General features: G+C 35.4%; 10 protein-coding genes across 14 annotated transcripts; 5 read left to right on the forward strand and 5 right to left on the reverse strand.

Moving 5' to 3' along the window:
- Positions 1-12,274: 12,274 nt before the first annotated feature.
- Positions 12,275-48,340, reverse strand: LOC123535778 (centrosomal protein CCDC61-like). Its single transcript, XM_053549539.1, has 15 exons — positions 47,741-48,340; positions 45,498-45,580; positions 41,850-42,013; positions 40,974-41,079; positions 37,880-37,926; positions 36,691-36,907; positions 35,272-35,351; positions 34,598-34,972; positions 32,864-32,955; positions 23,907-23,939; positions 22,528-22,588; positions 21,846-21,942; positions 18,461-18,503; positions 16,658-16,732; positions 12,275-16,052 (listed from the first exon to the last, which is right to left on the reverse strand). Exons 1-15 carry the CDS (start codon positions 47,889-47,891, stop codon positions 15,955-15,957), a joined length of 1,722 nt encoding a protein of 573 aa, XP_053405514.1. The 5' UTR covers positions 47,892-48,340; the 3' UTR covers positions 12,275-15,954.
- Positions 48,341-48,355: 15 nt separating this feature from the next.
- On the forward strand, positions 48,356-64,409 carry LOC123535788 (39S ribosomal protein S18a, mitochondrial-like). Its single transcript, XM_045318541.2, has 5 exons — positions 48,356-48,515; positions 54,348-54,379; positions 60,828-60,935; positions 63,839-63,962; positions 64,247-64,409. The coding sequence occupies exons 1-5, from the start codon at positions 48,386-48,388 to the stop codon at positions 64,354-64,356; spliced, it is 504 nt and encodes a 167-aa protein (XP_045174476.2). The 5' UTR covers positions 48,356-48,385; the 3' UTR covers positions 64,357-64,409.
- Positions 64,410-76,831: 12,422 nt separating this feature from the next.
- Positions 76,832-82,040, reverse strand: LOC123535769 (radial spoke head protein 9 homolog). Its single transcript, XM_045318521.2, has 5 exons — positions 81,721-82,040; positions 80,141-80,306; positions 79,604-79,733; positions 79,021-79,167; positions 76,832-77,386 (listed from the first exon to the last, which is right to left on the reverse strand). The coding sequence occupies exons 1-5, from the start codon at positions 81,945-81,947 to the stop codon at positions 77,226-77,228; spliced, it is 831 nt and encodes a 276-aa protein (XP_045174456.2). The 5' UTR covers positions 81,948-82,040; the 3' UTR covers positions 76,832-77,225.
- On the forward strand, positions 82,007-157,882 carry LOC123535749 (uridine diphosphate glucose pyrophosphatase NUDT22-like). Of its 2 annotated transcripts, none has more exons than XM_045318514.2 (4): positions 82,007-82,096; positions 96,344-96,818; positions 108,604-108,809; positions 157,237-157,882. In XM_045318514.2, the coding sequence occupies exons 2-4, from the start codon at positions 96,348-96,350 to the stop codon at positions 157,244-157,246; spliced, it is 687 nt and encodes a 228-aa protein (XP_045174449.2). In that variant the 5' UTR covers positions 82,007-82,096; positions 96,344-96,347; the 3' UTR covers positions 157,247-157,882. The 2 variants fall into 2 exon arrangements, with proteins under 2 accessions (XP_045174449.2, XP_045174436.2); XM_045318501.2 differs by lacking the exon at positions 157,237-157,882 and adding an exon at positions 111,150-119,224.
- On the reverse strand, positions 87,869-90,151 carry LOC123553106 (trichohyalin-like). Its single transcript, XM_053550696.1, has one exon. The coding sequence runs from the start codon at positions 90,149-90,151 to the stop codon at positions 87,869-87,871; it is 2,283 nt and encodes a 760-aa protein (XP_053406671.1).
- On the reverse strand, positions 98,053-106,750 carry LOC123535731 (innexin unc-9-like). The gene is made up of 3 exons (XM_053549573.1): positions 105,972-106,750; positions 102,579-103,628; positions 98,053-99,837 (listed from the first exon to the last, which is right to left on the reverse strand). Exons 2-3 carry the CDS (start codon positions 103,598-103,600, stop codon positions 99,540-99,542), a joined length of 1,320 nt encoding a protein of 439 aa, XP_053405548.1. The 5' UTR covers positions 103,601-103,628; positions 105,972-106,750; the 3' UTR covers positions 98,053-99,539.
- LOC123535692 (RAC-alpha serine/threonine-protein kinase-like) lies at positions 120,986-177,579 on the reverse strand. 3 transcript variants are annotated; one of them, XR_008371998.1, is made up of 12 exons: positions 177,422-177,579; positions 173,285-173,356; positions 172,612-172,734; positions 171,788-172,008; positions 170,891-171,022; positions 169,951-170,016; positions 166,555-166,746; positions 165,892-166,020; positions 162,656-162,870; positions 160,051-160,138; positions 133,459-146,404; positions 128,744-130,915 (listed from the first exon to the last, which is right to left on the reverse strand). XR_008371998.1 is itself a non-coding variant. In XM_045318442.2 (11 exons), exons 2-11 carry the CDS (start codon positions 173,337-173,339, stop codon positions 125,420-125,422), a joined length of 1,479 nt encoding a protein of 492 aa, XP_045174377.2. In that variant the 5' UTR covers positions 173,340-173,356; positions 177,422-177,579; the 3' UTR covers positions 120,986-125,419. The 3 variants fall into 3 exon arrangements, 2 of the variants coding, with proteins under 2 accessions (XP_045174377.2, XP_045174383.2); XM_045318442.2 differs by lacking the exons at positions 128,744-130,915; positions 133,459-146,404 and adding an exon at positions 120,986-125,677; XM_045318448.2 differs by having other exon boundaries at positions 128,744-146,404.
- Positions 177,580-177,618: 39 nt separating this feature from the next.
- On the forward strand, positions 177,619-226,362 carry LOC123535709 (AP-4 complex subunit mu-1-like). 2 transcript variants are annotated; one of them, XM_053549563.1, is made up of 13 exons: positions 177,619-177,729; positions 189,117-189,202; positions 193,124-193,233; positions 195,540-195,636; positions 196,793-196,906; positions 202,543-202,614; positions 204,689-204,748; positions 207,003-207,123; positions 208,291-208,397; positions 209,276-209,367; positions 213,042-213,140; positions 223,268-223,385; positions 224,878-226,362. In XM_053549563.1, the coding sequence occupies exons 1-13, from the start codon at positions 177,672-177,674 to the stop codon at positions 225,073-225,075; spliced, it is 1,332 nt and encodes a 443-aa protein (XP_053405538.1). In that variant the 5' UTR covers positions 177,619-177,671; the 3' UTR covers positions 225,076-226,362. The 2 variants fall into 2 exon arrangements, with proteins under 2 accessions (XP_053405538.1, XP_053405542.1); XM_053549567.1 differs by having other exon boundaries at positions 193,127-193,233.
- A 7,034-nt stretch (positions 226,363-233,396) lies between these two features.
- LOC123535681 (gigasin-6-like) lies at positions 233,397-246,170 on the forward strand. The gene is made up of 6 exons (XM_045318431.2): positions 233,397-235,920; positions 236,879-237,052; positions 238,271-238,531; positions 239,957-240,065; positions 243,212-243,368; positions 243,867-246,170. Exons 1-6 carry the CDS (start codon positions 235,586-235,588, stop codon positions 244,430-244,432), a joined length of 1,602 nt encoding a protein of 533 aa, XP_045174366.2. The 5' UTR covers positions 233,397-235,585; the 3' UTR covers positions 244,433-246,170.
- Positions 246,171-261,625: 15,455 nt separating this feature from the next.
- Positions 261,626-267,617, forward strand: LOC123545534 (paired box protein Pax-1-like). The gene is made up of 2 exons (XM_045331860.2): positions 261,626-261,840; positions 265,348-267,617. The coding sequence occupies exons 1-2, from the start codon at positions 261,837-261,839 to the stop codon at positions 266,172-266,174; spliced, it is 831 nt and encodes a 276-aa protein (XP_045187795.1). The 5' UTR covers positions 261,626-261,836; the 3' UTR covers positions 266,175-267,617.
- Positions 267,618-288,358: the final 20,741 nt, after the last annotated feature.

Below are 288,358 nucleotides of genomic sequence, written 5' to 3' on the forward strand. Positions count from 1 at the left end.
AAAGTGGTTATAAGTCATTTGGTTTTAAATCTATCTATCAGACTAGTAGAAGGATTTCTACCAGATTTGTCTGAAAGCATCCATCCTAATTCTCTTCTTGCAAACAACCTTGACCCCTTTAGTAAAATAAGTATCTTTGTTTTTTCTTGAAACACTTTGTGGAAATTGAGGCAGCCTGGCTTAAGGCTTAAAACACATTTCATACATTTGCCAGAGATTCTACCCTATTTAACAAGGCAATTTTTTTGCAATAACGTTATTCAGAACAGAAGTACATATATTGATTGTTAGATAATCTCTCAATATTTAGAAAAATAGAAAATAAGAAAGCCACGTTTTCTATGTGAATTGACAGTTTTGGAATGCTATACTCCAGACATTTTTATAACTAGATTTTTTATTTATAAACAGAACAAATATAAATGCCATACTCTATTATGCATTGTTGCATGTAGTAGAAATGGTTTCAGTATAACCTTGAAGATTTTTTTTCAACTTCTTAACAAAAAGTTGCAAAACTGCACTTTCTATGCTTTAAACATGGTCAGTGATGTTAGAAATCGACTTACTGATGCTCTAAAGGCATAACCCTCTTATTTGTATTCATTTTTTGACCCAAAAATAATTTCCAAAATGTCTAACTTAATATAAAAAAATTAAAAGAAAAAATTCCGACATACCTACCCTAATTTTTTTTAGCATGTTACCGGAAACAAAGAATTTTTTTTTTAGGCCTAAGAATTTTTGTTCAGAGATGTATGAATTTTAACCTGGGATGTATATTTTGAAATTGATTTGGTTTTGTATTTGCAGTATGACATATTTCTTCATTTATTATGGGGTTGATTTAATGTTGTTTTTATATACCTTTGATTATCATAGAAAAGACGTAAATTGGACATTTATATTATATATTGCCTTGCTTATGTGTGTCTGTTTATTTCTTTGTCTGTAAAGTAGAGCCAAAGTTTGTCAGACTCTACAATGACTGCCTGTGGTATAGTAAGATGATGACCCCTATACCCATCTGCTTAGCTCAGTAGGGAGAGTGCAGATCTATGGATCACGGGATAGCGAGTTCGATCCTCGGGCGGGGCGTATGTTCTCCTTGACGATTTGATAAAAAACATTGTGTCTGAAATCATTCATCCTCCACCTCTGATTCATATGGAGAAGTTGGCAGTTACTTTTGGAGAACAGGTTTGTACTGGTACAGAATCCAGGAACATGACTGAAATACTGTTGAAAACAGCATTAAACCTAAAACAATACAAAAACATATAGGTCAGAGGTCAATGTCATATTAACCTGGAGACTGAGAAAGGTTTTAGAATGCCTGTACCTATGACAGTCATAATTGAAAGCCTCAAAGGTTATAGGTTTTTAGCTCGCCAGAGCACAAAGTGCTCAGTGTGTGCTATTGTGACTGGTCATTGTCCAGTGTTCGCCGTCATTTGCCTTGTGAACACTCTAGAGGCCACAGTTGTGATCCAATCTTTATGAAACTAGTTAGAATGTTTGTCTTGATGATTTCTAGGTAAAGTTTGAAACTGGATCATGTGGGGTCAAAAACTAGGTCAGTAGACCAGATCAAAGGAAAAGCTTGTGAACACTCTAGAGACCACAGTTGTAACCCAATTTTGTTGAAACTTGGTTAGAATGTTTGTCCTGATGATCTCTAGGTCAAGATCGAATCTGGGTCATGTGGAATCAAAAACTAGGTCACCTGGTCAAATCAAAGGAAAAGCTTGTGAACACTCTAGGGGCTACATTTGTGACTCATTCTTTATGAAACTTAGTCAGAATGTTTTTCTTGATGATCTCTAGGTCAAGTTCAAAACTGGGTCATGTGGGGTCAGAAACTAGGTCACTAGGCCAGATGAAAGGAAAATCTTGTTAACACCCTAGAAATCACAATTTAAGTTTGAAACTCATGAGAATTGTTCAGAATGTTTGTCTTGATGACCTTTAGGTCAAGTTTAAATCTGGGTCAAAAACCCATTCAAATCAAAGGAAAAGCTTGTGAATGCTCTACAAGCCACAGTTGTGACTCAGTCTTTATGAATCTTGGTCAGAATGTTTATATTGATGATCTCTAGGTCAAGTTTGAAACTGGGACATGTGGAGTCAAGAACGAGGTCACTTGGCCAGATCAAAGGAAAGTCTTGTTAACACTAGAGTCCACAGTTTAAGTTTGAAACTCACACGAATTGGTCAGAATGTTTGTCTTGATGACCTCTAGGTCAGGTTCGATTCTGGGTCATGTGCAGTCAAAAACTAGGTAATCCGGTCATATCAAAAGAAAATCTTGATAACACTCCAGAGGCCACGTTTATGACCCTATCTTCATGAAACTTGAAGAGTCAAAATGTTGATCTTGGTGCTCTTTAGCCCAAGTTCGAATCTGGATCCTCTTGGGTCAAAAACTAGGTCATCTGTTAAATCAAAGAAAAACCTTGTGCATGCAATAGGGGCTGCATTTTTCATTTGATGTACATGGAGCTTGGTCAGAATGTTTGTCTGATGAATTTTCATCTGGGTCACTTGGGGTCAAAAGCTAGGTCACCAGTTCAAATCAAAGAATAAGCTTGTTTACACACTAGGTGGCACAATTTTGATTCTATCTTCATAAAACTTAGTCTGAATGCTTGTTATCATGAAGTCTTGGAAGATTTCAAATCTTGGTCATGTAGGGTCAAAAACTAGGTCAGCAGGTCAAATCAAAGAACAAGCTTGTTTACACTCAAGGGGGCATATTTTTTATTCTATCTTTGTCAGAATGTTTATTAGTTTTAGATGATTTCAAATCTGGGTCACGTGGGATCAAAAACTAGGTCAAATCAAATAAAAAGCTTGTATACATTCTAGAAGTCACTTTCTTGCTCCAGTCTACCCAAAACTTTGTCAGAATGTTTGTTTTCATGAAATCTTGGACAAGTTTGAACCTGGGTTGGGTAAAAAATTTGGTCACTAGGTCAAATCAAAGAAAATGCTTGTGTACACTCGAGAGGCCACATTTTTGATCCAATCTTGATAGAAATTGGTCAGAATATTTGTCTCCATGAAATCAATAGGTACACTGTTATGGTGTGTTACACAGGTGAGCGACCTAGGGCCATCTTGACGCTCTTGTTTGGGTGAAAGGTCAAGGTTGCTGCAAACTTCCAGACTGAAATGACACCCGCTGCACCAACAGGCTATCATTGAGGGGTATATATCTATTCATTACAGACTGCTCCTGTTTTAATATAATGTTTCGTGTCATGAATAAAAAAAAAATGCCTTGGTGCTTCTTAAGCGAATGTAAATGATCACTAAGGGTAAAAGGGGGCAGAAAGGGCTCTGTGTATTGAAAGAAAGCTGCAATGATATGTGGACAGTATCAGCAGAGGAAAATTATTTCTATCAAAATGACAAATAGTAACATTTTCTTAGTTTAATATTGCTTTATGTGTGTGTAGTTATATATACCAGATGATGTCTTTGATAAAGTCATAAATTTTTATGAGTAATGAGATGATGAAAGAAATACTGAGCATATTTATATCTGCAGTAAAAGTGTAATGCTAATAAAAAATGTAAAATGTAGGAAATGTATTTTCAAGTTGTCAATATTTGTTGTCAATATTGAGGGTATTAACAAAAGGAGATTATTGATTGTTCTAACAGACTATAGTCTAGTTTTCCAATTACAAAATCAAATGTATTACAGACAAATGAAACTGGATATCTGAAATTCTTGTTTAACTTGGGAAAGAACTAATTTTTTTCATTAAAAATATTTTCCACAAGAGTGGTTTCCCTTTAGTTTTATTATTTTGCAGGTGTATTTTAGTTTTTCTTTTGAATGGAGTACGCGTATAAGTAATTTTTTAAAATAATAATCGGCAAATTAAGAATATTTTAAATTAGCATTTCAGTTGAAAATTTTGGTTTATTTGGTGACAACATGTGTAAACAATTTCAATAAGATAATATCGGTCAAATCACGGCGGACAGTCAACATGGCGGCCATCCGTCCTGCCACAGGATACCTGTGGACAATTAAACCCCTTATTTTTCATTCAGTGGCTTGTTAAATGCCAATGAAAATGCTCTCTGAGAACATGATTCTGTTTTGGATAACCTTCCCTGTACATACATTTCAGTGTACATTTTTTGTAGCTACACCCCTACAGGATGTCCAAGATTAAAAAAGCAAAGAAGTCAAGAAACTTGATTTTTGTTTCAGTGGTCATATTCCTTTGACTACTCAGAACATTCTGCACACATTCAATGGAGTGAAAAGGAATAGTGTTCCGGAAAGTTAAGAACGTGTGCCGACTGTGCTAAATAAAATCTGGTACAGACTGAACAGTCACATGATAAGATATTTAGGACAAAGGAAAGCAGATCTTGGTTCCTGTCAACTACAGATAATCTCGGTAGTGCTGGGTACCAGAGCAGAACAGTATACTATTTTATTCCTTTGGCAACATTTAGAAGATTGCTCTAGAATGTTTAGAACACTGTTCTGACTAGTCAAAGGAATATGGCCTTTCTGATGGTTCTCAATTTTTAGCCCACCAGTTGCTGTTTGCTCTGTGATGTTCTGCTTAGTGTCTTGCAGCCTACTGTAGGGAAAGTTCCGCATATATATTATGAATGGTTCTAGATTTCTGACATTTGTGCCATACGTTTACATTTCATAGGAATAATTATAATAGTGTAAGCATGTCAATGTAGTGTATTTGTTGTAGTGTTGTATTTAGTATTTTACCATGCAATATTTACATACCATGTACTTGATGATATCAGTTAAAACATGGCACAAAGACTGCAAAAATAAACCCATGGAGTTTCCCACCCCCTTCATCAGAACTCATGAAGCCCAGGTACTTGGATTTTTTTGTTATTATGTTTTTATCCAAGAAATGTTTAGCTTATTGTTGTCAAAACAGTGATGTTGTCAAGAGCAATTTATTCTGTATTAATATGAAAATTAAGAGTTTTTGTCATCACAAAATAAAATATCATTATGTGTAGTTGACAGTGAAGACTTCAGCATATTTTTGATGAAAATGTAAATTTGAGATGTTATGAATTTATTGCAATTCATTATGTAAAAAGGTGTATGCCATGAAGTTTAAAAAGATTTTTCTTCTCATTTATACCGTGTTCAGACTACGTTTTTAATCCTATATTAACTTGGGTTTATTTTTTAAACTCTTTTGCGTCCACACTATATGTGGTGTAAAACGTGAATTATGTAAGGTCTAATGGTTTCTGTAATGTAGCATTAAAACTACATCGGGAGGTGGTTTTAATACTACATTAAAAAGTAATACTACATTATTTTACAAGTGTGAACGCAAATGCGTGAGTTATAACTGGTTTTACAATCCCAAATCCACAGATCTTACCTTTTGGCGGAAGAATACCATGTGTTTCTCTTTTGTATCAAACAATTGATGCTATGGCTGGCAAAAGTAGTTGGAGTGTTGATGAAACAAAAACATTAAATTGCGATATGGAGTCATGCTGATGCTCAAAATGGACTATAGATGGAATGAACAGAAATTCTTAGATAAACACAGAAGTTTAAACATTGATGACTCCTTCTTGTTTCTGTTAGCCTCCTTCTTTGTAACCATTTTTGCTTACTGCAAAATATTTGTTTACTTTCAACATTGCATGTATATATTTAAATCACATTTCTTTGCCTAGTGTGGATGCAAACTAGATTATATTTTGATGGGTTTTAAATGTCAAATACCAATTATAGCCAATTAGTGCCTGATAAAAATAAAACCGATCCGCTAGTGTGAACACGGTATTAGTCCTTAAGTATTGAAGATATTTAGATCTTACTTTAGAAGAGCTTGATTTTGTTCTTTTTGCTTTGTACAGCAGTAAAAGCAACAACCTATGATTTTGTTATTGTTTTTTTCACATGGTCTATTTTGTGTAACTTCAAACTGAAGAAACAAAAAATACATTTTCTAGTCTGAGGCCACACTTTTACCTCATATGTATAAAAAAAAAAATTAAATCTCTAATGGTATATTAATGAAGCTAAATTAAGAAAAGATGAAACTGAAAAATATGACAATAAATAAATGGTAACTGAAGCTGCCATTTATTTAAATATAAGATGCAATAAATTACTATAGACAAACTTTATAGATGCATTGTGTTTGTTGAAATGCCTACCATATTACCTCATCTGCGTGAAACTTTGTTAGAATGTTTGTCTCAATTTAAAATTAGATTACCTCAGGTCAAAAGCTACATTACCAGTTTAAATTATAGAAAAAACCTTGTTAACACTCAAGAGGGCACTATTTATGTTTGATCTTCTTAGAACTTTCTCAAAATGTTGGTCACTGAAAATTCTAGGTCAAGTTTAAAACTGGGTAATAAAATAAGTCACTAGGTTAAATCATCGAAAAACCATGTAAACATGCTAGAGGCCACATTTTATGTTTGATCTTAAAACTTAAGTCAGAATATTTGTCTCTATGAAATCTAGGTCAAGTTCAAAACTTGACTACCTGAGGTCAAATACTAGGTTCACTAGGTCAAATCATAGAAAACCCTTGTTGCACTTATTTTGGTCTTAATGGCTTTTACCTTAAATGTGTTGTGGGGAATAAAAAATTTTGTCTTGTTGAACAGTCTGTCTATATGTTCGTTTAATAGTTTGCTTGGAAGCAGTGATCTATACTAGCCATTTACTAGTAGTAAATTAATACGTCAGAATTACTGACACGTCAGGATGACACCACCCTTTACTTAGAAAGGGAAAATAAAACACAAATGCTGAATAAATTTAAAAAGGAACCAAATTTTTACTTATCTTTCTAAACTAACAATTTACAAAAAGTTCTAAATATACATATTAGAAAAATGCCAAAAATACTGATAAAGATGACAAATCAGCTTAATGAATAAAAAGAATAAAGTTTTAATTTCTGCAAAAAAGTAAATAATAATCTAAATAAATGGTATTATTAAAGTATCTAAATGTATTTTTGTGACTCTGTACTTGTATGACTCTGTGCCTAAATATAACAGCAATGTAAATTACTTATAAATATTTACTGAAGTATTTAAAGATGAAAACCTAAAACAATTGCTGTTAAAACAATAGAATTTAAGTAACTTAATTAAAGTAAATTACTTACTAATTTAGAGAAAAGTTACAATGAATTTAGTAAAACTCTTAGGTTAAAAAAATAGCCAAGAATAAATACAAAATTAATTAATTATTAATTACTAAACCCTAAGAGAGTTTTTTAGATGTTGTCAGTCATAAAATTCCTTACAGAGTGAAAATATGGCTCTGAAATTCTACTGAGGTAAACTCTTCCAGAATGCATTCAACCATGAAGGATGTAAAGTACATTCTGATTGGTCAGCATTTTTCTGATAAGCCATTCAACATTTATCTTACAAATCAGCTATGACCTTGGCAATGCTTATGTAAACTCTTTGTCTGTAATCTAAAAATAGCTCAAAGTTCTTTCAAAACTGGTCTTACTAAAACAGCTGATGAAAATACAACATGAAAATATGTAGCGATATTAAATGCAGTTTGTAACAATAAAGATAAACTGAAAGTACTGATGACTGTTAAGTGTATAAGCAATAATAAAGTATCAAATGAATATACTGAACTGTGTGAATGTGATGAATGATCTGCCTAGATAAATCAGCAGTCTTTAATAGACTAGCTGAATGCCCTTAATAGACTAGCTAAATGTCTGTGCTTTCAAATCTTAAAATACCAAACTATTTGTAAATACAAACATTTATGATAAAATATTACTGTTACATTATAATATGCAATACTAAAACTGTATGTTATGTAACCTTATGTTGTAAGAATCCAACTTTACAACAAATGAAAAGAGATAACCTTAAAATTACAGGCTTTCTAATGTATATACTACCGTGATACTTAAAAATATTATCTTGGATGAAATGAAGTTTTCTGAAAAGATTATCTCAGTAGTCGAACACTTGTTAGAAATATTATTGAGATAATTTACATAATTTTCTCTATACTTTTTTCCTAAAGGCCAAAGCTGCCATTTATTAGCTACATACTGTTGGCAATCTCGATACTTTCAAAAATTATCTTGATATTTCAAACTTTTGCTGAAAAGTTTATCTCAATAGCCTAAAGTTCCCTGGTGATAAGAGGCATATTTAGAAAATATAAGTAATTGCAATAGTTTTCTGAAAAAAGAACGTACAAAATTGCTGGAAAGTTTAGATTTTATGTACTCAGCCGATGACCTCTATTTATGGGGAGAAGGGTCAATAGGTCAAAATTGCAGTGACCAAGCTAAGGCTTATTAGCTCAACTGAGCATGGTGAGCTTTTGTGACCGCTCAATGTCTGTCGTCAGTCGTCCGTCCGTCAACATTTTCTAAAAAAATCTTGAAAACGACAGGGCAGAATTACACCAAACTTCACAGGAATGATCCTTGGGTGGTCCCCTTTCAAAATTCTTCAAAGAATTGAATTCCATGCAGAACTCTGGTTGCCATGGCAACCAAAAGGAAAAACTTTAAAAATCTTCTTGTCCAAAACCACAAGGTGTAGAGCCTTGATATTTGGCATGTGACATCATCTTATGGTCCTCTATAAAGATTGTTCAAATTATGCCCCTTGGGTGAAAAGAGGCCCTGCCCCGGGGGGTCTCAAGTTTTACATAGACTTATACAGGAAAAAACTTTAAAAATCTTCTTGCCTGAAACTGCAAGGGTTAGGCTTTTGATATTCGGTATGTTGCATTGCCTTGTGGTCCTCTACCAAAATTGTTCAAATTATGCCCCTTGGGTGAAAAGAGGCCCCGCCCTTGGGTCACATGTTATATGAGTTATATAGGAATAAATTATCAGATCATATTTCCTAGACTTTTTAATTATAATTACCTGATGATCCCAAGCGATTAGGGGTCACTTGACTGTGACCTTGACCTACTTTCTTGTTTTTTAAGATACAGCCTTGAAATTTGGATGACATGTGCAGTTTTGCACACTGATCTTAAAACTGACTTTCAGTGACCATGAATGTGACCTACTTCTAATATTTTAGCATCAGTTTGCCATTTTACACATGTGGCTCATGTGAGCGATTCAGGGTCATCATGACCCTCTTGTTTTTGTTGGCTGTGGTGGATGCACGACCCCTATTGTTTTGGAGGTCAGTTGGTATAAGGTCAACTTAGGTTGATTGCTTGTTGTCAGTAGCTGACCTCAAGGTTACAGCATACATGATACTGCAAGTTTCATATCCAGTAACTGTTATCTCCGACAGACATTAATGTGGGCATCGTTTCACAACTAGCTCTTGTTCCTCCAAAGTGTATAAAATGTTTGAGTAATCAGGAATTAAATAAATAGTTAAACTTTTTTCCGGTGTTTGATGTGTAGTCCTTCCATCTTTTTATCCCCCGACCTGACGAAGTCGGAGGGATATAGTTTTGGCGTTGTCCGTCCTTCCGTCCGGTGCCATATCTAAGAAGTGGTTGGGAATATTTAAATAAAACTTCATATACATGTTCATCACTATGAGGTAATGCGGTCTGTCAAGTTTCATTCAGATTGCCCAAGTAACACCAGAGTTATGGCCCTTAGAAGTTTCTAGTGTTAACTAAATAGGGTACTATAAATATGGCAATTTCTGCTTCATAACTTGTGATATATTTGACCTAGAACTATGAAACTTAAATTGAATTTAGATCACCATAATGTGGTTGTGCACACACAATTTTGTTTGGATCTCTTTAGTAACTTCAGAGTTATTGCCCTTTGTTTAAAAATCCACATATTTTTATGTAACAAACTTACCATTTGGTAGAATTTCATTAAACTTCTTTCATTCTTTTCCATGAACATTTGTTATAAACATGTGAAGTTGTGTACTCACACCTGGTCAGGAATTAAGTACAAATGTCCAAATTCTCAAAAACTGGACCTTTAAAATGCCTGTCTTCTCTTTCTGTTTAAATAGAACCAAACATAGGAATGAGCTACACAAGTTTTAGAGATACCGGTAGTTTAGTTTGACTGATTTCCTGTTACCTAGACTAGCCACTAGACTGAAAATAATATATTTCTATATTTTTCCTTTTTTGATGAATTTAATTTCATAAAGACAAAAGCCAGTCTATTTTAGAGATTTTCACAGAGTTAGGTTTCTTCTATGTTAGCCTATATTATATACATGTCACACACACTTTTGAACCTAGAGCAATAATTTGAACAATTATGGTAGACATTACAAATCTGATATCACAGCCAAATTTCAAGGCTCTATTATTGATTCAGAGAAGAAAAGTGACCATGCCCCCTGGCAACCATGTTTTTTGACGAATCTGAATAATTTGAACAACCTTGGTAGAGGGTCACACAAGGACCATTTGTGTAAAATTATTTTAAAATCGGGCCAGCAGTTTCACACAAGAAGATTTTTAAAGTTTCCACTATATACATATTGGAAAAAGTGACCACGCCCTCTGGCGGCCATGTTTTTTGATGAATCAAAATAATTTGAACTGTCTTAGTAGAGGGTCACACAAGGACCATTTGTTTAAAATTATTCTAAAATCAGGCCAGCAGTTAAATCACACAAGAAGATTTTTGAAGTTTCCACTTTATACATATAGGGAAAAGTGACCACGCCCTCCTGCAGCCATGTTTTTTGATGAATCGGTATAATTTGAATAAGTTTGGTAGAGCGTGACAAAAGGACCATTTGTGTGAAATTATTTCAAAATCGGACTATCGGTTTATGAGAAAATGTTGTTTGAAGTTTTTTCCAATTTTAGCTCTGGCAGCCCCTGTGTGCAACCAAGTCGAACCGTTTGAACATCTTTAGTAGAGGACCACCCAAGGAACATCATGGCCAAATTTCATCAAAAACGGACGGCCGCACGCACGACGGACACAGCGTGATCACAATAGCTCACCATGAGCACTTTGTGTTCAGGTGAGCTAAAAACTTTAAAATCTTTTTGCCTGAAACTGCAAGGCCTAGGCTTTTGATATTTGGTAGGATGCATTGCCTACCAAAATTGTTCAAATTATGCCCCTGGGGTGAAAAGAGGCCCTGCCCCGGGGTCACTTAGTTATTATACGAGTTATATAGGAAAAAATACTTTAAAAATTATCTGATCCTATTTCCTAGACTGTTATAATTACCTGATGATCCCAAGTAATATGAGGTCACTTGACTGACTTTGACCTGCTGACCTACTTTCTTGTTTTTTAAGATACAGCCTTGAAATTTGGATGACATACACAGTTTTGCACACTGATCTTAAAACTGACTTTCATCATTGACCATGAATATGACCTACTGACTTTTATAATATTTTAGCATCAGTTTGACATTTGAAACATGCAGCTCATATTACTCAGGTGAGCGATATAGGGTCATCATGACCCTCTTGTAACATCATTGTCAGGACTGAAGCAGGATGATTAAGTTAATTTTGCATTAATTTTTTATTTGTAAATTACTTTAAAATTTTCGATAAAAAATTCATAATCAGTTGTAAATAGAATGTTGTAAAGAGTATCACATCTTATGCCCTCTACTTAAGACAGGGAGCATATCATACGGTCTGTCTTTATTCAAGGTGTAATGGATAGATGTTAACATACTGATTTTTTTTATTTCTCCCTCGCCCTTTACTGTTTGTTAGCATTTCTTAGCCTTCTGTATACCATTTTAAGACCTGGGCACTGATGCCTGAACATTGCTATGGTGTCTGCTTCATTAATGCATAAATTTCACTGTGTGGTTGGCTGGTTGCCAAAATCTCTAGCGAACTTGACTTACCAATGTGATCTGATGATGACACGACATGAACAATAAATAGCAATATTATGAATAAACACCTACATTTTTTGTACTTTAAACATAATTTCTTTCTGCCTCAAATGTCCGAATCAAGGCATACTATTGGTGCAAGTCACCTGGCTTTGGTGCTGCCAAATAATTGACAATGAGAACATTAGCAGATGAATTCAGGTCATCACAGATCCAAATGCAAATGTGTTGCTTATGTGTAGCCATGGTAATTTAAACATTCTGTGTTTAACCTATCGGAGAAAATGTTGTGAAAATTATATGATCAATTACATAAAGACTGCAAATTACAATGGTATACATTACATTGCTCTTTGTACAACATGCGGCCTGACAGAGAAAGTCTGTGTTATTTTCTAACAGCCCTTGTATCAGTGTGAACTCCAGCAAATAAGGAAACACAATATTAATTCTACAAAATTTAATATAAAATAAATAAGACTTTGATAAAATGTAACTATACATATAAATGTAAAACAGTCTGTATAAACTAAAAGCACGTGCATAGAGGAAAACATCATATAACATAAGTCCAAGAAACAGTACTAACAGTAAGACATCTGGCAGATCTAATCTATGTAGGCATTCTCTTTCCATAAATGTGCCATGTTTCATTAAAACATAATCCGTCTTCAAAAGCTATAAATATTTTATTTTTTATCTTTTCAGAACTGGTTTCAATTTAATATCATTTTATGGATAAATGCATACACAATCAACGTATGATAACACATTACAAAACTGGTCATATTATAATCATGCTTGCCTAAGCTTTGAGACAACCTGTTGTAGACCTCCCGATTGATTTTTGTATGGTTCCAAAAGTTTTCAAATCGAAATACCTGTATCACTTTTCAATGACATAATCAGAAATTTTTGCACATACATTTAAGGTAGTTCTGCACGTCTGGATCGAAATTTTTTCTACAATGTAGAATTTGATTACACTCTGATTTTTCAAAACTTCAGAATATACCTAGAAAATTCAGCAAATAAAAAATATAGGGTCGTGTGCTTGATTTTTTGCTAGACTGGTTTGAAAAATTTAGACCTCGTGCAATATTTCATAATGGTAGTCTATGGGAAAATCATAACTTTCATAACATTTTCACGAATAGAATTTTTTCTACAATGTAGATTTTGATGAAACTTCCCATGGTTGTTAATAAACATATAGACTATAATTTGGTGAAATAAAATGTATAGGTCCGTGTGCTTATTTTTGAGATATTTGACCATGATTAAAGTGAACCGGACATTTCATGCTAATTTTAACACATTATTTTGAATATTTTAACGTGCCGTATGTTTTACTATCATATTTTGACTTTTGAAATATAGCAACAGTGCCATTGTAATAAATTTAATCACAGGCTTCAATTAATTCATTAACTGATTTTCATTTCCGTAGGCCGAATCCAGGCTTTACTCTACATTTTCCGGATAAATAACGTTACGCCATCACTTCCGGTTTTTCAAACGTGCAGAACTACCTTAAATGCCTTTGTTTGTAATATAGCTGCCAGATTTTTGTTATGAACATAAAATATATTGATTTCTTGTTACATCCTGTTTTCCATAATTGATTTCTCTAACAATTGTTAAAGTTTTGAATATTGATTAACACATAGAAAGTTTTATTGAACTTAATGTTTTTTATTACCTCCCTTTATGGATCTAATGAAATAAGTTTATGTGCAGTAATGAACGCAGTGTTTTTTCTAACCATAATAATTATGCATAACATCTATTTGGACAGCTGTTTCATCGGATTTCAAAATAAAAGTCAAAGCCATATGAAACATTAATATTAGATTATATTTGCATATGGAAAATTTGTTACTCTCCTTTTAATTCTCTATGCTGTCTGTCAAGTTTTTTTCTCTCATATAAATACTTCAAGAACACAAATGTATAACCACATTTCAAATTACAGTTATTTTAAAGCCTAACAGCTACACTACACCACCCTAAGAATGCCCCTATTCGACCATTACTAGCATATTTCTACAACCTATTTTTTAACAATATGAACATTAACAACATGTCACTAATTTATAGAAAATGTTAAAGGGGCATGGCTTCAGATATAGTATAACTTTTCAAGGTTTGGAAAATGCTTTTATTAGTAATTTTAAACAAAAATTAAAAATAAAGTAATTCTCATATTCTAAGAAGTCTTCATCTAGGAAAACACTCGTGAAAGCTGCAAAATAAGTTGAAAAGCAGTTTAAGCATCCAAATGCATTACTCAAGCAATAGAAATGTGATATGAAATAGAATGAATTCAACTGTTCATTGTATCAAACTCATTATAAAGGTAGGTCTGCATATCTGATTAACCGGAAGTGATGGTGTAACATCATAAACCTTGAATAATGTCAGGTCGCATAAATGTTGCTGTAATCTATCCTGTGTATTAAGTATTAATTGATTTAATTACTAAACTTTGAAGCTACTACATGGCAATGTTATCACCAACCAGTATGTGAAAATGTCATCTAAAGTATGATTTTCCTAAAGAAGCCCATAGTGAAAATTGACCGGAGGACCAATATTTTCAAACTGGTCTATCAAAAAAAAAAGCACACAACCCTTCTCACTTACTGGCTGAATTTCCTTTCCTTTAAAAAAAAAATATGGTTTAATGAAATTCTACATTGTTGAACAGTTTTTGTCTCAAACGTGCAGACCTGCCTTTAACATCAGCCTGAATAATTTTGATTTACAAGTTTTGATATTAAGTGTACCGGTATATTGTTTTGTGTTTTTAAAACACTGAAATTTTGATAACCATCTGAAAGCATGTCCCTTCAAAACATGATAGATACCAATAAATTTTAAATACTGAGGATGATCAATAGAGATTACCATGCCCTTTACCTGTTTTCTGCAAAAGCTGTTCTTACTGAAGGTATTACAGTAAAGTTCCGTTAGTAAGGCCACTTGTGGGGACTGGCAAAAAGTGGTCTTATCAACATCCTACCTAATGTTTTATACAGACTTGTAAAATGGCTGATGGTTTACCCAAGGAGTGTTCCTCACAGAAATAACTGATTAAATGTATGCACAGGATTCAGTTTCATCACAAAATAATTAACATTACAAAGAAGTGAAATGTTTCAGAACATGCAGTAAACCGTCTGTGTGTGAATCTTTCAGACAATAATATGTTAAGATGCACAAGAGTAATAAATCTAACAGTTTCATGTCTGATATATCCATTTAAAACCTGCCTGTAACAGTTTAATTCTTTACCTATCTATTGGTAACAATTACCACTATCTGTAAGTTCAGTTTTATAATTTATTGACCTGTATATATTTGTACATCAAGCAATTTCGGACCCCTGTTTCACGTTGTGTAAAATAAATAATGGATCATCAAAATTGTTAATCAGACTGAGGTAATATTGATCATCCATCATGTTAATCACACACTACTATCCCAGAACTGTAATCCATTTCAGGTTACTTTGTAAAATTAGGTCCCTAATTGGTTGACATAAGCGATCAATTATACCTGCAGTAGTTGACACTCACAAGTTGAACAAGATGAAATTTTATGGTTGCATAGCTGAGACTTAAACTAACATTGTGACAGACTGATTCTGTAAAAAGTGGTAACAGCTGACCAGTCGTGTTTCAGACCTTGTGACCAATGACATACATAGAAAAATACTCAGTTCTTTTTTAAAACAGCAGTATTTAAAGAATGGTTGTTAAGCAGAACTATACTTTCGAAATCTGGTTTTGCGATAAGTTTCAAACTGAAAAATTATTGCAAACTTTGTGCTCTTGTTAAAGAAAGCATGTTGGCAAAACATTCATTATAAATTTTGCTCTTATATGCAAACAATACAGCCCTCACTGGCCATAACATCAAGAAGTACAAATTTCATACACTCCTGAAGTAATGTTAGAAAAGAACAATTTCAGTGTTACTTGAAATTTGAAGAAAGAATCAACATGTTTATTATGTTTCCTGCATTCATTCTATTCTTGGCCCTATAGCATTGGCCCTATAGCATGAACATTGTTCTTTTCATTTCACTATTAAATAAAACCTTCTATCACAGGCATTTACTCAAGTCATGCTGTTTTTCATGAGTTGCTGTAACCTATTTAATCTCTCGTCGATTTCAGAAATTTCTGCTGATCTGTCAAAATAATCACTGTCGTAACCTGCAAGTATAATAACAAGCATGTTCGGATGTTCAAATTTCCTTACATTGTATATCAGTAACAAGTTACTTCCTTGTAAGCTCATGTAGTTAACTTGAGCAGATCTTCTATGTCGTGTCCTACATATCAAACAACATACATCAGGATTGAAGAATTTCCTAAATTACGGCCATTTGCTTCTATGTGATGCATGTATAAATCCTGACAAATAACGCATACATTCAATAGCTGTTCTGGCAAAAACCACGAAATTTTATTCAACTAAATCGATCATATGACCATATAGTTCTCAGGAGGACACGAAAGATATATGTTTTGTTCAGAAGCTATTAAATAAAAGACAAGAGCACCGAATGCAATATACACCCTAAGGTATGACCTTTGACCCCCTAAGTGTGACCTTGACCTTTAAGCGAGCCATCTGAAACATGAGCTCTGCACGTCTTCTCGATGTGGTGAACATTTGTGTCAAGTTTCTTCGAAATCCTTCATGGGGTTCAAGAGTTACAGAGCAGACATGGATTTGCTAACAGACGGACGGATGGACACCAGCGTCATAACATAATACGCCCCCTTTGCGTGTATAAAAAGCACTAAAATCTTACCATTGCTGGCTGGTATATTTTCTTTGTTTCTAACCGAGCGTGTTCTTCCATACTCTGAATCTGGTGTACTGGCTAATGTATGTAAAGTTAAGGAATCAAACAAGTTGTAACTATAAAATCTCCAGAAACTCTAGTTTAATATGTGAAACAACAACTCAAACTCTGTATAGTAACACTAAGAGGAACATTTACATTTCACTGTCGCTTTAGAGACGTAAGTTAACTAAGAAACTGGCCCAGTTTGACTGAAAATATCTGCTTAAATGCAAGATATTTCCTCTTTGCAGGACAGAGTTGTAAACAGAGTATATACAGTCAGTCAATTCTGCCAACATTTTAATACCAAAACAGTTTGAACAGTTTGTGATTTGCACTTTTAAAACAATGCATGTGTACTGAAGATGTGTTAAGTATGTCTTCCTGATTTACTTTGTAATATGGTCAGGAAAAAGGAAAGGAAGGAAGAAAAGGAAGTTTAATCTACAAACTTTTTAAAGGGGCACACCATAGGGTTGAGGACATTACTTAATATGTAAAAAGGTAGTCATTAGTTAGTACACCTGAAACTCAGTTTCTCGAATTCCAAGAGATTGAGCATTTGACTTCAAGGTAGCCTAAATTCGACATAAAATTGTATCTCATGAAGAGACTTGAAAATGTGTTCTAGATATCCAGAACTTTTTGATAAATGACTTGGACATACTGAGATTAAACTGTAAATATGGTACAATAATGATAATAATATTTGGAAAAAATGTGATATAGTATATTTTATACTTTAACAAGAAGGCCGTATGGCTATCCGTTGCTCACCTATCAACCATGATTAAAGAGTTCATGAGAAGTAGCTTAAGCTCTTGCAGCTCCAAAAAATAAAACAGCAGTTAAGTCAAACCTTTAATCAAACTTTAGAGAGGATGTTTCAAGGATGCTACAAACCAAGTTTGGTGAATATCCATGAAATGAGACAAAGTAGTTTAAAGCATTTGAGCCGCGCCATGAGAAAACCAACATAGCGGCTTTGTGACCAGCATGGATCCAGACCAGCCTGCACATCCGCACAGTCTGGTCAGGATCCATGCTGTTTACTAATGGTTTCTCTAACTGCAATAGGCTTTGAAAGCGAACAGCATGGATCCTGACCAGACTGCGCGAATGATGGTCACAAAGCCACTATGCTGGTTTTCTCATGGCGTGGCTGATTTCCTGTTTTAACTTGAGCAGAGAGTAGAAGACGTTTATGTAACATAAAGAAGTAATATCCAACTGTACTAAGCTCCAATCTTGTAACAGTGGTATTACAAAACATATTACCCATTTACAAATTTATTACCAACTCAATGATACCAATGCATGTTACCAGACTTCTGTTACTGCCTTACTTTTGAATGTTCTATTTTTGTCATTTTGTAGTGAGGGAGCAGAATGTAATTAGTAACTGTTTATATTTGTGTCAAAAATTAGGACTGGGACGATTACTCGGTTAATCGGATCTGATTAGATTACTAGGTGAAACCGGTTTCAATTTTGCAAAACCGCTAATTGTTCTTTATGACGTCACAAATCTTATTTTATCTTTATACATTTCTTTCACCAGTACATAGACCTGCAGTATATTTCTGCTAAACACATCAACATAATTAATAGTCTCTGATTTGCCTGTTATGATATATCTAAAATAAAATACACCAAAATATGACTTCTAAATTATCACACTGCTTGCAAGCGATCAAGTCCGTAATTTCCTAATGAAGTCAGCTGCTGGCTTCATTATTTAGCAGTATATTGTTATTGGTAAAGGATATATTTTGCTATTCTTCTTTGTTTTGCTTTCAGATTTCTTAGGCTGAAAAAGAAAGAAATTAAAAATTGAACAAGACCCATTTGTAAAACACATATGCCCCCACCCCACAATGATAACCTGTTAGAGGTAACTGGGTGTGTAATTTTCAGTCTCTTGTATGCTGTGACCTTGAACTTCTGACCCCAAAACAACAGGGGCCATCTATAGACCACAAGCAATCACCCTATTAAGTTTGTAAAATGTAGAACCAAACATTTTACACTTATTTATCAGACCATTTTCAGTCTCAAAGTCACTGACTGAAAGTTATTGGTCGGAAACTGGATTTCAGTAATAGGTCACTTTGACCTTATTCTTTGACCCTCTGACCCCATAAACAGGGTAAGAGTCATCTATTGACCACAGCCAATCATTCTGTTTGACAACTTTATAACCCAGAATTCTACAGCTACTGACTGAAAATCATTTTCAGTCTCAAGGTCATTGACCGATGAAATCATCCTGTGAAGTTTTACAACTGTAGGTCCAAACATTATACAGTTACTGATTGGAAACTGTTTTCAGTCAAAAGGTCACTTTGACCTTGATCTTTGACCCACTGCTCCCCAACCCACCACCCCTAAAAGGAGGTCATATACTGACCACAGGCAATCTTCCTATAAAATGTAATTACTGTAAGCACAAGCATTCCAGTAATATTTATCAGAAACAGTTTTCTGTCTCAGGTCACTGTGGATCCCCGGGCGGGGCGTATGTTCTCCGTGATGATTTTATAAAAGACATTGTTTCTGAAATCATTCGTCCTCCACCTCTGCTAAATGTGGGGAAGTTGGCAGTTACTTGTGGGGAACAGGTTTGTATTGGTACAAAATCCAGGGACACTGGACTGGTTAACTGCCTGCCGTTACATGACTGAAATACTGTTGAAAAACGGCGTTAAACCCAAAACAAACAAACAAGGCCACTGTGACCTTAACCTTTGACCCACCGACCCTAAAAACAACTTGGGTCATCTACTGATCACAGGCAATCATTCTATGAAGTTTGCCCAAAGCAAGCCAGGGCATTCTATCTTTATTGATAATAATTCTACATCATCAAACTATTCTAGAACTATCATGTAGAACTATGAATTTTATTATTCATTTTTTCCTGCAACTTTCATACTGCAGCTATACTTGATTCATCATAATCAGTTACAGAAGTGAAAATAAATTCAGAATTAGAATTTAACTGAGAAGACTCACTAAATCTGGGCTAGGTTATCACTTCTTGTGTAAGAATTCTGGGCAAGGTTATCACTCCTTGTGTAAGAATTTAAAGTTTGAACACTATTTACATCTGAACTAGATAAATAGTTCTACAGTAAGAATTTGAGGACTCACCACATCTTGACGAGGTAAATAATTCTGGTGTAAGATTTTTATTATGAAGGTTCACCACTTCTGGACTAGATAAACTAGAGTTGTCACAAGAGTGACGAATTATACCCCCACAATATGGTCTTGTCACAGAACTAAGCCAATGTCAAAGCCGAACTTGCTTGACCTTTGACCTACCTACTGACCACAAAATCAACAGAGGTCATCTGCTAGTCATGATCAACCTCCCTGTGAAGTTTAATGATCCTCCACCCAAGCGTTCTCAAGTTATTGTCCGTAAAAGGTTTAAATGACCTTTGACCTTTGGAACTCAAAATCAATATGGGTCATCTGCTTGACATGACCAACCTCCAGATAAAGTTTCCTGGTCCTAGTCCCAAGCATTCTCAAGTTATTGTCCGAAAACTGTTTAAATGTTCCGGGTCACTGTCACCTTCACCTGTGACCTACTGACCTCAAAATCATTAGAGGTCATCTGCTAGTCATAACCAACCTCCCTATCAATTTTCATGATCCTAGGCCCAAGCATTCTTCAGTTATCATCCAGAAACTGTTTAAATGTTCCATGTCACTGTGACATTGACCTTTGACCTACTGACTCAAAGTAGAACTTGACCTGCATTTCATGATGTTACACCTGTGTACCAAAATTTATGATCCTCAGCCCAAGCGTTCTCAAGTTATCATCCGGAAACCATTTAACTGTTCCGAGTCCCTGTGACCTTGACCTTTAACCTACAGACCTCAAAGTCAAACTTGACCTGCATTTCATGATGTTATGCCTGTGTACCAAAATTTATGTTCCTAGGCCCAAGCGTTCTCAATTTATTATCCGGAAACCATTTAACTGTTCTGAGTCACTGTGACCTTGACCTTTGACATACAGACCTCAAAGTCGAACTTGACCTGCATTTCATGATGTTACACCTGTGTACCAAAATTTATGATCCTAGGCCCAAGCGTTCTCAAGTTATCATCCGGAAACTATTTTAACTGTTCCGAGTCCCTGTGACCTTGACCTTTGACCTACAGACCTCAAAGTCGAACTTGACCTGCATTTCATGATGTTACGCCTGTGTACCAAAATTTATGATCCTAGGCCCAAGCGTTCTCAAGTTATCATCCGGAAACCATTTAACTGTTCAGAGTCCCTGTGACCTTGACCTTTGACCTACAGACCTCAAAGTCGAACTTGACCTGCATTTCATGATGTTACACCTGTGTACCAAAATTTATGATCCTAGGCCCAAGCGTTCTCAAGTTATCATCCGGAAACCGTTCAACTGTTCAGGGTCACTGTGACCTTGACCTTTGACCTAGTGAACCCAAATTCGAACTTGACATGTATTTTCCGATGTTACACCTGTGTACTAAAAATTATTTCAATTGGTCGATCCTTTCTCGAGTTATCATCCGGAAACCATGCAAAACCAACGGACCGACCGCCAAGCTCACTCCTATATACCCCCCCAAACTTCGTTTTGTAGGGGTATAATAATTCTGTTGTAAGAATTAAATGATAAGGACTCACCACAACTTGACTAAGTAAATAGTTCTGGTGTAAGAATAATATTATCAAGACTCACCACATCTGGACTAGATGAATAGTTCAAGGGAAGGAATCACCACATCTCGACTAGGCAAATAGTTCTGGTGTAAGAATATATTGTGAAGAGTCACTATATCAGGACTAGATGAACAGTTCCATAGTAAGAGTTGAATAATGAGGACTTGCCTCATCTTGACAAGGTAAACAGTTCTGGTTTTCTATTATTTTATCAAGACTCATCACATCTGGACTAGATAAATAGTTCCAGTCAGTTCCAGTGTAAGGATTCATCACATCTTAACTAGGTCAATAGTTCTAGTGTAAGAATATATTGTGACTAGACTACATAGGGACTAAATAAACAGTTCCAGTTTAAGAATGGAATACAGAGGACTTGCCACATCTTGACTAAGCAAATAGCACTGGCAAACAAATTATTCTGTGAAGACTCACCACATCTGGACTAGATAAATAAGCGGATGACAAAGCACTTCTTTCATTCTGACGTGACCTTGATCTTGGTCTGCTTGGCCTACCTCTGTTGTAGTTTCTGTACAATAAAGACAAACATGACAGGAAACAATGTAAATCTCTCCATCTGTAATACAAGAACCCTAAAGAACCCAATCTATGGTCAAATATATCCTCCTGGCAACTTTTTAATAGGGGAAACTTCTTGTTTTAGGGGGAAAAAAGCAGTTTTTCCCTACTTCCTGCATTGAAAAGTTGTTACTTAATATAGCTACCTGCTTCCTGGTCAAGAAGTAAAATCACCAATTCTTTATTTGTTTCATTCAAAAGGCCTGGTACACAAGAATATATAAATGCACCATTGTAAACTTAAAGAATCAGGCATAGTTTTAAAAAATCATTTGTTCAGAAAAGTCTTAGTTTCTGGGACCTAGTACAAATGATCACAAGTCTCGGTTCAACAAGGAAGTATCTGGCTGATTCAGAGTGTAAGAAAGCTTGGAATGTTCATTGACAACAATTCAAGAAATGTTTCTTCTTGGGGGATTTTTTAAATACAAATGTTACGAGTATCAAAATGAAGCAAAAAATCTTTTGCAACAAACATCTAGTATTGACATGTGCTAAGTTAAGGAGCTCGGAATAACGAGAAAAGGGCATATACCTTAGACTTGAATACGAAGAATCTGACATTCCACCATCACTCATTTCTCCCTGACTCCCATCTGAAAATTACAAAATAATAATATCCAGTTATTTAATATTGTTCTGTATACCCCTTGTGCCCCTCCGGGCATTATTTCATCACAGGCGGGCACCTGGGTACAACCACCAACCTTCCATAAGCCAGCTGGATATTTTCCTTACATGAAGAATTCTACACCTCAAACGGGGCTCCAACCCACACTGGTGACCAGCAAGTGATTAGATGCCAGAGACCTTAACTACTCGGTCATGGAGGCCACAGATTCATCTTCTGCTGGAAACCATTTTAATAGAGTAACATCATTGCTTTTATATTAAACTAGAGCTATCATTGAGAGTAATTAATACCCCTATATGCTGTCTCAATACATTGAAGGTCAATGTTCTGCAAATTTTCTAAATATGCTAGTTCTATTAAATTCCTTCCAGCAGTTTATAAGATTTGGAGTGGACATGAAATATAGCTATTTGATTTTTATTATTATTATACCAGATTTGTTGAGCACCCTTTAACGAACAGTCATGACTGCACCCCTCCCCTTGAGGTCATTTTACCCCTATTGCCGATACCAGTACTTAAAGCATCTGGTACGCCCAGACAAGCTGCGTATAGAGGTTCAAACCCCCCAGTTAATGGTGCCATCATATACTGTATTATAAAGAAATACCACACACCACCCTATCCATAGAGCCTTACCAACAAGTGCATTTATTAAACAGATTTGACCTCAAACTTTGACATGGCATTAGTGATGTCTTAATGAGGTGAAAAAAATTGATGTTAATTTTATCAAAATCTTTCCTAGAGATATGGAGCATACATAAAATGAGCCGTGCCATGGGAAAACCAACATAGTGGCTTTGCGACCAGCATGGATCCAGACCAGCCTGCGCATCCGCGCAGTCTGGTCAGGATCCATGCTGTTCGCTAACAGTTTCTCCAATTCCAATAGGCTTTAAAAGCGAACAGCATGGAGCCTGACCAGACTTCGCGGATGCGCAGGCTGGTCTGGATCTATGCTGGTCGCAAAGCCACTATGTTGGTTTTCCCATGGCACGGCTCAAATAAAGGATCTTGACCTCCAAGTGTAAATGTGGCATATTTTCAAACATTCTTTTTAACAATTTTAAAATATCTTTAGATTGTTTTTTCCTTCAACTGCAGCAGGAAATACTGAATCATGTTACTTAGTAATATCTTACAAAATCTAACTGAATCTGACTTACTAATATTTAATATAATCTCTCAAGTATATCTGATCTTCAGATTTGAACAATGACAGTATTATCAGCCTAATATGACAAACTGTGTTAATATCTTCATTTACAATTACTTACATGAAGTATTTCTTGAACGATTTCGACTGTTAGCTGTAAATAGAGAGAATATGATAGTATTATCACTTAATATTCCGTTAACTAAAAAAAAATATTTACAGAACATCCAGGTGCATTTCAAAGAAAGAAAATATTTTTCCAATGTTGAAAAATGGGTCCTGATAAAATTTATTTGTTCCAAGTTAAAGTTGTTTAGTTATACAGAAGCTGACTGATTTGTTCATTTCAAACTAGTTCTGACATCTTCCCAAAACAATAAATAAAATACAAAGGTGCAGAATAAATTACTAGGAACATTATTGAGATACTGGTAAAGCAGTACAAAGCTTCAACTTTACAGAGATACTACTGTGTTATCTATAACATTTTGTGGATACAAGTGAAAATCCCCAAAATGACACGTTTATGAATCTCAATTTTTAAAGATAAGTGGGTATTTTGTTTGTTCACTCAGATTTTTGTTTGTTTGTTTTGGGTTTAACGCCGTTTTTCAACAGTATTTCAGTCATGTAACGGCGGGCAGTTAACCTAACCAGTGTTCCTGGATTCTGTACGAGTACAAACCTGTTCTCCGCAAGTAACTGCCAACTTCCCCACATGAATCAGAGGTGGAGGACTAATGATTTCAGACACAATGTCGTTTATCAAATAGTCACCGAGAACATGCGCCCCGCCCGAGGATCGAACTCATGACCCCGCGATCCGTAGACCGACGCTCTACCTACTGACCTAAGCAGGCGGGCTCATTCAGATTTTATTTTAATGATTGATGCAACCACGAAGTCTATAAAACTGGTACATGTTTTATAGATATGGAAAGTAAAACTACTAAACTTACCACATAATCTACTGTTAGCCCACCAGACTCCCAGAGGCGGTTTGTTAGATAAAATACTACTGAACCTACCAGACAAACTACTGTCAGCCAGGCTGATTGAAGGAGAAGGTTTGAGCCTGTCAGATTCCAGTAGGTTTGTCACATAAAATACTACTGAACTTACCAAATAATCTACTGTTAACCAGTCAGACTCCCAGAGAAGGTTTGTTAGATAAAACACCACTGAACTTCCCAGATATTCTACTGTTTTCTTGTCAAACTCCAAGAGAAAAACGTTGTTAGATAAAACACTACTGAACTTCCCGGATAATCTACTGTTTTCTTGTCAAACTCCAAGAGAAAAACATTGTTAAAAAAAAAACATTACTGAACTTACCAGATAATTTACTATTAACAAGTCAGATTGAAGGAGACGGTCTGAGGCTTGTTTGTTTGATAAAATACTAATGAACTTAACATTTAATATGCTGTTAGCCAGTTGGACTTCTGGAGGGCTGGTAGATAGAACACATCTGAATTTACCAGTTAATCTACTGTTAGGTAGTTGGACTCCTGGAGAAGGTTTGTAAGATAAAACACTATTGAACTTCCCAGATAATCTACTGTTAGCCAGCCAGACTCCCAAAGAAGGTTTGTTAGATAAAACACTTCTGAACTTACCAGATACAGTGGAACCTCCCTAATCCGAACCCCTCTAATCCGAAAACCTCTCTAAACTGAACGAATTATTTGGTCCCATTTTTTCTTATTCATTTTCTGTTGTAAAAATACCCTTGTAATCAGAAACCTCTCTACTCCAAAAACTGAACAAACTTTTGAGAATTTTATATCTAATTACATTAAAATCTACCCTTCTAATCCAAACCTTAGTCAATGTATCTGATGTAAATCTTGTCTACTTCTGTCATTTTTGTGTCTGTTTATAATCTCAACTATTACTCTTTATAAAGGTGTCAACAGAAATAGGTCCCAACACTGGTAACCAAAAGTCATGTCAGATTTTTGCTTTGTAGATGCATGCAATTAGCACAGGTTTGAAAGAAACAAGACTAAGTAGTTTATTTGAACAGAAATTTGTATGAATAGACATATGTGCAATAAGTACTAACAATGTAATAGATCCTTTTTAATCTGTATCTTCCTCACACATTTTTGTGGAATTTGTTCATCAAAGCAGCAAATTGATAAACTAAATGGGAAACTCAATCGGGGCTCAGGCTAAAATTCTGACGCGCAGTGCTGACAATATACACAAAGAAGGAAAATGCTGACGATATATATATATAGAGGCGATTAAGAAAATGCTGACAATATAGAAATAGAAGGGTTTAAGAAAATACTGACAACAAAGAGTTTTTGGTAATGATGTCTTTCAATAATGACTAAAAATGGTAGTTATTGGAAATTATTTGTAAAATAGCTCGAAAATGACATAATTTAAGCAGAAAATACGTTAGGTTGTTTATATCAAAGAAGTATAAAACATTTATTTTTATAACTCTTTGTTTATATATATATATAATATATTTTCAGAAAGGGAAAGTCTTTGAGTGTTCAATATCTTTAATTCATTAAAGTTAAGAAATAAAAACATTTATAAATTATATAAATTAAAGTTTTATTTGCACTAATAATATTGAAAGTTTTAATTAATTTGCTGTTTAAATAAGCATCGATGTTATTTTTTATTTCATAAATTATTCGTGCATTACTTTCATCAGAACATATAAATTGCACAAAAAAATTACGTTATATAATTTATACAAAAGAGTATTTTATTTACTAAAATGAAATGTTAATGTTATCAGAAAGTTATCCCATAATTATAATATCCTTTGATCTGTTATTGACAGTCACAGTTTATTAAAGTTAATCAAAAATATATATGTGTCTGATTGATCATTCGATGTTATCCGTTAGATTATAAAAAATGGGTAATTAAATGAAAGCATAATTATACCCAGGTTTTTTTTTCCTTTATAATAGAGGCCGTTTATAGGCCCCTTCCCCTCAGAAAATTTCTTTAAAATCATGCAGTTTTCCCCAAAAATTGACTTTACATCAGGTTTTTTATTCCCCTTTGCCCAAATACCGAGTTGTTTTTTTCCCCCAAATCAGAGGCCTGGGCCCCTTCCCCTCCTGGTAAAAAAAATCCCTGATACCAAAGTATATCTCAATAAAATACCTTAATGTCATTTTTTTCCGTTTAATGTTATTTTAATCATTTTGTTTAAGTATAGAATTCTACCACCAATTTCAAGAAATGAGTAACATAACAATCATATATAAACATATTTGGTGCATAGTACAATTTCTTTACTAAATTAGAAAAAAGTGATTCTTTTGCGAATATTGGTTTTTGTCAGATATATTACAGCATGAAAAATTAGAATGATACAAATGTATACATGTACCATATGAAGCTGCTATTGTGCAGACAAGGTCAAAATAGCTAATTCTGGCCCTTTCAGGGGCCATCACTCTGGAACCCATAATGGAATCTCGCCAGTTCAAAAAAGGAACCAAGATCTTATGGTGATACAAGTTGTGTGCTTGTTTGGTTAAAATAAAATCATAAATGAAGCTGCTATTGTGCAGACAAGGTCAAAATAGCTAATTTTGGCCCTTTCAGGGCCCATAACTCTGGAACCCATAATGGAATCTCGCCAGTTCAATGGGATCTGGCTGGTTCAAGAAAGGAACCAAGATCTTATGGTGACACAAGTTTTGGGTAAGTTTGATTAAATTCAAATCATAAATGAAGCTGCTATTGTGCAGACAAGGTCAAAATAGCTAATTCTGGCCCTTTCAGGGGCCATAACTCTGGAACCCATAATGGAATCTCGCCAGTTCAAAAAAGGAACCAAGATCTTATGGTGATACAAGTTGTGTGCTAGTTTGGTTAAAATAAAATCATAAATGAAGCTGCTATTGTGCAGACAAGGTCAAACTAGAAAATGCTTTTGTAAAAAAGCGCATGTCTCCCCCAATGCAAAGTCCTATAGGCAAGAAGTAAATAGGGGTCAGGAGCGAAAGTGAAAGAGACACTGATGGTTGGCTGCAATAGGGATCATCTACTTGGCATGTCCAGTCATCCCGCTAAATTTCAACACTCGTGGCCAAGTGGTTCTCAAGTCACTGTTCAGGCTCCTGTGACCTTGACCTTTGATCAAGTGACCTCGAAATAGTTAGGGGTCATCTACTCTGCATGTCCAATCATCCTATTAAGTTTCAACATTGTAGGTCAAGTGGTTCTCAAGTTATTTCTAAAAAATTATTTTACATGAGGCCACTGTGACCTTGACCTTTAATAGACTGACCCCAAAATCAATAGGGGTCATCTACTCTGCATGTTCGATCATCCTTTGAAGTTTCAACATTCTGGGTCAAGTGGTTCTCAAGTTATTGATCGGAACTGGTTATCAATGTTCAGGCCCCTGTGACCTTGACCTTTAACGGAGTGACCCCAAAAACGATAAGGGTCATTCACTCTGCATGAAGAATCATCCTATGAAGTTTCAACATTCTGGGTGGAGAGGTTCTCAAGTTATTGATTGGAAATGGTTTTCCATGTTCAGGCCCCTGTGTAGGGTTCATCTACTCCGCATGACCAATCATCCTATGAAGTTTCATCATTCTGGGTCAAGTGGTTCTCAAGTTACCGACTGGAAATGGTTTTCAATGTTCGGGCCCCTGTGACCTTGACCTTTCACAGAGTGACCCCAAAATCGTTAGGGGTCATCTACTCTTTATGACAAATCATCCTATTAAGTTTCAACATTCTGGGTCAAGTGGTTCTCAAGTTACTGACCGGAAATGGTTTTCAATGTTCAGGCCCCTGTGACCTTGACCTTTAATGGAGTGACCCCAAAATCAATAGGGGTCATCTACTTTGCATGTACAATCATCCTATGAAGTTTCAACACTCTGGGTCAAGTGGTTCTCTAGTTATTGATCAGAAATGGTTTTCAATGTTCAGGCCCCTGTGACCTTGACCTTTGACGGAGTGATCCCATAATCAATAAGGGTCATCTACTCTTTATGATCAATCATCCTATCAAGTTTCAACATTCTGGGTCAGGTGGTTCTCTAGTTATTGGTTGGAAATGGTTTTCAATGTCCAGACCCCTGTGACCTTGACCTTTGACGGAGTGACCCCAAAATCAATAGGGGTCATCTACTCTCCATGACCAATCATCCTATGAAGTTTCAACATTCTGGGTCAAGTGGTTCTCTAGTTATTGATCGGAAATGGTTTTCAATGTTCAGGCCCCTGTGACCTTGACCTTTGACGGAGTGACCCCAAAATCAATAGGGGTCATCTACTCTTCATGACCAATCATCCTATGAAGTTTCAACATTCTGGGTCAAGTGGTTCTCTAGTTATTGATCGGAAATGGTTTTCAATGTTCAGGCCCCTGTGACCTTGACCTTTGACGGAGTGACCCCAAAAACAATAGGGGTCGTCTACTCCAGCAGCCCTACAACCCTATGAAGTTTGAAGGTACTAGGTCAAATGGTTCTCCAGTTATTGCTTGGAAATGAAGTGTGACGTACGGACGGACGGACGGAAGGACAGACGGACAGGGCAAAAACAATATGTCTCCTGGGGGAGACATAAATAGCTAATTCTGGCCCTTTCAGGGCCCATAACTCTGGAACCCATAATGGGATCTGGCTGGTTCAAGAAAGGAACCAAGATCTTATGGTGACACAAGTTTTGTGTAAGTTTGATTAAATTCAAATCATAAATGAAGCTGCTATTGTGCAGACAAGGTCAAAATAGCTGATTTTGGCCCTTTCAGGGGCCATAAGTCTGGAACCCATAATGGGATCTAGCCAGTTCAAGAAAGGAACCAAGATCTCATGGTGATACTAGTTGTGTGCAAGTTTGGTTAAAATAAAATCATAAATGAAACCACTATCGTGCAGACACGAAATTGTTGACGGACGCACGGACGGACTGACGACGGGTGATCACAAAAGCTCACCTTGTCACTATGTGACAGGTGAGCTAATAAAGAAAGAAAATCAAGCATTCACACACTGAAAAATGCTGACCACAGCTGTTTATACAATTCAATATATTGCTGACGACTTTGTTCTTTTTCTATGTGGTCAGCAATTGTACACATGTATACGATATATAGCGTTAGAATCTGCTGACCAGTTAAATAAAGAATAAAATACGCTGGAAAATGCTGACCACGGCTGTATATACAATTTATATTGCTGACGACTTTGTTCTTTTTCTATATGGTCAGCAATTTTACACATGTATACAATATATAGCGTTAGAATCTGCTGACCAGTTAAATAAAGAAAGAAAATCAAGCATTCGCACACTGAAAAATGCTGACCAGGGCTGTATATACAATATAATGTTGACGACTTTGTTCTTTTTCTATGTGGTCAGCAATTTTACAGATGTATACGATATATAGCGTTAGAATCTGCTGACCAGTTAAATAAAGAATAAAATACGCTGGAAAATGCTGACCACGGCTGTATATACAATTTATATTGCTGCCAACTGTGTTCTTTTTTTATGTAGTCAGCAATTGCACACAATGTCATGTATATGATATGTAGCGTTAGAATCTGCTGACCATTTAAATAAAGCATAATATACGCTGGAAAATGCTGACAGCGACTGTATATACAATTTAAATTGCTGATGACTTTGTTCTTTTTCTATGTGGTCAGCATTTTCACACATGTATATGATATATGGCGCTAGAATCATCAAAAAATAAAAATTACTGCTGCCAAATATATTCTAAATCATCCTAAAGTGATTGAAATAGTTTTGAAGTGTTTTTGAAAAAAAAGAAATAGATATTGTTTTTAGAAATTTCATGACAATATACTGTATATTATGATAAATTTACATAATTTAAATTTGTAATTAGAAGCATTTATTTAACATTGTCCTCTTCATATGTTATGATACTGATGCGATGGTTGTAATATGGTATGTATATGATATAAAAAATATTTCACAACATTAATATATATAATTATAGATTTAGTGTTGGTTACTTATTTTTGTAAATATCTCAACCAGTCCATCCTACACCTACAGTCCGTATTTATAAATGAAAAAATATATCAAGTGAAAAGCTTCCCTTCCTAAATTTCACCACTGTTGTTTTAAATCCCTTACAAATGCAATTAAGAAAGTTTTTAAAGCATTCCTAAGTGTTCACAATTAACACCTTTCCTTTATCAAACGTGGGATAGCCTGTCTAACACTACTATATATTCAATATGTCAGCATTTTCCAATAACCCTATATACATTTAACTTGTCAGCATTTTCCTTCTTTATGTATATTGTCAGCAAAATGCGTCAGCAAATTAGACCCTCCCCTAAATCGGACCATTACAATAACCAGACAAGTAAAAATACGGTACCGCGGTATTCTCTTTTTAGCTACCTTCTATGAATGTAGGAGTGGTGAAAAAGAAATGTTTACAAGTGATACTGCGAAGTTAAATTAACACGAAATTTACATAACACTAAAGTAATCTACATAATGCTTACGATTTAACTATTTCTTATTTGTCTTTTCACAAAAAGATGAATCTACAAATCTTGTATAACAAATAGCCTAATTTATCGTTCTGAAATAGAAACCTTTCTAATCTGAAAACCCCTCTAATCCGAACTTTTTTTCTGGTCCGAGCATGTTCGGATTAGACAGGTTCCTCTGTAATCTACTGTTAGCCAGCCAGACTCCCAAAGAAGGTTTGTTAGATAAAACACTTCTGAACTAACCAGATAATCTACTGTTAGCCAGCCAGACTCCCAAAGAAGGTTTGTTCAGATAAAATACTTCTGAACTTACCAAATAATCTACTGTTAGCCAGTCAGACTCCAAAAGAAGGTTTGGTAGATAAAATACTTCTGAACTTACCAGATAATCTACTGTTAGCCAGCCAGACTCCCAAGAAGGTTTGTTTAGATAAAACACTTCTGAACTTACCAGATAATCTACATTTAGCCAGTAAGACACCTGGAAAGGGTTTGATGAACAAAAAAAAACTGCTGAACTTACCATTTAATCTACCTTTAGCCAGTCAGACACCTGGAGAAGGTTTGTAAAATAACAAGAGCTGTCCGTAAGACAGCCAAGCTCAACTATTCGAAATATTGTCCCAGAAGCAGGAAAATATTACCCAGAAAGGTTAAATATCAAAAGAGTTTTAAGTTCAAAAGGGGGAATAATTTGACCAAAATGCATATCAGATATGGGACTTGACCCAGTGAGGTTGGTAATTGATCTAGAAAAAGAAAAAATAAGTTTCAAATCTATATGCCTTTTAGTAATAGCTGTATGTACTTGCTCGCAAAACTTTAACCAGAATTTGCTAAGTCCAAAAGGGGACATAATTTGGCCAAAATGAAGGTCAGAGTTATGGGACTTGCTGCTTTCAACTAGTTTTATAACCCCGAAGACACAGGTGAAGTTTCAAATCAATATCTGCATTAGTTTTGGAGATAATAACTTGCATGTAAAACTTTAACCAAAATTTTCTAAGTCTAAAAGGGGGCATAATTTGCTCAAAAAACATGTCAGAGTTATGGGACTTGACCCAGTGAGGTTGGTAATTGATCTAGAAAAAGAAAAAATAAGTTTCAAATCTATATGCCTTTCAGAAATAGCTGTATGTACTTGCACGCAAAACTTTAACCAGAATTTTCTAAGTCCAAAAGGGGGCATAATTTGGCCAAAATGAAGGTCAGAGTTATGGGACTTGCTGCTATCAACTAGTTTTATAACCCCGAAGACACATGTGAAGTTTCAAATCAATATCTGCATTAGTTTTGAAGATAGTAACTTGCATGTAAAACTTTAACCAAAATTTTCTAAGTCCAAAAGGGGGCATAATTTGCTCAAAATACATGTCAGAGTTATGGGACTTGACCCAGAGAGGTTGGTAATTGACCTAGAAAAAGAAAAAATAAGTTTCAAAGCTATATGCCTTTAATTGATGGCTGTATGTACTTGCATGCAAAAACTTAACCAAGGTGTGACGCCAACGCCGACGCCAGGGTGAGTAGAATAGCTAGACTATTCTTTGAATAGTTGAGCTAAAAACACTCCTGAACTTACCAGATAATCTACTGTTTGCTAGTCGGACTCCCGGAGAAGGTTTGTTAGATAATACAGAGGTACCAGATGTATTTGCTCTTTGCTGTCTTTTTCTGCAATGAAATAAAGAAAATAAGACTATTGCCCACCTACTGGAAGGGCCATATTTGCTGCCAATGGAACCACAGTTTTTATAATGAAACTTAATTGAAGAATATGCATTTTCTCCAAGTATTCCACCATCTATATCAGGTTTCATAAAAAATTCTTGGAGTTTTAAATTTACAAAAAAGGTCCTATCTTTTGTGAAACACTAGTAGGGGACTAATAACTTTTTAGTCCATCATAAAACTATTAACATTTTGTATATAAGTAACAGTGAGAAAACCTTTACCATCAATGATAAGTATTAAATAAACTTTTCAAATAGTTTTGTGAAGGTCATTTTAAATACATGAACAATATTATCTGTGCTGGTGCGTCAATGTCTGATTCATCACCATTAACAGACACAATTTTTTCTAAAAAGAAAGTAAAAAGTGCATAAGTTTTCAGTCATTTTTTAAACAAGAGCTGTCATAGAAGACAGCGCGCTCGATTTATTTCTATGCTGGATAGTGAAACTGGGCACATCTGTGGAAGCCAGAACTGTCACTGGAGTGTTTAATGACTCCAATGGTGGATGCAGATATTGCACAATAGCTTGAGTCTGTGTCAAACATATAAAGTTATAAGAGAGATAAAGATAAAGTGTATCAAAACAATAGATAAGTATAGGTCTAAGCAAAAAGGGGGCATAATTCATTAAATATTGGTGCAAGAGTTATACACCTTGTGTTATATGATGTGGCTGATGATGTGGAACAATAACTTCACGTCTGAATCAAATCCATTTAGTAATTACTAAGATATAGTGAAAATGCATCAAAATAAACCTTAAATTCTAAGTAAAGGGGCATAATTAATGAAAAATTAGTGCCAGAGTTATGCACCTTGTGTCATATGATGTGGGTGATAAGGTGGAACAAATATTTTAAGTTTGAATCAAATCCATTTAGTACTAACTGAGATAGTGAAAGTGCACCAGAACTTTAACCTGAAATTCTAAGTAAAAAGGGGAGATAATTCATTAAATATTGGTGCAAGAGTTATGGCTCTTGTGTCATATGATGTGAGTGATAATGCTGAACAACTATTTTAAGTTTGAATCAAATCCATTTAGTAATAACTGAGATAGAGTGAAAGTGCATCAAAACTTTAACCTAAAATTTTAAGTAAAAGTGGGGGATAATTCATTAAATATTGGTACCATAGTTATGGACCTTGTGTCATATGATGTGGGAGATGATGTGGAACAATTGATTTCAGTTTGAATCAAATCCATTTAGTAATAACTAAGATAGATTGAAAGTGCAGCAAAACTTTAACCTGAAATTCTAAGTAAAAAGGGGGGATAATTCATGAAATATTGGTGTGAGAGTTATGGTGCTTGTGCCATATGATGTGGGTGATGATGAGGACTAACTATTTTAAGTTTGAAACAAATCCATCAAACAATTACAGAGATAAGGAGAAAAAAGAGAAAGTGTAAAAAAAACTTTAACCAAGATGGGGACGCGGAAGGATGCCGACGCAAGGTTGAGTAGGATAGCTCTCCATATACTTCGTATAGTCAAGCTAAAAATAATCCCAATAATTAGTCTAGCTTGAAAACATATCAGTCATGGATTTAAATATTTCTTACAGTTCACTAACCTTTTTAAAACTGTTTCTTTCTTCTTGCGTTCCTTTTCTTTGACGTAAGCTGAGGGATCAAACCTTGGGTTTCTAGCACCAGCAGGGGATGGCGAGGGTGTTCTACTTCTGTGTGAGTAGCTGTTTTTATAACCATTAGATCTATCACTCAATCTGCTTCTGTTCACTGATGACGGGCGTTCTAAGGACCCATCTCTGGACCGATCTCGAGATCTATCACGGGCGGATGAAAGTCTATCAGACCATGACCTATCTCGTGACAATGACCGCTCCCTATCACGAGATAGTGATCTTTCCCTAGATGATATTCTATCATAAGAACTTGTCCTTTCCCTGCTGTACGGCCTAGTTTGCCTCGATGTATGAACTTTATCTCTTCAAATATAAGAGGGAAAAATAACCTTCATTTAAAGTTTCTAAAAAAGAAACTGGTTTTTCAGTCATCCCTGTTACCTTTAAACAATAGTTTCGACTGTTCCAATACCCCTGACATATCTGTATACAGGCATGTTTATATCTCACCATGCCAAACGCTACATTCACACTTATTTTTTTAAGATTCTGTAGTTTTTAGTTATATCTGTACATTTTCCAAATCATGGTAACTAAAAAAGAAATTATGGTAATATGATCATGTCAAGAATATAGTACTATACAATAATTTCAAGCCATACCTTTTATATAAAGCTAACTCATTTGTTAGGCTCTTGACTCTAATTTTGAGATTCCTTTCTGATGCTCTTACTTCTTCAAGCTGAAATGAAGTCGAATTTACGTGGTATCAAAACATCTGTCTATGTCAGCTAAATGTTCTAACAATATTATTGTCATGTGGAAGTGTTCCAAGCTCTCTATCTACCCATTTTTCTACTCTATGTAAATGCCCTTTTCATACATGACATAGAATGGCTCACATCAGTACTTGTGTATATGTGGTTTTTGGGTAGAAATTCACAAGATGTTTTACTACATGTTTCCCAACATACCAAATCACATATATTGTATGGCCAGTTTTGGGCATAGGTCATGTACTAACAGAGAAGTCTTTGGTGTCAAGTTCACTTAGAACTGGACTGTGTACCAGGTATATACATTATATAAAAAAATTTTTTAACCACTACTTATTTTATCAGAGCTGTGATATACTGTTATTTATTTTATCTCAGAGCAACTATCTGGATAACACAGCATGAAATGAGACTTAGTGTTGCTATTACATCATTTTAGGATCATGGAGTTCAATCAATGGGTTTTATTTAACACAGATCCACTTAAGTTGGTGCACATTTTATTTAAATACACCTCTTGAACAGATTCAATCAAACCAATTCTGTTATTATTTTCCTTTGTCCAAAGGGTCTTCTGACAGATTCTATTGTCACATGACAGACATAATGAAATCTAAATCAAACAAACTATCTAGTCAGCATTTCAAACTATTGTTACAGTATAAGGATTATTATTGGCAAGAACTTTATTTTCTCTGATATTTGCCACTTTCATCCATCTTGAATTCAAAATTGCTTGTGAGAATGTTCACAAAATCCAAATACATTTCAAAACACTGTGAATTCAACATTTCGGAAATAAATACCAAATCAAAGCAAGTTTGTGAAATAAAATTTGCCAAAATCTAAAGATTTAAAGTAGTTCTTACAAAAAAGCATTAACCTTTAGCTTGCTGGTGGCAAGTGATTTTGCATTTGCAACCAGTGCAGACCAAGAGCAGCCTGCACATCCACTGTTCACTATTCAGTCAGTAAATTTTCAGAGATCACCCCTTCGAATAATACATGGTACTGCCCAAATTAAATGATGGACCAGTCCATTTTAGAAATTTAGCAGGCTAAGGGTTAAGGCTGCTGGCTTGTATATCAACAAAAAGATACCCGAGATGCCTTTGCGACCAGTGCAGACCAATATCAGCTTGCACATCCGTGCAGGCTGATCATGGTCTCCATTGTTCGCCATTCAGTCAGTAAATTTTCAATGAACACCCCTTTGAATAATAAGTGGTACTGCCCAAACTGAATGATGGACCAGTCCATTTTAGAAATTTAGCAGGGTAAAGGTTAAAAAGTTATATGTCAAACCTCTTCAAGCAAGTCCCTGTACTGTTGACTATGTTTACTGACTTGCCGTTGATGCTTTGTTTTTTCTTTCATCAATTCCTCTTCAAGCTGTCGAGTCATACTCTTGAACATTTTTAATTCTTTCAATGCGTTTCCCTGAGTTGTGTTCTTCATTTCTCGCCGGAACTGTAAAAATTCTGTTTCGATATCTTCTTTCTCTTTTTGTAATGCTTCCATTCTAAAAGAGATAAGGGTGCATTATACTTTTAACAGTAAAAGATCAACATGGTTTATTTTCATTCATCAATCAAAAATTTGTTTTTCAACACAATAGTGCTTCCTAATGGATGAAAACAATTTTACAACTAAGTCTAATCAGTACCTGTCATTATCTCTATACAGTTACTATTTCTAAAGCAGATGTTACAAATAAGTAAATTTATTTGAGCCGTGCCATGGGAAAACCAACATAGTTGCTTTGCGACCAGCATGGATCCAGACCAGCCTGCGCATCCGCGCAGTCTGGTCAGGCTCCATGCTGTTCGCTTTTAAAGCCTATTGGAATTAGAGAAACTATTAGCGAACAGCATGGATCCTAACCAGACTGCGCGGATGCGCAGGCTGGTCTGGATCCATGCTGGTCGCAAACCCACTATGTTGGTTTTCTCATGACACGGCTCAATTTTGATCAATTTTTCTGTCATGTATCAACATTCTATCAACGTAACCAGTGTTCCTGGATTTTGTACCAGCAACGACTTATACTCTGCAAGTAAATGACAACTTTCACCATGAATGTTAGGTGGAGGAAGAATGACTTTACATATTATGCTGCCTTCTCCCATATCTTCTAACAAATCATTACGCACAAAAAATCACTTTGCCAAAGGGATCAGTCTCATAACCTCTCATTTCATGCATTACCTACTTAGCAAAGCAGGGGGTTCAAGTCACAAATAATCAAACTGTTCCAAGTGTTTCTCAGGCAGCCTTCCTATGATTCATAATTAACAGCTTATGACAACTATCTTTTACCAATTTTCTGATGAAATTTAAATTGGAACAAAATGCATTATTTTCACCTCACAGGGAAAAGTATTCTTTACAACATTTCAATAAGACCCAAGGGAATTTAAAGACATACTATCACAAGAAGCAAGAAATAATTTGTCCAGTTAAAATAAATATTTTCTTTTTTTCAAATACATACTCTCTCCTTAACTTCTCAACATCTTTCACTTTTGTTTCTGAAGGCCCCTGTAAAGCAAGTTGATATAATTATTTTTCTAGTAATACAAGAGAAAAGCTGCTGATATTCCATTATGTGATAGCAATTGATTATCTATAATGTTTAATGGTGCTCCAATATTCATTACATCTACAGTAGTTGAGGTGGGGTGGGGGGTTTACAAATGGTCTATTTTTTTTTTAAGAACAACTGCTAAAATATCTAACTGACCTTATTTATCAACACATATTTTTTTTAAAGGCATCATCCCCTAAACACAGAGATTGTTGTTTTGAGTTCCGCTGTGATCACAACCCCATTTGAGCTCTACTGTGATCAAAACCTCATCTGAACTTTACCATGATCACAATCCTATTTGATTTCTGCTGTGATCACAACCCCATTTGAGCTCTATGATCACAACCCCATTTAAGCCCTACTGAGATCACAATCCCATTTGAGCTCTACTGTGATCACAACCCATTTGAGTTCTACTGCAATCACAACCCCATTTGAGTTCTACTGTGATCACAACCCCATCTTTTAATACAATACACCAATTTTGGTTTTCCCAGCAAGCAGCTTCTTGAGTGACAAATATAAGCCATCAAGAGGACCATGATGGTCCTGAATCGCTCACCTCTTCCCACATGATCCAGTTTTAAGTATGACGTCGTTTTTTCTATTATTTGACATAGTGACCTAGTTTTTGAGCTCATGTGACCCAGTTTTGAACTTGACCTAGATATTATCAAGATAAAAATTCTGACCAATTTTCATGAAGATCCATTGAAAAATATAGTCTCTAGAGAGGTCACAAGGTTTTTCTATTATTTCACCTATTGACCTAGTTTTTTAAGGCACGTGACCCAGTTTCAAACTTGACCTAGATATCATCAAGGTGAACATTCTGACCAATTTGATGAAGATCCATTCAAGGGTATGGCCTCTAAAGAGGTCACAAGGTTTTTCTATTTCAAGACCTACTGACCTAGTTTTTGATCGCAGTTGACCTAGTTTCAAACTTAACCTAGATATCATCAAGATAAACATTCAGACCAACTTTCATAAAGATCCCATGAAAAATATGGCCTCAAGAGAGGTCTCAACGTTTTTTCATTATTTGACCTACTGACCTATTTTTTGAGGGCACGTGACCCACTTTCGAACCTGACCTAGATATCATCAAGATGAACATTCTGACCAATTTTTATGGAGATCCATTCACAAGTATGGCCTCTAGAGAGGTCACAAGGTTTTTCTATTTTTAGACCTACTAACCTAGTTTTTGTCCGCACATGACCCTATTTCGAACTTGACCTAGATATCATCAAGATGAACATTCAGACCAACTTCCATGAAGATCCATTGAAAAATATGGCCTTTAGAGAGGTCACAAGGTTTTTCTATTATTTGACCTACTGACCTAGTTTTTGATGGCACGTGACCCACTTTCAAACTTGACCTAGATATCATCAAGATGAACATTCAGACCAACTTTCATACAGATCCCATGGAAAATATGGCCTCTAGAGAGGTCACAAGGTTTTTCTATTATTTGACCTACTGACCTAGTTTTTGACGGCACGTGACCCACTTTCGAACTTGACTTAGATATCATCAAGGTGAACATTCTGACCAATTTTCATAAAGATTTCATGAAATATATGGCCTCTACAGAGGTCACAAGGTTTTTCTATTTTTAGACCTACTGACCCAGTTTCGAACTTGACCTAGATATCATCAAGATGAACATTCAGACCAACTTTCATACAGATCCCATGAAAAATATGGCCTTTAGAGAGGTCACAAGGTTTTTCTATTATTTGACCTACTGACCTAGTTTTGGATGGCACGTGACCCAGTTTCGAACTTGATCTAGATATCATCAAGGTGAACGTTCTGAATAATTTTCATGAAGATCTTGTCAAATATATGGCCTCTAGAAAGGTCACAAGGTTTTTCTATTTTTAGACCTACTGACCTAGTTTTTGACCGCACGTGACCCAGTTTCGAACTTGACCTAGATATCATCAAGACAAACATTCAGACCAACTTTCATACAGATCCCATGAAAAATATGGCCTTTAGAGAGGTCACAAGGTTTTTCTATTATCTGACCTACTGACCTAGTTTTTGACCGCATGTGACCCAGTTTCGAACCTGACCTAGATATCATCAAGGTGAACGTTCTGACCAACTTTCATGAAGATCTTGTGAAATATATGGCCTCTAGAGAGGTAACAAGGTTTTCCTATTTTTAGACCGACTGACCTAGTTTTTGAAGGCACGTGACCCAGTTTCGAACCTGAACTAAATATCATCAAGGTGAACATTCTGACCAATTTTCATGAAGATCCATTGAAAATTATGGCCTCTAGAGAGGCCACAAGGTTTTTCTATTTTTAGACCTACTGACCTAGTTTTTGATGGCACATGACCCAGTTTCGAACTTGACCTAAAATTTACCAAGATGAACATTCTGACCCATTTTCATAAAGATCCCATGAAAAATGTGACCTCTAGAGATGTCACAAGGAAAAGTTTACGCACGGACGCACAGACGGACGACAGACGACGGACACTGCGCGATCACAAAAGCTCACCTTGTCACTTCGTGACAGGTGAGCTAAAAACATTCAAGCTGTAAATAGATGGTATAAACAAAAGGAATTCTTACAGTCACGATATTACATGTATACACAGGATATTTGTTTATTTCAATGTAAATCTTTTATCAGAAGCTTAGCCACAAGTGAAAATAAAAGATATGGTGTTCAGGAGTGAGATTTTTGATCTTATTTGTAAAAACAACAAACAAAATTTATTTGGTTTTCCCCAGTTTTGACCAAATTTTGTAAATCTGATATTTTTTACAGTGAAATTACCAGATATATGTCACTCTGCCAATTCAATAATTCACTGGAAAAAAAAACGCAATAAATAATACTAACAGCAACAAGTGGCAAAACTTAAGACATGAAATAATATACAAATGCTATTGCTTCCAGTTATGAGGGAGACACATTTTGCTAAAAAGACCCAATATTTTGTGAGGAAACTAGATCATAAGCACCTGTTGCTTGAGAGACTTGACTTCAGCTCTCAGATTTCTGACCTGCTCCTGCAATTGTCTAGGGTCTGGCTTGCCAACATATGGTAGAGGTAGAGGGTAATGTATTCTGTAAGATGAAAAAAATATCAGTCAATCTATCAATGAAAGGACAGTTTATGATATTGTTGCAGATTATTGTATTCTGTGAGAATAATACTCAATCCATTACATGTATTTAAGATATGAGAATTTCTAATATCATCATAAAATATGCATTTCATGTTATAAAAGCCGAGTGCTGTAATGTCACAGCTTAAAATCTACATAAGTCCAATAAAGTGATAACTACGCTTTTCTAAAGCTCAATACAGGAAGCCTTTAACTGACTACACTGATAGGCCGGCCTTAGTATTTACAGCCAAGTGTGTATTTTAACACGAGACTGAATAAATCAAATAATAACAGAAATCCTCAATCCTTTTGTGGCTAAAACATGACCACATTGTTTAATTTAACACTCATAGTTAAGAGCATGTAATCTTTTTGTACTTGAAGATCCCTCGATAAAGCAACTGACCAACAACAGCAAACAATCTGGTACTTCTGAAGATGAAACATTGATTAATTTTTTTTATACTTTTAACCATGATGTCACATAGGGTCCTATGTTGCAGAGTGGTTACTAACCCTTATCATGCTGGTGCACATCCGTGCAGTCTAAACATGATCTGCACTGTTTGCCATTCAGTCAGTATCTTTTTGGTATGCACCCCTTTTAACAGTTAATGGTACTATCCAAATAGAAAGATGGACAAGTTCATTATAGAAATTTAGCAGGTTAAGGTTGCTGGCTTGTATATCAACTAAAAGGGACTTGAGATGGAAATGCAAACAAACCTATCAAACTCCACTGTGTAAGTGAGAATGAGGTATCTCTTAGAATTCAGAGATACTGTCCTCTGAGGAGCTGCCATTGATTTAGCAGCACTTCCTGCTTTTCTCTGCCTTAATGATTCCAAGTCGGCATATGTCAGTAAATCTAAAGATACACTTTCACTGGCCTGAAAATTACAAAAGGTATTCTTAATTTTACAAAAATTCATAGATTTATGCAGAAACACATTTTTTCAGAGTGTTTTAAATGCGATCACAACTGCAAAGTGCAAATGCTACAAAATCTGCTATATGTCATACCCAATTGCCAAATTATCAACAAAGAGTCAATCAACAAGCATTACTCCAGTATTAGGCACAGGATCTGCCCTGGTATGTCATACCCAACTGTCAACAAGGAGGCATTCAAAAGGTGTTAGCCCTGTATTAGATAAATCACACTAAAGATACAAAGTTTTATTCTTCTATACTGCTTGTTCATGCCTTATGTTTTCCTTGTACAATCATCAAAATATGAATAATGTTCCACAGTGGGTCCTGTACATTTTTGGAAGAAAAAGTATGCCAACATTGCCTTTAAGTACAGCAATCTTCTATAATTACGAAAATGTATACCATGCAGCCTATGTCAGTTCTTAGCATGTCACTACAGTGCTCCAGGTAGCTATTTTTAGCAGGGCGCATCGCCCGTTCCGAAATTCGTTCCGCCCTGTTGCCCAGCCAGGCACCCTGCCCGTTTTACAACCATTCATTTCCTTTTTAGCCAACCTGGCTTTTTTTGCCCCAGACAGTGAGGCTCGGTGGTTATAATAAACTGCTTTATTACACCCTTTTGAGTGATACATGCCGGGGGGCATTGACATAATTGGCAAACAATTACCTGCTGTAATCGGCCCAATTTAGTCTGCTACACCAGCATTAAAATCACTGAAGCTTAGTGTTAAAACAATATCTAACCAGTCTGAAAATTATCTTCATTTTCGCGCCGACTGTCAAACTGTACTTTCGTTTTCGGTCACGGACGTAAATGTCCGTTTATACACAATTAAAACTTAAGTCCAGACAACAGACATTTAAATTTAATTGATAAAAATCGACCACAATCAAATTTTAATAGGAAAATTGTTTACCTTGATCATTTTAAAAGTTTTTGAAATTGAAAGTAGATTGTCGTCTGCTGTATAAAATTGCCGATTTGCTAGAATATTTCTTTGAAATTAGTTTAAGAAGATGTAAGGACACTGTGAACTTTAATGTCAGATACTGTAAAATGCTGTTAAACTGTCTTTGCATCATAATAATTCTTTAAAAATATTGTTTAAAAATGAGCTGTAGAAAAGTGCAACCATACCCAGATATAAAATTTTGGATACCCGGAATACGTTCTATTAGAAGTGCTCAACTTGCATTAATCTGTTGTAAGTTAACAAGAGCTGTCCGTAAGACAGCCAAGCTCGACTATTCGAAATATTGTCACAGAAGCAGGAAATTATTACCCAAAATGTTAAATATCAAAAGAGTTTAAGTTCGAAAGGGGACATAATTTGACCAAAATACATATCAAAGTTATGGGACTTGATGCTATCAACTAGTTTTATAACCCCGAAGAAACATGTTAGGTTTAAATTCAATATCTGCATTAGTTTTGGAGATAGTAACTTGCATGTAAACTTTAACCAGAATTTTCTAAGTCCAAAAGGGGGCATAATTTGTTCAAAATACATGTTAAGAGTTATGGAACTTGACCTAGTGAGGCTGGTAATTGACCTAGAAAAGGAATAAATAAGATTCAAAGCTATATGCCTTTTGGTAATAGCTGTATGTACTTGCACGCAAAACTTTAACCAGAATTTTCTAAGTCCAAAAGGGGGCATAATTTGCCCAAAATACATGTCAGAGTTATGGGACTTGATTCTATCAACTAGTTTTATAACCCCGAAGACACATGTAAAGTTTCAATTTAATATCTATATTAGTTTTGGAGATAGTAACTTGCATGTAAAACTTTAACCAGGATTTTATAAGTCCAAAAGGGGGCATAATTTGCCCAAAATACATGTCAGAGTTATGGGACTTGTCCCAGTGAGGTAGGTAATTGATCTAGAAAAAGAAAAAATAAGTTTCAAATCTATATGCCTTTTAGTAATAGCTGTATGTACTTGCACGCAAAACTTTAACCAGAATTTTCTAAGTCCAAAAGGGGGCATAATTTGGCCAAAATGAAGGTCAGAGTTATGGGACTTGGTGCTATCAACTAGTTTTATAACCCCGAAGACACATGTAAAGTTTCAATTCAATATCTGCATTAGTTTTGGAGATAGTAACTTGCATGTAAAACTTTAACCAGGATTTTCTAAGTCCAAAAGGGGGCATAATTTGCTCAAAATACATGTCAGAGTTATGGGACTTGACCCAGTGAGGTAGGTAATTGATCTAGAAAAAGAAAAAATAAGTTTCAAATCTATATGCCTTTTAGTAATAGCTGTATGTACTTGCACGCAAAACTTTAACCAGAATTTTCTAAGTCCAAAAGGGGCATAATTTGGCCAAAATGAAGGTCAGAGTTATGGGACTTGGTGCTATCAAATAGTTTTATAACCCCAAAGACACATGTGAAGTTTCAATTCAATATCTGCATTAGTTTTGGAGATAGTAACTTGCATGTAAAACTTTAACCAAAATTTTCTAAGTCCAAAAGGGGGCATAATTTGCTCAAAATACATGTTAGAGTTATGGAACTTGACCCAGTGAGGTTGGTAATTGTCCTAGGAAAAGAATAAATAAGTTTCAAAGCTATATGCCTTTAAATGATAGCTGTATGTACTTGCATGCAAAAACTTAACCAAGGTGTGACGCCGACGCCGACGCCAGGGTGAGTAGAATAGCTAGACTATTCTTCGAATAGTCGAGCTAAAAACTTTGCCTAACTTCATTTATTTAAGTGAAAGTTTAAACTTTATCTTCTGTATGTTACACATATAAATCTATAAATATCAAGTACATGGAGAAGATGTGTTCTGAAATTTTAACAAGTAAAATGGGCGTAAACAAAAGTTATTAAAATGTTATAGCTACAGAAATGATTCCAAGCTTTTATTTCTTTAACACACAGATACTGTTATTAAATAAACAATTTCAACAAACAGGCCCGGATTCACGGCCCGGCCAAGGGGACCTGTATTTCAAAATTTTCCAGAGGGAGAGCCCCCTGACCACCCAATCAAAAGGAGAGTTACATACCCCTGCAATACCTCAAAATTTAGACCAAAAAATGCACCAGAGGCCACCATTTCATGCCTGTATTTAAAAAATTTCTGGAACTGCCAAGTAAAATACGAGCAGCAGTATTCTTAGTATATTAGAGATGACAAACCTAGCCTATCAAAGCACAAAGTATGCCTTATACCATGCCTAAAGTGTGCCTAATATAATGCCAAAAGTATGCAAAATTCCTTGCCTAAAGTATATGTTAAAATGCACCTAATGCATGCACCAGTTACAATTTTTTGACAGGGGATGCCCCACACCCACCCATCCAGACGTGCCCTTTTCATTGCCAGCACCCTGCCCTTTTTTAATCCTAGCTGGAGCACTGTCACTACTATTCAAAGCTAATGCATAAACAAAAATATGTCTTCTTTCTACAATTACCTGTATAATTCCAGATTCAAGCATACTAACAAATATACTGAACTGCTTGAAATTTCCTGTCTTGTGTGTTAAATCTTCAACATCTGGAAGAAAATAAATGGACATACAGAAATCTCATTTTTGTTGCCTGTATTTTTGTCATTATATAAAATTTGAAACATGATGAAAAATATGACACTTGGTAATAACTAGGCATTTAAAGACAAGACAATGAGGGTAGAATGCACTTTAGCGGTCCCCGGAAGTTTACACTGCGCATGTGCGGCAAGTTGGGTGTGGGGGCAAAGCGGGGGTGTGGGGGCAGCAGCCCCCAAACATATTCATCTACTGGTACTGATGATAAACCCGAACAGAAAATGAGGTTTTTTACCTGTAACTTTTTTATATCTGCAAATTGAAATGAATGGTCGGTATCAAAATAAAGCTTAACCTTTGCTGAAAACTTTACATAATTCAAATTTATATTTAGTAAGCAAACTCACACGAAGTGAGGGCCTGAAAGGGGTATGTAAAAAGGGGACTTTATGAACGCTGACTGATGATAAATTCGAACCCTTTGTCATTTACAAAATTTTCTTGGTATTATTATATTGAAACTTTCCCCAAAAAGCTGCAACAGTCATTCCTGATCAAGTAATGAAAAGTTAACAAATTTCAGGTCTTCATGTTTCGACAATGAGCATGCGCAAAAAAACACCCTCTTCCCCAGTAATTTTGGATAAATATTTTTTATACAAATTTATATAAGTCATTTATTTATACAGAATGTTTACCAATTTTGTTTTTGTTTACATCAGTTGGTGTTGTAAGTGGAAACTATTAGATGGCGTGTTCAGTTTTATAGTGTTATTTCTAGAGCTCAAAAAGGGCAGGGTGCTGCCAAAAAGGGGCAGGGTGCTGTCCGAAAGGGGCAGGGTGCCCTTTCAGATATGAAAGTTACCATAGCAGTAGTTGCATTTCTAGATGTCTATAGTTAATACATGTATGTATTCCATTTATCTTTATTGCACACTTAAAAGAAATGTCACAGAATAAAGTGCTAAATCTTCCCAAAACTAGTAACAAAGTTTACAAAGGCTTTTTACTTACTTTATAGTTTAGGTTAAACCATTCAAGCCTTTCTCTTAAAAATGTCACCAAGAATGTCAACTTATTCATATGAATGTGAAATAGTGGATGGCCTTAATATAAGCTTAATCTTGAAACCAAGATCATGTTGTAAACAACATAGTTAAAGGCCTGTTTCAGGTCACATTGTAAACTGATAAGTATCAAAAGTCCTAATGTATCTATCAGGTCTTTCATCAATATTTCATTAACAGAAAAGTGCTATTACAGTAAGGTTAAAGTTTACTAAATCGCATATCCAAAATATACTATCCGGATACTGGTACACTTTCGGAATGTTGTCTGAAAGTAGTTTTTACTCAGTTTAAATGACCCACTTGGGTAAACCAGAGATAGTTCCACATATTTTGAAGTTTCTCATCATAAAAAATACACCGACTGTCAGCTTTTTTGAAGGAAATTTGGAAAAATTGCATACGGCATCGGGAGTAATAAGACTCGTGAACGGACATTCTAAACTTTCTTTTACTTTTGATAATCATTAAAATGTGTGCATTTTCTAGTTTAAATTACAGTAGAATCAAACTGCATTGATATATACTTGTTATACTAAACGACGGTCTAATTTAAATTTTGCCCAAAGAAATCTAGGGCACTTTTCACGTGCTCGGTAATCAGCTGGCCGCTTACGCACGCTTTTTTGACATTTCACAGGTTCCATACTCTTTATCAATTTGTTTTAACACTTCATTGATTCTCATTACCTGTGTGCACTCGCCGTGACGTAATTTGCTGATCAAAAAATCGTCAAGGCATGTCAACAGGGAATTTGGCGGGATTTAGCATAAGATCAAAGGCAACAGGGCACATTTTACGGGCAGCGTGGCGGCAGTAAAAAAGGGCAGGGCGGGGCGCCCCGCTGCGTCGCTCTAGAAATAACACTAGTTTTATAAATAACCGATTGCAATAGAACATTTCCAAGGTGTTCGACTTTATCATCTATCCAGGTTTATTATCAGTACCAGTAAAAATAAAGTTACCGCTTATAACTTTTGATTTTTAAGACATTTTAAACTACTATTATTGTAGGGACCGCTAAAGTGAAAGTGCTCCGACAATGAAATGAAACAGAAAAGGCCTTATACAATAAAAGCAAAAAAATCTGTTGTAAATACATGCTGCATCAAACTCTGCCCTCCACTGGTCTGCTGTCAACTTGTCCTCAACCTCTACCATTAGAACACTATCATCCTTAACAGTCATTGTGACTATATACTCTATGCCTCGAAAAATGTAGGCAGCTGACACAGTTGTATCGTTTTCCATTTTGAAATTTAATAGGTCTTTCACACTTTCAAAACAAGGCTGTTGTTGTTGTTGGGATAAGTTCAGACAAGTTTAACTGAGAAACGGGTCTGCATTTTAGTCCCTATTAAATGTGCGAGTATAAACTTTGGCTGTAGGTTTATGTTTATTTCTTTTTATATAACTGTCATTAATGGGCTTGCGATTTATGCCACCGACATTGCAGTAAAAACGAGATTTATTAATTTTCCAGGCTTCAAAATTTAACCGGAAGAGAAACTAAGAAAGCCACGCATGCGTGTTCACTTCGGACTTCTCTTACTGGACTAGTTATTAAAATTGCTAATTAGTTACAAAATAAAATGCAAAACAATCAGCCATCAGTTTCCAGATTAATTATGAAAAATACACCATACAATAAGTTTAGACCAAAATTACGTATAAAAAAGTTTTGGTACATTTCCTCGGAAATTTTATAACAACCAGTCCTTAACGAAAGTTATCTCCCTTTCAACATGTCAGGCACGATGAGATTTATTAGTAATTTACACAAAATTTCGTTTAATTTGTTACGATTTCAAAAGGAAAATGCAATGATTAAGAGGCGATTGCTTCATTCAACAGTGCCTTTATATCTAAGAGAAGGTATTTTACTAGATCCTTATAAATTTAATATGAAATAAGGCAAAGCCTCAAAAGTCAAAGTCACTTACTTTATAACGGTTTTTCGACATTTTCTATCATATCAGATTTTCAGAGACATGATATGCATATATTCCCATAAAGAACTTATTCAACTATATCGCTACTGTAGCAGTTCTCAAATCGGGTAGCCTCGGGAGCTCAATTGGTAGAGCGTTGGCACGATAAGCCAAAGGTTAACAGGCTGGTAACATAATTTGCCTGATCGGGCTTTCGACATAAAAACTAATATTTCTTGAAAAATAGTAAAGATATTTCTTTCAAACTTGGTCCATTTATTAAGCATTTCATATGACACAAATTAAGATAAGAATAACTTGGTTGCCTTCAGTTTTGGTAGAATTATTTCCTCTTTTCAGATTTTTATGATGCATAATTTTTGAAGTCCAAACAAAATATGTTCTAATGCTAAGTTTAAAACAAAAAAGGGTTCAATGGCTTTCTAATGCTCTAAATTATTGCGCTAGTACATGAATGTATACATTTTACTGTGCTTTCACGAAAAACATTATAGAAAAATGTTAGTTGTAAAACAATTGTTCATACATCTGCACTAGAAACAAAGTATTACATAGAATAAAAGTACTGGCGCACAAGTTTTGAGCAATAGAAACCCATTAAACCCTTTTCTGTTTTAAAAATTGCATTAAAACATAATTTATTTGGACTTCAAAAATTATGCATCATAAAAATCAGTTTCTCTTTATGAGACATTAAATTCTTATGCTGCTATTGTTACCTAGTGATGTATAGCTGAAAATACTTCAGGCCTGACCAGGAATCGAACCCTGGACATCTCACACTTTTAAGGCGGACACTCTACTGTGTCACTATAAAAGTTACCTCAATAGCAAGGAAGTATAAGTGCACCCTTATACTATACCCTACTACATACACCCCCTCCATAATAGAATTTTTCCTTGAATTGTAGGGGTTTGAACCTCTGTGGGACGTTCCAAGATGTCCATTCATATCTACTCATGAGTTATTTACATTGGGTACCAAATAGATAAAGTAGATAAAGCTACTAATTGGAAGAGATAAGTCTCCTATGGCCTTTATATGGGACAAATGTGTAGAAATATGAGAAAATCAATTTGAGGGCTGTTTGATAAGGTTTTTTTACTAAGAAAGTGACGCCGATAGTCGGCGTCTTCCCCTTGGAAAATTTTTTCCCTCAAAAATCAATTTTCCTCAATCTATCTCCAATTTTTATGTTTCAGGGATCGAATTTAGCAATGGCTAACTCGCGAAATTCAAGTAAGAATCAAATGAGAGTAGGAAATCATGGCACTCGAATATTTTAGTGATCACATTTGAGAATCGACAAATTCGCTCAAACTCTCCTTTGCTCTTTAAAAACTTGGGACAGTTATTTTCCCGATAATCACGTGACCACTTGTAGACGTTTGTCGCTGTTATACAAATGTAATTTTCGGATATCTAAGTAAGCGTCTAAACAATATTTGTTGTCATTTTGGTCGGTGATTCGCAACTGCAAAAATAGAGAGGAAAATTACAAGTTTCTTTGGGCAAAAAAGGCCCACGGAGACCTAAAATGGTAGCGACACCACGGGCAGTGACCTAAAAGAACTTAAAACTTCAGAGTCCAGCCAAAAGTCCAAAGAATCATCAAGTACTTTGGTTCGTACTTCCAAAACCAGAAAGTCCCTGCCTGTTCAAACCGTAAAAAAGTTGGAAATGGAGCTGAACATTTAACTTTTATATGAAACAAAACAACAACAAAACAACTTAATATGTTTAGCACGTAAAACAGCCTTTAAATAATCGCAAGTGGAACCCACCATGTTGCTAGTGGAAAAAAATGGCACTAGCAAAAAATTGGAAAAAAGTTAAATTTTATCACTGAAATAGGATAACTTAAAATATGAATTGCTTAAAGAATCTAATGACTAATGTACAGTGTAAAAGCAGTATTACATGATGTATATAATATTTTGAATTTTCCCCAAATTGGCCTCTTTCACGTGATTTTTCCACATAAAATTTGACCAGCGCCCAGCGTCTTCCCCATCTTCTAAAAAGAACTCCTGTTGGTACTCATTTTGTTGTCTTGTTTTGCAGGTACATTTCAATTTGTAACATACCAGTAGCTTTCTGCGCCATTGCACTGAAATACATTTGATAGTATAAAGATTGACAAACAGTACTCACTTACCTATTAACTCTCTATGAATTAATCATTATATGGTCTTAACTATTTCACACTGGCCATAGCTTTATCAGATCAAGTGGTTCCAACGTTGTTTGAGCGGTGAATTTTACGCCGATCAGATGGAGAAATATGGCCGATACTACAAATTTCCAGTATTGTAAGTATGATTTAAAGGAATTTCTACCTGTTAAATAATGAATCAAATGAAAACGATGGGTGCACCTGGAGCGCAAATGTGTCTATGTTTTAGCATGTATGTCCATTTAGCTGGGATTTATACCGTTTATTCAAACACTTCTGTACAGTCCGGCGGGAGAAGGAGATTTTTTTACAGTTTTTGTCAATGTCGCCTCAAATATAGTGTTTATCGGGAACAACTAACTGTTCAAACACTTTTTATGTAAAGGGCTACCTCTTAAAACAAGGGGTGTGTATTTTCATAGAATTATTCAGCGTTGTTTCTGAAAAATCGGCCAAAAACCTAATGCAACGCTGTTTCGAGTGGGTCGCTATGCAACGCAATCAAGTGGATACCGTTCTGTGTCTTACTTGCGAAGTCTTATCCGTCTTAAAAACAGTCATTAAAGCCTAACAATGAATAAATTTAGAGAGTTTTATATCATTTTAATGTTCCCGCCATTTCTTATATATTGTACTTTTACATTTTTATGTTAGCTTAACATTTAACGTATCTTTGAGGACATTGTCAAAAAACATCAACACGAAAACATAAAGCTAGGATGAACATCGAACAATATCATTAAGTAAATAATAGTAATAGTTCGTAAAAACAAGAACCAGTTCACGGATATTTATCTCCTCCACGAATGTTACTGAGCAGCATACCAAAATCGGGTTGACTCTTTAAATCAGTAGAGTTACAGTTGGTTACTTTTTAGTCCCATAAAACCAACACATTGCGATTTCATTACTGATTTGTTGTGCATTTGAGCTGTTCATACAAAATAAAGAAAATTTGGTCCATGATAAAAGTATTGATCAGTTGTTTGTATATATTTTCAATCATATTCCTGTTCATTTATTTTCAGAGAGATAAATCACAGAGAACGTTAAAATTGGCCAGGGAAAAGGCAATATTTTATTTGTCCTCCATAAAACAGAAACGACGTAATAAACCTCTATGGTCGCAGTTCAAAATGAAAATACAAATGAAATACAGACACCAATGAAAGAAAATAACCGGACCAGCAATACTAATAGAGACGTGTCATCAAGCAAACGATTAAGAGCGTTTTCTTCATGTCCTCAAAGTAAATAATAACAGTAATAAAAGCACACACACAAAAAAAACCGAAAAGATTGCTAACTCGAACTTCAAGCACCAAATTATCAAGAAAAAGACAGGTTCACAATAAGGTATTAAAGAGAGAGTTTTATGTGACGAAATGTTTGAAGAATTAACAGAGGAAGAGACAGACTTTTAGACATTGCAAGCGACAATGCTATAATGAGACAAGTTTCTGCAGCAAAAGATACATTATTTCACAATATTTTAACTCTTATCAAATTGAATAAGTACCCGTTGGCAAGCATCGCTTTTGTTATTTGTTTAGAGACAGTTAAATAGTACAACTGTTGCACATCTCTATTAGTATTGCTGGTCCGTTTATTTTCTTTCATTGGTGTCTGTATTTCATTTGTATTTTCATTTTTGATTGGCGACCATAGAGGTTTATTACGTCGTTTCTGTAGGGATAACGCATGTTTTTTCGTGTTATAACACCTGCAGAATCCCGAGGGAGTGGTTGGTACCCGAGTCCTCGGGTACCAACGATTCCCGAGGGATTCTGAAGATGTTATAACACGAAAAGAACATGCGCTAATGCTATTCTAGCATAAAACGGGTGAAGACCAGGTAAATGAATATATTGTCCCTCGGCGTCATTGAATTTCCATGAAATGCGCGGTAAAGTCTACGTTGTTAATTCACGTTGACGTCATTTCTTTTTGAATTATCCGTTTTTGGGCCGTAATACGTTTACGCTTTGCCATGGAAAGCGCATATATAAAAAGGTGTTATAACAGTACATGAGCGCGAGAATCTCTGTGTTAACACACGTTTTCTCTCCTGTTAAAACACCCCCGAAAAGTGGCAATAACAGCAGTTTTATGCTAGAATGTTTGATGGAGGACAAAAAAAATTGTCTTTTCCCTGACCTGTTCTCTGTGATTTATCTCTCTGAAAATTAATGAACGCTACCACAGGAATATGAATGAAAATATGAACAAACAACTGATCAATACTTTTATCATGGACAAACTTTTATTTATTTTGTATGAACAGCTCAAATGCACAACAAATCAGGAATGAAATTGCAATGTATTGGTTTTAAGGGACTGAAAAGTAACCAACTGTAACTATACTGATTTAAAGAATCAACCCGATTTTGGTATGCTGTTCAGTAACATTCGTGAAGGAGATGAATATCCGTGAACTGGTTCTTGTTTTTACGAACAATTACTATTACTTACTTAATGATATTGTTCGATGTTCATTCTTGCTATATATTTTTGTGTTGATGTTTTTTTTATTAATGTCCGCAAAAATATGTTAAATGTTAAGCGAGCATAAAAATGTAAAAGTACAATGTATTAGAAATGGCGAGATCATTATAATGATATAAAACTCTCTAAATTTATTCATTGTTAGGCTTTAATGACTGTTTTAAGACGGATAAGACTTCGCAAGTAAAACACAGAATGGTATCCACTTGATTGCGTTGCATAGCGACCCACTCGAAACAGCGTTGCATTAGGTTTTTGGCCGGTTTTTCACAAATAACACTAAATAATTCTATGAAAATACACACGCTTTGTTTTAAGAGGTAGCCCTTTACATAAAAAGTGTTTGAACAGTTACTTGTTCCCGATAAACACTATATTTGAGGCGACATTGTCAAAAACTGTAAAAAATCTTCTTCCCCCGCCTGACTGTACAGAAGTGTTTGAATAAACGGTACAAATCTCAGCTAAATGGACATATGTGCTAAAACATAGACACATTTGCGCTCCAGGTGCACCCATCGTTTTTATTTGATTCATTATTTAACAGGTAGAAATTCCTTTAAATCATACTTACAATACTGGAAATTTGTAGTATCGGCCATATTTCTCCATCTGATCGGCGTAAAATTCACCGCTCAAACAACGTTGGAACCACTTGATCTGATAAAGCTATGGCCAGTGTGATTTAGTGTTTGCATTCTGTTCAATGCAGGTAAATGATTTTATTTTCTTTTTAATTAGTTTTAAAATTTATAAAGATTGTAAAGAAATATTGAACATATTCACACTAGTTTGAATTGAAAAATACTTCTTTGTTTTAGTGTAAAACTGAAATATTGATTGAACACCAGATGCAATAGTGACATGTGTGTCATCAAAAGGCTGTTGAGTAAATGATCTAATGTACATGAAGATCTGTTTTGAAATCCAGACTTTTAGAGGCTAGTTGTATGGACCTTATTACCAGCCCTACTGTAAATATTTATAAATACATGTAAGTTATCTGTATGAAGTATTTTGACCACTTAACATTTCTTTCTAGACTTTAAATGTTTTATTTCTTATATTTTCAGTTACAGAAACAACTGTGGACAATGTTACCACTGTAAGTAAACTACATTTTGTAAGACTTTTTTTCTCCAAAATAGCATGTTAAGTCTCCCTTTAAATACATTTTACTACAGTGATTTCTTTTAAGATAATAAAAGTGTTCATTCCCTGTATACATGAATGATAAAAGTCTTTATTAGAAATATTTTGACATTGACAAGTTGCATTTCAGTGCAGGTGTTTGAATCTCAGTAAATGAAAAATAAGCAAGTTATATCTAGTGTACTAGGTGGGTGGGATATGGTTATATTTATTGATCAAGCTATTTGAAATGCCAGTGGTTTAACTTGGAAAATAAGAACTTAAGATATTTAAGAAGCTGAACCTGTCTAAGACATCTTTTCAAGCTTTATAATCCAGGGGTCTAGCTAGGTCCAATTTTTTGGGAGAAGTCACTTCTCCCTCAAGCTGATTTAGTGGGCAGACTTTAGGGAGAAGTGGGCAGACTCCATCGATTTTTAGCTCACCTGTCACATAGTGACAAGGTGAGCTTTTGTGATCACCTTCGTCCGTCGTCCATTCAAGATTTCTTGTGAACACGATAGAGACCACAGTTTGCAGTCAATTTTAATCAAACTTGCACACAACTTGTATTGGCATAATATCTCGGTTCCTTTCGAAAACTGGCCAGATCCCATCATGAGTTCCAGAGTTATGGCCCCTTAAAGGACCAAAATTTACAATTTTTGGCTTGTGAACACGATAGAGACCACATTTTGCAATCAACCTTAATCAAACTTGCACACAAGTTGTATTGGCATAATATCTTGGTTCCTTTCGAAAACTGGCCAAATCCCATCATGGGTTCCAGAGTTATGGCCCCTTAAAGGGCCAAAATTTGCCGTTTTTGGCTTGTGAACACGATAGAGACCACATTTTGCAATCAACTTTAATAAAACTTTAACAACTTGTATTGGCATAATATCTCGGTTCCTTTCGAAAACTGACCAGATCCCATCGTGGGTTCCAGAGTTATGGCCCCAGAGTTAAGGGCAAAAATTTGCCATTTTGGCTTTTGCAGCCATATAGAGACTTTATTTATGGTTTGATTTGATACACACTTGCAAAATATCTTCAACAGCAATAAATCTTGGATTCCATGATGAATCTGTCAGATTAAGACATAGGTTCTGGAGTTATTTTATATCTGATTACCTCCCCTGATTTTAATCAAAATGAATTTATATCAGTAAGTACTTATAGGACTCATTTGAAATTTCATTATGTCATTAGTTGGACTGAGACAATCAGGGTAGATAACTATGGACTGATTTTATGTTAAATTACGTCCCTTTATTTCAAAGTAAAATGAGGATATCTCCGTAACTAATGAAGATACTGATCTGAAATTTCATTTATGCCATCAGATGGACTTGGACAATCAGTGAAGATACATATTGACTGAATTTATGACAAATTACCTCCCTTTATTTTTTTTCTAAATGAAAATACCTAGAGCAAAGAAGGCAATTATCGACCCCTTAAGACCATAATCTATCGTACATATTCTTACTTTCACTTTCGGAGACAAAGTGACACATATATTTGAGACAAACTATCATTGGTCGATTTCAACCAATGAAAACACTTGTTACATTACAGAATAAGGTATGGTCTAATATTCTGTCTCGTGACATGTGTCTGCCATTATCGACCCACTTCTGCTATTATCGACCCCCTAGTTGTTTTTTTTTTAAACTTTGAAAACACTGAAAATCAAGCATAATATTATTATTAACTTAACATTAAGTTAGTTTTTATTTGTCCTTTATTGTCATAATTGCAATTTGAAATTACGCAACTGAGCATATAAACAAAGCATAACTTTACTACGATTTCATGGAAAATATTATTTCATGTGTGTTTTTTTTATTTATAAATTTGGTCTTTCATACTATCACAGTTTCATATTTGGTCTTTTGACTGACAAATTGTAAATGTTAGATAATAGTTATTTGTAATATAACATTAGCCACACGCAAGAGATAAATAATTCAAACATTCAAACAAAGTTGATTATCCATATTATCTACAGCCTTAACAACATATTTTAGCATTCAATTTTTATACATTTAAAATTAACTTTTTTTAAGTCCTCTGGAGTCAACAAGTGAAGTTCTGGTTGCTTAGTACATTTAATGTGCCACCATCCTGGGCATTCATCACAGCCTTTTCACTCATTTGGCTTCCGATTAGACTGACCACACCCCTGACATTGGTCTAAGCTGTCTGCACTGTCCATCATCATTTTGTCCATCAGAGGAATCGTCAAAATCGTCATAACTGTCATTATCATCATAAATGATAGAAACATCAGACTATGACGAACTTTCAGAGACTCTGCGCTGTTTTTAGCTCATCTGATTTTTTGAAAAAAAATGATGAGTTATTGTCATCACTTGAGCGGTTGTCGGCGTCGGCGTCGGCGTCTGCGTCGGCGTTGCCTGGTTAAGTTTTATGTTTAGGTCAGCTTTTCTCCTAAACTATCAAAGCTATTGCTTTGAAACTTGGAATACTTGTTCACCATCATAAGCTGACCCTGTATAGCAAGAAACATAACTCCATCTTGCTTTTTGCAAGATTTATGGCCCCTTTTGTACTTAGAAAATATCAGATTTCTTGGTTAAGTTTTATGTTTAGGTCAACTTTTCTCCCAAACTGTCAAAGCTATTGCTTTGAAACTTGGAATACTTGTTCACCATCATAAGCTGACCCTGTACAGCAAGAAACATAACTCCATCTTGCTTTTTGCAAGATTTATTGCCCCTTTTGGACTTAGAAAGTCAGTTTTCTGGTTAAGTTTTATGTTTAGGTCAGCTTTTATCCTAAACTATCAAAGCTATTGCTTTAAAACTTGCAACACTTGTTCACCATCATAAGTTGACCCTGTACAGCAAGAAACATAACTCCATCCTGCTTTTTGCAAGATTTATGGCCCCTTTTGGACTTAGAAAATATCAGATTTCTTGGTTAAGTTTTATGTTTAGGTCAACTTTTTCTCTTAAACTATCAAAGCTATTGCTTTGAAACTTGCAACACTTGTTCACCATCATAAGCTGACCCTGTACAGCAAGCAGCGTAACTCCATCCTGATTTTTGCAATAATTATTGCCCCTTTTGGACTTAGAAAATCATTTTCTTGGTTGAGTATTATGTTTAAGTCAACTTTTCTCATGAACTATCAAAGCTATTGCTTTAAAACTTGCAACAGTTTTTCACCATCATAAGTGGACGCTGTACATCAAGAAACATAACTCTATCCTGCTTTTTGCAAGAATGATGGCCCTTTTTAGACTTAGAAAATCATGGGTAGGACAATATTTCTATTACACAAAAAAAATCAGATGAGCGTCAGCACCCGCAAGGCGGTGCTCTTGTTCTTTTTATTTTAGGAGATTTTTAATCCTTGTGATCAACTAAAATGTGCATTCATAACTTTATCATGAGTCATCACAGAACATTAGGGTTTCTAACTGACCAATCAGAGAGCTGCATTTTAGAGTACCTGCCAGTTTCCACTTTGGTATAACAAAGTATATTTACAATGAACATAATAGTGACTTTAGAAATAAATATCACACTATTTTAAAAAAAAAATCAAGATTTTTCACTGCACATGCTTCAGATAATGCTACAAACAACAAAACTTTGAAGTTTCATTGAAATGTTATATTGATTTAATACCTTTATTTTAGTTAAAAGTTTGAGATTTTACACTGAGAGTCTATGATAAAGTCCGAGTAAAATGTAATCAATACCCAAGTGAAGTAAGTATCATTCCACAATGTTTTGGACATGTTAAAGTTATGAATTAAGTGCTTTTCTCAAAGCAACAAGAAATTATATAAATTTAATTAATTGGGGGTTGATAATAGCAGAAGGTCATATTTTCAATCTGCTATTATCGACCCCCACATAATCTTTCCAGAAGTTGCAAGAGACTACAAAAATGGCTGATAGAAATGAGTTCTATATGTGTATAGTAGGATTAAATACAAAATTAAACTGATTCAATCCATAAAAACGGTAAATTTGATTTAACAGAAAGATACCTACCTTAACGGACGATGTAGTGGTTGGCACTGAAATTTATCTCATGCAGTCACACTGTATGTAAACATTCAAAATGGCGCATGAAGAAAATTTGTGACGTAAAAATGACAGTGAATGACATGATCACATGATTTCTAGTAATAAATGTGATTAAGTATCAATTAAGGGTGGGGGGTCGATAATAGAAGAGGGTCGATATTAGACTCCTTTGCTCTAGCAGCTTAGAATGAGATTGGTTTGAAACGTTATTTATGTCTTCCATGGTAAGAAATTTCTACTTTTACTTACTTGTCTAATATATTGTAAAGGCTTGTACTTTGTATCTTCTACATGCATATACCAATGCATGATTACCTCCCCTGATTTTAATAAAAATGGATTTATCTCAGTAAGTATTTATAGGATTCATTTGAAATTTCATTATTGTCATTAGTTGGACTGAGACAATCTTGGTAGATAACTATGGACAGATTTTATGTCAAATTACCTCCCTTTGTTTCAAATTAAAATGGGTATATCTCTGTAACTAATGAAGATACTGATCTGAAATTTCATTTATGCCATCACATGCACTTTGACAATCAGTTTAGATAAATATAGACTGAATTTGTGACGAATTACCTCCCTTTATTTTTATGTAAATGAATATATGTTAGCAGCTTCTAATGAAATTGGTTTTAAATGTTATTTCAGTCCAGGGTAAGGAATAGTCATGCTAGTATAAACATGCAGCATTTGAGCCTAGGACCCACAAACTTGGTAACTAGATTGGCCCTGACTAGTACGTGCCATAGGTCAAAAGGGACTGTTACAAGAAAATATTTATCCTGATGATATTTAATGTGTATGCCTATGTGATCTATATCAAACTTGATCTTATCATTAAGAGCAATGGTACTCAGGTGAGCAATATAGGGCCATCATAGCCCTCTTGTTTATATTTCTACCTCAACGCTGTGAAGTGATTTGATGACCATTAATTTTTTTGTTTGTTTGTTTGTTTTGGGTTTAACGCCGTTTTTCAACAGTATTTCAGTCATGTAACGGCGGGCAGTTAACCTAACCAGTGTTCCTGGATTCTGTACCAGTACAAACCTGTTCTCCGCAAGTAACTGCCAACTTCCCCACATGACTTATCAGAGGTGGAGGACGAATGATTTCAGACACGATGTCTTTTATCAAATCATCACGGAGAACATACGCCCCGCCCGGGGATTGAACTCGCGACCCGTCGATCCGTAGTCCGACGCTCTCCCTACTGAGCTAAGCGGGCGGGCAACCATTAATTTTCTTAGTTACATCATTTCCCATACAGTGATTATTGTTTCATTACAAAATTCTGAAAAATGTTGTTTTCTGTTCAAGGCGGTGCTGTATCTAACCCGCTGATTTTTTGGTGCCATATCTTGTAATATATGAATGCTGGATGAAATGGGGTTTATTATTAATACCGAGTCACCACTTGTGTGAACAGTCTGTCGTTCAAATAAAACTGATTCTGAAAGTAAACCGTGTCAAACCTAGAAATACATATTCAAATCAATTCATCCATCAAAGTCAGTTTTACGAAGTTAATATTTTACATGTCGTTCTTTTACCATGGATACCAGATAATCGCCTGTTTTGGATTTATCACTTACTGCTACAGTTTATGAAATAATTTCTACATTTCTATTGTAGTGGAACACTTCTGACCAATTTGGGAGTATTGATTAGGTTGCTTTAACTAAATAATAATTAATCAAGCCCAGATACTCTAAACAGTCATTATGTAATTGTTCACAAACTCTACAAAATATCTTGACAGCCAATATTGACTAACTGACAAGTCGACCAGTATTGACCTGTATTGGCCACCTCAGGGAGAATTGACCAGGGTGGTTTTAACTGGTTAAAACGGGGGCCGGTTTTAATTGCCCAACATTGTTAAAGGCAGGTGGTAATGAGGTGATGTTCAGAGCGAATGAATCAGGTCAGTAGATCAAAGGTTAAGGCCACATTTAAAGGTCAAAGGTCAAATGAATCTGTCTGTTGTATTTTATGTCCAGAGCATAACTTAAAACCTGTTCAAGGTATTGACTTGAATATAGGTAAGTGGTGATGGGACAATATGCAGAGTGCAAAAACTAAATCAAATAACTTGGGCCACATACGTCGAAAACAGTTCCCTTAAAATTTTACATCGTCCTCCTTTGATCTAAACTCCTGATTTGTGATGTTCTTGTTTGTGTTTGGAAGAAATCATAATTATATGAAATTTGTTGTCTAAGTGTTATAAGAACTGTTTTTCAGCAGAATTTCAAAAGCTGTGACTGGCATCCACTCCTTGGCAAAGAGCCTTTAGTTTTATCTTCTTATGGCAGTTTTAACTCTCAATATTTTTTGCATAGATTGAAGGGCGATTGGTAGAATCACCTAGAGAGGATTACGTAATAAAAGCTGATGGGGAGAAACATTTGTGTCCACTGTGTCGTTTGAATCTAGATATAAATTACACAGTAAGTATGTATGGAATACTACCTTGAGTTTAATACCTTGAACTTGGTTAAATTTATTTTTGATATTCATCCTTATTGACCATTATCATAGATGTAATCTTGAAACATTGTAACATAAGGTGAGTAAACTGGCCAAAAATTGTAGAAAATTTGGCATTTTATCACAACTATGGCCGTTTTGAACATATGTAGAGGTACTTTTTGTCGCAGTTTTATGTTTAGATCTGCTTTTTGTAAGTGCTTTCCTGGCTGTTGAAGATACAGTCTTAACAGTTTGGTCACATGATCAATATTGTAAGAAAACAACCACAAGTCTATATTGATTTTGACCCCTTATTAGCTCGACTGTTTGAAGAATAAGACTTAGTAGAGCTATCCTACTTACCACGGCGTCGGCGTCACACCTTGGTGAAGTTTTTTATACCAGTCCATATATTGACAAAACCTTTTGAGATAAAGCTTTGAAACTTTCAACACTTGTGTACCATCACCATTTCGAGTTTTAGGCAAGAGTACCTAACTTTATCAAGGATTTTGGCTGAATTTATAATGGTCCCTTTTAACTTCCAAATCTTGGTTAAGTCTTCCATACCAGTTCATATTTTGAGTAAATTGTTTGACATATGGCTTTGAAACTTTTATCACTAGTTTATTATAACATTCTCTATCTGTAGGCAAGAGTACATAACTCTGTCAACTATTTTGGCTGAATTATGGCCCTTTTTGGACTTGGAAATTGGTACAATTTCATACAAGTCCAAGTTTTGTCAAAACTATTTGACATGTGGCTTTGAAACTTTGAACACTTGTTTATCATTATGATTTCCATTTGGAGGCAAGAGTATATAATTCTGTCAGGTATTTTTTGCTGAATTATGGTACTTTTTGGACTTGGAAATTGGTTCAGTTTTCGTACAAGTCTATGTTTTGGCAAAACTGTGAAATCATTAACATTCGTGGGTGATTAATTTTCAGGGATTTTGCAGTTGAGGCAACCCACGAAATTTAATCCCAACGAACAAGTAAAATTCCCATTCATTTCATGTTCAAAAGTTAAATCCACAAATTCATATCCCTACGAAATTGCCATTTTGACCAAATCCACGAAATTTCATGCCCACAAAATTCAATGATTTTACAGTATTTGACATGTGACTTTGAAACTTTGAACACTTGCTTATCATCATGATTTCCATCAGTAGGCAAGTATACATATGTAGTTAAGACTACATAATTAGGACATTGACTTTAGCTCAGTTATGGCCCTTTTTTGACATAGAAATTAGTTGAGTTTCACATATCATTTCATAGTTTGTCTTACCTGTTCGATAGATGTATATGGCTTTTAAACTTTGAACACTTGCTTACCATCATGGTCACTCATTGCCATATAGTGCAAGACTTATCAATCAAAATCCATAAATACAGGTACATTGTTTGTCTTATCTATTTTTCTTCTTTTGTCTGAAAATTGCTGGTAATATACTTCCATCAGTTCTTCAAATAGTTGAGCGCGCAGTCAACAGACAGCTCTTGTTTAGTACACCACCAGTTTTTGAGGCTACAAGTTTGTACTTGGTCAGTTTGTCTTCTTGTTTGTCAAGTCAGTATTAACTTTTTCCATGCATGTTTGGGTCTTCAGGTAATCCGGCTCAAACATTTAGCTTAGCAAGACGGCCAGTCTCTTGCAGGAACCAGACTGCTTACATTCACTATCATCACTACATCATCTTTGTTTCCCATTCCCGGCAGGTGGTTTTCTTGCTTATTTTTGGCATAAGTGGCCTTAATAAACACCAGACAAAAAAGCAACATAAAGATTTTTATGCCCTCCTTCAAAGAAGGAGGAGTATATTGTTTTGCAGATGTCGGTAGGTCGGTTTGTCGGTATGTAGACCAATCCGTTTCCGGATGATAACACAACGCTTGAGCCCTGGATCATGAAAGTTGATAGGGAGGTTGGTCATAACCAGCAGATGACCCCTATTGATTTTGAGGTCAGTAGGTCAAAGGGTCAAGATCACTGACCCAGAACTGTTAAATGGTTTCTGGATGATAACTCAAGAACTCTTGGGCCTAAGATCATGAAAGTTAATAAGGAGGTTGGTCATGACCAGCAGATGACTCCTATTGATTTTGAGGTCAGTAGGTCAAGGTCACAGTGACCAGGAACAGTTAAACAATTTCCGGATGATAACTCAAGAAAGCTTGGGCCAAAGATCATGAAAGTTGATAGGGATGTTAATCATGACCAGCAGATGACCCCTAATGATTTTGAGGTCAGTAGGTCAAAGATCAAGGTCACAGTGGCCTGGAACAGTTAAACCATCGCCAGATGATAACTTGAGAACCCTTGGGCCTAGGATCACGAAACTTCATAGGGAGGTTGATCATGATCAGTAGGTGACCCCTATTGATTTTGAGGTCAGTAGGTCAAAGGTCAAGGTCACAGTGACCCAGAAAAGTTAAACGGTTTCCAGATAACTCAAGAACGCTTCGGCCTAGGATGACAAAACTTATTAGGGAGGTTGATCATGACCAGCAGATGAACTCTATTCATTTTGAGGTCAATAGGCCAAAGGTCAAGGTCACATTGACCCAGAACAGTAGAACTTTTGTGTACTGTGACCAAATAATTTCTGTTCCTTATGCAGTTACTGAATGCATCAAGGGGGGCATTTTGTGTTCTACGAGCTCTTGTTGATGTATTTGTTTATTCTATAAAATCTGACATTCATCCCCAGGAATAGCTACTTTGTTCTTGCAGGATATATTGATCATTAGCCAGTTTGTTCTTGCAGGATATATTAATCATTAGCCAGTTTGTTCTTGTAGGATATATTAATCATTAGCCTGTTTGATCTTGCAGGAAATATTGATCATTTGCCAGTTTGTTCTTGCAGGATATACTTATCATTAGCCAGTTTGTTCAGGAAGATGGTGAGATTGTACCACGTCAGATTACTGGTTTATGTTATCCACAACATGCAAGGATGAAGCACTTGATACATCAGGCACACAGTGCAGGTTGGGTTAATAATATTATGATTTACATGTGTATGTAATTGAAAAAACTTTTATTTATTGCTGGTATTTTGCTTCACAGTTGTTTTAGCGTAGACAATAAACTGCATGTAACGTCATATTCATTGAAGTTGTAGTACATGTTATTTATTACTGACTTAATTATATGAAAGAAAATTTTAGTCTTGTGATAATTATAATATTCGACTTAAATTCAAGGTAGATTTTCACCTAACTGGAAATAAAAACCAACAAGAAAGGTACAAAGATTTGAATTGTAATTTCAGGATTGATGCAAAATCTACGACCACATGTGTACCCAGTCGAATACAGCCAGATGTCTGATCATGCATGGAAAAAATACAATGTTTATTATAACGAAGCTATTGATGATTGATCATTTTTGTGTTGATGGTTCATCATTGCAAATAAATTTCCTTGTCTATCGAACATACTGCTTTTTCATTTACAATTACACTCCTTTTTAGCTCAAGTATTCAAAGAATAGGTAGAGCTATTGGACTCGTCCGTGTGTTGGCGTCCGCGTCAGCGCCGGTGTCCTGAATTTGTTAAGTTTTTTATGTAAGCTGGTATCTCAGTAACCACTTGTGGGAATGGATTGAAACTTCACACACTGATTCACTGTGTTAAACTGACTTACATTGCACAGGTTCCATATCTCTATTTTGCTTTTTTACAAAATTATGCCCCTTTTTCGACTTAGAAATTTTTGGTTAAGGTTTTATATGTAAACTGGTATCTCAGTACCCACTAATGCGAATGGATTGAAACTTAACACACTTGTCCACTGTCATGATCTGACCTGCACTGAGCAGGTCTCATAACTCTGTTTTGCATTTTTTCAAAATTATGCCCCTTTTTCCACTTAGCAGTTTTTTGTTAAGTTTTTGTATGTAAGCTGGTATCTCAGTACCCACTAATGGGAATGGATTGAAACTTCATACACTTGTTCACTGTCATGATCTGACCTGCACTGAGCAGGTCTCATAACTCTATTTTGCATTTTTCAAAATTATGCCCCTTTTTCCACTTAGCAGTTTATGGTTAAGTTTTTGTTTGTAAGCTGGTATCTCAGTACCTACTAATCGGAATGGATTGAAACTTCACACACTTGTCCTCAGTCATGAGCTGATAAGCACTGTGCAGGTTCCATAACCCTGTTTCACATTTTTAGCTTACCTGAGCAGGAAGTGCTCAAGATGAGCTTTTGTGATCGCCCTGTGTCCGTCGTCCATCCGTCCGTGGTCAACAATTTGACTGTTAACACTCTAGAGGTCACAATTTTGGCCTAATCTTAATGAAACTTGGTCAAAATGTTACCCTCATAAAAATCTTGGACAACTTCGATATTGGGTCATCTGGGGTCAAAAACTAGGTCACCAGGTCAAATCAAATTAAAAGCTTGTTAACACTCTAGAGGTCACAGTTTTGGCCCAATCTTAATGGAACTTAGTGAGAATGTTACTCTCAATAAAATCTTGCATGATTTCTATATTGGGTCATCTGGGATCAAAAATTAGGTCACCGGGTCAATCAAAAGAAAAGCTTGTTAACACTCTAGAGGTCACAATTTTGACCCAGTCTTAATGAAACTTAGTCAGAATGTTACTCTCAATCAAATCTTGGACAAGTTGGATATTGGGTCATCTGGGATCAAAAACTAGGTCACCAGGTCAAATCAAAGGAAAAGCTTGTTAACACTCTAGAGGTCACAATTTTAGCCCAATCTTAATGAAACTTAGTCAGAATGTTACCCTCAATAAAATCTTGGATGATTTCGATATTGGGTCATCTGGGGTCAAAAACTAGGTCACCGGGTCAAATCAAAGGAAAAGCTTGTTAACACTCTAGGAGTCACAATTTTTACCCAGTCTTAATGAAACTTGGCCAGAATGTTACCCTCAATAAAATCTTGGATGATTTCGATATTGGGTCATCTGGGGTCAAAAACTAGGTCACCAGGTCAAGTCAAAGGAAAAGCTAGTTAACACTCTAGAGGCTACATTTATAACCATATCTTAATGAAACTTTGTCAGAATGTTAATCTTGATGATCTATAGGTCGTGTTTAAATCTGGATGAGATGGGTTCAAAAACTAGGTCACTGGGTCAAATCAAAGGAAAAGCTTGTTAACACACTAGAGGCCACATTTTTTACTGTATCTCATGAAACTTAGTCAGAATGTTAATCTTGATGATCTTTAGGTCCAGTTCGAATCTGGGTCATATGGGGTCAAAGACTAGGTCACCAGGTCAAATCAAAGGAAAAGCTAGTTAACACTTCAGAGGCCACATTTATGACCATATCTTAATGACACTTGGTCAGAATGTTAATCTTGATGATCTATAGGTCATGTTCAAATCTGGGTCAGGTGGGGTCAAAAACTAGGTCACTGGGTCAAATCAAAGGAAAAACTTGTTAACACTCTAGAGGCCACATTTATGACTGTATCTTCATGAAACTTAGTCAAAATGTAAATCTTGATGAACTTTAGGTCAAGTTCAAATCTGGGTCAGTTGGGGTGGAAAACTAGGTCACCAGGTCAAATCAAAGGAAAAGCTTGTTAACACTAGAGGCCACATTTGTGACTGTATCTTCATGAAACTTAGTCAGAATATTAATCTTGATGATCTTTAGGTCAAGTTCGAATCTGGGTCATATGGGGTCAAAAACTAGGTCACCAGGTCAAATCAAAGGAAAAGTTAGTTAACACTTTAGAGGCCACATTTATGACCATATCTTAATGAAACTAACTTGCTGATCTTTAGGTCAATAGGTCAGGTGAGCAGTACAGGGCCTTCATGGCCCTCTTGTTACAGAATTATGCCCCCACGCAGCATCTACTGATGCGGGAGGCATATAGTGATTGTCCAGTCCGTCCGTACAAGATTAACCAAATGGGACCATTTCGTCTAGCATCAGTACCCCTTTCTAGACTTGATACTAATGCAGGTGTAACCTGTGACCATTCCTTATCTTTAGACATCACTTGACCTCAGTTTGACCTTGACCTCATTTTGGACTTGGGTTAACCAAATGGGACCGTTTTCTTCTAGCATCAATACCCCTTACAAGAATGAATTGATACTAATACAGATGTAAACTGTGACCATTCCTCATCTTCAAACTTCACCTGACCTCAGTTTGACCTTGACCTCATTTTGGACTTAGGTGCAAAATCTATCGACAAGGATGCCGCTGGGGGCATCAAGCGTTTATTGAATGCAGCTCCTTGTTCGACTTGTATTCATTCATTCATTTATTGACAAGGCTGTTGAATAGTCGAACGATGCTGTCCTCCGACAGCTCTTGTTATGTGAGCTGTTAGTACAGCTTGATGGGCAGGCCTAATATTGGTAAAAATTACAGCGAACTAGTTCTGTAGAATCTGAGCATGAATCTTTCTCAAGTTTGTCCAAGTGGGCTTTCCGTAGCTAACAGTAGAAAAAACCTTGAAATGATTTCTCATGAAACACATGATGCATGTTCATCAGACTCTGTCTTGTAGCATCTTTGGATAGATCGTTCTCAAGCTTGTTCAAATGTTTCTTCTTAACTGCCAGAAATTGAAAAATAAAAAAAGAATACTTTACTTTTAATGGAACACTTGACTGAAGTCCACCAAAGCTTGTTCAGAAGCATCCTTGATTAAGACCTTTTTAAAGTTTGTTCAAATTGTTCACTTTGACTGTACTGACAGACATAATAATTAAAATTAGAAGAAAGACCGAATACAATTTCCTGTCATTAGTTCCTTGATGGATGTTCAACATCCATGGAAGTATCCATGGATACACCTCAGATTTGTGGAAATGGTTCCACTTGACCAATTAGGGACCACTAGTGCAATGAAAAGAAAAAGATCTTTGAAGGACCCCAATATGGCTGTTATCCAAACAGAAGCATCCATCGAGTTGTTTGTTTTAATATTTCTGCTTCACTGCACTAAGGGCTACTAATGCCAAAAATAGAAATACCTTCAAATATATATCACTTGATTGAATCCTTGCATGAACCTTTTTAGCTCAGCCAAACTTTGTTCAGAGTGAGCTATTAGTATAGATCCATAGTCCAGTATCTGAGTCAATAATTTTGCTTAAACATCAGATTCTGTTCCTTTGAAACTACTACTCAGAATAACACCAGGATCCTGGCATGGACCTCTATCAAGTTTATATAACTGGTTCAATGTGGCCTATTTTAGGGTCCTTCAGAGCACCTTTTAACGACTTGTTCTCGTGAACCTCTTGATAGATATTCATCAAACATGGTCTTTTGCATTGTTATATGGTCATGTCTGAAATTTATTCAAGTTTGGGCAGCTAGACATCACTGTAAGGGCCTCTCCATATTTTGTCCAAAATTAGGAGCACTTGGCCCCTTGTAGGGGTTGCTAGAGCTTAAAATAGAAAATACCTTTAAACAATTTTTTTCTCATGAATTGCTTGATTTATCTTCATCAAACTTGGTTTGTAGCATCATTATAAGGTCCTCTCCCATTGTTTTTTAAATGTGGGAACTCCGTATCTTTAAGGAGCCACAAGAGGTAGCAAAAAAGCTTCTTATGAAACACTGGATGGTTCTTCATCAAACTTGGTCTGCATCATTATTGTAAGGTCCTCTCCAAATTGTGTTAAAAAATGGGGAGGTTGGGGTGCTTTGACCACTTGTAGGGACCGCTGAAGCTTAATAAAAAACGAAAAAAAACTTTAAACAACTTTTCCAGTGATAAAATGCTTGAGGGATCTTTATCAAACTTAGTTTGTAGCATCATTGAAAGGTCCTCTGACAAATTTTTTTTCTATTATGGGATCAAGGCCCCTTTTTGGGGCTAATAGAGCTAAAAATAGAAAACCCTGTTAACAGGTTCTTCTGATTCGCAGAATGGATCTTCATCAAACTTTGTCAGTAACATCATTTTAAGGGCCTCTCTCAAATTTGTTAAAATAGGGGCACTTTTTCCCTTTTAGGGGCCTCTCAATCTGACTGAAGTACTTGATCTTCTAAACGAAGATCTGAGAACGACCCATTCACATACGTCTTCTGTATATTTTGGATTTCCAGCATTGCTATTTTTATTTTAACCAATGAGACGACATGTTAGAATGTCAAAGAGTAAGAAAAATGTGCAGTTATTCCAGGGCTCGAACTCGGGACCCCTCGATTACTAAGCAAGTGGCCTACCGACTGAGCTAACCGGCTATCTGACATATTCCGACATAAGAATTGTAAATATCAAAAGACAAGGCTACAGGTAATTTGCTAAATTTTGTAAGTTAAGCTCTGATTGGCTAGCGAAAGGGTCGTCAGAACGAGGCTATGAATAGGTCGTTTTCAGATCCTATGCGTAGCGTAATAGGAGATGTACTTTAGTCAGATTGGGGGCCTCTAGAACTTAAAATAGAAAAAAACCCCTTCAAACAGCTATTTCTCATGAACTGCTTGATTGAGCTTCATCGAACTTAGTTTGTAGCATCATTGTATAGTCCGTTTACCAAAATTATTCAAATTAGAGTGCTTAACCTGAAAACAACTTATGAATAGCTTGATGGATCTTCATCAAACTTGGTCTGAAGCATTAGTTTAAGGGCATATTCCAATTTTGTTTAAGTTGGGGCACTGCACGATTGGGGCCATTAGAGCTAGAAAAAGAAATACTCCTATACAACTTCCTTGCAAGAACTGCAAGGACTTGGTCTGTGGTATCATTTTAAGGTCCTTTCCAATTTTTAGCTCAACTGAGCACAAAGTGCTCATGCTGACCTTAAAGAGTCGTTGGATATCTGTTGTAGATCTGTTGTCCACAATTTCTTAAAAGAACATCACCTTCCAAACCACTATGCCAATGTCCACTGAATAGGAGTCCTTTCAGATTCCTTCAAATCTAAGCCATCCTTGCTGAATTCTTGCTACCGTGTAAACTGAAAAAAAAAACTTTAAAAATCTTCAACTTTGGAACTGCTGTAAAATAATTTCACAGCTATATATTTTTAGCGACCCTCTGCCTCATTCCTTTACAGGTTTTTTTGTTAAAAAAACATAGCCGCCAAGGTGAGTGGTTAGTTTCTCTATATGGCTATGTGGAAAAAGTGTGAAAATCTTCTCCTCAAGCCCCAGGTTTGATTTCAAAATAGTGTGACAACAATGATCATTGGGTGACCCCAGGGCTTCGGAAATTTGTCGGTTTTGGACCAATTTTTGACTTTTCAGACCGATTCATGAAGTGAAAAAACGAAAAATATTGGTCCTGTAAAAATGGAGAAAAGTATAAATTTCGGTCTGATATCTCAATACACCATCTACTGCCAAGCAGGAAATTGTTGGTCGCACCCTCAGATAATCAATAAACATGTCAAACGGTCTGATTGTCACTTTGATAATCGGTCCGTAATTAGCACGTGACGCAATCAGTGCTCGCGTGGCACATCCTTTAATGTTTGCAGACAGCCGACTGCAATGTATGTATAGGTTATAGATCATTTATTGAACTTCTAATGCAATTAAGTTTGCCGAAACGGAGCGTAGCGTAGTGAAGGCAAAACTTAATGCATTTAGAAGTTCAATAAGTGTATCTATAACCGGCTAATAGTTTAACGTCCCGTTTCATTTAACTGACAGGTCAAAACCACAAAAAGCTCTCTCTGAAGTAAACTAACCACGCCTTCTGTTAATTCATTGGCTAGTCTTATCTTCACTCATCATGGAGAAGTACAATCATGTTTAATACAACTTTATCCTGTACCAAATTCCTTAAAGCCATGTTGATTTGTTAGGAAACATGACTGCCTTTTAGATTGGACTGATTTTCTCTATAATTTATGGCTATATGGAAAACTTTGATATTCTTCTCTCAAATCGCTGGTACGGTTTAAAAATAATTTGACAGTGCATTATGTTCCAAATTCCTTCAAGCCACGTTGATTTGTTAAAAAGGACGGCTTGCCTTAGGGTGGGGCTGTTGCATTCAGGTTAAGGTTTTATTTCAAGCTTTCTAATTTCACATTATCTTCTTGTTAGAATTTGATTTAGTACATATTTGTACAGAAAGTTTATCTTGATCTCTAGGCCAAGTTAGAAACTGGGTCATGTAGGATCAAAAACTATGTCACCAGGTCAAATCAAAGGAAAAGCTTGTTAACATTGTTGAGGCCATATTTATGACCCTACCTTCATGAAACTTGGTCCGAGTGTTTATCTTGCTGATTCCTATGCCAAGTTAAAACTAGGTCATATTTTGTCAAAAACTAGGTCACCCGTTCAAATCAAAGGAAAAGCTTGTTAACACTGTTGAGGCCATATTTATGACCCTATCTTCATGAAACTTGGTCAGAATGTTTATCTTGATGATTCCAAAGCCAAGCTTAACGGGTGAGCGATATAGGATCATAATGACCCTCTTGTTTAGCTCACCTGAGCCCAAGGCTCTTGGTTAGCTTTTGTGACCACTCAATGTCCGTCATCCATTGGCATTTTGCTCATTTAAATTCTGTGGTATACTACTTCCTTGAACTTAGCATATAGGTTAGGTGGCAGTGCGAAAATTCTCGGAGCACATACTAGATGGGAAGGTAAAAGGTCAAAAATTAAGCTCAAAAATCAGATATGTCCTCGATGTTGCGTTTAACCGCAGAAGGACTTCAAACTTGGCATATAGGTAGGTGGCGATAAGACAATGTGCAGAGTATATGAACTTGGTCGGCAGTTCAAAAATAAAATTTGTCATATTTTGTGTTCAGTGGAAAACTTAATAAATAGGTATTAATATGGACAATACGCAGAGTGTGATCGGGTTTGTAGGTCAAAGGTTAAGCTTGACTTAAATTATTATAAATTATTGGATAGTGAAGATCATTGTGATACAGATTTTTGTTTACTCCTCAGTATGATGTTTGATATAATTGATTTTTATGGCAACAAATGCACCATAATTATGGCTATATATAAAGGAAAAAATTGCAAGAAGAGCAGCTGTTACTAAATCCTTTCATTACAAATCAAGAGTAGCAAGTGATGGAATGTGTTTTTTATCATTCGTTTCACCATTTCTGTAACGGGCTTTCTAGAACATTTGGATATTTTCCGGAAGTTGAGTAAACACATATATCATTCTAAAAGCTTTAGGATCAAAGTTTGAATTTTTTCTGTCCTGAAGATGTCTTTACTGTTGAGTTTACTCTCTAATTTTTATCACCAAAATGTACAATTCATTTGACAATCCTTGTGTAAAATTCTGGTCCATGAAAATTACAAAACATAAACTTTTCAAAATGTGTTTGTACATGTTTTTGCTAACTTAAATTGGAATAAAAATTGTAATTTTGATAATTTAAATACAAATGTAATTTAATAATTTCAACTGGGCTACCACTAGCTACGCTCACTGAATGGCCAACAGGATCAAGGTAAATGGATATAATAATGTGTTCAAAATGAGTGAAATTTACATTTGATACTAGACTAAGTAACTATGCTATAGATAAAAAAATTCAAAACCATTAAATTTTGAAAATTTAAACAATTCAAATTCCCACTTTAAGAGTTCAGTATAATTGTTTCTTCGAAGTACTGATAGTAAGTTCAGCTGAAGTGTATTATGTATGAATTTAATAACCGACTTTTATTTATTGGAAAACAGAAATGGTGGGAAAAAAATTACATGTACATGTATTATTAAATAAAAAGTGGTAATTTTGCTGGAAGGGAATTTTTTCAAACATGGTTGAACAGTAAAGTAAATATGAAATATTTATAGTCAGTTATCTACTCAAAAATGATATTTAATGTAAAATATATCTAGGATACTGACAAATGGAATTTTAAAATGAAAAGAATTTAAATAATACATTATACAGAAATTGTGAGTATATTCAAAATATAGTTTCTGTTAATCCTGAGTGAAGTTCAATGCTGTTTTTTGTTGAAATGGGCTTTGCCTGTGTCCGTTTCTGCATCACACCCATGTTGAATGCTTCTCAAAAGTATATGACTTTAAGAGAAATGTTGGTCAGTGTGTGAAGTTGAGGACTTGGGCTTTGTCTGTGATTTTATCTTGTAACAACATCCTTGAATAATATTTTAAAGCGTAGGTCTTATCCATGACAAAAAGATGTATACGCTTTAAACATGCTTTGTTTTGTGCCTTAAGTATATTATGTGATTTCACACAGTAAATCAGGGTTATCTCCCTTTACTATTTTTAAAATTTGTTGCATTATGCTGCTCAATCTGTTGTTCACCACAAGTTACAGTATTAATCAGCAAATAAGTGACAGTAGTAAGTTGATGTATACCTGTGTCATCTAGTTTTCAGATATCTTAGACTTGGTATATAAGTAACATCACGGTAGGTTAAATTACGGCTAGATATAACGGTGATTTTGAGGTCTGTATGTCAAAGGTTAAGGTCACAGTGACCCTGAATAGTAAAACGGTTTCTGGATGATAACTCAAGAACACTTGGGCCTAGGATCATGAAAGTTGATAGGGAGGTTGGTCATTACCAGCAGATGACCCCTTTTTGATTTTGAGGTCTGTATGTCAAAGGTCAAGGTCACAGTGATCCTGAATAGTAAAACGGTTTCCGGATGATAACTCAAGAACACTTGGGCCTAGGATCATGAAAGTTGATAGGTAGGTTGGTAATGACCAGCAGATGACCCCTATTGATTTTGAGGTCAGTATGTTAAAGATCAAGGTCACAGTGACCCTGAATAGTAAAACGGTTTCCGGATGATAACTCAAGAACGCTTGGGCCTAGGATCATGAAAGTTGATAGGTAGGTTGGTAATGACCAGCAGATGACCCCTATTGATTTTGAGGTCAGTATGTTAAAGGTCAAGGTCACAGTGACCAGGAACAGTAAAACGGTTTCCGGGCAGTAACTCAAGAACGCTTGGGTCTAGTTTCAGGAAAATTGATAGTTAAGTTGGTCATGATCAGCAGATGACCCCTATTGATTTTGAGGTCATCAGGTCAAAGGTCAAGGTCACATTGGCCAGGAACAGTTAAAGCAGTTTCTGATTTTCTTGTCTAAAACCACAGAGCCTAGGGCTTTGAAATTTAGTATGAATTATCATCTAGTGGTCCTCTACCAAGATGATTCAAATTATTGCCCTGGGATCTAATATGGCCCCGCCCCAGGGGTCACATGGTTCATACAGACTTATATAGGGAAAAGCTTTTAAAATCTTCTTGTCAATAACCTACAACATTTAAATTTTGACCATATGTATGGTTTTGAGTGGCAAGATGAACCTTGACACAAGTTGACCTTGACCTAGTGACCTACTTTCACATTTCTGTAGCTACAGCCTTCAAATTTGGACCACATGCATAGTTTTGTGCACCGCAAAATTTTTTTGACCTTGACATTGACCTAGTGACCTACTTTCACATTTTTGAAGGTACAGGCTTCAAATTTGGACCACATGCATAGTTTTGTGTTCTGAACTGAAATTTGACCTTGATTTTGACCCAGTGACCTACTTTCACATTTCTCAAGCTACAGCCTTCAAATTTGGACCACATGCATAGTTTTGTGTTCCGAAATGAAATTTGACCTTCATTTTGACCTAGTGACCTACTTTCACACTTCTGAAGGTACAGGCTTCAATTTGGACCACATTCATAGTTTTGTGTACCGAAATGAACTTTGATCTTGAGATTGACCAAGTGACCTACTTTCACATTTCTGATTGTACAGACTTCAGATTTGGACTGCATGCATATTATTGTGTTCTGAATTGAAATTTGACATTGATTATTACCTACTACCTACTTTCACATTTCTCAAGCTACAGCCTCCAAATTTTGAAGCACATGCATATTTCTGTCAACCGAAATGAACTTTGACTTTGATATTGATCTAGTGACCTACTTTAACATTTCTCTAGCCACAGTTTTCAAATTTGGACCACATACACATTATATTGTACCGAAATGAAATTTGACCTTGATTTTGACCTTGAGCTAGTCTTGAAATTTGGAACATTCAAAAATGGCTCAGTGGATGGCACCAATATCACTTTGTAATCTCTTGTTAGGGTAAAGGTCAAAGTCAGATTAAAACAGAATGGTAGAACTTTAATTTACAGTGAGCATATAATTTCTGTTCCTTGTGCAATTACTAAATGCATCAAGGGGGGCATTTTGTGTTCGACGAGCTCTTGTTGTATTTTCATTTATGAAGTAATGTAAAGGTGAACTGTGATTTAAGCCTGTGGAAAAATTTCACGAGGGCATAGCCAAATGAATGATAAACAAGAGGGCCATGATGGCCCTATATATCGCTCACCAGAGTTGATCTGGCCTAATGACCTAGTTTTTGACCCCGCATGACCAAGAGTTGAACTTGACCTAAAGATTATCAAAACAAACATTCTGACTAAATTTCGTAAAGATTTGGTTACAACTCTGGCCTCTTGAGTGTTCACAAGCTTTTCCTTTGATTTGACCGTTGACCTAATTTTTGACCCCATATGACCCAGTTTCAAACTTGACCTATAGATTATCAAAACAAACATTCTGACTAATTCCCATGAGTTTCAAACTTAAATTGTGGTCTCTAGAGTGTTGAAAAGAATTTCCTTTGATCTGGCCTAGTGACCTAGTTTTTGACCCAGATTCATACTTGACTTAGAAATGATGAAGACAAACATTCTCACCCAGTTTCATAAAGACTGAGTCACAAATGTGGCCTCTAAAGTGTTCACAAAATTTTCCTATGATTTGACCAGGTGACCTAGTTTTTGATCCCACATGACCCAGTTTTGAACTTGACCTAGAGATCATCAAGACAAATATTCTGACAAAGTTTCATAAAGATTGGGTCAAAAATGTGGTCTCTAGACTGTTCACAAGCTTTTCCATTGATCTGACCTACTGACCTAGTTTTTGATCCCACATGACCCAGTTTCAAACTTGACTTAGAGATCATCAAGACAAACATTCCGACCAAGTTTCATAAAGATTAGGCCAAAAATGTGACTTCTGGAGTGTTCACAAGCTTTTCCATTGATCTGAACTACTGACCTAGTTTTTGACCCCACATGACCCAGTTTCAAATTTGACCTAGAGATCATCAAGACAAACATTCTGACCAAGTTTCATAAAGATTAGGTCAAAAATGTGGTCTCTGGAGTGTTCACAAGCTTTTCCATTGATCTGACCTAATGACCTAGTTTTTGACCCCACATGAACCAGTTTCAAACTTAATCTAGAGATCATCAAGACAAACATTCTGACCATGTTTCATAAAGATTGGGTCAAAAATGTGGTCTCTAAGAGTGTTCACAAGCTTTCCCTTTGATCTGACCTAGTGACCTAGTTTATGACCCCACATAACCCAGTTTTGAACTTGATCTAGAGATCATCAAGACAAACATTCTGACCAAGTTTCATAAAGATTGGGTCAAAAATGTGGTCTCTGGAGTGTTCACAAGCTTTTCCATTGATCTGACCTACTGACCTAGTTTTTGACCCCACATGACCCAGTTTCGAACTTGACCTAGAGATCATCAAGACAAACATTCTGACTAAGTTTCATAAAGATTGGGTCAAAAATGTGGTCTCTAGAGTGTTCACAAGGCAAATGTTGACGGACGACGTATGACGGACGTCGACGGACGCCGGAAAATGACCAGTCACAATAGCTCACCTTGAGCACTTTGTGCTCTGGTGAGCTAAAAAGGTCAACTGCTTCTCTATGTCATGGCAGTTAACTACTTTATGTGCTGAGGTGCTGTGGTGCACTTAAGACATATCAAGTTCAGTTATTGTATGATGTTACGTCTTCATTAACTTTGTTCTTGAAGCCAGAAAAGTCAGATGAAAAAAGAAACGACAAAAAATAATAAAAGTTTCAGAATAACTTTTATTCATTTAAAAGTATGTACATGTATACCTATCTGACAAATGAGGAGTACAGAAAAATGCATTCAAGTAGAATAATACAAAACGATATAAATTACAATTATACCTTGAACAAGCTGTCTTATCACAGACCATACAATGATTTCTTTCAATCCATTGTCAAAATGGAAGTTATTAATCTTGTATTTTTTCATAAATTTTCTAAAGGCAATTTTGAAATTTTCTTTTATTCACACTATATATTTGATTATTTCCACAATAGTTCAACGTAAAACATAACTGTTTTGTTTCAGTCACATCTCAAGAGTTTTTTTCCACATTTTTTATTTCCATTTTTTTTCAAGTATTTTGGGATTATGCTTGTCAGTTAAAATGTTACAACATGAATGGCAGATCTGCATTCTTCTCTCCCGTGCCACAGTAAACTGAGCCAAACTTGCGGGTTCCTGGTACATGGTATGCAACAAATCCCAACCACAAGGTACTGCGCAGACAAACCAAACCACTTCCACGCTCAAACTGCAAACTCCAGGAACCTAGAAACAGAAATTTGATATAGGAACACATATTCAGACTCCCGAAGCAGCCAGAAGTACTATAAATAGACACAGGTACTCTGCCACTGGACATAAAGCCGCCTTGTTTAATTTTTAGAATATTTAGAATTTGTCAATAAAATAAAATCAAGCAGCTAGTCAAAATGGCGGCTAAATGTCCAGACGAAGGGTAACAGTGTAAAATGATTAAAAATATAACACTATAGATTACAAAATATTAGTGACAGTTTTACATTTTGTCTATATTCGCTGCCTCATACTAGTGATTCATTCTTCGAAAAGTCGAGCTATTGTACTTGCCCCGGCGTCGTCGTCGTTCATTAAAGTTTTTGATAAAGGCAAATATCTCTGTTACTATCAAAGCTATTGACTTGAAACTTAAAATAGATATTGACTATCAAAGTCTACACCAAGAGAAACAATTCCCATAACTCTGGTTTGAATTTTGACAGAATTATGCCCCTTTTTAACTTAGAATTTTTGGTTAAAGTTTTTGATAAAGTCAAATATCTTTGTTACTATTAAAGTTTTTGACTTGAAACTTAAAATAGTTATTTACTATCAAAATCTACACCAGGAGACACACTTCCCATAACTCTGATTTGAATTTTGACAGAATTACGCCCCTTTTTAACTTAGAATTTTTTGTTAAAGTTTTTGATAAAGTCAAATATCTCTGTTACTATCAAAGCTTTTGATTTGAAACTTTAAATACTTATTTACCATCAATGTCTACATCAGGAGAAACAATCCCCATAACTCTGATCTGAATTTTGACAGAATTACGCCCCTTTTTAACTTAGAATTTTTTGTTAAAGTTTTTGATAAAGTCAAATATCTCTGTTACTATCAAAGCTTTTGATTTGAAACTTTAAATACTTATTAACCATCAATGTCTACATCAGGAGAAACAATCCCCATAACTCTGATTTGAATTTTGACAGAATTATGCCCCTTTTTAACTTAGAATTTTTTGTTAAAAGTTTTGATAAAGTCAAATATCTCTGTTACTATTAAAGCTTTTGACTTGAAACTCAAAATAGTTATTAACTACCAAAATATACACCAGGAGACACACTTCCCATAACTCTGGTTTGAATTTTGACAGAATTATGCCCCTTTTTAACTTAGAATTTTTGTTAAAGTTTTTGATAAAGTCAAATATCTCTGTTACTATCAAAGCTTTTGACTTGAAACTTAAAATACTTGTTTAACATCAAAGTCTACCCCAGGAGAAACAATTACCATAACTTTGATGTGAATTTTGACAGAGTTATGTCCCTTTTTAACTTGGGATTTTTTTTTACTGATAAAGCTCTAATTCAGTCAAGCACTGAGAAAAGTCGAGTGCGAGGTCTTACGGACAGCTCTTGTATGATTTATAGTAGAATTATAAGAACTACTGTTGCCTTCAGGACTACGAATTCTCAAGGGAGTGATACAAACTAAAGAAATAGCCAAGATGGCAGGAAAAAAATCCACTTAACTGAAATCAAATTATTTACTCAACATAGTGCAGCTGTATACAAAGTACAAAGGGATTAAAATTATTCAAAATTATGTGATGAAGTGCCTACATATACTATATATGAATTGAGATAAACTTTTTTTACCTTTTGGGATATCATCTTCTAATGTATCCATAAAGTCGATGGACTTGTCAAGGTTAGCTTTGTGAAGAAGAGATTTCTCTACCAGAATCTTGGGTTCTCTGAAGTGCATGTATGAGCACAGTTTCGCAGATTCTGACACTGTCAAACCTGTAATAGATAGTCAACATCACAAAAAATGTGCTACGCATTTTAGCAGCACTCTCTTTTAAGAATTCTTATAAGATTTAAATGGTAGTAACTTAAAAAAAATAACACAGGTTGTCAAGTATTATAAATTCTTGTAAATATTTGACATCTGATTGATTTAAAACTTCAATGATCATGCTGGGATTTGGGAACAGCGTAATAGAACCTAAATACTTGAGGAATAAAGATTCTTAAAATGATCTTGTTTCTTGAGAGAATATCAGAAAAATAACAATTACGTTTTTGTGGCAGTATAATTAAGAGATATTCTCTGGTCTATAACATTTTTTTAATTTCAGGCTACATTTAAGTACAAGTAAGAACATTTCTGAAATTAGAAAATGCAACAATGTTTATATAAAGCTTATAAAAAGGAAATGAGCGCAGCATATCATACCTTCAAAGCTTCTGTTTGGTTTAACTTGTCCTGTTGGTGTTTTGACGAAGGCAGCTCTAGGTACAACAGATACATCTTCATCAATCTCTGCAATTACTGATGCTAATCTGTCTTCCTCTTTTATTGTTATCTGTCAATATTCATAAACAAATAGTACTAAACATGTTTTGAAATCTTATTACATACTTAAGTTACCACCAGTCACTGTCCAGGTTACTCTGTTATCGAAGTACCATCTATTTTTTAAGCTGTTCAATAGCACTCCAATTTTTTATAATTCTAGAGCTTAAGTCTGGTCCCAGGTTGACTGGGTGCATACCAACTTGTTCTCATCAATTATTTGCAGCTTCAGGAGATGTAAAGAATAAATAGCTTTCCACACTGTTAAAATCATCTATCACTTTCAACACTTATTTAACATGTTAAGCACAAATATATCAGTACACTGTGTTCATTAAAAGTAATGTGTTATTAATGAAAAATTTACATACAGCAGAACCATGTATAACAACAATATAATTCAATGTTTCTGTTTACCGTTTCTTCCTCTTCTGTGGCATCTTCACCTTCTCCAACTTTCTTTGTTTCAACATGTTCAAACTCAAATGAGGGGTCACCTGTGAATCGACCTTTTGCCAACTTGCTCTGGTCCCTCATTATCTTGGTTGCTGGTGGTAGAAGACCCCATTTTACACAGTCTTGGCTGAAATATAAAACAGAATTTGATAGTACACAAATGTCATATCTACTGATTTTTCTCCCAGTTTTGACCCTCTAAAGACAATAATAATAATAATAAAATCTTTATTTTATGAAAAGTAAGATACAGAGTGTATACTGGGAGCACCTATTACCATGGTATTAAGGAATCAAATGAACATATATTTTAAACTAAAGCAGCATGTTTTAATTTGACTAACAAACATTTTGTGATGCATGGAGACAGTTTTCATTGATCTTAATACATGTAGTCTAAATTATTATTGTTCAGCTAACAAGTAAGGCATGTATGGGTAGTTTAGGATTTTTTTGTGTCATATATCACCAATGTATGGAGTTTCAATTGTATTTGTTTACAATTTTCTTGAAAATCTTCAAATTAATATAGAATAATCACGCCTTTTTTTCATCAATTTGGGAATGCCACCAACACTGGTGGAATTGGGAAAATGCTCTCAGAAATTGTCTTAATTGGGACAATTTGCAAATTACCAAAATCTACATAAATGTGTTTTTGTGTGAAATGTTGATGAATTGCATTTCAGTAATTGTTCAACAGTATGATAATTTACCTAAATATACATACAAATCAGCAAAACTATCTTAAAACAGCAAAAACCCTAAAAGATATAATCATTTGGGAATTTTAGATTCAACTTTGGGAAAAAAACACACTTTTTTGCATTGGGATTACCTCCTTTTACAGGAGGTAGAATTATAGCAGAAAAAAGCCCCGATAATGTATTCTTTACTTGTTATCTAAATAAGAAAATATTCCAAAGGGAAATAACCAAGTTATAGGAAGCTTTTAAAGTCTATGGTTTAAAAATTCTAGTACAGGTAATTCTGAAAAAAGAGAATAAATTTCTTTAAAAATGTATTAAAAAGTAATAAAGTTGCAGTTGCTGGATATTTATATTAAAATAAAGCACTACCACAGTAATAGATTTATCTTGGTAATAGCTTGGTTACTTTGCTATAAATAATTTAACATGAAACTGAAACGCATACTTATTTTCCTTATAGCTTTCAGTTAACAACAACAATAACGTGACGTCATGACGTATTTCCGACCAGGAACTGCTAAACTGGAATCGTCCCCACATGTATCCCGATATACAAACAATTACAATTCCACAAATCATAAAAAAAACCCAGCAAATCTGAAAGATGTATAATTAGTAAAACTTTAAAAGGTACTAGAGTTAAAGCACTGAAATCCAGTGTTAGCATCCCTGTCCAGGTACTTAACATTTCTGAGACCCTGGTTCTTCCTCGCACGCATATCAAAGCAGTAATTTTGAGCAACCTAGATCTACCAACAACATTATGTTTCAGTTTTTTTAAGAAATTGGATCACTAGTTAATTTAGTTAAGGTTGTATATTGTTATATTACCTATAGTATGTTTTTCTCTCTGTCATTTCATCATTTCCAGTTCCCTGTGCAACGAAATAATCATCCTTGATTCCAATGATTTTACCCCAAAAGTAAACTTTCTTCAATTTGCTTTCACTTCGCAGAATCACCAGAGATGTTTGTAATGACGCTTTCTGTTCAGGACTTAGAATAACTCCGCTGCTGCCAACATAATCAATACATAGATGAAGACTGTCTGACTCCATTTTTCAACAAAAACTGTTTGAAAACCTCCAAATATTTTGATGTGTTGTTTCTCTGCAGTCTTCTTGTGTAGTTGTCGTAGTTGCCAAGGGATTCGGTCATGCGCGTAGCATTTACATCCGCTTCCGCCGACCGGTGAATTGTCAACAAAGTAATTAATTTAAACTATTTTCATTAAATGAGATTAAAATAATGAGAGAAAAACATATAATGAAAGTAACATAATTACAATATATGCCGCTAGCAATTCTTGTAGTATTTAAAGTCCATCAGAATGCAGTATATAACTAGATTTCGCGACTCTTGAAGCTTATTCGTCCTAAAAATATTCGAACCGTAAAATAGAGAAGGTACCTAAAAATTCAAATTTTATCTGATATTACTTTCTTAATTCACACTTGCCCTTAAAGATTATCATAGGTGGCAACACGTCACCTGCTGCGCTCACTAGGTAAATATGTAGTGAATTATTATACATGATAAAACCTAGTTCTGGCTGCCATAACTTAACTGATGCTGTTTTTATTTTCTGATGGTCGCGTCTGTCGCCGAGGCGCCTTGTGTCCCTTTTTTTTTTGTTTGAGTAGGGATGCTGATTCGTCTCAGCGGTAGAGTGATTTACTATCTGGGGACTGGGGATGTTCAGCGACTGTAACTGTAACAATATATAATCCCTTTATTAATATATTATATAATATGTAATATAATTTATTTAGGTTATAAAAACCGAACAACTATACACTTTCAAAATATCATCGTAAACTAATACGTTCATATATAAGCAAATGTAAACAAACATGGCCGACGACGATTACTTAGAATATACTTTGAACATAATTATCTATTCAGAAATGCAAAATACATAAAACATAATTAAATGAGTTGTATGCAATTGAAGATATGCAAAGTGACGTACCTGTAACAATATATAATCCCTTTATTAATATATTATATAATATGTAATATAATTTATTTAGGTTATAAAAACCGAACAACTATACACTTTCAAAATATCATCGTAAACTAATACGTTGATACGATTGGCTGAAAAGTATAGGAATAATAATAAATAATTACCATAACAAAGGGATAATAAGATACAGGTAAAAGGACAGGTAATTTGTTAGTCACGTTAGTCATCTATTGTATATGTTACGGCTTACTACTGATAGGTAAATATAGGAAATAATTATAGGATTCAATGTATCTTGGTGACTCTCAATGAATAAAGGTAAGTATAGACATAGGTAATTACAGACACAGGTAAGTATGGACACGTGTAAGAATGGGCTAGGTAAGTATACACCGAAAACTGAAACACAGGTAAGTATACAACCTACTTGCAAGTATACGGCCTACGTCACGACAATTTCACCAAACACTACCATTTGATTTATATGTCGGTAAGTGTATACATAATTTACATTCGTTTAGGGTTCTATCACACCTGCGACATATTTCCCCCCTCTCGAATAAATGTTGTCCCCAACATTTACTGTGTTATCTGTCGTGCTATCTCACCTTTCCACGGAATCTTTAGAAATTTAAAGTGCACCAATTACATTTAATTCAAAATATGAATCCAACACTAGAACAGTTGCTGTCATTGTTTTTCAACATGTTTAATTATTCATAACTTCTCCACTTGAGAAACAAGTAAAGGACGATTATAAGGCATCCTATGCGTATGTTACGAAGAATGCATTATGTACCTGAAATTTCAAATATACAAAACTATTTACAATAATTTGCAGTACACTTCTGGACTGTCTTTTTCAATTCATATAACTAGTTCACATACACATATATTTTATAGTCTTGTTATAGTCACTAACTGATCATAGACTCCATTCACCGTTTCTCATCCAACTGGGCTTCCTTCTTTGTCGTTGAGGTCTTTTTATATGTGGTGTACCCTCACTGTCAGATTCGTCTATTTGGCTATCTAGCGCTGATGCCTCATCTGGAATATTTTGCCTATGTCTCCGTGCAGGAATTATGTACCTCGGAATTTCAGCATCAGGCACAGGGGAATCTTGGTAAGTATCGTTTGGAGATGCTGAGGAGTTTTGGTAAGTATCTTTGTTTTTCAGTTGTTTTTCATGTTTTTCTTTTTCAGCTTCCTCGTTGATATCCGTAGTTTCAGATTCTTCTGCTGTTTCGTGGATGTTTGAATCAATACTCATAAAAGGAAGGAGAAGGTTCCTGTGAAGGGTTCGTATCTTTTTATACCGACTTCCTTCTCTCTTTACCTCAAACACTGGAATATCTTGATTCGGTTGACTGATCACAATGTATGGATTTGATTCCCATTTATCAGCCAACTTGTTTTTGCCTCGGATTGACACATTTCTGACCAGAACTCTATCTCCTGGAACTAAAACTAGGTTTCTGGCTTTCAGGTCATACCGCTGTTTGTTGACCTTCCCTGCATGTTCGGAACTTTTTCGAGCTGTATCGTAAGCTATTGAAAGGCGTTCTTTAAGTTTCTTTATATATTCCGAGTGTGATGTTGACTCATTACTGTTTGTCGGGAGTGCTAAGAAGGCATCTATTGCTAGTCTTGGGTGGCGACCAAACATTAAGAAATAGGGTGAGTAGCCAGTACTGTCATGTTTGGTTGCATTGTAAGCATGCACCAGCGTAGGAATATGTGACTTCCAGTCAGCTTTCTTGTTGTCCGTTAAAGTCCCTAACATTTGCAAAAGAGTTGAATTGAATCTTTCTACTGGATTTCCTTGAGGATGATATGGTGTTGTTCTTGATTTGTCGATCCCAGCTATGCTACAAAGTTCCTTTATTATGTTAGCCTCAAATGATTGGCCTTGATCACTATGGATACGAGCTGGAAATCCGTAATGGACTACGAATTGGTCAAATATTATTTTAGCTGTCGTCTTTGCAGTTTGGTTTCGTGTTGGATAAGCCTGTGCGTAGCGGCTAAAATGGTCTGTCATTACGAGGATATTCTCGTAGCCGCCCTTGGAACGTTCAAGGGAAAGATAATCAATGCACAGGATTTCCATAGGGAAAGTGGACTGTATTGGTACAAGCTGTGCTTTAGCATTTCTGGCTTTTCTCCTTATGCAACGGTCACAGGATCTGACATTTGCTGCAACAAACGATTCCATCCCCGGCCAAAAGAAACGTTCACGGAAAAGAGACAAAGTTCTGTCACGTCCTTGGTGACCCAAGTCTGTGTGTAAAGCCTGAAAAACCTCGGACCTTAATGTTGGTGGAAGGACCAGCTGAAGGCGCTCATGTCCGGAAATAGTTGTTCTTCTATAAAGAACACCTTGTTGTAAGACTAGTTTCGACCATTCACGCAGATAACAGGACACGACTGACGCATCGGTACCAAAGGTCGAAGAAGCCGGTTTGGTGCCATTCTTTAAGTGTTTAATTACTACTGCGATAATATGGTCGTCTCGTTGTGCTTTAAACCAGTCTTTTTGTGACAGACTTGATGCAATGATCATATCATCAGGTACTTCTGGTACATCATCCGGGTTTTCTTGAATCGACTCTGGATTACACATGGTTTCAACCATAGGGATGTTGACTTGTGCAGCCATCGCAAGAGCCTTCACAACTTCTGTATTTATGCCTGGTTCTTCAGTGTAGAACTTTCTTGAAAGCGCATCCGCGTCGATGTTTTTCTTGCCACTTCTGTATTCTATTTTAAGATTGTAGTTGGCAAGACTTGCTATCCAACGTTGGCCAGCGGCATCAAGTTTCGCAGATGTCTTGGAATACGTGAGGGCATTATTATCTGTATAAACGAAGCATTCCGACCCATAGAGATAATCATGGAATTTCTCCGTCACTGCCCATTTTAAGGCAAGAAATTCAAGCTTGTGTGCGGAGTAATTCTTCTCAGCTGGTCGAAGACTTCTACTTGCGAAAGCCACAACTCGTTCTTTTCCGTCCAATTCCTGGTAGAGGACAGCTCCAAGTCCAAGTCCTGAAGCATCTGTGTGCAACTTAAAAGGTTTTCTGTAATCGGCGTATGCTAACATTGGAGCTGTACACACCTTCTCTTTAATTGTTTCGAAGGCTAGCTGTTGTTTCTGTCCCCATTCAAACTTTCTCTTGATCTTGTTCTTTTTCATTGTTTTGGTTTTCTTGGGACTGTCTCCTAGAAGTAAGTCATTCAAAGGTCTGGCATGTTTGGAGAAGCCTTGAATGAACCTCCTGTAGTAACCCGCGAAGCCAAGGAAACTTCGGACTTCCTTAATTGATTTTGGAATAGGCCAGTTCTTTACTGCAGTTACTTTATCAGGATCGGTGCCAATGCCTTTGTCAGATATTAGATGTCCCAAATAGATAACCTCATTTTTAAAGAATTCACATTTGCTTGGTTTGAGTTTAAGATTGTTTTCTCGTAAGCGTTGAAAAACTGCTTCTAATCGATTTAGGTGTTCTTCAAATGTCGAACTGAAGATAATTATATCATCCAAATAAATGAGGCATTGACGTAGGTTTAGGTCTCCCATGCAGCGTTCCATCAGTCTTTGAAACGTAGCTGGCGCGTTCGTAAGTCCAAAAGGCATCCTGTTTGCCTCGAAGAAACCCAGATTTCCAGCTTGAAAGGCAGTTTTACACTTATCTTCCTCCTTAATTTCAACCTGCCAATATCCGCTCTTAAGATCTAACTTTGAAAAGTATTTCGAACCGGATAATAAGTGGAGAGTATCTTCAATGCGTGGGATGGCGTAGGCATCTTTTCTGGTTCGATTATTCAATTTTCTGTAATCGATACAGAATCTTATAGTGCCGTCTTTTTTTCTTACAATAACTACGTTAGAAGAGTATGGACTCTGGGATGGTCTAATAGCTCCAAGTGCTAACATCTCTTGAATGTGTTCTCGAACCTCTTCTATAAGACCAGGTGGTATTGGTCGATACGGTTCTTTAAAAGGTCTCTCATCTTCTAAATGTATTTCATGCTCAACGCAATTTGTTCTTCCTATGTCCAAAGGTCCCGAAGAAAATACATCTTTCCATTTGTAAAACAGCTTTTTGACTTGTGGAAGATGATCTTTAGGAACGTTGTCTAAGTCCACTTTAATATCTTGTACAAAAGTCTCTACCTTTTCTTCTTCTGATATGTTTTCTTTATTGCTCTCTAATTGTTCTGTTTTTCTATTTTCAGATGGATTCCAGCTCCGCAGAAGTTTCACTTGTTCCAGATTACACAGAACAGATTTAGGTGATATACTAACTGCCTTTGCTGACATGTTAAATAATTTAACAGGTATTTTAGCTCTGGTTCCCGGTCTGTTTAGCTGTACGACCCTAGGACATATGCCTATTCTTGAAGACGCCTCATCAGAAGATTCTGTAACGGCTGATTCCACATCGAAGTTCTTCCGAATAAAACCCGTGATAACTTTTGTTTCGTATGGCTTTAAAACTACATCTTTCTTACTTGCAGATTTAACTTTTCCAATTACAGGTGTTTCAACAAGATTTTCTACTGCTGATTTCCACTGTTCTGGTAGGGAATCTCTTGGTGTCTCTCGAAGATACCGTAAAACATTAGTGCCTACTATTACTGGTACTGTTAAGTTGTATTCTGTATTGGGAACAATTAAGATTGGTACAGGTAAGTCAATGTCCGATAATCCAGGAACTTTAACTATTGCTTCTATGTAACCAGAATACGGCAGACTATTTCCATCAGGTAAGTTAATAACAAAATCTCTAAGGTAATGTAACTCTGGTTTTGGGTCTAGATTTTCATAGAACTCTTCACAAATGGTGGTTATCATTGATCCTGTATCACAAATGCATGTTGTTTCCACATTATTAATGACCACTGATGTTTCATTGGCATGACCAATCAGTCTATCAAATATGTTGATTGTTTCATTAGGGCTTTCGTTTGTTTTGTCTGCCATTTGCCCTTCAATGGAGACACCTAGTCGTTTAAATTCTTCTTTTCATTTTTGTCTATGTTTTCCTTTGAGGATTCCCCTTCTTTCTTGTTGCCTTGGTTTTGGGGTGTGTTGTTATCATATCTATAACCTCCCCTATAGCCACCGTAATAATGTCCTCTGCCTCTATTGAAACTCGATGAGCCTCCGTATCTGTTATATTTGTTACCCGAAGTATCTTGTTTTTGTTTGTCTTCTTTAATATCCTGTAATTTCTTTTCAAAGTCTTCCATCTTTCTCATCAGCTTAGCCAACATATCTTCACTCTTTTCCGTTTCACTGGACGTAGCAAGTTTGGTTTCAGTATGTTGTTTCCGTTGTTTTGTTAGCTTCATTTCATTTTCTTCAGCTCTTGCCTTCCGTCTCAAGACTTCAAAACTGTCACTGCTTTCAAAGCTATTTCTCGTTGCATTTTTAATTTCTTGATTATATAACGACCTCCAAAATTTATCTTTTAACATGGCATTTCTTTCTTTTTCAGGTATTTGACGTTTGTTGGAAGCAAGAAGAAGGATTTCTTCTAGGCGAAGACCCCATTCAGCGATGGATTCGTCAGGTTTCTGTTCTGCTGTGTAGAACTCAGTATATATGAATTGCTGACTGGATAAATCACCAAAAATGTCTTCTACACGAGCAACAATTTCTATTGGTGAAGCAGTAGGATGTAGATTTATAAGTGCTTTCTTTGCTTGCCCCTTCAAGGAGTGTCTAATGGCTTGTGCTATTACATGTTCTTTGTATAATCTTGTAGCAATAACACTTTCTATTTCTCGCTTCCATTCTTCGAAAGAAGACTCAGATTTTGGTTTCGGATCTGCTCCGGAAAACTGACTGATATTAAGTTTAGGACCAAATGTATGTATGTCCTCTTCTTTGTTCTTTTTGGGATTTACGTCCTCAAGTTCTTTCCTTTCTGGTTCTTTTTCATGTTCTGTTATCTTCTTCTTTACTTCTGTATTTTGTGCTGTATCTTTATGTTTAATCGTATCTTTTTCTATTGGAATATGCTGAAGTTCCTTCAACAGAGTGTATCTTGTCTTAAACAAAGTTTCTCTATCTTCTAACTCTTTCTCTCTATTATTCAGTGCTTCTTCCTTTTTTCGCATTTCATCTTCTTTCCTTTTCAATAACAATTCAATACTGTTGCTTTCATTCATATCCTTGTTCTCTGTCTCTCTTATACCTGTTACTTGTTGTAACTCTTTTAGCTTTGTCTCTAGCTCTTGTTCGTATTTATCCAAGTTTTGTTCTCTTAATGCTAATTCCCTTTCGCGAATTTCATACTGTTCTAGTAACTGCTTCTGTCTTTCTATTTCTTGAACTCGTCTCTGTTTCTCTTGTTCAATCTTCAGCTGTTGTCCTCGTTCCAATTCTAATAATCCTTGCAATTCCTTTCTCCTTTGCCTTATTACCAATAATTTTCTTTCTTCTAGCTCTAGCAACTCAGTCGTTTCACTTTTGTCCTCCTGCTTTCCACCCCAATCATCACTATAACCTTGCTTTTTAGCATATGTCTGGCTATCTATCTCCAACTGATTGTGCTTCCACTTTGTCCAGTCATCTTGTTTATCCGCAGTGTCAAGAGCACTATCTTCTTTGATGAACCATTTTTCTCTCATGTTTCCCTCCAGTTCACTTTCTTTATATAATGGTTGTTCTTTTAACGGATGGCTAGGTCTGTGTTTCGAAAACCCTGTATCGAAACTCATGGACTGCCATTTTTCTCTGTCACGTTTATCATTTAGCTTTAATCTAGCTACATCTGTTTGTATTTTCAGATTATGTTCCGAAGTTGGAACCTTTCTGTCTGGAGTGGAATACATTTCCTGATTATATGAGGAAAATCGCTTATCTAATGCCTCCACTTGTGGTGAGAATGCTATGTCTGAGACATCTATTACTGGCTCCTTGAACATATATCTTTCCTCCTGTATTTGGCCTTGTGAAGATGGTACGTCACCTTGATTTTCTCTACTTTGAGTACCATTTTGTTGATCGAAGTTTCTAAATCTCTGCTTGGTTTCTTGTTGTAACTCCTCAATTTTGTTAACATTTCTATCCGTTTGTCTGGATGCTGAAGCACTCATTCTTCCAGATCGCATCATTTCTTGTTGATGCTGTAATCTCTTTAGTTGCTGTTCTTTTATCTGTTTTTCTAATGCTCTAATTTCTCTCTCCGTTTGTCTCTGTCTTTCCATACTTTCACTTTGTTGCCGTACGTCGTGTGTGGTTTTTCTTAGTCTTCTCGGTGAGATACCTTCAGCCATGTTTTACAGAAGCTTTCCTTCCACAATAAAATTGCTCAGCTTCAAACTAACTTCTTCTATTTCAATCCACAATATTCTAATTTTTATCTTCTACTCTTGTATTTTATTGTACCTTTCACTTTTCTTTCGCTATATTTCAATATACTTCTTCTTTCACTGTACTTCTCCTTTAACTATACTGCTTCCACTGTACTTCTCCTTTAACTATACTTCTTCCACTGTACTTCTCCTTTAACTCTACTTCTTTCACAGTATCTTTCCTTTAACTGTACTTCTTTCACAATACCTCTCCTTTAACTATACTTCTTTCACAGTACTTCTCCTTTCACTATACTTCTTTCACTGTACTTCTCCTTTAACTATACTTCTTTCACTGTACTCCTCCTTTAACTATACTTCTTTCACTGTACTTCTCCTTTAACTATACTTCTTTCACTGTACTTCTCCTTTAACTATACTTCTCCTTTAACAATACTTCAACTTTCAATGTGCTTCTCCTTTAACAATACTTCTTTCACAATACTTCTCCTTTAACTATACTTCTTTCACAGTACCTTTCCTTTTAACAGTACTTTAACTTTCAATGTGCTTCTCCTTTTACAAGACTTCTTTCAAAATACTTCTACTTTCAATGTGCTTCTCCTTTAACTAAACTTCTCCTTTCACTGTACTTTTCCTTTAACTTTACTTTTCCTTTTACTATACTTCTCCTTTAACTATACTTCAACTTACACTTTACTTCTCCTTTAACTATATTTCAACCTTCACTATGCTTCTCCTTTAACTAAATTTCTCTTTTCACTTCACTTCTCCTTTAACTATATTTCATTTTTCACTTTACTTCTCCTTTAACTAAATTTCTCTTTTCACTTCACTTCTCCTTTAACTATATTTCAACCTTCACTATGCTTCTCCTTTAACTAAATTTCTCTTTTCACTTCACTTCTCCTTTAACTATATTTCATTTTTCACTTTACTTCTCCTTTAACTAAATTTCTCTTTTCACTTCACTTCTCCTTTAACTATATTTCAACCTTCACTATGCTTCTCCTTTAACTATACTTCTTTCACAGTACCTTTCCTTTTAACAGTACTTTAACTTTCAATGTGCTTCTCCTTTTACAAGACTTCTTTCAAAATACTTCTACTTTCAATGTGCTTCTCCTTTAACTAAACTTCTCCTTTCACTGTACTTTTCCTTTAACTTTACTTTTCCTTTTACTATACTTCTCCTTTAACTATATTTCAACCTTCACTATGCTTCTCCTTTAACAATACTATTCACTCTTTCAGTTTTCTCTTATTTCTACTTTCACAATTTATTCGAACCTCTCTTATTTCCCTTCTTATATAGTACCGTAACTTGTACTGATATCTATTATTTATCTTTTCTTTCTTTATAGAAATTTATAATTTATATATACCAATTTAATTTGATTTTTTTTTTTTTTTTTTTTTTCTGATAAAAAAAATTGGCAATTTCTGAGATTCGAACCCTAGACCTCTGGCTTTACAATCTAACGTCTTCCCGACTGAGCTACGGGGACAGTTGATAAGACGTAGATTAACTTTACGCTTTTATCAATACTTATTGCCGATAGCGGTGTTAAATCGGTTACCCGAGGAATATCCTTTATACAGGTAGATCTCTTAATATAATAATACCGATATGCGTTTTTCAACTCACAAAAAGGTAAATTCCTTGACTACATACGCACCCAAGGTATATTTACCCTTTTCTTAAAATTACGATTTGTTAAATTTCTATCAAAAATCCAGCATATCTTTTTTTCGGATCTGTTGGATCAGTTTTATTTTAGACTACAGCACTTATCAATATAAGTCCTGTAGAAGATGCGCTGTTACTCGTGCACTCATATATTGCTTTTACTTATAAGCTATATATTGAAGCAATCATTATTTGTCGGTGAATTGTACTTTTAGTTCCAAAACAAAACACACCTGGTATCTATAGTATACCTCTATATATTTACTTACTATACCTGTATAAGGGTTATATAGGCCAAGTATTAAATCTGTATCTTTATTAGTAGGTTATTAATCTGAGAGGGAGAGATAGAAAGAAGGAGAATATAAATATAATATATGCAAATATAGTCCTATATAAATATATGACCCTTATATATATACTTCATCAACACAACTGATCACAGATCTATACAAGCTTGTACACTTATCTCTTTGATATATAAAACAGACGACCTTTATACACTTGACTGACCACAACAAGTACAGGGTAGACTGGTCAATATATGTATGTCATAATCTAGGACAACTGTCAAAAAATGTAAACAATTAAAAATCACTCAAATATGCATTACAGGAACAATTGAACAAAAAGTAAATACTTTACATTCATCGTCGGCCACATCAACGTATAAAACGCAGAATTATCACCGTTTCAGAGATATACACTGAATATGTCAGTTCCAACATTTATTGTTTATTTTGCTATCTGTCAAAACTGACAAATAGTCAAATTCACACCACTTCCTGGAATCCTTGGATCTTCTTCCAATGGCGATCAGAAAGTTCTAGTGCACCTGTTCCTGATCAGATGTTAACGCTATGATGCTGTATCTATTCGCCGGCCAGATAAATCATACCTAGGTTTATGCAGTTCTGATGTTTGTTGTTATAGAGGAATTCATATGTAGAATTACAGATTCCCATAAGGCGTATCGTCAGCTGAATTGATCATCTTCGTTGTCCCATGTTGGGCGCCATTTGTCGCCGAGGCGCCTTGTGTCCCTTTTTTTTTTGTTTGAGTAGGGATGCTGATTCGTCTCAGCGGTAGAGTGATTTACTATCTGGGGACTGGGGATGTTCAGCGACTGTAACTGTAACAATATATAATCCCTTTATTAATATATTATATAATATGTAATATAATTTATTTAGGTTATAAAAACCGAACAACTATACACTTTCAAAATATCATCGTAAACTAATACGTTCATATATAAGCAAATGTAAACAAACATGGCCGACGACGATTACTTAGAATATACTTTGAACATAATTATCTATTCAGAAATGCAAAATACATAAAACATAATTAAATGAGTTGTATGCAATTGAAGATATGCAAAGTGACGTACCTGTAACAATATATAATCCCTTTATTAATATATTATATAATATGTAATATAATTTATTTAGGTTATAAAAACCGAACAACTATACACTTTCAAAATATCATCGTAAACTAATACGTTGATACGATTGGCTGAAAAGTATAGGAATAATAATAAATAATTACCATAACAAAGGGATAATAAGATACAGGTAAAAGGACAGGTAATTTGTTAGTCACGTTAGTCATCTATTGTATATGTTACGGCTTACTACTGATAGGTAAATATAGGAAATAATTATAGGATTCAATGTATCTTGGTGACTCTCAATGAATAAAGGTAAGTATAGACATAGGTAATTACAGACACAGGTAAGTATGGACACGTGTAAGAATGGGCTAGGTAAGTATACACCGAAAACTGAAACACAGGTAAGTATACAACCTACTTGCAAGTATACGGCCTACGTCACGACAATTTCACCAAACACTACCATTTGATTTATATGTCGGTAAGTGTATACATAATTTACATTCGTTTAGGGTTCTATCACACCTGCGACACGTCCAGAGATCCGTAACAGCATATAAACATCTCTGAGCTGATTTTTTTAGCTAGATAAAACCTTTTTTTAGTAGATTTACAGGTAGACAAACTTACTGTCGCTGAGTGGCTGCTTTTTAATTTCTGACTTTTGCAGCCACCGCTACAGTTTGACCGTCACAATATAAAACAAACTGTATACCTCGGATTAGTTTGACTAATTTACAGGGATCGAATTTAACTTTTTTTTCAAACTAGCAAATTTTTGCTAAGGCCATTTTTTTCCACTTGCAAAATGATGGGTTCCACTAGCAATTATTTAAAAGCTGTTTACGTGCTAAATTTAAGTTGTCTTGTTGTTGTTTGGTTTCATATATAAAAGTTCATGGTCCGGACAGGCTTGGGACTTTCTGGTTTTGAAAGTACGATACAAACCAAAGCACTCAGTGATTCTTTGGACTTTTGGCTGGACGTTGATGTTTTAAGTTTTTCTCAGGTCACTGCCGGTAGTGTTGCTAGCGTTTTCGAGCTCCGCAGGCCTTTTTGCACCAAGAAACATGTTATTTTCCTCTCCATTTTCACAGAACTTTGCAGATTACAGACGTACAAAATGAAAACAAACATTGCCCAGACGCTTACTTAGATATCTGATAATTACTTTAGTATAAAGGGACAAGCGACTAGAAGTAGTCACGTGATTATCGATAAATTAATTGCCCGAAAGGAGTTTTTAAAGAGAAAAGGACAGTTTGAGCGAATTCCCTGATTTTCGAACGTGATTGCGAAAATATTCGAGTGCCATGATTTTCTACTCGCATTGTTTTATTCTTACTCGAATTTTGCGAGTTAGCGACCGTTAAATTCGATCCCTGATTTACACATACACATATATCAGGGGAAGGTTTGCAGCTGACTACCAATGGAAACTACAAACTTTCGCATTTTCTTAGTAGCTTAATTGTTGTTATGTGACTAAAATTTCACAAACAGTGAAAGTGGCTGACTTAAATAGTGCTAAACGATTTCTGGGTTTACAGTAGGGTCATCATGGCCCTCATGTAGTGATTAAAGTTAATTTTTAGATAATATAGGACTGGAAATATATTTTTTTGTATCCTGTTTCATCTGTAAAAATTATTGCAACAATAAATTTTATCTTGTTTTTTTGCTCAGTGATGCAAGTACAAGCAATTTTTTAAACAGATTTTTTTGTGTGTCGAGTGTTTCTGAATAAATACCAGCAACAAATCCATTGGACAAATTTTTAGCTCAACTATTCTACTCACCCTGGCAACGGCATCGCACATTGGTTAAACTTTTGCATGCAAGTATATATAGCTATTATTTAAAGGCATATAGCTTTGAAACTTAAGTTTTCTATTTTAAGGTCAATAAACAACGTACCTCACAGGATCAAGTCCCATAACTCTGACGTGTATTTTGGGCAAATTATGCCCCCTTCTGGATTTAGAAATCCTGTTTAAAGTTTTATATACAAGTTACTATCCCCAAAACTAATGCATAATTATATTATATTGATCAATTTGATGTGAAACCTAGGTGATAGCATCCAGTCCCGTAACTCTGAATTTATTTGGCCAAATTATACCGCCTTTTTGGACTTTATTAAAGTTTTTCATGCAAGTTTAATACTATCCCAAAACCTAATGCAAATATTGAATTAAATCTTCACACATTTCTTCAGGTTTTTAAAACTTGGTCATAATGGGCATCAAGTCCCATAACACTAACATGTATTTTGCAAAATTATGTCCCCTTTTGAACTTAAAAACTTCTGGTTAAAGTTTTGCATGAGAGTTACTATCTCCAAAAGTAATGCAGACACTGGATTGAAACTCTATAGAAATTTTAACATTTAGGGTAATATTCCTGCTTCCTGGACAGCAATAAAAAAAAAAATTTATGAGATCATTGCTTAAAGGACTTTTCTTTTATGCCTATTGATGTTGTAAGAAATGACATTGATCGTCTCTGCAAAGAAACAGTGTGGATACATAAACTGAAAACGCTCTATCCAGATGGTTTAAATTCTAAAGTTTTATTTGATATTAATTGACCAATCAACTAATTGTATTGATCTACATATATAGATATGTAATGCCGAGTATATCGTTGTTTTTTCCTATTTCTGTTTTTTATATACATAAGTGTAGGAAATTTTGTATAAACACTATCCGACAATTTACTCGGTATGTTTGTTAAATCCGTTTAAAGGAACGTTATTTTTAATTTATTTAACATTGTAAATAATGTAGATCTAAACTTTGTATACATTTTACCGCCTTTTTACGCGACGTTGTTAAACGACGTCATGTCCGTTGTTTTTATTGTTATTCTTCCCTGAGGAAGGCTTAACGCCGAAACGTTGGAAGTTAATAATTATCTATGAACAAACGCTACACGTGTTGTTGTTGATTTTTCTTATTTGTTATCTGAACAGCAATACAAATAGTCAAGCATTGGCTGTCTTACGGACAGCTCTTGTTAATTTGGTGAGGCTAAATGTAGTTACGTTAATTGTTACTTTCAGGACAATGGAGACATCTACAAGTTCAATCATCTATACTACAAAGTCTAAGAGGCAAACAACTCCGTCTGATGTCAGGGTGAAATTGGATCCTGCATTCAATAGGAAAAAGATGGAGCGTCTTGAAAAAGACATAGCGGAAACCTGGAAGAGACGCCTTGCTGAGTTACCATCCCTTTTCAATGGTTCAAAGTTCCGACTTCATTCCATCGAGGAGAAAGGTGAAACATTGACCCTTAACATGGGTACTACTTGTTATAAAGACTTCCAAGGGACTAATTTGTCAAAAGATCTGCTAATTTTGCAAAGTCAAGGTCTCAGTGATCATGATGATTCTCAAGCGTATATGTCGGATGCGCTCGGAGTCGGTGCCCTTGTCCTTACAGCCGATGACCATATGGTGCTGTTGTACAGGTCGAAAAATTGTGGAGAGGATACAGAATTGTGGGATAGACCAGGGGGCCACTCAGAACCAAAGGTTAGTAATGTAGAGCCAAATGTGGGTGGTAAGAGGGATCATGATGTCTAAATTTGATGTTTTATTTTAGTGTCTGATGACCTAAGTCATTCTGCAGCATTTATTAAACATGACAGACAGTCAAAAGTTTGTTGACAATGTCTGTACTCTTTTCTTGCGTTAGTGGAATGAACTTGATAGCTTAATAATTCATGTAATTCAAACTTTTTCTACTGAATTTTTTCTGCTTGATATATAGCAGAAGTATTATAATCACAGTAAAAAGTAGGATGCTGCATAATAACAATACTGTGAGCTTTCATGCAGATAACTTCTAAATATAAGTGCATATAAATTATCACATTAAAATAAAGGAAAGTTGCTTGTACCAGAAATTGCTACCAAACTGATCAAAATTTACCGATGATGCCAAATCAAGTGCTTATGAATTTCAGTTGGGATACTTTGATGTGCGTAAAGTGTGCCACATATTCAGTAGTGTTTCAGAATTGATACTGTGACATTCTATAATGTAGCATGTTTGTTTCATGTGTACGCTAGGGATGTGCAGTATTACTGATATATACCAATATAATTATTATTTTGATTTGGCTGTGAAAAGATATGTATCACAAACTGATACACTGCCGTACAACAATGTTCCCATTTATGTAAGCAAATGATGTAAACTGTGTACATGAATTAAAAATACTTTGAACATCAATATATAACCTGCTCTCAGGATGGCTATTCTAAACAGTTGGTAGTGTAATTTGAGTAAACAAACCTCCGATTCTGTAACTCGTCACCTAAACGCAACAAAGACATATCTTATTATAAATTTATAGTAAGATACGACTTTGTTGCGTTGAGGTGATGAACTGTGTACTTGCAGCAGTTTTCGTGAGGTGAAACAGTTTGCCAGAGTCTTTAAACAACTTCTTCTCATAAGCTTGATGGACCAAACTTGATCTGTAGCAACCTTGGTTAGACTTCTCTCAAGTTTGCTGTAATGGTTACACATTTTAGGGTCATCACAGTAAAAAAAAAACAGGAAAAAGGTTTACCTTATTTTTAATGGCAGTCCACCAAACTTGATCAGAAACAAGGTCAGTGTCCTCCTCAGGTGAGCGCTTTAGGCCTATTTGGATCTCTTGCTTGTCTCTTTTCTTGGATGGATTGATAATGATTTAGTCTGAGCCAGACCACTTATACTATTTCAGTATTCATGTACATTGATAAATAAAGTGATAAGAATGGATATACATTGTATTTATAGATATTATTGAATAAGGTAATAATAATTACAATTATGTATAATCTATAATGAACAAATGAGCTGTGTCATGAGAAAACCAACATAGTGGGTTTGCGACCAGCATGGATCCAGACCAGCCTGCGCATCCGCGCAGTCTGGTCAGGATCCATGCTGTTCGCTTTTAGTTTCTCTAATTCCATTAGGCCTTGAAAGCGAACAGCATGGATGGTCTGGATCCATGCTGGTCGCAAACCCACTATGTTGGTTTTCTCATGGCACGGCTCAAATAATAATGAAAGTAGTAGTAATAATATAATAACAGGAGCAGTTTGTAAAACACATGCATCTCCTATGATATCCTGTCAGAGGTAACAGGGTATGCATTGTCTACTGACTGATATATTCTGGTGTCCAGTTAATCTCTTAAAAGAGTATTTGGTCATCTACTGATCACATCAATTATCCAATGAACTCTGATAAGCAACAAGTCTAAAGGCTCTCTATGATTTATTGTTTCAAAATTGTTTAGCCATAACTTCACAGTGACCATAACCTCTGACTGATCACTGCCATTCATGATAGGAGCCATCTACTGACCACAAAGAATATTCCTGTAAAGTTTGATTGCTGTGTGTCCAGGCATTCTCCAGTTACTGTTCAGAAATTGTTCTTTGTATGCAGGTCATTGTGACATTAACCTTTTTTCATGTACTAACCCCAAAGGTCACCTTAGCTATAGAATTTTACCTGCTGATCCCATATGTATTATAGGGTTCATCTGCTGACATCGGCGTAAGTTGGATGGCAGTATGTCTAACGCTGTGCTCTCAAGCACTTTGACCGTGAGACCAATCAAAACAATATTGGTTATCTACTGCCCACAGGTAATCATCACATATGTAATTTGACAGTTTTACACCTAAGCACTCTCCATTTATTAACCATAGTAGGTCTGCCAACAGATAATCTACCCACTCAGCAAAGCAGTATCCACTTCCCAATTTGAAGGGGGATCAAATAATAATTGTAATAAAAGTTATATCAAGTCTTTACATAATGTATAAGAAGCTCACTAAATGTCACATGTTGTCTATGAGGCTCCCGTTAATCTTTTTTGATCAATTTACAGTAATTATAACTATAATTGAGCTGTGCCATGAGAAAACCCACATAGTGGCTTTGAGACCAGTATGGATCCAGACCAGCCTGTGCATGCACGCAGTCTGGACAGGATCCATGCTGTTCGCTTTCAAAGCCTATTACATTTAGAGAAACTATAAGCGAATAGCATGGATCCTGACCAGACTGCACAGATGCACAGGCTGGTCTGGATCCATGCTGGTCGTAATGCCACTATGTTGATTTTCTCATGGCACGGCTCATATGTATTTGATTCAGCTGCTGCGCTATATTCAGCTTTAATTATGACAAGAGATTTTTAGCTTTTTATGTACACAACAACAGTTTATGTTTATGCATGTGCCTCATTCCATTTTCTTTGCCTCATCTGAAGTTCCAGAAGCAACAGGAGCACTTGGTTGTACAAGAACCTCTGGTACTGACAGTACTTGTCCTGACCTTTGACTGCTTAAGTCATCTATTTTTAACTTCCACATGCTGTTGATTACATTGCTGACCAAAAGTTCAGATGAGTTAGCACCAATTAGCTTCAAGGTCATTACACCGTCCTCGCCTATGACATCACAAAATCTGTCTAGGTTATACTGGGGTATGGCTGGGACATCAGTGTCATCTGCAACTGCAATTGCCTTCTTGATGTATCTGTGAAAATGTGAATGAATATTGTTATTTATTTTTATACGCTAGAGAAATGGGACGTATTCTGTGATCATCTGAGGGCAGGCAGGCGGGCTGATAGGCGTTTGAGTGGGTTTCGTCCACCAAAGTTTTCCTCACTCTTACTTGAACAGCTCTTACCTAATGTTCACCAAACTTAATCAAAATATTTATGGGAGTAATTTCTCAGCCAAGTCTGTTTACCAGCTGGATTGTCCCTGAGGTTCTGGAGTTATAGCCGTTGTGAAAATTGATAGTGTTCTCTCTTTATCTTGAGTACTTTTTATTGAATGTTCACCAAACTTGGTCATAATATCTTGGCTAAGATTGATAACCAACTGGATTCTCCAAGTCACTTTGGAGTTATGGCCCTTAAACTACTCAAAATAGTGAAAATTGACAGTGTTCGTTCTCTAACTTGAGCCGTTCTTATCCAATTTGCATCAAACTAGGTCACAATGTTTATGGGTATAACATCTCATCAAGGTTTGATAACCAGGCAGCTTTATAGCTCTTGAATTATGTCTCCCACCACACAGTGGTGTGGGAGACATATTGATTTACTCCAGTCTGTCTGTGTGTCTGTCACAAAGCTTGTCCGCACTCTTAAGTCGAACATTTCTCATCCGATTTTCACCAAACTTAAACAAAATGTGTTTGACCATAAGACATCAGCCAAGTTCGATAACTAGCCAAATTTGTCCAGGCATTTTGGAGTTATGGCCCTTGAATTACCAAAAATCGGCCTTTCTACTCTTTTCCGCACTCTAAGTCGAACATTTCTCATCTGATCTTCACCAAACTTGAACAAAATGTGTTTGATCATGAGACCTCGGCCAAGTTCGTTAACTAGCCAAATTGGTCCAGGCATTTCGGACTTACGGCCCATGAATTACCGAAAAATCAGCGCTTTTTACTCTTCTCCGCACTCTAAGTCAAACATTTCTCATCCGATCTTCACCAAACTTAAACTAAATGTGTTTGACCATGAGACCTCGGCCAAGTTCTATAACTAGCTAAATTGGTCCAAGCATATTGGAGTTACGGCTCTTGAATTACCGAAAAATCAGCCTTTTTACTCTTGCCCGCTCTCTAAGTCGAACATTTCTCATCCAATCTTCACCAAACTTGAAGAAAATGTGTTTGACCATAAGACCTCCGCCAAGTTCGATAACTAGCCAAATCAGCCCAGGCACTTTTGAATTATGGTCCTTGAATTACTGATTGGATCCACTCGTCCAGACCATCTAATTGGATCCACTTGTCTAAACCATCTAGAGAAACTAGACATTTTTCATACCGGCAGTTGTGGGAGACATGCGCTTTTCTCAAAAGCATCTCTAGTTACTAAATGTTTTGAAAATTGACAGTAAATGTTTTGAAAATTGACAGTGTCTGCTCTGTAGCTTGAGTAGTTCTTATCCAATGTTCAATGTATTTAAAGGCATATCTCGGACAAGTTTGATAACCAGCCAGGTACTCTGACTCACTTGTGAGTTATGGACCTTCAATTACTTGAAATAGTAAAAAGTGATAGTGTCCATTCAGTAACTTATCCAATGATCACCAAACTTAGTCAGAATTTTTATAGGCATATAATCTTGGCCATGTTCAAAAACCAGATGGGTAGACTCTGTTGGTCTGGAGTTATGGCTCTTGAATTACCCTAAATTGAGAAAACTGAGAACTAGTCTGCTCAATAAGATGAGTATCTAATTTACTGTGAAATGCTTCAAGTGTTATGTTAAGTATCGTATTGTGTGTATTCAAGATACCAAGGTCTTTGTCAGAATCCAATCTTGTTTTGTTGGCATAAAGTATAAATTTCAGCTTGTCAGATTTAAAATGTAATTTCAACATATATTGAATTATTCAAGAATCATGAAACTCTTCCAATTTTGTAAACCACTAGTCATTAATTTATGCCCTCCTTCTTCGAAGGAGGGGTATATTGCTTTGCAGATGTCGGTCTGTCTGTCAGTCGGTATGTAGACCAATTCATTTCCGGATGATAACTCAAAAACGCTTGGACCTAGGATCATGAAAGTTGATAGGGAGGTTGATCATCACCAGCAGATGACCCCTATTGATTTTGAGATCAGTATGTCAGAGTTCAAGGTCACAGTGACCTGGAACAGTTAAACTGTTTCCGGATGAAAACTCAAGAACGCTTAGGCCTAAGATCATGAAAGTTAATAGGGAGATTGGTCATGATCAGCAGATGACCCCTATTGATTTTGAGGTCAGTAGGTCAAAGGTCAAGTCACAGTGACCCGGAACAGTAAAATGGTTTCCGGATGATAACTCAAGAATGCTAGGGCATAGGATCCTGAAAGTTGATAGGGAGGTTGATTATCACCAGCAGATGACCCCTATTGATTTTGCGATCATTAGGTTGGAGGTCAAGGTCACAGTGACCAGGAACATTAAAACAATTTCGGGAGATATTTCAAGAACGCTTGGGCCTAGGATCAGGAAAACTGATGGGGAGATTGGTCATGATGAGTTTGAGGTCAGAGGTCAAAGTTCAAGGTCACATTGGCCAGGAACAGTCTGACTGCTGTATGCCATACTTTCAAGGTCAGTGTATCTAAAAATAAAATGTTCTATATTGTGTATGATAGTATTATAGCTGTTAATAAGACTTAGTACTGTGAAATGAATACTTCAAAGAAATAAATTGCCTTATGCATATGAAGACATTAACACAGAAATTGACTACTTACCGCTTACGAAAAACTGGTATGAGGGCTTTAAGCAACCAGAAGACGAGGCTCAGGCAGGTTACTATGGCAACAAATAGAAGCCAAACCCAAAGGAACATGTAAACATACTCATTGAAGAAGTTGGCTGTGAGGTTACATTGAACGGTGTATTGATGAACATTCCTCAATTGTATTATTTCAAAATTACACATAACTTCTCGTGGAAAGGCTGGTGACTGTTTCCAGAGAGTGGCATTGTTTTCAAAAAGATTTCCCATAATTACGTCGCCGTATGAAGTGGAATTATCGATTGGCGGATCAGTTGTTTTCAGAAAGGAATCAATGAGACTCATTTGTGCTATAATGTTCACACAATACAGAATCTTTACAATAAGCCAGAGTAATGAAAGCAGTCTCCATGGCAACCAGTTTATGAATTGACAACACCAGTTGAACAAGTATCGTGCAATTTGTCTGCAAAGAAGGTCTCGTTCTTGAAGATTCATATTCTTGTATCCGCTAGTTAAACCAGAAATCTTTTCAAAGCTTACTCCAGAATAACCGTGAAGAATGTACATAAGAAGGTTAGGCAGCTTGAAGAGTAGAGCTTGGAAACAAAGGATTACTGGTAACCACTGGTACAGTGTTCTTGTTGTTGACATTTTTGTTCTCAGACTGTCACTCATTTTAATTGGGTCTGATTCTACCCATGGTCTTAAGTGATGTCTACCCGTAAAGTATCGCGGGAAAGTTATGTTAAACATCTCCAAGATTTCTTCGTCGGCTTTTTCTTGGTCACGTAGATAATGAATAAAGTAGCTATTCCAACATGTTGCCTCTGCATAATTCACCATGCTGTCTGTAAATTCAGCTGGTACCCAGCAGTTTATTGCTTTGTTATAGCCCTGCTTCCAGCTGATTATGCTGGCAAAGAGGAGCAGGAGACCAAAAGTCCAGAAATGGTTCAGTCGGTCTGCAAAATCCTCTAGTGTGGTTCCTCTGCCAATCAGCCATTTATATAGACCTTTGTTTACAGTTGGCATTTTCTGATAGAGTATTGTCTGCCAAAGTCTGTTTAAAAAAAATATAGTAGTCATCAATTCATATTTTTCATTGAATTATTGAAATAGGGTGAAATATCTGGTAATATCATCTTGAAATTTTTTTAGCTCACCAGAGCACAAAGTGCTCAGGGTGAGCTATTGTGATCGCTCACCGTCCGGCGTCCGTCCGTCCGTCCGTCCGTCGTCCGTCCGTCCACACTTTCCTTTAAACAACATCTCCTCCTAAACCAACAGGCCAATTTTGATGAAACTTCACGGGGATGTTCCTTGGATGGTCTTCTCTAAATATTGTTCAAAGAATTGAATTCCATGCAGAACTCTGGTTGCCATGGCAACCGAAAGGAAAAACTTTAAAATCTTCTTCTCAAAAACCAGAAGCCCTAGAGCTTAGATATTTGGTGTGAAGCATTGCCTAGTGGACCTCTACCAAGTTTGTTCAAATCATGACCCCGGGGTCAAAATTGACCCCGCCCCAGGGGTCACTTGATTTTACATAGGAAAATCTTAAAAAATCTTCTTCTCGAAAACCAGAAGCCCTAGACCTTAGATATTTGACATGTAGCATTGCCTAATGGACCTCTACTAATGTTGTTCAAATCATGACCCCGGGATCAAAATTGACCCCGCCCCAGGGGTCACTTGATTTTACATAGGAAAATCTTCAAAAATTTTCTAAAAATAAAGCAGAAGGCCTAGGTCTTAGATATTTCACATGTAGCATTGCCTAGTGGACCTCTACAAAATTTGTTCAAATCAGACCCCTGGGGTCAAAATTGACCCCGCCCCAGGGGTCACTTGATTTTACATAGGGAAACTTTAAAAAATCTTCTTCTCAAAAAGCAGAAGACCTGGAGCTTAGATATTTGACATGTAGCATTGCCTAGTGGACCTCTACTAAAGTTGTTCAAATCATGACCCCCGGGGTCAAAATTGACCCCGCACTAGGGGTCGCTTTATTTTACATATGAAAATCTTCAAAAATTTTCTTAAAATAAACCAGAAGGCCTAGAGCTTAGATATTTCACCTGTAGCATTGCCTAGTGGACCTCTACAACATTTATTCAAATCATGACCCCAGGTTCAAAATTGATCCCGCCCCAGGGGTCACTTGATTTTACATAGGAAAATCTTCAAAAAATTTCTAAAAATAAACCAGAAGGCCTAGATCTTAGATATTTGACATGTAGCATTGCCTAGTAGACCTCTACAAAATTTCTTCAAATCATGACCCCCGGGGTCAAATTGGCCCCGCCCCATGGGGTTACTTGATTGTACATAGCCCCAGGGGTTACTTTATTGTACATAGGGAAATCTTCATAAATTTGCTTAAAATAAACCAGAAGGCCTAGATCTTAGATATTCGATATGTAACATTGCCTAGTCGACTTCTACAAACTTTTTTCAAATCATGACCCCCGGGGTAAAATTGGCCCCGCCCTAGGGGTTACTTGATTGTACATTGGAAAATTTTCTAAAAATCATCAGTTTGACATTTGAAACATATTACTCTGGTGAGCGATCCAGGGTCATCATGACCCTCTTGTTTAGTATAGTTGTTGATATCTTTATCAGAAATACTTACATTTAACATGATAAAATATTCATTTCATGTTTTGCATTTGAACACCAAAATGAAAATTGCCAACATGACTGTGTTGTATTTCAAATTATATAAAAACAGTGAATAAATTTAGATATTCAGACATTTTCAAACATGTTGTTTTTATTACTTTAAATTAATATATATTTAATTATAATAAATAGTAGGCTTATTTTTCCATTGGAATGAATATTGATAGATTTCAATTACCTCCCTCTATGAAGAAGAGAATCACCTCCCTTTATGAAGTAGAGAAATAGTTCTTATTTCTGCAACTATCCATATCTTTTATAATGTAAGATCTTAATAAGAATAATATCCCTTTACTTTAAAGATAATTAAATATTCTATAAAAACCTTTAGCCTGCTGGCAGTAAGTGACTTTGCCTTTGCAACCAGTGCATACCAAGATCAGCCTGCACAGATGGTCTGGACAGTGTTCATGATTCAATCAGTAAATTTTCAGTGAACACCCCTTTGATAACAAATGGTACTGCCCAAATTGAATGATAGACCAGCCCATTTTAGAAAATTAGCAGGGTAAAGGTTAAATCAGTCATAATCTACATTTAGTTATGTTTTTAAGATAGTAATGCAATAAATTTACGATTGAATAAGCAGTTCTTACTAACTATAATGTAACATTTTTGTACTCCTGTTTATAATTGTAATAATGTGTTTATTGAGAGTTGAAAATGTTCTGCATTTTCTAATTATATTTTTCTGAACAATTTTAAAATGTTTACTTACTAGTAGCAGATGTCCAGTATTTCCTTTCCGATATCTAGAGCTGATTCTCAGATTTCTGGTAATGCTCCCAGAAAAGGCCCCTGAAATAACTCTTTTGATGTAGAGATAAAACTAGCCTGGCTCCCTGGCTGCATGGTTATTATCCCCCGCCGATGAAATCAGGAGGGGGGTATTGAAATGACGTTGTCCGTCCGTCAGTCAGTCCGTCCGTCCGTCCGCAGCCATTTCTCAGTAACTACTTGGTAGAATTTCATGAAACTTGAAATAAACATGAACCAACATACTGCGATGATGCCCGTCAAGTTTTTTTTTTGATTGGTCAATTTCCTTCAGAGTTAATGCCCTTGATTTAATAAAAAATGTCCGTCTGCAGCCATTTCTCAGTAACTAACTGGTAGAATTTCATCAAATTTGAAATAGACATGAACCAAGATACTGCGCTGATGCCCGTCAAGTTTTTTTTTTTGATAGGTCAATTTCCCTCAGAGTTATTGCCCTTGATTTAATGAAAAATGTCCGTCTGCAGCCATTTCTCAGTAACTAGCAAGTAGAATTTCATCAAACTTGAAACAGACATGAACCAAGATACTGCGACGATGCCCTTTAAGTTTTTTTTTTCGATTGGTCAATTTTCCATATAGTTATTGCCCTTTAATTGTTTAAAAATCCACAGATCTGTACATAACAAACCAACCAATTGGAAGAATTTCATTAAACTTCTTTCATTCTTTTCCATGAACATTTATTATAAACATGTGATGTTGTGTACCTACACCTGGTCACCCCCTCACCTATCAATTATATTTATAATCAACATGTAAACTGTTGTATCCTCACCCCCCCCCCCCCCCCCCCACCCAAACAAACCATTCATTTTCTTTTAATTTGATTTTGACTAATGAAATTATTTGCTTCTTGGTAACATTCTTAACTTTTTGCTTGATATATTTTTTTGCCGTTCCTCAACTCTGACCCTTTCGGCGGGGGATTCCAATTCATCGAATTTGCTTGTTTTCTTTATAAATACTGAAAATATTTTATAAGTAAATTTTAAACCTCTAAAATAGCACATTTTTATCTGATGAGGTTTGGAGCCAGGGGGGAATAAAAAATGTCATTATAGAAGCAGCCTGCTGGAGTTACTTCTACTGTTAATGAAGAAAACTTATAATATGAGAAAGAAAGAACATAGGGACTGGAGCCAGTCTAAGATAAAACAGTCAGCTGATATTTTTTCCAATGAAACTCTGATGAACCAAGGAATGAAATGAGCCGTGCCATGAGAAAACCAACATAGTGGGTTTGCGACCAGCATGGATCCAGACCAGCCTGCGCATCCGCGCAGTCTGGTCAGGCTCCATGCTGTTCACTTTTAAAGCCTATTGGAATTGGAGAAACTGTTAGCGAACAGCATGGATCCTGACCAGACTGCGCGGATGCGCAGGCTGGTCTGGATCCATGCTGGTCGCAAACCCACTATGTTGATTTTCTCATGGCGCGGCTCAAATAGCAACTTCTCAGCTTGAATATTAATCTTGCATTTCCACCTTGGCATACAATGTATATCTCTTAATAAGCAACCCATAGGCTCTAGGTTTTTAGCTGACCTCAGCAATGATCATGGTGAGCTGTTGTGATCACACTGTGTCTGTCGTCCGTCGTGTGTGCGTGCATCTGTCCGTCGTCAACAATTGTGTTTAATGATGAAACTTGGCCTGGATGTTCCTTGGATGATCTTCTACCAAAGTTGTTCAAAAGGTTCTGCTTGGTTGTATATAGGGGCTGCCAGAGCTTAAAATAGAAAAACCTTCAAATGACATCTCATCCTAAACCACTGGTCTGATTTTGAAATATTCTGACAAATTGCTACAGCAGCATCAGGCAAATCTTTGTGTGAATTGAAAACAGATTTTCTCGTACGTGGGAACAAAAACAAAATTTGCTAAACATATAATCAACAACTGCAGAAGATATTTTCATAATATTTATACTCTTTATGTTGAAAAAGTGACAGAAAGAGCAAACAGTACATTGGTAACTGTATGTAGAGAAAGCTCAGTTGATAATTTCTCCAAAAGAGAATGTAGTAGCAGAGGGGTTTGTAGCAGTTGTAAAAGGTCTGTTTAGACTGTAAATTTGCTTAGTAAAAAAAAAAAAAAGTGTTAATGTCATCGTACTTACTGGTAATAGTAAACTTCTTAACAAATCTGAGCACTTTGTCCTTCATGCATCTGTCAATGTTCATCTGTCATAAACAATTTTACTGTTACCTCACTAGGAGACAAAGTCTTTGCACCTTAATGAAATTTTACCAGAATGTTTGCCTCGATAAAATATACAGAGGAGTATAGTACTGAAAAGTGTAATACTGGGTCATCTCGGTTTAGAAACTAGGTCACTAAGTCAAATGATTAAAAGAATCTTTGACATTTTAGAGGTCACACTTTGTACCTCATGTACATGAAACTTAGTCACTTTTGTCATTTACATTCTAAACTGGGTCATCTAAGTTCAAATGGATCAGAATGGATCCATGCTGGTCACAAAGCCACTATATTGGTTTTCTCATGGCATGGCTCATATTTGATTTTGCTAAAACAATTAATCTGACATATTTACTTTCCTTTTGCAGAACCTGGTGGGACCAATACCAGCAGAAGAAATTGACTTATCAGAATTGAAAGAGGATGCTGTGGTTGAGGAATTATTTAACTCGATCACAGAGGAGGTGATATCAGAGGTGAACATACCTGCCGACTCTCTGGAGCAACCTGGCATACTTGGCATCCACAGAAGTCATTTGAGTGGTGGGAAACCAAATGTGGAATTTCTGATGAAGTATTTATTTAATTGCTTTTTTTATATCAATTTAATATTTTTTTCCTATTACTACTGGTTATTAGTCTTAATAAGGTTTTTATACGCCAGAAGGGACGTATTATGTTATGACGCTGGTGTCCGTCCGTCCGTCTGTCCGTTAGCAATTTCGTGTCCGCTCTGTAACTCTTGAACTCCTTGAAGGATTTCAAGGAAACTTTACACAAATGTTCACCACACCGAGACGATGTGCAGAGCGCATGTTTTGGATGTCTCGCTTCAAGGTCAAGGTCACACTTAGGAGTCAAAGGTCATATCAGTTTGTTTCGTGTCTGCTCTGTAACTCTTGAACCCGTTAAAGGATTTCAAAGAAACTTGACACAAATGTTCACCACACCAAGATGACCTGCAGAACGCATGTTCAGGTTGACTTGCTTCAAGGTCAAGGTCACACTTGAGAGAAAGTCATATCAGTTTGTTTCGTGTCCGCTCTCTAACTCTTGAACTGCTGGAAGGATTTCAAAGAAACTTGGCAAAAATGTTCACCACATTGTAACGATGTGCAGAGCGCTTGTTCCGGATGACTCGCTTCAAGGTCAAGGTCACACTTAAGGGTCAAAGGTCATATATGACTTTGCTTTGTGTATATTGCTCTGCATTGCAGTGCTCTTGTTTTTATTTGGCAGATCTCTTTTCTGTACTTACAATAATTTTTTTTTTGAATTACTTCCCTTTTATGTTACTATAAATAGCTTTTTTTGAAACTTTTTTTATTATTGGCCCTAGGGAAAAACCGAGACCACTTTTCTGTGGTACAACATAGATGGTACCTCCAATTTTAAGGTGTATTTTTACATACCTGTACCTGATAAGGATTTTTTTGTACACTTTGAATATTTTTTTTGTGGACTTAGATTTGTTTTTTGAAGTTTTCCTTTTGTTGTTTCCAGTCCTTTGGGGCTACAACAGTCAAGTTCTTAAAATTTTGCTCCAATTCTATGATGTAAGCCTTCGGGCGTATATTGCCCCGCTTGGCGGCGCTCTTGTTGGACTATAGGTTTGTGCCACATCCATCAGTCTGACCCCCTTATTTTAATTCTCAATGATTTTGTCATGCAAGCATAGATTTTCAGTTCACCTGAGCATAAAGGTAAGCTGTTGGGATTCTGTTGTTACAGTTTTGCTGTTAACACTCTGGTGGTCACAATTTTGGCCAAGTATTAAATGAACCTAAGTCATGTTTACATATTGGCCACCAGCTTGACGTTTGGTCCTCTGGGGTCAAAGGCTTTTAATACAATCAGAGACCACATTTTCTACCTTATCAACATGAAACCTGGTCAGAATGTTTGAAATCCAGGTCAAGTTTGAAACCATGTCATATATCGTGCATGGACAAGGTCAAATCTTAGAAAATCCTTGTTACCATTCGAGATGCTACTTATTTTAACAGGTCTAAATGAAACTTGTCCAAAATGTCGCTATGATATTGTCAAATTGAAACTGGTTTATTTCAGGCCAAAACCAAGGTCAGTGGTTCAAATCACATAAAATTTAGTGCTTTTGAAAGTTAGTGACATCATTCTATTTATGATCATGAATTTCCCACAATGTGTTTTTGATTTAGATGCATAAGCAAGAATTACATGATTTAAGATTAATAGACTTGTGAAGGAAAAACGTATTCTAAGTGTTCCATTTTGGACTTTACTCCCCTAAACACAAAGTGCTAATGGTGGGCTTTCAGGATCGTCGAATGTCGAACCGTCCGTCATCCGCAATTTCTTAAAGAAACATCTCATTGATCGCCAAGCCAGGATTTACCAGACTTCACATGTATTCCCCATTCAGATTGCGTGAAATATAGGTCATCCATGCAGATTCTGATTGCCATTGCAACCAAAGAGAAAAACTTTAAAAAATATTTTCTTCAGAGATTGCAGGCCTGTCTCTGAAATAATATCACAGAAATGTTCCTTGGATGACCCTCTACCAAATTTCTTCAGATTATTCTGTTTCATTAAAATCATGGCCACCAGGAGGCGGGGCTAGTTTACAAATATGGCTATATGGAGAACTTCTCTTCTTAAAAAAATCTCCTTTGAAACTCCTGGCTCAATTTCAAAACAATTTTACAGTAATGTTCTTTTAAGTGACCCTACCAATTTTTTTCAACTCATTCTGTTTTGTTAATAAACATGGCCACCAGGGGGCAAGGCTAGTTTTCTCTTAACATACTGCACATGCAACTTGATAAAGACTTCAGGCTGAAACATTGACTCGTACAAACATTGACCATTGGTTGTAGCATTAGGTAGAAAATGTATTCATCTTTTTTATTGTAGCATTTTTGTTTTGCAGATGCAAGTTGAAAGCATCGGAAGTAGAATCTCTATACAAGCAAGGCTGTCAAGCAGAGGCTTATGAGTCAGAGAAAATTTTCTTGTTGCCTCTGGAAAAAGCCCTCAATGCTCATTCTTGTGACCTTGACCTCTGGAACAAAATGGCTGCTGGAGCAAAAGGACTCTTGTGTTTGTATAACATGTACAGACACAGATATTTGCTGTAGTTATACACTGCCAAGGGTTGTTGCTGTGTAATGTTATTTTTAAATGCAATATTTTAAAATTTATAGTCTGTTTCACAAAGATATATTAGAGAATATTTTTAGATACAGCTTTGTCTTACATACTTTGCTTGAGTTCTACACCCACGAGTCTCAATAATGTGTATTGTTAGTTAATTATGCAGTAGTTTAAAATGTAAAGCCTGCTTTACAAAAACATTTTTGATGGTATACCGGTATTATGTGTTCAATTCATACATTGAATCTTTTTATCGGTAAAAGTATCAAATAAGTAAAAAAAGCAAAAAAAAAAAATACTTTTTTGTAACCTTTACTAACTGTAATTTTAATGTATTTACGCAAGCTTGGCTCAGCTGTTACTCTGTGATAGTTATTTCATTCTTTACAAGATCATGTATTGGTATGTGTTTTTCAACTGCTTAGTTTCAAAGTCACCTGCCAGCAAGCATGATGTGTCTATGTCAGTTAAGCATGCGATTTAAGGAAACCTAATTTTCATTGGTTGATCTTTATTTGCACACTGATGGGAATATACGCATGAATGCCCAAGGAAATCATATCATCAAGCATTTGTGATCTGATTTACAAATGGAAAAATTGTGTTTACACTGAAGTAAATTTCTGTTTATCTAATAAGCTTAATTTCAGTTCCATTTATTGAACAATAAAACAGTTACCGACATTAACATAAAATTTGAAAGAGAGGCTAGCTAACATGCTGTCTGCACGATTTTGGATTCTTTTAATTTAAGAAAAATGTTAAATTCATAGGAATTCTTGTATTGATTGAGATAATACATTTTTAAAAGTATATGAAAATGTGTAACTCAGACTTGCACATACTTTTGAATATCAAAATATCATATGATATATTGAGCATTGATCATTTGTAACATATCAATCATGCCAGCTGACACACATTCCTACTTCCTGTAGTTCATTCTCACATACCAGAGGTCTACCGTGGTTCCCTGGTTGAACCTCTGGCACATTTCACAAATAGTTATAGCTTGTTTTCATTACAGGTTTCAAAACATATCATTCAGTATCGGCTCCAAATTATGGGAAATATTTATTGATTTTAGTTGTTTTGTATCATCTTTATTTATTCATTGTTAGCAAGTGTTTTGCTTAAGTTGCTTTAATTTTTGTTTTGACAGGTGGAATATAGGAAATCACTGATTTGTTGAAAAACTCCCATTTGTAATAACAAATGCTATCAAACAAATTAAATAAATCATATTTATGTCGGGACAATGAAGGACCTCTGTTAGTTGAGAATGGCTGTAGTTCATATACAATAGAGTCTCGTTGATGTGTAATTTTAGTTTTATATGCAATATTGTAAAATTTATAAATCAATTCATGAATATTAATTTCTAAATATTGGTGCTTTACTTATTGTGCAAAGTTTTATTGTATTTGCCAGGGCCCAAGGTTTGAAAATTGGTAACTGATTGGTTCATTCAGAATGTTTTATTTCATGACATATGCTATTATTATTCTTACTTGTAAATAGGTTTTATAACCTTATTACTTGTACTTCAGGTTTTATAACTTTGTTACTTGTATTTCGAGTTGTTACTAGTTCTTCTGGTTTTTAGCTCACCTGTCACGAAGTGACAAGGTGAGCTTTTATGATCACACAGCGTCCGTCGTCCGTCCGTCCGTGCGTGCGTGCGTAAACTTTTCCTTGTGACATCTCTAGAGGTCACAGTTTTCATGGGATCGTTATGAAAATGGGTCAGAATGTTCATCTTGGTAAATTCTAGGTCAAGTTCGAAACTGGGTCACGTGCGGCCAAAAGTAGGTCAGTAGGTTTAAAAATAGAAAAACCTTGTGACCACTCTAGAGGCCATAATTTTCAATGGATCTTCATGAAAATTGGTCAGAATGTTCACCTTGATGATTTCTAGGTCAAGTTCGAAACTGGGTCACGTGGGATCAAAAACTAGGTCAGTAGATCTAAAAATAGAAAAACCTTGTGACCTCTCTAGAGGCCATATTTTTCACGAGATCTTCATGAATATTGGTCAGAATATTGACCTTGATGATATCTAGGTCAAGTTCGAAACTGGGTTACGTGGGGTCAAAAACTAGGTCACTAGGTCTAAAAATAGAAAAACCTTGTGATCTCTCTAGAGGCCATATTTCTCAATGGATCTTCATGAAAATTGGTCAGAATGTTCACCTTGAAGATATCTAGGTCAGGTTCGAAACTGGGTCACGTGCGGTCAAAAACTAGGTCAGTAAGTCTTAAAATAGAAAAACCTTGTGACCTCTCTAGAGGCCATATATTTCAAGAGATCTTCATGAAAATTGGTCGGAGTGTTCACCTTGATGATATCTGGGACAAGTTCGAAACTGGGTCACGTGGGGTCAAAAACTAGGTCAGTAGGTCAAATAATAGAAAAACGTGACCTCTCTAGAGGCCATATTTTTCATGGGATCTGTATGAAAGTTGGTCTGAATGTTCATCTTGATGATATCTAGGTCAATTTCGAAAGTGGGTCACATGCCTTCAAAAACTAGGTCAGTATGTCAAATAATAGAAAAACCTTGTGACCTCTCTTAAGGCCATATTTTTCATGGGATCTGTATGAAAGTTGGTCTGAATGTTCATCTTGATGATATCTAGGTCAAGTTCGAAACAGGGTCATGTGCGGTCAAAAACTAAGTCAGTAGGTCTAAAAATAGAAAAACCTTGTGACCTCCCTAGAGGCCATACTTTTGAATGGATCTCCATAAAAATTGGTCAGAATGTTCACCTTGATGATATCTAGGTCAAGTTTGAAACTGGGTCACGTGCCTTAAAAAACTAGGTCAGTAGGTCAAATAATAGAAAAACCTTGTGACCTCTCTAGAGACCATATTTTTCAATGGATATTCTTGAAAATTGGTCAGAATTTTTATCTTGATAATATCTAGGTCAATTCAAAACTGGGTCACATGAGCTCAAAAACTAGGTCACTATGTCAAATAATAGAAAAAACAACGTCATACTCAAAACTGGGTCATGTGGGAAGAGGTGAGCGATTCAGTACCATCATGGTCCTCTTGTATTACCTTGTTACCTGTACTTACGGTTTCATAACCTTGTTACCAGTACTTCAGGTTTTATAACAGTGTACTTCGGGTTTTGTAATGTTGTTTCCAGGACTTCAGGTTTTATAACCTTGTTACCAGTACTTTAAGTTCAATAGTCTTGTTACTATAGTTCTTTTAATTTTATTACCTTGTTACCAGTACTTCAAGTTTAATAACCTGTTGTTACCAGTACTTTAGGTTTTATTACCTTGATGCCAGTTCTTCAGGTTTTATAACCTTGTAGTTAGTACTTTCTGCTCAGAATTAATCTGCTGAAATATAGTTGTCATTTATTTTATGTCTACCAGTCTCTTTCATATTTTGTATTTAATGTGCAACAGTTTTATATATTATATACTGCTTTTCTTGAATACTGAACAGATATATCCTTCGGCTTCGCTTTTGTTTTTAGCTCACCTGTCACATAATGACAAGGTGAGCTTTTGTGATCACCCTTCGTCCGTCGTCAGTCCGTCCGTGCGTCAACAATTTTTTGTCTGCACGATAGTGGTTTCATTTATGATTTTATTTTAACCAAACTTGCATACAACATGTATCACCATAAGATCTCAGTTCGTTTCTTGAACTGGCCAGATCCCATTATGGGTTCCAGAGTTATGGCCCCTGAAAGGGTCAAAATTAGCTATTTTGACCTTGTCTGCACAATAGCAGCTTTATTTATGATTTGATTTTTACCAAACTGGCACACAACTTGTATCACCATAAGATCTTGGTTTCTTTTTTTAACTGCCCAGATTCCATTATGGGTTCCAGAGTTATGGCCCCTGAAAGGGCCAGAATTAGCTATTTTGACCTTGTCTGCACAATAGCAGCTTCATTTATGATTTTATTTTAACCATACTTGCACACAACTTGTATCACCATAAGATCTTGGTTCCTTTCTTGAACTGGCCAGATCCCATTATGGGTTCCAGTTATGGCCTCTGAAAGGGTCAAAATTAGCTATTTTGACCTTGTCTGCACAATAGCAGCTTCATTTGTGATTTGAATTTAATCAAACTAGCACAAATCTTGTGTCACCATAAGATCTTGGTTCCTTTCTTGAACCGTCCAGATCCCATTATGGGTTCCAGAGTTATGGCCCCTGAAAGGGCCAAAATTAGCTATTTTGACCTTGTCTGCACAATAGCAGCTTCATTTATGATTTTATTTTAACCATACTTGCACACAACTTGTATCACCATAAGATCTTGGTTCCTTTCTTGAACTGGCCAGATCCCATTATGGGTTCCAGTTATGGCCTCTGAAAGGGTCAAAATTAGCTATTTTGACCTTGTCTGCACAATAGCAGCTTCATTTGTGATTTGAATTTAATCAAACTAGCACAAATCTTGTGTCACCATAAGATCTTGGTTCCTTTCTTGAACCGTCCAGATCCCATTATGGGTTCCAGAGTTATGGCCCCTGAAAGGGCCAAAATTAGCTATTTTGACCTTGTCTGCACAATAGTAGCTTCATTTATGATTTGATTTTACCCAAACTTGCACACAACTTGTATCACCACAAGATCTTGGTTCTTTTCTTAAACTGGCCAGATTCCGTCATTGGTTCCAGAGTTATGGCCCCTTAAAGGTCCAAAATTGGCTATTTTGGCTTTTGCAGCCATATAGAGACTTCGTTTATGGTTTTATTTGATACAAACTTCAAAAATATCTTTAACAACAATAAATCTTGGATTCCATGACAAATCAGATCCAGTCGTAGGTTCCAGAGTTATTTTATATCTGATAACCTCCCCTGATTGTAATCAAAATGGATTTATATCAGTAAGTACTTATAGGACTGTTTTAAATTTCATTATTGTCATTAGTTGGACTGAGCCAGTCAGGGTAGATAACTATGGACTGATTTTATGTCAAATTACCTCCCTTTATTTCAAATTAAAATGGGTATATCTCCGTAACTAATGAAGATACTGATCTGAAATTTCATTTATATCAGCAGATTTATTTCAAATTGTCAGATCCTTCTTTTGTTCACTTACAATAATTTTTTTTTAATTACTTCCCTTTTACGTTACTATAAATAGCTTATTTTTAGTAAGTTTTTTATTATTGGCCGTAGGGAAAAACCGAGACCACTTTTCTGTGGTACAGCATGGATGGTACCTCCAAATTTTAGTTGTATTTTGACATATCTGTACCTTGTAAGAATTTTTTTTTCTTTCTGGTTAAATTTCTTCCCTTTGTTGTTCCTGTCCTTTGGACTTAGATATTTTTTCTGAGGACCTTCTTGTCCTCAAGTGCAATGATAACAGGTGAGCAATATAGGACCATCATGGCTCTCTTGTTTGCTTTGGTTTTATGGGGTTTAGAGTAACACCAATTCAATTTAGGTCATATAACAACATTCAAGCTTTTGATGGGGGAAGAAGATCTATGCATGGACAGTAGGCACCTGGGTAGAACCACCGACATTCTGTAAGCAAGCTGGATGGCTTCCTCACCTGAAGAATTATACATCCCAAGCAAGGTTTTGAACCCACATCGGTGAGGGTTAAGTGATTGGAAGTCAGCGACCTTAACCACTCGGTCACGGAGGCCCCATTTTTGAAAAGGTATTGAAATATTTATTTGTGCCATAATAATATACATATTTGTAATAATATACATATTTGAGTTTTTGTCATGTACATACATTGTTATGATACTTATAGTATTTATGTTACATAAATGCATGTTTTATTTATTGTTTAAAGAAAGGACTGGCATATCAACACTAATTTCCACATATTGGAGTTTGATAACTAGATACACCGTCCTAAATAAGGAATCATGTCATTCTAGCATAAAATTGTTCTTGTCAATTTTCGGGGGTGTTTTCACAAGAGTGATAACAGAGATTCTTGTGCTCACATGCTGTAAAAACACCTTTTATATATGTTCGTTCTATGGCAAAGCGACAATTTATTGCGGCCCCAAAAGGAAATGTCAACATGAACAACCGAGGCAGACACTGCTGCACATTTTATGGAAATTGAATGAAGGACGATATATTCATTTATTAGTTTTATGCGTTTTACGCTAGAATAACACTAGCACATGTTCATTTTGTGTTATAACATCTTCCGAATCTGTTGGGGAATTGGTAGTACCCTTGCCCTACCAGGCTCGGGCACTAACCAATCCCTCGGGATTCTGCAGAAGTTACAACACGAAAAAAGGTGCATTATCCCTACACCAAAACATACGTTTGGAAGAGAATTTTTGTTTATTCTAAATTTTGTGATAAGTGCAGTACTGACCATAAAATGTGTAACTAAGTTTGAAAAGTTGCCATTGTCTCAAACCATCTACCTACAAACAGCAGAATGTTTCCTGTTATAGGACACTTCTTATTTACAAACCCCACCTTTTTCAATTGCCAAGGGCACAGTTTACTTTATAAACAGGGTTGTCTGTATTTTAGTCATTTGATGTACCTATTATTACTTCGACTTTTCGAAGAAAATGTAGAACTTTTGCACTCACCCCCAGCGTTTGAATTTTGACAGAGTTATGCCCCTTTTTAACTTAGAATTTTTTGGTTAAAGTTTTATATAACGTCCAATATCGCTGTTACTATGAAAGCTTTTGACTTGAAATAGTTACTTACTATCACAGTCCACACCAGGAGAAACAATCCCCATAACTCTGATTTGAATTCTGACAGATTTATGCCCCTTTTTAACTTGGAATTTTTTGGTTAAAGTTTTTGATAAGGTCAAATATCTCTTACTATGAAAGCTTTTGACTAGAAACTTAAAATAGTTATTTACTATCAAAGTCTACACCAGGAGAAACAATCCCCATAACTCTGATTGAATTTTGACAGACTTATAGCCCTTTTTAACTTAGAATTTTTTGGTTAAAGTTTTATATAACGTCCAGTATCTCTGTTACTATCAAAACTATTGACTTGAAACTGAAAATAGTTATTTACTATCAAAGGCTACACCATAAGAAACAATCCCGATAACTCTGATTAGAATTTTGACAGATTTATGCCCCTTTTACTGGCAAAGCTCTAATTCAGAGTCAGACACTGAGAAAAGTCGAGTGTGCTGTCTTACGGACAGCTCTTGTTTTCAATAACAGTTACTAATTTAAAGTTATATATATTATACATTTTTTTTTATTTTATGGGCATTTTAATTTTGCTATAGGTAGTATATTGTTACCGTAACTTATTATTAATAATCTCTTTTTAAAAGTCAGGGCTTTTCTTTAGCTTGTATAGCGTAGGAACACCGGCTTAATGTAACTACTGTATGACTCATCTTTTCTGTAACCACATTTTTTTTATTGATTTCTCTATTAACATGATACATCGTTTTTAAGAACTCCGACAGCTGTAATAGGACTTTTTAGATTTTAAAATTATTTTGATGAGTATTGACTTTTTATCAGGAAATGATTTTGATATGGTATTTTTCTATTCAAGAAAGTTTTAATTATGGCTTTATTTTTTGCCGGGTTGTTTTAAAACTTTGAGGATATCTAAATTAGCATCCCAGTACAAATTTTGTTCATTTTTTCCACAATTTTCAATTTTTCTTAGGAGAAAAATAGTTTTGGTCATAGATCAACATTGTTGGAAATTACCTTTAGAACTTTAGAATTATGTACAACTTAGATCTTAAAGAGACTTGTAAATTGAATCCAAAACTTCAAAAAAAAAACCTGTTATGGGATTGTGGATCATACTGTAATTATACATGTATTATTTTATCAAAGATAAAAATAAAAGCTATTTTCTCATATTTTGAAGTTAGTCTTGAAATCAGAGAGAGGAATGTCAACTTACTGTATGTTTTCAGAAGATAATTCCCAACTTCATGGCTCAAACCTTTTAACCGTTAGCTTGCTAAACTTGTAAAATGGACTGTCCATCATTCAATTTGGGCAGTGCCATTTGTTATTTAAAGGGATGTCACTGAAAATTTAACTGACTGAATAGAGAACAGTGCAGACCATGATCAGCTTGCACCAACGTGCAGACTGATCTTGGTCTGCACTGGTCACAAAGGCAGGATCTCTTGCCGCCAGCAGGCTAAATAATTCAGTTTTAAGTAAGAATTGAACAAGCTGTTTGTCTCCCTTTCTTGGAGAATAATTGCATGTTAGTGTAACACAAGGAAGTCTGAAAGACAGTTATATCCCCCGCCGCTGTTGTGGATAGTGAAAGGGTTGATGGTATTCAGTGGAAACATTGACGTTGTTAAGTATATTTTATAGTCCTCAAACCTTTGACCTTGACATTGAGTCGACATGGCTGACTCAGTTCTGCACATCATCTTGATGAGGTGGTCATTTGACCAAAGTTTCATGAAAATGTGTTTCTGATGCCAAATTCCAAATGTACACTTATCAGACCCATTGTATCCTCTAGTGCTTACTTGTCAAGTGTGTGTGTGTTTGGATTGACCATCTTTTTCAGTCATACTACTTGTAATACTGAGCACAATGATCAGCTTTATAGTGCTGCCTCACTGGAATATCATGCTGTAGACATAACACATGCATATTTATGCCCCCCTTTGAAGGAGGGGTATATTGTTTTGCAGATGTCAGTAGGTCTGTCACTATGGACCAATCCGTTTCCGGATGATAACTCAAGAACACTTGGGCCTTGGATCATGAAAGTTGATAGGGAGGTTGGTCATAACCAGCAGATGACCCCTATTGATTTTGAGATCAGCAGGTCAAAGGTCAAGGTCACAGTGACCCAGAACAGTTAAACGGATGGTAGCTCAAGAACACTTTGGCCTAGAATCATTAAAATTGATAGGGAGGTTGGTTATGACCAGCAGATGACCCTTATTGATTTTGAGATCAGTAGGTCTAAGGTCAAGGTCACAGTGACCCGGAACATTTAAACTGTTTCCGGATGGTAACTCAAGATTGCTTGGGCCTAGGATCATGAAAGTTGATAAGTAGGTTAATCATGACCAGCAGATGACCTCTATTGATTTTGAGTACAGTAGGTCAAGGTCACAGTGACTCGGAACAGTTAAACCATTTCCACGATAACTCGAGAACGCTTAGGCCTAGGATCATCAAACTTGATAGGGAGGTTGATCATGACTAGTATATGACCCCTATCAATTTTTAGACCAGTAGGTCAAAGGTCAAGGTCACAGTGACCCAGAACAGTTAAACCGTTTCTGGAAGATAACTTGAGAATGCTTGGGCCTAGGATCATAAAACTTAGTAGGGTGGTTGATCATGACCAGCAGATGACCCCTATTGATTTTGAGGTCAGAAGGTCAAAGGTCAAGGTCATATTGACCCAGAACAGTAGAATGTTTGTATACAGTGATCAAATAATTTATGTTCCTTGTGCAATTTCTAAATGCATCAAGGGGTGCATTTTGTGTTCTACGAGCTCTTGTTGGTATAAGGTAGCCAAGGAACAAACCCATGACCTCCCACACTTGGAGCTGGAACTCGACCAATAGGCTACTAAGGCAGTCCCTTTCTGGTCAAAGTAAACATTTGGATGCAAAGAACAAACTACACTGTTAAAGATTTAGAAGCTGTATTTGTTTTACAAAATAAATCCAAAGCTATATTCTGACTGTTAACAAATCACAAACAGATGATATTATGTATACCGGTATAGAAATTACATAAAAGAATGAATTCAGTTAATAACAATTTAAGTTTAAAAGTTAAAACAGATATGTAAAGTAACAGGATAGAATATACATGTACAGATAAAAATAATTATATTTTGATAACAATATGGGCACATAAATGAAACTTTGCAATTTTTTAAAGATCTATAATAGAGTATTTTACTAGACAACAGTCAATTATTCATGTTCTTTAAAAAAAAGGGAATTGTAACATGTGATATTTTTAACTATTTTTAATTCATGAACATTAGTGAAAGCTAGATGTGTGTCCAAAGAACACTAGTGCCCTTTTATGCATATTTTTGACTTAGTCAAGGCCCTTAACTCTGGTCTGGCTGAATGAAATCTCAAACAAAACCCCTGGGCTTCACATGCTGAATACTATTCCTATAATGTTTCATAATCCTGTCAAATATTTTTTTATGATGCATGGGAACAAACCTTTTAACCCTTTTAACCTTAAAAGAATTGATGGGTTAACAATAATGACTATGACAGTCACTTCTTCATGGCACAATTTATAAATTTCAAGGTACCACAATATGGTAGCAATTCTGTTTTCATGGAAACACTACAAATATACACCCTGTTAACTTTGAAATTGGTTAACATCTCTATATTCTCTGTTGACATGAAATGTTTTGGATATACTACAAAGCAAAGATTTTGTGAAAAAATTTTAGTAATAAAATGTAATTAAGTAAAGGTAATTGCAATCATTATGTAATTTGCAATTATTAGCACATGTAATTGTAATGTAGCTGATTTTATATGAAAGTGATTGGCCTCGTGTCTCGTGAGAATGCTTCATGGCAACAGGACAATATAATACTTTCCACAATACTCAATAAACAACAATTTATCATAGACTGATAACTAATCTGAACAATACCGACTTGCTTCTTCTGAGTTCTAACATAAAATGGACCTATCAAGAAGGCTATACAAATTGTTTTGAATGAAACACTGCTCGCCCGTGCATTGATAACTCGTGCACCTAGGCTCACTCAAGCTATTCATATGGTCTTAAGTCATTTTCAGTGTATTTTTTCCGTTTGGATTACTCGGGCATTTTGCTTATCCTCTTGTTTCCTTAAGCCACTGACATCTTGCTGAATTATTCACTACTTCAAAACATAGGAAACTTGTATCAAATGAAGCAACAAAAAAACTTTCAGTTTTCAAGAAAAAAGTATGTAAGACATTTTATAATAATGAATATGCAAGCTAGCACTCACATTCTCAAATCAAATAAGTGAGAAAAAATCTACTAACATCTACTTGCATTAACAAAACATCTTAATTTTTTCAGTTATTTGCAAGTCACCGGTAACAGACTTTAACAAACTTTACGACATATTTAATACATAACAACAGCACTATATAAATTATACAATACATGTTCACTTTAAAACAGGAAATATTTATTTTACAGTCTTTGAAATATGTACAAAAAAATTCTGTGGCAAATGAATAAATTCCTGCACAAGCCATCCAAGTTTAAAATGAGAACCAGAGATGTACTGTTTTATTTACAGAAATAATCTCCCCCCCCCCCCCAACCACCTTCCCTATCTTCAAACAAAGTGTTTGCTATGCATGCATTACATAATTCACATTGAACATGTAAAAACACAACTGACCAAAAATGCTGATACAAGTAGCATTGAAATTCTTTTATACACATTTGCTACCTACATTTAATAACCAAAGTATGAGCAGGAATAGAATTGTATCGTGGACAAAAAGGTGCCCATGTTAATCAAGCTTCAGACCATATACAATGCTTTTTTCCCTTAAAAAAAATTAAATCCTGCAAGTTTTCCCTGAAACTGACTCTTACTCTTCTTTGCCGAAATGCTGAGCTAATTTTTTCCTTAAATGAAATGCCCAGGTCCCTTCCACACCTCGTATAAACCTGATAAGCAATTATGCTGTCTTAGTATTGTTCAATGCAGGAAATATGCAATGTGGTTCATAATACCATTTATAAGCAACATTACGTTTTATAAATAGACAAAATAAGATCTTTACTCGGTAAAATAAGCAAAACATGCAGTTTACAGACTGGGCAGTCAAATAAGAGATGAGAAAGGGACAGAAGGACTATGCATATGATATTCTGAGTCGGACTGGGCAGTGCGTAAACTTGCATAAATTATGGTCCTCAATGCCATGTATTATTTGTTACACATTTATCACTTTAATAGGGAGGAAAGAAGCAGCAGAACAGATGAAACAGACCTATTTTCATCTAAAATTTGCCCATAAATATCAAGCGGTGCAAAAATTTGAGAAAATCTTAAGAAAAGTTTGAGGAAATATTTTTTTGGTAATACTGGTAATGTAATTAAGTCAAAAACATGGTTTTTTAAAAAAATTTTTAAACTATTTATTAATATTGTCTTGGGGTAATTGAAAATGAATTAAATGTTTAGAGCATTATTTTTGGGGACTTTAACACAATATATTTGAGACAGATATGGCATTTAGTTAAGTTGTATTAAGAAATGAATTTTTTTTTTTCGGTGTTCATGCAAAATGAACGACGGAATAAGATCAGCAAATCCATCAATTGCGCTAGCAACTGCAATTCAAGTTTAATTTGTCGAACCTATTCTATCTTTCATTTGGCATGAACTCTGAAAAAAATGAATTCAATGAACTGATTTCTTACATTTTCATTATATTTCCTTTCCATTTGTAACAACTGCGATGTCATCTAAGGAACGTTCTCCCTATACGCGGACGTCGTCAAAACAGTGGCCCATTATCGCTAAGCAGCATTGTCGTAACTTAGGTGCCTTTCCTTTTGCTGTTCATACAAAATGAACGTCATAATTTTCAATGGAAAAGAGTAGTGCGAATGTAAGTATAACTTGAACAGTAGCGTAAGCTTATAAGAAACTTAAACACTGCATATGTATAAGCTTTTGTCACAAACATTCAGTTCTTTTTAACCTCTATCCTGCTAAATATCTAAAATGGACTTGTCCATCATTCAATTTGGGCTATACCATTTACTATTAGAAGAGGTGTTCACTAAAATTTACTGACTGAATAGCGAACATTGCAGACCATGATCAGACTGCACAGATGTGCAGGCCGATCTTGGTCTGCACTGGTCGCAAAGGCAGAATCACTTGCTGACAGCAGGCTAAGGTTAAAGACTAAAGTAATGGCAAAAACTGAGGTCATCTCATGTTACCATACTCAGCAAGAATTTTACGAAGCAAAAAAACTTACTTTGAAACACAAAAATTATCTACAACAACAGATAAAACATGCATAAATTTTTTGTCCATTTAACTAATACACCCTGTAGTGCTATTTACTCATTTATTCATAAAATTAACTTGTCAAAGGATCTATGATAGAATCCTGCAAGTTTAGACTAAAATTGTTTTTAAAAATATTCTTTTACATGAAATCGCTGAAATGCAAACGTTTTTAGCACTCCATGATTGTAGACATTAAAATAATTAGCACTTCATGATTGTAGACAATAAAATAATATAATTATAAGCTTTGCTCAAAAACAGTTTTGCCGATAAACACAGTTCAGAAGCAGCCACATTAACACATTTTAATATGATTTGATTTTGTGCTGTTCACAGTATTAAAGAGATTGTCATTTCATACATCTACATGTAGTAAAACCCTGTCTGAAGAATCAAAATTCAGAACAGTGCATGCTATTCACAAAATACAGTCTTGTAGCTATAAAAGAAAACTTACACATTTTAAACTTGTAGATTGTGTAGATTTACTCGAGTGTTACTGGATAATTTTAGCAAATGTTTACTGTTATAGTAGAACTTTGTTTGCCCGAACTCGACAGGACAAGCAAAATTTGTCGGTAGTTCAAGCGATCGAAAAGTATGTTATAAACATATTTTGACGGGTTATAAACATATTTTGACGGGACCCCGACGATGAGGTTGAGCAAAGGGTGGTGTACAAATTATCCGAGTTTGAGCCAACAAGTTTTAACATTATGTACATAGATTTATTACACATGTGCATACATGTATGAAATTGCAACCTCTCAAACGGCCGAAACAATTTACTGCCGAATGTATGGCAGATGGAACTGTAACCATATACGGCTTACAAATATTGAGCCTTATTTCAATAGAACATATAAATATTTAACATGCAATACTTTTAACTCGTATTACCTAAAACATGGCATCCTACTGAAACAGCATTGTTCATATGCATCTTACATAGCACTTTCAGATCTTTGGTAATTAGAAAGCCTGTTTCTAAATCTAAGCAGATCTTAATCTTTGAAACCTACTGTATAAAACCCTGTTAAAATGTTTCTTCTGTGTGATTGACAGCCGAATTAGAATTCGATAAGTAGTGTCCATAGACATTTCTACTTCCTCCATGATAGGAGAACTGTTCAAAGTACGGTAATTCGCCATCTTCTGCTATCGAACTTAACGGTTGTTGATTGTCGTGGAAACCACCTTTTGGGGACAGTTCCGGGGGCTCACAGGCGAACTCATCAGGGATATATTTTGTGTCCCACTCGTTTCGTACATCTGGCTTCCAAGGTGGGGTCAGCTGCAAAATAAAAAAACTTAAAAATTAAGCAAAAGTGTTCAGTAGTGGAAGAAATCTTAGAAGTGAAATTTTCCACATAATGTATAAACTAGATAGGACAGACGTGCTCCCCACTCCTGTCACTGTACATGGTTTTAAGACTCAAGGTTAGGCCCTTTTTATGCGTATTTTTCACTAAGTCAAGGGCCGTAACTCTGGTCTGACTGTGTGAGATCCAAATTAAAACACCTGGTGCACTGCTTCCTGTACTACATAACAATCCTGTGAGGTTTGATGACTGGGTCAAATACTTCTTAATTTTGGCTGCCGGAATCCTTAGGCGGTGCCCGATTGTTTTTTTCCTGCTTATATGTGTGCGTGTGTGTGCTTGTGCGTGTGTGTGTCTTGTGCAGTGCTCTACAGTGTTGTTATATCTTACTTGTCTGGTTTGTTATGCCCCCGAAGGGAGGCATATTAGTTTTCAACTGTCCATCCGTTCATTCGTCACAACGTTAACTTTTTGCATGAAAAACGTTAACTTTTTGCATGAAGGTACTTTACTCGCGAATCACTGCACCCAGGACCTTCAAACTTCAAATGCTGATAGTACTTATTGAGTACACGACCCTTACTGACTTTGGGGTCACCAGGTCAAAGCCACCAGGTCAAAGGTCAAGGTGCTGCGGGGGCATTTGTCACCATTAGTGACAGCTCTTGTTTATCTTATGGAAGTTAGTTATGTGTGTTTGTCTTTTGTACGTGTCTGCGCTGCTGTGGTTTACGTAGTAGGGCAACTGTGTTTAAGGAACGTAGCATTCCCTTTTGAATATTCATCCTCGTTCCACTTTCCCTTCACCCCCTCCCCCACTCCAACCTTTTCTACCCACTACCCGTTCCTCCCCCTTTTTCTATATTTTGCATAAAATTAAAATGTACTTGTTGGATTTTTGAAGCAACCCATCTATAATATTTTTTTGTTACAGCTTCTTTTTGTTGTGGGCCTACTTTGCAAATGCATGACTCTGTGGCTGTGTTTGTGGGGCTCTGTGCTTCCGAGAAATCTACCCTTACATTTTATATTTTGATTTAGATTTCAGATGCTAAAGTAAATAAGCCGGCTTTATATTACGGCTCCAAGTCGCTCACTTGACTTTCGATTATGTGACCGTGATTACATGTATGACACACTGAATCAGAAATGGTAACCACTGGCACCAGATCAGAAAGAAAATGCCTCCGTACGTGTTATACCCTACCCCTAGGTATTCTATAAGAACCATGGTCATGAACGGGAAAATAATAATGTTTAATATCAATAGTACACATTTACTGAACTGCGTGTTTTAGGTATGAAATACGCGATTGAAATGGGTTAGTATATTTTCCTGTTCATGACCATGGTTCTTATAGAATACCTAGGGGTAGGGTATAACATGTACGGAGGCATTTTCTTTCTGATCTGGTGCCAGTGATGGTAACTGTTGTTTTTGGTATATAAACAAGAGGGCCATGATTGTCCTAGATTGCTCACCCGAGTTTCAGAGCCCAAGCAGGCGAGAGAGTGTGCAACTTTGGAAGAGGACAATAATATGCTCCAGGTGTCAAAAGTTCCAGAGGCAGTAGACGTAGATTACATGAATAAGTGTGACAGATGACCAACAGTTCAAACACTGTATGCTTCCTGGGTGTTTAAACTGGGTGGAAAAAATAGACAAAGACAACTGCAGCACGCTGAGGGTGTTTAGTAATGTTTCTTTCTTTATTTATTATACCAGATTTTATAATGGTTATCTGCATCCAGAAGTTCATGAGAAGTTGTTTAGCTCTAGAGGCTGTTTGGATAAGAGACACAGACCGTGGTGGTGAAGATCCATCCAGCTGTTCATTAGAAAAAGCTGTTTATAGGTGTTTCTTTTTTAAGCTTTAACAGGCCCTAAAGGGGGCCAAGCACCCCCTTTTGAACAAAATTGGGAGAGGACCTTATAACGAGGATAAGGACAAAGTTTGATGAAGATCAATCAAGGCATTCATTAGAAAAAGCTGTTGGTATTTCTATTGTTACCTCTATTGGGCCAAGCATCCTCATTTGAACTAATTTGGCAAACGACCTTACAATGATGCTACAGACCAAGCTTATGAAGGTCCATCTAGCAGTTCATGAGAATAAGTTGTTTAATTTAAAGTTATTTCTATTTTTAGTTCTACAGTGACCCCTACAAGGGGCCAAGCACTCCCATTTGAACAAAATTGGGAGAGGACCTTACAATGATGCTACAGACTTAAAGTCTGATTAATATCCATATAGCTGTCCATCAATCAAGCTATTCATGAGAAATAGTCATTTAACAATATTTCCATTTTTGGCACTTAGAAGTGGCCCCTAAAAGGGGATAAGCCCCATCATTTGAATAAGTGGGGGAGGACCTCAAACTGATGCTACAGACAAAAATTTATGAAAATCCATTCCGCGGTTCATTAGAAGTTGTCATTTAAAGCTTTTCTATTTCTAGCCCTAGCAGACCCTAAAATGGGCCACTGGACCAAAATGGCTAATTGAAAATGGCATAGATTTAATGGTAATACATATTCTGTATAAGTCTGGTTGACATGAAAGAAAAATTACTCTTGTAATCGTACTGACACTGTACATTTTGGCAACTTTGACCAAATCAAAGTCCACTGGACCAAACTTGCTTATCGAAATTGGCATAGATTTTCTGGAGGACACTGACAATTTTGACCTATTCATGGGCCTTAACTCTGGAGATACTAGTCCGCACTACTGGTTATCAATCTAAGATTTTATAGAGATACATACTTTGAGAAGTCTGTTCTTATACAAAATACTCCAATTATTAAGCAGAGATTTTTTCCACCTGCTTGTAAAAAGTTAAAGCATAATATAAATTATCCAGTTTTATAAATGGCGTACAGTTTTTTAAATGGGCGTATATAAAAGACTGTATATTATTGCCTTAAGAGCATATAGGAAGCTATCACAATGAACGTCAAAATATGGAATGGAAGCTTTGATTTGTGTCCCATTCCATGTATCTAAAGCACCTAGCAGATAAAAAAGAAAACCTCTTGGTATCAATGATGATGTTATTTTTTTGTACCATGTACACATCTAACAATTCTCACATGTTAACAATAATCAATACATTGTAAGCACTTAATCTGTATTCAGCACATATACAATCACTGCAAAATATTCACAATTACAACTAAATCTATTGCTTGAAATAATGTTCACAAATGAATTTAAAAATTGTCACTTTTGTTAATATGGAAAAAAACAGCACATATCAGTTTCTTTCTCATAAGAGTGTTCATTTTCAACTGAAAATACAGCCTAAGTTATAGCCTTATATTAACAAAAGCATCCATAATTTGCCAATTTTGAACCAACAAGAGTAACATATTGTACATTTGCAAGATTTTTCTTGCCTTCAATTACATATTGAGCCGCACCATGAGAAAACCAACATAGTGCTTTTGGGACCAGCATGGATCCAGACCAGCCTGCGCATCCACATTCTCTAATTGCAATAGGCTTTGAAAGCGAACAGCATGGATCCTGACCAGACTGCGCAGATGCACCGACTGGTCTGGATCCATGCTGGTTGCAAATGCACTATGTTGGTTTTCTTGTGGTGCAGCTCATATATTCTTTTTGCTCAAGTTTGATCATGATGAAAATGTATAAGACATTAGAAGCCAAAATCTTCAACAAAACTTCAAATGTGAAAAATACTGGTATATAAACTACATTATATATAATTTATACTTGAACACGAAAGGAATAACATATTGTATACAACAGCTTAATCAAAACTGTAACACAAAATTCTATATTCTACTCTAACTGACACCTGTAATTCCTATATATGTTTTGTCTTTTTTTAATCTCACAATTCTTATAAACATTTGAGCCGTGCCATGGGAAAACCAACATAGTGGGTTTGCGACCAGCATGAATCCAGACCAGCCTGCGCATCCGCGCAGTCTGGTCAGGATCCATGCTGTTCGCTTTTAAAGCCTATTGGAATTGGAGAAACTGTTAGCGAACAGCATGGATCCTGACCAGACTGCGCGGATGCGCAGGCTGGTCTGGATCCATGCTGGTCGCAAACCCACTATGTTGGTTTTCTCACGGCACGGCTCATTTAACAGACTACTGTATTGCAAATGCAACCACCTCCCTCTCCCCCCATTGCTTTTATATATTCATTAAAAATTTGACTTAATATACCACTATATTCAAATAAAAGATTTAATTTTCTTTTAATGGGCCTGGTAATAAACGCACCCACTCCTCGAAATAGCAAAGCCCCTAAGGATGTTTATTTGAGAGTATACAGTATATCTACAGAAGGTACAGACCAGCACTTCTTGTGTCGACTGAAACTGCACTTACAACAATGGTTATCAAGTGCCTTTACTAGCTGTCTCTTTGGGGTTTATTTCAGGCAGAAGCAGGCAACTGAGAACAACCTCTGGCCTTCAACAGGTCACATATACTTCCAATATCTCATCAAGACCACAGTCTTAAAATTTAGAAACCTACTGAACTCTCCCGGAGGACCATTTTCATACAGTATTTCATTTACTGGACAGTCAGTAAACCTTACCAGAGGTCTTAGATCCTCTATCAGTACTGACCAGTTCTCTAATTAACTGACAACTTCACCACATTATTTGGAGGTAAAGGATGGACGAAAACAGACTTATTGTCCTCTGACAAATTGTCAAGAAAAAACTTTGGCCCACATGGTGATCAAACCCAAAACTTATCTATTCACAGCCTTGTCTTCTACAAGGAAGACTGACTATAAATGATGTCAGTTGATATGATTAATATGAGTATTAATCTTGTAGTTTGCTACATACAGAAGTTATCTGTTTAAAATGTTGATACTGTTATGTGTTCTATGTGCAATGTTAGTAAATTCCAGTTAAACTGAACGAAAACATAATGAATGAATTAAATGACAACATCACATCTTCTGTATGTCCCACTCGCTTCAGCTGTAACAACATTTTTCAGGATATTTTCATATTATGTAAGAACAAAGTAAAACTCGTACAAAAATGTTATACTTAATTTTTCTCAAAGATAAAGTATAATCATATTTTTAACAGTTTCTATGTAACCTATGACCTAAATTAATGCAATATTCTTAAAGGGATATGCAGGATGTGGTGGTGGTGTTGTGTGTGTGGGGGAGGGGGGGGGGGGGGGACATGATGTGAGACCTTAAGGTATTAGGCCCATAATAGAGTACCTCCTTTTTGAACAGTATTCAGTTCCTACCATAAACCTACTTTGACAGCAATTTTCAGGGGGGCGTAGGTTCAAGCCCTACTGGGACCAAAATTTTTTTCCCATATTTTCCTTTTTTTCTAGTAAGTTTTTACTTCTTTCTAGACTTGTTATTGATTTATTGTACAAAAGTAGGAAAAAATCATTTGATATGCAATTTCTTGTTGTTCAAAGTAAATTTACCTCTAAAGCAGAAGGGGTAGAGTTAGACATCTTTAAACAAGAGGACCATGATGGTCCTGAATCGCTCACCTATCTCCACATGACCCAGTGTTCAACTGAGTATGACATCGTTATTTCTATTATTTGACATAGTGACCTAGTTTTTGAGCACATGTGACCTAGATATCATCAAGATAAAAAATTCTGACCAATTTTCATGAAGATCCATTGAAAAATATGGCCTCTAGAGAGGTCACAAGGTTTTTCTATTATTTGACCTAATGACCTAGTTTTTGAAGGCACGTGACCCACTTTTAAACTTGACCTAGATATCATCAAGGTGAACATTCTCACCAATTTTCATGAAGATCTCGTGAAAAATATGGCCTCTAGAGAGGTCACAAGGTTTTTCTATTTTTCGACCTACTGACCTAGTTTTTGACCGCACATGACCCAGTTACGAACCTGACCTAGATATCATCAAGCTGAACATTTCACCAATTTTCATGAAGATCCATTGAGAAATATGGCCTCTAGAGAGGTCACAAGGTTTTTTCTATTTTTAGACCTACTGACCTAGTTTTTGACCCCACGTGACCCAGTTTCGAATCTGACTTAGATATCATCAAGATGAACATTCTGACCATATTCATGAAGATCTCATGAAAAAATATGGCCTCTAGAGAGGTCACAAGGTTTTTCTATTTTTAGATCTACTGACCTAGTTTTTAACCCCACGTGACCCAGTTTCGAACTTGACCTAGATATCTTCAAGGTAAACATTCTGACCAATTTTCATGAAGATCCATTGAAAAATATCGCCTCTAGAGAGGTCACAAGGTTTTCCTATTTTTAGACCTACTGACCTAGTTTTTGACCGCACATGACCCAGTTTCGAACTTGACCTAGATATCATCAAGCTGAACATTCAGACCAATTTTCATGAAGATCCATTCAGAAATATGGCCACTAGAGAGGTCACAAGGTTTTTCTATTTTTAGATCTACTGACCTAGTTTTTGACCCACATGACCCAGTTCGAACTTGACCTAGATATCATCAAGGTGAACATTCTGACCAATATTCATGAAGATCTCATGAAAAATATGGCCTCTAGAGAGGTCACAAGGTTTTTGTATTTTTAGATCTACTGACCTAGTTTTAACCCCACGTGACCCAGTTTCGAACTTGACCTAGATATCATCAAGATGAACATTCTGACCAATTTTCATGAAGATGCATTGAGAAATATGGCTCTAGAGAGGTCACAAGGTTTTTCTATTTTTAGACCTAATGACCTAGTTTTTGACCCTACGTGACCCAGTTTAGAACTTGACCTAGATATCATCAAGATAAACATTCTGACCAATATTCATGAAGATCTCATGAAAAATATGGCCTCTAGAGAGGTCACAAGGTTTTTCTATTTTTAGACCTACTGACCTAGTTTTTGACCCCACGTGACCCAGTTTCGAACTTGACCTAGATATCATCAAGGTGAACATTCTGACCAATTTTCATGAAGATCTTGTGAAATATATGGCCTCTAGAGAGGCCACAAGGTTTTTCTATTTTTAGACCTACTGACCTAGTTTTTGATTGCACGTGACCCAGTTTCGAACTTGACCTAGATATCATCAAGATGAACATTCTGACCAACTTTCATAAAGATCCCATGAAAAATGTGACCTCTAGAGTGGTCACAAGCAAAAGTTTACGGACGGACGCACGGACGGACGACGGACGACGGACACCGCGCGATCACAAAAGCTCACCTTGTCACTTTGTGACAGGTGAGCTAAAAATACTGAGTTACATGTGGTAAAAGTTCTCTATTTTGCCTTCATTCTTTAGATTACATATTGTGGAAGAAATGTAGGTAGGTTTTACTTCTGCCCCAAGGTTATTTTTGAATGAAGTGAGCAAAATTCAAAACGGATCCGCAGGATTCGACCATAATTTTTCAATATTGGAGTTGGAATTCTGTCTGATTAAATCCGTTTACTCGAGGCACCTAGAAAAAATGATATTGACAGTTCTTATTTTAAGTTTTATGATTGTTTACCAATAGTTCGATGTTTCTTTTATAAAAAATAATGGAATAATAAATTCTCTGAAAACGTTTTAGATAAAGGCCACCACTTTGAAATTTGTCTCAACTTGAGCTTTAGGAAATACCATAAATTACACAAAATTTATAAAAAACGGCACGGTAAAATTTTTTAAAAAATTTGCATATAAGTGCGAAGCACGGTCAACTTTAGAATATACCAAGCAAATGCCATTTTTTAACATTACTATTAGGGGCCTAATACCTTAATATCATATGACATATCATCCAATCCAAAAAAAAAAAAACTGGCCATTAAAGATAATGTATATCACTTGGTGAGATGTTAACATCAGAACAATAAAAAACAAGGGGGCTAAGATGGCCCTAGTTCGCTCACCTGTGTAACATGCCATAACAGTGTAAACATGTTTTACCTGGTGATTTCATGGAGACAAATATTCTTACCAATTTTCATTAAGATTGGACCAAAAAACGTGGCCTCTTGAGTGTAAAGAAGCATTTTCTTTGATTTGACCAAGTTACCTAGTTTTTTACCCCAAATGACCCAGATGCGAACTTGTCCAAAATTCCATGAAAACATTCTGACAAAGTTTTAGGAAAATTGGAGCAAAAAAGTAGCCTCTAGAGTGTATACAAGCTTTTCTTATGATTTGGCCTAGTGACCTAGTTTTTGACCCCACGTGACCCAGATTTGAAATCGTCCAAGATTTCATGGTAACAAACATTCTGATCAAATTTTACGAAGATAGAATAAAAAATGTACCTCCTAGGGTGTAAACAACCTTATTCTTTGATTTGAACTGGTGACCTAGTTTTTGACCCCACATGACCCAGATAAAATTCATGCGATATTTCATACAGACAAACATTCTGATCAAGTTTCATGCACATCAGATGAACAAGAGTTGATTTGACCTGATGACCTAGTTTCTGATCCCATATGACCTTCAAACTTGGCCTAGAAATCATCAAGATAAACATTCTGACCAAGTTTCAAGAAGATAGGGTTATAAATGTGGCCTCTAGGTTGTTAACAAGCTTTTCCTTTGATCTGACCTGATGACCTAGTTTTTGACCCTACATGACCAAGTTTCAATCCAGGCCTAGAGATCATCAAGATAATCATTCTGTGCAAGTCTGTATCAAATCAAAGCATAAATGAAACCTCTATATGGCTGAAAGGGCCAAAATAGAAAATTTGAGATAGAAAATAGCAACTCTAGAACCCATGATGGAATCTAGCCGGTTTTCGAAAGGAACTGAGACCTTATTGTGACTTAAGTTGTGTGTAAGTGTGGTTAAAATCAAATATAAAATGTCACTTCTATTGTGTTCACAAGGTAAAAATGAACAAATTTTGGCTCTTTCAGGGGTAAATCAGGGGCCGTAACTCCGGAACTTATGATTGGATCCGACAGTATCATCATGGAATCCAAGATTTATTGTTGTTGAAGATATTTTGCAGTTTGTATCAAATCAAACTGTAAATGAAGTCTCTATATGGCTGCAAAAGTAAAAATTGCAAATTTTGGCCTTTTAAACTCTGCAACCCATGATAGGATCTTGCCAGTTTTCAAAAGAAACCAAGATATAATGCCAATATAAGTTGTGTGCAAGTTTGATTAAAGTTGATTGCAAAATGTGGTCTCATCCTATTCACAAGCCAAAAATAGCAAATTTGGCCCTTTAAGGGGCCATAGGCATAACTCTGGAACCCATGATGGGATCTGGCCAGTTTTTGAAAGGAACCGAGATATTATGCCAATACAAGTTGTATGCAAGTTTGATTAAAGTTGATTGCAAAATGTGGTCTCTATCATGTTCACAAGCCAAAAATAGCAAATTTTGGCCCTTTAAGGGGCCAGTTTTCGAAAGGAAACGAGATATTATGCAAATACAACTTGTGTGCAAGTTTTGTTAAAGCTGATTACAAAATGTGGTCTCTATCATGTTCACAAGCCAAAAATGGCAAATTCTGGCCCTTTAATGGGCCATAACTCTGAAACCTATGATGGGATCTGGCCAGTTTTCGAAAGGAAACGAGATATCATGCCCATACAAGCTGTGTGCAAGTTTAATTAAGATCAAAAACAAAACGTGGTCTCAATCGTGACAGGTGAGCTAAAAAAGATGAATCCCTATATGTATTTTATGATAACAAATGATGAACTTCAATTTTGCCCAAGAATATACCTGTATATCCCTTTAACAATTAAACAACTATGTATATGGATATCAGCAAGTTTCAAACACGAAACAGAAAAGGCAACACAGAGAGGTATGAAAATATCAAAATGACCTCAATTGGCTCAAAGTATGGAATTCCCCCAATCTAAAAGCAACAAGACAGCTTTGTTCATTTAATGTGGGTTCAGCAATGTGCCTTTAATCACAATTTCATGAAACTATAGATCTGTTATAAAGCTATTTTTAATTATTTTTAACAGTTCTCCTCTTTTAATCTGAAACTATTTAGAGTTCACAGACACTGTCGACCAAGCAGCTCTCTGCTCTACCTTTCCTTTACTCAAAATATTACTTGAAAATATAAAAATAAAGTATAACCAAAACCTCTGAAAAACTGTACAAAGATATACAGATATTGATTATAAACAAAATTATCTGTCCAGCAGAAATGTAACTGCAACTGCCTTCATAATACATATCTGACAGAAAAATTGGGTGTAAAAATTACAAACTTAGAACTGCTATACATATCAATAACCGAGAGGTCAAAATATGCCTGTTTGTATGAGTATATATTCTTCCCTGTCTGTATTAGTAACCAACTGCTAAAATTATCTTGTAAATCAATTAAAATTCATCACTTCCCTTGGATATTTTAGGCAACACAAATATACAGGGAAAATCCCCTACATACCAAACCCATACATGTACAGAAATCTCAATCTCTCGTACAAAATCGTCTCACTGAAGAAAACCAGACAATAAAGTAGACCCACCTATCAACTTTATAATATTTATGATAATACAAAGGTATTTATAAAGAACTGCAATACAAAAATTGCATGAAAAATTCATTGCAATACAATACACAAACAAGAGGACCATGATGGTCCTGAATCGCTCACCTCTTCCCACATGACCCAGTTTTGAGTATGACGTCGTTTTTTCTATTATTTGACATAGTGACCTAGTTTTTGAGCTCATGTGACCCAGATTTGAACTTGACCTAGACATTATCAAGATAAAAATTCTGACAAATTTTCATGAAGATCCATTGAAAAATATGGTCTCTAGAGAGGTCACAAGGTTTTTCTATTATTTGACCTATTGACTTAGTTTTCGAAGGTACGTGACCCTGTTTTGAATTTTACCTAGATATCATCAAGGTGAACATTCTCACTAATTTTCATGAAGATCTCATGAAAAATATGGCCTCTAGAGAGGTCACAAGGTTTTTCTATTTTTATACCTACTGACCTAGTTTTTGACTGCAGTTGACCCAGTTTCAAACTTGGCCTAGATATCATCAAGATGAACATTCAGACCAAATTTCATACATATCCCATGAAAAGTATGGCCTCTAGAGAGGTCAAAAGGTTTTTTTATTATTTGACCTACTGACCTAGTTTTTTAAGGCACATGACCCAGTTTCAAACTTGACCTAGATATCATCAAGGTGAACATTCTGACCAATTTTTAGAAGATTCATTCAAGGGTATGGCCTCCAGAGAGGTCACAAGGTTTTTCTATTTCAAGACCTACTGACCTAGTTTTTGATCACAGTTGACCCAGTTTCAAACTTGACCTATATATCATCAAAATAAACATTCAGACCAACTTTCATACAGATCCCATGAAAAATATGGCCTCTAGAGAGGTCACAACGTTTTTTCATTATTTGACCTACTGACCTAATTTTTGAAGGCACGTGACCCACTTTCGAACTTGACCTAGATATCATCAAGATGAACATTCTGACCAATTTTTATGGAGATCCATTCACAAGTATGGCCTCTAGAGAGGTCACAAGGTTTTTCTATTTTAAGACCTACTGACCTAGTTTTTGACCGCACAAGACCCTGTTTCGATCTTTACCTAGATATCATCAAGATGAACATTCAGACCAACTTTCATACAGATCCCATGAAAAATATGGCCTTTAGAGAGGTCACAAGGTTTTTCTATTATTTGACCTACTGACCTAGTTTTTGACCGCACATGACCCTGTTTCGAACTTGACCTAGATATCATCAAGATGAACATTCAGACAAACTTTCATACAGATCCCATGAAAAATATGGCCTTTAGGGAGGTCACAAGGTTTTTCTATTATTTGTCCTTCTGACCTAGTTTTTGATGGCACGTGACCCATTTTCGAACTTGACCTAGATATCATCAAGGTGAGCATTCTGACCAACTTTCATGAAGATCTCATGAAATATATGGCCTTTAGAGAGGTCACAAGGTTTTTCTATTATTTGACCTACTGACCTAGTTTTTGATGGAACGTGACCCAGTTTCGAACCTGACCTAGATATCATCAAGGTGAACGTTCTGACCAATTTTCATGAAGATCTTGTGAAATATATGGCCTCTAGAGAGGTCACAAGGTTTTTCTATTATTTGTCCTTCTGACCTAGTTTTTGATGGCACATGACCCATTTTCGAACTTGACCTAGATATCATCAAGGTGAGCATTCTGACCAACTTTCATGAAGATCTCATGAAATATATGGCCTCTAGAGAGGTCACAAGGTTTTTCTATTTTTAGACCTACTGACCTAGTTTTTGATCGCACATGACCCAGTTTCGAACTTGACCTAGATATCATCAAGATGAACATTCAGACCAACTTTCATACAGATCCAATGAAAAATATGGCCTTTAGAGAGGTCACAAGGTTTTTCTATTATTTGACCTACTGACCTAGTTTTTGATGGAACGTGACCCAGTTTCGAACCTGACCTAGATATCATCAAGGTGAACGTTCTGACCAATTTTCATGAAGATCTTGTGAAATATATGGCCTCTAGAGAGGTCACAAGGTTTTTCTATTTTTAGACCTACTGACCTAGTTTTTGAAGGCACGTGACCCAGTTTCGAACTTGATCTAGATATCATCAAGGTAAACATTCTGACCAATTGTCATGAAGATCTTGTGAAATATATGGCCTCTAGAGAGGTCACAAGGTTTTTCTATTTTTAGACCTACTGACCTAGTTTTTGATGGCACGTGACCCAGTTTCGAACTTGACCTAGATATCATCAAGATGAACATTCTGACCAACTTTCATATAGATCCCACAAAAAATGTGACCTCTAGAGTGGTCACAAGCAAAAGTTTAAGGACTGACTGACGGACGGACGCACGGACGACGGACGCTGCGTGATCACAAAAGCTCACCTTGTCACTATGTGACAGGTGAGCTAAAAATCATAATAAATATTCTTATAGATTCCATAGGTGAAACAAAAATCTTAGAAATTGACAAGAAATTCATACAAGTACATAGTTTTAGCAACATAGTGATTTAACAATTGAGGTCATTTTCTTTTCCTGAAATAGCCTTAACCCTTAGCCTTCTGGCGGCAGATGATTCTGCCTTTGCGACCAGTGCAGACCAAGATCAACCTGCACATCCGTGCAGTCTGATCATGGTCTGCACTGTTCGCTATTCAGTCAGTAAATTTTCAGTGCAAACCCCTTTGAATAATAAATGGTACAGTCCAAATTGAAAGATGGACCAGTCCATTATAGAAATACAGCAGGGTAAGGGTTAAACTTATGGCAACTTCTCTTGAATCATTATAATTTTTCAATAATCTTGGCCTTGAATTTGATGTATTCAAGAACTCTTGAATTATTATAATTCCTAGTGTCCATGGACTTGCACTAGACTTGCAAACGGTTTTGCTTCAAAATAATTCCTAGCCTTGAACTTGTATTATTCAAGGACAATGTATGCTCTTAAATGCGGCTCTTGCATCAAAATTTCATGACAAACAATCACATATAACAGCTTTAAACAATATAAACAAGTTAAACAACACAATTTAGTATAATGTAATTTAAGGTAGTTCTGCACGTTCGGATCAAATTTTTATCTACAATGTAGTATTTGATAAAATCCTGATTTTTCAAAACTTCAGAAAATACATTAAATAAAAAAGATAGGGTCTTGTCCTTGATTTTTTGCTAGACTGATTTGAAAAATTTTGAGCTCGCGAAAGTTTTCACAATGGGAGTCTGTGGCAAAATTACAATTTTCTCAACATTTTCTCGAATAGAAATTTTTCTACAATGTAGTTTTTAATGAATATATGGCCTATAGTATGGTGAAATAGAATGTATAGGGCTGTGTGATTGTTTTTGAGATATTTGCCCATGATTAAAGTGATCTGCATATTTCAAGCTGGTTTTAAGACATTATTTTGAATTATTTAACATGTCAGATGATTTAATATTATATTTTAACTTTAGAAAGATAGTAACGTTGTCATTATAATAAAATTACTCACGGGTTGTCATTAATTCATGAAATGATTTTCATTTCCGTATGCCGAATCCATGCTTAATTCTACATTATCCGGATAAATGACGTTACGCTGTCACTTCAGGTTTAACAAACGTGCAGAACTACCTTAGCAAGCAAATTAATTGGTACTTCAGCAAACCTTTACGAAAACTAATTGTAAAAACTGCATTAAAGCAGCAACTCTGATTTATGTCATTCATTATTTTCATATTGAGAAAGCATCATGTTCATGTTATTGCTACGGTTTCAAGTGAAATTTTATAAACAAGAGGACAATGATGGTCCTGAATCGCTCACCTCTTCCCACATGACCCAGTTTTGAGTATGACGTCGTTTTTTCTATTATTTGACATAGTGACCTAGTTTTTGAGCTCATGTGACCCAGTTTTAAACTTGACCTAGATATTATCAAGATAAAAATTCTGACCAATTTTCATGAAGATCCATTGAAAAATATGGTCTCTAGAGAGGTCACAAGGTTTTTCTATTATTTGACCTATTGACCTAGTTTTCGAAGGTATGTGACCCTGTTTTGAACTTTACCTAGATATCATCTAGGTGAACATTCTCACTAATTTTCATGAAGATCTCATGAAAAACATGGCCTCTAGAGAGGTCACAAGGTTTTTCTATTTTTATACCTACTGGCCTAGTTTTTGATCGCACGTGACCCAGTTTCGAAATTGACCTAGATATCATCAAGGTGAACATTCAGATCAATTTTCATGAAGTTCCATTAAAAAATATGGCCTCTAGAGAGGTCAAAAGATTTTCATAATTTTAGACCTACTGACCTAGTTTTTGACTGCAGTTGACCCAGTTTCAAACTTGACCTAGATATCATCAAGATGAACATTCAGACCAACTTTCATACAGATCCCATGAAAAATATGGCCTCTAGAGAGGTCACAAGGTTTTTTCATTATCTGACCTACTGACCCAGTTTTTTAAGGCACGTGACCCAGTTTCAAACGACCTAGATATCATCAAGGTGAACATTCTGACCAATTTTTATGGAGATCCATTCACAAGTATGGCCTCTAGAGAGGTCACAAGGTTTTTCTATTTTTAGACCTACTGACCTAGTTTTTGACCGCACATGACCCTGTTTCGAACTTGACCTAGATATCATCAAGACGAACATTCAGACCAACTTTCATACAGATCCCATGAAAAATATGGCCTCTAGAGAGGTCACAAGGTTTTTCTATTATTTGACCTACTGACCTAGTTTTTGACGGCACGTGACCCACTTTCGAACTTGACCTAGATATCATCAAGATGAACATTCAGACAAATTTTCATACAGATCCCATGAAAAATATGGCCTCTAGAGAGGTCACAAGGTTTTTCTATTATTTGACCTACTGACCTAGTTTTTGATGGCAGGTGACCCACTTTCGAACTTGACCTAGATATCATCAAGATGAACATTCAGACCATCTTTCATACAGATCGCATGAAAAATATGGCCTCTAGAGAGTTCACAAGGTTTTTCTGTTATTTGACCTACTGACCTAGTTTTTGAAGGCAGGTGACCCACTTCCGAACTTGACCTAGATATCATCAAGGTGAATATTCTGACCAATTTTCATGAAGATCTCATGAAATGTATGGCCTCTAGAGAGGTCACAAGGTTTTTCTATTTTTAGACCTACTGACCTATTTTTTGACCGCACGTGACCCAGTTTCGAACTTGACCTATTTATCATCAAGATGAGCATTCAGACCAACTTTCATACAGATCCCATGAAAAATATGGCCTTTAGAGAGGTCACAAGGTTTTTCTATTATTTGACCTATGACCTAGTTTTTGATGGCACGTGACCCAGTTTCGAACTTGATCTAGATATCACCAAGGTGAACGTTCTGACCAATTTTCATGAAGATCTTGTGAAATATATGGCCTCTAGAGAGGTCACAAGGTTTTTCTATTTTTAGACCTACTGACCTAGTTTTTGAAGGCACGTGACCCAGTTTCGAACTTGACCTAGATATCATCAAGATTAACATTCTGACCAATTTTCATGAAGATCTTTTGAAATATATGGCCTCTAGAGAGGTCACAAGGTTTTTCTATGTTTAGACCTACTGACCTAGTTTTTGAAGGCACGTGACCCAGTTTCGAACTTGACCTAGATATCATCAAGATGAACATTCTGACCAACTTTCATAAAGATCCCATGAAAAATGTGACCTCTAGAGTGGTCACAAGCAAAAGTTTACGGATGCACGCACGGACGACGGACACCGCGTGATCGCAAAAGCTCACCTTGTCACTTTGTGAGAGGTGAGCTAAAAATGAAACTTAACGTGATTTAGTGTACATTAGGCTTTGCATTTCTAAACAAACACTAAGTCTTGTGTAGTGGGAAAGCTGACTAGAAAAGCTATAAATATTGTGTGATGTATGTAGAAAATACCATATAGCTTTACGACTTTTGGTACAATTTAAAGACGTTTCTGCATTAAAAATGTTGATAATATGGCATAAATCTAAGAGGATTATTGCTTTTAAACAAGAACATCAAAGCAGTATTGTTTGAGATAATCTTACCAGCGGAAGATTCTTTAGGTAGTTTATGAATTCTTTCTTATCAATCTTGATGCCCATTTGTGCAGTGCAGCAGAACTGTTTAAGACGTTCTGGTGAACTAAATCCACACAGCAGTGGAGTAGTCAAATCTCTTTCTCATAGATGCCTATTTAATGAAGCATGGGAAATGTACATCTGTTAACAGAACGACATCGTGACCAACAACATCAGACTTCCGCTTTAGCTTTACTGTAGCATAATGGTTTGTTTTTTCTCATATAATTATCCTTTTTAATTCAGAAGTCTACTATAAGAAAGAAGGAGCAACTATAAAAGATTTTGATTTTTAGACTGTTTCACATAACGAGTATTTTAAGTAACTAGATGCTAACTGGCAACATGTCGAGCCCGCCCTTTGACCCATAACTGTGACCTTGACCTTTGAGATAGAGTCAGTCTCATTGAGTTAAACATTCATGCAAAATATAAACAAGATTCCTCAATGCATGTCAATGTTACGGGCTGGATAAGATCTGACATGACCTTTGACCTACAACTGTGACCTTGACCTTTGAGATAGGAACCTGGGGTTTGTGCACGACACTCCGTCTCACTGAGGTTAACATTCATGCCAAATATAAACAAGATTGCTCCATGCATGTCCAAGTTATTGTCTGGACAAACAAATCCGGACGCACTGATGCACATACACCGAACAGCCATTTGGACAACTATGTCTTCGCATCCGCAAGTGGACTCGACAAAAACTAATACATGTACATGTATACCAATCTTGTTAATAAATGTAGTTTGTTATGATGTCATTCACAGCACGACGGTAATCTTACACCCTTGGGTGTTAGATGGAGTTTTCCAGAATCAGTGAAAACACCGTAAACTCCAGTTCGGTATGAAAGAATAAACAGTGCACTTGCCTTCGCTAAGTTGCTTGAAGTACAAGTTTTCAATAACCACTATTGAAGTAGTATAAAGCCACTATACAACAAACATATTTACTATTTTTGCACACTAGCAGTGAATAATAACCATTCTTAAAACTAAATTCACTCTGTAACTTCAATTTCTTCCATAAATAAATAATTTCAAGCAGTTTTAAAAAAAGAATGAAATTCCAGCACTATTTTCAACAATACAGCTTGATAATTAAGCAGTTTCAAAGCATTCTATTTAGCGTATGAGGTAAATTTGTAACAACATGTCCATTTACGGAAACATAAATTTTAATATAAACTAGATGATAAAAATCATAATAAAATGGATGAAGACTACCATAAAAGAGCTACAGAACTTTATTAATTATAAGCAAACTGATATCATCTGTAACACTGGCCAAATTAACAATCAAAATATTTGCCGAAATACAACAAATGTGTAAAAAAAACCCACCCCAAATCTCCTACATGGCCCTGACAAAGAAGATAATCATTGTGATTTTTTTTTGCTTAATGTGTGATCCCTCCACCCATAAATTTAATACTGCAATGTGACATGTTTAGATAGTCATTCTTCTTTTTATTGTCTTCACATCATTAGCAAACAAAATTTTGACAACACTGTATAGTACATGCCTCCTCAAAATGCTTGACAGAATAAATTAAACTAATAAAAAGAATTTGACATGGAAGTCCTGACAGTATGTAAATGTCCGCCATATAAATGACGTATACCAAGTTACACTTGAATTGGATGGAGAGTTTAAGTGGAGTTGATTGTATAGCTGTAGTTTGTAATACTGTTCAGTCCAAAAAGGGGCATAACTCAGACAAATAATAAACAGACACGAATATCCCAATAATATGGGAATATCCACTTCATACTGATGATGTATATAAAGTTTCATTTGAATTTGATGTAAACTGTAGGAGTCTAGTACAAGCGTGACAGACGGAATGACGGTTCAAACCCTATATCTCCCCAAGTCTTCGATACCGGGGCCCCATAAAAAACCCGTCTTTACAAATGCGCTCCTACTTTTGGCAATTCTTAGTTCTCTTTAGTGAAGTACACCAAAAAAATGCAAACAAAAACACAAACTCGTCTTGCAACTGAAAAAGCTCCTCAAGGAGCTCACGTCCAGATTTACAACAAAGTTTCTTAAAGTTTTTTGCTTATCTAGTAACCCTAACTGGTTCAGTGAGTTCTTGGCAATATTTATTCATAAGAGGAGGGCCGAGAAGGCCCTGTATCTCATACCCGAGTAAACTAGGTCACCCAGTTCAAACTTTTCATAGATACCATAAAGACAAATATTTTGACTAATAAGTTTGTTTCATGTACATCAGTTAAAGAATTTGATTTCTACAGTATGGAAGTTATTTCTAGAATTTGACCAAGCAACCTAATTTTTGACTCAAGATCATCAAGTTCATAGTTCAAACTTGATCAGTTAAGGCAAATAGTCCAACCATGTTTCATATAGATAAGGAAGAAAATGTGGCTACTTGAGTGTTTACAAAGTTTTTCTAAAATTGGACCCTGTTACATACTTCTCAAGTCAAGATGACCCTGTTTTTAACCTGACACAGCTTTTATTAAGACAAACATCCTGACCAAGTTTCAAGTAGATCAGATAGGAAGTGAGTCCTCTACAGTGTTTACAAGGTTTGTTTTATAATTTGACCCAATGACCTAGTTTTTGACCCAATATCACACTGACCCAGTCCAAAACCTGACCTTGAATTCAGCTGGAGTAATGTTTAGTCCAGGTTTCAGTTAGATCGGACAGAAAAAGTGGTCTCTAGAGAGTAAACATCTGACCTAGCTTATTTACCCAGATGGCCCAAATTTAAACCTGGTCGAGCTATCATCAAGACAAAAATTTTGGCCAAGTTTCATTAAATTATGTTACAAAATGTGACCTCTTGAGTGTTAATAATATTTTCAAAATTTTTAATAAGTGACCTATTTCTTACTTCATTTACCCAGTTTTGGACTTGACCTAGATAATAAAACAAACATTCTGACCAACTTTCATAAGGTGGAAAATGTGACCTTGAGATTGATAGCAAAGTTTTTATATGATATGACTTTCTGAATTAGTTGTTGACCCCTGATAACTAAGTATCAAACTTGTCCAGGATTTTAACCAAGGAAATATTCCATTAAAACTGGTCTAGCATTGTGCCATCTAGAGTGTTAACAGTATAATGATTAAGGACAACACACTAAGATGGACAATGTCACAGAGTGGTCACAATAGCTCATCTTGAGTTCCTCTTGCTTAGGTCACCTAAAACACTCAATCTGTAAAATATGTAAAAATAAGCTTTCTAAAGCAGTAGCCATGCAATAGAAATTAATGTAAAATGAAAGAAATTTAGATATAGGTATCATATTCAAAATGTACCAATTTCAAGAACAAATTTCGCACTGATTATGTTTCTGACATTTTAACATGTTTAAAGAAGTCAATTTTTTCAAATGAGCCATGCCATGGGAAAAACCAACATAGTGGCTTTGCGACCAGCATGGATCAAGACCAGCCTGCGCATCCGCGCAGTCTGGTCAGGATCCATGCTGTTCGCTAACAGTTTCTCCAATTCCAATAGGCTTTAAAAGCGAACAGCATGGAGCCTGACCAGACTGCGCGGATGCGCAGGCTGGTCTGGATCCATGCTGGTCGCACACCCACTATGTTGGTTTTGTCATGGCACGGTTCAAATTTTGATGTTCATCTGGAGGCATGTCCCTTTAAGACGGTACATATTGCTAACAGTTACTATGACATAACATGCAGTCACAAGACTGGAGCTTTCCTTCCATCCCGGAAACTTTCTATCCTCTATGACAAGACTGCTCAGCTGACAAGTATTTTAATAAACTTGACAAAATTCTGTAGCCTTCAACTTGTATACTGATTTAAACAAAAACAGATTTATAAATCAAGATTGTCATGCTGTCCACGTAGTTTCAAAGCTCATAACACTAGACGCCAGACTTGATTTGCTCCCATGGTAAGAGAATTGTTCAAAATATGGCATTCCAGTGTCCATTGTTTCTTCATCTATACTCTCGAGAGTATGGGATGCTTGCGGTGGTGTCAGGCTTACTGGCTCGGCTGTGAATGTGTCATCGAAGTAGCGAGTGTCAGTCTCGGAGGTGACCTGGGGCTTGAAAGGGGGCGGGACCTGAGACAGAAATGAAATGGGAATATGAATGATCAAAGTGGGCATCTGGGAAAGAATAGGAACATGATCTTTCTCAACTGCAGGTACTTAACCTTTAGCTTTCTGAATTTCTTAAATGGACTGGTCCATCATTCAATTCGGGCAGTACCATTTATATTCGAAAGGGTGTTCACTGAAATTTACTGACTGAATAGCGAACAGTGTAGACCATAATCAGCCTGCATGGATGTGCAGGCTGATTATGGTTTGCACTGGTCACAAAGACAGAATCACTTGCCATCAGCAGGCTAAAAACAGTCAGAGTGAATTTACTGCCAATTTGTTTTCAAGAAATATCTACGTTTTAGCACCTGCAGAAGGAATGATTTGTATCTGAAATGAACAGAAGTTTGGATACTGAAAACCAGTCTACTAAAGGAAGCTAAAGGAGTAATTATCTAAGGTAAGAAATTGTTAACAAGTCTACTAAGGAAGCTAAAAAGAGAAAATAATGAAGGGAGAAATTAATGAATTTATGATACTTGTGACCTGTCCAGAACAAGACCCAGAAGAAGAGCAAACAGTAAGAAAGAACTTGTTAATTCTAAGGTCAGACAGTTCCAAAGTTCTGTTCATTTTATCAAATAAAACCAATGAGTTAGTACATAATATTCATGCAGGAGAATACCATTGCTCTAAAAAATCTGTACCTGGTTAAATGTAATACATTTTTACAGAAAAGTCACATTTGCTTGCAGAAAATGAATAATATTACAAGTTAAGATATTTTACTATTTCTTATAAAGTCTTGCACAGATACAAAGACCAAACTTCCCCAATGTCTCTTCTAAATAATTTTTCTTTTTTATTTTCAAATGTCTTCCTATAAGAAAATTTATAAATGCACCACTTCAAACTTACTTTGTCCAAAAATATTCCCTTGGAACCAGTGACAATTCTTGTTTATAAATGCATAATAAACAGCATATATAATATTTAAACCAGTTTTTTAAATTGTAAATTTTACAGTAGAGGAAAATATTTAAGTTCAAAACCACTTTTGCAGAAAAAGAGAAGAATCAAGGATATATCAAAATGCAACAATGGGTTTGGGAAATATTGTGAGATAATTAAATAGTTGACCCCCACCCCAGTTTTGGGTCGAGTCCTAAAACAAATTCACTCATTAACTAATTTACAAAAAGAGCTGTTAATAACAAGAGCTGTCTGATGACAGCGCGCTTGACTATTCGAAGAATTGATTGAAGAATGGGGTCAAAATATTTCCACGGATATTCAGACAAAAGGAATAAATAGATTAGACAAACAATGTTCCTGTATTACTTTGATTTTGGTAAGTCTTGCACTAAATGGCAATATATGAGCCAATTTCAAAGTCCAAAAAGGGCCATAATTCAGTCAAAATAGTTATGATCTCTTGCCTACAGATGGAAATCATAATGATAAACAAGTGTTCAAAGTTTAAAAGCCATATGTCAAAAAGTTTTGACAAAACATGGACTTGTATGAAAACAGAACCAATTTCAAAATCCAAAAAGGACCATAATTCAGCCAAAATAGATGACAGAGTTATGTTCTCTTTCCTCCAGATAGAGACTATTATACTAAATAAGTGATAAAAGTTTCAAAGCCACATGTCAAACACTTTACAAAAAATATGAACTGGTACGAAAAACTTAACAAAGATTTCTAAGTCAAAATGGGCCATAATTCAGCCAAAATCTTTGATGGAGTTATGTACTCTTGCCTATAACTGGACATGGTGATGGTAAACAGGTGCTGAAAGTTTCAAAGCTTTATCTCAAAAGACTTTGTCAAAATATGAACTGGTACGAAATATTAACCCAGATTTCTAAGTCAAAAAGGGCCATAATTCAGCCAAAATCCTTGATGGAGTTATGTACTCTTGCCTATAACTGGACATGGTGATGGTAAACAAGTATTGAAAGTTTCAAAGCTTTATCTCAAAGCTTTGTCAAAATATGAACTGGTACGAAAAACTTAACCATGATTTCTAAGACAAAAGGGGCCATAATCCAGCCAAAATCCTTGATGGAGTTATGTACTCTTGCCTATAACTGGACATGGTGATGGTAAACAGTGTTGAAAGTTTCAAAGCTTTATTCTCAAAAGACTGTCAAAATATTGAACTGGTACGAAATATTAACCCAGATTTCTAAGTCAAAAAGGGCCATAATTCACCCAAAATCCTTGATGGAGTTATGTGCTCTTGCCTATAACTGGACATGGTGATGGTAAACAAATATTGAAAGTTTCAAAGCTTTATCTCAAAAGACTTTGTCAAAATATGAACTGGTATGAAAAACTTAACCATGATTTCTAAGTCAAAAGGGGCCATAATTCAGCCAAAATCCTTGACTGAGTTATGTGCTCTTGCCTATAACTGGCCATGATGATGGTAAACAAGTGTTGAAAGTTTCAAAGCTTTATCTCAAAAGACTTTGTCAAAATGTGGACTGGTACGAAAAACTTAACCCAAGGTGTGACGCCGACGCCGACGCCAACGCCGACACCGACGCCGACGCCGTGGTGAGTAGGATAGCTCTACTTATTCTTCGAATAGTCGAGCTAAAAACGTATGCCCATTATGGCCTGCTGAAGGTTACTGGATGTGAAATTTTCAGTCTCAAAAATGCTGTGACCTTGACCTTTGACCTTTAAGAACCAAACAGCCAACAAGGGTCTTCTGATGACCATCGACCATCATGTCTAGCTGAGTGAAAACCCAAACAGAACACCAGGTGCAAAACTTCACATGCTATATAACAATCTTCTAATGTTATATGACTCTAAGTCAAATACTTTTGAGATACATGCCATATAAACTTGTATGCCCTTTATGCATAGTTGACTAAATAAAGGGTGATAACTCTAGTCTGACCAACAGAACCATGTAGATGTACAACTTCACATGCTGAATAACTATAATATTTCATGACCCTAGGTTCAAAAATTCTTGCAACACAAGCTTTTATGCCCTTTTATTCATATTTTTAACTAAGTCAAGGGCCATAACATTTGTCTGGCTGAGTGAAATCTCAAACAAAACCTCAGATGCAAACTGCAAATGCTAATAATGTTCCTGTAAGGGTTCATAATCCTAGGTCAAATACATCTTGAAATTCATGGGACACAAACTTTTAGGCCATATTCAAATGCTGAATAACAATCCTGTCAGGACTGACAACTCCATGTCAAATACTTTTTGAGATATTCATGACAAAAATTTGGATGGTCAGACACATTAAAGAGTAACTCCAACTGCCTTGCATTTTTTATTGCGGAGAGGGGGGCACAAAAAAACAGCATTTACCCAAAAGTGAACTTTTCTGTTTTCAGGAGAAAATTGTCTGCAAAATAGAAAGAAAGTATGTTTCAGGGAATGCGACTAAATGTCAGCCAGTAAAAACAGTCAAAAGAAAGCCCTGTGTGCGTTTGAATTCTAATTACTACGAAGAGTTTCCCTGTTATTTTTTATTTATTCTACTGTAATATCTAAAGTTTTAAACAGCATAACTTGTAGAGACATTTTTATAACATGATATTGTGAATGCTACATTCTAAAACAGACTCAGAGATACTACTTTATCATACACTTCATTCAAAATGTTTGGATCAAACTAGACATGCTCAGAGGATTGCAACTATCAAATACAATCAACTGTGCCTGGATTGTCTATTCATATATAAGAAAACAAGCAACTGCTAGATTTAAATCGATGTTTCACTTTGAGCATAACTTAAGACTCCTACTCATTTTCCATCAGAAAGTCAGATTTTGTTGCAGGGTTTTGTATTTCACCCTCAACATACCTACAGAGTTGAGAATCTCTGTTTTAGTTACATGTGGGAAAGTTTTCAGTTACTTGCAAAGAACAGAATACACAAACACTTGCAATATTTTTTTTCTGATTACAGGCCACTTCCCATCAGAAAATTTCTTTTAAATCATGCAGTTTTCCCTAGAACTGACTTTTACATCAAGATTTATCTTCCCCATTTGCCTAAATACTCTTATTTCCGTTCCCCATACCCATTCCTCCCCCTCACCCTAATAACAATCAATTGCCCCTTTACCTCTTACTGACAAAAAAAACCCCAAACTTGACTGCTTAGATTAAACAGCTGTCATTGCATAACTGAAATACCCTTGAATAAACCCAAACAATCAAACAAATATTGTTTTGTATGCCATAATAAGAAAAGGCTGGAAAACAACAGGATATAAAGTACTGTTTGTTACATGCATCAACCCCCCCTTATTTAAGTGTTTATTCACCATGACCTTTGACCTAATGACTCTAAAAACAACAATGGTCATCTACTGACCACAGGCAATCATTTTTTAAAGTTTTGACACCTAAAGACATTCTCAAGTTACTTCCTAACATGCAGTCTGACAGCTGTAGAGCGAGGTGTTCTCCATTTACTAAAAAGGAAATCCTTCTCTGCCTCAAATCCACTGTGACCTTGACCTTTAATATGATTACCCCTAGTACAACTGAGCAATTTACTGACCATAGACAATCATATTATGAAATTTAAAATATACAAGACCTACGCATTCTCCTATTAGTGATAAGAAACTGTTTTCAGTCTCTGACCATGACCCTTTATTTTCTTATCCTCAAAATAATAGGGGCATTTCACTGACAACATGAATTTGTCATCCATGTAGTTTGATGGCTATTTGCCTCAATGTTCTCCAGTTACTAATCAAAAACAGTTTTCAGTCTCTAGTGACTGTAAGCTTGAACTATGGCCTATGAACTTTGACCTTAGTAGGTTCAAAGGCTCCCAAGTTATTGATCAGAAAATATTTTCAGTCTTGAGGTCACTGTGATTTTAGCATCCAACTCTCTGAACGCAAAACAATATAGGTTTTCACAGACAATCATCCTTTGAAGTTTAATGGGCAAGCATTCTTAAAAACTAACTGGTCTATCAACCAAATGAACTATAAACAGCACATGTGCAATATACCAAAATTCCATTTTCTCTGAAGAGATCCAAAAATGAAATAAAGTCATTTCGTAGTTTTTATGAAGGTATGAAACAAATCTGTTTTAACTTGCCAGGATCTGGAGATAATAAGATCAAAACTAGTACGAAACACACCATAAAGCTGTCATTATCTTGAAATTTTGACTAGCACACTGAAATGGACTGTCTGGCACCAATTCATTTTGTATGCTACAAATTACAAGACGGCCATAATTAGTCGCTTACGAGATCATGACCAGTTTAACTGGAGTATATATGTCTGAACACATTTCCAATGAGTTAGTATCAATTAATTAATAGTAAGATGGACAATGAAAGTTCCATGATGATCCAGTCAACAATGTGTTGACTGTTAATATCACTTTTCTGATTTGACCTACTGACCTAGATCTTACACAAGTTGCCTGAATTTCACAACTGCCACTGATTTTCATAGACATTCTGGACAAACTTTTTCAGATAGATAATGTGTCCTCTAGTCTAGGGTGATAACAAACTTTCTCTTTTTTATCCTAACGACCTAGCACTTGATCCCGGATGACCCAGTTTTGAACCTGACGAAGATCTTGCAAAGGCAAACATTCTGACATGTTTTCATGAAGATCAGGGGCCACTTGTTCGAAACGTTAACCGGCTATTAAACTAACCACTGCTTAAATTTTGATTCAAACACTAGTCTTGGTGGGAAACACTAGTATGATGTTTTGATTTTATTGTAAAGAATTTTAAAATTTCATAACTTTTAACTCATACATTTGTTTTTCTAAGTCCTCTAAAATGTTGAAAACTAACCCTAAAAGTTAATCAACCGTTAGCTTAATCCCCTGTTAAAGTTTCGAACAATTGAGCCCAGGTAGAAAATAAAACCTCTTGTGTTAACAACATTTTTCTATAATTTGACATAGTGACTTAGATTCTGACCATAAATTACCCTGTTTTAAATACGACCTAGATAATATGAAGAAAAATATTCTGACTAAGTTTCTTGACCAAAGATGACCCAAATCAAATTTGACTTAGATCTTACAAAAGCAGACATTCTGACCAGGTTTCACACATCATCCACCTGTACTAATAGCTTGCCTGAACCTTTCTTTCAGCCGAGCTATAAAAACAAACCATAAAAGTTTGAATTTCCCAAGTTCATTTCTGTCTCATTATATGACAAAACTTTTGTTACAATGAGTCACAGTTAGTGGGAGCAAGACCCTGAAACCGAACTAAACGCTGATGATAACACTCCACAAGCCTCCATTACACCAGCTGATGCCCGACACACACACCATCTATCTCTTTCATCATGGCATCTTCCTAGTTTCTCTTTATGTACTGGTACACTATAATCAACATTTTGCTTGAAATTTGAGAACCGAGTTCTGAATAGAAAGTCAATAAGATGGGAATAAAGCAATAAAACCTGGGGACTTACCAAATGGTAGTCCATTAAGTCGGGTAAATAAACTTAATTGTTTACATTGAGAAAAAGCTGCCATCTTTTGACAAAAAAGCGAAGCAAAAATTCAGCAGCAATATCAATAGCTGTCCTGAGTTTCAAACATCAATATCTTGCTTTTAAAAAGCTCAGTTAGGAAACAATCAAAACAACAAGAGGACCATGATGGTCCTGAATCGCTCACCTGTCCCCACATGACCCAGTTTTGAAATGAGTATCACATTGTTTTTTTCTATTATTTGACATAGTGACCTAGTTTTTGAGCTCATGTGACCCAGTTTTAAACCTGACCTAGATATCATCAAGATAAAAATTCTGACCAATTTTCATGAAGATCCAATGAAAAATATGGCCTCTAGAGAGTTCACAAGGTTTTTCTATTATTTGACCTAATGACCTAGTTTTTGAAGGCACGTGACCCAGTTTTGAATTTGACCTAGATATCATCAAGATGAACATTCTCACCAGTTTTCATGAAGATCTCATGAAAACTATGGCCTCTAGAGAGGTCACAAGGTTTTTCTATTTTTACACCTACTGACCTAGTTTTTGACGGCACATGACCCAGTTTCAAACTTTACCTACATATCATCAAGATAAAAATTCTGACCAATTTTCATGAAGATCCCATGAAAAATATGGCCTCTAGAGAGTTCACAAGGTTTTTCTATTATTTGACCTAATGACCTAGTTTTTGAAGGCACGTGACCCAGTTTTAAATTTGACCTAGATATCATCAAGATGAACATTCAGACCAACTTTCATACAGATCTCATGAAAAATATGGCCTCTAAGAGAGATCACAAGGTTTTTTATTATTTGACCTAATGACGTAGTTTTTGATGGCACGTGACCCAGTTTCGAACTTTACCTAGACATCATCAAGGTTAACATTCTGACCAATTTTCATGAAGATCCATTCAAAAGTATGGCCTCTAGAGAGGTCACAAGGTTTTTCTATTTTTAGACCTACTGACCTAGTTTTGGAACGCAGTTGACCCAGTTTCGAACTTGTCCTAGATATCATCAAGATGAACATTCTGACCAACTTTCATAAAGATCCCATGAAAAATATGACCTCTGGAGTGGTCACAAGCAAAAGTTTACGGACGGACAACGGACGCTGCGCGATCACAAAAGTTCACCTTGTCACTTTGTGACAGGTGAGCTAAAAAATGACTGTCCTCTATGTATTTCTAAGCTCCTAAAACTTTATCATTCCATTGTTTAACAAAAGGTCAATGCAAGAATTTCATGCTTAGTATGTGTTATTTCTTGAGTATTTTGGCTAAACTATGCAGCAAGCAGGCAACATGCTATTTCAAGTAACCACTTCAAACACTCATACTTCATTGTTTAAGTAAATAAACATTTCTATTTGCCTGTAACATTTACCCAATGACAATTTTGAAATATATAAAATCATATAATTTAACGTTAAAACATCTTTACTACTAGTAAAATTATGTTTCTCAGCAGCATTAACTTCATTCGGCTATTAAAATAAATCTCGAGTTGAAAGGACAGTCCCATTAAAACAAGACTATTTGTGATAAAACAGAGCAAAAATTTACCAACTTAGTGAATATGTTACTGCTACTTTATAACAAGAGCACCGCCTACGGGTGCCATCCCTCGTCTGCAAGTGCTGGACAATATGTAAGAAAACAGATATAGTTCATATTTTCTAAGTACAAAAAGGGCCATAATTTTGACAAAATGCAGAATACAGTTATGGTTCTTGACCTACAGAGTCCCCTAATGATGATAAACAAGTGTGCAAAGATTCAAAGCTGTAGCTCTTACAGTTTTTGAGAAAAGGTGACCTAAACAAAAATTTTAACCAATAAACTCAAATTATCTGAGTACAAAAAGGGCCATAATTTTGACAAAATGCAAATCAGAGTTATGGCTCTTGGCCTACATAGTCCCATAATGATGATAAACAAGTGTGCAAAGTTTCAAAGCTGTAGCTTTTATAGTTTTTGAGAAAATGTGACCTAAACAAAAAATTTAACCAAGAAACTCAAATTTTCTAAGTATAAAAAGGGCCATAATTCTCACAAAATGCAAATCAAGGTGATGGTTTTTAAACTTCATAGTCCCCTAATGATGATAGTCAAGTGTGCAAAGTTTCAAAGCTGTAGCTCTTACAGTGTTTGAGAAAAGGTGGACCTCAACAAAAATTTTATAAACACCGACAATAAAGTGATGACAATAGTATTACCTTGTAGATTTTTTTCAAAAATTAGACAAGCTAACAAAGGTAGTAAAGTTGAGGTTTGGTTGAAAAATTTATTAATATAATGGATATGGTATTCATCTGCTTGAAGTTGCCAAAAAATGACAGAGCAAAATTACAGCTGAAATAAGACTACTGGTAGTTTGGAAACATTTATTTAGAACAAAAGGAATCAACAGAATGGCACCGGAGTAGTTTAAAATGGTATAGGAGTTGTTGTTTAATTAACATAATTTATAAATGAAATCCAAGATGTATCCTATAAGGCCCTTATCAGATATTGCAGCAGCCATCACTTAAGCTGTAAGCAATTACCTGATAGAAGCCTGTGGACATTATAACCCAGAGGGGACAGAAAATCCTCAAAACTGTGTGCACTACTGCTAGAGCTTGGACAGGCCGGAAGGTTCAAAAGGTTCACTTTCTTTTCAGTCTAAACTAAAAATTTGGACTAATTTGTAGCAATGAACAACCTTACAACTTAAATCTTGAGCTTAAGGAGGTAGGTTACCTTCATATTTGTATGTGCGCATGTCCAACCGGAAGCTAACGTGACGATTTACGACGACATTTACGACAAATTAAATGTGTTTGTATATTCATTCTCCAGAAAACAAATCATGAACCTGCCTCCGATCTGATACTTTATGGTTTAATAATGCAGAAATAATGAATCAATTGCCGCAGAAACGCTTCAAAACAATGTTGCCTTAAAATGACGCCATTGACATCATGACGTTACGTGTCAGTTACCGCGCAAAATTAATAGCTTTTATCTTGAAAGTACGTAATTCTGTGCATTTTCTTTATTTTAACTATCTTCAAATAACAAATATTTGCTGAAATATTTGTTATGAATCTTTTGCTCTGAATAATCATCAATATTTTGCTTCTTTTATGTAGTTATATTGAAATGTTATGCGGATTGTAAGAAAATGGATGATGGTAACCAATGTTATTTGGAATATAGTTGGATGAAAGGTTACTTGTAACGGCCATTTTCAAATAAAAAATCTAGCAGTTTGATTTGTAATACCTATTTTTCAGGTTCCGTTGATAATTTGTTACTTATATACTAAAAATAAGATCTAAAACTGTTCAAATTTCAGTAGAAAAATGTGGTTCCTTAAATTTAATTGATGTTACCATGGAAACGAAGCCCGTGACCTATGTATCTAAATGTAAAATTCAAAAGCGTTGACACTGGTCTATTTAAGAAACACAACTTCGGCTTTTTATTTTCATTTCAACAATATCCATGAGAATAATATCAGTATGCTGAACGATTTTTCCATGAAAAATGCCAGGCGAGGGGTACTGCCGTATGTATTCTAAGCTGTGAAATTTGTTTGAATCAATGCAAATAACAAGAAAATATAACTTATGTTAGAAATAATATGTTTTAAAGCTACATTAACTAGAAAGATAATCTTATTCAATATTTTTTTATAAGAAATTACGACAAAAAGCAAGATATAAGCTATTTTAAACATCTCTGTTGCCATGGTTACTGTAAACTTTAAGAAAAATAGGGTACCATGTAAAGTGCATGGTATTTTGCTTATAATATTTCCCAAATATTCCATGTTAGTCAGTAACAGAATGCCACTTAAGCCGTCGAAAACCCCTATTTTTATACATAATTGTTTAAAAATGAGAGAAAATGCATTACCATGGAAACACGAGCCCCGCGACATATGCATTTAAAGCTTATATTAGAAAGCTAACGTGCATACTAGTAAAATTATCAATTATGCAGACTTATACGGATATCAATGAAACTAAAATACACTGAAAAGTGTTAAATATCTGTATTTTCCTTCTTCTTTTAATATGAAATACCTTTAGAGGGTCATGTTCTTCAAACCTAGATAAAAATTGAATTTGAAGGGACAGAGACAAACGAAATTGAGATTGTAGCAGGTAAAACTTCATATTACACGAAATACAAACAAATGCTGCGGTTAAACTAACTTGAATTTACCCTTGTAACAAGGTAACCTACCTCCTTAAATGACCTTTTTTACCATTACTCTGAAAGTGAAAAAAAAAATCCCCAGGACTTTGTTTCATTGAATTTTACGTAACACTGACAAAACTGTATCTTTTCAGTTTATTATGATGGAGGAAGAACCCACGTGCCCATCTTTTCCCAGCTGAATGGCTTCTTCAAAGGACAGAATTTTACACCTAAAGCGAAGTTTTGAACCCACAGAGGTGAAGGGCATGTGATTTCAAGCCAGCAACCTTAACCAATAAGCCACAATGGCCAAAAATGACTGACATTATATTTATCATAAGAGATGTTGTAAGTTATTTTTATGGAAGGCAGCATATGATACTAACAACTAAATTTAAAGACCTTTTGCATAAGAATATATATGAAACAATATCATTTATTTAATAATGATTTTTTTTTAATTCAATGCTGACCCATTTTCTGTAACTTTGGAAAAATATTTTACAAATGAACAAAATAAACCAAGTGACTAAAACCTTTTTAATGAGTAATTCATATAAATGTACATAATGGGAAATTTAGGTAAATAAAAGTAGCCTCATTTTATGAACCCCCTTGAAAAAGTTTAAGCGAGCCACTTTCATGAAACTGTAGTAAATGGTGAATAGCAATGTGACCCATGCTCTTATTTTAATTAAGTTTCAGTTTCATTAAAATGTAAAAAGTAAAAAAAAAACAACAAGAGGGCCATGATGGCCCTATATCACTCACCAGAGTTTATCTGGCCTGCTGACCTAGTTTTTGACCCCAAATGACCCAGTTTGGAATTCAACCTAAAGATTATCAAGACAAACATTCTGACCAAGTTTCATATACAGTCTAACCTGTACTAACGGTCACCTCCGATCAGCGGTCACCTCCGTTCAGTGGCCATTTTATGACGCCCCCGACGGATTTTCCTCTATTTTATCACTTTATTCAGTGGCCACCTGCCGTCCGCGGCCAGCGGCCACCGAAATTGCCTCCCGACCGCTATATTTGACCCCTTTCAGCGGCCATTTTTCTTCCAAAACCAATTATTTTTAGGCAATAATCGCCGAAGATACCCGATTTTGAGAAGCACGTGGTTGCTAAGTTTCGCGGGACTTCACCACAAGAACGACAAAATGACATGAGCTTCTCAATTAAAACTGATAACCAAAGGTGTAATCCCCTTTTGTTATGATCAAATGGCCAGTAATTATCGGTAATTAGCGTGTCACCTCGTGTCAGTTTTGTTGTTCACAGTTTGACCTCGGTTAACGATTATACTCGATAACTAACTAGTAGCATAATATTTGTGATTTTTTTTATACTTCTGTCATCAAAATACTATTAAATTTATACGAAATTAATTGTGTTTGAAAAAAAATAATAAACCACTCTATCTTTTACGGAACGTAACGGCAATCTTAGATTTAGCGTAGACAATAAGCGCCGAGAGTAGCTTCCCTTACCAAAATGGCGAAAATTGTAAACAAACTTGTTTTGAAGTTGGAAAATTGTCTGTAACAATTTTTGTAGTGAAAAAAAAACACGCCAGAGTTTTAGATTGCTAAGAAGACCATTCGTATTGCGAAGGCAAATGCACGTCATTGTATCCTGGTAAAATAATAATGGAAAACCCAAAAAGAAACGGGCCTAAAGGCTATAGACTGGTCAGAAGTCTGAAAAATACATATACTGGCTGCACCTCCGGTCAACGGTCACCTGGCTTTAGCGGCAAAATTGTCTGCTTCCCTTGGCTGGCTGCTTAAGACAGGTTAGACTGTAGACTGCGTCACAACTGTTGCCTTTAGAGTGTTCACAAGCTTTTCCTTTGATCTGGCCTACTGACCTAGTTTTTGACCCCACATGATTCAGATTTGAACCTGACCTAGAAATCATCAAGACAAACATTCTGACAAAATTTCATAAAGATTGAGTCAAAATTGTGACCTCCAGAGTGATCACAAGCTTTTCCTTTGATCTGGCCTACTGACCTAGTTTTGACCCAACACGACCCAGATTCGAACATGGCCTAGAGATCATCAAGACTAACATTCTGACCAAGTTTCATAAAGATTGAGTCACAACTGTGGCCTCTAGACTGTTAACAAGCTTTTCCTTTGATTTGACTGGGTGACCTAGTTTTTGACCCAACATGACCAAGATTCAAACTTGACCTATAGATAATCAAGAAAAACATTCTGACTAATTCTAATGAGTTTCAAACTTGTAATGTAGTCTCTAAGAGTGTTGACATGATTTTCCTTTGATCTGGCCTACTGACCTAGTTTTTGACCCCATATGACCTAGTATCGAACTTGACCTAGAGATCATCAAGACAAACATTCTTATAAAGTTTCATAAAGATTGAGTTCAGAGTGTTCACAAGCGTTTCCTTTGATCTGGCCTACTGACCTAGTTTTTGACCCCACATGATCCAGTTTCGACATTGACCTTGAGATCATCAAGACAAACATTCTGACCAAGTTTCCTAAAAATTGGGTCACAAAAGTGGCATCTGGAGTGTTCACAAGCTGTTCCTTTGATCTGGCCTACTGACCTAGTTTATGATCCAACATAACCCAGTTTCGAACTTGACCTAGAGATCATCAAGACAAACATTCTGACCAAGATTCATGAAGATTGGGTCAAAAATGTGGCCTCTAGAGTGTTCACAAGCTTTTCCTTTGATCTGGCCTACTGACCTAGTTTTTGACTCCACATGACCCTGTTTCGAACTTGACCTAGAGATCATCAACAAATGTTGATGCACGACAGACGATGCACAATGCACGCCGGACAATGACCGGTCACAATAGCTCACCTTGAGCACTTTGTGCTCTGGTGAGCTAAAAATAGCATTGCCTTGCATATGGTCAACAAACACAATGTTAAACTGATAGAATAGAAAGCAGAAAGTGTAAGATATTAAAGCTCACCTTTTTCTCAGCTAGGTCCTGCCAGTTAATATTTTTGAAGAAAGGATGACTCATGAGATCTTTAACATCTGCTTCACCACCTCCCAATCTGCACAATATATGCATGATAATGTGAACATATCTATTAAGACAAGAGCACCGCCTTGCGGGTGCTGACGCTCATCTGATTTTTTTTTGTATAATAGAAATATTGTCCTACCCATGATTTTCTAAGTCTAAAAAGGGCCATCATTCTTGCAAAAAGCAGGATGGAGTTATGTTTCTTGATTTATAGTGTCAGCTTATGATGGTGAAAAACTGTTGCAAGTTTTAAAGCAATAGCTTTGATAGTTTATGAGAAAAGTTGACTTAAACATAATACTCAACCAAGAAAATGATTTTCTAAGTCCAAAAGGGGCAATAATTATTGCAAAAAGAACGAAGGAGTTATGTTGCTTGCTGTACAGGGTCAGCTTATGATGGTGAACAAGTGTTGCAAGTTTCAAAGCAATAGCTTTGATAGTTTAAGAGAAAAAATTGACCTAAACATAAAACTTAACCAAGAAATCTGATATTTTCTAAGTCCAAAAGGGGCCATAAATCTTGCAAAAAGCAGGATGGAGTTTTGTTTCTTGCTGTACAGGGTCAGCTTATGATGGTTAAAAACTGTTGCAAGTTTTAAAGCAATAGCTTTTATAGTTTAGGAGAAAAGCTGACCTAAACATAAAACTTAACCAAGAAAACTGATTTTCTAAGTCCAAAAGGGGCAATAATTCTTGCAAAAAGCAGGATGGAGTTATGTTTCTTGATGTACAGGGTCTGCTTATGATGGTGAACAAGTATTCCAAGTTTCAAAGCAATAGCTTTGATAGTTTAGGAGAAAAGTTGACCTAAACATAAAACTTAACCAAGAAATCTGATATTTTCTAAGTCCAAAAGGGGCCATAAATCTTGCAAAAAGCATGATGGAGTTATGTTTCTTGCTATACAGGGTCAGCTTATGATGGTGAACAAGTATTCCAAGTTTCAAAGCAATAGCTTTGATAGTTTAGGAGAAAAGTTGACCTAAACATAAAACTTAACCAGGCAACGCCGACGCCGACAACCGCTCAAGTGATAACAATAACTCATCACTTTTTTTCAAAAAATCAGATGAGCTAATAAACGAGTTAATACATTTTAGTAAATGCCAATTTTCAACAGTAACTACAGTCAGTAACAAGAGTTGTCACAGGAGACAGCGCGCTCGACTATTTCGATGCTGGATAGTGAAACTGGGCACATCTGAGGAAACTAGAGCTGTCACTGGAGTGTTTAATGACTCCAATTGTGGATGAAGATATTGCACATCAGCCTGAGTCTATGTCAAAAATATCAACTTAAAGTAATAAGAGAGGTAAAGATAAAATGTATCAAAACACTATATAAGTATATCCTAAGCAAAAAAGGGGCATAATTCATTAAATATTGGTGCCAGAGTTATGCACCTTGTGTCATATAGTAAGGGTGATGATGTTGAACAACTATATTAAGTTTGAATCAAATCCATTCAGTAATAACAGAGACAGAGTGAAAGTGCATCAAAACTTTAACCTAAAATTCTAATTAAAAAGAGAAATAATTAATGAAAAATTGGTGCCAGAGTTATGCACCTTGCATCAAATGGTGTGGGTGATGATGTTGGACAACTATTTTAAGTTTGAATCAAATCCATCTAGTAATAACAGAGACAGAGTGAAAGTGCATCAAAACTTTAACCTAAAATTCTAAGTAAAAAGGGGAAATAATTCATGAAACATTGGTCCCAGAGTTATGCACCTTGTGTCATATGATAAGGGTAATGATGTTGAACAATTGTTTAAGTTTGAATCAGATCCATTTAGTAATAACAGAGATAGAGTTAAAGTGCATAAAACTTTAACTTGAAATTCTAAGTAAAAAGGGGAATAATTCATGAAAAATTGTGCCAGAGTTATGCATCTTGTGTCATATGATGTGAGTGATGATGCTGAACAACTATTTTAAGTTTGAATCAAATCCTTTCAGTAATAACAGAGGTAAAGTGAAAGTGCACCAAAACTTTAACCTGAAATTCTAAGTAAAAAGGGGGAATAATTCATGAAAAAATGGTGCCAGAGTTATGCACCTTGTGTCATATGATGTGGGTGATGATGTTGAACAACCATTTTAAGTTTGAATCAAATCCATTCAGTAATAACAGAGATAGAGTGAAAGTGCATCAAAACTTTAACCTGAAAATGTAAGTAAAAAGGGGGGATAATTCATGAAATATTGGTGCCAGAGTTATGGCCCTTATGTCAGATGATGTGGATGATGATGAGGAATAAGTATTACAAGTTTGAATCAAATCCATCAAGTAATTACAGAGGTAAGTTGAAAAAAGAGAAAGTGCACCAAAACTTTAACCAAGGTGGGGACGTGGAAAGACGCCGACGCCGGGGCGAGTAGGATAGCTCTCCTTATACTTCGTATAGTCGAGTTAAAAATTACCAATGTTTCAGAATTCCATGCAAGTACTGACTTACATCTTAAATACAAGAAAAGGGCCACGATAGCCCTAGACGGCTCACTAGAGTTACACAGCTAAAAAGTAAAATTAAAGTACCTTTCTTTTGGATTTTTCACAAGCATTCCGCCCAGCAAACTTTTAGCATCCTCTGATAATGTACGCGGGAATTTCACTTGTTGTAACAATATAAGTTCAAACAATACATCATGGTCTCTGTTATAGAATGGAAGTCTACCACACATCATTTCATACATAACAACACCTGTTCCCCACCAGTCCACTGCTCGTCCATAGTCGTTATCCTCTAATACCTGTACACAGAAAATATAAAACCATTTGAGCCGCGCCATGAGAAAACCAACATAGTACGTTTGCCACCAGCATGGATCCAGACCAGCCTGCGCATTCGTGCAGTCTGGTCAGGATACATGCTGGTCGCTTTCAAAGCCTATTGCAATTAGAGAAACTGTTAGCGAACAGCATGGATCCTGACCAGACTATGTGGATGCGCAGGCTGGTCTGGATCCATGCTGGTTGCAAACGCACTATGTTGGTTTTCTCATGGTGCGGCTCATTTCATCATGCTTTAGAAAGACAAAAGTTACACCTCCCTAAAACAGGGTTGCTACCAGCAAGGATATATAAAATTCCCCGACTCTTCCTTGGCCATATCATGATTTCAGTGACAAACACCACCTTACTTTCTTGGTCTTCCATTCCCCTATACAGTAGATGTACCAACACATGTATACAACTTCTTCCACTACTTTTTTTCAGAAACACTATTTCAGTTTTTCAATTACAAATGTTTTGAAGGTTAACAAAAAGCCTAAAGCATTTGCATAAGGCGGTGTACTTTCTTTAAGATAACAGGATTTCCAACCTGATCCATGGAAATTATTTTTCCCAGATTTTTCTCTGAATTTCCTGAAATTTCATTTTTCACCAGCCATTTCACTGGTCTTAACAAGAGGACCATGATGGTCCTGAATCGCTCACCTATCCCCACATGACCTAGTGTTGAACTGAGTACGACGTCGTTATTTCTATTATTTGACATAGTGACCTAGTTTTTGAGCACATGTGACCTAGATATCATCAAGATAAAAAATTCTGACCAATTTTCATGAAGATCCATTGAAAAATATGACCTCTAGAGAGGTCACAAGGTTTTTCTATTATTTGACCTAATGACCTAGTTTTTGAAGGCACGTGACCCACTTCTGAATCTGACCTAGATATCATCAAGGTGAACATTCTCACCAATGTTCATGAAGATCTCATGAAAAATATGGCCTCTAGAGAGGTCACAAGGTTTTTCTATTTTTCGACCTACTGACCTAGTTTTTGACCGCACGTGACCCAGTTTCGAACTTGACCTAGATATCATTAAGAGGAACATTCTGATGAATTTTCATGAAGATCCATTGAGAAACATGGCCTCTAGAGACGTCACAAGGTTTTTCTATTTTTAGACCTACTGACCTAGTTTTTGACCGCACGTAACCCAGTTTCAAATCTGACCTAGATATCATCAAGGTGAACATTCTCACCAATTTTCATGAAGATCAATTGAGAAATATGGCCTCTAGAGAGGTCACAAGGTTTTTCTATTTTTAGACCTACTGACCTAGTTTTTGACCGCACATGACCCAGTTTCGAACTTGACCTAGATATCATCAAGGTGAACATTCTGACCAATTTTCATGAAGATCCATTGAGAAATATGGCCTCTAAAGAGATCACAAGGTTTTTCTATTTTTAGACCTACTGACCTAGTTTTTGATCCCACATGACCCAGTTTCGAACTTGACCTAGATATCATCAATGTGAACATTCTGACCAATTTTCATGAAGATCCATTGAGAAATATGGCTTCTAGAGAGGTCACAAGGTTTTTCTATTTTTAGACCTACTGACCTAGTTTTTGACCCCACATGACCCAGTTTCGAACTTGACCTAGATATCATCAACGTGAACATTCTGACCAATTTTCGTGAAGATCTCTTGAAAATTATGGCCTCTAGAGAGGTCACAAGGTTTTTCTATTTTTAGACCTACTGACCTAGTTTTTGACCGCACGTGACCCAGTTTCAAACTTGACCTAGATATCATCAAGGTGAACATTCTGACTAATTTTCATGAAGATCCATTGAGAAATATGGCCTCTAGAGAGGTCACAAAGTTTTTCTATTTTTAGACCTACTGACCTAGTTTTTGACCCCACGTGACCCAGTTTCGAACTTGACCTAGATATCATCAAGATGAACATTCTGACCAATTTTCATGAAGATCTCATGAAAAATATGGCCTCTAGAGAGGTCACAAGGTTTTTCTATTTTTAGACATACTGACCTAGTTTTTGACCGCACGTGACCCAGTTTCGAACTTGACCTAGATATCATCAAGATGAACATTCTGACCAACTTTCATAAAGATCCCATGAAAAATGTGACCTCTAGAGTGGTCACAAGCAAAAGTTTACGCACGAACGCACGCACGGACGGACGGACGGACGACGGACGACGGACGCCACGCGATCACAAAAGCTCACCTTGTCACTTTGTGACAGGTGAGCTAAAAAATCCCATCCCTACAACTATTAAAGGTTGGTGGTAACCCTGTGCGAAGTAAGACAGTTTGCTCTTAGATAAAATCATAACTAGAAGTTCTAATGCTTTCATACATATAAGTGCTTCAGTCTAAGGGCTCACTGTCTTGTATTGCCCTTTGACCCCAAAACAATAGGGGACACCTACTGAACATAGGCAATCATTCTATGAAGTTTAACCATTATAGGCCAAAGTGTTCCTTAGTTACTGAGGGGATACAGTTTTCAGTCTCAAGGTCACTGTAACCTTGACCTTCCCCAGAACAGTAGGGGTCATCCACTGACCAAAGGTAGAGATGGTACCTAAAAATTCAAATGGCATCTGGTATTACTTTCTGATGAAAACTTAATACCGGAGTACCTCAATAATATAATAGTTAAACTTTCATACTTCATTTTTCATGCTGAAAGGCAATATTTAATCTGAAAAATTTCGTCCTACTTGGAAAAGTGAAGCCAGTGACAGATAACTCTTCTAGGACTATTTAGTTATCTGAACAAAGTATGCGCAGATTCGGATGTGTTTCCCAAAAGTACAGTTTACTTCAAGACCTATGAATAATCATTCAAACAAAAAAGTTGAGCATTATGTTTTATTTTCAAAATGAACTAATTCAAAGACAATTTTTTTTATTTATTACTGCCAACAAGGATTCAAGGATTTGGCAAAAAAAGCTGACTCACAAAAGCTACAAATCTAGTTTATGTAAACATTGCAAACCTCTGGTGCAAGATACTCCGGTGTACCACAGAATGTTTTAGTACTGGCCCCAAAAAACATCTCCTCTTTACACAATCCAAAATCTGCAATCTTTATATGACCATCTTTGTCTAATAACAAGTTTTCAAGCTGGAAATAAAGAGAACTTCCTAATGAAGGTTAATTTGATGTGCCCTTTCTTTTATCTGACTGTTACAAGAAATGATTTTTTATCTAAGATTGTTTTCTTTTACAATTTAGTAGAAATATCACTAACTCAATTTGAAATCTGTTACTAGCTGTTCAAGATCTTTTCAGCTTTTTCCTTAACACATTTTTGCGCCTGTTAGCAAAATTAACTTAATGGAAATGAACAAACAGAAACAAAGCTGACTCCTTGTTTTATTGTATGACGAGGAATAATAATTATGTATATTGCTATACAACACAAGTAAAACCTTCTGTGACCAAATAAAGTTTAAAACCTCATTATACTCTCGATTGAAAAGTTGTGAAAGTAAATAAAAAATGAAGTGAAAACAAACATTTGAGCTTTATTAAAACAGGGTAATAAATGTGAATATTTTGGGCTCTTAAGACTTCGGGGTGAATGATCTTAAGTCATGACTGTCAATTATTCCTTGTTCTGTTCTGCTTGTCCAACTCATTCAATACTGCCTTTACCTTTAAATCTCTATACACAATATTATTTTCGTGTAGGTATCCCAGTGCCGAGATTATTTCTGCCCCATAAAATTTGGTCCTCTCTTCTGCAAATACCCGTTCCCGAGACAAATGGAAAAACAGTTCTCCACCATTCACATACTCCATCACAAAACACAGTCTATCAGGTGTTTGAAATGAATACTTTAATTGCTGAAAACAAAAAGGAGATTCTATGAAAATGAAAAACTAATTTGGTTACTTAATAGGTGAGAAAGACACTTTACCTAATGAAATGGAGACAAAAGAACCAGCCGAGTAAAACAAAAAAAAAAACAGGAAAAAATAAATTTCAACTACTGAAATGAACATACAAACAAACAAGAGCTGTCCATAAGACAGCGCACTCGACTTTTCTCAGTGCTTGACTCTGAATTAGAGCTTTGCCAGTAAAAAAAATTCTAAGTTAAAAAGGGACATAACTCTGTCAAAATTCAAATCAGAGTTATGGGAATTGTGTCTCCTGGTGTAGACTTTGATAGTAAATAACCATTTTGAGTTTGAAGTCAAAAGCTTTAACAGTAAAATATCTGACTTTTAACAAAAAATTCTAAGTTAAAAATGGGCATAATTCTGTCAAAATTCAAATCAGAGTTATGGATATTGTTTCTCCTGGTGTAGACTTTGATAGTAAATAACTATTTTGAGTTTGAAGTCAAAAGCTTTAACAGTAACAGAGATATCTGACTTTTAACAAAAGATTCTAAGTTTAAAATGGGCATAATTCTGTCAAAATTCAAATCAGAGTTATGGATATTGTTTCTCCTGGTGTAGACTTTGATGGAAAATAAGTATTTTAAGTTTCAAGTCAAAAGCTTTGATAGTAACAGAGATATTTGACTTTATTAAAAACTTTAACCAAAAATTCTAAGTTAAAAAGGGACATAACTCTGTCAAAATTCAAATCAGAGTTATGGGAATTGTGTCTCCTGGTGTAGACTTTGATAGTAAATAACCATTTTGAGTTTGAAGTCAAAAGCTTTAACAGTAAAATATCTGACTTTTAACAAAAAATTCTAAGTTAAAAATGGGCATAATTCTGTCAAAATTCAAATCAGAGTTATGGATATTGTTTCTCCTGGTGTAGACTTTGATAGTAAATAACTATTTTGAGTTTGAAGTCAAAAGCTTTAACAGTAACAGAGATATCTGACTTTTAACAAAAGATTCTAAGTTTAAAATGGGCATAATTCTGTCAAAATTCAAATCAGAGTTATGGATATTGTTTCTCCTGGTGTAGACTTTGATGGAAAATAAGTATTTTAAGTTTCAAGTCAAAAGCTTTGATAGTAACAGAGATATTTGACTTTATTAAAAACTTTAACCAAAAATTCTAAGTTAAAAAGGGGCATAGTTCTGTCAAAATTCAAACCAGAGTTATGGGAATTGTGTCTCTTGGTGCAGACTTTGATTGTATATAACTATTTTGATTTTCAAATCAAAAGCTTTAATAGTAACAGAGATATTTGACTTTATCAAAATTTCTAAAAAAATTCTAAGTTAAAATGGGGCATAATTCTGTCAAAATTCAAATCAGAGTTAAGGGGATTGTTTCTTCTGGTGTAGACTTTGATGTTGAATAAGTATTTTAAGTTTCAAGTCAACAGCTTTGATAGTAACAGAGATATTTGACTTTATCAAAAACTTTAACCAAAATTCTAAGTTAAAAAGGGGCATAATTCTGTCAAAATTCAAACCAGAGTTATGGGGATTGTTTCTCCTGGTGTAGACTTTGATAGTAAATAACTTTTTTTAAGTTGTCAAGTCAATAGCTTTGAATGTAACAGAGATATTTGACTTTATCAAAAACTTTAACCAACGGCGACGCCGACGCCAATGCCGACGCCGGGGCGAGTGCAATAGCTCTACTTTTTCTTCGAAAAGTCGGGCTAAAAACGAAAATAACTCAACGTTACTCAGTGATAAGAAATTGTATGAGTATCAAAGTCACAATGACTTTTCACCTACTGATTCCCAAAAACAAGACTGGTCATCTACTGATCAAATGCAATCATCCTATTAAGCTTGACAGTCAAATGTTCTCCAGTCGTTGTGACCTTTACCTTTGTGGCTTACTGATCCCCAAAACTATCAGGGTTTCTACTGACAACAGGCAACTATTCTATAAAGTTTGACAGCTACATATAGAACCAAGCGTTCTCTACTGACCAGAAACCAAATGGTCTACTCACAGAATGAACTAGAGCTATCACTAAAGGTGATGAATGTCCCCCCTCATGCACTGACATGGTACATTGCAATTTGACGCACACAAGATTGCATAATTATGTGGACTGTATGTATATAGACTGTATTTTACAGTATAGTAACAAAAAACAAAGTCCCATAACTATGCAGAATATTTATCTAAAAGAATGTAACATGCATCATGCACAACTAGGGTTGGTACTGATCACTTGTGTGAAGTTTCATTAAATTGTGTGTAAGGGTTTGGTAGATTAGGCACGCACAAGATTGCATATGCAGACTGTATGTACATAGTATGTTAACAAGAAACAAAGTCCCATAACTCTGCAATTTTTGTCGCTGAAAGAACCTAACATGCCTCATGCACAACTACAGTTGTTACTGATCACTTGTGTGAAGTTTCATTAAATTGTGTCAAGGAGGAGAGATTGTGCGCACAAGATTGTGTCTATGTATATAGTATAGTAACAAAAAAACAAAGTCCCATAACTCTGCAAATTTTTTTTCTAAAAGAACCTAACATGCCCCATGCACAACTACTGTTGGTACTGATCACTTGTGTGAAGTTTCATTAAATTGTGTCAAGGGGATGACGAGAGATGGTGCACACAAGATTGTGTCTATGTATATAGTATAGTAACAAAAAAAACAAAGTTCCATAACTCTGCAATTTTTTTTTCTAAAAGAACCTAACATGCCCCATGCACAACTACTGTTGGTACTGATCACTTGTGTGAAGTTTCATTAATTTGTGTCAAGGGGATGACGAGAGATGGTGCGCACAAGATTGTGTCTATGTATATAGTATAGTAACAAAAAAAAAAACAAAGTCCCATAACTCTGCAAATTTTTTTTCTAAAAGAACCTAACATGCCCCATGCACAACTACTGTTGGTACTGATCACTTGTGTTAAGTTTCATTAAATTCTGTCAAGGGGATAAGGAGAGATGGTGCGCACAGAATTGCGTCTACGGACAGACGGACAGACAGACAGACAGACAACCTGAAACCAGTATACCCCCCCTTACAACTTTGTTGTCGGGGGGTACAATAAGTAAAACATTATACCATGCTTCGAAGAATGTTACGACTCTTATCACCTTTTTTAAAAGGGGGCAAGATTGTATCAAATGCTAACAAAAACTTACAGTTAAGAATGGATGTTTTGTTGTCTGTAATACTCTGTTCTCTGTCAGAGTGTGTGCAACTTCATCCTGTAAAGAAACAAATAAAAACACTGCCACCTGTTATCTTGCAGACACAACATTGCATCCATTTCAAAAACAAAAGCAACTGTTGTGTTCATGTAGAATCAGAAATTTTCACAAGCCATTTATGTTAACTGTCCATATTTGCAAGATATGGTATCTACGAAAGGGTTTTATTGTAATATGTTTCAAAAGTTGGCATATATCGTGAATATTTTACTATGTGAACCAAATGCAGTTCTAAATACTGTGAACTTTAAGCCTTACAAAAATATATGAATCAAAAGTATTTACATATTTTATATATTCAACCTCAAACATTCTATTTGATTTATTTTAATTAGTACATAAAAAGTCTGCCAATATGAGATAAATCTTGTGTATTTATTTATTTATTTTGTTGGGTTTAACGTCGCACCAACACAATCATAGGTCAAAATAGCTAATTCTGGCCCTATCAGGGACCATAACTCTGGAACCCATAATGAAATCTGGGCAGTTCAAGAAAGGAACTGAGATTTTATGGTGACACAAGTTTTGTGCAAGTTTGATTAAATTCAAATCATAAATGAAGCTGCCATTGTGTAGACAAGGTCAAAATAGCTAATTCCGGCCCTTTCAGGAGCCATAACTCTGGAACCCATAATGGGATCTGGCCAGTTCAAGAAAGGAACCGAGATCTTATGGTGATACAAGTTGTGTGCAAGTTTGGTTAAAATAAAATTATAAATGAAACCACTATCGTGCAGACAAGAAATTGTTGACGGACGGACTGACGATGGACAAAGGGTGATCACAAAAGCTCACCTTGTCACTATGTGACCGGTGAGCTAAAAATAACACACTTTAACAAAAAGTTGGCTCTGTGTTATGTACTCACCTTTTGAATTATCACAGCCTTCTTTAATATTTTGATTGCATACAAATGATTTGTGGCCTTTTCTTTACACAATATCACTTTGCCAAATGTGCCTTTCCCCAACATTTTAAGAAATTGGAAATCATCAAGACTCTGAAACAGAAATTAAAAATATCATGTATAAACACATTAACAGGGGCAGAGATGTAGATAAACTTAGAGAAAGCAAATTTATCACAGACAGCATTTTGTTTTTCAGTACTGGCAGACACAGAAAATGAGCTCACTGCCTTGTGTTTTAAAAGGTATGGCTTAAATTTGTACCAACAGTTTTGAGTGAAAATGAAAAAATAATTGGGAGGGGATCTGTATATCAAAACTGCTGGGGAAAAATTAATATTGCAGAGGGGAATGGTGCTTAAGTTTTGCTCCCAAAATACTCCTCCAACAAAAAAACACTGTCAGAAAATGAGTTGCTGTCTTACTCTTAACATCCTACCATATAAAGACAACTGATTTCACCAAATATATTTAGTAACTGTACACAGCTATTTCTGAAAATAAACTATACAGTCAGATGTTTTTGTGGATTAGTTTCCTGAATTTTATCCGTTAGATTAAGTTCAAGCAAAAATGAAGCCACTTTCCACTAACTTATCATATCTTTTTTTAGATGCTGATATCTAAAAATTCCTTCACTTCCAGAAAGAGGCTCCTAGATTCCTTACCAGTATTTACCTGTTCCCTACCAGTTTCCTCGAGTAACTGAAAATATCCCAACATGAATTGGAAGAGGAGGACAAATGATCGTAGATGTGTTGTTTTCAGTTAGTCAACATGGAAAACATACATGAACCTACGTCTTCCTATTCCATGTCTTGGGATTAGTGCCATAACAAGAAATTTCATATGTCATACCACTTTCTTCTTTGCTTTTTCCAGACTGTTAGTGGCTCCATCTCCACTCTCCTCATCTATCATTTTCAGGTTCTCTGACACAGACCTAATCGCCTGCATCCAATCTTCTCTTTCTTCGGGAGTTTCTACACAGAACATACGCTCCACAATCGTCGTCCATTGTAACCCTCTTATAAGAAATGTGTTGGAACGTGGTTTCTCCTGCTTCATTAACTGACATTCTGAAATTAACAAATCAACCAAAATATATGAACAAAATTTAAGATAAAATTCCTAACTTTCCATCATTCCTATAACCAGAAATATTTTCTTTCATAATATAATGGTTTGAAAATATAATCCTTATTTCTGTGAACATTTTGTCAAGTATGTACTAGGAAAATACACTTTTTTTCTTAAGCCCTAAGGGGATAGAAGCAAGTATACCATATTCAGCAACTGAAATCACTTGATCAAGGAGGCTACCTTACTCAGGGCTTGAGCAACAGGGGAGGACTTGAGTGTAACAGTCACTATGAATCTTCCAACTACTGACTTTTTCAGTGAGTAGGTAGGGAAACTTTACAAATTGTCTTCACTTCTCCCTAAAGTCACAACACTCCTTCTTTAACCAGCTAGAGGGAGGAGTGACTTCTCCTAAACATTTGGACCATGCTTGTGCCCTGCTATGGCTTTAGTCTACTGATGGTTAAAGTTATTCTGTTTGCAATTCAACAGAGAAATAAGCACACTTAAAAACTTCTTTAACCAATGACATCTTACTGACAGTATTTCGAATATGACTAAAAGACAGTTAGTTAGAGTATTTGTTGTAACGTCCATACCTCTAACAGTAAAGTCATTAAGTGGATCGCTTAAACCATGGTCTGGTTTAGCACGGAATCCTAAAAATGAGCCATCTTTCCTTAAGATGAAATATCTCTTCCTCCAGTTCTTGATATGTTCTCCTGAAAAAAATAATGAAAAAAGTGTTATTTTAAGGATTTCTCTGCAAGACAGAAGGTAAGAGCACCCCAAACACAGCCATAGAGCCATGCATCGCAAAGTAGGCCCGCAACAAAAAGAAACTGTAACGGAAAAATATAGTAGAAGGGTTTTCCTTAAATCTATAATCCAATAAAGACTGCTGTTATTTTGATCATTTCTCCATTTTCTTGAATAACAAAACCATGTACTATACTATGTTTGTTATATGTAATTTACAATGTATACATGTATACAAGAAAGAAAACAATCTTATAATAAAATATCTAGAAACATCAGACTTTGTCCATAAATATTAGGTAACATTTTCAACTTTACTAAATTTTCTGTAATATCAAGTAATTAAAAGATATAATATCTATTTTTCATTTTATCACTCTTCAGTAATACTGAATAATTACATCAATGATCAAAGTCTAAGTTTTCGGGCGGGGTTTAGTATTTGGAAGATGTATATCAATTAACAATTTTCCACATTACCACTCTTTTGTAATACTGAGTAAGTACACAAACCTCTCTTCCAAAGGTATCCCTCTTTTACAACGGACTGTTCCTCTGAGGGATTCATCTCACACCCCTACTCGCCTAAAATAGTATAAACAATTCATGAATTATATATACGATGTTGATATACAGAAAAACAAGCAAATTCAGCAAATTGGTATCCCCACCAAACGGGATAAAAGGTATTAATTACATATTTGTATTAAAATGAATGTTCAGTGTGGACAAGAAAGAATCATATAATACGTCCTGTACAATATATTTTAGATGCTTATTATAATTTATTTATCATCTAAAGTCATATCTATTCTACTTTCATTTGCACAGCAGAATAAGATCTGAAATACGTTATTTATTTATCATCTATTGCCATATTTATTCTATTTTCATTTGCACAGCAGAACTCCGGAATGTGTATAAAATACACGTTTAATATGTACATAAATATCCTGAATATAAACTTTATTCAAAGTACACATCTTTTACAAAATTAATTTACACAAAACTATATCCGACCATCATCAAATTCACTTAAAAGGCTTCTGACTTCCTATTGATGGTGTGAAAGAAAAAACTTCAGACTACTGGAAACTACTGGAAATAACAAATTAAACAATATTCTCAACAGCCAAATGAATATTTATCTAGTAACAGACAGCGAAATCTGACTTTTCGGCCATTCACCTTATACAACTAGCAGTAACTACAGGAAAAATAACTTGCAAATATTTAATTCAGGATTTCCAAAAAAATGTGACCACAAAAAAATTGAAATGCTCGCATTCGCTTTTTAAACCTAGCTTATAAAATTGTATTGCACAGAGGGAAGCTTAAGTTCTGTATGATTTTTAAGGCAGGAAAGTGTGCAGACTGAAAATTATACACTGAAGTCTGTAAACTTTTCCAAAGTGAAAGAATCACATACCGTATGTGAATGGGGCTATAATTTGATTTTCATTTTTTATTGAATGGCTGCATAATCTCTCTAAAGAAATAAGGGAAATCTTCCTAAATGTAATACAGTGCACCCACTCAGCATTTTTTTCAAGGGTAAACTTACCCCTGGACACAAAAACTGGGGGTAAATCTCAATTTTTGAGGGTATGAAAATTATAGAATAAAAATTTCCAAGGTTGCTGAACTTGTAACGTTTGGTTTTGAGCAGGTCAAACATAGTTCTGGCTACCTTACCTTAACTGACGCTATTTGTATTTTCTGATGGTCGCATTCAGAGATCCGTAACAGTATATATATAAACATCTCTGAGGCTAAAATTTTTTAACTAGGTCAAACAGTGCATAGTTTCCTTTTCAGAATTAAAACTTGTGCCAGGAAAACCACTTATTTTGGAAATGTTTCGGGTTCTTTTTCTTTAGCGCTAGTAGTGTCAGTACTCGTAGACGGCTGGCACTCTTCATTCTATTGTTGCAAAGCTTCACTTGTTGTTTTGTTATCTGCCGTGAAAGCTTTGATTGTGATATTCTTGCAGACGGGAGAGATTTGATTGGTTACCACTTTAATGTGCTAACTCATTTCCTGGGGCGTTAAAATATAAAACCCGTTAACATTTTATGACGTCACTGAAAGTGAGAAAACATCTGCAGTTAGCCAATCTATTTGCACGAAACGCAGTATTTCCAAGGTTCCAATTCATCCCCGGCATTTTTGTATATGCGCGATTTCGCACAGGGTAAAGCATATATGCATGATTTTTATTTTTTTTAAGTGATTTATGCAATATTTTACGTGAGTGGGAACACTGTAATAGATATACAAGTCATGCTAAAAAAAATGAATCAAATATATGTAGCAGAAAAAATGCAATTAACTGCGGTCACTTCTGCACACAAAAAAACCTGAAAAATTTGTTATGTGTCAAAGTCTAGGACATGACTTTAATGGCCTATAAAACTTTATTAGTAAACTTTATGTCCAAAAACACAATTAATTTACCATTCATATACATATAAGAGTCCGAAAACATAATTTTCATCTTGTAAACCTAACAAAAAAAGTGGTGGTTGTTGCTTATACAAATTACAATCATTGATTCCCAAATACGAGTGTACCGGTACATAACGGTGATTAGGAACAACCGATCAAGATTGCCATGACCCTTCAATTTTACCAATACAGCCGCCGTTTCCCTAAGAAACTATTCGTATGGCTGCCGTGTAAATTCTCGATATTGACATTATAGGATAAATCCCTTTTTCCAATATTAGCCAGCAATAAACGCCCGTTCCCAGTTTTGCAGTGACGGAGGTATCGGCCATTACGCTACATAGCGGTAATGTTTAAGATTATCCTTTTTTCAAGGTTTTAACAAAGAAAATGGCTCGATACCGATGGTGTGAAATTATTCGCATTTTTCAAGGTTAAATTATTTTTGCAAAGATTTTGTTGCCGAGGCCCTAAAACAGTATTTTCATTGTGAGAAAGTAAGAACTTTCCTAAATCCTTATCTTCTGGCAAAAATAATCGCTAATATTGTACACAGTCTTTATATCAGTTAATCTCGCCAGCCCCCCTAACCCTATTTATGGAAATACCTGAAAATGGGAATTATCCTATAATGTCGATATGGTCACTAAAGTGTCAATTCGTAAATTATCAAGTACATCATGTGCAGAAAATAATTTCTGAAAATAACAATTATTCTCTCAAGTCAACTCGTCCCCTAGTCAACTCGTCCCCCCGTCAACTCGTCCCCGATTTGGTCATTTCGTCCCCCAAAATTGGTCATTTCGTCCCCCTCATTATAAAATTTGGTCAACTCGTCCCGATTTTGGTCAACTCGTCCCCCTTTTGGTCAATTCGTCCCCCTTTTAGAAATTTTGTCCCCCTTAATATTTTAGGCATTTTTGCTTTTTTGACTTTGAAAACTTTTATTTAAAATCATCGTGAGTTTTGAAGGAGTTATATTAGAAATAATTAACTTTAAATAATTAGGTTTGATAAAATAGTAAAAGAAATATACTGAAAATATAAGACAATTAACTGAAATAAAATATGAAAAAATAAATACAATGCCCTTAGTATTTTAAATATAATATATTAGAAAATCTAATTAACTTTTTAAAAATCATAGTAAGAATAGAGAGAGCAATAAATCCTTACCTCTGGTCATAATAAAAGAAAGTTTTAATTAGAAATTAAATAAAGAATAAATAAACAACTAATATCTGTCACATATGCTTTACTAAAAATAACCAACATGCTTTATATCCATTTTTGTCATTAAAATAAAAAAAGAAATACTTAAATACTTCAAAAGAAGGGAGACAGTGGTTTCTAAAAAAAAAGTAGAATGAGCATATACCTGCATACGAGGTGTTAAAGGTTATTAATCACATTAAAAGGCCTTGATTGGGCTGATTGGAAGGTGTTAATGGTATTTAATTGCACGAGAAGTTGTTGATTGACTGAATGAAATGTGTCAAAATTTTCCCCTAGTAGAATTAAATGTGTTAATAGTTGATTGGAGTGAGGAAAGTATTTGTTATAAAAAATGTTTAATAAAAAAAGTTTAATAAAAAGTTTAATCTTATGCAAGAGTTTGAAAATAAGCAGCATCAAATACGGACATTTAAACAGCAATCATGTTATCCAACATAGCAGACTTACAAAAACAAAGAGAAAAAAAACAGAAAAAAACCCAGAAAATCCTCCTTGTTAAATCGATCATTTTTAAAGCAAAAAAGTTCTTAAAACAAACGAAACTTATGTACATTTTTAGCGTAAAATATCCTTATCTGAAAGAAAAAAACCGTCTTAATTTATTATACTTTGATTTTTTTTCTCAAAAATACGTTTTAAAAAGGGGGCCGAAAGGGGGGGACGAAATGACCAATTTGAAATCGCCGAGGGGGACGAAATGACCAAATCGGGGACGAGTTGACTGGGGGACGTGTTGACTAGGGGACGAGTTGACTGTAAATCCTCAAGAGTGCTGTTATATATGCTTGCACGGACAGTTTATCCAATGTTGAAGCACTGACCTCAAAAGTCATAAAAACTGAATCTAACAAACTATGTCTGACATGCTCCTATACTGTCATAATTCATACTGTCAGCTTGCCAAACTTGAGCCTTGAGGAAGTTCAATTTCAGGTATCAAACTGCGTTATATATCTTTACCCGTACCGTTTCCTTTCTCTAACTGAATCGTTATTCTTTTCCTTTTTAATGTCTTTTAACGATATTGCGGCTGAACGGTTGAAATTAGCGGAAAATGTGGCAGTTTCAGAAAATTCTTGGACATTTCTTTCCAATATTTCAATTCTCGTTACGTCGCCGTTGATCTCGTAACGTACGAGATTTCAAAAATTACCCAAAATCCTGTAGTGCCCGGATTAGGAAGTAGTATTCTGCTGTCAGTTGAGAAATCTGGACAATGATTTCAAAACTGTTTATCGTGTCAAAAGCAGGAGAAATATTGATTGAAAAAGACTGTATCCCATCACTCTGTAAACTTACACCGTGAAATAAGCGTAAGAAAGCTATGACACCTTTTCTTCAGTGCTGTCAAGGTGTGATGAGCCGGCCTTTCCTGAAAGTTTCCTGGTTTATAGTAGTTACAAGTTAAATCATAGCAAAAGTTCCTTCTAGGGCACAACTGTATAGATATACAAGATTTAGCTTACCAAAAGGTTCCTTCTAGCGCACATTAAATATTCTTTTTAAGGGATCTTTAATAAAATAATTATGAACTATGTTTTTTGCTAGTTTACGTGTATTCTTATCTATTTATTTTAAGAATACTTAAAGTTATTTCACACAAACATTTATTTAACTTAAAATAATAAACAAACACCTTTAGATGAGCGATCCTACCTAAATATTATTAGCGGACAATAAATACCATCACTCTGTCAAAATTTGGGGAACCAGTGTCGACACCTGTCCTAGTGGCACAGATCAGAATTTGGTCGTATGTTTGCCTAATTTTAATTAGCAATACAATGGAAGAAAAGTTCTGCCATATGCCAGTAATTGCATTGCATGAATGGATACTTAAGCTCCAGAACGACTAAACCAGGAGAAAAAGGGCTTTTATATAAGTCGGCACCAACAAACTGATGGATTTGAAAAAAGTGCGTATAAAAAGTTCACAACTTGACAGTTACAAAACAATTAATCAAAAGGTATGAAATGACCAAGTTCAAAATATTTATAGCTCAGTAAAGTGAAGAAATGCATTATAAAGTTCTAGATAAAATCAAGGGAAGTAATTGAAATGTTGTTATCCGATGACGGTACGTATCGTGCAATAGCATTCACAGACAAGTAAAAAATCTCGAATAACTTTATTAGTACAGTATGTTTTGATGGTTTTACTTAAAATGTTAAAATATTAAAGTTGGTATGAAATAAAATCGTAAAAAGAACCTCTGGAAGCAGCAAAGAATGAAACCAAGAAGAATAATAGTAGATGATATTTTTAGGCCGGGGGTCTATTTTTAGATGATGAATATTCATTTAGTTAATCTCGATTCTACAATATGACATGTAAGATTTAGGAGTTAAATAGTTTAAACTAAATTATTGTTTTTGTAGGTCTGTTTATTACGTAGTTGTATTTCACTAAAGATTGACTTAAAGATGCGTAAAAACACATTCCCTTACAGAAGAAAAAGGCCTGCTGCGTACTCTTGCTGTGTACATACAGCGTATATGATGCGTACATGATGTGTACTGAATTCAAGGGCTTTAAATAGTACGCAGGATATACACCGCACATACACCGATAGTACGTTTGTAGTACACTTTTGACATGCAAATGAGCTCTGCCGCGTACTACTTGCTGCGTACATGCTGTGGACTACATAGTACACAGGATGTACGCTGGAGGAATTTAGTATGCGGGAAATAGTACACAGCATGTACGCGGCACATACACTTTTCACATGCAAATGAGCCTGCGGTGTACTCTTGCGGCGTACATGCTGTGTACTCCTGCGGCGTACATGTGGTGTACTCCTGGCCCGAGTCCTGCGGCGTACATGCTGTGTACTCCTGCTGCATACATGCTGTGTACTCTTGCGGCGAAACTGCTGTGATAATGTAAATTCCTTACCCCACCAACTTTCGTATGCAAATGCTGATCATTCGGACAGAAAAAAAACAGAAAAAAGATAAGTGACATGCATCAATAAGTATTTAACCTTACCAAAATAATGTAGATTGATGTTATCAAATAAATTAGTATGCTTTTCTTCATCCACTTTTCAATGAAATAAATCAATTTTTGTAGCATGTAATTTGGTAAACATTTGAAGAAAATGGCGTAACTGCATCAAGGGGAAACAACTTTAATGCAACTAAATATAAGTGTTATGATTTATTATAGACGTTTGTGTGCGTAGTATGTATTTATTTTGATTAAAATCCATCTGAGAACAATCTAGGTCTGGAATTATATAAGCATTTATATACTTTTACGTCCGTAAAAAGTAGCGCACCAAAAAAATTTGGATTGATTTTTTCCAATGGGGCGAGCGCAATTAGCCAAAAACGTTCTGAAAATATACGAGCGGCAAATCCGATGAACAACTTTTTAATTCGGTGAGGCCTTAATGAGTTAACATAATGAGCATTAAAGCCTTTATAAAACATGATAGAATGGTATTTTGCTTAATAGTATTCAAATAACAGTGAGAGCTATTATAATTCTTCTCATTCGGGCGCTGTTTAGGCATTATCTTGGTAATTATTTCATGTATTACAAAATGTAATGCAACGAAGTTCAAATAAGGCTTTTCAATTATCCAAGTTAGAAAACTCCAGGATTAATTCAAAATGAATAAGAAAATATATTTTTACACTGCATGCAAGGTGCAGCTCAGAAATCACCAAGATGTAAGCTTCACAAATGAACATTGCAAATAGTTTGGCATATTTTCATTGTTCAGAATACCGGTAATCTGAACTATTCTATGCTATTAAGATAAAAGTTACTCGGAAATCAAGTTCTTGCTTCAAAAAAAAAAATAAAAAAATGTACAAATCCTTCCTGCATGAAGTGTACTTCAGACTTTTACCTAAAAAATTCAAAGTATAAACACCAAAAAAAATTAACAAGTCTTTCCCGCGTATATGAAGTTTACTTCAGACTTTAACTTATAAAAAAAAACTAAGTATAAATGCCAAAAAAATTGTACAAGTCTTTCACGCGTATATGAAGTGTACTGCATGAATTTCAAAGTATCTGAGGTGTACATGCAGTGTACTATTTTCTTATACAAGTCCCTCCTGCATACATGCAGTGTACTCCTTAAATTTTCAGAGTCTTTGCTGCGTACTTGGAGTGTACTAGTGACCTCCTGCGTACATGCTGTGTACTCGTCGAAATAGTACGCGGCATGTACGTGGCATGCTGTGTATGTAAAATGTACTCCTCTGGCGTACTACTGTGTTCGCGGCATATACACAGCAAATACGCAGCATGTACGCCACAGAGGCTTGCTTCTGTAAGGGTTGGCAAAGAGGCTATTTGTAATGAATATGCATGAGTACAAAATGGCGGCACCTACTGGAATTTGGATGCCTTTGATGATACCCTTGTATCCATTACCTGCTCAGTCAAGTGTGACATGTTTACCATAAGTGTTCCTTCTCATGAGAAGGAACAATAATGATCATCTTGTAAAATTTTGGTTGCGATGTCTGTTTTAAATATTGGTCATGCATCAGTGTGTGGAACCCCAGGATCGGACACAAGGACAAGACCATATTCTACCTTATTGGACATTCCGCATCCCCTCTTTTAATCAGAGAGTCAGTGGTGCAGTGGTGAGCAGTTTGATCTACAACGCCAGCGATCCGGGTTCGAATCCCGGGTCCGGATTGATTCCCAGTTGCGGCTGATAACCAGATTAGTGTTCAGTGCTGAGTGATTTACTTTAATTGGTACTGTTTCCAACAGTATCGGTCTAGACAGGATGCTGGGGAGGTAAATATGACACCTGCCGTGGGCTCGGCTGGAAATAAGTTGTTCCATCCATTCCAGGTGGGGACTTTCGTCGACTACCCACGTTGAAAAAGAACCTTTACTTATTTTTAAGCGCCCGTGGGGCGTTACTTTTTGCACCAAGGGTTAGTTTATTTCTGTACCAAAGTACAAAAAACTAAAATTTTGAAAAAGGTCTATGTTGTTTTATACTGCCTAAAATGTCAAGTAAGTATTGTCTGTAAGTATTGACCTGGCACTCATGAATATTCTGTATGTTTCCGTAAGTTAATTCTCAGTGTCTGAACATAAATAGTAAAATAACTATTACATATATACTTCTTAATTGATATGCTGTCTCATGTGCAGGTAGCTGTGTGGACAAAGTGTTTAGCTTCCAATATCAGGGTTGTGGGTTCGAGTCCTACGTCTGACCATATCTTTTTTCCCCCAAATTTTATATGCAGACTTACCACTTAATTGATCAAATATATATTGATATGTACTTATTTAAAGTTCATTTATTAAAAGTTTTCATATTTACCTGTTGCAAAAAAAAGTGTAATAAAATTGTTCTAAAGTGTCTGAGGTAAAAAGACTAATTACCTGTCACCAGCGTTCCAGAAAATAAATACTACAAGAGAAAACAATTAAAATCATGAAATATGATACATAAAATAATGTAAAAATAAAACAGGTATTGATAACATTACATTAAAAAATGATCTAAGTGATTTCTAACCTTTGGTAATGTTCGTGGAAGTCAGACATCATACTTATGATACCACTACGCTACCGTGTCATAAGTTAACTGGACATGTTACTTTAGTAATATAGATATTTTCAGGATACAAATATTGCGTAAAATAATGAAAACAACCGAAAATATTGGCGAAGATTAATGTGTGCCAGATCAATACTTACGGACAATATTTACGCTAACATAAATCGTTTAATCCAACAACAACACTTTCAGTTGAGTAAATACGGCAATAAGAATACACTGGCTATACACTGACTCGGTCAATCCATTTTCCACATATACACACCCTATAAACGACTGTATTCCCCTCTTCCTCTTGCGAGTGATCAAAACAATAATCTGACAGCTAAAAGTTGAAAAACAGCATTTGAAGTGACTGATTTGCTTTGAAGGTATGTATATTTACATTTTATTGGAAGCTAAACATGATTTGTTTCTGTATATAATGTGTTAGTCTGATGACAGGTAGATGTATAGCAAAAAACTCGATTGATCACTGGTTTTGTCCAGAAATTGTACATTGTCGGCATCAGAAGTACTTATTTTCTTGCTTGAAGAATGACCTACATGTAAATTCTACTGTTTCATTGATAAAGAAACAATACTAGTTTGGTAAAATAAAATAAAATCATTGATAAATTCTCCAATTTGTTTATAACCTTAAATGAAAGAAGATTCGGTGTTATTTCCTGACTGTATGCACGCTTGCTTAATTACTGTACAAGTGCTTGCGAGTTTTGTAAAACGACTGTATGCCTGTTTGTGAGTGACTTCTTCATTAAATATCGGCGTTTCCTATGCTCCTGTAGTATTTCTTCATATTTAGAACCCGCAAACAATGTTTGAAGGAGGTGGTATAAAGCAGTCACCATGCGGTCTGTCTGTTCGGTCTGTTTGTATATGTGTCCTCATATATTTGGTCGTGCAATTACTTCAATGCTATTGCACCTACCTCTCTCAAAATTTACATACAAACATCGGCCATATGTAGTTAATGTCCATCTTATTATTTTCCTTTTTCTTTTTAAAGAGACACTTAAAGGTGAAATATGGTCTGTTTTTCGTGTCAGTGCCATAACTTCTTTATGCATTAAGAGATTTTGAAATAACTTGGCACAAATGTTCACCATCATGAGACCGTAATGCGACGATGTGTCGCATACAAGATTATATTTTCTAGAATTTCAAACCATTGAAACCAATATATAATCGCAACTGCAATTAATAAGGTGTGAAAATATTAACAGTAAATGGGGTGATTTGGAGTGAAACGGCGCCAGATTGAATCCAACTAATCCTTTGTGGGTCGCTTTCTTGACAGCGTCGCATAGTAAACAGCTCTATTTTAGTTTTGTCTTTGTATTTGCCATAAACACATGAACTTTAACATGAAACTTGTCTTATTTTACTGAAATACATTCTGCGAATGAAATAAGTCCCCATTTTACAAGCAGAAGAGCCAGAAAAAATGAGGGTTTATTACCTCACCTGAGCAAGAAGTGCTCAAGGTGAGCTTTTGTGATCACCCTGTGTTCGTCGTTGTCGTCTGTTGTCAACAATTTGACTGTTTACACTGAGAGGTCACACTTTCGGTCCAATCTTAATGAAACTTGGTCATAATGTTACCCTCAATAGCATCTTGGACGAGTTCGATATTGGGTCATCTGGGCTTAAAAACTAGGTCACCAGGTCAATCAAAGGAAAAGGTTGTTAACAGTCTAGAGATCGCAATTTGGTCCAATCTTAATGTAACTTGGTCTGAATATTATCCTCAATAAATCTTGGACCAGTTCGACATTGGTCATCTGGTTCAGAAACTAGGTCACCAGGTCAAATCAAAGGAAAACCTAGTTAACACTTTAGAGGCCACATTTATGACCATTTATTAATGAAACTTTTTTTCAAAATGTGTTTTGGTGATATTTAGGTCGAGTTCAAATCTGCGTCAGATGGGTCAAAAACTTGGTCAGCAAGTCAAATCAAAGGAAAAGCAAGTAAACACTCTAGAGGCCACATCTGTGAGCATGTAGTAATGAAACTTAATATTAATCTTGATAATCTGTAGGTGACTTTAAATCTGAGTCAAGTGGGGTCAAAAACTAGGTCAGCAGATAAAATCAAAGGAAAATCCTGTTAACTCTCTATCGGCCATAAATATGGCAATATTTCTAATGCCTACCCACGACTACCCGCTGTGATTTAATAATCATTTCCAATACATTTATACTTACCAAATAACATACAGCTTTCGATATAAATGTCGGAATTCGCCGATCATACTGAAACAAAGACGAGGTACAACTCACGGCATTTTTAAAACCACGGAAGTGGATTGAGCAAGGCCTAGCAATAAAAACGACCAAATCCGCAAGGACAGATTCCCGGCGTGTGTGCGTTATCACTATCAAATGTAAATTATTCCTATTAACATGAGAAATAGCGGTTAAATCTTGACAGGTAGTAAACACGACGGCTGTATTTGTAACGATAACATGTTTATTTTGTTATTGAGGAAGGGGGAATAGGGTAGTTAAACCATTAGGCCATTCAACTATTTTGTACTACTTTGAATCTTGTTGACTGATTTACCATGAAGTAAACTCTGAATTACTAATAAGAACTTAATCGACTTTTCCGATAATGTTTTCGTTATCATTTTCTATTTATACGTCCATTTGCAGGATACTTGCGGGTGAAATAGTTTTTTTTATTAAATCAGAGGATCATTTTGCTGCAGACGGACAGACAGACGGGGTCAACCTATAGTCCTCTCCTGTCTCATCTCATCGATGTTTTGAAATCGTAAGGTAACATTTCTTCGTGTGATTTCCATAGGGAATCGACAGTTAATTTCTTGCAAGACATAGTAGGGACCCTGTGTATACATTCAGTTTCTAATTCGTGTTTTATGATAGTATATGTGTGTAAAACCAACACTGAACACTTGCATGTAAAGGATGCTGAAGCATTCAATTAATTATTTAATTTAAGTAGGGTAGCAAGTCACAGACACTCCACTCCACCCCAAATGGATTAGTACAAGCATCGCATGGGGGGGTTCGACATTATAAACATGACGACTGATCAAAAGAAACAATTTTGTATGCATATTTTTTATTTCATTTACGTCTTTTAAGGACATAAATCGCCTATTGTACTCGCAAGATGGAATACAGTATCACTCGCAAATACGCATTCAGATCAAATATCAGAATTGGCAAGTCGGCATACAGTAAATGTTTTTTTTACCGACTAGATAAAAATTAATTTCATTCAAAAACGAAACATTTTATTTACTTATATTTATGAAGTATGCATACTTATTAGAGAAAACATCATGGATAATTGGATTACAAATCAATTTGGCATGATATTCATCAGTTTGGTGACTTGGTCGAGTGAATTTTCATGCAATGAGTGTGATCAGTCAACATTTTTTAAACATTACCTGTCAGTTTCATCTATTATATCACCATATACACATATCTATGTTAGACTTATCGTTTAACTAAAATACACATACAGTGTAAAGCCAAATAATGAATTTGAAGACGATTCTTACCTTTTGTGTGTCTGTTTATTGTTTTGATCACTCGCAAGAGGAAGAGGGGAAATACAGTCGTTTATAGGGTGTGATATAGTGTACCATTCGATGCCTGAATTTGTTGCGCATAATTAGAGGGTCGCAGTGGGGTTTGTTTTCACATATTGACCATGCATTTGAAGGTAAAGATGATAGTAAGTTGTTTACATGTAAATTTGCTGATATATGTCTGTCTGTTTGTACATGTGTTATGCTCGTAAGTAAAAGAATCAATCCCCTTACAGAAGAAAAATGCCTGCTGCGTACTCTTGCTGTGTACATACAGCGTATATGATGCATACATGATGTGTACTGAAATCAATAGTATGCAGGATATACACCGCACATACACCGATAGTACATTTATAGTACACTTTTGACATGCAAATGAGCTCTGCCGCGTACTACTTGCTGCGTACATGCTGTGGACTACATAGTACACAGGATGTATGCTGGAGGAATTTAGTATGCGAGAAATAGTACGCAGCATGTACGCGGCACATACACTTTTCACATGCAAATGAGCCTGCGGTGTACTACCCCTGCGGCGTACATGCTGTGTACTCCTGCGGCGTACATGCTGTGTACTCCTGCGGCGTACATGCTGTGTACTCCTGGCCCGAGTCCTGCGGCGTACATGCTGTGTACTCCTGCTGCATACATGCTGTGTACTCTTGTGGCGAAACTGCTGTGATAATGTAAATTCCTTACCCCACCAACTTTCGTATGCAAATGCTGATCATATGGACAGAAAAAAACAGAAAAAAGATAAGTGACATGCATCAGTAAGTATTTACCCTTACCAAAATAATGTAGATTGATGTTATCAAATAAATTAGTATGCTTTTCTCCATCCACTTTTCAATGAAATAAATCAATTTTTGTAGCATGTAATTTGGTAAACATTTGAAGAAAATGGCGTAACTGCATCAAGGGAAACAACTTTAATGCAACTAAATATAAGTGTTATGATTTATTATAGACGATGTGTGCGTAGTATGTATTTATTTTGATTAAAATCCATCTGAGAACAATCTAGGACTGGAATTATATAAGCATTTATACACTTTTACGTCCGTAAAAAGTAGCGCACCAAAAAATTTTGGATTGATTTTTTCCAATGGGGCGAGCGCAATTAGCCAAAAACGTTCTGAAAATATACGAGCGGCAAATCCGATGAACAACTTTTTAATTTGGTGAGGCCTTAATGAGTTAACATAATGAGCATTAAAGCCTTTATAAAACATGATAGAGTGGTGTTTTGCTTAAGAGTATTCAAATAACAGTGAGAGCTATTAATTCTTCTCATTTGGGCGCTGTTGAGGCATTATCTTGGTAATTATTTCATGTATTACAAAATGTAATGCAACGAAGTTCAAATAAGGCTTTTCAATTATCCAAGTTAGAAAGCTCCAGGATTAATTCAAAATGAAAAAGAATATATTTTTACACTGCATACAAGGTGCAGCTCAGAAATCACTAAGATGTAAGCTTCACAAATGAACATTGCAAATAGTTTGGCAAATTTTTATTGTTCAGAATACCGGTAATCTGAACTATTCTATGCTATTAAGATAAAAGTTACTTGGAAATCAAGTTCTTGCTTCCAAAAAAAAAAAAATGTACAAATCCTTCCTGCATGAAGTCCCTCCCGCGTATATGAAGTTTACTTCAGACTTTAACTTATAAAAAAAAAAACTAAGTATAAATGCCAAAAGAAATTATACAAGTCTTTCCCGCGTATATGAAGTGTACTGCACAAATTTCAAAGTATCTGCGGTGTACATGCAGTGTACTATTTTCTTGTACAAGTCCCTCCTGCGTACATGCAGTGTACTCCTTAAATTTTCAGAGTCTGTGCTGTGTACTTGAAGTGTACTAGTGACCTCCTGCGTACATGCTGTGTACTCGTCAAAATAGTACGTGGCATGTACGCGACATGCGGTGTATGTAAAATGTACTCCTCTGGCGTACTACTGTGTTCGCGGCATATACACAGCAAATACGCAGCATGTACGCCACAGAGGCTTGCTTCTGTAAGGGGATCAATCATCCTCGGGTTTAGAAACCTGTAATCCGCGGAGCGCATTCAGTCAGAGAGTTGCCTCAATTAGAATAAGTTTAACGTCAGAGGTTATTTCTAAGGCCACGGAATTTGATTGTCCAGCTTGTAATTACAACAGCTTTCTAGGTCAGTTGCTCAGCCAAGTGTGACTTACCAATTCAAAGTGTTCCTTCTCAAGAGAAGGAACAATAATATTCAGAATAATATAGGGAACAAATTTTATATATTCAGTAAATGTACATGGCAATAAACATCCCTATTGACCAATATCTAAATTGAATGTGATTAACTTTGGGATATAGTACACTGTGACATATCCTTGCATTCTATATCACAGACACTTGGGGCCTTGACAAGCTTATATTAGTATTGCTCAGCAGTTTTCTGCATGTTACCACCACACAGACATATCTGACAAACAAGAACAAGTTTCTTAAGTATGTGGTGGAATTTTGAATATACCCTAATATACTGTCAGGCCTAAATATACTCAAGATTCCAAACTTTTCCTCATTGTTTACATACAGTGACCTTGTTCCGGACAATTATGTGGCGCCCAGCTGACATGTACAGGTATCAACAAAGCACATATATTTCATCTTTTCAACATTGTATTTTCGTGTTTTCATCTTTGTTGTTTTGACTTTTCACTATCGTAGTTTTGTTGTTTTGACTTTTCAGCATCATACTTTAGTTATTTAGAACTCAAAGTATGTGGCAATGCCCATAACAGAGCACTGTAAAACATACTTGAAATTACACAGCAATTATATTTAAATAGATAGTAATTTTCAGCCTCTCTTTTCTTGTACATCTCCTGTCCTTTTGTCTGTCTTTCCCGGCCATATGAAAACATTTCAATATCCACAAATACCTAACATCAACATAAACGTAAAAGTGGTGTCCTTAATCTGCTTCCTAAACACAAGACAGGTCTGCTGGTCCTAATCTCAACAAATTTCATGTCTTGCAAGAAATCAGGGAAGAAATTGCTGATGTTGTCTGTCTTATCTAATGAAAGACTCTATTGTACTGGTTCTCTTTCATCAGATTGTATATTAAAAGCACACAGTTTGGAGCAAAGTGTGTGAAAAAATAGTTGCAAACAAGGAGTTAAAATAATGTTGTCTTCTGCAGTATAAACCGTGGAAACACAAAGTATAATATGTTGTAGAAATTTTATATTAATACAAAACAATCGCTTCAAAGTTTCTATGACTTGTTCTGAACAACTTTGGTATATTATGTGAAGACAGCAGCTGGTCTGTGAAGTTTAAAACTGTATAATAGAAATTCATTTAAGGGAAGGTAACAAAAACCTTGCATGAACCTTAAGATTTCCTGGAATATTGGAGCCAAGTATTGTATTGAAGTAAATGAAAATTGTATTAGTGATACATTTAAAAGTTTATGGCTATTTTGACTTGACATCATGTTGTCTATATGTTTGATTTCTTGTGTTCCTTAACTATATGGCAGACAGAAATGATTTTTCTGCACCACCAGAAGTCTGTTTCCAGGAGAAAGTGAAATCTTCCAGAGGATTTAGTATACAGCCTCATTTTGTAAGTCTAGAAAGATTATATTCTGTTACTTTCAGGCTTTATCACCCTTGATGTATGATCAGGCTATATTTATAGAACTTTTTAGGTTCCTTATTTGGAAGGATAAAAGCACATGGAAAAGTTGTGCTAGAAAGGCACACTGTCTTTCAAATTATTGCTGTCAAGTCCTTGGAATCTTGTTAACTCAGTAACATTTAAAAATACTAGACAGAGGTGGACATGCTTATATGAACATCAAAATGTCTTTAACTTCTTTTTAAAAGTATCAGTGTTTATGGATTATAAAAAATGTAAATATTAAAGTTGATTTATTTACAATTATCTGTAAAGTATATCTGAATTCTCGTTTGTTTTTATACTGCTTGACTAACATGATAGATGTGCATTCTTTATACTTTACAGGCTTTACAAATGTTTAATGTAAAAGCTGCCTAGAAGTCACTGAATCTGTTTGTTTTTACTTGTTATAATTATATTTCCAGATACAAAGTGTATGGGTGCTATACTGGAGCAATGCATGTCTGTCCGTCCATTGACCTGTCTGTCCCTCCATCATGTCCACCCCATATCTTCTAAACCACTTGCAAGGTTTTCATAAAACTGACATCATTTACACCAAGATGACATGCAGAGTGCACAGCCAAGGTCACTGTGTCCAAGGTCAAGGTCACCCTTAGATTTAAGATCAGATAGCTTAACTTCATGTCCACTAAGTATCGTCTTAACCGCTGGGAAGATTTACTTAAAGCTAACACCAATTGTTAAAACCCATCAAGATGACTTGCAGAGCCTACAACCCAGGTCACTTGGTTCATGGTCAAAGTCACACTTGGAGGTCAAATATGTCATGTCCACTGCATATTATCTAAAACACTGCTAAGATATTCATAAAACTAACATCAGTTGTGTACCTCCCCAAGTTGACATGCAGAGCACACAACTCATGCCACTTGATCCAAGGTCATGGTCACATTTGAAAGTCAGATATAAAATTATTAAAATTCATGTCTGCTCCATATCTTCTAAACAGATGGGAAGATTTTTAGCTCACCTGAGCACGAAGTGCTCAAGGTGAGCTTTTTTGATCGCCCTGTGTCCGTCGTCAGTTGTCCGTCCGTTGTCAACAATTTGACTATTAACACTCTAGAGGTCACAATTTTGGCCTAATCTTAATGAAACTTGGTCAGAATGTTACCCTCATAAGAATCTTGGACAAGTTTTATATTGGGTCATCTGGGGTCAAAAACTAGGTCACCAGATCAAATCAAAGGAAAAGCTTGTTAACACTCTAGAGGTCACAATTTTGGCCCAATCTTAATGAAACTTGGTCAGAATGTTACCCTCAATAAAATCTTGGATGAGATTGATATTGGGTCATCTGGGGTCAGAAACTAGGTCACCGGGTCAAATCAAAGGAAAAGCTTGTTAACACTTTAGAGGTCACATTTTTGACCCAGTCTTAATGAAACTTGGTCAGAATGTTACCCTCAATAAAATCTTGGACAAGTTTGATAATGGGTCATCTGGGATTAAAAACTAGGTCACCATGTCAAATCAAAGGAAAAGCTTGTTAACACTCTAGAGGTCACAATTTTGGCCCAATCTTAATGAAACTTGGTCAGAATGTTACCCTCAATAAAGTCTTGGATGAATTCGATATTGGGTCATCTGGGGTCAAAAACTAGTTCACCAGGTCAAATCAAAGGAACAGCTTGTTAACACTCTAGAGGCCACATTTATGACTATATCTTCATGAAACTTAGTCAGAATGTTACTCATGATGATCTCAAAGTCCAGTTTGAATCTGGGTCATGTAGGGTCAAAAACTAGGTCACCAGGTTAAATCAAAGGAAAAGCTAGTTAACACTCTAGAGGCCACATTTATGACCATATCTTAATGAAACTTGGTCAGAATGTTAATCTTGATGATCTATAGGTCATGCTTAAATCTGGGTCAGGTGGGGTCAAAAACTAGGTCACTGGGTCAAATCAAAGGAAAAGCTTGTTAACACTCTATGGCCACATTTATGACTGTATCTTCATGAAACTTAGTCAGAATGTTAATCTTGATGATCTAGGTCAAGTTCGAATCTGGGTCATGTGGGGTCAAAAACTAGGTCACCAGGTCAAATCAAAGGAAAAGCTTGTTAACACTCTGTGGCCACATTTATGACTGTATCTTCATGAAACTTAGTCAGAATGTTAATCTTGATGATCTAGGTCAAGTTCGAATCTGGGTTATGTGGGGTCAAAAACTAGGTCACCAGGTCAAATCAAAGGAAAAGTTAGTTAACACTTTAGAGGCCACATTTATGACGATATCTTAATGAAACTATCTTGATGATCTTAAGGTCAATAGGTCAGGTGAGCAATACAGGGCCTTCATGGCCCTCTTGTTATAAAACTAGCTTCAGTTATTAACCCAGCCAAAACTATATGCTCTGTATGCAGAGCATATAACCCAGGCAACTAGGTCAAAGGTCAAGGTCACACGTCAAAATATCTTGATTTTGTTCACTCCATATCTTCTAAATCATTATAATTAATTTTATGAAATCAGCACCAGTTGTTAACCTCATCAGGATGAGTTTACTTTCCTTGTATCAAAGTGGCATCTGATCAAACACTATTATACAGGATGTTAGACTTCTTACATATTTTTAATGGTACTAATACAACCAGTCTATATCCTTTGTCAAATATTATATCAAAGACAGTCATACCATTATTTCAGTAAGAAAAATTGTGGATTAGACATGAAAGTTAAGGGTAAATTTTACTGATTCATTAGTTATCCCCCGCCGATGAAATCGGGAGGGGGGTATTGAAATGGCGTTGTCCGTCCGTCACGTCCGTGCATCCGTGCGTGCGTGCGTGTGTCCGTCCGCAGCCATTTCTCAGTAACTAGCAGGTAGAATTTCATGAAACTTGAAATAAACATGAACCAACATACTGCGATGATGCCCGTCAAGTTTTTTTTTTGGATTGGTCGATTTCCCTTAGAGTTATTGCCATTGATTTAATGAAAAATGCCCAAAAATGTCCGTCCGCAGCCATTTCTCAGTAACTAGCAGGTCTAATTTCATGAAACTTGAAATAAATATGAACCAACATACTGCAGTGATGTCCATCAAGTTTTTTTTTGGATTGGTCAATTTCCCTTAGAGTTATTGCCCTTTATTTACTGAAAAATCCACGTCTGCAGCCATTTCTCAGTAACAAGCTGGTAGAATTTCATGAAACTTAAAATAAATATGAATCAACATACTTTGATGATGTATGTCATTTTTTTTTTTCAATTGGTCAATTTTCCTAAGAGTTATTGCCCTTTAATTATTTGAAAATCTACAGATTTGTACATAACTTCTTTTATTCTTTTCCGTGAACATTTATTATAAACATGTGAAGTTGTGTACCCACACCTGGTCACCACCTTGCTTTCGTCACACCCCCTCCCCCGACCAACCTCCCCCCCCCCCCCCCCCCAAAAAAATTCTTTCCTTTTTTATTATTTTTTTTTTTCAGACTTTCATGAATATTTATCAACATACAAAGTTGTACTGTTCCCCCACCTCACTCCTCCACCCAGTCATCCCCCTCCCCCCCCCCCCCCCACATTTTTATTTTTTTTTTCATTTTTAATTTTCCATCCATATTTCATATTTATAATCAACATCGATGATCAATGACAATAATCGATGTTTTGTACCCTCACCAGTCACCCCTGCTGCCCCTCCTCCCCCAACCAAAAAGTAGCATTCATTTTCTGTTAAATTGATTTTGACAAATGAAATTATTTGCTTCTTTTGCTTCTTAGTAACATCCTTAACTTTTTGCCGGATATCTTTTTTTGCCATTCCCTTTCGGCGGGGGATACCAACTCATCGAATTTGCTTGTTATAACATGATTTTCTTCATCAGCAGAATGATAATGGGATAAGTTTCTTCAACATTCAGCGTAATGATATCTATCTGGTGGCGTGTTCTGCCTCACCCCTCCTTCCTGTCATGGTCATTGAGTTACTTACAAGGTGAGTTTGTGTAAAGTTACGTCTACACGTATTATGGGAGACACTTTGTTTTTTTGCTTTCACTATCTGTCGGTCCATATTTAGCTTGTCTTGTCTGCTTGTTTATGAGTTATCTGCCCAGAAAATTGGATTTTTCTTCAAATTTGCATATTCAAGGACAGATAACTCCTGAACAAGCATGATGACCTTCAATTTTTTTTAGCTCGACTATTACGAAGTACGAGAGCTATCCTACTCACCCTGGCGCCGGCGTCTTTCTGCGTCCCCCCCCCCCCCCCCCCCCCCCGTTAAAGTTTTTTTACATTTTTTTTTTTTCTCCTTATCTCTGTAATGACTTGGTGGATTTGTTTCAAACTTCAAATAGTTATTCCTCTTCATCACCCACATCATATGGCACAAGGGCCATAACTCTCACACCAATATTTCCTGAATTATCACCCCGTTTTACTTAAGAGTTTCAGGTTAAAGTTTTGGTGCACTTCCACTCTATCTCAGTTATTACAATATGGATTTGATTCAAATTTAAAATAGTTGTTCCACATCATCACCCACATCATATGACACAAGGTCCATAATTCTGGCACCAATTTTTCATGAATTATTTACTTGAAATTTCAGGTTAAAGTTTTGATGCACTTTCAATGTATCTCTGTTATTACTAAATGGATTTGATTCAAACGGATTTGATTCAAACTTAAAACAGTTGTTCCACATCATTACCAACATCATATAACACAAGATGCATCACTCTTGCACCAATATTTCATGAATTATAGAGTTACACTTATTTAATGTTTTGATACACTTTATCTTTATCTCTTTTATCACTTTATACTTTTGACACAGACTCAAGCTATTGTCAATATCTTCATCCACATTGGAGTCATTAAACACTCCAGTGACAGGTCCAGCCTCCTCAGATGTGCCCAGTTTCACTATCCAGCATCAAAATAGTCGAGCGCGCTGTCTCCTGTGACAGCTCTTGTTCATAATTCTGTTTCTAACATGGCACTGTGTTCATATACAAAGTTTGAACAAATTCTATTATTGGATTTTTTTTACCCAAAACTGCCGTAACCGTTGTTAAATGTCCCATGGTAGAGTTTATTTGATATGTGTTTCATTATAGTTTTTGCGTTGTCCGTCCGTCTTTCTGTCCATCCATCCAGAGCCATATCTAGGTTGTGGTTGGGAATATTTAAATAAAACTTCATAAATACATGTTCATCACTATGAGGTTATGCGGCCTGTCAAGTTTCAGTAAGATTGCCCAAGTAACATCAGAGTTATGACCCATAGAAGTTTGTAGTGTTAACTATATAGGGTACTATAAATATGGCAATTTCTGCTTCATTACTTGTGATATATTTGACCTAGAACTATGAAACTTAAACTGAATTTAGATCACCTTAATGGGGTAGTGCAGTAGTGCACACACAATTTAGTCAGGATATCTTCAGTAACTTAAGAGTTATTGCCCTTTAATTGTTCAAAAATCCACATTTTTGTGTATAACAAACTAACCAATTGGTAGAATTTCATGAATTAAACTTCTTTTATTCTTTTCCATGAACATTTATTATAAATATTTGAAGTTGTATAACCACACCTGTTCACCCCCTCCGCCTTGGTCACTGCACCCCCCCCCCCCCCCCCCCCACCAAAAAAATAATTTAATGTTCCATGAATATTTATCAACTTGCGAAGTTGTACCTTTCCCCCACCTGGCTCCCCCACCCAGTCACCCGCCCCCCCCCCCCCCCCCCCCCCTCCATGACATTCAACATCATATTCGCCCCCTTAAACAACCTTCCTTGAATATTTATCAGCATGTGAAGTTGTAACCACACCCACCCACCCCTCAGCCCCGCCACCACCTACGTTCCAGATTTCTTACTTGATTGTGCTCTCTTTGAAGGACATCTGTTCTTTTAAGTTCAAATGTACATGTTAAACAGCAACACTTGGTGCCAAACTACTTGAATACAATATTTCGTTCTAGTTACATTTCAAGCTCACATTTCAAATAATTCCATATAATTCTAAAAGCTTATTACAGTAAATATATTCCATTCAAAATAAACATATTCCATTCAAAATAATTTCATTAGTCGGGATCAAAACGTAACATACAATTATTAAGTACACTTAAAACATTAGTTTTCTGTTAAATTAATCCTGACTAAGGAAATTATTTGCTTCTTAGTAACATTCTTAACTTTTTGCCGGATATATTTTTTTGCCGTTCCTCACCACAAACCCATTCGGTGGGGGATACCAATTCATCAGTTTGCTTGTTCCTATAGGTTCTACCATATATGTAAAGATTTCTGTGGTGTGGTCAGTGAACTGTCAGTAAAAGAAAATATTCTGCTTCTGTATGAATTACTGGATGAGTTCATGGTATGTGCAGGGAATATTTACATTTCTAGTTCTCTTAATCCGTAATATCTTTGAGAAATGCCTTGAATAATACTGTTGAATTTATGTGAATAAATACTGGTAAACCTGAAAATTTGAAATTGAGACAGTAATGCTATGTAGTGCACTTAATTCAGGGTAACCAACCCAAGTGACTTTTCGGTATCGTACACACTGGGAATATAGCTCAGTTCAGGTAAGACTTTGACTTGTAGTTATTTATTACTTGATGGATTTTGATAAGATTAAAAGTGTCGAGGACAGGAAAATGAGTGCTTTCCTCGGCACAAAGCGTCTGCCACACATTCGTGACACTTCCTTCAAACTCTTCGTCCAAAGTCCAGTGTGTATGCTACCTACACATAATTATGGTCTGCCAAACAACATTTGGGAGAAGTGTCTTGAGAAAAGTATTTGAATTTTCTGGCAGATGCTTTGTGTTGAGTCAAGCACTTTGATGCTTTTAATGGTATTTAAATCAGCCGAGTAATTTCTGAAATTATATTCAAAAATGTTACCAGAATTGAAGGAATCCTTTGTGCGTATGATACCAATATGTCACGTGGGTTGGCAACCCTGTTAATTGCTGATGTCGAAAATAAAATACTGTAAAATCATTTAATTGCGTGGGCATGAAATTTTGTGAATTTAGTCAAAACGGCAATTTCGTAGGGATACGAATTCGTGGATTTCAACTTTTCAGCATAAAATGAATGGGAATTTTACTTGTTCATTGGGATTAAATTTCATGAATTGACTCAATCACGAAATCCATGAAAATCAGTCCCCCATGAATACAGGAATGTCAGTGTTACAGTGTGTAACCTAGTAGTAAAATTTGCAGAGTGAAAATGACAATATTTAGCGCTTATAAAAACTTTTCTAAAGAAGTAGGCTTTTTTAAAAACGTGGTAATTTTTAATGAATGTACAAATAAAAGCCAAAGTCCCACACTCGAAACAATCATATAAAACCAAGATCCGTTACTTAGAATTTTACATTGAACTGCACATTGCTAAAAGCTTATAAAATTGCTATCCTTATGATTACATTCAAATTGCAAAGTGTCTTAAACAGAAAGAGGTGATAATTGAAGCCCTGACTCAGACTTAGAAGTATAGACTGTTTTCCTTTGCAGAATGAAGGGTATGTTCAGCTAGCATCTACTGAGAAACTCCGTCCCTATATCCAGTCTACACCAGTTGTTGTTCAGAAGGAGAGGTCTCCGGCAACAGAAATATCCTCCAGAGTTGTAAGTTCTTTAATGCACTTACCATTAGAATAATCTCAGTAGTCTTGGATTTTTAATAGCTCCGGTGAGGTATTGTGACAGGTCTTTGTCTGTCTGTCTGTTCCTTAAGCACCAAGACCCACTTCCATTTTAAAGTGTTGGAATTACCGTGTATTATATTTGACACTTGAGTTGCCATTGTTCCTGTGGGCAACTGTGGGCGGCATCCAACAGATCATTTTAGCTCAATAACTTTAGTTTGGATTGACCGATTGTAACCAAACTTTGTATGACATTGTAGGGTTTTTATGTTATTAAAATCACACTGTCTGTCCGTCAGTTTGTGCCTCTGTGCGTGCATCTGTGTAAATTATTGTCCAGGCTGTAACTCTGCCATCCATAAAGGGATTTTGAAATAACTTGGCATATTAGTTTACCATAATGAGACGATGTGTCATGCACAAGACCCAGACCCCTAGCTCCAAGGTCAAGGTCACACTTAGAGGTCAAACATTAACAGAGTCTGTTTTGTGTCCAGTCCATAACTCTGCCATCCATGAAGGGATTTTGAAATAACATGGTATAAATGTTTACCATAATGAGAGGATGTATCATGCACAAGACCCAGACCACTAGCTCCTGGGTCAAGGTCACACTTAGAAGTCCAATGTTAACAGGTGTCCGGTTCATAACTCTGCCATTCATAAAAGGATTTTGAAATAATTTGGCCTATAATAATGAGACAATGTGTCATGCGCAAGAGCCAGATCCCTAGCTCTAAGGTTAAGGTCACACTTAGATGGTAAAGGTTAACATGGTGTTTTTTGTCCAGTCCATAATTCTGCCATCGATGAAGGGATTTTAAAATTACTAGGCATGAATGTTCTCTATAATGAAATGAGACAATGTATCATGCGCAAGAGCCAGACCCCTAGCTCCAAGGTCAAGGTCACACTTAGAAGTCAAAGGTTAACATGGTCATTTTCATGTCTGGTCCATAACTCTGCCAGTTATCAATGGATTTGAAAATAATTTGACACAAAATTATGTTACCTAACCATTTTGAGAAGATGTGTTATGTTTATGACCCGGGTCTCTCAGGTCAAGGTCAAGGTCACAAAATAATTCATACCTAAACTATTCTGGCATATTTTGTACAGACAATGATAGCATTCTTGGGCATGCGTCTGGGGCATTTGTCACCAATAGTGACAGCTCTTGTTCTTTTTTCAGACATAGACAGAGAGCTTATTTGGGGTTTGTCAGATCAAGGTCAAGTTCAGTGTTACTAAAAACAGAAAAAACAGATTCTGCCCAGTAACTTTAGTTTGGGTACATTTGTTTTCACCAAACTTGGTATTTATATACCTTTTTAATCCCACGCTGCGAGTGGTGGGGGTTATAGGAATGGTCTACGTCCATCCGTCCTTCCATCCGTCTGTCCGTAAAACAATTGTGTCTGCTCTATATAACTTAAATCCCTTGAGGGGGCCTCCGCGGCTAAGTGGTTAAGGTCGCTGACTTCAAATCATTTGCCCCTCATCAACATGGGATCGAGCCTCACTCAGGGCGTTGAATTCTTCCTATGAGGAAGCCATCCAGCTGGCTTCTGGAAGATCGGTGGTTCTGCCCAGGTGCCCGCTCATGATGAAATAATGCACGGAGGGGCACCTCCACCATCAAAGCTGGGAAGTTGCCATATGACCTATAATTGTGTCGGTGCCATGTTAAACGCAACAAAAATAAACCCTTGAAGAATTTTGATGAAACTTGGTTCAAATGATCACCTCAACAAGACAATGTGCAGAACTCATGAGTCAGCCATGTCGGCTCAAGGTCAAGGTCACAACTCAGGATCAAAGGTTTGAGCCTTCCATTTTGTGTCAGCTCTGTATCTGCTAAACCCTTTAAAGGATTGTCATGGAACTTTATTCAAATAATCACTTCATCAAGACGATGTGCAGAATTCATGAGTCAGCCGTGTTGGTTCAAGGTCCAGGTCACAACTTAGGGTCAAAGGTTTGAGCCTTCCATTTTGTGTCTGCTCTGTAACTCCTAAACCCCTTGAAGGATTTTCATGAAACTTAGGTCAAATGATAACCTAATCAAGACAATGTGCAAAACTCATGAGTCAGCCATGTCAGCTCAAGATCAAGGTCACAACTCAAGGTCATTCTAGAGGCCACATTTATGACCATATCTTCATGAAACTTGGTCAGAATGTTTATCTTTATGATCCCTGGATCAAGTTTGAAGCTGGGTCATGTTGGATCAAAAACTAGGTCACATTCTCAACCCTTACAGAAGAAAAAGGCCTGCTGCGTACTCTTGCTGTGTACATACAGCGTATATGATGCGTACATGATGTGTACTGAATTCAAGGGCTTTAAATAGTACGCAGGATATACACCGCACATACACCGATAGTACGTTTGTAGTACACTTTTGACATGCAAATGAGCTCTGCCGCGTACTACTTGCTGCGTACATGCTGTGGACTACATAGTACACAGGATGTACGCTGGAGGAATTTAGTATGCGGGAAATAGTACACAGCATGTACGTGGCACATACACTTTTCACATGCAAATGAGCCTGCGGTGTACTCTTGCGGCGTACATGCTGTGTACTCCTGCGGCGTACATGTGGTGTACTCCTGGCCCGAGTCCTGCGGCGTACATGCTGTGTACTCCTGCTGCATACATGCTGTGTACTCTTGCGGCGAAACTGCTGTGATAATGTAAATTCCTTACCCCGCCAACTTTCGTATGCAAATGCTGATCATTCGGACAGAAAAAAAAACAGAAAAAAGATAAGTGACATGCATCAATAAGTATTTAACCTTACCAAAATAATGTAGATTGATGTTATCAAATAAATTAGTATGCTTTTCTTCATCCACTTTTCAATGAAATAAATCAATTTTTAGCTCATCTGATTTTTTGAAAAAAAATGATGAGTTATTGTCATCACTTGAGCGGTTGTCGGCGTCGGCGTCGGTGTCTGCGTCGGCGTTGCCTGGTTAAGTTTTATGTTTAGGTCAGCTTTTCTCCTAAACTATCAAAGCTATTGCTTTGAAACTTGGAAGACTTGTTCACCATCATAAGCTGACCCTGTATAGCAAGAAACATAACTCCATCTTACTTTTTGCAAGATTTATGGCCCCTTTTGTACTTAGAAAATATCAGATTTCTTGGTTAAGTTTTATGTTTAGGTCAACTTTTCTCCTAAACTATCAAAGCTATTGCTTTGAAACTTGGAATACTTGTTCACCATCATAAGCAGACCCTGTACAGAAAGAAACATAACTCCATCTTGCTTTTTGCAAGAATTATTGCCCCTTTTGGACTTAGAAAATCAGTTTTCTTGGTTAAGTTTTATGTTTAGGTCAGCTTTTATCCTAAACTATCAAAGCTATTGCTTTAAAACTTGCAACACTTGTCCACCATCATAAGCTGACCCTGTACAGCAAGAAACATAACTCCATCTTGCTTTTTGCAAGATTTATGGCCCCTTTTGGACTTAGAAAATATCAGATTTCTTGGTTAAGTTTTATGTTTAGGTCAACTTTTTCTCTTAAACTATCAAAGCTATTGCTTTGAAACTTGCAACACTTGTTCACCATCATAAGCTGACCCTGTACAGCAAGCAACATAACTCCATCCTGCTTTTTGCAATAATTATTGCCCCTTTTGGACTTAGAAAATCATTTTCTTGGTTGAGTATTATGTTTAAGGCAACTTTTCTCATAAACTATCAAAGCTATTGCTTTAAAACTTGCAACAGTTTTTCACAATCATAAGAGGACACTGTACATCAAGAAACATAACTCTATCCTGCTTTTTGCAAGAATGATGGCCCTTTTTAGACTTAGAAAATCATGGGTAGGACAATATTTCTATTATACAAAAAAAATCAGATGAGCGTCAGCACCCGCAAGGCGGTGCTCTTGTTGTAGCATGTAATTTGGTAAACATTTGAAGAAAATGGCGTAACTGCATCAAGGGGAAACAACTTTAATGCAACTAAATATAAGTGTTATGATTTATTATAGACGTTGTGTGCGTAGTATGTATTTATTTTGATTAAAATCCATCTGAGAACAATCTAGGTCTGGAATTATATAAGCATTTATATACTTTTACGTCCGTAAAAAGTAGCGCACCAAAAAAATTTGGATTGATTTTTTCCAATGGGGCGAGCGCAATTAGCCAAAAACGTTCTGAAAATATACGAGCGGCAAATCCGATGAACAACTTTTTAATTCGGTGAGGCCTTAATGAGTTAACATAATGAGCATTAAAGCCTTTATAAAACATGATAGAATGGTGTTTTGCTTAATAGTATTCAAATAACAGTGAGAGCTATTATAATTCTTCTCATTCGGGCGCTGTTTAGGCATTATCTTGGTAATTATTTCATGTATTACAAAATGTAATGCAACGAAGTTCAAATAAGGCTTTTCAATTATCCAAGTTAGAAAACTCCAGGATTAATTCAAAATGAATAAGAAAATATATTTTTACACTGCATACAAGGTGCAGCTCAGAAATCACCAAGATGTAAGCTTCACAAATGAACATTGCAAATAGTTTGGCATATTTTCATTGTTCAGAATACCGGTAATCTGAACTATTCTATGCTATTAAGATAAAAGTTACTCGGAAATCAAGTTCTTGCTTCAAAAAAAAAAATAAAAAAATGTACAAATCCTTCCTGCATGAAGTGTACTTCAGACTTTTACCTAAAAAATTCAAAGTATAAACACCAAAAAAAATTAACAAGTCTTTCCCGCGTATATGAAGTTTACTTCAGACTTTAACTTATAAAAAAAAACTAAGTATAAATGCCAAAAAAAATGTACAAGTCTTTCACGCGTATATGAAGTGTACTGCATGAATTTCAAAGTATCTGAGGTGTACATGCAGTGTACTATTTTCTTATACAAGTCCCTCCTGCATACATGCAGTGTACTCCTTAAATTTTCAGAGTCTTTGCTGCGTACTTGGAGTGTACTAGTGACCTCCTGCGTACATGCTGTGTACTCGTCGAAATAGTACGCGGCATGTACGTGGCATGCTGTGTATGTAAAATGTACTCCTCTGGCGTACTACTGTGTTCGCGGCATATACACAGCAAATACGCAGCATGTACGCCACAGAGGCTTGCTTCTGTAAGGGAAGTCACATGAAAAGCTTGATAACACTCTTGAGACCAGATTTATGATCATATCTTCATGAAACTTGGTCAGAAAGTTTGTCTTGATGATCTATAGGTCAAGGTTGAAACTGGGTCATGTGGGGTCAAAAACTAGGTCAGTAGGCCAGATCAACTCTGATGAGCGATATAGGGCCATCATGGCCCTCTTGTAATATCTTCTTGGTTCATTGTGTGACGAAGCTATCTAGCAGGCTTGTGGAATTTGGGTAGTTCTACTTAGGTGTCTGCCCATATTGGATAAAATACCTGGAAAGAGAACCTGGGCTCTTCCTCCACCATGTAATCTTGAAAATTGAAGTGTGATCAAAAGTGTAAGGAGTTGATGTATAACAAAAACAGCAATAAAAAGCAGTGGTTTGCATCATCTCTGCATCATCATGACAGTTTATTAAATATATGCCTTTGCATGAGAGTTCTGTTTCATATAAATATTACAGTTTGGTATAGAGACGAAAACAGTATCAGGATCAGCATCCAGTAAACCAGTGGTGCAGTCACCCAGTGAGCAGGTACGTCTTTCAAATTTTTAATAACTTAAAGCTTGATAAAATACTTACATCATTATATCAGACTCAGAATTAAAAAGAGCTATTAAAAGATATCAAGTAAAAAACATACTCTTATGCCAACTTTGAAGGAACAGCTTTTTTTGCACCATTTGGTGATTGGAAATTGTTTCCAATCACTACTGCAAGAATGCTTTGACATATGATGGCAAACTTCATAGGACGATTGCCTGCTGTCGTAAAAAGATTTAGGGTCATTTGGTCAAACTCCACAGCATATTTTTGACTGGAAACTAGATATCTTATCTGACACAGGCCATCATGGGATGGGGGCATATGTGTTTTACAAACAGCTCTTGTTAATATTAGATATAAATCAGATAATCCCAACAATCTACTAAGTGTACTTGATGACTGCTTCCTGGGTTTTAGTTTTAGTGTCACACCAGATGTAATGTTTGCAAACACTAGAGCAGATTTTGGATTGGAACTGGCAACCGCAGAATGTTTAAAAGATTATGTCATGTGGCAGGAACAAATTGTGTACGAAGTAGAATATTCTCATTTGTTCTAGTCATGGTATAACTCCTAAAGTTTGTAAGTTTACAAGTTTACTGCTTTGTAGACAAAGAACATTCTACTCCTTGTGTAGTAGCCCTGTGGGCGGTAATATGGTGCAGTTAAGACTTTTTGATTTGCTAAAAATATTAAAACGCCTACTTTTTCACCAAAATGTGAATTCATTATAAAAACAAACAACACTTGATCTATCATACTGATTTTCAAGCAAATATAATATTGAACATTATTTGTTTTCACGTCTATAGCAGCACAGCCCTTTAATGCCCTCTCTGTTTACATTGCCGGAAATATGGAACACAAGGACGTAGCCATGTGCAATGTGTAATATAAGTCATATAAGAAAGGTTTTAGCTGCTAGCACGTACAATATGTATATTTTTAAGTGTTTTTAGTAATTCTTAGATTAAGTAGGGATCAGTAGTACAGGAGTGATCTCAAGTGATAAAATCTTAAATAATGCAACATGTCTAAAATTACACAATAAAACAACATGACAATAACATCTTAACATTAGTTCGCATGCTTAATATTTGCAGAATTAAGATTATTCATCAGCTTTTAAATTTCTGCTTGAAGACATGGATCCTATAAAGTATTCAACTTCAAATTATAATAATTCCAATCTACCCAAACCCATTTGCTCTGTATAATACAGTGGTATGCATGCTTTTGTTGTAGTGGAAACATATGATTGATGTCGTTCCAAAGTCTTAAGATGTGCTAAGTGTAAAATGAACGCTTGCTTAAAATTTCTATGGCCGACCATTCATGTACTTCGCTGTTTTGTACCTCCCTAAACGTGTTTTTATTCAGCAAATTTGCCACAGACGCATGTATTTTCAATGGCGATGTCATTTGCGGCATATTACCGGCCGCGCCATATTACTGGCTTTTGTCATATAGTACCTTTCTGTTTCACTTTCTGCTTGGCTATTGCAAATAACAGAGCTTTTGTTGTCACTTTTTCATTGCATCTTCATCAACATCAGCATCATGAAAGTTTTGAATATAATGAGGTTTCTGTGAAACTACTACCTGGGCTGAATGCTTTCAAATTTCACACATGCATTAGACATCAGATTACCCCATAGAACAAGTTGCATAACTCTAGCTTTTTTTTTGTAAAAATAGTGTTGCATGTAAACATGCTTCTCAGGAATGACTTGATCAAATTTTTTTCAGATTCTCCACACATTTTTGGCATCATGGGATGACCTCACATTACAAGTTTCATAACTCTGGCTTACATTTTTGGAAAATTATGCCCCATTTTCAAGTTAGAAACTTTCTTAGGTAAGCTGACATCAGGTAAAAGGGCTTCAAATAGTCAAGCGCAATGTCATTAGACAGCTCTTGTCTTACACGAAGTCATTCATTTGCAGGCATGCTACTATAAACTGGGTTAGGATGACACAGTTTTAAGAAAGCAAGTGCAACCAATTCAGACAAAAATGGGCTAAATTTTAGCAAATAAATATGAATTCTTATCTTACAGAACAGGAATGAACTGTATGTAGATGTGATTGAAAGAATGTCTGCAGTGATAGCAGCTGATGTAAGTATACTGTTATATATTTAAGAAATAACATATAGCAGAACCGTGTTTTAATATATCAAAACAATATGGTATGAGGTTATACACTTGCAGTCTTTTATATCATTTCCATTCTGAAATGTCTTTTATATAAAGTAGTAGATCAAATGTGGTAGCACTCTTTATTTGCGCCTGTATGGTGCCAAATAATATGTGGACGTAACGTCAAATGTCCGTGTTTTAATTGAAATGTGCATTTATTTTTTTATCCCCCGCCGATGAAATCGGGAGGTGGGTATTGTTATGGCGTTGTCCGTCTGTCATGTCCATCCCTGCGTCTGTCCACAGCCATTTCTCAGTAACTAGCAGGTAGAATTTCATGAAACTTGAAATAAACATGAACCAACATACTGCGTTGATGCCCGTCAAGTTTTTTTTTTTGGATTGGTCAATTTCCCTTAGCGTTACTGCCCTTGATTTAATGAAAAATGTCCGTCCGCAGCCATTTCTCAGTAACTAGCAGGTAGAATTTCATGAAACTTGAAATAAACATGAACCAACATACTGCGATGATGCCCGTCAAGTTTTTTTGTTTGATTGGTCAATTTTCCTTAGAGTTATTGCCCTTTAATTGTTTAAAAATCTACAGATTTGTACATAAAAAAACCAAACCCAAATTTGGGTTAGAATTTCTTTTAAACTTCTTTCATTCTTTTCCATGAACATTTTTTAAATAAACATGTGAAGTTGTGTACCCACACCTGGCCCACCACTTGCCTTGGTCCCCCCCCCCCCCCTCTAAAAAAAAAATAAAAATGTTCATTCCTTTTTATTTATTTTTTCAAACCTTCCATGAATATTTATCAAGATGCAAAGTTGTACCATTCCCCCACCTCAGTCATGCCCACCACCCCTACCTTGCGTCCCACCTCCCCGACCAATTTTTTTAATTTTCCATCAATATTTATAATCAACATGTGATGTTTTGTACCCTCACCCGGTCAGCCAAAAAAAAGCATTCATTTTCTGATAAATTGATTTTGACTTATGAAATTATTTGCTTCTTAGTAACATCCTTAACTAACTTTTTGCTGGATATATTTTTTGCCATTCGTCACCACAAACCCTTTCAATGGGGGATACAAATTCATCGAATTTGCTTGTTCATATAAGAATATGATTTAAGAAATAGTATGTAGCATAAGTATGTTTATGATTAATTTAAATACAAAGATGAGGTTATTATTACCTGAGGGCAAAGCTTGTGCAAATTATTTTGCACTACATATTATAACTGACTTATGGAGTGTTTAGCATTAATTAAAACACCCATTGCTGTATATGATTTTAATTCTGATATGTCTTATTTATAATCCTGAATCCTGTAACCTATGCTACTAACTTGAAATGTGCGCATATTGAATTGCTTACTTAAGTCAGTAGTTGAAACCATTTGTCAGAGGTTTAATGGCCCATTGTTTAATACATTTGACTATGTACAAACAAGTCATTCAATAAGTGTTTTATTACATGACAATTAATTCAAAAGTCTCAGTTTTTAATGTTAGCCCAACAAACCTGTGTTGAACTATAGACCAGTCGATAGCACAAACAAGTGTGGACTGGCGATTTATCAGTTATTGGCATGCCATGTGATGTTCTTATAACCAGACATTACATTAAGGTTTACAAAAAAAACAACATTGTCTTCCCGAAATGGCTATAGGTATAGTTGTCATGGTTGTGACAATAACCACCAAAGGCGCGCCATTGCCATTTAATAACTGTATCTAGGTGGATCTCGATATCTCAGACTCACTTACTAGTATCTCAAAATTTTGGCTATCTTGAAGACATTTTCAAGTCTCGATCCAAAAACATTTGCACAACATAATCATTTTAAGTCGAATTTCGGTTATCTTGAAGTAAAACGCTCCATCCTTTGGAATTTAAGATACTGAGTTACAACTGTATGTTCAAGCATACTATATTTGATAGTCTTGAGAGCTCTTGTGTATGCAGTGTATATTTACATAGACGTAAAATGTAGAATTCATCAGTATGTTGGTAACACTTTATCTATGTGGATTACATCTGTATCTAAATACATTTTCATTAATTTTCATAAAATTGTTTTATAAAACACCAGAAACGTTCATCATCAGTAAGGCAACAAGGATTAACATGAAACTTTGAATTCAGGATGAACAAGCACTAAAATTGAAAATTCAGTTTATGCAATCTGAGTGTGAATGATTACTCTTATCCATTACAGGGTACAGTTTCACAAATGGAGGTGAATGGTTCTGTTAACATCAAGAATTTCCTGGTGGGCTCTCCACAGATCAAAATTGTTCTAAATGAGGACCTTGTTGTCTCAGAGTCAAAAGAAAAAGGTTTATATCAATTTTTTCGCCATTTAGAAATGGTTTCCATTAATTGTTTAATGTACCGGTAGATAAAAAATAAAGCCAGATTGATTGAAAGTGTTCTAGACATAAATACCTATAGTTGGTAAACTTTGTAGAATAGCTGTCCTCTGTGCTAGTGATAGGGTAAAAATTATATTTAAACTGAAGTAAGTGCATTGAACTTTGTCATACCGGTACAAATAGATATAAAAAATTATGTCTTTCAATGTTTTATAGATGTTTCAGGCCGTTTCAAACAGTTTAAATGTTTCGATATACAACAAGAATATGTTTTTTAATGCTTTGATACTGTATTTGATGTAGATAATATAAATAAATGTTCTGTAGAGCAAAAATAGAACTGCCAGGGATATTTTCCTAGATATTCACTTTACTTGATAAATAAAAAAATGGCCAGATTGTTTATGTCAGTATCTTCAAATCACTTGCTCTTCATTGATGCGGATTCAAGTCTTTCTTTGGGCATATAATTCTCCATGTGAGTAAACCATCCAGCTGGCTTGCGGAAGATCGGTGGTTCACCCAGGTGTTTGCTCATGATGAAATAATGCCCAGAAAGGTATCTGGGGTCTTCCTCAACCATCGAAAGCTGGAATGTCACCATATGGCCTATAAGTGTGTTGATGTGATGTAAAAGCCAACAAAAACAAACTGTTTTTGTGTGCATGTATGTGTTTGTATGTTTGTGTTTGCACAAAATATGAGTGGCAAATAACTTTGTTGTGCATTGTCAGATTTTGAATTAACTTGGCCTAGATAACCACCATGTTGCCTTCAAAATTCACTACTTCAAAGGTAAGGGTCACACTTAGAGATCAAATATTTAAGACCATCTTTCATGTCCACTGTATAAATTTATTATGAATGCATACATTCATCATAACAAGAGGACATGTCTTATTCAAGACCTATACCTCTTAGAGGTCAAAGATTAAAGGTCATTTTTCTTGTCTGTTCTGTAACTGCTTTATGCATACACGGATATTCAAATAACTTGTCACAAGCATTTATCATAACAAGACAACATGTCGTCTCTGACACCCAAATGTGTAGAAGTTGTTCTTTTTTGTTCATCTTTGACATTTGTGCATAATCAAACATAAAGTTATTGACTTGAAATGTTTACTACAGGCTATGGTTCCAATGTACAGTTGGACAGATGTACCTTCCACAGCTGTGTAAAACAGGAAGACTTCACGACTGCAAAGACACTTACGTTCGTACCACCTGTAGGAGAGGTTTGTATCTTTGAAGACACTTATTTATGTACCACTTGTAGTAGAGGTTTATATCTTTGAAGACACTTATGTCTGTACCACCTGTAGGAGATTGAAGAAAGTTACTTTTGTATTGCCTGTAGTAGAGGTTTGTAGTTTTGAAAACAAATTTGTACCACAGAGACTTAATTTGCTCTACATTGATCTTCAGCAAACTTATTCCGAGCATCCTTGCATGGTACCTGTAGCATGTTTCATAGATTCAAACAGGAAATACCTTTAAAACAACTTCTAATAAACATTACATTGATCTCCATAAAATTTGGATCTTTAGCATCCTTACATGGATAAAGTAAAAAAAATTAGCTTAATACATTTTTTCACAAAAAGGTAAAGGGTTCAAGAATGTGGATTCTGACCCCAAGAGTCCTACTGCACAGCCAAAAAAAGTTTTTTTTTTTTTCAATACCTTGAGAATATTTGGGTTTTCAGAGTGAACTTCATGGATTGATAACATGGGCCAGTGCATGAATCATGTGTTGTGGGTGTTTAGATTCAAGATCAGAATAATCTTGCCACAAAAGACAAATTCCAGCCAAGAACAGGAGAATGTTTGGATTTTGGGATTTCATAGGTTGCTTGGGTTTACAGCTCCTCTGGATTTAGTAGCAATTATCATAAAACTGTCATTTTCAAATATCAGTGTGATGTTACATGGAGATACGGTTGCTTAATCATTTAAAACACGTAGCATGAGATTGTTGTGTGAATTGTGATTGTGCTGGTACATGAATGTGATATAGAATGGTACACTATTCAGATTGTTACAGTGTAACTGTATCTTTACAAATAGTTCCCGATCTTGTACTCTGAAAGAATAATTGTATGTTATGTTTCAGATATCAGTTCTGAGTTACAGTGTCAGTGGAGAGATGTGTTTAAATCAGCCATTCACTTTGAGGTCATTTGTTGGAGATGCTGACGGAAGCAGGTACTGAAATTTTGTTGTACTGTCCCAGGGGTGTATTCAGTCCCAAGTGGATGTGCAGCCAATAGTGGGGGCTTTTTTGTTTGGTTTTTTTTTTTGGTGGGTGGGGGAGGGGGTGGTAGTAGGGAGCAAGAGCAGTGTCCAGGGGCAAGATTCTTGGAAAATGATTTGAAATTTTAGGACACACCTTGACATAACATTTTGAGATATAATTTAACACATTTTGAAAATATTAATATGAGAAACCATTATTTTAGTCTTTGGTTTGTTGTTTTGTTGTTCTCGAGATCCAGGTCCTGATCTTCATAGTCTAGGTCACATGCATACACAGTCACACCAGATGATAAATATCACTCTTAAAACAGTTTATAGTGGTCTATAGTACTGCAGGTTAAAATGCTACTATACACAAATATCTAAATAGGACATGAATCAAATGGGGTTTAGAGTCTGGTGCTCTCTATTAACAGTTGGTCTGTGTTCGTTGGTGTTCTTTGTTCACAGATGGTCTCTGTTGGAAGGTAAGTCTGTTCACAAATAGCCTGTGTTCACAGATGGTCTCTGTTCATTGATGGCCTGTGTTCACTGATGACCTGTATTCACAGATGGTCTCTGTTCTCTGATGACCTGTGCTCACAGATGGTCTCTGTTCATTGATGACCTGTGTTAACAGATGGTCTCTGTTCACTGATGACCTGTGTTCACAGATGGTCTCTGTTCATTGATGACCTGTGTTCACAGATGACGTCAGTTCACTGATAGCCTGTGTACAGAGGTAGTCTTTGTTCACAGATGGTCTCTGTTCATGATTGACTCTGTTCACAGGTGAATTTAGCACATGTTTGATCATAACTTAAGGTTTTTCAGTGTAAAACAGTGGTATAAATGGTCAGCAACTCTGTTGTTTTAACAAAATAGACCTTAGGTTTAAGTCATACAGAGGTAATGTTTTTATAGAAAGGTAGTTTCAGAGATACTATGTAATCTTTAAGGTATTGGACCCCTAATAGTAATGTTTAAAAAATGGCATTTGCTTGGTATATTCTTAAAGTTGACCATGTTTCGCACTGTGTCGCAAATTTTAAACAACTTTTACTGTATTTTTATAATTTATGGTATTTCCTCAAGCTCAAAGTAGAGACAAATTTCAATGTGATGGCCACTATCTAAAACGTTTGCAGAGAATCCATTACACCATTAATTTTGATAAAAGAAACATCAAACTCTTGTTAAACAAATATAAAACACAAAATGTAACTGTAAATATCATTTTTTCTAGGGTGCCTCAAGTAAACAGATTTAATGAGACAGAATTCTAACTCCAACATTGAAAAATGAAGGTCGAATCCTGTGGGTCTGTTTTGAATTTTGCTCACTTCATTCAAAAATAACCTTGGGGCAGAAGTAAAACCTACCTGCATTTCTTCCACAATATGTAATCTAAAGAATGAAGGCAAAATAGAGAACTTTTACCGCACGTAACTCAGTATTTTTAAAGATGTCTAACTCTACCCCTCCTGATTCAGAGATAAATTCTCGTTGAACAGCAAGAAATGGCTTATAAAATGAAAATTGTCCACTTTTGGACAATACATCCATAATAAGTCTTGAAAGAAGTAAAAACTTACTAGAAAAAAGGAAACTATGGAAAAAAAAAAGATTTTGGTCCCAGTGGGGCTTGAACCTATGCCCCACTGAAAATTGCAGTCAAAGTAGGCTTATGGTAGGAATTGAATACTCTTCAAAAAGGAGGTACTCTATTACGGGTCCAATACCTTAAGTAATGGGCCAATTCGTTTCACTCAATCCGGGGCACGCCGGTCACGTGGGCGGCAAGAAAAAAAATCTCGCCGGTTTATTAATAAAACAAACGTTTCGGCGTACGCCAGCCACGAGAGCTGCAAAAACAAAAAAATAAATTATGATTTTCTCTTGCGGCCTTTTCCAAATAAATAAGCAAATAGTTCTTGCAGCATGTTTCTACATTTACTGGTACTGACCCAAATTTTCAGATGTTTACTCGATTTTGTATCGCGAAAATATATGATTTGCCGGTTAGCCTATCTCGCAAGACCGGCGCACATCGGCGTACACCGGATAGATCAGGGCAGTGCCGGCAAGCCAAACGAACGCCTAGCCGGTTGTACGCGGCAAAACGGTGTACGCCGCAAAAGTGAAACGAATTGACCCAATGACAGTTCCATGCTGTTAAACAGGAAACAATATTTACCTCTCTTTAGTATAAATGATATTGAAATGTTTTTGATTATTGTGCCCCCCATGAGTGGTGGGGGCATATAGATTTGGTCTTGTCAGTGCGTCCGTCCGTCTGTGCGTCCGTCCGTCCGAAGTTCGTGATGCGCCTAGCTTGAAAAGTATTTGATATAAATTGATGAAACCTTGCATGAGTCTTTATCATGATATGAACTTGCGCACCTCCTATTTTTTGTCTGGCTCCGCCCCCTATTTTCAGAGTTATGGCCCCTGAAATAGTCAAAAATGCACATTTTTACCTTGTGACACGCCTAGCTCAAAAAGTATTTGATATAGATTCATGAAACCTTGCATGAGTCTTAATCATGATGAGAACTTGGGCACCTCCTATTTTTCATTTGGCTCTGCCCCCTATTTTCAGAGTTATGGCCCCTGAAATAGTCAAAAATGCACATTTTTACCTTGTGACACGCCTAGCTCAAAAAGTATTTGATATAGATTCATGAAACCTTGCATGAGTCTTAATCATGATATGAACTTGCGCACCTCCTATTTTTCATCTGGCTCGCGCTCCCTATTTTCAGAGTTATGGCCCCTGAAATAGTCAAAAATGCACATTTTTCACCTTGTGACATGCGTAGCTCAAAAGTATTTGATATAGATTCATGAAATCTTGCATGAGTCTTAATCATGATACGAACTTGGGCACCTCCTATTTTTCGTCTGGCTCCGCCCCCTATTTTTAGAGTTATGGCCCCTGAAATAGTCAAAAAAGCACATTTTCACCTTGTGACATGCCTAGCTCAAAAAGTATTTGATATAAATTCATGAAACCTTGCATAAGTCTTAATCATGATATGAATTTGCACACCTCCTATTTTTCATTTGGGTCTGCCCCCTATTTTTAGAGTTATGGCCCCTGAAATAGTCAAAAATGTACATTTTCACTTTGTGAGGCACATAGCTCAAAAAGTTTTTAATATAAATGGTTGAAAACTTGCATACGTCTTAATCATGATATAAACTTGCACACCTCTAATTTTTTGGCTGGCTCCACCCCCTATTTTTAAAGTTATGGCCCCTGAAATAGCAAAAAAATGCACTTTTTCACCTAATTATGTGCCTAGCTCAAAAAGTATTTGATGTAAATTCAGAAAACCTTACTGGAGTCTTTATCGTGATGTGACCTTGCACACTTGGCATTCTTCTTAAGAATCTTAGCTCTTATTACAGAGTTATGGCCCTTGAAATAGCCAAAATAGTGGATTCTTTGTTTGTGATGCACATAGCTCAAAAAGTATATGGCCTAGAATAATGAATCCTTTTCATAAAATGTTTGTTGAGGCTATACCCTCAAACTGAGACTACAAACATTTCAATTATTGCCCCTTATTTGTGACAAATGTACCAGTGGGGGGCACACCCTGTGTCCTTCAGACACATTCTAGTTGTATAATTTTCAGAGATGTTCGAGTAACTTTGAGACTGAAGAGTAATTTTCCATCTAACATCGTAGCTGTAAATGTGAAAGTGAGATTCTCCTTACCAAAATCTGTATCAAGGTATTTAACTTTTTAGCTTTAAGATCTGTTATTGTCACCCTTTCTAGCTCGACTATTCAAAGAATAGGTAGACCTATTGGACTCTCCCATTTTTAGCTCATCTGTCACGTAGTGACAGGATGAGCTTTTAAAATCGCCCTTCGTCCGTCGTCCGTCCACAATTTCTTGTCTGCACGATAGAGGTTTCATTTATGATTTTATTTTAACCAAACTTGCACACAACTTGTATCACCATAAGATCTTGGTTCCTTTCTTGAACTGGCCAGATCCCATTATGGGTTCCAGAGTTATGGCCCCTGAAAAGGCCAAAATTAGCTATTTTGACCTTGTCCGCACAATAGCAACTTTATTTATGATTTGATTTTTACCAAACTTGCACACAACTTGTATCACCATAAGATCTTGGTTCCTTTCTTGAACTGGCCAGATTCCATTATGGGTTCCGGAGTTATGGCCCCTGAAGGGGCCAATATTAGCTATTTTGACCTTGTCTGCACAATAGCAGCTTCATTTATGATTTGATTTTAACCAAACTGGCATACAACTTGTATCACCATAAGATTTTGGTTCCTTTCTTGAACTGGTGAGATTTCATTATGGGTTCCAGAGTTATGGCCCCTGAAAGGGCCAAAATTAGCTATTTTGACCTTGTCTGCACAGTAGCAACTTGTATCACCATAAGATCTCGGTTCCTTTCTTGAACTGGCCAGATCCCATTATGGGTTCCAGAGTAATGGCCCCTGAAAGGGCCAAAATTAGCTATTTTGACCTTGCCTGCACAATAGCAGCTTCATTTATGATTCGATTTTAACCAAACTTGCACACAACTTGCATCACCACAAGATCTTGGTTCCTTTCTTAAACTGGCCAGATTTCTTCATGGGTTCCAGAGTTATGGCCCCTTAAAGGTCCAAAATTGGCTATTTTGGCTTTTGCAGCCATATAGAGACTTCATTTATGGTTTTATTTGATGCAAACTTCTAAAATAACTTCAGCAACAATAATTCTTGGATTCCATGACAAATCAGATCCAAGCGTAGGTTCAGAGTTATTAGCCCACCATCATCAGATGGTGGGCTATTCAAATCACTCTGCGTCCGTGGTCCGACGTCCGTCCTTCCGTCCTTCCGTCCTTCCGTTAACAATTTCTCGTTATCGCATCTCCTCAGAAACTACGGGGGGGATTTTGACCAAACTTTGTCAGAATGATGTATTGGTACCCTAGTTGTGTCCCCTGAAAATCAGACTGGTTCAACAATTTAGAGTGAGTTATGGCCTTTGTTTATTTCTATATTTTACATAGATTTATATAGGGAAAAACTTTGAAAACCTTCTTGTCCAAAACCACAGAGCCTAGGGCTTTGATATTTGGTTTGAAGCATCATCTAGTGGTCCTCTACCAAAAGTATACAAATTATTTCTCTGGGGTCAAATATCGCCCCGCCCTGGGGGTCACATGGTTTATATAGACTTATATAGGGAAAAACTTTGAATAACCTCTTGTCCAAAACCACAGGGCCTAGGGCTTTGATATTTTGTATGTGACATCATCTAGTGGTCTTCAACTAAGATTGTGCAAATTATACCCTAGGGTCAAATATGGCCCACGCCTGGGGGTCATATGGTTTACATAGACTTATATAGGGAAAACCTTGAAAATCTTCTTGTCCAAACCACAAAGCCTAGGGCTTTGATACTTGTAATGTAGCATCATCTAGTGGTTCTCTACCAAGTTTGTTCAAATTATGCCCCTAGGGTCAAAAATGGCTCCGCCACGGGGGTCACATGGTTCATATAGACTTGTATAGGGAAAAAGCTTTTAAAAATGTTCTTGTCAATAAACTACAACATTCAAATTTGGACTACATGTATATTTTTAAGTGGCAAGATGAACCTTGACATGAGTTGACCTTGATTTTGACCTAGTGACCTACTTTCACATTTCTGTAGCTACAGCCTTCAAATTTGGACCACATGTATATTTTGAGTGGCAAGATGAACCTTTGACATGAGTTGACCTTGATTTTGACCTAGTGACCTACTTTCACATTTCTGTAGCTACAGCCTTCAAATTTGGACCACATGCATAGTTTTGTGCACTGGAAAAAACTTTGACCTTTGATTTTGACCTGGGTGACCTACTTTCACATTTTTGAAGGTACAGGCGTCAATTTGGACCATATGCATAGTTCTGTGTTTCAAATAATATTTGACATTGATTTGACCTAGTGACCTACTTTCACATTTCTCAAGCTACAGCCTTCAAATTTGGACCACATGCATAGTTTTGTGTACTGAAAAAACTTTGACCTTCACATTGACCTAGTGACCTACTTTCACATTTTTGAAGGTACAGGCTTTGAATTTGGACCACATGCATAGATTTGTGTTTGAAGTGTAATTTTACCTTGATTTTGGCCTATGACCTACTTTCCACATTTCTCAAGCTACAGCCTTCAAATTTGGAGCACTTGCGTAGTTTTGTGTACTGAAATGAACTTTGACCTTTACATTGACCTAGTGACCTACTTTCACATTTTTAAGGTACAGGCTTCAAATTTGGACCACATGCATAGTTTTGTATTCCAAAAAAAAAATTTGACCTTGATTTTGACCTAGTGACCTACTTTTACATTTCTCAAGCTACAGCCTTCAAATTTGGACCACATGCATAGTTTTGTGTACCAAAACAAACTTTGACCTTTACATTGACCTAGTGACCTACTTTCACATTTTTGAAGGTACAGGCTTCAAATTTGGACCACATGCATAGTTTTTATTCCAAAATAAAATTTGACCTTGATTTTGACCTAGTGACCTACTTTTACATTTCTCAAGCTACAGCCTTCAAATTTAGACCACTTGCATAGTTTTGTGTACCGAAACAAACTTTGACCTTAAGATTGACCTAGTGACCTACTTTCACATTTCTGTAGCTACAGGCTTCAAATTTAGACCACATACATAGGATTGTGTACCGAAACAAACTTTGACCTTGACATTGACCTAGTGACCTACTTTCACATTTCTCAAGCTACAGCTTTTGAATTTGGACCACATGCACAGTGTTGTGTACGGAAATGAAATTTGACCTTGAGCTGGTCAAGTCTAGAAATTTGGAACACTCAAAAATGGCACATTGGTGGGCGCCAAGATCACTCTGTGATCTCTTGTTTTATATCTGATAACCTCCCCTGATTGTGATCAAAATGGATTTATATCAGTAAGTACTTATAGTACTTATTTGAAATTTCATTATTGTCATAAGTTGGACTTAGCCAATCAGGGTAGATAACTATGGACTGATTTTATGTCAAATTACCTCCCTTTATTTCAAATTAAAGTGGATATATCTCCGTAACTAATGAAGATACTGATCTGAAATTTCATTTATGTCAACAGATTTATTTGGCAGATCCTTCTTTTCTTCACTTACAATAATTTTTTTTTAATTACTTCCCTTTTACATTACTATAAATAGCTTATTTTTAGTAACTTATTTATTATTGGCCGTAGGGAAAAACCGAGACCACTTTTCTATGGTACAACATGGATGGTACCTCCAATTTTAGGTGTATTTTGACATATCTGTACCTTGTAAGCATTTTTTTTTTTACTCGCTCGTTTGAAAAACGGGACGTATTATGGGAACGCCCCTGGCGTGCGGGCGGGCGGGCGGCGTCCACAGACTTTGTCCGGAGCATATCTTCTACATGCATGAAGGGATTTTGATGAAACTTGGCACAGTTGTTCACCATCATGAGACGAAGTGTCATGCGCAAAAACCAGGTCTCTAGGTCTAAGGTCAAGGTCACACTTAGAGGTCAAAGGTCAAATTCAAGAATGACTTTGTCCAGAGCATATCTTCTTCATGCATGGAGGGATTTTGATTAAAGTTGGCACAATTGTTCATCATCATGAGACGGAGTGTCATGCGCAAGAACCAGGTCCCTAGCTCTAAGGTCAAGGTCACACTTAGAGGTCAAAGGAAACAAGAAAGAAAACTTTGTCCGGAGCATATCTTCTTCATGCATGGAGGGATTTTGATATAACTTGGCACAATTGTTCATCACCACGAGGCGGAGTGTCTTGCGCAAGAACCAGGTCCCTAGGTCTAAGGTCAAGGTCACACTTAGAGGTCAAAGGATACAAGAATGAAAACCTTGTCCGGAGCATTTCTTCTTCATGCATAGAGGGATTTTGATATAACTTTGCACAAATGTTCACCACCACGAGGCGGAGTGTCATGCGCAAGAACCAGGTCTCTAGGTCAAAGGTCAAGGTCACACTTAGAGGCCAAAGGTCAGATACAAGAATGACTTTGTCCGAAGCATTTCTTCTTCACGCATGAAGGGATTTTGCTTTAACTTGGCACAATTGTACACCATCATGAGACGAAGTGTCATGCGCAATTCCCTTCTTTAGAATTACTTCCCTTTGTTGTTACTATAAATAGCTTATATTGTAACTTTTTCATTACTAGTCGTAGGGAAAAATCGAGACCACTTTTCTGTAGTACAACATGCATGCTACATCCAATTATGAGGTGTATTTTGACTAATCTCTACCTGGTAAAGATTTTTTGTGTGGACTTACAATTTTTTTTTTAATGTTATCTTCCCTTAGTTGTTACTATAAATAACTTATATTGTAACTTTTTGTATAATTGACCGTAGGGAAAAAACAAGACCACTTTTCTGTGGTACAACAGGGATGTTACTTTCAAATTTTAGGTGTATTTTAAGGTATCTCTACCTGGTAAGGAGTTTTTTTGTGGACTTAGAAAAACAAATGACTTACAATGATTACTAAACAACCACAAAATTAAAATTCCATTTGCAAATACAGGTGCTAGAGTAAAGAAATTTGCTGTGACGGGCGTATATTGTGACATTCTGGAACTCTTGTTCTTTTTGGTTAAATTTCTTCCCTTTGTTGTTACTGTCCTTTGGACTTAGATATTTTTTCTGAGGACCTTCTTGTCCTCAAGTGCAGTGATAACAGGTGAGCGATATAGGGCCATCATGGCCCTCTTGTTTCGGTGTCAGTGCCGGCATTCAAATCTGGTTAAGTTTTTGTATCATGTAAGCTGGTATGTTACCACTTAGAGGAATGAATTTAAACTTCACACACTTATACACTGTGATGAACTGATTTCCATTTCTCAGGTTCCATAACTCTATTTTGCACTTTTACAAAATTATGCCCCATTATTGGTTAAGTTTTGTAGGTAAGCTTGTATCTTAGAACCCACTAGAACCCATTGGAAGGCTTTGAAACTTCACATACTTGTTCACTGTGAAGATCTGACATGCATTGCACAGGTTTCATAACTCTTCTTTGCATTTTTACAAAATTATGCCCCTTTCTCGACTTAACAGTACTGTGAAATCATTAATATTCGAGGTGTACTAATTTTCATGGATTTCGTGGTTGTGTCAATCCACGAAACTTAATCCCAACAAACAAGTAAAATTCCCATTCATTTTATGTTGTAAAGTTGAAATCCACGAAATTATATCACCACGAAATTTCCGTTTAGACCAAAACCACGAAATTTCATGCCCACGAAATTAAATGATTTTACAGTATTTGGTTAAGTTTGGTATGTAAACTGGTATCTCAGTACCCATTTATGGGAATGGATTGAACTTTCACACACTTATCAACTGTGATGAGCTGACATGCATGGTACAGGATTCATAAGTCTGTTTTACATTTAAAAAAAATTATGCCCTTTTTTGGACTTCTATATTCATTCAGTTGACAAGGCTGTTGAAGAGAGGAGCGTTACTGTCCTCCAACAACTCTTTGTTTCGTGCTGCAGCAGTGACATAAAAGATTTGCATATAAAATTGTTGGGAACTACTGGTCATATTGCTTTTGGACACAATACACAAAGTCGCTGTATGACCTACAGTTGTGCTGGTGTGACTATACCCACTAAAAACAAAGTTGAAAAAACTCTGCTCAGGTCTTTGGCATCTTCAGATGACCTTTCAGGGCAGATTATATAATTCTTGGCTTACGTTTTTAGCTCACTTGAGCATAAAGCGCTTGATCACTCGTTGTCGGTCTGATGTCCACACTTTAAAGAATATCTCCTGAACTACTCAAACAATATCAACCATACTTTGTAAGTTTGTTCCTGGGGTTGTCTTCTTTCAAAGCTGTTCAGATGGTTCCACTCTACTGCACATAGGGGAAAAATCTTTTAAACAACATGTCCTGCTACACCGCTGGTATGATTTTGAAATAATTTCATACAAATGCTCATTGGATGAACATCTACTAAGATTGTTTATATATTTTGGATCTGTCATGGAACATGGCTGCAAGGGGGCTAGCCCTTACAGAAGAAAAAGGCCTGCTGCGTACTCTTGCTGTGTACATACAGCGTATATGATGCGTACATGATGTGTACTGAATTCAAGGGCTTTAAATAGTACGCAGGATATACACCGCACATACACCGATAGTACGTTTGTAGTACACTTTTGACATGCAAATGAGCTCTGCCGCGTACTACTTGCTGCGTACATGCTGTGGACTACATAGTACACAGGATGTACGCTGGAGGAATTTAGTATGCGGGAAATAGTACACAGCATGTACGCGGCACATACACTTTTCACATGCAAATGAGCCTGCGGTGTACTCTTGCGGCGTACATGCTGTGTACTCCTGCGGCGTACATGTGGTGTACTCCTGGCCCGAGTCCTGCGGCGTACATGCTGTGTACTCCTGCTGCATACATGCTGTGTACTCTTGCGGCGAAACTGCTGTGATAATGTAAATTCCTTACCCCACCAACTTTCGTATGCAAATGCTGATCATTCGGACAGAAAAAAAACAGAAAAAAGATAAGTGACATGCATCAATAAGTATTTAACCTTACCAAAATAATGTAGATTGATGTTATCAAATAAATTAGTATGCTTTTCTTCATCCACTTTTCAATGAAATAAATCAATTTTTGTAGCATGTAATTTGGTAAACATTTGAAGAAAATGGCGTAACTGCATCAAGGGGAAACAACTTTAATGCAACTAAATATAAGTGTTATGATTTATTATAGACGTTGTGTGCGTAGTATGTATTTATTTTGATTAAAATCCATCTGAGAACAATCTAGGTCTGGAATTATATAAGCATTTATATACTTTTACGTCCGTAAAAAGTAGCGCACCAAAAAAATTTGGATTGATTTTTTCCAATGGGGCGAGCGCAATTAGCCAAAAACGTTCTGAAAATATACGAGCGGCAAATCCGATGAACAACTTTTTAATTCGGTGAGGCCTTAATGAGTTAACATAATGAGCATTAAAGCCTTTATAAAACATGATAGAATGGTATTTTGCTTAATAGTATTCAAATAACAGTGAGAGCTATTATAATTCTTCTCATTCGGGCGCTGTTTAGGCATTATCTTGGTAATTATTCATGTATTACAAAATGTAATGCAACGAAGTTCAAATAAGGCTTTTCAATTATCCAAGTTAGAAAACTCCAGGATTAATTCAAAATGAATAAGAAAATATATTTTTACACTGCATGCAAGGTGCAGCTCAGAAATCACCAAGATGTAAGCTTCACAAATGAACATTGCAAATAGTTTGGCATATTTTCATTGTTCAGAATACCGGTAATCTGAACTATTCTATGCTATTAAGATAAAAGTTACTCGGAAATCAAGTTCTTGCTTCAAAAAAAAAAATAAAAAAATGTACAAATCCTTCCTGCATGAAGTGTACTTCAGACTTTTACCTAAAAAATTCAAAGTATAAACACCAAAAAAAATTAACAAGTCTTTCCCGCGTATATGAAGTTTACTTCAGACTTTAACTTATAAAAAAAAAACTAAGTATAAATGCCAAAAAAATTGTACAAGTCTTTCACGCGTATATGAAGTGTACTGCATGAATTTCAAAGTATCTGAGGTGTACATGCAGTGTACTATTTTCTTATACAAGTCCCTCCTGCATACATGCAGTGTACTCCTTAAATTTTCAGAGTCTTTGCTGCGTACTTGGAGTGTACTAGTGACCTCCTGCGTACATGCTGTGTACTCGTCGAAATAGTACGCGGCATGTACGCGGCATGCTGTGTATGTAAAATGTACTCCTCTGGCGTACTACTGTGTTCGCGGCATATACACAGCAAATACGCAGCATGTACGCCACAGAGGCTTGCTTCTGTAAGGGAGGTCACTTTTCCTTATATGTACACTCAAGGACTTGAAAAACGCCCTCATCCATATATGTCATTATTGTAACTGGTCTGCAAACATTTTTTATCCCCCCGCCAAAGGCGAAGGGGATATTAGAAATGCTCTCCGTGTGTGCGTCCGTCCGTCCGCAACGATCCTTGTCCGGAGCATAACTCCAAAAGTACTGGAGAGATTTTCTTCAAACTTCATACACTGATAGAACACATTGGGAGGAAGTGCAGTGTGCAAAAACAATAACTCTGCCTTGCCTATTTTTTGAGATATTCCCCTTTATCATATTTTCTTTAAAAAATTTGTCCAGAGCATAACTCCAAAAGTACTGGAGGGATTTTCTTCAAACTTCATACACTGATAGAACACATTGCGAGGAAGTGCAGTGTGCAAGAACAATAACTCTACCTTGCCTATTTTTTGAGTTATTCCCCTTTATCATATTTTCTTTAAAAAATTTGTCCGGAGCATAACTCCAAAAGTACTGGAGGGATTTTCTTCAAACTTCATACACTGATAGAACACATTGGGAGGAAGTGCAGTGTGCAAGAACAATAACTCCAACTTGCCTATTTTTTGAGTTATTCCCCTTTATCATATTTTCTTAAAAAAATTTGTCCGGAGCATATCTTCTTCATGCATGGAGGGATTTTGATATATCTTAGCACAAATGTTTACCACCACGAGGCGAAGTGTCATGCGCACGAACCAGGTCCCTAGGTCTAAGGTCAAGGTCACACTTAGAGGTCAAAGGATACAAGAATGAAAACCTTGTCCGGAGCATTTCTTCTTCATGCATAGAGGGATTTTGATATAACTTGGCACAAATGTTCACCACCATGAGATGGAGTGTCATGCGCAAGATCCAGGTCACTAGGTCTAAGGTCAAGGTCACACTTAGAGGCCAAAGGTCAGATACAAGAATGACTTTGTCCGAAGCATTTCTTCTTCATGCATGGAGGGATTTTGATTTAACTTGGCACAATTATACATATACACCATCATGAGACGAAGTGTCATGCGCAGTTCCCTTCTTTAGAATTACTTCCCTTTGTTGTTACTTTAAATAGCTTTTATTGTAACTTTTTCATTACTAGTCGTAGGGAAAAATCGAGACCACTTTTCTGTAGTACAACATGCATGCTATATCCAATTTTGAGGTGTATTTTGACCAATCTCTACCTGATAAAGATTTTTGTATGGACTTTTTTTTTGTTTTTTTAAGATTAACTTCCCTTAGTTGTTACTATAAATAACTTATATTGTAACATTTTTATAATTGACTGTACGGAAAAAACAAGACCACTTTTCTGTGGTACAACATAGATGTTACTCTCCAATTTTAGGTGTATTTTATTATATATAAGGTATCTCTACCTGGTAAGGAGTTTTTTTTGTGGACTTTAAAAAACAAAAGACTTACAATGATTACTAAACTACCACAAAATTAACATTCCATTTGCAAATACAGCTGCTAGAGTAAAGAAATTGCTGCGACGGACATATGTTGTGACATTCTGGCACTCTTGTTCCCTGTTAGCTTTCCATTCCTTCTTTTTATAGTAGCCATATAGAACATCACAGCTATACTCTTCATGAAAATTAATAAAATTTAGCAGTTAACCACCTCACTACTGACTTATTCTTTCTTCCACATCTTTAAAAGCCCTGATGCGGACCACAACTAAACGTTTCTTCAAAGCTTTCCCCAAAATTAATACTTTCAGACACTAACTTGCCAGGAACTTTAGCCTTCAATTATAATATGCCCGACGGGGGGATTAGCCATGTGTAACATGGTTCTTGTAATATTTATTATTATTATGGTCCTGCTGTGAACTTATTTTTCTGTCAAGCATTTCAAGGGACATGTCACACAGTGTTAACATCACTTTTGTTTTTGCAGTATTTCATCAAAATTTTCCAGTGATGAGCAAACAGCAGTTGTCAATAAAGCTGACAAGCAGGTTGTTTGGAGTTTGAAACGTCTGCCAGGAAAAACTGAATGTATAGCAGAATTAAGGGTATGATTCTTGTTATAAAGTTATTTTAATTATCATTTAAAATGTGTATAGGATTTGATAATTGGAATGGGAGTTATGGCCCTTATTTTGTGGTATTTTGCAATTTCTGCATGGTAAGTGGTAGGAGAAAAACAACCTCTAGTTTTGTATGGTCTTTTTAAGGTAGTTCTGCATGTTCGGATCAAAATTTTTTCTGCAATGTAGAATTTGAGTAAACCCTTATTATTCAAAACTTAAGAATGTACTTAGAAAACTTGGCAAAAAAAAAATGATAGGGTCATGTGCTTGATTTTTTTTTGCTAGACTGGTTTGAAAAATTTCGGGCTGATTTTAAGACATTGTTTGTAATTATTTAACATGTCAGACATTTTAATATCATATTTCAACTTTAGATAGGTAGTAGCTGTGCTTTGTAATAAATTTACTCACCTTTACCATTAATAATGTCTCCCACCACACAGTGGTGTGGGAGACATGATGATTTACTCCTGTCTGTGCATCTGTCTGTCACAAATCTCTTGTACGCACTCACAAGTCGAACAGTTCTTATCCAATCTTCACCAAACTCGAACAATATATTTTGACAGTAAGTCGTCGGCCAGGTTCGATAACTAGCCTAATCGGCCCAGGCACTTCGGAATTATGGCCCTTGAATTACTGTAAATACTGATGCCAGTGCGTTGTTGACTCGGATACATAATGAAAGGCCATTTACTCCAAAACTTACTCCAGAACTATCAAAGCTATATTTTCTGTGAGTTAACAGTATATAAAGACAGACTTACTATTCAGATGATTAGGCAGTCATGGGAGACATGCACTTTTCTCAAAAGCAGCTCTAGTTCATAAAATGATTTTCATTGCCGTACGCCAAATCCAGGCTTTATTCTACGTTTTCCGGAAAAATAATGTCACGCCATTTTTATCAAACATGCAAAACTTCCTTAAGTTTGTTGACTTCAAGCCAATTTAAGTTTGAACACCATTCATGTGGAATTGAAGAATTACTTTAAAGATGGAAGCTATCAAGCTGACATATGGATAGTCTATCCGCTTGTCTGTGTCTGAAATAATTTGCGAACAGACTCTTTGGTTTTCATTAAACATTAAAGCTGGAAAGTTGCTTGGGAGATAGATTTTAGTTTTGCATGCTTTGTTGGCAAATAAAACATGGTTTTGAGTTCAGATGCGTAGTAATCTAATCACGATAATTACGACGCATCTGAATTTGCCAACAAAGCACGCAAAACTAAAATCAATTGTAGTTCTATCACGTTCGAATTACACCAGGAAGGGATATTAATCTAGAATTCTTTTTTAGGTGGAATAGCCAAAAGTAGGTCATTTTGCGAAACATGTTCTAATTGACAAGACAATACACGTAAAATCCTTCTTTGTTTATATAAAAGAAAATCTTAAAAGTGTTAGAATGTATGATTTAAATTTTGCTGTGTGACTTAAAACCCAAGAACACAACACATTCTGTTTTCAGTTGATCAACCAGGGAAGTGGTAAATTAAGTCAACAAGAAATTGATCCTGTAGTACTTGAGTTTGAGATTTCTGGATACACAAGTTCTGGATTAAGAATACATGGATTAAAGGTGCAGGGAACAGATAAGGGTCAACAGCGGAAACAGTTTGTAAGACTGATAACAGCTAGTGATTCATACGTGTTCAGAACTTTTTGATCACTTTATTTGCATTGTACCTGGTATTTTCTAAAAAGTGAGATATTGCAGTTGAGAGATGTAACTAGTGAGAATGGAAAGAAACTGTTGTAATTAATGCTGATTGATTACTCATCTTTTCCTGTGTCAAAGACTTGGGGATTTATTGGCTGGTATGAGACTTCCTCCACCCCATCTTCAAAGAAGAAGAAAACGTATATTGTTTTGTGCATTGTCAGTTGGTCAGGAGACCATTTGGTTTTCGACCATTAACTAGAGAATGCTTAGTCTTTCAATAGTCAAACTTAATAAGATGATTACCTGTGGTCAGTAGATGACCCTTATTACACTGGTTTTTCAATCCCAAGCAATAGGTAGAAAACTGGTTACTAAAAATGGAGCCGAGGAGTAACTCACTGAGAAAAAATGCTTTGTATAACAGTATGGATTCTCTCCCTTTACCAGGTTTGTTCCTTGTATCACTTAATTCCGAGTGTCAAAGCTAAAGATTATGTTTCAATGGCCCTTGTCTTTCCATACATTTGGGTTATGTTGGCAGTGGAATTCGATTGATCTGGATGAAAAGATTGAACATTACTGATACATGTTTCAAAAGTAACACCAAAGGTAGCTTCAATTTTGAAAAAGTATTTTGTGTTTAAGCTGTGGTCAGTAGAGATGAGTTGGTTCTTCTTTTTTTTTCATAATTTTCAAACCTTATCATGGTACAGTACGTGTAGAGTGTAATTTTATAAATCAGTTTGGAGACCAGTCTTAGAATACAGCCTTGCCATTGGTTAATTTTTAAACTTCACTCAAATATAACCAATCAACTTGCTTGAATTTGAGACTGGTTTCCAAACTCTTCATTTTAAACATGTTATTTACTGCCAGTCTATATCCATTTCCTTATCTGAACAAGTATTTGTAAGTCATTTTTCAATGAAAATCATTATTTTATTGTAGAATTTCTTTAATCACAGATTGTCATTGATGCTACTTGCATCTTTAAGAGATGAACTAAATGAAGGTTGTACATGTATTTTGTTTCAGTGGCTTAAACTACCCATAGCTCAAACAAATATACTGGTCCCATTGAGTTCAAGCAAACAATGTCCGATTGCAAAGGCATTCATAAAAAGCTTGTTTTCTGATCCTTTGCATTAATTTGATTGCCAATTTATTTATACTAATTTGTTTTGATTGTTATGAAAGCTTTGATTGTCATTTTGTTTGGTTGTATGTATGTAATTTATATGCATAATAATATGTAAGAAATAATGTTTAAATAAATAGTGCTCTGACAAATAGATGTTGCCTTTTTAAATGCAAAGACTGGTAAATATTTCCAGCCCTGTTATTAAATTTCAAAAGTCACAACCTTCAACCAAAAATTCATCGCATTTATTTTCATGCCAAATTTTTAATCTTTCTTAACTCCGGGCTGAAACAAACATATGCTTCTTGCAAGCCATGAAACTTTTCCCCCTGTAATCTTCTTCCGAATATTTATTGCAAATCATTAGATCTGGTAGGTACTTGATCCATTCATGCTACAGGAATTTTACTTTTCAATCATGAGCTGACAAGATGTTTTGATGCCAAATTTTGATAAGTTACGATAAGTTTAATTGACTTATCATGAAGAGTCCAGATTAAGTTGTCCTTGGGATGGATCAGAATTACGAGAGATTTTGCGTATTGTGTAGAATGTTTTCACTAATTAGCAGGCTTCATCATTTAATTAGGGGTAATAAATCAAAGGAGTAGTTTTAGATAAAACTGCACATGCAAATATGCATTGCAACCTTGGTTAGTAAGTCCTCTTTGATTTGTGGTCCTAAAATGACGTTGTTTTGGCAAGTTATCTAAAAATAAATTTTACTTTTTTATCACTGTGGAAATGTACTTTTCATTTTTCTTCGAAGTCATGTTTAAAACAACTTTTCAGAGTTTGTTATATTTAGAGGTTAAAATTTAAAAAAAAATAGGTATTCACACAGACACAAATTTCTGAACAATAATTGTTACTCATTCTAGCTTAACTTGTAATTGAGAAATGTCCATCATGTATTCATAACTTTACCATGACATTAGGCGTTCTAACTGACTAATCAGAGAACTGCATTTTCAAACACCGGCCAGTTTCCACTGGAGTAAAATGTGGTAATTTTTACAATGAACAGAAAGTGACTTTGGAAATAGATATCACACTATTTTAGAAGTCAAATCAGATTTTTGACTTCACATGCCCAAGACCATGCTACAAAGTGCAAAACTTCGAAGTTTCATTGAAAAAAATATGTGGATTTCAATACTTTGATTTTAGTTAAATTCTACACATGGAGTCTATGATAAAGTCCGAGTAAAATGTAATCATTACCCAAGTGAAATTAGTATCATTCCGCAATGTTTTGGACATGTTAAAATTATTAATAGTAACATTTTATTGAAAACATTTTGCCAATAATTTCATGACATTTATTTTAGTGCTTGTTTCCTTTATACGGAATAACAAGTGCAAACAAATTTGACATTTGACTTCCATGCATAATAAGATTATGCATTGCAAGTGTCCATTCTAACATGCCCGGATTTGTTTTCATATTAAACAAACAAAAAAGGCTGAAAGTGTGACTTCATTATGCAATAAATTCTTTGTAGTAATTGTCATAGCGGCAAAGTTTGTAGCACTGTGCTGAAAATGAGTACTGGGAAAACAAATGGGCAAAGTTTTGAAGCTTGTTGTGTTTGAATTGATATAATACATCTCAGTGATTTTATTTTTGAATAAAATAAGTTATTGCCGTTCAGATACGTATAATTATATCTGCGTCCATGTGATATGATTTCCATGCATTCGAACTCCAAACACTGATTTTGTTCAATGATTAAGATAACTGTTTTGTATATCTTATTTCTTAATTAAGTCCACAATGTTTCAGATCAGATTAAATAATAAAAGGTGCAATTAGAACTCCAAAAAGCACTGAACAAAATCAAATGAAAAAAAAAAGGTTTCTGGTATACATTATTGCGTGCAGTATAAAAGGGTAGAAAACTTAAGATACAACGACAGCAGAAAATGCATAATACAACATGAAACAGAAGATTGATAAAAAGAACAACCACCCTAGAATGGTCAGTCACCAAGAAATTAAGGCAGTTGCGTGATAAACTGGTTTATGTTATGTCAACATCACAATTGCCCTAAATGATATATTTCCCTGCTGTGATCACATTTAGTTGACACCTGACTGTCAGACAGAAGGTAAAAGAGTTTAATGTAGCACTGTTGCAGGTGATTCTACAGGAAATCTTAATAAAATCATTACTATATTTTGTTTTTAATCCCCCGCCGTGGTGGAGGGATTATAGGAATGATCTGCGTTCGTCCGTTCGTCCTTCCGTTTGTAACAAAATCGTGTCCGGTCCATATCTCCTAAACCCCTTGAAGGATTTTCATGAAACTTGGGTCAAATGATCACCTTATCAAGATGATGTGCAGAACCCATGAGTCAGCCTTGTCGGTTCAAGGTCAAGGTCACAACTCAAGTTCAAAGGTTTGAGCCTGCCATTTTGTGTCCGCTCTATATCTCCTAAACCCCTTGAAGGAATTTTATAAAACTTGGGTAAAATGATCACCTCATCAAGACGATGTGCAGAACCCATGAGTCAGCCATGCCGGCTCAAGGTCAAGGTCACAACTCGAGGTCGAAGGTTTGAGCCTTCCATTTTGTGTCCGCTCTATATCTCTTAAACCCCTTGAAGGAATTTTATAAAACTTGGGTCAAATGATCACCTCATCAAGACGATGTGCAAAACCCATGAGTCGGTCATGCCGGCTCAAGGTCAAGGTCACAACTTAGGGTCAAAGGTTTGAGCCTTCCATTTTGTGTCCGCTCTATATCTCCTAAACCCCTTGAAGGATTTTCATCAAACTTGGGTCAAACAATCACCGCATCAAGGCGATGTGCAGAATTTATGAGTCACAACTGAAGGTCAAAGGTTTGAGCCTTCCATTTCGTGTCCGCTCTATATCTCCTAAACCCCTTGAAGGAATTTTATAAAACTTTGGTCAAATGATTACCTCATCAGAATGATGTGCAGAAATTATGAGTCAACCATGCCAGCTCAAGGTCAAGGTCACAACTAAGGGTCGAATGTTTGAGCCTTCCATTTCGTGTCCACTCTGTATCTCCTTAACCCCTTGAAGGATTTTCATCAAACTTGGGTCAAATGATCACCTCATCAAGAACTCATGAGTCAACCATGTCAACTCAAGGTCAAGGTCACAGCTGAAGGTCAAAGGTTTCAGCTCTGTATCTCCTAAACCCCTTGAAGGATTTTCATGAAACTTTGGTCAAATGATCACCTCATCAAGATGTTGTGCAGAATTCATGAGTCAGCCATGTCAGTTAAAGGTCAAGGTCTCAGCTAAAATCAAAGGTTTACCCTTTCACTATCTATAGCAGTGGCGGGGGATTTAGCTGTCTTTCAGACTGCCTTGTTTAGCAATATAGTTGTACAGTAAAAAGTGAATGTGTATTTGGTAATGTTAATGCAAATTTAGAAATCATTTAGAAGTAGAAATAATTAGAATTGAAATGTTTCTTTTAAATATACTGTACATGTATATTCACTGTCCATGTTGGAAATATTGAATGAATGTTCGAGATTTCATGATCATGCAAGATGATGTAATTATCATGTGATATAGATAAATGATGTTTTGTACTGCATACAGTGTCCAGACAGCATGTTTGAAATGCTTCTGCAGATTATATAGCTCGTAAAAGTGCCTGTTGATCCACCGCAGACATCTACCAGATCAGTCTGCAGTCTCTGAAAAAAACCCACCATTCAGCTACAGGAAAAAATATCGCACAATGGGTCTTGTAGACTTTGAGAAACTTTCTGTCTGGTGGCTGTGATATATTTCGAGCCGTGCCATGGGAAAACCAATATAGTGGCTTTGCGACCAGCATGGATCCAGACCAGCCTGTGCATCCGCGCAGTCTGGTCAGGATCCATGCTGTTCGCTAACGGTTTCTCTAATTGCAGTAGGCTTTAAAAGCAAACAGCGTGGATCCTGACCAGACTGCGCAGATGCGCAGGCTGGTCTGGATCCATGCTGGTTGCAAACCCACTATGTTGGTTTTGTCATGGCACGGCTCATACAAGGTTAGCCTGCAGCAATATAATGCTACCATATTTGATACTGTGTCATCTGTCGGTTTTGCTGTAAGACAAATACTCTTCAACATGAATCTATATTTTGTTAAAAATGAAGGTAAGAAAATTGTTGAAAACAACTTGCAGGTTATATTTTAATGATCATTTAAAATGGAAGTATCGGACAGATATTAAAAAGAAAAATCAGCAGGTTTTGTCTTTCTGATGTGTTGAAATTGTTTTCCAGTTGTTTTAGCTTAAGAGGAAGACAATATGTAGGTGCAATCTTAAAACAAAGTTTTAGCAACCAAATCTTCTATACAATTTCCATTTATAAATGTTTTATTATATACCACGAGTGAAGGCAAATAGTGTGGACTGTTGACTGTCAAGCCATTCAATGCGTTGTTTTATTGTGTGATGTCAGAAATTAATGTTCACAGCTTTTTTATATTGACTTTTTGACTTGTTATTTCAGTAAACATATCTTAAATATAGACCAGTCATACAGCACAATGGACTGGAGATTTATATAAGAGTCGTGTAATAATTTATTATATATTACTTTTGCGTGAATGCACTTATTGACAGAATAATAAAATTTAATTCAAATAAACAATAATATGCACTAAGCAGCCATGCCCAATTTTCTTTTTTATGATGTGATCTATGTAATTTACATACATTAACTGTCTAAGACAGGACTATAGTAATCTCTGGTAAACAAATGTATTTATTTATTTTATAGCCTTTGCCCCTTCTACTGCTAATGCGTTTGAGCTTATTTGGTTATTGGAGTTTGCAGTTGAAGGCAAAAGTGAAGCCTATTAGTACTTCATGCAAGAAAAAATAATTTTCGTTTCAAGAAGACTAATATGAAGAAAATAGTTCCATGTAGGTAGAAAATAGTTTCATGTGGGAAGAAAATAGTTTCATGTAGGAAAAAAATAGTTCCATGTATGTCTGTTACCACACCTGTTTCTCAAACAATAACAAGCTACACATGTTGTGTTTTTATGCATACTGGAAGACTTTAACAAACCAATCAAATTTCAGTAAATCTTTCAGAAAATTTCCTCTGACTAAATGGGTCACTGCCAACCTAATTTGATTAGAGATAAGCTTATAAGCCAAATGGTTTGTGGAAGATGGTTGTTGTGAAGATATGACAGAATGATTTCACTAGGAGAAGGGTACCGTATCTGGTCTGGAAAACTCCCCTCCAGATTTATATGAGAATGCTACTGTTTCATCCACCTTTCGGTTTGTGAAAATTGAGCTTAATTTTGCAAGATCCAGATTTACTTGACCATTCAAAAAGTATCTCTCACTAGGGATGGGTAGTAAGATCTTTATTTTTCCTTTCAAAAGTGTATTTTAATTAATTGATTATATCAGTTTTATAGCCTTCCACGTATTTTTCATTTTTTTTAAGTTCTGACCATTTCTGATTATGACTAAAGTGACTTTCATTTTACCACAAAGCTCAAGAGTAGCTTGTTTAACTAATCGGAGAGCTTATGATTTTGAATGAATTCACTTACTTTATGAAGTTTTAGTATCTTATAAGAAACATAATTGAGCCGCGCCATGAGAAAATCAACATAGTGGGTTTGCGACCAGCATGGATCCAGACCAGCCTGCGCAGTCTGGTCAGGATCCATGCTGTTCGCTTTTAAAGCCTACTGCAATTAGAGAAACCGTTAGCAAACAGCATGGATCCTGACCAGACTGTGCGGATGCGCAGGCTGGTCTGGATCCATGCTGGTCGCAAACCCACTATGTTGATTTTCTCATGGCACGGCTCAATTATGTTCTTAGTTGTATGCAAACAAGACTACAATTGGAATTATTGAACCTTGTGCACACAGAAAAGTTAACGAAAATCACATACACTTTTTAGCTATTCATAGACTCCAGTTAGCTCTTTAAAATGTAAAAGTATGGTATCAAGGTATATCATATTATTATATCTAAATCAAGATAACTAGTTCCCTTGCTTTTGGCTCTGGTAAATTTAAGGGTGGTGATTTTATGTCTATGGTGCAGCCTTCTCCCATTTTATTGGTGATAAAACTCTTAACTTTGCATTCTGGGTACTGCGTTTCATATAAAATATCGCTGAGAAACATTTTTTTAAAAATGTTAAAAGTCAAAAGTTAGATGAAATTCTAGAGATTTCTGAGGATTTTTTATTAAAAAAGTATTGGTATAAGAACATTTTGTTTAACAAACTTTGTGGATAAGTTTATCTGTGGGGCAAATCAAGTTGTGTGGAAACAGTAGTTACATATATGAGTTAATTTAGTGGTTGTTTTTTTAAGTCTTTTTTTTCTCTTTCAGGTAGACAGAATGAAACATAGTATAACTGACTGCAATTCCAGATACTTGAATTATGTTTTATGTTGGTTGTTTTTAACATGTGTTCTTTTATATTTTGGAACAGGTTTTTGTTTTGAATTTTTCATGTTAATGTTAAACATCTATCTATTACATAGATTTAAAATTTTACCAAGATAATGTTTAAGGTAGACCACACATACAATGCATTAAAAAGATAGATGGTTTTATAATATAAGATACCTGGCAGTGTGGAGGTCTCACATACCAACTTCTCCACTGGAATAAATGTGCGTACACTAATACCAATGTCTTCAAGGGTGTTAACTGCATTTAAGGTGCTAGCAAAGAAGGGCCAGTTTCATCCACTATACAAAAAATGAACTTGATGAACTTGTGGTTAATCTACTCTTGTGCATTATATTTTTATATGTTTGTAATGGGTTTTGAACTGTCAACAACGAATTTTGTATCTTCTTCAAAAATAGTACACATTCAGGGGCTACATCGGTCTTGTAAATAGGGTCCATACAGTTTTTGCTGGTGTATTGAAACGTCCGCACAAAGTTATGTAGTAAGGCACATGATGGACAATAACTGAAGTTTTTAATTTTAAAGGGCAATAACTCAGATGTAAATGTATAGATTCTGAAAAGTATCATCCAGTTAATACGAGTATTAAAATGTAATATTCTACCAAAATTTATATACTAAGACGAAAGGTATCAGCAAAATTTTAAGTTTTAACCAAACCTGGGGCAATAACTGCTTTAGTAACAAAGACTACTAAGCCTACAGAGCATAAAAATAAGGACCAAAAGCTAGAAGGTATAGCTGTGTTCCAAGAAAAGCAGGTGAGCACCATTAATACAAAATGTTCCATAACTGTATGAAAGATGACACATAAAGACAAAGTAAAACAAATAGACAAAGATAACACAACTATATAAAGGAGTGCCGTCTTGGAATGGTCAATGGAGAAAACAGCACTGTCCAGATTAATCACTAGCACAAATAGGGAACATTGTTTTGCTCATATCAATGATTGATCCGCTAGTGTATCATTTAGCCAGCAAATACTTCGATCATTAATATTTATAAGGTAATATGCCTGTGGTCAGTAGCTGATACTTTTTTTGGACGTACATGTACATGTCACAATAACTTTGATACTGAAAAACTGTTTCTACTCATCACTTGAGAAGCTTTGACCTTCAGCTTTCAACTTCATGTGATGATAACCTTTGGTCAATAGGTGACTGCTACTGCCTTAGGCCATGCAGTAGGTCCAAGGACAAGGTCATTGGTACTTTAAACTGATTACGTTCAGTAACTGGAGAACATTTGGGTCTATGGCCACCAATCCTCAATTATTGCTTGCTTTTTACTAGTATTCAGTGGATGCTCCGTGCGCAGGCTTTTGTGTCTAAGGTTGGTTGATCAGCGCAGGTGAAGACCACAGTGACCTTGACACTGAAAATAGTTTTGACTTGATAAATGGAAAATGCTTTCACTGAGACCTTCAGATTCAATATGCTCATTTCCTGTGGTAAGTAGATGATCAACTTTGTTTTCTGGGTCAGTAGGTCAAAGGTCAAGGTGAAAGTTTTTTTGAGACTGAATATGATTTCTGCTCAAAAGCTGGAGAGCACTAGCATATTGTCTCCAAGCTACTTGGGCCGATTTCCAGTTGTAAGTAATTGTAAATAATTCTTTAAGGTGACAGCAGGTCAAGTTCACAGTGACTGAAAGCTTCGACACAGCCCCGAAACTTCGTAGGGTGACTGCTTTTGGTAAAAAAAAAATCCTCTATTGTTTTCGTTGCAATAAAAACCGTTTTGTAGCAACAAGTGAAGAACGCTTGAACCTAAAGCAGTCTCAATCATATGATGATGATGTCGGTAGATGACCTCTTTAGTTTTTGTGGTCAGTGGGTGAAAGGTTAATGTTTCAGTGTACTTGCAGCTTGGAAATAGATTCCAAGTTACCTCCGACAGTACATCATTCAAGGTGTATTTCTGAAGAAATGTTTATTGCTAATATTTATTCAGTAAAAACACAAATATTGTACAAAGTCCATCGCCGCAATCTGCTATTATTTTGAACCATGTGTAGTGAACTGTTTTTGACGTTATAAACACGTTGCTTGCATGTGTGAGACCTACATATAATTGTAAAGAGAGAACATTTGAACCAAAACTCTCACTTGTAAGCCTCGGTGGCACCAACTGATTGGTTTTGTCACATATAACTATCGCCAAGGTATAAATCTCGTGTCTGGAGTAAGATTTAGACATTTTGTGCCTTGTTGCTGCAGCGATCTTTGGGAGGTAGATTTCCATATTCTGTCGTTGACTTCTGTTTCTGAAATTATTCAACTATCAGGTTATGAGTTGGCGATTAATAATTTCAGATAAAACAAAGCGTCCTGTTAGCCTTTCTCGGAAAAGTCATGCTTGATTGCCTTTATAAACTGAACCGCATATTATGTAATGTATATTTACTTATTTTTATTTTATTATAAAATAAAATAAGTACATCAGTTGCAGTTAAGGTGATTGCTATTTTAGTAAATAAGACTCCATTTTGAAATGCGTTAATTTCAAAAATATTAAAAGTAAAAGATGTATGTATAATCTTGCAAAATGTATTAAAGAACCTTCATGTTATACGAAAAAAATACTCTTGAATATTTACTTGTCTTCTGATCGTATATTACTGTTCTCTTTCGTTCTTATCACTGTCTAGATGTTCCCTTTCATGTATATGATTGTATTTGTTATAAGCTTTTTTTTGTGCTTGTAAATGGCTAAAGGCATGCCATAAAGCTGAAACTGGTAATCAAAAGCTCCAAGTAATTATAAAAATCGTTTGTTCAATGTGTCAACAATTTGTTATCAGTATGATCTCTTTCATCATTTAATACAATAACTAGGACATAACTTCATCACTTTGCACCTGGTGTAGACGGTAGTATATATAGTTAATGATGCAGTCATATGACGAATAAGCTAAAATGTTTCTCTCAAATTTACTGCTCGTTACAGTGTTTTCATTTTTAACAAGTGTTATACCATGCACTATTTTTTCCGGCGTAAATGCGTCTTCGACTGAGGAATTAGTTCGACGTTTTGTGGAGACGTCTATGCTGTGCAATAAGCATAAATACAATCCTGCAGTATCCATATCGGTTGTTAAAAATGGAAGTCTACTTTTTGCGGACGGCTTCGGTCACGTTGATGGAACAAACTCATCATCAGCACGACCGACGAGTGATACTTTGTTTGGAATTGCCTCCCTTACAAAAGCATTCACAGCCACTTTGCTGGCAACATTGATGGAGGAGAAAGGGTAAGCTGTCTTTTTACTGTGCTGTTTTTCACATTTATAATGTAAGTAATTATTGAAGAGGACGTTATTGTACATTGTGTTTTGATACATTAATTCTTTTTCAAATTCCAGTCAGTAGTACAGACAAAATGTTAGGAGTATAATATAAAGGGGAGAAATATCAATAAATAGCAATTTTATTTACTTTCATTATCCCGTTAGTAGTTTCAGAGTAATTTTCCGACAAAAAATTGAAAAATTAAGTCCAAAAGGGGGAACTTAATTGAGTTATCGTCCTTGCGTTCTGCGCTTCTCTTAAACTGGCATTTATCGTTAGTTCCACCTGTATATTCAGACCTTATTCTGAGAAAATGTAAAAAATATGCACAAAGGGTAGATAAATCAATAATTATTCAAGACAGAGTTATGGTTAATGAGCTTCTGACAATTAATATAAATGCAAAAATAATGAAATATGAAAACCTGTGGTCATGCAAATGACCGTAATCCGATAGCAGAAAGGTAGGTTCTGCCTGTTGTCTGGGATGGCATACCAAATATATAAAGCGGACACGAAACGTTACGGACAGGTAGACGGACGGACATCGTTTTTGTATCCCCGTCCCGCTTCGTTGCGAGGGAAGTATGCCGTTTTGGTTACCAGTTTCCAATAGCAAGATATTGCGAGGTTTGAGATAAATAATAAACAGTTTTACGAAGCAAAGATTAATCCTAGAAGGACTTTCTAGTTTGAAATGATATGTCTCTAAATCAGTTTCAGCGAGTTGGTAAGAGAACCCTTAATAAAAAGTAGGAGTAGAAAATGAAGCTGAAAGTAAGTTAAATCTTTAAGAAATAAATAGGGGCCTATGTATTAGCTCTAACTACAGTAAGCATTTTGCTGCCCATTTTCTGATCGTTTATTTATGTACATAAGACAGCAATTGTTACATTTATTTGTCCCTTTTTCACATCAAAGCATACCACTGTATACATACTTGAAAAGCTCGAGCCTGTTCAACAACAATCACATGTTCGACAAGTACGAGCACCGTACCTATGCGACAGTGAAAGATACACTTTCTCATAGGATGGGATTCGCTAACCACAACTTTCTTCGGTTTGGCAAATACAGGAGCACAGATATCTTTGAGTAAGTCTCATGTACAACTAAATTCATATTTTAGTATTAGTAATTTTGTCAATGTCAAAAGCTACCCAGGGGCCTCCGTGGCCGGGTGGTTAAGGTCGCTTACTTCAAATCACTTGACCCTCATCGATGTAGGTTCGAGCCTCACTCGGGGCGTTGAATTCTTCATGTGAGGAAGCCATCCAACTGGCTTGCGGAAGGTCGATCGTTCTACCCAGGTGCCCGCTCGTGACGGAATAATGCACGGAGGGGCACCTGAGGGCTACCTCCGCCATCAAAGCTGGAAAGTCGCCATATTACCTATAATTGTGTCAGTGCGACGTTAAACCCAACAACAACAACAGCTAGAAGCTACCCGTTCACGTCGTTTTATTGACTTCTTTACACATAGTTTGTTTTTATTCCTCTAACGGTAAAATATGAAATGTTATTGCTAAAATTTTCAAAAATTGGCGTTTTATTTTATTTAGAAAGTATATAATTGTAAATGTCTTTTAAATCTCAAAACAGAGAAAAAAACCTGACCGTAACACCATGTCACCAAATTTTGTTCTCTGTCTTCAACTTAATTTTATGCGCATCTGTTCAGTGGCAGAGGGTTATACCCGCTTAACCATACAAAAAGTTGTAACATTGAAACAATTTCTTTGACCGTGCTTCCCTCAAGCAGCGATAGTGTATGAAATGTATGAAATGTAGTAAAACGTTTTAGTATATGCCCTGTTCAGATATTGGTGATTAGTAAACGATAAACTCTATAATCAGTTTCGTTTTAACTGTTCAGAGACAAACTTCGTTCGCTTGAATTCTGATAATTTGTACACCACCCTTCTCTCGAACTCATCGTAAGGTCCAAGCAAAATATTTTTTTTTCGATGGCTCGAACTACCGATAACTCGAACAAATTTTGCGTGTCCCGTCGAGTCCAAGCGTACGAAGTTATTGTTTATTTACTTTATAGATATACTAAAATTAATAAAAATTACATTACTTTGAATGTTATAGCGAGTAAAATTTCATAAAGCTTTATAAGCCACCACCCGTAATAAACAAAATCGTTGGTTTTCAAGTTTTATTAAATCAATTTTATATCGTACTTATTTATTTATATCTACTTTCATGAATAAAGTTACGCAAATTCTTCATCACAACAATACTAGTAAAACAGTATTTTCGAAGAAAAACAAACTGGGTAATGTACATGTATTAAACTTGTTTCAGTATATGTAAAAATTTGAAGAAAAAGGCTGCAATTCGAACATCGTTTTACTACAACAACATTATGTACGGATTAATGGCATCCCTTATAGAGAAACTAGGGAATGACACATATGAAAGCCTGATGACGTCACATTTGCTGCGACCACTAGGCATGACCAGTACCACATTTAGCGGTAATGCTAATATAGAACAGCTGGACCTTGCTAGACACTGCATCGACACGGAGGGAAGCTTATATAACGTGCCATATAGCTTCACGAGGTGCGTACTTTTCTGTTCTGTAAAGCAGTATGTTTGGAAAAAAACACTGGGTAATGCACACGTTTTATAACTTATTTTCAGCCATAGATAGATGTACATTGTGCTGTGCATTTTATATTTTTTTATTAAATATCAAGAGTTAATTATATGTTGTAATAAGATTGCAATATTAATGCCGATTAAAGTTAAGTCAGTCCACAAATGAGCCGTGCCATGGGAAAACCAACATAGTGGGTATGCGACCAGCATGGATCCAGACCAGCCTGCGCATCCGCGCAGTCTGGTCAGGATCCATGCTGTTCGCTAACAGTTTCTCCAATTCCAATAGGCTTTAAAAGCGAACAGCATGGAGCCTGACCAGACTGCGCGGATGCGCAGGCTGGTCTGGATCCATGCTGGTCGCATACCCACTATGTTGGTTTTCTCATGGCATGGCTCAAATGTATATTAACAGTCTTATATTAAGAAGTTTATATTAGCAGATCATGACTAAAGTTTTGTCAGATGAACAGTTTTCAACGTTTCATCCTGGTAAATGTCTCGTGTAGATTGCAATCATATAATTTAAAAATCAGCCGCCGATTGGCAGTCACGACTGAAGTTTAGTTTGGACACTTTTGTGAAGACGGGACCGCTGCGACATTCCGCTTGTAACTCTGGGGATCTAGATCACCGAGGGCAGAGTTCTAGAACTAAGAGGACATCTGTTACATGCACCATATTAAAAGAGCATTTTACCGCAACTGTTTAAAGAATAGACATTTCTATTGCACTTGACCATGCGTCGGCGTCGGCGTCTGCGCCGGCTTCTCTATTCGGTTAAGTTTTGTATGTAAACCGGTATCTCAGTATCCACTTTTGGAAATTGAATGAAACTTCACACCATGTTCACTGTGTGGTCTGACATGCAGTGCGTAAGTTCCATAACTCTGTTTTGCATTTTTACAAAGTTATGCCACTTTTTCGACTAAGCAATTAAGTAAAATTTTGTATGTAACCTGGTATTTCAGTATCCACTGATGAAATAGGGACTTACCCGGAATAGGGACTTACCCGCAGTGAAAATCTGACAGGCATTGCGCAGGTCCTTTTGTATATAAGCTGGTATCTCAATAACCGCTGATGGGAATGAATTGAAACTTTACACACTTATTCTGACTGTGACGACGTAACATGCAATGCACAAATCCCATAACTCTGTTTAGATTTTTCACAAAGTTATGCCTCTTTTCAGCTTTTATAATCTGTTATCTCATAAAGTATGTTCTACAGCTCAGAATTGTTGCCTCTTTTGTAATTTTTCATGTCCATATTTTCATTATTTATTTTTTTCGCTTTTGAACAGTGTTGACAGATAACTTCTGTTTAAATTAATTGTCGCTCTTCAGCGGTTAGCTTTTTTTACCTTTGACCTTTCATTGACAGGAAATGGGCTGAAATGGCTGGTTCCGGTAACATTTTGTCCAGTGCAAGTGATATGGGAAAGTGGATGAACTTCTTTCTCAGTGGTGGCAAAAATAGCAGTGGCCATACAGTGAGTATTAATGTCGTGAGTAAATGGTGTCAGAAGCAGCTGTGACCATACAGTGAGCATTAATTTAATGTCGAGAATTAGTGATGGCAGAAATAGTAGATGCCATACAGTGAGTATTAATATCGTGAATCAGTGATAGCAGAAGCAGCTGTGGCCATAAAATGAGTATTAATGGCAGAAATAGTATTGTATAAATGTCGTGAATCGGCAGTGGCAAAATAGCAGTGATATAGTGAGTATTAATTAATATCGTGAATCAGTAGTGGCAGAAATAGCTGTGGCCATACAGCGAGTATTAATGTGAAACAGTGGTGGCAGAAATAGATGTGACCATACAGTGTGGCCATACATCGAGTATTAATGTGAATCAGTGGTGGCAGAAATAGCTGTGACCATACAGTGTGGCCATAGAGTGAGTATTAATGTCGTGAATCAGTGGTGGCAGAAATAGCTGTGACCATACAGTGAGTATTTATGTCGTGAATCAGTGGTGGCAGAAATAGCTGTGTCCATACAGTGTGGCCGTACAGTGAGTATTAATGTCGTGAATCAGTGGTGGCAGAAATAGCTGTGACCATACAGTGTGGCCATACAGTGAGTATTAATGTCGTGAATCAGTGGTGGCAGAAATAGCTGTGACCATACAGTGTGGCCATACAGTGAGTATTAATGTCGTGAATCAGTGGTGGCAGAAATAGCTATGACCATACAGTGTGGCCATACAGCGAGTATTAATGTGAATCAGTGGTAGCAGAAATAGCTGTGACCATACAGTGTGACCCTACAGCGAGTATCAATGTCGTGAATTAGTGGTGGCAGAAATAGCTGTGACCATACAGTGTGGCCATACAGCGAGTATTTATGTCGTGAATCAGTGGTGGCAAAAATAGCTGTGACCATACAGTGTGGCTATACAGCGAGTATTAATGTCGAGAATCAGTTGTTGCAGAAATAGCTGTGACCATACAGTGTGGCCATACAGCGAGCATTAATGTCGAGAATCAGTGATGGCAGAAATAGCTGTGACCATACAGTGTGGCCATACAGTGAGTATTAATGTCGTGAATCAGTGTTGGCAGAAATAGCTGTGACCATACAGTGTGGCCATACAGTGAGTATTAATGTCGAGAATCAGTGATGCAGAAATAGCTATGACCATACAGTGTGGCCATACAGCGAGTATTAATGTGAATCAGTGGTAGCAGAAATAGCTGTGACCATACAGTGTGACCCTACAGCGAGTATCAATGTCGTGAATTAGTGGTGGCAGAAATAGCTGTGACCATACAGTGTGGCCATACAGCGAGTATTTATGTCGTGAATCAGTGGTGGCAGAAATAGCTGTGACCATACAGTGTGGCCATACAGCGAGTATTAATGTCGAGAATCAGTGGTGGCAGAAATAGCTGTGACCATACAGTGTGGCCATACAGCGAGTATTAATGTCGAGAATCAGTGATGGCAGAAATAGCTGTGACCATACAGTGTGGCCATACAGCGAGTATTAATGTCGTGAATCAGTGTTGGCAGAAATAGCTGTGACCATACAGTGTGGCCATACAGTGAGTATTAATGTCGAGAATCAGTGATGCAGAAATAGCTGTGACCATACAGTGAGTATTTATGTCGTGAATCAGTGGTGGCAAAAAATGGCCATACAGTGAGTATTAATGTCGTGAATCAGTGGTGGCAAAAAGCAATGGCCATACAGTGAGTATTAATGTCGAGAATCAGTAATGGCAGAAATAGCTGTGACCATCGATGAGTATTAATGTCGTGAATCAGTGGTGGCAAAAAAGGCAATGGCCATACAGTGAGTATTAATGTCGTGAATCAGTGGTTGCAAAAAAAGCAGTGGCCATACAGTGAGTATTAATGTCGTGAATCAGTGGTGGCAAAAAAAAAGCAATGGCCATACAGTGAGTATTAATGTCGTGAATCAGTGGTGGCAAAAAAAGCAATGGCCATACAGTGAGTATTAATGTCGTGAATCAGTGGTGGCAAAAAAAGCAATGACCATACAGTGAGTATTAATGTCGTGAATGAGTGGTGGCAAGAAAGCAATGGCCATATAGTGAGTATTAATGTTGTAAATCAGTGATGGCAGATTTAGCAATGGCCATAAAGTAAACATTAATGTTGTGAATCAGTGATGGCAAAATAGCTGTGGCCATACAATAAGCATTAATTAATGTCGTGAATCAGTGGTGGCAGATAAATGTCGTGAATCGGTAGTGGCTGAAATAGCAGTGGCCATACAGTGAGTATTAATGTTGTAAATCAGTGATTGCAGATTTAGCTGTGGCCATAAAGTAAACATTAATGTTGTGAATCAGTGATGGCAAAATAGCTGCGGCCATACAGTGAGCATTGATGTCGTGAATTGGTGGTGGCTGAAATAGCAGTGGCAATACAGTGGGCATTGATGTCGTAAATTGGTGGTAGCAGAAATAGCGTAGACTATACAGTGAGCATTAATATCGTGTGAATCAATGGTGGTAAAATAGCAGTCACCATATAGGCCTACAGTGAGTATTAATGTGGTCATACAGTGAGTATAAATGTCGTGAATCGGCAGTGACAAAATAGCAGTGACCATACAGTGTGTATAAATGTCGTGAATAAGTGGTGACAGAAATACAGAGTTATACAGTGAGTATTAATGTCGTGATTCTGGTGAAATTTAAATGATCTCCAAACCTTTTCATTTAAGGCATTAACAAAAGAAAAACTTAAAGGTTGATATTTTCATGGAAACAACGCATTTACGTTAAGAATACCTATCTGAAACTTGTTTTCAAAAAAACTTGGACATTGCTGAACGTATTGATTGATTAGTTCATAAAAATATTTTTCTAATTATAAATGTATTGCAATCTGCCGACAACGAAGCCAATGGAAATATTAATACATGTATTTATTTTGAAAGTTTTAGCTAGACTGTACCCGCATTAAATTCAAAACAGCTATACAATGCTATATTAGGCTGTTGTATGTCTTTGGGTACTAATTCAAGCTTTTACAAAAAAGAGAGCTTTCTGCACATACGTTTATATTCGTTGTATCTTTTAAAATTATATAATGTAGGCTGTATGATCACGACATCGTTGACACTTTGTAAATTGAGTTTCGGTATTTTTGTTTAGGTTGTGCAGGAATCAGTTATTGATGACATTTTCCACGGGGAGAATCCTATTCCACAATCAGCTGTGGATTACATGAAATATTTCACTCAGCCAGAAGCACCAGTCACACTTTCTCAAGACGTTTACTTACTTGGCTGGAGGAAAGGATACTATCGAGGTACTGAAACATAAATATCTTTCTTCAATACATTTTTATTTTGATACGTAGTTTGTTGCAAAACGTTATGTTTATGCACCGCCGTAGCAGTTTGACTCGGAATACATTTGTACTTAATAATTGGGGATATTTGCAGTCCATTCTATTAAAGAAATAGTCATATTTAGATTTAGTAGGAAGATGTGAAAAATGTGAATATGACAACTTACGATATTTTGTTTTTGTTTGAGTAGCTATGTTGTTATCAAATTAATATCAGTATATTTCGCACACATTTCTAGTATATACGTACTTGCAGTTTTGATAAATTCGACTGGCTCAAATTTAGCAGTTATTTTATGATGAAAGCAGTAGAAAGACCAGTTATTGGGACAGCTTAAGTTTCCATACAAAAATTCCATGCATATTTCACGAACTTACGCTTATAAGTAAGCGACTGTAAAAACAAATGTTGTACATAAGTCACGTAGTTCTTTTTACATAGCATTCTCATTCTAGGTTTACCAATTTATTCGCACACCGGGTCAACTTGGGGATCGAGTACTATGATAATTATTATACCCTCCAAACACCTCGGCGTCTATGTTGGTATGACCGGTCGTGATAAAGACTACCTATTCCGTACAAAGGTCGTGACATATATAGCAGACTTGTACCTTGGCGTTACTCCATGGATCCAGCCGAACCAGTCTTGTGATTTCCCGGAACCGTTTTTCTCGGACTGGTCCTCAAATAAACTCTATATCGATCGTGACGAAAACGCTACTCGACCACTAAACGAATACGAAGGAATTTTCATGAACGCATTATATGGACAGGTAACTGTTGCGAGGAACCAGTCAGATGATCTTCTATATTTACAATACGGTTGGGCACATTTTAAATTGTACCCAAGAACCAAGGACAGCCAGCCGGATGAATTTTACATGGAAGGCCAAGGAGAGCTCCATAATATTATAAACTTTGCAGAATGTGTGTTTAGTCATAATGGAACACATATTGACAAAGTGCTGATGACGAAATGGGAACCGAGTGATGTACCTGAGTTTGCAAGAGTAGCTTAAATTGCTAAGGCAACTGCAGATTGAAAAATTACTGAGATACGATATCAGTACTCTTGCTGTTGCTGCACCTCGGAGTCTCCTACTTACTTCTGTTTCTTTTATGCTTCCTAAATGAAATAAAAAAACATCAGTATCGTAACACGTGAAATAATACTTGGTTATTTTAAAAGTCCGGTCACTACATCGAACGCTTTGGCATAAAAGATTGTTGTTGGCTAAATTTCAGTCACAAGTAGGCTACTCAAACTCCAGACTTGATCGAGATTTGATTCCGAATTTTAAGTCCGGTCACTACATCGAACGCTTTGGCATAAAAGATTGCTGTTGGCTAAATTTCAGTCACAAGTAGGCTACTCAAACTCAGATTTGATCGAGATTTGATTCCAGATTTTAAAAAGGTTTATCAGAAGTATTCTTTAGCGATTATATTGCATAGAGTGCCTGAACACCAATACAGTTTCCTCAACAGTATTTATCTCACCCATATGGAGTCAGTTATCGGTTACTGGACGTATAATTGAGTAGTTCCATTAGAGCGTATCTGACAAATAGCTTTCACTTTATCAGATATAAATTGCCCAAAGTGCCAGACGAGTCGAATTTTGGAGGTAAAATTCAAATTATTGCAGTCACAGAGTGCAGATACGAAATCAGCCTACCTGTTCGATTATATACTTTGTATAAAGCGCCGAACAATAGATATACTGCCGACCCTAGTATGAAACTATCCTCCATATGTTTCGAGAGCGATTACGTTCAGCTGTAAGGATAAATTTATTTCTCAGTAACAACATGGAACTGTCCACAATATAGAAAAGCCATCCAGTGGGTTCACCGCATTTCAGTTCAACCTATGTTTGATCCGTCAAATACATGGCATGTTTTTCCATAAATTGCATTTCTTGCACAACTAAGTTCTGGTCGCGAATTCATAGATGCTCATTGGCAATTCAAATCCAAGGTCGCCGGGCCAAGATGATTAAATTATAAATGTAACCTGCTAGATATACGAATTGGTTTGAGAAAATAGAGCTAATTACACCAGTACACGGTATGTTAAGTAATGAAAACCTGAAAACATGGATATTCGAAATTCTTTCTTTTTTTTTAAATTTAGAACACCATTTAAATGCGACATTTTCATTTAATACTTTCATAGAAAAAGCAATTGTCAGATGAATGTAATTATTCAGGAAAGACACTACTTCTTACATGTATAATAAACGGTCGTATGCTGACAATTAATTAATGTTCAGATATATACCGCGTTCATTAAACGGTCAAGTTGGAACCAATGTTCCGTCCTTCGATACACTGAGTATCTTCTTGCAGACCTTTGGAGCCTATAGTTTATGCTTCCATTCGGATCTAAGTTCTCACCCACTAACTGAATCGTCGTTCGCATATAAAGACCAATTAAAACTAGAAAAACAAATTTCAGACTCGATTCCTAGCAGTAAATGATTTCTATTTCTCATTTTATATCTTTCCTGATTTCTTCAGAGCAGTGCAATGATCTTGTCTTTACTAATCTCTACAGACTTTGTGTAAATATATAATTATTTTAGATTCGTGCTGTTCTTTCCTAAGTTAAAATATGGGATTTGATGAAAATTCCGTCTGTAGTTGTATATATTTTAAAAACATACATCTTTAAATAATTCATGGATATTCAGTCACAAGCTTAATCATACAAATAAACTGAGCAACAAAAAGAAGTAAACAAAGATTGAAATTCCGTACGTGAATTATTCTTGATAGATTTAAAAAAAAAATAAAGAGTTGATTCCCACGAGCAATTTTGTTCAAAACACATAACTACACTCCATTCAAAACCTTGATACACGCCTACATACTCAAAATACGTTATAATATGTAAATCTTTCATAAATGTACACATAAACCGGTCTTATACATAATATGAGGAGATATATATCTACCTAACGCAAGGTATTGTCCCGCCTACAAATGTTTCTACCATACGTGACTGGAAGCAATGCCAAAGAAGCACTTGGTGAATGATTGCGGTTTATGTAGTTCCGCCAGACATCAATCAACGGCTCCTACACATACAAAATATAAGAACAAACATATGGATTTTTTTTTTACCGCGTTGATGTTGGACTGAAAATAACGTTTTCTAAATAAACCATTTTAACCTATTTTTCAGTTGGAAAATACATTTTGTACATTTTTCTGTTTTCTTCTCTTCGGCAATTAAAACAATCGTTAGTATTTTAAAGAAAAGTGAATTTTGAATTGTATATTACACTGAAGAATATGCACGCAAAGCATTCATGAGCAACTTGATACAATATTTAAGAAATCATATTCAACATTTCCAAATGTGTTGTAACTTTAAAAACATAAATTCTTTATTTCTGTATTTCATTTTGTTTCAGCTCCAACTCTGGCCGCAACATGATATATCATATTTTTTTCCTAAGGAATTTAATTAAAATACTTTAAATACATAGAATGCAGTTAATCTGAAGAAATATCGGTGTTAGATTATTTTGTGTACACTTGCACTATAATATAAATAAGCGATATATAATAAGACGTAAATAAATAAATAAATAAAATATTGAAAAACATGTCACAAACTCTGCTGAAACTAAAAGTACGTTAGTAATACTTTGTGTTCACAAGACTGCGAATGGACTGAGCTTTTTTATATTTGAATAGATGTATTTATTAGATGACATCTATTTTATCAAGGTTTATCTGTACTTGTTAAACATGCTTTAAAAGAGATTATTGTTAAAACAAGTGTTTGTCTGGAATATAGTTTACTTTGTTGAGTTAAAGAGAAGTTCCTTTGAGTTTGTGCTTTGAACGAAATAACGGGCGTTAATTATGTTTTAGAATTATTAGTCTTTGAAGAAATATGATCAAAGTTGTTGTAATTTTCAACAGTTACAATCCTAATTGTTCTTACTTAAATCTTTTTGGTTTTTATGGGTCTGTTTCATACAGAAAGTTTTCAGAACAGAACTTCTAGTACACTGATGTATGTCTGACGCATTACTGAACAGCCTCTCCGCTCAATATATACAAAGGAAAAGTACGTTTGGCAATATTTTACTTGATGGCTTTTGCATACATAAGTTTTTTTTTCATCTTAACGAAATTATTTATATCATAGTATAAGTGACTGCATAGCCTTGTGCCATATATTCAGTTGCCATTTAGTTTGCGTTATCAATTTACATTAGGTGAAGTAGAAAGTACATTTTTATACATTTTACGAAATATACAATTTAACATTAAATAGTTGATGTGCCCTTTGCTTTTACATACAAACTCTAGCACGAACTTTGAAGATTGCGTCTTTAAAAGAATTATATTCATATTACCTAATTTACGTGCTTTCTGTAGCAATGCTATATTCATGTTTTGGCTGTGAGTCTGTAGCAAATCTTTATGTTTCTGTTTGGAAAATTGTTATTTCCAGTGATGTGTACAGTGTTTACCATATATCTAAAATACATTGTAACACATGTGCACTTCTGAATTAAAATTTTGTGTCTATTTCCTTTAACTTCGGTAGACATTGAAATTGTTTTGCCGAAGATCCTATAGAAATAGCCACTATCCAAGAACGCTATCTCCCCAAAACAAAACAATAAAATCCTGCATCAGTGTTAGATATGTGTGCAGACTATAGGCGTTTACACAAACATACTAAAACAAAATAAAACAAAAAGTCGACAAGGACCAAACAAACAGATAAAGGTACACGGTGAGGCAAGGTCTTGATACTGTCAGTGGCAAACACCGTTGGGGAGTTTACAAGCCAGTGTAAATAAAAGTTATCCCCGCCAGAAGGATCTCGTACACAGAATATTCTTGACGTTTAAATGTTGAATTTCCTATAACCACAAGTAATTTTTGATAATTTGATTGTTTTATTCCTCAATCCCCTGCCAATAGAATGGGGATGGGGACATATAGGACCCCTGTCCTGTGTGCGTGCGTGCGCATTTAGACGTCATTCCCTGCCCCCCACCCCCCCCCCCACCCCCCACCCCCACACACCTCTCTTTTAGTGGATATTCAATAATTTGGCACAAACGTTCACCATAATATGACGGCGTGTCAAAGTGCAAGACTTAGACCCCAAGATCATACCTAGATGTCAGAGCTGTCTTCAAACGAAAGTTTTTCCATTAAAGGTGTTCATAATCATAAAAAATATTTTGGAAACAATCTTACTTTTGGTCATAGGCAAGTCCTACATTATTTTTAAAGTATTCTCCAAGTTTTAGACATTTTCAAATTTAATTATCTTTCAAGGTGTATTGTAAAGGTTTATCATTTTTTTCTGCACAAATGTGTAGCATTCAGTCGCCAATTTATTGATTTTTTCTCTGTATATCTTGGGTAATTATCGTAAGGACGCGATACCCACGACATAAGATATATGGTGTGTAGTATTTTATTGACATCTTTGATATACATTTCAGTGAAGCGCCAAATTTGCTGCCGTACCAATTTGTATTTGTCAAAAATCAGTCAGATTATAGGTAATAAATGGAGCCGAGCGAACATTAGTATCAGGCAATTTGGCAAGAGGATCGAAATATCTCTTTGAAATAGATCACTAACATTTTCTCGGAAATATAAATCCAGCGATGGTGATTTAATAGCTAAAGGTTTGTTTGCCTTGTGATTGACTGCTAGTAAGCAGTTTGCTGATAAGCTTGCTAAAGTTACTCTACTAGCTAAAGATTATTTATAGAACTATTTACGTACATTTTAACCTTTATAATTAAAAAGAATTAGGGGGTAAAATATAATTGTATTGAATTAAATGCGAATCTTGTGTAGACACCATTATGCACCTATGATATGTGTATTGTTTCCTGGGTTCTATCTATAACGACGAACGCTTCTTACATCATTTAGTTTGCTTTTTGTGCTGAAAATTGTCAGAAAAAAAATCTATTATAAACAAGGTTGTGATATAAATTTAATATTCATCTAAAATCCAAACTTTTTCAATTTGTTATATATTGTTTTCAAGGTGGTCAGTATCATTTAATCAACATGCTTTTCGTATATTCTGTCTGAGTTATATTTAAGGAATAAAAAAGTATTTTGCATGCATTTAGTACGGAAGAGCATGCGTTTCTTTATTAACTCGAAATTTAGACTTACGTAACTCGAAATTTCGAGTTACTATTTTGCCCTTTTATCCGCAAAACTTGAACGTCTGTCCGTCTGTCAAAGGCCAAAAATGAAATGGACGACTTTTGACTCTTCGAAGTCTACACATCCATATATTTTACCGAACATGTAGGGACTTGAACATATCTACCATACATCAATGTATGACCTACCATAGTCTCTAAAGCTACTCCACATTGCTGTATCCAGGATATATACCTTCATTTACATGTATAGTATGTTTAGGTGGCAGGGGCTCGAACTTAGTCGAAAACATTCCAGATATGGTCAAACTAGTGAAATATTTTAAGTTTGGATACTTCCCGGTCACCTTCTATGACCTCTCCTCAAAATCTAGATCCGTCCAGGTACCTGATCTTGGTCAGACTCATAACTACACGTACATTTAGGGTATGTCTACATTTCATTGCCATATGGGCTCAAACTAGGTCGAAAACCTTCCAGACTTAAACATGGTTTAGGCACCTGGGGTCTCCCTCCAACATAAAAGCTGGGAAGTCGCCATATGACCTATAATTGTGTCGGTGCGACGTTAAACCCAACAAAATACATAAATAAATAAACATGGTTTAAATAGTGATATTTTCTATGAGCAAACGCTGCCCGGTCATCTCAATCTTATGACCCTGTAGGGTCAGGTTAGTACATTTTAAATATAGAAATGTGAAGAGACAAAGACGAAAATTCCTGACAACAATCATCGGGAACGAATAATAAAAGAAATAAGATAATGAAACAAGTACATAGGTACCACCAGTAAAGAACAAATAAAAATCAAACGTATAATTTAAAAAGTTCGTGAGTGTAGCATTAAATGATCAGTTTCAAGAAAAAGTTGCAGGTTAAAAAAAAACAAATCATCGCCGATATTCCTTACCATCCCATCACTGACGACTACTGTCACGGCCACCGACAGCGTCTATTATCCTTGCCATGGTATCGATATTCTCAAGTAGCACAATGTTTGGATAGCCGTTGTTTTCATCTGTACAATACATCTGCAGGAACCGATGAAAAACGTCTTCCGTTTGGTAACGGGTCATTGGCGACGCCGTCGCAGTTGGCGGAAATGTGAATCCTGGAGGAAGACGATGCCAAATCGCGTGCTTTATTGTTCTGGTTCTTCTCTCACTTTCCTATGGTGTGTATTACAAAAATTTCACAGTTTCGATAATTAAGCAAACGCTTTTATGCTTTTTAATAATATGGTTTGTGTGTTTGTTGTTTTTGATTATGTTCTTCAAACGTATTTTGCAGACTGTTAATGAAACATATTCATTATATTTTTTTTTCTTTTGTTTCACTGCCTTTCTCCATACCTTCTTATATTTTGAATTTTGACAGGGATGATTAAATTCCATGGCAGGCATATGCTGCAGCAAGGCGCTAAGCCAGACAATGAAATGGTTCACTACTGCCGAACTGATATCCAAATATACGAAACACAAAAGAATCCATAATTTCATATTAATATTTTGTTTCTAGTTTTTTTTGTCAACGTAGCATCTTTTTTGTTTTTATATTTATTCATTCATTTATTTATTTATAATAATTTTCATTTTAAACATTTATTTGTTGGAGAATGTACTTTGAAAAATAATACCCGTATACTTTTTACATATTTATTCCTTATACGACCACGAAAATAAATTAAAGAATGTTTATACAAAATAGGTAGCAATCTGACTTAAGTACTTGATCTTCTAAACGAAGATCTGAGAACGACCCATTCACATACGTCTTCTGTATATTTTGTATTTCCAGTATTGCTATTTTTATTTTAACCAATCAGACGACTTGTTCGAATGTCAAAGAGTAAGAAAAATATGAAGTCATTCCAGGGATCGAACCCAGGACCCATCGCAAGTGGCCTACGAGTGAGCTAACCGGCTATCTGACACATGATGACATAAGAATTGTAAATATCAAAAGTCAAGGCTACAGGTAGATTTGCAAAATGTTGTAAGTTAAGCTCTGATTGGCTAGCGAAAGGCTTGTCAGAACGAGGCTATGAATAGGTCGTTCTCAGATCCTATGCGTAGCGTAACAGGAGATGTACTTTAGTCAGATTGAAATAGGTAGAGTCTTTTAGTTAAACATATTTTATTGCATATAATACATGTATATATATGTAGTTACAGCACAGGTAGACATTAACAGTCAATTGAATTATAGCAATAGGGCTGGGCCACAAGTTTTGCCAACATTGGTAAACGGTCCTTCCTTTGTAAAAGTTAAGCTTGTAATCAACTAATCTATTTTCATTATTCTGTTCATAAATAATTTGCGAGCTGTTAGATAACTAGTTTATAAATATTTCTCAATATTCTAATAAAAAGGAACAAATATCTATACGTTCCATTGGCTATGCAACACTTTCTAACCATGGGGGTAAATTATAACTGCATATGATCCGAATGACGCATTACGCTGAAAATGTAGTACTATAAAATGCGAATTATTTGCGTTGTTAGAATCGAAATAATAAATATGTTCCAATAATTTTATCAGTTAATAAAATATGAGCAGTCGTTCGGATTCGAATAATTAAACCACTCGTGCTGCGCAATTGTGATTTAATTATTACGCATCCAAACTCCTGCCCATATTTTATTAACTGATAAAATATAGGAACAGTTTTATTATTTCTTAAAAAAAGCTAGAGACTACGCAGTGTGACATGTTATAAAAGCGTAGTCTCTGTAGATTACATTTGCATTAAGTCATAATAAGTGAACTATAATGTTATGATCTGATATGTGACAGAGCAATAAAATCATATACCTTTTACAGAAACAGTTTTATTATATTAGAATAGTATTGAAGAGTTGGTGGAATATACAGTCTCGTATAATTCATTTTGAATGACCATTTTTTTTTATTGTATATATGTCGTAGGCCAAACTGGAATCTAGGCAGATCCGGAATCGGTCAAGACCGAACTAGAATTCTAGTCCGGATCTGCCTAGACCAAACTAGAATTCTAATTTGGTCTTGACCGATTCCGGATTTGCCTAGACCAAACTCGACTTCTAGTTTGGCTAGACAGATTCAAGATCTGCCTAGGCCAAACTGGAATCTTTCTTATGAACTTAAAATATTTGTAATAGATGAAAATCTATATTCTAGATTATATTTTTTGCATTAAAGCATAGAAAAATAAAAAAAGCTGTATTAACAAGGGATACCTAATTGTACTTTTACAACATGTGCCAAAATTACATAATTAAACCAAATATTTCCCCCTAAAATATTATTATCAATTTCTTTTAAAGATTATCTTGTTTAATAGTAACAATTATAAAGGTAGACCTTTCGTCTCCAAGTTTACGAAATTGAAGAATCAATTTTTTACAGGAACAAAAGATAAAAGCAAATAATACCATCTTGTTTAAATGCAATTAAGAATATTAATTTATTCCTTTTGTTACAATTAAATACTGGCACAGGTGTTCAATTGTTTCATTATGTAAGGTATTTGAGAAATCAATGAAAATGTGAAAATAAATGATTTATGTATTATCAATAGTCAAACATTTGCTTATATGTATTTTACTAGATTGTTGTATTATGCAGGGTATTTGAAAAAAGCAGCGAAATTGTGAAAATACACGATAGACTGTTTTAAGACAACTCAATGTAGTGGTTTATGTATTATTAATTGTCATATATTTGCTTATCTGTTAATTTAATGCTGAAGTGAACGTTTATTGAATATTGGTTTTTGGTTAAAGTATTTTATCAATAAAATGTCATAATCATATTTATTTGTTTTGTTTTTTTATAAATCTAAAAGTGAATAATATGGAAAGAATAAATTACATAATTTGCCCAATAGAAACAAAAAATGCAAACCATACATCACCAACAAAACCCCTTGTTATATCCTTCCCCCCTGTGAGGTGAAAGTAGCGTCTATTAATATGCCAATTCTTAAACAAGAAGATTCCAGTTTGGCCTAGGCAGATCCGGAATCTGTCTAGCCAAACTAGAATTCTAGTTTGATCTAGGCAGGTCTGGAATTCTAGTTTGGTCTAGACCGATTCCGGACCTGCCTAGATTCCAGTTTGGCCTATGACATATACATACTTTTATGTCTATGTATTTTATATGTTTGTAAATGGCGAGACTTTAAATAAATAGATAAATAAATTTACATGCAAAGTATTAAAAATATGGTTCTTTGTTATTGATAAAATAGGGAGTAAATCGTTTTCATGTCATTAAAATCCCCAAAAGAACCGGCAATGATTTATATGAAATAATAAAGGAAATGAATTAGTATACTGTTACCTAGAACATATATGTCATTCTTTGTGTCTATTCCTTTTGAATCCGTTCTTTTGTTTGTGGCACCCTGTTTATTTTAATCCGCTTTTTATTTGTGAAATCCTGTACATTAGAACCCACTTTTTGTTCGTGGCATTCTGATTATTTGAACCCACTACTAGTATTTGTTTGTGGCATTCTGTTCATTTGAACCCGCTTTTTGTTTGTGGCATCCCGTTTATTTGAAGCACCTTTTTGTTTGTGGCATCCTGTTCATTTGAACCCATTTGTTTGTTTGTGGCATCCTATACATTTGAACTCGCTTTTTGTTTATGGCATACTGTACATTAGAACCCGCTTTTTGTTTTTAGTATCCTGTTCATTATAACCCACTTTTGTTTGTGGAATCCTGTTCATTTGAACCAACTTTTTGTTTGTGGCATCCTGTACATTACAACCCACTTTTGTTTGTGGCATCCTGTTCATTTAAACCCACTTTTTGTTTGTAGCATCCTGTTTATTTGAACCTACTCTTTGTTTGTTTCATCCTGTACATTATAACCCGCTTTTGTTCGTGGAATCCTGTTTATTAAAACCCGATTTTTGTTTGTGGTAATCTGTCCATTTGAACCCGCTTTTTGTTTGTGAAATCCTGTTATTTTTTTTAACATTTTTAATGGAATCAAACATACAGTTGTTATCACATGTAAGTCCTGATATTATTTGTATAATTTAATAACTTGATGTGCTTTGTAATATTATATTTTATTTTCATGTGTGGACAATTAAAATATATATACATATTTTAAACACTCTTTGAGTGTCAAACAATTGCAAACTTCAGAAAGTTACATGTTTGAAAGTTACATTAAATGAATACATGAATACATGAATACATTATTCTTATTCCTATCTATATTGTTCCTTTTTCAAGGAACTGATCAAACATGTTGACGAATTATTTCTTTTTATTGGTCAGTAATGCCCGGATGAGTGATGGACATTTTTGTACATTGAAATGACAAGTCAACGAAATCTAAAATTTTAAGGCAGGGGGGAAACACATCTCATGTTCGCCAATTCTTTAAGAATTTCTGTTCATCATACTCCTGAAAACATATGCACAAAAGAACAAATATATGAAATTTTATTATTCAAGTTGCGTTTTGATAATTTCGTTAATCATTTTCAAGCAAACACGAATTTCATTTAGAAATGCAAATATACACGCGTACATAAACCTTTTTACGTGTGTCCCATACCATTGCATTGAGGTGTCAAGGTTAGTTTCTATTGAGACAATTTCAAGCTGTCCAGATATTCACAAACGGTTTTTCGTTTGAATCATATTCTCGTCTATTGTGCCATTTCTTACTAAACAGTGTTGTTTTTCTAATGTTCAGTCTATCTTTAAAGGGAAAAGCAACGTTTTTCGTATGTTAATCTGCTAGGATTTCTTAAATCATTCAAAGAATTGAAATAATTTTCAAAATCGGATTAAAAATGAGAAAGTTATTAGCATTTAAATATTTGATCAAAATGGCGGCCATTTTGTTTCCATGGCAACAAAAAACAAAACGGTGGCTTTATTAAATTTCTAGATGCATATTTGAACTGTATTTACTTATTTCTATAAAACAATTTCTCTATTTTTTTCCAGCTATACTGAATAAAATTACCATGTTTTACATCTTACACTCAAGAAAGATTATAAGATTCTTTCACTGGTTATAGGTGCAGATGGGAATTTACGGTCTCGAGGGTAACTGTTTATGCGGTAACGAGGTTCCTACCGAGTTACCGCCTAAACAGTTACCCGAGAGCCGGATATTCCCATCTGCACCTGTAACCAGTGACAGAATCTTTTTCTTGCATACCGAAATCAAGATATAATAATAAAAATAAAATCAGTCGAACGGCTTTCTTTTTTGAACTATTTCTTATACCAGCGTATTTAAACAAAGCGCGGGAAAGGAACGTCCGTAAACAGGAAAGACGTCATGACGTTTCAAAGACAAATAACAATGTTTAGTTCCGGTTTTGTTTTATCAGTTGCAGCGTAACGTTATGAATGTTTGATAAAATAACGTGGTTTGAATCGAGAAATATACTATCAGGAACAAAGAGGAACTGTCAAGGTACTGGATTTTTATTCCGTTTTTCGAAATAAAATATAAATAACTGCATAAACCTTCCACATATATGTAGTTCGTAATGAGTCATTTAAAGCACGAGAGTCATCTTACACCCCGGGGTGTAAGATGGGTTTTTCCAGCACCGGTAAAAATACCGGAAATCCCCGTCTGGTATGCAAGAATATAAGATTCTTTCACTAGTTGTAGGTGCAGACGGGAATATCTGGCTCGAGGGTAACTGCTTAGGCGGTAACGAGGCTTCTGCCGAGTTACCGCGTAAACAGTTTCCCGATAGCCAGGTATTCCTATCTGCACCTACAGCCAGTGATCGAATCTTTCTCTTGCATACCATATTCAAGACATTCTTGTAAAACTAAAATCAATTGAACGTCTTTCTTTCCTTGCATACAAGGTTATTTGCTAAATAAATAATTCAGCAGTGTGTAAATGACGTCATAAACACACTAAAATGTCTCCCTCCATGATCAGCCATTTTCTTAAATTTCAAACTGCCATATCTTTTTCAATAGTGGTCCGAATTTTAATTTTTTTTTCAGCGTTATGAAAGGCTTGCGGATGGCTTTAATATAAAATAACTTATGTCAGACTTTCCTTTCCCTTTAATTTATCTAGAAATATTTTCTATGTCCTTACTAAGCATAGCTCAACCTGTCATACTAGGGTACTAGAATCAAGATGTTTTACAGTATTACTCTAGCTTCCATTAATGTTTTCATCACTATTATTAAACAGTTACCCTCGAGACCGGAAATTCCAATCTGCACCTACAACCAGTGAAAGAATCTTATATTTACTCATATACCAAGATATCAATAATTTCGAAAAGGTTTTTTTAAGACAGCCACAGACGGTTAGTAAACAAAACATTTAGTAACATGTTCAAGGGAAAGTTTTGATGATTTTTTGGTATCTTAGATAACTTACAAATTCAACGTCATTAATTCAAGAAAAGATTATTTAGGTACACGTATGTAAATAAGCGATCTTTTTTTTTTCAAAATGTTTTTTAACAAATGTTGAATTCATTTGCAATTTAGATACATAAAATAACGGCTCGAGTAATTAAATGTCAATTAAGTGCTAGCCTCGTCCAAAACATGCGAGTTTCACTGATTTAATAGTAAAGCAGAGTAAATGCAAGCCTCTTTTCGAAAAGTATCACTAGGCAATAAATAAATGTAAATTAGTAAATTGCTAATCTGCCATCGATCAACTCCTATTTTCGCCAAGATAATTCACCTCCTAATATATGCAAAGCACTGTTCGCGGGTAAATGGCTATGTTCCAACTAAAATTAAATGATATCTTTTTTCATGTCTCTAAAATTTCAAGCCACGATCGATATTCAAATTCGAGTCAAGCATCTTGGGAAACGCTAACAAAGGTCATGTAAGGTCGTATTTTTCTCACATAGATCTAGATTTAGATGGTTAGACATATGATAAACTAATCAGAAATTTTTAATTACCGCATGCTCTGAGCTTCAAAGAGGAACTAGCTTGTGTATACATTTTGCATAGAGATTTAACAGGGGAATAAATGGTAGATAGTTTTCACAGACCTAGAACTTATCTTATTTCATATTTCCCCTCCCTCAGAGAGTTGAAATATTTCACTGCTTTGTCATCATTCCACTTAGTTTTGTAGCTTTATTTTTTTTCTTCCTTTGCGATTATGTTTTAATAGTGATCTTCAAAGAATTCGCATTTCCATCATAACAAATTTTTGTCGCGCTTTCTAAGATTATTTCTTCTTAATTGAATTTCATGCTATCGCATATGTTTTATAAATACAATAAGTAAAATTTTAGATTCTAGTATTTCTTGCCCTTCAGATTAAGTAAAACATTTAACAAATAAATAAATAAACAATTAAACGATAACGAAATACATCGCTGTTTTGCTCAGATGATGGTATATCAAAAGACAGAAAAGCATATGGATAAAGCTATTTATTTTTATAGAAAAAAAAAGAGACAAAAATCAAACCTTATATATTTTATGTAATATCCTGCATTAAAAACAAGTCCGACTTATGCACATACATCATATGCAGAGAAAATTTGCAAAGGAATTTTTCTTTTAACTGATAAAGACACTGATCGCTGATCGCATTACCTGCCTACCTTCTACAGAGAGGAGTTAAATAAAACGTTACAAAATCATCTTTTTGAACGTTTTGTTACGGTTTTGTTATAACGATCCCTAGTAACGTAAATTACATGAATCGAAGTGCAATCTTCTGGAACAAGAAATGCAAATCATATTTTCGATACAGTTTCCATTTAACATAGACGGCCATCAGGGGAGCTGACTGCTTCACTGGAAGTAGTAAGCGATTGGTTTCACGTCGCATCACCTAGGTACGTCTGAATGAAATAATGAAATCATCAGACGAACGTCAGCACGACAGATTTATGTCGACAAATTCGTACGCATTGTACTTGATGCTATTTGACTGTTGCGATAAAATTATTAATAATAATTGACTTTAATTTCTATGAGAAAAAGATTAAACGTTAAGTTTAAAATCTTATTGATGAAAATTTCTATCTGTGATTGTCAAAAAATACAAATGATGACAACATATTTACCCGAGATTTGGTACGGACCAGTCGTTATACTAGTATAGGGTTGCCAGTTTTGTTGCTCCGTAGCAGTTCTAATTCTCAATTTACCGTAAGCTAAAGGCAAAGTCTAAACATTTGGCAGTACTGTCGAATTCAACATTTCAAAGGTCTGCTATTTTTCTATTTACAGTCTAACCTGTCTTAAGCAGCCAGCCATGGGAAGCAGACAATTTGGCCGCTAAAGCCAGGTGACCGCTGACCGGAGGTGCAGCCAGTATATGTATTTTTCAGACTTCTGACCAGTCTATAGTCTTTAGGACCGTTTCTTTTTGGGTTTTCCATTATTATTTTACCAGGATACAATGACGTGCATTTGCCTTCGCAACACGAATGGTCTTCTTAGCAATCTAAAACTCCGGCGTGTTTTTTTTTATTAAATTGTTACAGACAATTTTCCAACTACTAAACAAGTTTGTATACAATTTTCGCCATTTTGGTAAGGGAAGCTACTCTCGGCGCTTATTGTCTACGCTAAATCTAAGATTAACGTTACGTTCCGTAAAAGATAGAGTGGTTTATATTTTTTTCCAAACACAATTAATTTCGTATAAATTTAATAGTATTTTGATGACAGAAGTATAAAAAAATCACAAATATTATGCAACTAACTAGTTATCGAGTATTATCTTTAACCGAGGTCAAACTGTGAACAACAAAATTGACACGAGGTGACACGCTAATTACCGGTAATTACTGGCCATTTGATCATAACAAAAGGGGATTACACCTTTGGTTATCAGTTTTAACTGAGAAGCTCATGTCATTTTGTCGTTCTTGTGGTGAAGTCCCGCGAAACTTATCAACCACGTGCTTCTCAAAATCGGGTATCTTCGGCGATTATTGCCTTCCTATTGGAAGAAAAATGGCCGCTGAAAGGGGTCAAATACGGCGGTCGGGAGGCAATTTCGGTGGCCGCTGGCCGCGGACGGCAGGTGGCCGCTGAATAAAGTGATAAAATAGAGGAAAATCCGTCGGGGGCGTCATAAAATGGCCGCTGAACGGAGGTGACCGCTGATCGGAGGTGACCGTTAGTACAGGTTAGACTGTATTTCTTTTGATCCTTATTATATTGTGTATTTGTAACTTTGTTTCAGTTAATATTACGTACAGCTTATTACGCATATGGAAATAAATGGTCATTCCACTAGATTCACATTATGTATTATAACAATGTCTTCCAATGTTCTGTCAATGTTAAGTTATTCGTTGCCTTTGACATACGTCTCTCGTCTACTTTTTATCTTAAATTATAAGCATTGGCGCGGTTTATACACATAATTAAACGCAAATTCAAAATTATAAAGCGAGAATTTCATAGAAATATTGTTCTTCCCGTATTTTTCGTCTCTTTCTTGCTGTACGACTCTTCATTTTTGATATAGAAGAATATAAGGTTAATTATTTACAGGTTAACAAACTTAGACGAAGAACTGAAGATAAAATAGATTTGAAGCCTTTGTCATTTCTTGTTCATTCTTGAAACCGTCTTTCCTTCTGAATCAACCTCATCACTGCTGAAACTAATGACCGGAAATATACTGAATAGTGAGCCAGATTGTGTTTTCTGTCATTATTCTCTGCACTGTCAATATTTGTCATGCCTGCTGAAATTATATTATTACCTTTCATTTTTGAAACCAGTTACTCCGCGTCATCAAATTCTTTAATACATCAGTCTATAACTATGAGTGTTTGTTTTAGGTAATATTTGTGGTAATAACTTGTTGGTATTTAAAAAAATGAAATAGTCTGTTTTGGAATAGTGTTAAAAATATTCTGATTTTTAACTTGGTGATATTCTGTTTGTTAGCTTGGTGATAAAGGCTTTATAGAAAGTATTACTGAAAAAACTTATTGCTGTCCTTCTAGTAGTGGTTGTTGTGGTAGCAGCAACAGTAGTATGAGTATTTGGGCCGGTTGTCAAACACAAGTATGGTAAAGCTATTTTCATTTTGTCTGTTTTAGAAACCACATCAATAAGCGCTAAACAAAAAGCTGAACTTTGAAAAGCAACATGTCATTTACAAACAACTTGGATAATATACAATGTACATTCAAAATGAAAATAAATCATGATGTCTCAATGTTTAGGTTGGATCTAGAAAGATTTATATATTCTTTTTACATTTCAGGAGGAAAGGGAGTGGATAAGTAAATATGCGTAATACATGCATGTCTCTTTATTAATGTATATATGTTAATTAAACGAAAACCGGCTAATTTATTATTTTTATTGTTCAAATACAGTTCCGTGCCATTAAAATATTTTTGATTATACTGTAAAATAAATAGATTATAATCCGCCTTATATTTTAATAAACTATTCAAAAGATGTATTATTTCTGTTATCTATGGAATAATTTGCACTTTAAGAGAATTGCTCAGAAGCCAACTTCCAAATCAAATATATCATATAAAAAGTGCACGTATAAGATAGATACATGCGATCTCAAGGCCGAACATGTATATACTGATGATAAAATAATGATGTGCAGCTTGAAGGTTAGATAAAACTGTAAAGAAGATAACCCAGAAATAAAGAGTGATAAAGAATTAAAGCAGTTGGTACCGACATCAAACCATTTACTGTTTTTCGACCACCTATGTCCTCGGTAGCAAATTCTTATTTTGAACTGTGACCAAAAGGCATAGTATGGAGTTTTACCGTCAATTTGAAAAGGCACGCGAGCATAGCCAAATATTTGAACACAATTTCAACAGCAACTCGTATATAATTTATTGGATTCATTCCACGACGTTCAAATTGCCTAGAAAACGTAATTGTTTAGAAAAGCTCCTCTAAATTCACAGGTAGGTGTTTATCTTTTCATTTGATTGGCGGTTTGACTCGTTTTCGTCCAATGAGCGAACACGGCAACCAATTACAGCGCAAATGGCTTATCAGTGGGTTGAACGCGAAAGTAAACCACTTGAAATTAGTTTTATCTCAACTTTTCTGTAAACTTTCATGCCTTTTGACGAGATTTGCGTTTTGCTCCATTTCCTATTGTGTGTTTTGTTAAGTTTTACATTTTAACAAAACGGGACCGTTTTTACTATTCAAAATTAAATACAGAAAGGAGAAAAAATAATCCTGGAGTCGTCGGATTTAGAAAGAGGCAAGCTTGCTTGCTACGGATTATCGTCAAGTTCGCTAATGGGTAGGTTTAATTTTATTTGTATAATATTTAAATAATCTCATATTTTTTCAAATTAACATAATGTTTATGTTATCAATAATCTGTAGAGTGCGTTGCTGCCTTGTATGGCACATATCTTTTCTTTGTGTTATTCAATGTTCTGAGCATTTGCGCAGTGCGTCCACATATACAGACCCGTATTTTCACATAAGGGAAGAAAATTGAATTAATAAATTATTTAAAGTCATTTTTATTTTTAAATTTGGTAGGTCTAAATACACAAAGTCTTGCGATAAAACTTTGCCAGTTAAAATTCTATAGCTGTTACATTTTAAGTTTTGGGTAACTTTTAAATTAACAATTAAAATGTAAACATAATGGAAAAAAAAATGAAACAACGGTTTAATAGATTTCCCTTAACGGAACTCGTATACATTAATGTATAACTGTAACAGGATAATTAGATGACAGAAAAACACGAGTATGTTATATTTCCGAACAGTTTTCTAAAAAAGTTAACTGGCCTGTTTAAATGCGAAACTTCAATACCCGCAAATTCCATTTATAATTGCCTTCCGAGAAGGCAAGTGCATAATTTGGAAACATTTCTTTTGGCAGAACTGCCATAGAAAATATAAGTTTATTAGCATGAAATAGTTAGGATTATTAACATAATGTTATAATGACATTATTGCTAAAATAAATTTCAATTAAAGGGGTTAAGGTATTTTGAAGATGCAGTATATATCATTGACCAGTCTATGTATGTTTTGACATTAGATTTTGAACATATGTAAATATTGTTTCTAGCACCTGGTTATAGAAAGTATATTCGAGTTCGTATTTGAAACTCGTGTGAACACTTCACAATTATTTTTCCAGATTTTTCGCTATCAAAATTCTTATAACGTAGTTAACGTTTCGTTGTGTTGATACATTTGAAAGGAGAAGTAGATCTCAATATGATACATTCGCACACGTATTCCGTGTAAGCTCCAGATGGTCTTTCAGAAATCTGTAAGTGTGGAAAATGTACAATAAACAATCATAGGATATGTCTTGAAATACTCTTACATGTAACTGATATGTAAATAAAGTTAATCTGGGTTCACTTAGGGCTTTTTGCTACACTGAAATAAACAAAAGGGTTCTTCAGGGTTTTAAAAATTGACAACTTGCAAAACATTTAAATTACATCATATTTGTAGGCTGATATATCGGATGGAGAATGGAGTTCATCGTTTTCAACAAACAAAAAGGTTTTAAGCATTTTTCTCTTTGTTAGAATGACCTTTCATATTATGTAGCTTATAATAATTGTAACTGGTCTGCAAAAGATTTGTTTTATTCGCTTTTTATACAGTGGCGCACTTTTATAGTTAATGCGTTCCTAACGTGTTTTCCTTAAAACGGCAGTATGCCCTGTTTGTTTTCAAAGTCATATTTAACGAATAAGAAAATTTTCAACTTCGGTTTTATGCCAATGAACGGACAAGTGAGCCAGAATAAAAAAAGGTAGAAGAAACACATTTATACAACACCTAATTCGAGAAATTGGCATATAAATGTTCAGATGATATTATGTTAGACCTCAATTTAGGGCGAATTTGACTTTAATGCAAGTATTCAAAGAAATACATGATTACTTTAAGACACTCCGCATTTTCCTTCAATTTTTTTTTAAAGAATGCTATGTTGACCTTGAAATTATTTCAATACTTTAAAGGCAAAAAAGTTTTTTTTCTATTTATTTGTTCACCTTATCATTTTCACCGAATATAGCCGTAGAACTTGAAAATGATAAAATATTTTGTGTTTTGTTTATTACTTTGTGTACCAACTCATATACTGTTTTCCAGTGTATACATGACAATTGTAGAGAGATTTAATGCTTTTGCAGTTAATATTCTAAATTAGATGTTTGATAGATCCCCGTCATTTTCCGATTAGATATTCTGATCCAATAAGGTTTTAAGAACAAGCTTACATTTTCAAAACTTTTTAAATTTTTGTACTTTCATTAGCTACATTCTAATTTATGCTATCATTTTATGAGTTATGGGTTGTAGTGTATATGGCTAATAAAGAAATATGAAATATGTTACAATTAGAACAAGAGTCTGCAGACTTTCTGTAACTGAATTATAATGTATTTGAATTTCTGGTTCGATATCATATTTTCATTAATATATAGCAAACGTGTTTGTCTAAAGTTAGTACTTAGAAAAAGTGTTGCTGGTTAGTCACATCTGCATAAAAATCCAAATGTTTGATTTTATAATTAAAACCAAATATTTGCATATCCTGATGCATTTAAAGATTTATGGGCCTTCGTATCAAGAAAGTGAGTGAAAACCGAGAAATTGTCCTTCTCTCGTTGATTGAATTAGCCGAGAATTCAGAAGGGTTCCCACTTGGGTCATTACAGTCCCCGCTGACCAAACCGGTCGATTTATTTCAGATAACAAGGGCGGGTCTGACTTTGATGCGGATATTTATCAAATAAACATTCAAGGAATTGGCATAAAAATGTTACAATTGGAAATTCTATCATTTAATCACTATAAGGCCTATAAATAATACTGGTAAATTGAAAAGTCGTTTCAGAATTGTGTAAATGGAATGAAAATAGGCAAGAACTGAACTAGAGCGGCAATGAAATTAAGCCACACAGATATAACTGAATGGAAAATTCTTCTGCGACTGTTATTTATGTGTTGTTTTGTAAACATATTTGTTATCTTACAAATGATTAACATACAATTATTGAAATATTATAAAAACCGTTGTTTAAGTGCAGATATTATAATATCCTACTTGATTTGTTTCATGAAATCAATTTGAAGCAGATGCCTCTATTTCAAGAAATACTTTTCGTTATTTACTTATTGGTGGACATTGATTCTGTAAGAATGTAATGCATGCTTTTCCATCCAAGGGACTTGAAATTTAAATGCACAAAGAAGAGTTGCTTCCTTTTAATTAAAATTCATTTTAGTTCCTATCAATACTGAAAGTTGTTTGTGCCAAAACATTTCACAATCACCACATCGATCTGCTGTAAACACCTTTAATAACATCTTTATAATTTACATTTAATAAAATGTCAGATGTCTAGTAGAGATTGGAAACTAAAAAGAATCTGATGGGTGTGAAAAAAGTAACATGTTAATATAACGGGGAAAACAGCTTAATGAAACGATAACTTAGTTGAAATTGGCATTTTTGCAAATTCATTTATTATTGTGTTTTGTGCACTTGATTGTGTAATGTTTCATTGGCAGTAATGATTATTAATGTAACATTGGAAGATATTTGTTTCAATGGTTAATTGGAATTTTGCATGCTTAGCTTTGAATTAAAGAAACACCTTTTTCTGGTTAAACTTTTCCATGAGCTTACTTTTATTTATGTTATTGAATATACCGCAAAATGACATCAATGATGTATACGTAATGTTCAAATTGCATTTGAAACTTGACTTTCGAGTTGATTTTGAGATTTCAATACTATTTTTTTATATTACAGAACAGACGACGTTTGGGGAGGTGAACCAGCTTGGCGGAGTGTTTGTCAACGGTCGACCCTTACCTAATGCCATCCGACTTAGAATTATAGAGCTTGCTCAGATGGGAGTGAGACCATGTGATATATCTAGACAACTTAGGGTGTCACATGGATGTGTTAGTAAAATACTTGCCAGGTACAATGAGACTGGGTCAATACTTCCTGGAGCCATTGGTGGCAGCAAGCCAAGAGTTACAACACCCAATGTTGTTAAACATATAAAAATATACAAGGAGAGGGATCCAGGGATATTTGCTTGGGAAATAAGGGACAAATTGCTTGCGGATGGCGTCTGTGACAAATATAATGTGCCTTCAGTGAGCTCAATAAGTCGGATTCTTAGAAACAAAATTGGAGGGAGTACTTCACCAACGAGCCAAAGTCCTAATATGGAATCAAAGAACATAATGGGCCCACCACCACCAGGCCCATTATACAACCCTCAGTTTCCAATGTATCAATATTCTTGCCCACCACCTTCAATGCCCTCTTGTGCACCACCACCGATACCCGCTCCTCAACCGAGCTTTCCGCAATTAAACCATCAAATGAATAATAAATCACAGATGTCTAATTGTGTTACGCCGTGCATGATGCGAGCCTGGGCATCCTCTCACTCTGTGAATGACATTTTGGGTTTCAGGGCTCCAACCCAACCAATGTCTCAATCAGCACCCATGCCTATGCCATGTGAACCAATGAACAATCCTCATCAAATCAGCCAAAACTATAACATGAACTATTACGGAATGAAACAAACTGTTCAACCTATGTACTTACAAAGCTGAGACCAAACACTAACCTTGAATGAATATATTTGGCAGATACTTTGGCATATGAGCATGCATTATTCCAAATTACTAGAGTGCGTAAACAACTGTAAAGGCCAACCACGAGGAGGAGGAAGGCGAGAATGAATAAGAATGAAGTTTCAAGGAAAAACTTGGCAAAATATTTGTATACACCAACAGTTTTAGTTTATAATATTATACTAGAGAGTACAGAGGTCTTGCTAGAAATGGGATGGGCACGATATTTACGTGTCTTCCTTCATCTTGAAATTTCTTCATGAACTGAAAAAAAATATTGTGATCATAACATGGGAGCTGAAAAACACAGGAAGTGTGTAATTTGAAATTCCTGGATCATAAAAATAGTGAGTAGTGTTTAGAATTACATCTAAATGAACGCTATATTGTTACACATATCAAACGGTAGTAACATCGGTTATCTCACTTCAAACGCGCCACAAAAGCAGTTACACCACAGTCTTTAGATAGCTGGATCAAAAGGAAATATTTGAAAAAGTTAAAAGATTGTAAAACGAATTAAAACTTCGAAGAAGTATATCAGTGACATGTTTTACTCGTATTATTCGTTGACCAACCTATACAAGATCTTATTAATTCTCAAGGGTCTCTTGTTTCTGATTAATTCTAGTAAATAATACAAAAAGAACCCATTCTGAATGTGCAACTATGAAATAGTTTGTTGATGTATTCATTACATTCTTCGTAAACGCCGACATTTACGTTCTTTGATAATCTTAGTAATTATAAATGTAGTACCAGACAACAGTTTTACACGAGGTATATTAATGCACTTTCCTTAAGGTAATTGGTCTTTTCAGTATGGTTTGAAACTGTATCTTCTTGTATGAAATGTAAGTGTTCAAAAAGATTTTTTTTTCAAGATGTGGAATTTGCAACATACAAATAATTAGCATTTACATCCAAAAATAGGGGTTCATATCACAAATTACAATTTCTTTATAAAAAAAATAGTTTGCCTCGTTAGCAATTTTACAATAATACTAATCAACTAAAAACTACATTAAAATTACAAACATTTTGGTTTTTAGAGGATTGCGGCTGTAAACTAACGAATAAGGGAACATGTTTATAGTATGTATATTTCGATTATATCTCCACCACGGAAGAACAGTTTTACTAACCATTATTTCTCGGTCAAAGAATATTTATTCATACATTCATTATACAATATAATTGTTCAGTTTTCATAATTTCGTTTTTGATGTCTTGTTTTTCAAAAAATAATACCCCGATGAAAATGGTTATTCTCATTTGTATTGATGTGACATGTATAACATTTGAATTTTATGTCTCATTTCACATGCATAATATGTTGTAGACTGTATTCCAGGTTTAATGTCAAGGACTTATATCACAGTTGTATTTAATACAGCGAGATTAAAATGTCAATGAAATCAAGTCTATTTTCGTGTAATTTGTCGTTAATCCGGGTGTTGTTTAATGGATTTTATATGTTAAGAGTTTCAAGTACCTTAATACTGATAAACTCAGTGACCAACCATTTTAGTATTGTAACGCACATCTGTTTCAATACAAACTAGCTATTAAAACTGCATGTATCTTTAGACAAACTATTTGGAAACAAGTGATGTTAGTAGTGCTTGTTTCCAAATAGGTTGTAAAAAAGGAGTTAGATTTTATTTGTTAAAGTAGTATTTTAGATATTTTTTCATTGTTTTATGCTTTACAATAACATCATAAATACTGGTAATATATATTACAAGACGGGCTTTCATAGTAAATATCATACTGTTCAGTTTTATAAGTATTATCGTACAAAATACAGAGGTATGCAAAGAATATAAAAATGATATAATGTCCCAATTTTCATATTTTAAAGCATGATAAAAAGGTCAAAGATTTCTGTTTTCATCCCTGGATTATATATTTTTTTAAAATAGTACAATCAGTGAGAATACTTAGATTTTTAAGTTTGTTAAGACAGATATTTGCAGGGCTAATTAAATCGATCTCATTAAAATTACGTTTGGAATCCTACGATGATATAAGAGTCTATGAATGAATATATAATTTCATAATACTTTTCAATATTGTTATATTGTCCTTTTGGTCATGGAGTCCATTCAGTATATATGTATAATAGAATGCCGCTGAAAGCCGGTGCTTGGGAGGGGTGATAGGTGCTGAATATTTCAAGACCTCGTTTACAGAATATATCAAATCGACCACGTTAATATTTTGCTTGGTTCCAGAGGATCTTCATATAGATTTTATTAGTCAGAAATAAGAAAGAGCCCGTGGAAAATAAAGTAAAGTACGTTATTAAATTATTCATTTACAGTAAATGATTGCTAATTGCATCAGCAAGAAAAGTTAAGACGGACAAAATAGTAAGAACTTTATGTTTGAAGATGTGTAATGGTAATAGAGGAAGGACAATAGATGTATACACATGGTAAAATTTGAAATCTCTAGGCGTATCTCAAGGATATGTTGTATTTAAGCGATAGATTACGGCCTGTTCTGGTTCACTGAGATATTAGAGCTCTATAGACACATGCTTCCAGAAGCAGCTGCCCACAGAGTACCATTATATTGCAGTCACGTGGTATACTCATTTTTCTTTCCAACCAAGTACATAAATAGACAATTTATATACAGGCAGAAAGTTCAAAAACATTTGTTATTTACACCTGAAGAATTTAAATTGGGGTTTACTTTCAGAGGGACTACAAATGACTTATCATCCGATATAGTTTTTATAGCTAATGGTTGTGTCACATAGATTCAGTGCTGTTATTAATTCTGGTCCTTTTGGATCGTTGACACGTTCAGTGACGGTGCTGGGGACTGTGAGAGATGGTGCACATCATGAACAGACTTATTCAAACCGAGTATGATATTAAGAGTTTGCTGTCCTTCTAAAGTTGCTTTTACTACAATTTGGCCGAAGATACATGCCCACCACTGGAATGGCAACATCACAGTTTCTGTAAAAATATTAAGGCCTTACATAAGTTTTTTAGATTTTAAAAGAAAATTGGAATTTTTTCATTTAATCACTATAAGGCCTATAAATAATACTGGTAAATTGAAAAGTCGTTTCAGAATAGTGTGTAAATGGAATACAAAATAGACAAGAACTAGAGTGGCAATGGAATTAAACCAAACAAATATAACTGAAAGGCAACTTGTTCTTAGGCTGTTATCTATGTCCTGTTTTATAAACATATTAAAAGGATAACAAATGATTAACGTACAATTATTGAAATATTTTAAAAACAGTTGTAAAGTGCAGATATTATAATACCCTACTAGAAGTTGAAGTAGATGCCTATATTAACGAAAAGTACTTTACTTATTGATGGATATTGCTTCTGTAAGAATGTAATACATGCTATTAATTCTAAAGGGACTTAAAATTTAAATACATAAGAAGATTTTCTTCCTTTCAATTAAAATTCATTTTAGTTCCTATCAGTACTAAAATTTGTTTGAGCCAAAACATTTCCCAATCACCACATTGATCTGCTGTAAACACTGTTAATATCATTTTTATAATTTACATTTAATAAAATGTCAGATGTCTAGTAGAGACTGGAGTTTCTTCCTTTCAACTGAAATCGAAATTAGCTGGAAACATATCCTAGTTTTAGTTTTATTTAAGGGTATCTATGGATAAATATAGTCCTGGATTGAAATTTCAAAGTCCAAGGCAAATTAAAGTACTTGTGTATAAGGAGTTACTACTACGTGTATTGAAAATGAGTCAAATGAAGCTATGTTCTGATACTAACCTGAGGGTTTCAAAAACTATTGTTTAATAACAGTCGCCATGGTTTGGAGTTAACCATTAATTCCTATCAAATTATTGTTTAATTTTGATATTTGCTACGTTCAAACCCAATTTCTGTCGTGTTTTATACTAGGATACACCTTTGAGAAGTTTTCTGATTTGAAATAATGATATCTTGAACGTCATTCTAAATTGAGTTACATGAATAATGAAATCTATGAAGATCCTTTGGAAGCATAGGAAAGAATAGCAGACGTGGTTTGGATTAAGTCCGTTCATGACAGATACCATGTGCAACGCCCCTAATACTCCCTAGCAACTACGTAAGCAGAATTCTTATATACAGATACCATTAAATGGACGGGATAATCCAAAAAGACCAGAAAATATAACAAAACGGAGTCCAAGTATAAAACTTTATTATATACCTATATAAATTCTGTAAAAAAAATCGGCTTGTATTTCACAAGTAAATATGAACAGGCAGAAAAAAATCCGTATTATACCTTTTGTATTGTATGTTACTGGACTACTTTAATTAATATGCATGACCTGACACAGTTCTATAAATACCGCACATAAAAACTTCACTATATCGATTAACATTGAATATTTCGTTCAATAACAAAACACTAAACTAAAAGGTGGAGGTATATAATAAAAGGGTCATTATAACAGTAGCTAGATCTAGGATTTTGTATTCGGCTCTCGTGGATTTTGCAAGGTCGGATCCGATCTGGCAAAAATCCACTCGAGCCGAATACAGCATCCCAGATCGAGCTACTATTATAAAAACCCTATTGGATTTGACTTCATTAATTAAATGCAAGATAACATAATATTGCATGTCTCCATACGGATAGTTTAACATAAATTTTATTTCTATTCTTCTAAATTTGCCATAAAATGAGAAGAGATGTATGTCACTGATTGGTATAAACATCATTTTTCTAAACATAAAAGGAAATGAAAAATGAGCCGTGCCATGAGAAAACCAACATAGTGGGTATGCGACCAGCAAGGATCCAGACCAGCCTGCCCATCCGCGCAGTCTGGTCAGGATCCATGCAGTTAGCTTTCAAAGCCTATTACAATTAGAGAAACCGTTAGCGAACAGCATGAACCCTGACCAGACTGCGCGGATGCGCAGGCTGGTCTGGATCCATGCTGGTCGCATACCCACTATGTTGGTTTTCTCATGGCGCGGCTCAAATATTTTTTCCTTGCATATAGAAATATTGTCAATATGTGAGGATTTAAGAACGTTCTTAAAGTTTTATCAAATGAATGTAGAAAAGAAAGAACGAAAATGAGGATGAAAGAAGAACGGTTTTAGTAATAACTTTTGAATATTTGCCGTCTGCAGTTTCATGCTGCAATTACCAGTAGACGAAAATTCTGTAGTGTCTCATAGAGAAAGCACATAGGTAATGCAGCTCGAAACTGAAATCTTGTAAAGCAGAAGACGTTTTATTGTTGATGTAGATGAAGAAAACAGAATCACACGTGTTGTTGAAAAAGCAAGCATTTTCGATGACCCAGATCCGTTAATTAGCTAATATTAGGCGCTTGTGTAATACAGATTGTGGCTGGCATAAATTCAGACATCCAAATTCTCTATTGTCTGTCCAAGTTTCTATTGTTTCAGTGATTGATGTACGAAATGCAAATTGTTTTCAGCAGTGAAAGGAGACCAGAGCATTTCTGAAGTGCATTTATGACAAAAAAATATTTATGTGTGTATTACAATATAATATTATGAGGTAATGATTATTCAAACAAAAGGTACCTTGTCAGATGTTGTTTTAATTTATAAGCGAACAAATATTTAAAAAGAAGGAAACACTAAGCAGAAAACAAAAGCAGACAAAAAACAACAATAAAATGAAATAAAACAGCAACAACAACAATAACGGAAACAACACAAGCAAAACGATGTGTGGTTGCAGAAGTAAAATATATTTTCAGGGCATGCGTTTTACACTTTTTGTCTCTCAAAATATTTGCAGATTCTCTCAACAGGTGTGGTCGTTTCCGCAGATATTACAGATTTTAATTCATTTGTCTCTCCCCACTGCTTTTTCCCAAGCACCTGTTGACAATAACTTGCTATCACGAGGTCAAGTTGTTTACATTGTCTCCAGTGATTACATGTTCTTTCATCTTTACTTAATCTTAACAATGTCTTATTTCCTAATGAACAGAAACATGCTTGTCCATTGGTATTGCAGTAATATGGCGTAACTTGATAGTGTTGATGCGGAGGAACATTAGTTAACATTGTTGTCACCCTGTCACCTCGTGTCAGGTTACTGCAGATAAGGGGAGAGAACACACACACCTACTGAGCTGCTGCACTCATTTAACTTGTATGTAATGAGGATATCAAGAAACCAATTAAAACTTTGAATATAAATAACAAGATGCACTTGTTGCCACTTGCATTGTACTAAGTTGTCTGTGATAATCATAACAACTTTATGTGCGGATTAATACTAGTATCTGCTTCCCAGATGTAATTAAACCTGACGTTTTTTATTCTCAGTTCAATGGTATTTCTAAATATTTAGTGGTTGTTTAAAACAGTAACGTAAGCCGAATTTATTTAATATTTTGCATTGGCTGGAAGTTAAAATAGATCTGTATAATTTATTTTTTACAAATTCTAAATAGTCTTATAAATCGATATATTTACAGATAATCAATTAAGTGATATTGAGTGATATTAAAACACTGCCAAATAGATATATATTTTGCTGCAACGCTTTTTTACTAGAGAATTTAGGGAGACCTTTATCTTTTCTTGCATACCAGACGGGGATTTCCGGTATTTTTACCGGTGCTGGAAAACTCCATCTTACACTCCAGGGTGTAAGATGACTCTCGTGCTGTAAATGACGTATTACGAACTACATATATGTAGAACATTTATGTAGTAATTGATATTTTATTTAAAAAACGGAATAAAAATTCAATAACTTGACTGTTCCTATTAGTTCCTGATAGTATATTTCTCGATTCAAATCACGTTATTTTATCAAAAATTCATAACGTTACGCTGCAACTGATAAAACAAAACCGGAACTAAACATTGTTATTTGTTTTGAAACGTCATGACGTCTTTCCTGTTTACGGACGTTGGTTTCCCGCGCTTTGTTTAAATACACTGCTATAAGAGATAGTTCTAAAAGGAAAGCCGTTCGATTGATTTTATTTTTATTATTATTTCTTGAAATCGGTATGCAAGAAAAAGAATCAATCACTGGTCGCGGGTAAAGATGGGAATATCCGGCACTCGGGTAACTGTTTAGACGGTAACTCGGCTGGAAGCCTCGTTACCGCCTAAACAGTTACCCTCGTGCCGGATATTCCCATCTTTACCCGCGACCAGTGAAAGATTCTTATAATATAGAAAAGCTTATTTCTAACACTCGGCGATACATGACCATTTTGTACTGATTCACCGTAAAACCCAGCTCACTCACTTATTTCTAACAATTCTGGATCATGTTCTCGCCTTTGTTATTTTATGTTTGAAGATACCTTGCGTGCATGTAAAAAGCTGTTGACATTATTGGATCGAAATTTACAGCATATGTATTCTGAATGCAAAATCTGGTGTTCACAGGTACATACAACTTTTTTATTATCATTAGTATTGTTAGTATTATTTCATATGTACGACCTATTCCCTTATAATCATTTTTTTCCAAATTTTCTTCGTTAACGCCTTGACGAATTTCTGTTTATGATTTGTATTCTTTTCCAGACAAATATTGGGATATAACCCACTGTTTTAGTTCAATAAAGCACTAAACAAATGAATAGTTTCCGTTAAATGTACACTTTTATAAAAAGAAAGAAAACATAGAATGTGTCAATCCTTTAATCATTTCTTGCACGTATAAACGTATTCAAAATTCCATATACTTTCAAGAAAGAATTTCACCGAACACATGTCGTATTAAATGAATAAAGGTTCAAGTTACAGTTTTAAAGGAGTCTTTTGTTTAAAATGGCATATGCTAACAGTAACCAGTTTTGCTGTTCAGTAGAATCGTCAAAGGCATCATTACATATACACTTTTAATTTTTATAAGACGACAAACCAAAAATGACTTTCCCGCGGTGTATTTTAATCTATGATTTTTTTTCGAAATAATTACAATCACGATTTTTGCTGTCCGAAAAAAAAAAACAATTCAAAATTGCAGAAATTTTCCAATTTTCATTCCGAAGTGTTTTTATTTTATCCAGGTTTTTTTTTACTCAGTTTACAAAGAAATTACAAATTATTAGTAGCATTTCTTTTTCTCATAATCGACCGTATTCACTGGTTGAAACTCATCTTTCTGTGGATAAGTCTTTAAAACGATAACTTCCTTTTGGCAAATAATAATTTATTGATCGAATTAAATTCATGAATACAGTCATGTAAGTGTCCAATGTCAGTATCGTGCTTTGCACTATACTTAATTTTCATTAATGTGATTGGTCAGTAAATATCAGTTTCATCTCCATAGCTCATCGTATAATTGTTTCAGACAGGAATGATGTCCAGTTTCTACGGTCCTGGCTATCGGTTACGGCATTAGGACCTCATTACATCGTCTCCTTATCTTTACCCCTCACCTTCTTATCTCCAATATCGCTTCAGCTTCAATTAATCCCGCCGAGATCAATTAAAAAGCCACACTGAGGTTACAATTTCTAATATTTCTTTCATCACTGATTTAGCTCTTCTCTTCTCATCAGTTTTTATCAATGGTAACATTTATTGATGATAAATCCGTCATTTATCAATTGCATTGGCCCCACAGAAAGGACTTTATGGAGATAGTGTTCCCCCTGGAAATTTTTCTATTTGTTTTCCGGGTAAAACAATCACATAAATGCCAGGATTACTTTCCCGCCAATCTCAAATGAAGTTCTTTTTATTGGCTGTGTTTACTATTTTACCTGTTAGAAATATATAAATAAAGAATAATATAAAAGTATTATAACAAAGTAAACTGATCTCAGTTTAATATGTGTCGAAGAACTTTTTTTTCTAATCCAAATAATACACTGTAAGAATGTAAGATTTATCCATTGCCCAAAAATAAAAATCTTTTCCCCCATCTTTCTGTTAAAAGAACACGAAATATTCAAACATCAAATTTATTTTTTATACATGAAATATGATCATTGTTCAACTGTTCAATGTCAATTATATCTCGTTTGCAAAACAACAGGGGGACTATTTGACTTGAAGTAATAACATATTAACTTATCATAAAATATGGAACATGGAAAATATCATATACTTTTATTACACAGTATTCAAAGTAAAAAGTCAGTTACAATAAAAAAAGAGAAGAAATTCGTCACAATCGGTAAGAAATATACTCTTCCTCAAAATTACATCTTATTACAGAATTGGAATACAAAGAATAATGTACATATTATTTTGGAAAAAGAAAAAATAGCAATGAAAACATAAGTAAGTGATAAGTATAAAAATAAGAATTTCATTTATAGAATACACAAAAGTCAAAACTGGTAAGAATGTGTTGTGTTGGATGTGGAAGCATATTGTATAATGCTAATTTGCTTGCAATGTATATGTGTGAGATATGTCAATTTCAAAAATGTTTTTTAAAAATATCAGTAATGGTAATACAAAGTGAAAAAAGTGCATTATTGCTTTTAGAACACACTCGGGACACTGTAAAATGTACAAAAGAAGTATTTACTCTGTTTATTAGTCACGTGGTAAAAAAGGATGTTATAGATGAAATTATTGCATATAGCTAGAATATCAAATGTTCCAAAGACATTGGTTTAAAGAGCATGGCGATTTCACGTAAATCTAGAGAAAAGTCCGTTTAATAAAGACCTTTTACATACGACTAAAATAACTTTAATATAGTTTTAACATGTTTTAATTCATAACCACACAACACATGGAAATATAAATATTCGAACAATTATTCCCCGAGAAAACTAATTCAAAATAATTTTTACGGCTTATCAAATCCACTTACAATGTGATTGCATTAATTCGGAATGCGACACTTCATCTCGAGGAGAAATATTTCTACTACCGCTGTATTGATAGGCAAAGAAATACTTTAAAACAGTCTAAAACTGATTAGAACACATTGGTTTTCAAAAGTAATAAATTAAGCATATCTTATCACTGAATATGAAAACAAATCTCTCGTAATTCCCGGGTCAATACGTGTTGCATGTTCGTGCTGTTCGAGTGTCCTTGTCGGAGAAACATCTTTATGATATTTCTGGTAGATTATCATTCCATCTATGGGTGGTGGTTGAGACGACTAAGTTGGTGTACAACTAGCAAAAGTGTTTTTTTTTTCTCGATCGTTCTGAAAATTTATATATTGAGTAACAAGTGTAGATTCTATCGATTTTTGCCGTCAATTTATGTTTTCTTTAGCTCTCGTCACTCAGAGTTGGAACGGTGTGGTCATTTTATCGTTATAAGCACGAGCATCTCGTGCGATAGTTAGTTAAGTCATATGCACAACTATCTAATTCGAAATAGCAATGATAGCTAATTCTGAAAAAATCCCATAAAAATGGCAAGAATGTATGTAGATGAGCACGACTTCGCAGTTGGACTGGTTGCATCCCGCACTCCAGTGAGACAGGTATGAATTTAGAAATGCTGATAATAATAATAATAATAATTACTATTATAATTATTTTATTATTATTAGTAGTATTATTATCATTATTATAATTCTAAAAATGAAATGATAAAAACATAATAATACTGATAACAACAACAACAACAATAAAAACAATAATAATATAATAATAATTATTATTATTGTTAAAACATCACAATAATAATGATACAAGATGCTATTGTCCGTCCGTTTGGCCTACCTTAACTTCCACATCCACATAATTTGATGCATTTGTTATACACATAAACCAGGCCTGGATTAACAATTCATTTCGTTTCAATTTGGCATCTCAACATTGCAAATGCCTTTGAAAATTTGCAACTTGCTTTTTTTTCAGTATAGTTAGGTTCTCAGTACATTATTGCTCAAAATTCTTTATATATCTCGCAACAAAATTCAGGTTTAATTGCCTATAATATTTCAGTGCCAATACATTTCCAGTTTTGCAAGTACAGATATCACATAGATGCACTTGAACATAGCATAATGCGATGTCTCGAGGAAACCGCAATCAAGTGGTGAACATATATGCAAAATGAATTTATTCATTAGACTGGAAACTAAAAAAATGCTATTTACAATATTCAATAAAATCAGGTGACTTTGCTATGTGTAGAACATTTCTTACGAGAGTGAAGGAAGTGTTTCCATTGTTTTCTATCTGTAAAATGTATAACAACAACAATTTATTCTAGTGTATTTCTCCAAAATGTCATATATATTAGGCAGACTGCTACAATTTCTCTTTAAACTGACTATTTGTTTTATTAGAAACTATTTTGCTATCTAGATTTGTGCAAGTTTTTTTTCAAAGTGAAAATTGTAATTCTATATTGGGATTTAAAATACTTTTATAAAACTAAAGAAAATCAAATTACTTTGAATATTTACTTAAACGTCCAAAATATAAGTCGTATATACTTGAACTTCATTCTGATAAGAAATATTGATAATTATCCTGTCACTTGCAGTATTTTCGACCCGATATCAGGGTGCCGTATATCTTTCTTGATAATTATACCGTCAGTTGATCATGTGACCAGTGATATACGGTCAGTTGATCATGTGACCTTATAGTCGATATTGTTGTCATAAGAAATTTTGCAACGAAACCATCATCATTGTGTTGGAAATGGCCGAACTAAGAAAATGAGTGGTCAAATAATGAGTTTTTATTCAAAAACGAAGAAGTTATTGCGATTTTGCCGGTAATCACGTCATTATAACGAGCGTAGCTCCCCTTACGGCAATGTATAGGCGAATATAACAAAGGTGTGCCGAATGGGGCAAAGTGATGTAGCTGAAAAATTTTCTTTTCAAGTGAATAGGTTCTCGGAATTGTTTAAAGCAGTGAATAGTTTCTTTACCGTTTAAGCTACGCTCGCTCAGAGGCCTTGCCTTTTTCATATTATAAGTGGCGTCATTACGAATATGACGTCATTAAAGCGGTTGTCGCAAACTTATTTTTGTAAAATAAATTGCCAAATATCGGAAAATGAAGTAATGACAAGATAAATAGAATAATAGGTTAGTGCCTAAGATGGAGAAAGTTTATCTGGCTCGGCTCCGGACGTTATCAGGTTCGCCTTCGGCTCACCCGATAACCTCCTCCACCTCGCCAGATAAACTTTCTCATCTACGGCACTAACCTATTATTCTCTATTTAACGGCTGAAAAGAAATCGACTCGGCCAAATGATACATAATTAAAACTATAAATTTCTTTATTAAAACACACAGTTCCGTTGATAAATATTATTTAAAACATTTAAAAACACACAAAGATAAAAGAGAGCCATTCAGAAATAATCTTCATCAAATTCAGTATATATAATAAAATGAAAAAAAAGTCAAACTAAATGCATGAATACGAAATTATTTCGAATATGATTATATACTAATAAGATCCTTTATCATTTCTACAATCATGATGATGGAACAAACACTTTTTAGCCAATGATTTTATTAACAATTCACTACTTTATCAACTCCAAACGACTTGAATAGTTGATCTTGAACGTTTTCTTCCGAAAGAAGTTTTAGTTTATGCAAGAAAAAAACTTTGATGAGCATCTCTTCACAAACGTCTTCTTTCCTTGATGTCCAAGATATTGGTTACTGCCAAACCAAACATATTAGCGTCCTGAAAAATATTAAACAGCGATTATATGCCAAGAATTCTAATTGGAAATATTTCCGTTACCCAGGGACTGGTGTATTTCACCTGTTTCTGACACCAATACATCAAAACAGAGAACAAAGTTTGGATGCCATGTCCGGCATAAGACTGAACATTTTAAACAGTGTTACTTGAATAGAATAAGCCCCTCGAATCTTTTGTCGGACGTATATAAGGTGACAGTGCTGATCAGAAAATTTGCTGCTTACAAAAATCTGGAAATTTAATGGGACCATTGCCTTAATACCGAAATCTTTTGGAACCAATATTTTCTTAAGGCAGAATTATTCCCAGCCAAATTACCGTTAACAAGAAATATCTTTAAAAATGATGGCCGGCGAATTGTAATAAGGAAAGAAGTTTATGATTTTTTTTTTATTGAATCTTTCATCTAACTTTTTTCAAATTGCAAATCTAACACCGCACTTTAGCAATTTAAATGGTTCTCTTTTAATTTTTCGCAAAGGTTTCGTAGAGTTGCAATTTTGTTTCGTTTATCCTTAGACGAATAATTAGAGCAGTAGTTTGATGAAGATTCATGAAGCGGTTCATGAGAAGAGGTCATTAAACGTGTTTATATTTTTAGCTAAATTGGTCCCTATCCCCATTTGTAACAAAATAGCAGGAGACCTTACGATATTGTCACACATCGAGTTTGATAAAAAATCCATTACATTTTAGTGGTTAATGCGAAAAAAGGCATATTAACTTTTAGCTATAGTGGTCCCTAATAGGGCCCAAGTTCCTATATAAATAAATTTGAAAGAGGACCTTATAATGATGCTCCAGACCAAGTATGACAAAGATCCACCAAGCTGTTCATGAGACGCTGTATAAAGGCATTTATAGTTTTAGCTCTAGCAGCCCCTAAAAGGGGTTAAATGTCCCAGCTGAACAAAGTTGGCTGCGAGCCTAATAAAAATGCTACAAATCAAGTTTGATTAGAATACATGAGAAAAAAATCAATTAAAGGATTTTTTATTGATTATTTTTATTTATTTCTAAAATAGGCCAACTGATCCCGCTTTAACAAATGCATATTCGCTATTCATGAATCTTTGGACAATGACGTCACACCTATAAAAAAGTGAAGGTCAAGCAAAACATACAACTGTAATTATTTCTGTTTCATAAGCAAAGTTTGACCGTAGTCATATCACATAGATAAACGGTATGCAGCGTACCTTCATTTCAGTGTAATGAGATTCAGTCATTATATAGCATATATATAATAAAACAGATTTCAACTGAGTTCAATATTTGCATACCATACTACAGAAAATTATATTCATATATAAGAAATCAGTTAAATAATTTATAACAAATATATCAAAGCAAACAAGTATTCGTTTTGATATGCAATCTGAATAAGTCACGAAAGCAAGAAACCTTTTCATATACAGACGACAATTGTAACAAGGAATATCTTTTAAAAAGCACTTCTCTACATAAAAGACTCTTATCACACCCTTATTCATGTGATACGCAGACCGTATTCAGCTCTTTCTTTAATTTGATATATGCTGGTGTTTGAACAGGTTTTTATCATATTTATTAAACTTACTTATCATTTTGAGATATATCAATATTCTTGCTAAATATACTGAACCAAAGTTAGCTTTAAAACTGTGAACAGCGTCGTTTAGGATAAACGCTTTGTCTACATTTCACTCAGCGTAGCACAATCAACAGAGTGAAAGAAATTGACACTGTCGTCCAATCAGGCAGAGTGTTGCATAAATCTTCCATTTTGATAAATTATCTATAATGCGTTATCAAGTAGTTTGATTTGCAAACTGAAGTCACGTGGCATAGGTAACGAAAACGAATTTAGACGGCGTCGCCGAAAAAAATCCATGTCTCAAAAACGACAGTATAGTTTGATGTGTAAGGTAAATGTCATTGGTTGAGTTGGAGCAACGCGTTGACCAAAACAACTTGTTCTATCGTAATTGATATCAACCAAGACATTATATTCTCCCGCAATTGACATTGACTTCTGACGTAAATGACGTTGATTAAAGCAACGTATTCTCATGAAATATAATATTGACCAAAACCTAGTTTTCTCACTTTTTTTGCGTAATGAAGAATGAATGCCTAACGTGTGTTGATGTTTGAAAATGTTTTATTACTTGCATATTGTAATATGATAATGAAAAATGTAATGAAAAATATTAAAATTCAACACTTTTTTTTTTTTGTTAAATGATTCTTTAAACTGTCAACAATTCTATTGCAATTTTATAAGAAAGTTAAAACACATTACCGAGGAATAGTAAACTAAAACATTCATCAGTAGCATTAAGTTAAAATGTTTATCCGTGCTAAATGATCAGTTTCAAAATTATATTAACGTTTTTTTCACGATTACATTCCCATTTACAAAACTGGAATATTTTCGGTGATAACATGTATTTGCAATATCTGTGTATACTTTGAGAGTATTTTAATGTTTATGCTCTTTTTACCATCTTACGTATACAATATTTCTTCAAAGGAAAATTATATTTTCACTGATGCATACCTTTCACAACAGTTTAGACATTTTCGAAAAGCAACACGAAGCAAAGAGTAATTTTACTGGAGTATTCGAGATATGGATTTGTCTATGTATTCTCTGATTTGGTTAGACATGTAATTTTCTGGTTGTTGCCTAGACCTGTCCTTAATGTCGTTTTTATTCACGAAAGATTGGTAACCAAACGAGCTTTTCATGAATAAAGAATAGCTCTGTATGACGGAATGTTTATATTCCGTCCCGTGGCAGAAAGTGTATCTGACAGTCGAGTAGATTTTTAGGAAACTCTGCTGTGAAGTCGTCAACTTTTTGTCGTCTGGGGGAACGTTGCAATGTTTAATTATGAGATACAGAATTGCAATAATAAACTGGTAAACCAACTGGCTCCGAAACATCATAAAATCAAAATTTATTTGGGAAAACAGTTGCAAACATTACAATGAGAAAATTAGAGAAAGTAACTTTGAAGGGTATTTAAACTCTATAAATATTTATACATAACCGTTTCTTGTCTGTTTGCTATTGGATATCCATATGATAAACAAGAACTATCTTTAAAAAAGATATTCGGCATTGGTGGGGATTTAATTTAGTGAAAATGTTGGATTGCAGTATAGATGAAGAACAGTCTCACGCGCGTTTTTAAATAATAAGAGATGCATTACTTCTGGACAAAATCATGATGCTTTACAAAGAGTTCAAATATTCGTGTGCAATTTCAAATTGATATTTCATTTCTTACACTTTTCGGTATATACACCAGCAAATAGACGGCATTCTATGATTCAAATTCATATCAAACATTTGCATTTATTATTTAGTTTAATCAATCTGCAAGTACATTACAGAGCTTACGGCAAGAGCCGAGCTCACCAAGACCGTCAACTATACTATGCATAAATAGTTACACAAATGGATTTCCAAGATTCGTGTACTAAAAACCAATCATTATTCAGGTAAAACTCCAATATTGCATGAATAAATACCTGCTGTCTACAGAAATCTTGTTTGCTTCTGTAATACACCGTCACTAGAGACAGTATCTACTGTATCTATGTAATACTCTCTGGAAACGTAATGAAACTTTTAGTAAAAAAATATACTAAAAGTATGCATGTTTTCATTTCTGTCCAGTCCCGCTGTTTTTATTGGTTGAAGAATTATGAATTTACAAGTTTTATTGGTACTTTAAGTAGGTCAAAAGTTGGCTTAGACAGCTACGCCGAAAATCTCTTTGAAGACTTATACAATTATTGTCTTTTACTTATGTAATCATGATAATTCATCGACCAGAGAAAAAGCTATATTGATGTTGATATCACTTTCCCCAGATCGATAAATGCTCCTAGGTAGCTAAGTCCTTAGACCGGACGAATTTTTTTCTATCAAATCAAAGCACTTGATGGCCACGTTTTGAAAAAGTCATCAAACCCAAACATTTCCATTTGTTTTGTAGTTATTGGAATTTTTCCAGATTAACGATATTTTATTGTGTATAACATAGAGGATATTTGTTTGTTTGCAAACAAACAAATTTTCTTTTTATTTTATGCTAGTTTGTGAAGATCAACGAATGTTCTGTTTATTACGTGCATAAATGTTCATATAAATCCAATATTTCATGACGAAATTCAGATCTATTTAAGCTACCGTGTTACATATGATACATCCGCTAAATTACCATGGAAACTTACGCACATTAATATCGAATATTGGCGATTAGGTTCATTAAATCAACACGACGCCATTTTGTTTTTAAAAACAAGAACTGCATTTAAATATTTGTGTAAAAATACACAGTCCGCAGCTAACAGAGACATTGACAAATGCCGGTAGTTAAGTAGAAGCATATTTAAAACTTTTCGGGTCAAACCGTCAGTTCGTTGAATAACCGGAAGCTTGCTTTGTTTACCAAAACACATGCTGAAAACAACACGAAAAATCTAAACAACTGTGGACTATGCGTAAGTCCTTGGAAAATCAAGCTGCAGAACTAAATATCATCATGGATTCAATAGAAATAGCTAGGAAATATTGGTCTAGGAGCTGCATAGCATAACAAATTGGATGGAAGTTGGAACACAACTGGCTGGGCTCGGAGTTGGGAATACTTCGACGAAAATGCTGGCATATTACGTAAGGTTGAGTTGATGTCTTGTGATAATTTACTAAGACAACAACCAACTAAATGTGCTGTTGCCAGTAAGATCTACCACTCGATAGTGAACCAATGGAAAAAAGTAGAGGAAACAAACATAGCTACATGAATGGCAAGGCCTAGCAACCAAGCTGACAAAGGTAACATTATTTCTTTTGCAAATTTAATTATATAGCTAACTTGTTCTATATAGGATTGTCTAGCAGTTCATGACTCGTGTATGGCTTGAGTATAAGTATAATCCAGTAATTTTAAAGGCAGCAAAGGGAGGTAATTAAAGAATATATTTCAAGGGAGATAATTTATCTGGAAAAAAAGAAGTTCGGCACTGTGAGTGATATCGATTTATATCTCACTGCTATTTTCCAGTATTTCACCAATAAGCATAAAATAAATCATAATTATGACGCCACGACGTAATGGCGTCACAAACACATGGGTTTATCATTTATCATGTGACATAGTTTAAACCAATATAAATATCGATGGAATATATATTTATGTAACCGAGGCAAAATAATATCTCTGATGCAACTTAGATCAAGATGAAGATATTAAAGACATTAGAAGTACTGAATTATGTTCACCCAAATATTTGGTTAAGGTCTTTAACTAATGTTATCAGAACAATTAAGCTATGGAAATAAACTTTTGTGTAACTTATTACTGTTATAACTTATCGAGAGTGTATTAAAACCAAACATAGTATGCATTAACATTTAATATTATATTTTGAATGAAAAAAACTATCTTTTGAGTTTAATAACGCACAGTATAACTATATATCAGACTCGAAAAAAATGAAGAGATTCCTATGGGATATTTGTCCTCATTAGATCTAACTTTTCTAAATATAAAGGGCCAACAAAGTACGTAATATGTTAGTATGACTAACGCCCGCAAACCTACTGATTTCAATATAGATATACACAAAAATAACTATGATGGCTTTAACGGCTCCAACATCTAAAGACATTTTACACAGACAAATGATAATGTTTACCTTGGAAATAAAATGAATCGAAACAGAACAAATAATCATAAAACCTTGGATGAAAGAGAAACTGGTATTTAGGAAAAGATATAACTGTCACAGATTCGTCTTGAACAAAACACAAACATTTTTATGACGAAATATTCCTCTATCTCTGACGCCATTTTATTCCAAAGTGATCCAGTTCTACCTTAAGCCCACCATATTTAGATTAAAACTGACTATCGACAATTCAGTCAATATTTCCTTTAGTATGCATTATCATGTTATTTTCAAGATTGAACTTTTTCACAAACTTTTCATAATTTTTTTACGGTATATGTCTACATATACCGTAAACAAATTATGAAAAGTTTGTGAAAAATTTCAGCAAAAGTAGAGGCAATGCAATGTCCTGAATCCATGTTTAAACCTTAAATTTCTTAGTCAGCATTTAAAATTCAGAAATAAAATAAGACAATTTGTTTTATGCTTTTCAGAGATATACTGAAATATATCAATAAAATGAAATTTATTTTTATTAAAGCCATTGCAAATTAATAAAAGAAAAATAATTAAAAAATCGTTTGTTTCAGTGTACGGTGGAAATATATTTTACTACTGAATAATAAAATCTGTAAAAGATCCTTTAGAAGCAAAGAATGCAACCAAGAAGAATAATTGCAGACTCAGTTTGATTGAGCCTTTTCATGAGAGGTAATGAAATGTGCAACACCTCTAACGCCCCCTAACACCGGCTTAAGCGGAACTCTATTACACATATGTTGAATGGACTCCATGATCCCAAAGGACCAGAAAATATAACAACACTGAATCCAGATTACAGCCGCCACACGGCACTTAAAGATTGCTGTTGTGATAGTTAATAAAATCTGTAAAAAGATCCTTTGGAAGCAAAGAATGCAACCAAGAAGAATAATAGCAGACTCGGTTCGATTGAGTCTGTTCATGTGCTGAACACCATTTTTCATTTTCACTAGTGGTTTCGCCACTGGTGAAAATATTGTGTCTGATGTTCTCTCAGGGAAACAGTAAAATGAAGTGTGCCTTCAGGCCATAGTGGCAGGTAAAGTGCAATAATTTTGTTCATTATGAAACAAGGCGTGCCTCTGTAGCTAAAAGACATTTATAAGGATTTATATGAAATAGTACCCTACTGGTAAAATATCCACAATATGTCTATTGTGATTACTGTTATGCTAAATGATAGTTTTTATTACATTATAATAAATAAAATTATTTCATTTGGTCAAAACTGCTACCTTTCACACTGAATATATATATCAAATTCAATGTTTTTGTTTGTCCCTGTGGTAAATAAAGTCTAAGAATAGATCTGTGAGTTTCATTCATCAAACACCGTTTAATCTAGGACATACTGCTTGGTTCCAAGTTCCCGAAAAAAGAAATCAAGTCCCATGTACAACGCGTTCCGACATTATTACTTTTTTTTTCACAACGGGAATAACATAAGAATAACTGTACCGACGTCAAGTGAACTGACGTTATAAACATGATGTTACGTTTTGGCGTAGTATTCACATTTTTGTACAAAATGTTACATTGATATATCATATCAATTGTTGAATCTTGAGCCATTGGATATGATGCGACATTCACCAGAGAGTAATATTTACCCCGGCATTCGCCTTGGTCTATGTTGCATTTTTTTGGTGTATATTACACCACATCTAATGACTCAAAAGTCAATAATTGTGTACTTATATGAATATATAGAGGATATTTGTTTGTTTCAGTGTAAGATCGAAATATATTTCACCGAGTGAACACTATAATTAAATATTTTCACGAGTGGCGTAGCCACGAGTGAAAATGTAAATTATTGTGTTCACGAGTGAAATATATTTCAATCTTACATTGAAACAAACAAATTTGCTTTTTATTTTATGTATTTTCAATGGTTTTAAACAAATTATGTCAATTTTACCCGCGCAGCGTCACGTGCATCGCATCATGACGTCATAATTTCATGACGTCACGATATCTATAGTGTATATACTGTCAAATAGTCCTATGACGTTTTCAGACTTCTTTTAGATTGTTTAATGATGGAACGTATATCTTCATGATCCTGTAAATATTAATGTATATCTATGTCTTTACTGAAGTATATTTTTCATGAAATTTTCCATTATTTATAATTCATATTCTTTCGCATTCAAGTGTAGTTCCGTAGATCTACCAGTGAAAAATAAAAATGATATTTTCACTGTTTGAAACAGTGGAAATATCAATTTTATTTCACCGATAAATTTCAGTAGATCTATTTCATTGAAAAGCATAAAATAAAAATATATATTTATTGTATTATCCATAAATACACCAATATCTATTTGTCAAAACTGTTACTTATTTACTGAAAATGATGTCACATTCAATGTTCTGTGGTTTTACCTGTGGTATAGAAGGACCCAACTATTTGGTCTGAAAATGTTAGTTCAATATAATAAAACACTGTTAATCTTGACGCATTGGAAATGATGTGATGCTCACCAGAAGAAGACGCCCCGGTCAATAAACGTATACTATTTGGCTATAGAAAACTAAAAAGTACATGATAATAATCGTAGAGATGTATAGGAAGTCAGCAAATGAAATCGTGTAAAGGTGCGGGGTGCAAGTATGTACCACAACATCTGACTACCGAAAACGGTAAGTATTTTTTCATACTTGATTTATTATATAAACATTGTATGAATACTTTTTATAGTTATTATATCTTATTCTAACACGATCTGCAGCAATTGCTATATAAACATATAGCGAAATCGCCTATACATGAATCTACGATAAAATATGGTTGGCTGTTACATTTCACTCCCTACGATTGTGGCATAAGAGATTCTACTTCAGTTCCATTACATACAAATTATTTCAGGGCAAAACGGTTGAAAACAGCATTTCAAAAACATAAATATGATAAAAAGTCATACTGACTTATGTGTAGGACCGTAAAACACGTTTCGATCTCTACGAGCGAATTCAATTAGCTTAATTAAGATTCAGCGGTGCCGTCATAAATGTATGACATAAAGTATGACGTCATAATGATGTGACGTCATATAAAGTTAAGCTCGTAACTTGTAAGACAGGGTCAACTCGCCTAATTTGATGATTCTCTTCATAATTAGTTTGCGAGCTGTTAGATTACTAAATTATGAATAGATCTACTTCTCGAAAATCTGATAAAAAGAAACAAATATCTATACGTTCCATTGGCTATGCAAACTCTTTCTAACCATAGGGGGTAAATTGTAACAGCATATGACCCGAATGACGTATTACGCTGAAAATGTAGTACTGTAAAATGCGAATTATTTGCGTTGTTAGAATCGAAATAATAAATATGTTCCAATAATTTTATCAATTAATGAAACATGGACAGTCGTTTGGATGCGAATGATTAAATCACTCGTGCTACGCACTCGTGATTTAATTATTACGCATCCAAACTCCTGCCCATATTTTATTAACTGATAAAATATAGGAACAGATTTATTATTTCTTAAATAGCATGCAAAACAAAGTTCATGAAAGTTTGAGACATATATTGCAGCATGAAAAAACAGTTTTATCAACATCATTTCTTTTCGAATGGTGTTGAATAGTTTTCAAGTAATATTGCACAGCTGGTCCGAAAATATTGATATAGCACATTTTTCTAAAATACTGTGTAATATCACTGTTGGTAATATGACCTGAAAACTGTTCAAAAGGAGAATGCAAAAACGTAAAGATTATACAATAATACCGTCAATGATAATAAGGTTCAATAATGAGGTGCAATAATTCTGTACATTTTGTGTATATTG

This window comes from Mercenaria mercenaria, chromosome 1, assembly GCF_021730395.1.
Source record: "Mercenaria mercenaria strain notata chromosome 1, MADL_Memer_1, whole genome shotgun sequence".
Lineage (NCBI taxonomy): Eukaryota > Metazoa > Mollusca > Bivalvia > Venerida > Veneridae > Mercenaria > Mercenaria mercenaria.

Bases quoted from the DNA above. Each gene is read 5' to 3' on its own strand.
- LOC123535778 (XM_053549539.1), bottom strand. From the start codon at position 47,891: ATGGAAAACGATACAACTGTGTCAGCTGCCTACATTTTTCGAGGCATA. The intron at 23,940-32,863 runs GTAAGTTCAGGA...CTCTATTTACAG, and splicing joins AGCAAACAGTAGATTATCTG to CTAACAGTCGAAATCGTTCA. The intron at 16,053-16,657 runs GTAAGATTTTAG...TTATACTTGCAG, and splicing joins AAATATACCAGCCAGCAATG to GTTACGACAGTGATTATTTT.
- LOC123553106 (XM_053550696.1), bottom strand. From the start codon at position 90,151: ATGGCTGAAGGTATCTCACCGAGAAGACTAAGAAAAACCACACACGAC.
- LOC123535769 (XM_045318521.2), bottom strand. From the start codon at position 81,947: ATGGAGTCAGACAGTCTTCATCTATGTATTGATTATGTTGGCAGCAGC. The intron at 79,734-80,140 runs GTAAACAGAAAC...GAATATTGACAG, and splicing joins CCACAGAAGAGGAAGAAACG to ATAACAATAAAAGAGGAAGA. The intron at 77,387-79,020 runs GTAAAAAAAGTT...TTCTGTTTCTAG, and splicing joins AGAAGATGATATCCCAAAAG to GTTCCTGGAGTTTGCAGTTT.
- LOC123535681 (XM_045318431.2), top strand. From the start codon at position 235,586: ATGTTTCTCTCAAATTTACTGCTCGTTACAGTGTTTTCATTTTTAACA. The intron at 237,053-238,270 runs GTAAGTCTCATG...AACTTGTTTCAG, and splicing joins AGGAGCACAGATATCTTTGA to TATATGTAAAAATTTGAAGA. The intron at 243,369-243,866 runs GTACTGAAACAT...TTCTCATTCTAG, and splicing joins GAGGAAAGGATACTATCGAG to GTTTACCAATTTATTCGCAC.
- LOC123535731 (XM_053549573.1), bottom strand. From the start codon at position 103,600: ATGCCAACTGTAAACAAAGGTCTATATAAATGGCTGATTGGCAGAGGA. The intron at 99,838-102,578 runs GTAAGTAGTCAA...ACATTTTCACAG, and splicing joins ATACCAGTTTTTCGTAAGCG to ATACATCAAGAAGGCAATTG.
- LOC123535692 (XM_045318442.2), bottom strand. From the start codon at position 173,339: ATGAATCCCTCAGAGGAACAGTCCGTTGTAAAAGAGGGATACCTTTGG. The intron at 160,139-162,655 runs GTACTTTAATTT...TATATTGTGCAG, and splicing joins GTGAAAAATCCAAAAGAAAG to ATTGGGAGGTGGTGAAGCAG. The intron at 125,678-160,050 runs GTGAGCTTTAAT...TTTATTTTGCAG, and splicing joins AGGACCTAGCTGAGAAAAAG to CTGACCCCACCTTGGAAGCC.
- LOC123535788 (XM_045318541.2), top strand. From the start codon at position 48,386: ATGTCAGGCACGATGAGATTTATTAGTAATTTACACAAAATTTCGTTT. The intron at 60,936-63,838 runs GTAAGTATGTAT...TTGTTCTTGCAG, and splicing joins ATCTAGATATAAATTACACA to GATATACTTATCATTAGCCA. The intron at 63,963-64,246 runs GTTGGGTTAATA...TTGTAATTTCAG, and splicing joins ACATCAGGCACACAGTGCAG to GATTGATGCAAAATCTACGA.
- LOC123535749 (XM_045318501.2), top strand. From the start codon at position 96,348: ATGGAGACATCTACAAGTTCAATCATCTATACTACAAAGTCTAAGAGG. The intron at 96,819-108,603 runs GTTAGTAATGTA...TTCCTTTTGCAG, and splicing joins GGGGCCACTCAGAACCAAAG to AACCTGGTGGGACCAATACC. The intron at 108,810-111,149 runs GTATTTATTTAA...TTTGTTTTGCAG, and splicing joins AATGTGGAATTTCTGATGAA to ATGCAAGTTGAAAGCATCGG.
- LOC123535709 (XM_053549563.1), top strand. From the start codon at position 177,672: ATGATTTCAAAACTGTTTATCGTGTCAAAAGCAGGAGAAATATTGATT. The intron at 193,234-195,539 runs GTGAGTTTGTGT...TTGTTCCTATAG, and splicing joins GTCATTGAGTTACTTACAAG to GTTCTACCATATATGTAAAG. The intron at 195,637-196,792 runs GTATGTGCAGGG...TTTCCTTTGCAG, and splicing joins AATTACTGGATGAGTTCATG to AATGAAGGGTATGTTCAGCT.